At 41.3% G+C, this 288358-nt stretch overlaps 2 protein-coding genes across 10 annotated transcripts; both read right to left on the bottom strand.

Annotated features, from left to right (window-relative positions):
* Nucleotides 1-93063: 93063 nt before the first annotated feature.
* CHD7 (chromodomain helicase DNA binding protein 7) lies at nt 93064-226853 on the bottom strand. Of its 9 annotated transcripts, none has more exons than XM_039549482.1 (39): nt 226098-226534; nt 223920-224024; nt 183446-185306; nt 152731-153152; nt 143402-143540; nt 139904-140041; nt 138747-138812; nt 133729-133784; nt 132210-132324; nt 130751-130834; nt 129679-129816; nt 129461-129582; nt 128779-129022; nt 124003-124179; nt 122518-122661; nt 120075-120330; nt 115372-115582; nt 114692-114887; nt 114301-114468; nt 113468-113647; nt 113070-113180; nt 112774-112979; nt 111638-111837; nt 110877-111036; nt 107757-107846; nt 107092-107195; nt 105589-105718; nt 105235-105307; nt 104963-105017; nt 104023-104251; nt 103646-103854; nt 102829-103506; nt 102270-102430; nt 100379-100606; nt 99709-100152; nt 98917-99138; nt 98366-98503; nt 97782-97886; nt 93064-96995 (listed from the first exon to the last, which is right to left on the bottom strand). In XM_039549482.1, exons 3-39 carry the CDS (start codon nt 185129-185131, stop codon nt 96042-96044), a joined length of 9039 nt encoding a protein of 3012 aa, XP_039405416.1. In that variant the 5' UTR covers nt 185132-185306; nt 223920-224024; nt 226098-226534; the 3' UTR covers nt 93064-96041. The 9 variants fall into 9 exon arrangements, with proteins under 9 accessions (XP_039405416.1, XP_039405415.1, XP_039405414.1 ...); XM_039549481.1 differs by having other exon boundaries at nt 98366-98506; nt 102270-102427; XM_039549480.1 differs by having other exon boundaries at nt 98366-98506; nt 143402-143537.
* An 18064-nt stretch (nt 226854-244917) lies between these two features.
* Nucleotides 244918-288095, bottom strand: RAB2A (RAB2A, member RAS oncogene family). Its single transcript, XM_039549475.1, has 9 exons — nt 288079-288095; nt 287744-287868; nt 275632-275703; nt 272597-272664; nt 262965-263047; nt 261530-261622; nt 257848-257959; nt 248795-248863; nt 244918-246555 (listed from the first exon to the last, which is right to left on the bottom strand). Exons 2-9 carry the CDS (start codon nt 287787-287789, stop codon nt 246460-246462), a joined length of 639 nt encoding a protein of 212 aa, XP_039405409.1. The 5' UTR covers nt 287790-287868; nt 288079-288095; the 3' UTR covers nt 244918-246459.
* Between the last annotated feature and the right edge of the window lie 263 nt (nt 288096-288358).

Genomic DNA, 288358 nt, shown 5'->3' with positions numbered 1-288358 from the left:
TGCTAATGAGAGCATGCAGCAGCTTCTTTCTGAATGGACATTTCCTTCCCTTTCTAAGAAACCTCTTCTAATGTATCTCTGTTTGCTGCTTACTAGAAAGAAGGGAGGAATAGGAAAATGTGTGTGGCATACATGAAGATGGAGAGGCTGAGCACAAGGAAGCCCTGTGTCATGAGTGTCATGTCATGTATTTATATCAGCTTCACTTCCCAGAGATCCACACTTGGTCATGGATGGCACAAGCTCCCTGTGGTCTCCAAATGACAACAAGAAATTCTCATTACAACTCCTTGTCCTGTGGCTACTTCAATTAAAGAGAATCATTATGGGGAACAATCTATTTGCAAAGTTTGTAAAAGTTCTAACTGTGTTTGTGGTGTTTTTCCTCTTAAAAAATAGAAATTATTTCAAACTACCTTTAAGTGCCTGCAGCAGTACCATGAGGCAGTGAAATGCCCCATTCACATACCAGAAGAAGAAACAATCTTTTGGATATGGCCGTGGATTTCATGCCTAAAGTGCTCAGAAGTTTATTGCATTTACTGGGAGTGGGGACAGAAATTACAAAAATTATGATAAATAGCTTGCCATAGCCCATCTACAGATTTCACCTGCTGACATGGTTTAGTGGGCAGACACTAATATCACCCTCGGGAGGAAGAAGGAAACCAGCACTGGGACAGGAAGGGGTTAGGCAAGATTTAAGTGAGTGTACAGGAAGCAATAAAGGTTGTGGAAATTTAGCTCGGTTCTGGTGAGTGTTTGATTGAATCCTTGGTTAGGGAACAAACTTGACAACATTATCTGTTTTTGCTATAGGAACAACTGTTCACTTGTCTAAATCCTGCCCTCAGCACTGATATATATCAGCCTTCAATTTACTCTCACTTCCATTCGAATCACAGTATGAATCAAGCACATCGCCCCTGCTACTATGCAGATGGTGTGCAGAAAAGACTACACAGTTTGTTTTAAGGATTTTAATTTTTTTTAAATTTTAATTAGGCCTGATTTGTTCTTCCATTTCCTGCCTAGGGTGAATTTAACACAGGTGGTGTCTTCCAGGGAAGGGCAGGCGATTTGGGTGAAACCTCAAAGCTGCCTGAACATGCCGTGCTCTTGGCTGCCAAGCTGAGCCCGCGTTTTACCAGCCCAAGTTTGGCAGAAAGCAGTGCCAACAGGACCAGCCCCGGGAAGGGCTCTGGGAGCTCAGCCCCGGCCGCCAGCAGGGGAGCCTGGCCAGCCGTGTCTCAGCAGCCCAAGCCAGCGTCAGGTGCCAGAGCAGATCAGATCAGATGAGAGGTCCAGCTCGCCTGAAATCCTGCCTCTTCTGCTCACCAGGAACACATGCAGAAGAACCCCCCCCGGCAGAGGACAAATGCCCATCCAAAAACATGTTCAGCAGTCCAGTTTCACTGCAGGACGGCAGTACTCATTGTCACAAGCCCTGAAGCAGAGATCTGAGTTATTAAAATAATATTACATTAAAATACGAGTTAATAGATTAACTTTTACCCTGGATAGTTTAACTGTAGATGTAGGCAGTATCGATTGCAATGTCTAACATTTGTTAATCCTGCTGAGCTTTTTACCTCAGTATTTTCTCAAGGCCATGGCAGAGACACTGTCTTAAAAAAGCATTTGCTGGTTTAGATTTAAACCTGTTGCTTTTATTTCTGAATCTCTCTCTGATATTTATTACAAAAGAGGGTATGCAGGAGTGACCACACGACCCCTTGGTACCATCTGTTGTTTTATATACTGCAGACATCTCTTCCTTGCCACCTTCCACTACTCAATCGTCCATATCTTCATCTCAAAGTGTTTCCATACCTCTTCATCACAGGTTTTGTTACTCTTCTCTGGACGTAAAAATATGTCAGCCATATAATCTTTTATGAAGTGGAGCTACCCTTACCTAAAAACAGCATTCTAGCTGAGGACATGCCATTGATCTTTCCATAAAAAGGCATTGTAATTCTCACAGCACTATCCTTTATGCCTCCCTTAATAGGAGGATAACCTGATTCTGGGAACCTATTCCCAGGGAGCAGCTAGCTGGAAAGAGGTTCAGGTTCTCTGAGTTCTGACCAGAACATTTTATGATGCAGCAGAGCCCAAAGCTATGTCTGTCAGCAAGGTCACCTTTGCCATGCACACATCTAAGGTTCTGTCCCACTGTCTCCACCCTGCACCATGTGAATTTTGGTTGCTTTTGTCTGCCCGCCCAAAATAAAGTGCTGAGCACCACTGCTGGCTGGGCATTGTCCCCTGTGCTGCGGAGCTGGCTGCAGTGCAGGAACAAGCAATAGCAGCAGTTCCAGGGGGCCTGGGGCAAAGGTGGAGGTCATGACCTCTTGTGTATCATTAGGCAATTAGCCAGGGCCCTCTCTAACCTCTCAGAACACAAGGCCCTGGGCAAACTGTCCTCCCCTGGCCAACCATGGCTGACCCTTCTCTATCCACAGCCACACTGAGAGTGTTTTGACACCCTGTCAGCTATTCTTCTGTTCTACACATGAACAGTATTACATGCTTTTCTATCTGCATCTTGCAAAGTTGCCAGATTTTGAGGCACTGGAAGATGACGTTATTCAAAGAATTTCATAGAACTGGCACTCTCAGAGCTGCTCTAGAAACAGGCTGTATGTTTATAGGTTTTGTCCAAGGCGCTGTCCCATCTCAGGATCCTGCTGTCTGTATCTAAAATGAAATGTTTTTACCCAAAGGGGCTTAGAAAACAGTGGTCAGAACCATGTGTGAAATGAGAAGATACAGAAGGGAAAGATTTAAGGATTTAGACATAATTGAACCTAGCCAACTCAGCTAAGCAGACCCAAGTGAGGTAATTCCTGACTCCCTTGAAAATCTACTCAGATTTGGTCATAATAAAACAGATAAATCTCAAATGCCTTTTTCTAATTTAAATTCTCTTCACATTTGCATACCCAGTCCAAGAAGTTATGTGCCCAGGTACAGCTGGTATGTTTGTGACTGTACATTCAAGGGCTAGGTGGTCTGGATATGCCATTTCTGAGAAAGTGGGGCTTTCTTCTAGTGTAATTGACACCAGTGTCCTTTGCAAGAGATATTGAAAACAAAGGAAAGGGAGGATAAAAGGAAAGATGAAGGAAGGAAAGAGGAGAAAACAGAAGAGACACAAGAGGAGAAATCAGAACACCAGATGTGTGCTACATGTATAGCATTTTATTAGATTACCCTGTAAGCAATGGTGCAATTTTGTGTATGACAGTACAGGCCCTTCCCTCTCAAGGCTATGGCAAGAGAGAGAAAAGATGGTCTTGTTGTTAAGGTAGTGACACTGAATTCAGGAGATCTGGCTCCCATTCCTGGCTCTGACACAAACCTTGTGTAAATCACTTAATCTCTCTGTGCCTCTGTTTCCCATCTGTGAAACAGAGATAACACATCCTTTTTCTCACCCCAGTCTGTCTTGTCTATTTAGATTATCTGCTTTTCTGGGCAGGGAAAGCTTCTTACTGCATGGCCTTGGGTTTTCAGTTTGTTTGTCCTCAGCGTTTTTTGCTGGATCTTTTAAAACCAGAGGGAACCAGAGTGATCATCTAGTCACAACCCTTTATACAAGACAAGTCCTGGGAGCTCCCAGAATTAATTCCTGAGCTGAGATTGATGAAAGAATAGACTTTAGGAAACAAAAAATATGTGTGTGTGTGTGTCTGGGTGTGTAATGTAAAAAAAAAAGAAAAAAAATCCCAAAATCCAATGTAGTTTTTTATAAACAACTATTAGGAAACTTAACTGATAAAAACTGGTACTTTATTACTTCCTTAGTTTTGTGTAGACTTTTTTCCCACTACTAGAATGATGCTTCCACCTCTGGCTGTTATCCATGCTAAACTCTAATCAACGTGTGTATACTTATGGTGGGACTTATTTTTCCTAACTTTTACTATGCCTGCAACCCAACCTTGCTGTCCCAGTTGTGGAAGAAACTGAATACAGGAATTCATGCCAAAGATCTTGGATAACTGTCTTGAAATAGGATAAAATGGCCTCTGAAGGGGTCTGTATTGTCTTTCTTGTGCATGAACCTTGAATAAACTTATTATCCCTATTTGTACCCTTAGGATAATTCTGGAGCAGTTACATGATGTTCCTCCCTCTTCTTGACATAGCATTTCTTTGCAGAATGTATACTTGAGATTCATTGCACTTCATGATGAGAGCACAATTGTGATTGTAACTTGACTTCAGCAGTGATTTTTACTCCTGTTAATGTGTATTCAACCCCTCCTTTCTCCATCATCACTATACAGCAATAATTGGTGACATCCAGTGAGATAAGTAGATTTGAAATATTTTAAAGAGAGAAAAGAATTATATTTTTAATTTTTCTAACCTGGACAAGCTCTAAACACTGAGTAATTGAATATAAGACCTTTTCCTGTGGTCATATGTTAAAGAAAGGCTGCATCTGCTTTTGCATTTTGTGCACAGACTGATCCTTGAAGTGTGCCATAAGCACACTCCTTGGATCAAGCTCTGTATGGGAAACATACAGACAAATGTATAGTTATGACATTGATACTGAACCGCTCAACCTTGTCAGGATTGAGGTGTCTTCTGGGAGTTCACAAAAGCAGAACCTCAGTTGCCTTGGAAACTTCTCCAGCAGAAAACCAAGGAGATTAAGGCAGTTCTGGGGAGCCACCGAGCCGAGCTTTCAGGATTGCCATTTTAGATTCAGATGCCTAAACTCCTCCTAACTTCTCGCTTAAACCACAGTTTGCAGAGACAGCCTCTATTTGAATAATCAAAATGTCAAGCCACACAAACACCTTACAGAAGACTAAATCTCTTACATATCAAAACTTTAAATTAAATCACCCCATTTTAAATCTGATTTTAAATGATATCAAGATAGTTTGACAAGAACCATCCTTACTGTCTTTAATTGTATCACCTTCTTTTAATTCCTTATAATTCAAGGACCCTATCAGCCGTTCCATTATTTTGCCTGGGATCGAAGGCAAGCTGACAGGCCTATAATTACTCGGGTCACTGCATTTACCTTTTTAAAATATTAGTACAACATTAGCTTTCTTGTAGTCCTCTGGAACATCCCCAATGCTCCATAGCTTGTTAAAAATCAAAATTAATGGTCTGTAGTGCTCCTTGACTATCGATCTTAAAATCTTGGATGTAAATTATCCAGACCTACTAATTTTAATGTATCTAACTTTAATATCTGCTGTTTAACACATTCCCTTAGTTACTGCTAGAATGAAAAGCATTTCATCATCATTCTGTCCTGAATTATCTGGCTTTTCCCCAAATACTGAACAGAAGTATTGATTGAACACCTCTGTCCTTTCTGCATTATTATCAAGAATTCTACTAGCTAATAAATGATTAATACCATATCTAGGACAGGTTCTATACCGAAATCTTGTGAAATCCTGTAAAATTTCCTTTTGTTCTGTTTAAGCATTTCTACTTGTCTTGTTTTTTTCCTTACTAAACTTTTTACCACTTTTGTCTTCACCTTCTGTTGCTTGTTATATGCTCCCTTTCTCATTTTCCTGTTTACACGTTTACTCCCCTGGGTTAGGGACTTATGGCAGTTCGTTGTTTTATGAAACTGACCCTTGGAAGGCAATGTGGATGTGTTTGTGTCCATTAAACTGAAAGGAGGCTGAAGGACCTGTCTTCCTTTCTTCATCTAAACCATTTTGAAACCTGGCCTCAGACACAAATCTGTTGTATCCAAGTCTGCATTTCCCCGCATTCTTGGAATGAACCATCATTTTGTTAAGTGAATTAATCAGTATTTAGCCTGCGATCCGAAACTTCAGCTGATTAATGATGTTGAAGAATTTTCTGACATTACAGGAAGAAATGAAGTGAAACTGGGCTCTTCCTAAAACTTTGGGCACGTACTGCTGACACATGTAGTAATCTTTTGGAACCAACAGCAGCAGATCCTCTTTCTGTTTCCACCAAGGAGACTCATACTCTCCTCTTGCAAAATCTCAGGATTCTTCTACTACATGAGCAACAAACCTCCAACAACTTCCTACAATATGGGGCATGTGCCATGCAGATGAGCAGCTTTGATCTCATGCAATAATGAGCAGCAATGCTTACGTAGACATGCCTTATTTTTTAAGCACTTCACAGGAAAATAAGATAGATGACATTTTTTTGCTCAGTTCAGTATTTGAGACAAAATGAGCATTACAATTAGTTGTGAGTTAGGAGAAAAAGGGGCTTTTCTAGCAGGAGGTAGCAGATTTTGGGTTGGATTTTGGGTAGATCCCTTAATGTCATTACTATGTAAGTACTCTAAAAACCTTCACCTACGGTACATATGGACCAGACAATAAACTGGAACCAAACTGTATTGCTCCCTTCAAGTCAACATTCACATCACTGAGATGCATCACTAATTGTTTTCATTAAATAAAACTGATTTTTTGCATAATCAGCTCACTGAAGGACTGGGATTGCTCTGTGCTCCCATGGAAAGAAACCAGCACTTGGTCCTACTAGGACCTACAGTGCTGATGAAGGGTGTTGTTACTTTCTCGTCATTAAAGCTACAAAAGCTGAGGTGCAATGTATGAAACTGCCTCCTGCTAGCAAGCAGAGAGAGAACTGAAGTGACAAGGTTCCAACAGCTGCAAAAAGGATGCAAAAGTGAAAAAAAAATAGCACTAATTCAGAGAAATTCAGAGTAAGAGAGAAAGCTCCACCCTTGGCCTATCCAGACGTATGAAGAAGTATGGAAATTTCCAAAGTGTGACTGATCTCGCCACCTTCCACACTGCAAAAGCAAGTCCCAGAGCAAGCTTACTGTGGAAATGAAAATGTTTGCTGTGTAAGTAGCTGCAACTAATAAATTCAAAGCAAGGCAATACCATTTGTAATAAAATAAAATATCAAAATTAATTTACACTTCTAGAGCAGCAGTAGGAACACTAACTAGGCTGCAGAAACTCTTTGGAGGCTCACAACTGCACAAACGAAACCTCAACCCCACTGAACTTAAAGGGAGTGTTCATTTATGCACTTATACAAAGAGCAAAACCAACTTCGGCTGACAATACTTTGTTGTTTAAAATGGCAAGCACACGGAAGGAAGAACATGTCTGACGTTCCAGAGAGGTGTTAGGGCATGCCCATTTGTCTCGAGATGCAAAGCTGGGGCCTTATCAGAAAACTCTTTAAGGCAGACACATTTCTTACTTAACCACTTTAAAAGATGCCAGCATGTTGAAGTTGCAGTCATTTCTGAAAACGAATGAAAAATATGTTAAAGCACAAATTAAGAAAATAAAAACTAGGAATCACAGCTTCCTAATGTGTAGGAAACCTCTTTTATAAGCAAGTGCTGGAAGGAAAAGGTTGGTAGCTTGCCTAATTTTAGAGGTGAGGGGCCTACAGATGCTGACAGTTGTACATCTGTTTTGCTTGTCTTCTGATGGACAGGAATCAACTCCAGTCCAGGAGCTCTGTAGGCACAAGTCCAAGGTAATAATCTCAAAGTGGCACAGCTGTGGTTCTTGATCAGTTCAAGTGTGTTTTGCACTCATGATCAGCAGCAAGACCCTACAGCCAAGGGGACTTCCGAGTAATCTGAGTTCCCAGCTGTGGCAATAACCAAATCATCAAAGGATGATAAAGTCAATATTGCTTGGTTGCCTTGGGAACGAAACAAATGCCCAGACCTGTTCCCTTTTGTAACAGAGTAGGATGATAAGTCACTGTTCCTTCCCTCCTGTGAAGCGTTCCCAGAGCTCCTGCTCCATGAGCTATGTGGGATGTGTCTTGCAGGTTTTGGAGAGATGAGTATTTCAGTGCGTGGCTCGTGTAATCAGAGCTTTGGTTACAAACTTGCAATGAGCATGCTAAGAGGCGGGATACAGTTGTTTGGATTTGGCACCACGATAATGCAACTTCAGTGCTGGGCCACATGTGGCTACCTTGGTGTGTGGGTGAAGAAGAGGTGGGATTGCCTGCATCCTTCAGGGTAGATGAAGCTGGATGACTCAAAAGCAGACATTGGGATAAAGCCCCATGTATCTGACTCACAGATGTATCCTTTAACCACCAGCCACTTCTCAGAAGAATAAAATAATCAAACTGTATTCTTAGAATGGGGGGGAAAAGAAACAAAAGCAGAAGAGTCTATTTTAAGAGAAACCTCAGTGCTCACCTGAAGGACCCTACCAAAGTTCAAAAAACCCCAGGTTTAAACAGCTCTAATCCAGTTTGACCAGCAGCATCTGAATAAAGGCAGACCAACAATCCCTCCTCCAGGTCCAAATATCACCTTGCATAAGTTCACTTATTTCTCACTCATCTAAAAACTACTTCTATTAAACTACCCAAATCAGAAAAACACAACACATGCATAGAAAGAGAGGGACCAAAAATCAGTCCTACAGCTGTTGTAAGCTCTTAAACATTTCAACAGTGTTTATAAATGTATGCCAAACTGGAATTATTTCTCTCATAATATTATGATTAGTATAGTAAAGAATTCCAGTTTCAAAAATAATTGTGTAGCATCACTCATGAAGGAATATTATGCAAAGAATATTTGCCCTAATGTTTTGGTCCAAAGATTTCAGTAATGACAGTAGAAATCCAAACATTGACATTAGTCTAATTTCTCTGATGTTATCTGAGAGATACCGTAACATTCCTCTGTCACAAATCATCATCAAGACACTTCAGAAATCACAGTAGTGTGGCTAGCTCTTTCCCTTTTACATAAAATTCTTCACAGATTGGAAGTGTAAGATGTGTAAAACAAGAAGCAATTCTTTAAAATTTCTATTGACACCTAAAATAAGAACATCTTAGTAAGACTTCCAGCAATACCTTAACACATGCCATTAAAAAGAAAGGGGAAAAAAACCCCTAAAGTAAGTGAAAAGCAAAGGGAAAATAGTCTCTTAAGGAAAAAAGTTATATATCAATAGTTCCAACAGAGAAAAACAAATGCAGATTTAGGAAGACTGAGAAGAGAAACTTTATTTATGTTGACTGGGGAATATAAGGATGACAAGCAGAATACATACCTCAAGACATCAGAAACCAAGAGTTTGCTGCCCACTGTTGAAAAGACAATCTCCAGCTCACAAAAGACTTCCCATATGTATGCTCTGCAGGCTGACATTTCTGACATTTAAGGAAACATCTTCCAAATACAAAGCAGTAGGTGACAGAAAGTACAAATTATTTGAGCCTTCATCTGAAAATCAACAAAATGCAGACCCAGAAGATTGGTTGAATTTCTAAATATTTTCTAATCTCACTAATTCCTCATCTGTCTCAAAGAAAAAAATTACCAACACTCAAGCTGAACAAGAATGATCTAAGTGATATTCAACAGGGATTCAGCATACTCTCTCCTTGAGGTTGATTTATGGCTGGTCATCTTTGCTTTAATGCCCTAGAAGTCTCTCCTACATAATATATGTTATCAAGATTGAGTAAATTACAAAAGAAGCATCATGCATAATTCTAATTCTCTTCTCACAACAGGATGTTTATTTCCTGTTTCAAGATAGCAAAAGGATTTCCAGTTATCGTATTACAGCAATTTACAAAAAATGCCTGTAGGCAGGAAGTTCATGAAGAGTGAAACTGGCTCATAACTAGGTTAGCACATGTGAATGGACTCTGAAATGTAAATTTATCTTGTAAAAAAAAAAAAGAGGAAAGGAACATCAGCAGATACACTCAGGTATTAAATGAACCAAAGGTCACAGTGGCAAGATTAGTGCCTAGAACAAGAGGTCCCTGCTTGGGGATGGAACATCCAGGCACCCATTGTGAAACTAATTAAAATAAAGCTAAGCCAGTCTTTTAAATAAATAACTCTTTGTGTCCTAAGGAATAAAAGAGAAAAGACCTAATCTTTCAGTCTCCGACTTTTCATCAGCCACTTTGGGCAGAACTGGATCCTCACTCTGACCTCCTGCAGATGCCCATGCACGTGCCCGAGGCTGTCTGAGAACACGGTTTGGCCTCTGGTGGACTTCAAGCAAAGCTATGTGCTTGCAGAGAAAATTCAGACTTGCACAGAGGTTGTAAACTTACAGAAAACATAAGCCCCAGGGAAAATGGAGTGGTCTGAAAACACTGCATCTTCAGAAGATGCAACCTGAAGACTTGTCCTTTGAAGGTGGGGTGGCATCCAGGGAGTTGTCCTGGAGCTTAAATATCCTGCTCCCTTTGGAAGGTTCAATGTGGAGGGGTGGTGGGTGCTTGACGCACGCCAGGCCTGCTCTATTGGCAATTGACCCCAAACAGAGGCACAACAATCTTAAACTCCTTTAGTGTGTGGAAAGCCAGAGCCAACATCACCATCTTTGTAGTCCCTTTCCTTCACACCTCCATCCCAGCATGTCCCTAGCAGGTAGGTGTGGGCCCTTCTGAAAGCCAGTTTCCAGGGCTGCTGCAGAACCAGATAGGACGTTCCTCTTGCCTTTTGTGATGTGTGTGGGTGGTGTAAGCCGCCACCTGCAGTCCTGCCTCCTCTCTTACCAGGTTCTGCCCTGGACAAAGCAGCACTCCCTCAATGACAGTACAAATAAAGAAAATTACCATCAGGAAATGAAATTCCTCAAGCTTCAAGTGTATGTGCAAAAGAATCAGTAATCAGCTGTGTGAAGGAAGGATGGATGCTCTGGTCCACTGTAGGCATACATGTAATTTGAAGGTGCAGTGCAACATCCCAGATGCCATTAATTAGAAGAGCAGCCATTCTCTGAACTTTGAGCTCCTGTTTCATTTAACTTCATGAAACACTTGGCATGTGGCTTACAGATCGGGGTACTTGCCATTCTGATGATTACACCAGGCTGTCAACATTTCCACAGAGTTCTTCAGGAACACATGCCTGGGAAACTACAGGGGAGTGTTTAGCAGGTAAGGACAAAGCCTCAAAGATAATTCACTAGAACCAGGGAGGCATCCATCTTTCAATAGGATGAAATAAAATACAGAGCAAATGTCACCAAAACAATCTCATCCTTTTCAGAAGTTGATCCTCAGCTGCTATAAACTGAGAGAATTGCACCATTTTGCAAAGAGCAACCTCAGACACTGCTGGGTATCTGACTGAAAGATTGCAACATATTAAGCACAAGGCAGAGAATTGGAAATAAATTTCTCTCACTGAAAGTGGTGTAAACCTGGAGTAATATCACCGATATCAGCTGAGTAACACAGATTGCCACCACTGTGCTTTAGAGAACTTGGTATTTGATCTCATTCTTTTTCATGAATTCACCTTAGAAGCCCATCAGGCATAGTCAGTTCTTTTGTCTTTGCTATGCTGCTACTGCTGTAATTAATCTTTTTCCAACCACCCTATTGGCAATTTCCCTAATGCACACATCCTCCCTCTCCCTCCCTCCCTCCCTCCCTCTCTATCTCTCTCTCCTCCAATTCCTCTCTGCTGTGCACTTCCTCCCTCACCAGCCTTTTGGGAACGTATCATCTTTTCTCTTAGCCTGTGAGCCATATTGTCTTTAAACTCTTCTTATCAAGGTACAGAAGTCTTTTACTCAGAGGTATCTGTGCCCTGAATATGGGCTTGGTTATTGAAATGGTGATATAAATTAAACCTTCATGTTAATATTAGTACTAATATAGCTACTTGGCAGTGTGGATGTAAGTAAAATCTTGTTAATACACTTTAAGTTCTGACCAGAGGGGTACATGTTATTATTTTAAATAATCTGTAGCTTTTTTTCTATCTAAAAAAACCTTAAAGAAAGTAACTCATTTTGATCATGTGAATAATTTGACACTAGAAATCATTTCTTAGTGGTTTTAACTATCAAATTGAAGCTTATTTCAAAGCAAGATATTTTCAAGCAAATAAAATCAAGATAGGTTTTTTCTAAAAAAAACTGAGATGAAAAAAATTTTCTAAAAAATACTGAGATGAAAATTCTGACCAGTAAAACAAAATCAGCATCTGAAATGTAATTTTTGTTAACCCCAACAGGCAGATTCATTTGGAAAAACATCTTTCAAATATTCTGCTCAGGGGGGAAAACAGTCCTTCAATTCTGGTTTGCTTTTATCATGTGCTGTAGGCAAAGCAAGGACTGGGGGCTTTTGCCTGGACTGGTGGGTCAGTGAACTCCTGCAAGGGAAGTGAGTGTGGCCAGGCAACACCTGCTCACCAGTGCCTTGTGTGCTCACACGTTCTGGAGTCTGGGGGACTTGGCTGCCACTTGTCCTTGCCCATTGAACCTTTTGCTTCTATTAACAGTTGCCCTCTGTGTATGACAATGGCAGGGATGTGAGTGTTTGTACAACCCACCCAGTTTCACAATCTACTGATTATGTGATTCTTCACCAAAACAAAAAGGCAGGAAATTTAAACTATAACTTTTAATAAATTCTCATAATAATAACAGTGTATAGACAGATTGATATGTATACTACAGCACTTTCCCAAATTGCTTTTTTTCCCTTACCAAGCAGCCCCTTTGCTGCCTGACACAGCTTCTGTGATGACAGGAGAACTCTCTAATTGCCTCTGTCAGGCCCATGAACCATCTAAATCCTCCTCTTCCCGAAGGAAGCCCCTTCTTGATCCATGTGTCATGCTGTGCACTCCACACCCTAACAGTACAAACAACATTAGGGACACTGGGGTGGAAGTGTACAGGCAGCACATCTTACCCACACAGGTGCATGCCCCCTGTGGAAGACATTGAGGTGACTCCAACCACTTTTTCCAGGTGCTCCTTCATCCATGTCCATCTTTAGAAGCCAACACCAGATGGGGTCACTGGTCACTTGAACAGCAGGAAGGCAGACATTCCATTGCTATTCGTGTTACTGTGGGCTAACACTGTTCTTCATGACCAGAAAGATTAACTCCAGAAGACTTTAAACCCTGCTTTCAGTAACAGGCACATCCCACATGGATTTTGCTGGTTGTCCAAAGACTGGATAATAGCCAAATAGTATTTTCTTACCTTTCAATTCTCACACACAGATGCAGACAATGAACATATTCCTGCCACTGATGTTCCCAGCATAATTTTTATTTCTTCAGTGGTAAACATGATTTTTGGTTCAAAATGCAGCAATAATAGACCTTGTGCTCTCTATTACCACACCACTCACATCTGATTTGACAGTGATAGTCCAGACAGAAACAGATTTGGAATGGTGTGGTATACATTGCAGACAATAATGGAAATTTACCTCAGGACTTCTTGAGGGTGTCAGGTCTGAAGAGTCCTAGTGCTGAACACCTTGCACAGTTTCTTGGAGGCCCTGGCCCTCCTAGATCCATAGGACATGCCTTTTTGAGACGTTTTGTCCTTGTGCTTCTGTTCTGCTGTCAGGGACTGTTGCATTAGGACTCTAAAACCCTCATGGCTGCAGTTAGAGGTCCCCGAGTGGTCTGTATGGTCCCTTCACCAGTGTGTGAGATCACCCTCTGAACATCACCAGAAACTTCTATACCTTAACCCATGCTATCTTCTGACCCCCAGCCTCACACCAGCTTTGGTCTCCCTACCTCATAAACCTTGGGTCTACTGAAGGCAGAGTGATGGGGTGAGATTTTCCTCCTGTAGGGCCACCCTGCCGGCATTTGCTCAGCAGCTCCACAAAGAGGAACAGACAGTCGCCATTAGAACCACAATATGAAAGAGTTCAAAGGTCTACTTCAACTTTCCAGAAGTCAAAGTACTGTGACAGTACAGCCATCACTAAATGGGTTATAACTCGAGAGAAGTATAGCAGAGTGGGCACACGCAAACAAGCATGAATGTCCAGACCCAGGTAAACCCTGTGGTAAAGGGTCAGTAATGCTTTTCCTGCCTTCTATTTGCCTCTTCTCTGCTTTCCAAGTTTCACTCATTTACCAGCTGTCCACCTCTCTTCAAATTCATTTCTGCCCGGTGTGGACTTGTTAGACCAAATAAATTTTTCTCTGAGCCTTTTAGGGAGATGCAGAGACTGCCTTCATTCAGATCGTTCAACAATCTTACCCACAACCTCTTCCTAACAGGTGTTCAACACATCCCAACAGGATACATTTATCCTGAACTTCCTTACTGCTTTAAACAAAACCTCATATTCCCTATGCCTTCCCTTTCTCCTTCCTTTGATCCATCCTTTTTAAAGCTTTGTTTGTGCTATTAATAATCGAGAGTTCAGCGCTGTCAGCACATTCAACACAGCAGAGAACAAAGGGCAGAAAACAGCCCCACCCAAAATGAGTTTACAGCCTAATGAAGGCAAACAAAACCCTCCACTTGGCTGGCTGCACAGGGTGGCAGGCTGAATGGGAACTCCTGGGCTGGGACAGGGCAGGAGGGGGGAGGAGGGGGATGTCCTTCAAAATCCACTTTTTTAAGTGGACAAGAGCCTGCTTATTCACAAAAGAAAAGAGTTTAAGGGGAAAGTTTTTCCTGAAAGTGAAAATGAAAGCCTGATGAAGCAATTTTTGGGCAAAGGGACACCAGACAGATGGAGATAGGGAGATGGGTGGGTGCAGAATGTAATCGAGGAGAGATATGCAGCTTAAATAGCTAATAAGTAAGAGGGCAAAGGCACCCAGACACCCTGCGAAGACACACTCATAAAGAACCAGGGACAGATGGAGCCAGAGCTGTGCAGAGCCTTTGAAGGAGCAGATAAGCAGGTTGAATTTAATGGGGGAATGTGAGAGGTTGTAACTGAAGAGCTCAGGACACAGAGGATCATTAAGAATTTGCAAGGAGCATTGAGCAGTGCATAAGGAGCTTGGAAAAATCTCCTGTATTTGAAGGTTTTAAGGACAAGTTAGATAAGCATCTGTTGGGAATGTTGTAGATGTGGCTGATCCTGCCCTGGAGCAAGTGATGGGTCTGATGACCTTTTGAGCTCCCTTCCCTTTTCTATGTGGGTGTGGCAGGCCGGGAAGATAATTTGCCAGATGGTAAACATATTTTTGCCCAGATTGCAGCTGAATAAGGAGTACTGATTTGAGGGACAAGAGGGTCCCAGGCTGTACCACTGCGCAAAGGTATCACATGAAAGCTGGAAAGGAGGAGAAAGAATTAGGTTACTGCACAGTCTTTTCTGCTGAGCGTCAGCCAAGTGTATCGATGGGAGGGAATGAAAGAAAAGAGGAGATGAAAAATGGGTCAAAGATTGCAAGTGTAAATTCAGCTGTGTTCGATATGATGAAATTGTTCCTATGAAAACTATTGTATTGTTGAATGCCACCGTGTATTCACTCACAAGGCCATAAGGATGTCTTTCCCAGACTAACTGTAATAGAGATCTTCATGTCTCTACTCTAAACAGACAATGCCAAGGGGGTCAGCAGAAGCAAGGAGAAGCACTCTACTCCAGCTAGTCTGCAGGTGAAGTAGAAAGGAAAGAAGTGGCAGCGGCAAAACAAAGGAATCGGGTGTTAGAACACACACACGCAGGAGGCACTGAGATGGCAGCAAGAGAGAGTTTTAAAAAGGGAACAAAAAGATATGCTTTTGTAATAGGAAGACCCTCTTTATTGGCATGACCAACTGTACTAAAGTGAGCTGAATGAAACTTTTGGTTTAAATGACAATTCAGTGTTGCAGAGAAAATATTTTCTACGTTCTTAAATGGCTCTGAAAGGAGCTCAAAGACTGCATCCAGGATGAGGAGGAAATTGAGGTAGTGAAAAGGCATGGAGGCTTTGTGGCTTTGCTTTATTAACCTTACCTGGATTCCCATACTTCTTGTATTATTTAGAAAAGATGTGTCAAGTTTTAGACTCTCTAGCGAATTCTATGCATGTGTGTGTGCATACGCAGAGAATTTTTTACATTGTGTCCTTGAAGAAACAAAGTGTAGAGATATAACAACTACTGAGAACTGTGCAGAGAAAGTACCAGTTGTAGAGCTAGACTATTAGACTGAGGGTCCCCTCCTGGTGTCAGCCATGATGTTTGCTTCCGAAAGGCAGGATAAATGCTCAAAGCCAGGAGCAGGGTTTAGCCCAGGGCTTAGTTCCAGCAAGATGAGGCCTTTAGGCCTCCAGAGTCTGGGCCCTATCATAACCATCTGGTGAGAGTCCTGATGTGTCACTCTTGCAATTCATACTGGTAATGGAGAAGGAAGGAAAATAAATAATTAGAATACAGTCAATATAAAGCCAAGTTTGAATTGATGCGTAGATCAGAGCAATATCAGAGCAATGGAGGAAGACTAGAAACAGAATGGGCAGGCAGTGGGTCAAGGACAAGGAGACGGCCATGAGAGATATCAGCAAGGACAGGGAAATGGGTTGCCAAGGGATTACCAGGCAATGAAAAAAAGAACAGGCTGCAGACAGTGCCAAAATAACAAAGAATCACTGAACAACTGGTCATAAACAAAAGGCTGAAAAGGGGGGAAGCATGCTCAAAGATATCTGAGACAAAAATAATCAATAAGAAATCGATTATTTGAGTTATCATTGGTGACTCGGTAGTCACAGACCGGGGAAGATGAAAATAGCAGGAAGCCATGGCAGCAGCCAGAAAAGGTCATGTTGATCTTGACCAACACTTCGTTAGTTGATGAAGGAGCCTCATTTCAGCCCCACAGCAGAGTAATGGATGGAAGATTCAAGAGAAGTCATGTGCACTTTCACAAAGTATGAAGTCAAAGGTAGACAGAAGTTGCTGAGGAAGAAAAATTCCAGATTAGATTTTAAAAGAAGAGATTAGGGGTGGGTCAGATGACAGAGGGAAAAGAAATTTAAATGTTGGGAAAGTAAACTGTCTGTGACCTGGAAGATAGAGATGAACTCAACACTTTCAGGTCTTTGTTCATGGCTATGTATGCTATCTATCCGCATTTCTAAAACTGAAAACATCTTCACTTGGAAGTAGTGACAACATTTAGAGGCTGCTGAACTAATGACAAGAGAACTCAAAGCTACCAAGAGAACTCAGGGCTATTGCTACTGAAAAGAGGCTCCTGGATCAACCAGGCAGTCACCAGCCAGACCTCTGCTGCTAGAGAACAAGTACCATTTAGGTGCCCAGCTTCCATATCCCATCTGAATAGCTTCAATAAAGTGTCCAAAGTCCATCCAGAGCGGCTTTGAAACAGCATCAAAATTATGTCTCTGCTTCTCTGTCTGTATATTTTATTGCATAGGAAGCAAGGATCACAGCTTTCTGACAGCAACTCGCCACCCGTACCTGGATGTTATTTCAGCCAGTTTCTCTGCCTCCATTTTGCCCAGCAGTAGGTATAATACAGTGCTAATCTCACTGAAAACCAGTAGGAACTCTCATCCAGTGCTAAAAGTCACAGATCTTACTTTTCCATGTTGCAGAAGCAGATCTGCTATCTTCTGTACATGAGCGTGTGTGTGTGTGTGTGTGTATATATGTGTATATATATATATGCATGAATCATAAGCAATCTATCATCATTAATTCATTAGATATTCATTATAATTACCCTGCTTGAGATGAATTAATTTGTCATTAATTTAGATGTCACATGTACAGTACTTTTTCAAGGATTGCCATATGATTCAACCTTAATTAATCTACCTCTAAAGCAAAATGCTAACAATCAATTCACATTACTGGGATGCTTAGGCTGTCAGCAGGAGCATGTTTATTATGATTATTATTATTTATGGACACAAGGAAGAAGACATTACAGTATTTGCAATCATCTATATGTTCCATAGAGTAGGATATTTTAGTCCCAACATAGCTATATATCCACATGGCCTTGCTTAGCCGATTTGTCGAATCGATTTGTGAATGTCCTTATCTTTAAAGATGTCACCTTGTATTTACAATCATTGGCAGGTCATTATCCATAAAGATATCTCAACTAATTTTTTTCTTCAGCAATGAATCCTATTACTTATCCACTGTACACACTCTTTACGGTCCTTTTTGGGGGTGGAAGAATTTATAAGGATGTATCAAAGGTTTAAAAACAATCCATGAGATATTTGTATTCCAGAATGGGTTTTATGTAAATAATAAAGTGACTCTCAATTTAGAGAAGGCTTTACTACTAAAGAAGGAACTCTTATTTCAATCACATCTTGATTCAGTTGAACTCCAGTTCGGTTTTCTCAGTGCTGTAGTAAGAACACCAAGTGCAAATATTGATTACAGTAAGATATATAGAAGCATCAAATAAGAACAAGCAATATTTCTGTTTAAATGCACCTCGTCCTTCACCATAAGAAAGCACAAAAGCTATCAAACTAGAAGTACTTTTAGAATAGGTAAGAACTATGAACTCTATTTAAATTAAATGTAAATAACTAAAACCAAAGTAAAGCTGCAATACATAAAGAATGTACTGCAGAAAACAATGAGATACGGAATTTCTGCTTCATATAGACTTCCATATTATTCTTACAATTATTTTGGATACATCATTATTCCTTGTAGCCCTCTTGGTACTTCAATTTCCAAATCCTGGGAACAGTATATTTATGCCTGCTGAGTTCTTTTTTCCTAAGTTTTGTTTTCATTTTCCTCTGGTGCAATGTTGCATTTTGTGTAGAGGCAGTGAACAGCTTATTGTAAAATAGAGGATTAATATTAATGCACACTCTTAACAGCTTTTATCAGGAATACAGTGTGAGCCTCCTTGAAAGATTTTTTTGTCCTTTTCTTGGGGTATGACAGTATGATGTATATGATCTATCATGCTCATTTCCTTCACGCATTCTTACCCCTACTGGAGCAGCCTCAGAGTGATGGTAATCTTATGAAAACTCAAAATGATTTGTTTATTACTGAAGGTTTATTTAAGGCTGTCACCATGACCTATATCCATTAGTAACCTCAAGAATTCTTAAAGGGACACTGGTGCCATTACCTGCTATTTTCAGCTGTACTCCATGATAGCAGAAAGCTAAGGCTGTTGCTTCTAAGAGCTTTTGATAAATTATATTACTATCCTTCCCTCCCCATCAACCTTCTATGTTCTATAGGTCTCTTGCCTGGAAAAATGTTTAATCCCTCCCATGTCACTCAAGCAGCACATATAAGGGCATTGAAAGAAGGGAAATGAGGTAGCAACATCCATGTATTCCAGTGTATTGGCTTTCAGCAATTTGACTCCACAGGCGAATTGTTTTGAATAAAAAAAGAGCAGGAGCCCACATTCACTCGGAGGACACAATGACCTAGCTCAGCACCAGAGTCCACTACCTACGTGGCCTTCATATTTACAAGCTTACACCCCAACTCCCTTACAGACAACCCATGCAAAGTACCCCATTTCTTCCAAGAGGGCTGCACAGCCACCAGAAAAGCCCCTGTCCTGCCTCCCTAAGTTGCTCCGCCAGGCCCACGGCATGGTCGCAAGAAGGCTTTGTGCAGCAAAGGTGGAACAGAAAATGGCAGAGTTCCTCACCATCTCTAGACTTCATATTTAGTACCTTAATTGTCATACAGAAAAGTATAAATATTTTCTCGCATTGTTTTGAAGAATTACATCCTATTTTCCCAGATGAAGCCCTAAGTTACGATCCCTTGCCACTGCAGTCAGTCCTCTCAAAGACATTATACTTTGCATTTCACTTACATTCAGATGAGAGGCAGGGCTACATCCTGACTAGCTGCTACGTGATCCTTCTGGCATACCTTTAGGCTGAATGACTGTTCCAGTTCATGACATCTGAGGTGCAAGTGAGGCAACAGCTTCAGGTTTTGGCAGAAAAGGGCAGGCACTAACCCTGGCAAGGACCTGCAGCCATGAGTTCTGGGTAGTGAGGAGTGGCCACCCTCTATGTGACCATAGTCAGGAAATATTTAGGATGTTCACTAAGGATGTTCATGGATGGGGCTATCTTATAACATACTACAGCTATATTATATGTAACTGTATTAAAACAAGGTGATGCAGCTGCCACCTGCCCTGTGCTGAGTATTTACACTGCTCTGGGAGTAAAAGACTTGGGTTTAGGCTCTCTTCAGCCTGAGAGGAATTAAACCCACACCCCAAGAAAAAGCCCTGTCCACCAGACTGTGACAAGACAGTCTATCCCAAGCCTGCAGCACAGGAACAGTAGGGTTTTATCCTAGCATTCAGACAGGTGTTATGATTCCAGAAAGAAACCCGTTATAGATACACAGGATCAGAGGGTGACTCAGGAAGGGACCTCAGGAAGTCTCTCATTTCAGCTATGAGATCAGAATAGGTTGGCCATGGCCTTGTCCAGTCTGGTTTTGAGACCTTCCAAAGGTGGAGATTACAGCCTCTGAGTGACCTGCTTCACTGCTTGACTCTCATAATGGGGGAAAGGGTTTTTCTTATACCCACCTGACACTCCTTTACCTCACCTCTTGCCCTCCTGACATGTACCTCTGTGGAGAGCCTGGATTTGTCTCCTCAATAACATCCTCACAGTTACTGGCAGGCTTCTAGGAAACACAGAGTCTTGCTCTTTATGTCCTGACTCAGTCCACAGAAGTCAGGATCCTCTGAAGCAACCCTAGATCCTTCAGTCTGTGTCATGAGGTAAGAGCTCCAGACCTCAGCCTCCTTAGTGTGCACAGTGATCCAACTGTGAAAGAAAGAACAGAAAACTGGAAAGTGCTGTCATACCAGGTACGCCATGGTGTGGTGTTTATTAAGCCCTTCTAATCCTCAGTCCTCATAAAACTGATGAGAACTTTCTTGCCATGCCCTTGTGGTAGGAAATTATGTAAAAGATGGGCACCACCAAAGAAAATCACAGTCACAGTCTTCAGCACACCTAGCTTTTCATGATTCTCCATAAATGACTCCTAAGTGGAATGCACAGACCCATCTGCCCTAATAGAACGGTGATCATCTCCACAGAAAAAACACTTCTGAGCACATGGGGAAATCAGAAAACTTCCAGGTTAAGATTAGGCAAAATCTACTGGCATTTTCCATAGATTTATGCCTATAGCTTCCAGTTCAGCATGCTGTTTTCTGTATTTCCTATTCTCAGGCATCTAATTCTTCTGCACTAGATAAGCAAGTCTGTCATCTTACCTAGGCTGTGAATTCCCCAAGATGATAGGATATAAAAGAGCAAAGGTTTACTGTATGAGTTCACCTTGAGAATGTAGTTCAAAACTACAGGGTTTACCTCCTTAGTCCAGACTATCTCAATTAGCACATATGCTCTTCCTGCCTTGTTACAGTGCAGATACTACAATGCGCGTATCAAACAACGAGGCCCGTGGAAAAGAAATATATATGGACTGCTTCTTGCTAGATGTTTCAGAGAGATGTTTATTTCTCCAGCCGCATGGCCGGGGCTCTGCCGAGGAACTGAGGCAATCACGGGACCCGAGGGTCCTTGCCCGCGCAGGGGAACACAAAACAACCAATGGGGAACGAGGCTGAGCAGGGGCAGGGAAACCCCGTGTGTCCCCTCAGGGCCCCTCTCCCAGGGCTACATGGCAGGGGGAGGGACCCCAACATTTCACCTGTTTATTTTTAACAAAAAGAGATTTAGAACTTAACATTGAAAACAACTGGATAAACATAACAAGAACAGTTTCAAAACAAAACAAGCCACCCTCCTGAGTCTTTAAATGTCCAAACAGATTCTCTGGAGCATCTTAAGGCTGACAGAAGGAAGACAGGACTCTCTGGGCATGCTTTGTGGGGAAACTGAGGCAGGAGAGGGTTTAATTTCTTCCCCCTTTTCATCCCCCCCTCGGCATCGGAGAGGAGTTGTAGGGAAAAGGAATTGTACAGGGAAGCCGTTGGGTGAAAAACGGATTAGGAATACACTGGGGATGGGGTAAACTTGGGAAAGGGTTCATATTGGGTATAGGGTAAAAGAGGAAAGTAGGTTCTGGGTAGGGAAGTTGCTGGGATGGATATTGTTTATAATTTTGTGCATAACGGCTGCCTTTGACTGGAATACCTCCAGGCCCAGTAACATTTGCTGCTTGTAAACCCTTCTTTCCCTGCACTATATCAAATTGTACAACTTCCCCATCTCCTACACTTTGCAGGTAATTTTTAGGGTTATTCCTTTTAATGGCAGCTCTATGGATGAATAAATCTTCCCCTGTATCATCTCGTGTTATAAATCCATAGTTGTTTTTGACATTGTCCTGCGTGGCTGCTGCCTCGCCAACTCCAATGTCTCGGCCGGGCCCCTGCATTGCGGCTGCTCCGCGCCCTCCGAGCGGTGCTGCTCTGGCGTGTCTGGGCTCTGCGTGGCCCTGCGTTGCCATCGCCACCGGCCCCCGCCCATGCGCCGCCCCTCTCGGTCGGGCGTTCACGGGGCTCGCTCCACCACGCGCTGCGCGGGGCTGGGCAGGCACTGCTGGGTTGCCCTGCTCCCGCTGCGCCTCGCTCCGCTGCCGACACTGCGGCTCGCTTGGCTCTGCCCGTGCACGGGAACTGCCTCGCTGCTGCTCGCAGAGCGCTCGGTCCACGTGGCCTGGGTCGCACGGACTCTGAGGCAGGCTTCCCTTTGCCAAGACACAGCTGACATTGCTCAACAGTCTCAGTAATTAAATAATATTCACGAAAATATTCTTCCATCGGCATATATTTTGACTCAAAAATTAACTGTGTCCAAACGGTATTCCAAAAGCCTTTGGTAAGAATCAGATCCCAAGAAACATAGAAAAAGTTCTTAAGCAACCACGCCAGGAAGTGTTTCAGTTCCTTCTGAGCTTGAATTAAGCTAAAATTTACAAATCATTGTTCAAGAATCTTTTCAAGTTTAAGATAAATGTCCATATGCGGCTCGGAGAGCCAAGAGTCTTTCCACGGTTCCTCCATAGTTTAGATATGAAATAGCAAAAGAAAAACAAGAAGAGAAATCCAGAGTTTCTAGAGTTTACTCACAAATCAGTTGCTTAGGGATCGGGTATTGTTCTGCTCGCAATTCTCCATCATTTGTTACAGTGCAGATACTGCAACACAACGTATCAAACAGCAAGGCCCATGGAAAAGAAATACCTATGGCCCGATTCTTGCTAGATGTTTCAGAGATGTTTATTTCTCCAGCCACATGGCCGGGGCTCTGCCGAGGAACTGAGGCAGTCACGGGACCCGAGGGTCCTTCTGCCCGCGCAGGGGAACACAAAACAACCAATGGGGAACGAGGCTGAGCAGAGGCAGGGAAACCCCGTGTCTGTGCCCTCAGGGCCCCTCTCCCAGGACCACATGGCAGGGGGAGGGACCCAACACTGCCTGGCTCAATCAACTTATTCTTTTCAGAGATCTCATCTCCTGTCTTTTCCATCTAAAATCTCCCAGTTTATTTTACTTTATCCATGGACCTGGCTATGTTGAGCTCTGCATAAATCTGCTGAGGAATTAAAGAAATGCTATTAAGCTATATTTAATATTCTAGCATGGGAGAAATCAAAATTCCTCTTCTCTTATCTTCTTTCCTGTAGAGGGAGAAAAAATTTGTTTCCCTCTTGGAATCTGACTTCACACAATGTAACTCTTTACCTTTGAGTCCTGGTATAAGGGTTGAGATCACAGGCTTGAATCATCCCTTAGCTTGGTTTGTGAAGTTGTATGTCTCATACAAGACAGGCATGAACAAGCTGTGACACAAAGTCAGTCTCCAGAGTTAAGAGGCTGGATCATTTGAAGTCTGTAGGCGGTAAAGCTTTACATACTGAAAGTACATACAATATAACTCTTTACAGTGTAGTGCCAGGTTACAGCTGGACTTGACAATCTTAAAGGTCTCTTCCAACCTTGATTCTGTGATTCTATGAATGTCACCCATGCATCCAGCTCAAAACATGGCTCTGCATCCAAGTTGCAGAGCTCACCTGGCCAAAGTGTGCCCTAGGAAAATACGCATGTCCTAGAATTCTCTTTAGCTGGTCAGCTAGCAAAAAAATCCAAACCCAGTAACTTGAAGGATCAAGATGCCTGACTCTTATTTCCCTACAAGTTAGGAATGCCTACAATGTGACTTAAGGCCCAAACTTCAAAGTACCTTTGGGATGGAGGTTCCTGGATGCAGGTGATAAGTGAAGCAAACCACATAGCTTCTGGACTACAGGCCTGCGGCAACACTCTGTAGCCATGCAGAACTATATCATACCTGCAACAGCTGGGCCAAAGAATTTCATGTGCAATTACAAGCTTTATCCAGACCTTTGCAAATATTTTGTGTTAGTCTATAAAATGGAGCTGTTTGCAAAATTCAAGGTGACAATTAAAACAAAATCTTTTAGAGAACACTTTTATGTAAGAAAGAAAAAAATCATTTTTTTGTGTTAAGACAAAACAACACAGGCTTATGTAATGACTGTTCTCATAAGGTGCATTGGCAGAGTATACAATTAAAACTAGTCCCTAAAAATGTTTAAATGTGACAATGATAGCAATAAATAATGAGAAGTTACTTTCAAACCAATTACTGTCATACCAAATTCAGGACCCAAGGGTACAAAGACAAAAATAAGGACTCTATGCCGTGTCTTCAAAATCTCCATTCTCTCTGATTATAAGGGTATGATAGTCCATATGGTGAGAAATGATTTTTAAAGTTTGCAGATTTCACCCTTCAACTGTTGGGAAACATGTTTTCTTTAGCAGCAAGGCAAATTCTTACTGGGTAAGGAAACTTAGACTCACTTTTAGTGATAAGAAAGCAGCCCTTCTTTGGGACACTACAATTCCAATCACAGCAAATGGCCCGCAAGGACCATCTGTTGCTCTGTTGAAATGCCTGAATAAGAGGGTGAAAGAAGAGGAGATAGCTGATAAATTAGAGCTCTCCTGAAACATCTATGTGAAGAAATGTTACATCTAAAATAGCTTCATGCTGTCAAAGGAGGATAAGCAACTCTTCTCTATAGCTTGGCGAAGCATGGGTGGAAGCTTCTAATGGAGTGCTGTGTTTCAAAGAAAATTTAAAGTCCAGATAGGTTGTTAGGGATGCTACATAGAGCTGTGTGCCTTTGGACTGCCTTTCTATAAGCTGCAACTTATCTCGGCTGCAAATAAATTGCTTGCGTAGATGAAGAAATCACAGTGTGAAATCATATGCCTGGTGCTATGCAGGAGGTCAGAGCAGATGAACACAACAGCCCTTCTGGCCTAACAATCTATGGAGTCTACCAAATCTTGCAGGAGGTAGTGTCTATGCAGACAAGAAACAGAAAAATCACCTACATAGCTACAGTAGCTCTATATGTAAAATGGGGAATCTAAAACAGTGTGAATTAGAGGTCATTTTTTTATTTACTGAACCATAAAAATACATGTAGGTGGCAAAGCTAAATTACACTGATCATTAGATTCAATCACCCACCAGATTTGTCCAAACTAGAGAGATTATTCTATCTAAATCCTGCATATTTATATATTTTGGAACAAAACTCAAAATAAACAGCAGAGTTGGTGGGTACTATCACAGAAAGGCCTTTCCAAACCACCAGCATCTGCCTCTAAACATTAACTGGCTTGCTCACAACTGAAATGCACACAAGAAAGATTGGCACCTGCTAATGAAAGTATTGCTTCCCGGCTATGTTGGGTAAACATCAGTTTGATTAAATCATTTTGCGTTTAATAAAGAAGAATGGGCTAAGGTTAGGAGAAACACCACAGAAGTGGCTGGATCCCTGTCAGGTGCAAGGGATATGAATATACATATACACGTGTGTGTGTGTGTGTGTGTGTGTGTATGGACGCTCCAGTGCATGTTTTTGTCTGCCGTGTGCTCGGCGGAGCCCTCGGCGGCCGAGGGGCAGCGCCAGGGCCGGGCCGGGAGACGCGGGTCCCTGGTGCCGGTGGCAGCGGATGGCCCGGAGCGGGGCCGGGTCGCTTCCCCCGCCCTGTGCCCGCACCCCAAGCCCGCTGCTCCGGGCAGAAAGCGGGGCGGCAGCCGGCAGATGGAGCACAAGGCCAGAAACCGGGCTGGGGAACGCGCTGGGGGGAAGGGGGGAGCTGCAAAACTGCCCAGTCCTTTGATTCATAAAATACATAAATTCTCCGAGATGAATAATAACAGGAAAAAGCGGTGACTGTGCGCTTCCCACGAGGCGAAAATACTCAAAAGTCCCAGCACCCGCACGGTAGCTGCCTGTCTTTAGCCTGGAATTCATGTTTGGACGGCAGTTCTGCAGGGAGATTGTAGAGATTCACGCACCTTCTGCGTGTTCCTGTGTCTGTTTCACTCGCCTTCGTGGAAAAGTGTGTTTCCATCACCACCCTGCAAATTAACAGTATAGCGTGCAGTGACTGCTGCTTGGTGTTGTAAGACCTACTATGCACTGTCAGTGTAACAGCTTATAAAGTCTGAGAAGTAGAATAGTTCTGGTTTTTAAAAGAGCATTTAGAAAAAAAAAAAAAAAGGCATTTTCAGGAGCCCTTAAAAAAAAAAGTTTTTAGATAAATGGCCCACAGGCAGAGCTAAAGCCCTGAATTTCAAGGTCCTATAACTCTCACAGAAGCTTCATCATCATTGTCACAGCTGACGTACAACATTGATTTTTGTGTTATTATCCAGACCAGCCAGGACATAATGTGTGAACATCTACCATCTATTTTTCCACTGGCTTTTATTTCTAATGTGCCCCAGACTCTGAGCAAATGTGAATCCGAGCCCCTTAGTTCAGTCAAATTTATTATCCTTAAGGGAGGGGGACCGAAATCACAATTGTAAGTGCTCCCTCTGCTCACACACGCATGCACGCACACACACACTAGATGTGCTGTCTGTGCACCACTCCCCTATTGTTTTCACTGTAACTGATTTTGGCACCAGCTCTTTAGCACTTTGGAAGGGCCTTCATTAGCACTGGGACACTGTCCAAAAGGAATCCAGAAAAATCAACACATGGCTGCTCTTGTTCTCATGATAAATGACAGCTTTGGCTGAAAAACAACAACAGTAAGGAAGCAAAACAAAACCCAAAAAGCAACAAGGGTAGCCATAATGTGAATAGGAGAAGTCAGACATGACTAACTCAGCCTGGATGAGGGAACAGGCTTGGCTGGGAGGGGGCAGGGGAATTCCTCCCTCAGTACTGTATTAAAGAAGTGGTTTGGCCTTTACACTGACATGGGGGGTTCGTTCTCAGAGGGGAGAGATGCAGGGCAGCAGGAAAACACTGCCAGACCAGACCACACCACTTCGATGACGTGAAGTAAAGGGCACCAGCACGGTGTGCTATGGAAAATAAAATGTCTGCCATCCTCATGAGGAGGAAGAGGGACCCATGTCCCTTATGTAAAGAAGAACTTACAAATGCAGAGAATGTATTAGGCTGCCTTATTAACCCATTTATTCCCCAATGGCTGTGTTTACACTCAAATCCTGAAGTGCTTACTCAGGCAAAACTCCCAGTTGACCTAGTCCTGAAGGCTTTAATCAGGAAGTATGCCCAATGACTTCAATGGGAGCTTTGTCTCAGTAACTATTCAGGATATGGCCCATAGGGATCTTGAAACTAGAACTAATTGAATTTTTTGCACGACATGCCTTTTCACTTGAAAAGAACCCTTTTTATCCAAAACCAATTCTTCACAAAATGCATCAGTCATTTTTTTTTTATTATTGGAAAATTTCTATCATATTTCACCAGAATGGTCTCAAACTTCTTATTTTGTACAGCTTAAAAAAAAAAAAAAAAAAGCTGGGGAAAAAGCAAATCCTTATGGGCATCTTTACTTTTTAGCCAAGAAAAAAAAATTGACAAGCAAATAGCTCTAAACAATGTTAGTGAAAACTGGAAAACACCTAGGGAATGTCACAAGAAAAAGTAAAGTCCTTTTTTAAAGCAAGGAAAATCGGCTTACTAAGTTTATTTTGTCACTATTGTTAAAAATTCATTCCTTGCATTTTGATTTCTTACACTAAGAACTATGATACACTACCAGTGAATACACAAGTTTGCATCTGTAGTTATCTTAAATCACCACAGACAATATTTAAACTCATTTTGTAGCCTTTAAAAAGGAAACAAATGTCAGCCCTGACCTGTGAAGTCTTCCATACACTTAAGCATAGGAGCTATAGGGAGTCCTTCAAGTTGCACAAAATCCAACAAATATTTTAGAACAGGCTGACATTCAGAACAGAAGACAGATGTGGAAAGAAGCACCATAAAGAAAATTTTGAGGCAAACATCCACAAATCTGTGAAAAGATGTACAAACCCATCCTAACTGTGACAAAATTCTCCTGCAACTGCCTAAAAAGTGGGGTTTGTGCCTTTATTTTGAAAGTCTGAGAACAACCTGCTTTTCCAAAAATGTATTTCAGGGTCTGGAGTCCAATCCAAGAAAGTTTTAAAATACATTTTGAACTTATATTTTCAAATGAGAGTATTTATTGAATTTCATGGGAAAAAGAAACAAACAAACAAAAAAAATCTGCTGTAAATAAACCAAAGCAACATTTTCCAGAAATCCTCCTTGAGCTCTGCACACCATGTATCTCATCCCAACTTGGCACAGATCAGATGGCTGGTCAACAGTGACCCATGAGAATACGCACAAGACCTTCACACATCAGCTGCATTACAACTTGTTCATTACCACGCACAGCATCCCACATTGATCATGAATATATATCATTAGGAAACAGGCTGTACACTGATGAGAAGGAGTTTGGAAATTGTCCTGCTTGAAATTCACATGAGAAGTACATTTCTGATAGATGCTTAGGCTGTTGACTTGATATGGTTAAAAGCTAAGCAGGTATTATATTGGAACTTGCACCTGGATCTCTATCCATTCAAAAATATTTAGAGACAAGTCCTATTACTGACTTTTATTTTGCTACAAAGCAAAAGGCCTGATGAGGTTTGCTGAGAGATTCCCTCTGGTGTCTGAATTTAAATCAAACTTGGGTCAGGCATTTGTTCTGAAACTACATGAAACAGCACACCTCAGTGTTTTCAGATGAGCTTCATGTAAAGCTAGATCTTTGTAGAGCTACAGTTCAAACAAAAATTCAGGGACACTAGTAGATTTGAGCTTATGCTTTTCCGTATCTCCCTTGTGAAGCTAAATCACTGGGAGCAGTCAGTTGAGTGACTTCTAAATTCCCCTTCACACCCACCCAATTAAACTTTTATCATATGGGTTGATCCTGTGATATAAAATGCAAGCGTGTCTTAATGCAATCTGAAGTCGCAGGCAGCCTTCTGGGAGAAGGGCAGATGCCTGATGTACCTTAAGCTGATGTATTGGATGCTGGTTTTTCCTGCTTTATGCCATTAGTACACTTGTTCACCATCTCCCCTACCACATTGCCATCAGGGAGATCTAAGCTTGGCAGCAGGCTGGGATCCCTGCCTCTAAGCTGAAAGAGGTTGAGCTATTTGCAGAAATAATGCTTTCCAGACGTACTAAACAGCACTCATCTTTCCAGATGGAGGGGCATTAGTGTTGCTTCCAGCCATCTCTTCACCTTCTGGTGTACTTGCCACTCCTCCCGTATGCACCACAAGCCTTATGCTTCAGATACCTCTCCTGCATGCTGAGAAACTCTGCGAGCTGCCTTGCACCATGCATCCCTTGGAGCCAGCTGGAGGAGGGATACAGCCCATCCCTTTTAGTGTGGGACTCCTGTCAGATGGGAAATGGGAAATGGGGGGCTCTGAAAGGAGCCAGAAGTTCAAGGACCCCTTTTTTTCTCCCGTGGTCTGTATTCCTACTTAAAGGATGTAAAAAGGAGAGGATTTGGCAGGTAGAGGATCTGCTGAAGAGAAGCGTTGATAGCAGCCAAGCTAAAGAGGGGGAGAGAGAGAGAGAGAGAAAGTCAGTGATGAAGAGGTAACAGTCCCACTGCTAAACTAAAGCTTTTAATGGTCCCACAAGACCTGCAGACTGTCTGGTCCAACGACTAACAGCTAAGAGCCAAGCCTTGAACATGCAGATCTTGGATCTGTGGCACACCAGGCTACATCAACCCTGACGAGGTCATCTGGATCACATGAATGCTTCAAGTCAAACAACTGAAAAAAAATTTATTTTTTCTTTCTTTTTTTTCCTTTTTTTGTTCTTCATGTGAATCCCCAGTGGAAGAAATCCACCGAACAAGCATGTTGATTTTGGCAAAGGCACACACAGTCACTCTGTTCTAAAGATGAGCTGACACGTGCAGATTCACAGATTAGCCATTTCTAAAGGTTAATTAAATATTGCCATTGTTTTCCAAGCTATTAATGTATGTTATTCTATTTTTCTCTGTTAAAGAACATCTGGGTTTTGGAGTTAAAAAATATGCAACCCTTTGTCCCCCTTCGAAAAAGGTCTTAAAAAACACACACAGAGTGTCTCCTTTAAAAATATGGCATCACTGTCTTCAGAGTCACATTACAAAGTTGCGGAAAAAAATCTTTGAAAAAATATTAGGAAAAATGTTCTTCCATAGATCAAAACATTTGATGTGCATTTTCGTCTGCTGAGCGTGTCTCAGAACCAGCTCACACAGTAAATGAGCTGTAGAAGAGGCTCCTGGTATTAGTCAGCCCTTCATTATTTGCTGAAGTTACTCAAAGTGATTACATTCAGATATGTTCCTGCTCCATCCTTTGATGCCAGGATGTATGACAGCCAGTTTTGTTAACAGTGCTGGCACTGCTGGGTAAATTAAGTGGATCCGCACAGCTTTCCTTATCCCTGTCCTGTGTCCCTCCTCAGCAGTTTGGACTCAGGTGAAAGAAAGAATGAGTAGAATTAAGAGAGTGGAGATATACAAACACTGATTTGGTAGAGTTTTCTTGGCTTTTCAGGGATGTAAATGACTACAAAAGACTCAAGTCAGTCTTACCCTAGTGATCAAGCTTGGCAGCAGAAGCAAAGGGAAGCTAAGCTTTGCTTGCAGCTTTACTCTGCTGTTCCGGTGATACCTGAGGCAAACCAGCTTCATTCCTTGCACCGAAACTCCTTCATTACATCTCCATCCCTCCACATCTCCAAGTGCTGGACAGTCTGAAAAAGCAACATGATAACATTTGTCTCCTCTTTGAACAGATAATAATAACTGCTTAAGATGCACATAAAAAAAGGGAATTCAGTCCAGCATCTTCTGTGCCTCCATTTACCTCTCTGTCAAGTGGTGACAGTCACATGCAGGTAATTCACAGTTGTGTCAAAAAGTTCAAGCTATTAATGCAAAAAAGTGCTTGAAAATTCTTAGTTGAAAGGAACACAGAAACATAAAATGTTGTTCTAAGAATGAGAATGTGATTTTTCATACTCCGTGGCTATTTCTCATCAACCAGACTTTAAGCTTCAACTTATGCTATCTGTACTAATCAAAGGCCCTTGCAAATCCTGAAGAGATTAACCCTCACTGTTCCATTCTGGCCCCAGCTGTGTTTAGGTCCCAGTCACCACCTAGGACATAGTCTTGCCAACTGAGTGGTAATGAACGAACTAAACCTGCTGATGATACAAGTCAAAAACCAGTGAGGGTCTAACTCACATTCTTCTGCATGATCTTATCATCTTTGGAGCCAAGCTGTAGTACTATCTGATCCCCTTTTCACCTCCTTTCTAGGGTGTCAAATCTCTGGTGGATCACTTCCCCTGCTTACCTGGCCACACTAGCAAGAGATGAAAGGAACTCTGCAGTGTCTCCTGCATCCCTCTATAAGGCAACAAGGGCCAGAAAAGCAAGGGCATAGAACTCATTATGGGAGGTAAGCCTGGCTTGGAGCAAGACCAACCAGCATTTGCAGGGTGCCTACCATATCCTGTGCTGCCATGGACTCAGCTACCTGTACTCTATACAACCATGGGCAGTCCATTTCCCTACTGCCCAGTACATTCAGCCCTTTCTGATCCTGCTGGGATTACAACAGTCAGATGAAATGAGAATAACTCTGTTATTTATTTCTGTCATGTTCTTCTTGGAAGGATTGACAATTCCTCCTAACAAGCATTTCACTAGTCGACAAAAAGTTATCCATATTGCAGTGCCTCTTCTGACCTGCAAGTTAGCAAACAATAAATCTTAATTACACTTAAATGCTAGAAATTTGCAATGAATGGGGCCACATTAGTCAGTTGTGAATTGGTCCTGACTCCTGCTTCTGCTTTGGCTGGAGATGCAGCTGCAGGAATACATAAATTAGATTTTTATTTGTTTGTGCCAGTACAATCAGTTGTAGTTGTTTCTTAAGAGCATTTCCAGTATTAGTGGGCTTACTGGCATTCATCCTATTAGCATCTCTGATGCAGGTGCCATCTGGAAAGTTTTATTTTAAAAGACTTTTAGTATTGTACTTAGGTTAATAAGAAAGCGTTATTTTTAAATATCGCGGCAGTTTTCCAGAGTGCAGCTCAGTCTCATGACATCTGCTCAGTGGATACTTGTTACCTTTGGGTTTATTGAAAGAAACCCTCTGAATAACCTTTTTGTTAGCAATCTGCTTTATCGGCCCTGCAATGGAATAGTGCTGGAGTGCAAATGGAGTTGCTAGCAGAGGGGATTTTCTATGCTGTAACAAGCTCTTTGGTATTCCAGCACTTACGTGTCATAATGTTCAATAAAATCACCCAGACCTCCTCCCCACTTCCCTCTTTGTGAGATTCTGCCATCTTTATTCAAGAACTGGAGCTCAGTTGACAGCCCAGCCCAGCTCTGTGGATGCCGTGCGGTTCCCCCTCTGGAAATGGGGGTCTGGGGAAGATTTCACTGCTGTGGCACAGGCAGATCTATCACGTATTGTTTTACATTGTACTATTTTAAACACTGCAATGAGGCCAATCTTAAGTGACTGCTCCTACTGTTTGGGAGCACTCACAAATTACACCAGATGAGTAATGGCTCATTCGCAATAAATGAAAAGATTCACCCACTCCATTTCCAAATTTCACCCATTCCGATATTTAGCATTCAACGGGAAAATGATTCAATGGAAATCCTGTTGGTGAACAAAAGGGTTTCATTCATACCAAGCAAAGTGGGTCCCATTGGCAGAAAAAACCCTCATACCCTTCATGAAATTCACCTTTATTAGCAGCTGACAGAGCACGGCTGGCAACCCAAACTAGCTATTCAGCAACTCCCATTAATGAAACCAGAGCAGAAACCGTTTTTACAAAAGCATCAGCCAAAGCCTGGGCTCCTGCTTGGTGACATAATTCTTAATATACTAAGCCAAATTTTGCAGAGTAAAGAGCAAGAAAATTGCAAACATAAACCAAAGTGAATGAATTGAAATGGTTTTTCCTATGAAACAGTGGTGTAAAAACTAAGTGTCAGTCTGAAGACTTAGTCAGGGCCAAAACCTCCAACTGGGTTGATTCTGGTGTGGCTCCACAGAAATCAAAGAGGCAAAAGTGCAGAGGCTAATTGATTCACAATTCTTAAGTGGTTTTTTTACAACTCAGTGTAATTTCTATTCTGGCATAAGGCCTGGATCTTTTTAAATATGGTTGAGTAAAAATGAAGAAATAATATTCTCAGAAGCTGTTTCAGGTCTTCTGTAAGCACTAGGAAAATGTAGTCATTCTAACTGAATGAAATGAAACTCCAGATTTGTGAGTGTTCCTAGCATACAGAGTGCAGAAATCAGACACAATCTTAGCAGGCTTCTAAAAGTGCACCATTTATACTAAAATAGCAAATAATACAGGAGTCGCCAAAATGTTGGACAGAGCACCAAAATAACCAGGTTCTGCTTCAGCTTCAGTCAAACAGACTGAAGTCAAAAAAGTTGTGTTTGGGAGTGGCAGTTAATAGTTTTCTGGCCAAACCTTGGATTTAGGTTCATTTCTAAAGAAGGCAAAGTTGAGTTAGTCTTGCAAGAAAGAATGTCACCAGTCACCCGACACCAGTGTGATGCTGTCATTCTTTTATAGATGTCTTTTCTTCTGGTGTCGCACCTGACTTTATGAATAGTTTACATGATAAAAGTTTACAGACAAAGTCTAGAAGAGAGAGTTGAGATCAGCTTTGTGGTTTAGATGATAGCTGCTAGAAAGATGAAATTCAAAGTGAAGTAACAAACAAGTGACATAAGAAATATTCCAGGAGATATTTTAGGAGTCCTGGGAACACTAATTCTGGATGCAAAGCCAAAATGTTTAACATTAATTCCGGATGCAAAGCCAAAATGTTGTCTCCAGCCACTGGGCAAGAGCAGTCAGAAAAGACCGAGAATAATTTAAAAAGCAGGTGGAATATGCAAATCAGTTCAAACCAAGATGAACAAAGGCAGATTGTTTTAAATAGAGAGAAATACCTTTGGTAGCAAGGTCATATCAGTCAATTTTGTACTGCCTATAAAGAGAACTTTCTCCACTTTGACAAATATATGTCCTCCCATGTTTTTCCACACTGTGTCAGGATCCCTACAGATGTAGGATCTGTGTCTCCAAGTGCTACTCAGCCAAGCAACAGCAGTGTCCTCAGGTGCAGTGACTGTAGGTCTGCACAGAGTATCTGGCTGCAGGACTGGGAGAACAGGTCCTGGCAGTCCAGGAGCTGGATCAGAGGCTGATGACCATCTGTACTAAGTCTGTCAGCCAAAACTGTCTTGGCCAGTACAGAGCTGGAGAATGATCATGTCTTTGTCTCTTTTTGATCTTTCGGATTACCCTGGGAATCAGGGGAGCTACTGGAAAGGCACAATACAGGGCTCAGAAGGAGAAAAACAATCCAATAAAAATCCTGGACCTGAGCCTCCTTGGAGCAGAAGATCTTATTCTTGGAAGCCAGCAAATCCGTTCTGGAGCCTTCCCACTGTTGCCACAATATATAAAAGTTTGCATTTACTACTTATGGATTACCTCTTCAGGAGGATTCTGCATTTTTTTCAGGCTCTTGGAGATGAAGGACCATTTGGATTCTCCCAGTAGGTGTATCCAGGTCTGATTGTGAAGCCTTCATGGAGATGGTGTCTCATAATATAAATCAGTCACGACTCTGTGAAGAGTCATCCTGCTGAGGTTTGAGATCGGAATGCTCTTCAGGCCACTTCTCCATCTCCCACCTCCAGGAAATCTGTATCTAACTTCATAACATAGTTCCTGGGCCAAACTTCTCTGACTAAAAAAGTCATAAAAAATTAGTGGCAAAATGTTAGTGATGCAGCTGTGATTAAAGTCCATATCAAGGAAAAGCTTTCCCATGTACTTTTATGTTCAAGCCACCAAACCAGTTCTGCAACAAGATGTGGCACCAAGAGTTTCCTGTCTATCCAATGTCTTATCTGAGAAAAGACTGACTTGACTCAGAGCTAATGAGGCTGCAGACTAAATCCATAAGGCAAATTCACATATATTAGGCTGGCATGAGATCTAATAATAGGGTGTTGGAATAATTTTGATACCCACAGGAATAGTAGCACTTGTAATAAAGGAAATATGCCAACAAGGAACTAAGATTTTACTGATCTGGAGTTAGTCATTAGCCCCATAGGCTGAGAAAGAATTAGCAACAGCTAATAGGATGCAGAGAGATGTGCATATTTATGTGATCTGAATGCCATGCATTCTTAGATGGGTACTTGCCACTGCTGGGAATTTTATAAAGATATTTTTGTTTATGAGAGGGCCAAATAGCAGGGTTTTTTTCATACAGTTGTTTGACCTGCCTCCAATCTACTCTGCTCTTTCTTTTTTTTCTTGTCTCTCAGTCAAGAATTGACAAATCTGGCACCTGGTACAAACAGCAGATGGAACAATCTCCAGTTTTTGTTTCAATGCCACCAATAGTCATCAAAGGTGAAGAAACTAAGCAAGAACCACAAACACCTACCCTTTCTTTATTCTTGACTAACTACACAGAGACATACAGCCCAGAGCTGCTGCTGTTTTGTAAAATCCACACTTGAGTATAGACACAGTAAGTGAGATCCACTCTCCTACAGACCTGAAACAGCATGCTTACAGCTGCTCCTCAAGCTTCTTGGGGGAGGAGAGGTGAGAGGAGAGGTGAGAGGGACAAGTTCTGACCTGCTCCAGGAACCGGGGCTGGAGGCGGCTCACAGGGACACTGACAAGGCAAGGTGGAAAGAGGGAAGGAACAAATGAATGCATTTCCAAATGCAGAGCAGCTTCTGCCAAAAGCAAATCCATTAGCAAGATCCTTTGAAGAAAATGTGTAGGTAAGAACCACTAACCACTCCTGGGAGATAAAGGATTATTACTCTACATCGAAATGTGTTCCTATATACCTGACATGGTAAAGCAAGCCTAGGACTCCAGCTCACTTATTATCCCCCAGTGTTATTCCCTCTTTTCTTATGCTCACCCAGCTGTGGAAAACAAAATAGAAAAAACAACCCAAACCACTCTATTAATGGAAAACATCTTTACTCCAGTGGAATCAAGAGATGCGCACTGTCCCTGAACTAAGCTCCGAGGGATTGAGGAATGCAGGTAATTTCCAGCTGTCCAACACCCATCTAAGTTTCTTTCAGTCTGGGCGTCACAGTGGTGACACCATTCTGACCTTCACTCTGGCACCACTTCTGAGCTGTTCTCTGTGTATTAACAGTGGTTTCTGATACAGAATCAAATGCTAATGATCTCACTTAGAGTGTGTCAGTACCACCTAACTCTACCAGAAATATGCCCAAAATTACAGGCTCTGACTGCAGATCCCAGTGATCCTACTGAGTGATTTTGAGTGTCAGCTTGAGTTCCCACCATATCTTCAGACTACAAGTCTGTAGGCACATCTCTGGGCATGGCTGGAGTATGTCCTCCAAAGGATGCTGAGATTCAAATATCAGGTAGGCACTTGGTCTCAAACTGTCCACAAGACGGCTACACAGATAGCAGGTGCATAGGGTACAGCATGGGCCATATTTATGGCACCTCATATATCTATTTTTCACAGTCCTCTGAAACTGCCTAGTCCAAAGGAAGACCCATCAGTGTTCATCTCAAAGTGTTTAGTTAGCACTAAGTCTCAGTTTATTTTAGCTCTTCATCTGCAAATCTGCTACAGCACACCACATAAAACACCTTTATTCCTTTGCAGCTTTTTTTCCCTAGGCTGACCTCGAGATGTGTAGATAGGGGAAACAGTGGCAGAGGAACAACGCTGCGCTTATCCGCTTCCTGCTGCTGACAGGCCTGCATGGCTTTACCTAAGGCTTGACCCCTATCTCTCCTGCACAGCTGCCCCAGCAGATGCTGTGCCCATCGTGGAGATGTGCTACTCATCAAGATAAAAGGAGTAAGAATCTATCTCAAAGCACTTAGGTATGATTAAATAAAGGAGGCCATTTCCTGTGCTGCTAATCTGGTGCCTTTCAAAATCACTAACTTCACATTTTTTTTTAAAGTTACCATCTTTTAATTCTCCTGGGTCTCCTCTATACTTCTCCTCCTCCTTCCTGGGAAGGGGTGATCCACTTCATGATACGACAGTGGCTCACAGGGCTGATTAAACTGAACTCTGTGCAACACAAACAGCAATTTTTCATGTACAAAATGAAAGAATTGTACTGCTCTCTCTTTTGAGTTTTGTCTGGGTCAGGATACCCAATTAACCTGCAGGCTCTTGTACTGGCAGCTACCTGCTCTTCACTTTGAAATCAAGTCACTCTCTGTTTTGGGAGCTCTGCTGCTCTGGAAGTCTTCCTGTCCTTTAATATGACAGAACAAAGCTGAAGTATCTACTATGAAAAAGTGAAAAAACCAGACTCATTCAATATGGCCTCTTACTTTTTGTTTGAGTATTACAGTCTAAAGTTCAAAAAGATCTTAACTGCTTGGCCACTAAGACACAAGGTATTTTAGGACTCTAATATCTGATGAGTATGTATGAAGTCAAGTAAATCTCTAGGTTGTATCTTCCCACACACAAGAAACCTCCATACATGTTTGGGGGGGGGTTTGTGTGTGCCATTCACAGGAACTCAATCAGATTACAGACCTCGCTGGGCTTTCCTCATCAGATAACAGATGCGACATACAATTTCCCATGGAAAGCTCTAATGTTTGGTAGTCCCTTTTTCTTTTTTAATAAAACATCTCAGAATTTGCGTCTTTATCAACATGCGAGCATGTGAGGGTGAAGCAGTGATTATGACTAAGCTGATTGTCATCTGCAATAGCCATACCAAATGTAAGGAAGGACTGCACAGGCAGTGCAGCCTGATCTGTTCTACACATAATACAACCCCAAAGCTACAACCATGGGGCTTGACGCTTGAAGTGCAACAGACGTCTGACTGCAGTGAAGGCATCCCTTGCCTTTGCTTTGGAGTGCTGATCTGTGAATGTGTCTGCTGAGCAAAGACATAGGCAAAAAAAAGGTTGACTCTATCTGACAAAGTGTCAGATGCAGGGAGCATGTGCTGCACAGAGCACAATCCGTATCTCCATTTCAGCCTTGATGGGAATGTGACTGCCATAACTTGTTCAGAGCCCATCTTTACTGAGCCCTACTTAGGGTCACCACTAGTATGTGGGTAGTCAAAATCTGCAGAAACCATATGCAACTGATTTCTCTGCTGCAAAGTTTAGCACAGAACACAGTTATTTACTAAGCCTGACTTTCCCTTATCTTATGCCCTGAACAGCCTTTTACATTTGTGCAAAAAGGTGATAAACCACCACCGAGTCAGCATGGCAATAAAAGGTGCAAGAAAATGGAGATTGAGATTGCTGGCTCACAGAGATCTATGTCTTTCAATATGATTTTCTTTTCTATAAATACAGACTTTTAGTCAGAGCTAATTAATGATTTGAAGCTGGAGATTTGGGAAACAATGGAACAGCAAAACCAGTGTTCTTTTCTCTTCCTCTGTCAGAGTCTACTCAGTGTGATTTCAAAATACATGCACTGCTTTGGAGTGGACATTTTTGCCCCAACTTTTAAATTCGCACATGTGACACAGATTGTAGGGCTATGCCATACCTTAAAATGCACTTGTATGTGTGAGAATGTCCTGCACTGGCTGCATGGAGGCTGATTGCTAAATCTCCCAGGAACCTTAGCTTTTCTGCAGCCCAGAGCTTCTCATCATTAGAATTCCCCAGGTTTCCACCTCCTTCCTCGACAGCCATCTGTCCTGTCCACACTCCAGCTGCAGTCAGACATCCCTCACCACTTTCACCTGATCTTCTGACTCTACACACCTGAAACAATTCTCGCTCAATCTATCAAGCGATATACATTCAGACAATCAGGAAAGCTCTTCCAAAAGCTATGAACAAATTGCCCAGTTTAAAATCACCACCCCCTTTCCATGATATCCCAGGCAGTGTTAAAATGGAGGGGAAGATTTATTTGAGGAAGAAAATTCCAGTGCATTTCAATACCACAGTGCATCCTGATAGTGTTTGTAAAAGTTTGTACTTCTCTGACAGTTGTTCTTCTGATGCTTGATGCTTGCTGTTGGGGTATTCTCATGGAATCATAAAATCATTAAGGTTGGAAAAGACCTCCAAGATCATAGAGTCTAACCTTTGACCAAACACCATCACTTCAACTAAACTATAGCACGTCCAGTCATTTCTTGAACACTTCCAGAGATTCCATCGCATCCCTGGGAAGTTTGTTCCAATACTTAACTGCTGATTTGGTGGGAAAAGTTAGCAGATCAAAGTTTAACATGCAAAGGAAGGTGGTGTCTACGCAGAAGGGCATTGCAGAAAGGGAGAACAGCACAAGGAGTGCTCACGTGGCCATCATGGAGTGTTGCAGACTGTCACTGAATAGTGGTGGGATGTGAGACTGGGAGAAGCAGCTGCTGTGCTTTGAGTCTACCTTGTCTCAAAGCCGAAGGACCTTATGTCTTTTTTTTTCCCCCCCCCTCATGTTTCCACCTTTATTTTCCATACTGAAATGCATGCTAGATTATTTTCAGTATTTTGCCCACAAAACCTTTGAGAAAAAAACCCCACCAAATGTCTTTTTTGACACAATCCTCTTTAAACCCTTCCAAACAGCAGTCTTTGGTTAGTTTATAGCTCAGTTAGGTTAGAACGAGCTGTTCTATATCAGCAAGAAATTTGTTACAGGACAGATGCCAGCATGATTACAAGAGATGAGTAAACCTAAAAAGGCTTAAGATCTGGTTGGGTTTCCATGAAGCTGAACCTCTGGGGATCATTTCTTCCTGCCGGAGAATCTGGTTTTGGAAACAACAAGAACAGGGAGTATTGTTTTTAATGTTCTTTTCTGCTCCTGGTTTTAGGCCAAATTTGAGAGTGCAGAGGTGTTCAATTACTTTAATGAACCAATAAAACAGTTCTTCAGCCTAGAAATATATTTGCTTGTAGTTTGTTTTCCATACGCAATTTTTATTTTATCTTTGAATAAGGTGGCCTACCTGCAGAAGTCTGTTGCATCATACACGTATCAGAGCTTGCCAAATTGAGAAAATCTGACTCCTTATACTAGTTTGGTCACTGCCCCAGCAGCCACAGAAACACTTTCTATTCTTTTTTTTTTTTTGCTCTCCATTAATATTTTTTGCTTTTTTCACTAAAGGAAGTGTCTGTTCTTGATTCCTGTTAGACTGCCATCAACTTCTGTGGAGCAACTCCAGATTTACATTGGTTGTCATTAAGTGTTGTTACATCACCAAGTTCATAGCAATAACTTAATTAAAATTAGTTTTGCTGATGTTACTCCTCTTTTTTTTTCTAGTCAAGTAAAACAAATTGTGAAGGAGATTTCTTTGCTGGTCAGCCTGGAGAGCCTGCATCTGCCTCTCAGATTTTTCCCCTCTTGTGGGGAAAAATCACCTTTCTTGTGCCCAGTCTTCCCTCATCAGTCCCTCTCACACACATTGTTTTGTAGTAACGGGGTCAGTAGGAAACATAGAGTTCAGCACTATAGAAGTGGAAACAGAAAGCAGCCATGGGCAATTAACCAGGGCTGTGACTGCTTATGTTTGGTTCCTGCTTCCATTTCTGTTTCCATGGAAATGGACATCAGATCATTGGAAATAAAGTAAATTTTCTACTTCTCCTCACCTTCATATCAGCCGAACTATACAATCCAAATAAATCTAAACTTATCTAATTAAATGTGAATTTAGAAATCTTTTCATTTCATTGAAATAAATCGACAAAAGCAGCATTGCTTTTGAAATACTCAGATGCTGTTGGCTGTCTTTTGGGAAAGGAATAGGTAAGTTTGCCCACCCCTTTTTGCTTTGTAAGGTATGGAATCATGCAAACATCCATCTTCCCCCTTGCTCTGTGCTCCTGCCTGCCCATTAATATTGTTGTGCTGAACAGTACTCATCACTTGCCCATTAGGGGTCATTTAAGCATAAATGACCCCCCTTACAGAGACTGTGTGGGTTAAAGACCTCTTCTTTGTCTGGCTGCTAAAGCTTTGAGGTTCATTTGTATTGCAGAGCAGCTGCATAAAAAAGGTTCAAGCCCACCTTTAAAGGTCATATGGTCTCAGAGGAGGAGCTTTGACCTAGAAGGGTTTCCCAGGTGAAAAGCTCAGGGTTTGGGAACAAAGAAAAAAAGTGAGTTTTAAGCTTTCACGTTCCTGCGAACGACTCAGAAAGATAAGACCTGTATCTTTTGTAAACAAACATATTGGAGACTGAGCACTTCATTTCTCCTCTAGAGGTGAAGATGATCTGCAAATCTGCACCACCTGTAAAGGAGTACAACAATTTTCAATTTGGCTTCTGACAGGACAGATCTGTCCGACAAAATCTTGAGTGCTGGCTGCAACAGAAATGTCCTATGTCGTGAGTCCATATTCTTCCAGAAGAAGCAACTGCCTTTACTGGCCAGACAATGAAGGCACAGCTTGGAACAACCAGCCAGTCTACCAGTGTATATTACCCACCATAAGATGCTTCATGCTTTTTTTCTCAAAGAAGCTCTCAAATTCTGTTAAACCCAATGAACTAACGAAAACTTCCTGACAAAATAGTACAAAATAACAACTCTGCTTGAATTGGCATCACACTTTGCAATATGCAGTGATTGAAAGTATAAATACCATTACTGTATTAATGCAAACTCAATACCAAAAAATGGCTGGTTTTCTAATGAGGTTCATTTTACAGCAGGAAGAGGGGAAAGCTAGCTTTTCCAGCACCTACCAAAGTGTTAATTTCTGAAGTCCAGTAACAAGAACAATAAGAAACCAAGCAATCAAAGTGGATCTATATAGGATGGTAGATTTAAACAGTTTAATTACTGTAGCTGTAGCTGGTTATTGCTAATGCATGGATCACAAAAGCGTCACTTCTGCAGAAATCAGTCATGCGAGGAAGATCAGGAATTGCAGATACTTCACCAATGTGAGGGATTTGGTCTGGTCCTTTAAAGTGATTTCCTCCAGTGACAAAATCCTCATGCCTGATATGAATGCATAGTATGTGACAAATTTACTTTAAAAAAAAGCAGCCTGTAACCTAATTGTAGTGAGTCCCAAAATACACTTTTTAAAAATGGCTCGTATCAAACTGTTCAGTCATGATGCAGATTTTTTTCAAATTTAAATCCACCTCTGCCAGATGGATAAAGTATAGAAGCAGCTTTGTCAGATGCTAGCATGTCTTGGGGAAGTGGAGAAAACCAGATAAGGGGTACCTAAATGTGGTCAATGGTATAAGGTTCGATTTTTCCTCTCTAACCAGAAGGCAAGCTGAAAACTCTTTTTCTGCTATAATCCAAATCATTATGGTCGCCATCATGAACATGAACACAATCTCCTAGACTGAGCTATCTGTATGAGTTTCTTTACCCCAAAGGCATTGCACATGCATTTAAAACATAAAACAAACACACAGGCCATTAAAACTGGTATGATCACCCACAAAACAACATGGATTGGGATCTAACTTCACAGCACTGGAGTCACTCATAAAGCACTGGAAAATTAAGAGCATTACAGAGTGTATGGAAAAGCCTATTAAGTATTAGTTTGGTTTGCACAGAAAGGCAGGGAGCAAGGTGCAAAATATTTAAGGGCAGATTGAAAGAAAAAAATAGCCGGAATTGTGGGTGGAGGTTTAGTTTACAGTAGAAGGTTTTCTCTGACAGGACTCCTAGGACTGATGTAATACATGCTGATGAATAACCAGGTACAAGCCATATTTATTCAACAACTCTCATAAAGCTGTGCAAGACAAACCATGTTTTTCTGACAAAATGGATCTCTACTTTAAGTTTTTCTTCAATAGTTTAAAGAAATTATAATACCCTCAATCGCTGTTACGCTCAAGCCCTGAGTTTTAGATCTTGTCTAATTGTCATTTTGTAGATTAGGTCCCCAGAGACCCTTCTGCTCTTGGTTTTGTTCATATCCTAGGAGACTGTTTTTCAAGTAATAAGAAAGATTTAAAGTGGATGTCTCTTAAAGGATAATAAATACCTGTGGAAGAACGAGGAAATACATTAAAGCTGAATCACTGTTGTGTCACACCAATTTTCCCCTTTTACTCCCGAGATTCCTCTGAAATCAATGAAGTTACAGTTACTTAAAGCTGTAGGACTACATGAGTGAACCAGCTACATCACGCTGCAATAAATGACTAGAACTTTCTGGCAGACTTGCTTGGAATCAAATATGTCCCCTTAAATTTCACACTATTTTCACAATCTTGTAGCAGCAAAGCAAAACAAGAAGTTCACTGTGCAGTCAAAACAAAATCTTTTTTCTCTGGTCTAAGCATTTAGCCAATACAGTATCACAGAAACATTGATTTCTGTTCCCAGCCTAAGAATCCTCCTGATAGTTTCCTACAGAACCAAAGACCCAACACAATCTCTTCTTTTATGGCTAAGAAAATGCTAGGAGAATCATTATCCCTGGGAAAGATTTCTCTGATGGACGAGGAAGGACTGTTCATTAGTGTCATGAATGATGCTGCCTCTTTTTTATGCAACTTGCATTCACTGATGCTGGCACTGTCAGAGCCTCCAACTGTGTGCACAATTCAGTTCATCGAACAAGGCAGCATCCTTTCCAGATACACTCAACGTGCAGTATTATGGCTGGGAAATCCATTCCACAGAGGAGAAACATGAATTATTTCAATTCTCAAAAAAAAAAAAAAAAAAAAAAAAGAAGGCACAGCCTGTGCCTTCTTTTTCCATGCTATTAGAGAGATTATCAGGAAAAAATAAACACAGCAGTTGCTCAAGGTCCCACACAAACAAAAATAAGGACTGCAGGCTACTCCATACACAGTGCTGAGCCATTGCTCTTGTTTACTTGTAAGACATAAAATAACACACTTTTCAATTATTATTTTTTAATAATTATTCAGAGCTGACAGAGCAATTTTGCAAAATTTTAAGCTTGAAAATCAGCCCCAAATGTCCACAGTTTTAAGTACGCTGTTTTCAGCTCCACCAGTTCAGCCATTTCCTTTTGGTGTATTTAGTGGCAGTGACACGTCAATTTGTCTGCAGGGAATGGCTGCCTATCACTGATGCTGAACGTAGGTAGAGGCCAGTCCCACGCTCCTGAGTCACCTGCAGAGCTCAAGGTGCATGAACAAATTACATCTGGTCCCTAAGCATCAAGGACCAGATCCAAAAAAACCAAGCTACAACACGTGTCTCTGTATGTGCCTTGGTGCTTGCCATACGAGAGATCCTGGAGCTAACAGCAGGGAAGCAGATACATCTACTCTGAGAAGCAGAGAGCCCTGCAGAGATAATAGCTCACATCCCAGAAGCTGGGTAGGTGCTTTACATCAGTGATGCTGACACAGGGCAAAAAGCCCAGTTTTCTCCTTAGGGATGAGATGGAACCCTCTCTGCATGGTGCCTGGTTCCCATTTGGCCAGGAATCCGCTGTTCAGGACAGGCAGGGCTTGGCGACGACCTGGTTTCTGTACCCCCTTCACCCTCACCTCCTCCAGAAGACAGGGAAAATATGCAGCTGGGGCATAGAATTTTTGAGATAGCAGCATTTGGCCCTGATCCACAGAGCTCCATGCCTTCACTTTAAAAGTGTTGGACTGAACAAGGAGCCATCATAGGTTCCCTCTAGGAAAACCCTGAGGATGTGGGATAGGAGTACAGCTGAAATCCCTCTCCTCTCCAGAGCTAAGTTATTTTACTCTGCGTATTTTCTTATTTTGGATGCCTCTTTCAGAAGGATGTCTCTTTCCTGCAGAACTGAGCAGTGTCACAGAGGGTGCTCAGAAAAACAACCCATATCACTGAAATCCTCCACCTTTTGCACCAATTGAATAGTCCCACCCAAAGTGCTTTGTCCTCTCTTCTGCCTGACAAGATTTGCTTCTGTGTGTGGAGAGCTCTCAGTCCCTCTGTCAGAAAGGCATTCAACGTGGAAAAACCACTCTTCCCTGCTCTTCTTTACAAAGCAGTCATGCTTCATAGGAAATATATATATATATTTGTTAGATAAAATAGACAAAACATTTTAAGAAAGAAAAAACCTTTGGCCTAATGGCCAAAGAAGGATCAGATCTGGCAGAGCACAGCAGGCAGATACAAAGTGCCCTTGTGAGACTGAGCCCTGCAACAAGATAAGTGGATGAACGCACTGTTCACGGTTTCTAATCCGACTTAAATGTCAGATAAGTACCCTGCTGCACAGCCTGGTCAAGGCAGAAGCACTGGTTAGGCATGCTCCAAAATGGCATTAGATGCCCTAGGAACTTTAATGGCAAAGTCTGAAGGACTTGCATGGTCCCAGTGCTTGTAAAACCAGATGGGATCTGAACATGACTTTCAGGGAGCTTAACACAAGGGTCCCTAATTTCATTCCAGTTAGGTTTATCATGCCTAATTTCCCTTCTTTGTCTGGTGAAAGATGGTGCTACAACTGGGACGAAGACTTTACAAGGAAGCATACTCCCCAGCCTTTTCTCACAGGGAGTCTTACTGAAATGAGGAGGAATCTCTGATAAACCACTCGAGAACCACCTAATAAAGACTTCTTTGGGTCTTTTGAGACAGCTGCCAGCTTTAAAAAACAAACAAACAAACAATCCAATGAAAATGCACGGGACCAACAAAGTGGACTGGAATGCGGAGCATTCATTTTTCCATTATCAGCCATCAAGGTAAAGGGAAGGACGGGAATAAATTATGTGCCCGAAATATTTGTATGGAAACTTTTCCAAGCTAGATAAAAATGCAGTTATTTATTACTTCAGGAAATACTCTAACATCAGCAGTGACCCCTGGCTGGTGTCAATGCTTCCACAAAAAGATTGCCATTCAGAAAGCTTTATGATTACCACATAAAGTTTAATCAGTGCATTAAAAAGAAATTAAAGATTTGCTAATTGTAATGTAATTAGCTTAATATAATTACATTGCTCAGTGACTGAGAATTTTATTGTTATTGTGAGATCTTTTCTCATTTGGGGGGCTTGAAGTTAAGCGGCACAGTATTGACAACCGTTTCTTCCCTTAATATTCAGCTTCAGGAATGGGCTGAAATTTTTACCTGAATCTTGCAATTTATCACAATCAGTATCATCACAAATTACAGAAAGCATCCAGTAACATGATAACTTCTAAATGAAGTGTCTGTAACCAGGGCAGTAGCAGCCTCGGCTGTTAATTTGTCATATTTCATAGCCAGCCTGACACCCTGTCCAATTTGCTTGTACGCTTTATCACAAAGACAGCTATGAGAGCTGCCTCTGACTCTGAGCAGGATGGGGGAGATGGACAGAAATTCAGCAGCAGCAGCTTGGCTCTTCAGGTTCCCTGTTTTTTGCGTACAATCCGGATGCAAAATAAACACCCCCGTGTCCTGATCATGTTTATTTTCTCTGTTAAAATCTCTCCCTTCTTTTCTCCCCTCCCCCTTTCCTCATTAAGACAACCAAATCTTTTCTTTAAGACTCCCTACTGACCATAATTCGATGGTTAACATAATTTATTAGCAGTTAGAGGAGTTGTAAGAAATAAGAGGGATAACAGTGCTCAGGGAGCATCTTTACCTATCTTACACATGCTCTCAATTTCAATCCGAAGCATGTCATCCTCTCAAAATGACCTGCAAGTTTTTCCCTTTGGGCAGAAGTTGTGCAGCACTGTAAAAATGGCCATGAATATTCCTTCAGGATATTGGCCTCTCTTCTGTTATCTTCCAGATGCTCTGAGGCCCTCAATCAATTTGCATTGACTTAAGCAACATCATTCAATACATATTATCAATCTGATCTGAAGGGAATTGTGTGAAGAGCAGGTCTTCTTTTCTGTTCCTGACATGCCAAACACAACAACACAAGATGCTACAAAACCCAAAAAATGGTTTCTGATAGACCAACAGGTGTTAAAAGATGCCTGGACTTACAAAATACAAGAAACCACATTTTCATTTGTCTAACACTTCAAAATCAGGCTGGCCAACTTGGAGTGCAAAGCAAATGTTAGCTTGGATGGACTTTGTTGATAGTATTGGATCCAGGAACATTTTTTAAGACCCTGGTCTGGGTGTCTGCAACACCAACCACTTCGTATGATATCAGGATACAACCAATAGCAGCCTGACATCCTTGGCTTTTTCTGCATAATGAAAAATAAGCCTCTCCTTGAGGCAGGAGAGACTATTCTAACCCTTCTACACTTGCTCCATCAGGTGAGCCCAAATACCTGCCCTTCTCATCCTGTTGATGGCAGCCCAGCTGTATTGTTGGGCTGTGGACTGCACCAGAATATCTAGAAGACAGGCTCTGCGGAGCTCACCTCTCAGGCCTCCAAGTGCTTTTGCAGATCTGTCCCCTATTACACCAGCAACCAAGAGAGAATGAGTAGGAAATTAGCAGAGAGCATTCCAGTCTTTACAGCTGAGCCTCCAGAGGGGCTATAAAACCTCTCATGCTGTTGGGGAGTCAAGGATAAACAAGAGAGCTCGTGGTGCCTGATGTTAAAAGGAGGAATTTGAGAATGGGGACTGTCTAAGCACACAGAGGGTAAAAGAAAACAGAAGAATGACAGGGCAGAGAAGAATGAAATAAGGTAGGAAATGGTCAAGAAAAGCCACAACTGTAGAAATAGCAGAAAGAAGATAAAAATTTAGACAAATTTCAAGTTTGAAGGAACTTATTTGAACCAACTGACCATATGTCAGTCTCCTGAGGTTTTGCCTTTCATGTTGGAACTCCAAGTCCACTGATTCTGTAGGATGCAGTCTTCAGCACATGGCTACCGCTGTGAGTGAGTCATTTGGTACAGTTCCTATGGCAAGAATCCCAAATGTGTCAGGCCTGGACTAAAAAGCAAGATGGAGAATGAATACACCTGAAGGCACATTTGGCACTTTAATTCTGAGCAGATATCACTTCTAATTATAGCCAGCCTTATGCCAGCTTACTACCGTTCAAGCGCTTGTGGGTTCACACACCGAGTGCCAGATTCAATCCATTCAAGGTAAAGCGCAAGAGAACCAATTGTATTTTGCATGCCTTCTACCTGAATGATTTGCTTTGTTGTTCCCAATTTGCAGTTTGACTCGAAGATTTGCACCCCTCTGGTTAGTTCTGGTTGGCTTCTCTGCAGCCACAGGGGCATATTTTTCAGCTGAATGAAGCCCAGCTGGCAGGCTCAATTTGCCCTACCAATGAGTCATATCTTTCTCTAATTTCACCTGCATGAGAGAATTGCAGCTTCCTCTCCTAATTCCTCGAGTTCGAAATTCTTCCTGCAAAAAGAAGGTTCAAGCCCACCCCGGCACATGGAACTCTGCTTGCCCAGAAGACAGTGGAAAAGCTGAAGAGACAGCCACCAGTGAATGTTACTTAAACAGTAAGCTTAGTTAGGGGAAGTCTTTCCCAGTCTGATCCTTTATCAGATTTTGATATTATATGGTGCCTAGTGCGTCGCAAGGACCAATGCTGAGCACCCCACAAGGACACATAATTTTCCAGCATGATTTAAGGCTTGGAGCAGAGGTTTAATACAATCATGCATCAGTTTTCTTTCCAAACAGCACTGTGAAACACAGAACAGAAGGAGGATTGCCTCTTCACCCCATAAATCCACTTAAGCTTGGATTACGAGCCATATTCACCCAATTTTTGCTGGGAGCTTAAGGCAGCACCATGCTTCTGTTGCTCTGAGGGATGCTGGGAAGCCAGGGTGGGATTCGGGAGGCTCCAAACTTCCACAAGTGCAACAGCCACGTTCTTTGATGTGCGGGGGGTCAAACAGCATAAGTGTGAGATCAGCCACGCTCTAGGTCTATGTATGGAAATGGATGAAGTGTACACAGAGCAGGCAGAAGGGCTTGTTTTAATAACTAGTAGTTTTCAGAGCATGTGTTTTTTAGCAGCTCTGCCACATTGAGTTGACAAAGAAATAAAAGGGAACACTTCCCCACACACGAATCTATATTGATCCAAATATGGATCTTGTTTCAGTTTAGAGATCAACTAGCACTGATGCTGTCAAACAGACCCATCTGGAATTATTTCAGAAGCTCCATTTTCCACCCCTATGCACACAGAGAGAGAGAAAAATAGAGAAAGGAGAGAAAAGAAAGGGAAGAGGAGAGGAGAAAATAGAAAGAGGAAAAGAAAAAGAAAAGGAAAGGAAAAGGAAAATAAAAGGAAAAAGAAAGAGCATGGCCAGTGGCAGGCTGTATGAAACCTCTGCACACATCACCTGCTCCGAGCACTGTCCTTCCCTTACTCATCCCTAATGAGCTGGTTCAGTTGTGCAAGGTAGTTCCTAATTACCTCTCTCCCGGTTTCTCTCTTTTCCCCTTGAGAATGGCCTTTCCAAGAACTTACTTCACATGCACACACCTGGTCCTGTGAGATAGGGAGCCTCACCATGGATACCAGCCCCCCATTCCCAGCCCAACCCACGCTCCTGGGATTCGATCAGCTATCTCCAGGATGCTGTAAACTCCAGATGTGCCTTACCTAGCCTGGAGACACCGCGTGCAAACACTGTTCACAACTATTATTTTGCACTCCTACACACACACAAGCCCTGACTATGCAGATCAAGCTCTGAGAAATGAAATAAAGCAAAATGGTAATCTTAATCTTCCCTTTAATATCCTATCCCGTGCCAGATAAGAGCAGCTGTGCTCACACAATGTGTCCAACTGGACATGATAAATAGCCTGGGAGAAAAGAAAAATACACACAGACACATAAATATATATGTGCATACACACATGCTCTAAGGAATTTAAAATATGTTTCTTCACAGAAGTGGTGGCCTCCAGCTCACAGCTTCCTCGATTAAGAAAAGGGTTTATTAGCAATAAAAATGGCCTGCCAGGGTTGGAATCGTACACAAAATCCTAGAGTAAATATCTGCACAGGTAGCCTGAAGGGTTAACCTTACCAATGCACAAATACTGACTGGCTCTCCTCCTGTTACAGTGTAAATGCTGATTGGAAGGAAGAGATCATTCTAGGTCAGTATGTCCTTTACATTGTGAATAGCTTGACGGGCTAAAAAACTCCTCTGCCTATGGCACCAAAAATTTATTATATATTCCTGGGCATCACATGCAATTTTTTATTTATACATGTATACTTGGTTGGTTTGCTTTTAAGCAGGCGAAGCAGGACAATCTGGGTCAAGAAACATGCTTAAGCCAGAGGATGCCAAAGGCTCCACTCTCCTAGTCTTAACCTATGGTGGAGAATAACATCCTGGTTGCTGCTCCCTGTGATGCTGTCAGGACTTTACACGGCAGCCAAGCATCACCAAGAGTGGACTGCGGGTCAGCACAGCTGACTTCTTGGGATTCAAAGGATGCATGCATGGCTACCCACTCATGCTGCAAAGTAATCCCAGCTGATTTGAGGAATTTTTGTTAATTGACATAATTGTGAAACTAACAGATTTCGAGTTTCTTCCCTGAGCGGTCACTCCTCCACAGCCTGCTGCTGAGGGAGCCATGCCCCAGAGCAGCCTGCCTCCTGCCTCCACCACGCTGCATTTCACACCGATGAGGTAATTCCACTGCAGATGAGGTAACCCTGCGAGTTGCCCACCAGCTAGAAGAGGTTACCATATGATTCCTCATGTAAACACGCAGCGCAGTCCCCCTGGATGAGGGCTGACAGCTGCGCTCTGCCGATGCCGAGCTGGTGGCCAGCAGCGGCCCCGGGGAGTCCCTGGCCTGTGGGGCCTTCGTGCCTCAGCGAAAGCTGCCAGCGCCTGCCACGCGTGTGCCACACACCCTTCACAAACACGCATGGCAACGCTTGGCTTCCAACCAGTCTGAGAGGCGACCCTGTCCTTCCGGCACCCCTGCAGCCAGGTTCACCGTTCAGATGGCTCTTCATCTTCCCACACCAGGGTTTCTAAACGCATGTGCCTTCTCACGCCCTGGTGAGGCAGTGCATCTCTTCGGCACGACTTCCTCCTGCGGCTGCAGGCGTTAGACCTGGGGGAAATCCCTCCTTCCCTTGCCCAGAGGGTTCAGGGGAGAGGAGGGGCAAGGGTGCTTCACGGCAGCAGGGTGGGGAGCTGCCCGGGCAATCCCCAATGGTTTGGTGTGCAAGAACTGCCATTTTGTGTGAGTGCACTTTTCACAGGTGCTGTTCCTAGAAAGTCCCCTAATTTGCAAGCAGCATGAAAAATTACTTTTGTGGTTAGGCAGTGTCAATGGCTGCAGCCCTCTTCTACCTACAAGTGTAGGTGTCAGAGGATTTGCAGGCCTCTGCTCACCCCGCAGGCAAAAAGCTTAAGCCAAAGCCCCCAAACAAAACACCTTGTCTTCAGAGTCTGGAATCACTGCCATTTACAGCCCTTTACTAGCCAAGGAACCCTACTAGCTCTTCTGTGTTAAGTGTTCCTGGTGCTGATTCCTACCTGGGCGCTGGGCAGAGCAGACATGTGTGATGAATGCATGAGGAGAAGGAGAAATTCACAAAGAAAAGAGAGCTGGATGCAGGCTTGTCAACTCCCTAAGCTCAGAGCTCATCTGCACCCTGCTCAGTGCCAGGAGTTCTCAGAGCCTCCTTGTGACTGACAGGGCAGCTGGGATCAAATCATACCACAGCTCCCAGTAACTACCTGTGTCTCCATGGACTCAACCACAAAAATTGTGTTTGAGAAGTTTGTTAAAACAAACTTCTCTCAGCAGTGGCAGTCACTGATCTGGAAATCTGTTCTGGGCAGACCTTGACCCAAACTGCATGTGACAAGTGACCCAGAAGGACCCTGAGGACTAACATGTCATTAGATGCAAGAAAGCAGCTAGGATGAACATCTCCTGTTCCATTCCCAGGTTACAAACCTCAGGTCCCCTGGTCTGTCCAGTCTGGAGGAGGTCTAACCAAGCACTCCTGGTAAGTAAGGCGTGCCTGTACCAAGCACCCAAAGGAAGCTGTTTCCTTCTGCCCTGGGGATCTGAGGATCAAGGAGCTCCCAGCAAGAGGGAAAGGCTTTCCATCACCCTCTGCTGAGTTCATTTTGCCAAAAATGGGAACTACTATGAGCAAGCCTTGGAGGAAGTTAGGTCTCTCCTTCCCCTACCTCCCAGAGCAGCTGCTTACACAAGGAACAGGTCAAAACAAATGACTGTTAAAACTGGAGTATATGAAGAGACACAAATCAATTACTGTTGGAGCTGAGCTCATCTCACTTTGCAAGGGCTGAGGTCAGGACTCTTCCCTCCACTCTGAGCTCACAAGATGCCAGAGGGACAGACAGATCTCCTGAAGTCCACCCAAAAGGAATTCAAAAAAGCAAGGGAAAAAGTAGGGCCACATCATACTCTCCCTTCCAGCCTGGAGAGCCAGCAGGCTCTGCACCAGCAAACCTACATCAGAGCCCCAAGGAACTGTGCAGCAGGACATGTGCTGGACTCCAGGCACTGCAGCTAGATTTTTAAAAGATGTGGCTAATTTTATGAGCTCTAGCAGTTGCTGTCATGCATAATGAGATACAGTTAATCATTTCTTCACCTCATGCTGTAGCTGGATCATCTGTGCAGAGTCTTTTGTAGGAAAAACCAAGGAGCATCAGGTTTTACATGTCCCTCTCTTGGACTGGGTGCTGGTCACCGTTCAGTGGAACACCAAGCCTGGCAGAGTCACAACTTCCCTCTGCTTCAGAGGGGTCTGTGAAGAGCAGATGGCAGGGGCCTACGGCACGCCTGCCATGACAGACCCCAGCCCGTTGTCTGCATGCCACTCACACCTTTCAGATGTGCGCTGGTTTAAAAGGCAACACATGGCCATGTCAAGGCAGTCTGAGTGGCTTGAGCTCTCCCAGACCAGTGTGTGGGATTCACATCTCTGACCTCTGCCTGCAGTGTAAATGTTACCATCCAAGTTTGTCATTGCCCCTCACAGTTTGGGAGACAAGCAGGCATCCTGTAGGCACAGGCATCTCAGAAATGGTTGCAGCCCAGGATGAATTGCCCTTAAAAGGTGCCATAAAGGGTCCCTAAGGTCATTAGCTTGGACCCATCCCCAAAAGAAACCATGTGTTTGGTCAGACCAGGTCCACCCTTTGAACCTGCTCAGCAGCCAGGCTGGCACCCCCAGCTCTGCCCATGTGGAACAGGTCCTCAGCCCCAGAGCACAGATCACAAACCTCTGCTGCCCTGCCTCAGGATGCCACTTCCCCTCTGAAGGCCTGAATACAGGTGCTGTATGCCAGGTAGGGCATTAATTATGGCAGAAACTGATGGAGAACCAGCAGGAAAAGAGTTAAGAGAGCCAGGGCTTGCTGCTATCCAGAAACCCAGGCTACCTCACCTCCCAGGATAACCATCAGCCAGACCTTTCTCAAGCCTTTTTTGGCAGGCTTCGTTGTCAGAAAACCACCTGTTACTTGGGAGAGATTCAAATGCATAATGAATTAAAAAAGCATATTGTGTGTTACTATCTAGCCCCTAGACAGATGTGTTATTTAAGTGTGGTTATGATCTGTGCTGTTAATTTTAAACAACATATGATCAAAGATCATGTCTGGCTTTGTGCTTTGCTTCCTTTCAGGTTCTGGCTTGTGTGTCCATGCCAGACAGTTGTGGTTTCTGTCATATGGCAGGAAAAGCTTATTTTACATGCTGCCTAAATTTATATTTTATTGCACATTAAAGCAGCCCATTGGAATTAAGTTATCGCATTGTTTGTAATGGTAAGTGAATCGTGGCTGTGGAAAAGAGAGCACCACACAAAGGGATTTTTTAGAAACACCTACTCCCTACACTCATGACTTTCAGCCATTTTAAAGACAGCAGCAGAGTGAAGAGCAAGACTGAAATATATAAACCACATCACCGCTCCTGTGGGAAGGCTGGAAACTGTTGGAAATGGCAGTACTGCCAACCAATCAGTCCAGAAGCACCAGTCAGGCCCTTGGCAGACAGGGAGACATGCTTAACAGATCATGAGATTTTTAAAAAATAATACAGTTGGGGTTCTTTTATTTGCTTCTCAGCCTGAGCTTTCAAGCTTTGCTGCCCAGCTAGAATAGCTCGACATCTGCCCTGGACAAATAGCTAAGTAAATAAACTGACCAAAATAAGGAAGAGCAGCCCTGTATGATTATTCAGCTCCAACTCAGAGGCAATGCATGTTTGAAGATGTCAGGTAAAGCAACAGGAGCTCTGGCACACTCAGAGTGGTAGAGGAATAAATCTCTTGGTGAATGCCTAACTACACAGCTTTCAAAAAAACCCACACAATTTAGGGCAGATGTAAAGAACAGCAAAAAAAGTCATTCTTGCTGATTCACTGTGCAGAACGGTGTTTCATCACCAGCATTTGAGGATACAGAGATAATATCAGTTCGGACTTTCCAGATAAATATATGAAGCGAGATTCATCATAAGAAAACTGAAAGTGAGAGTACTGGTTTAACATCAGTAAACAGGGAGCCAGACCCAGCCCTCATCTGCACCAAGCTAAATGCAACGCTGCTGCCATGGCAAGCACAGGGGCCGTGAGCAGCTGCTGCCAGTTGCTCACCTCAGAAATGTGTTGGGGTTCCAGCCCTCCTTTTGCTAACAGAAGGCAAGCAAAGCTTCTGCCAGGCTGCAGACAGCTGCCAGGCTTTGACCACCCTGCTGGGGAGGCAATAATCCTCTGACACACAAGTTACTCAGGTCCATTACAGGAATCAGTCATCTCTTCTGCCCAGGTGTGCTGGGAGTGCTGCTCTGACTAAAGGCCAGGGGTGCTCTGCCCCTGCTCTACTCAGGCCAGGGATTTCGGCACAGATTCCCTTCCCAGCCTTTTAATCTGCTAAGAAACTGATCTTTCTTTGTTGCAGGGTTTCAGCTCTGTCCTCTTCAGGTGCAAAGGAGGCTTCACAGTCCCCCAAAACCAATGTGCTCCCCATCCCACACAGATGTGTGACCAGGGCTAGCACTGGCTGCCACTATCCCTGTGAGAGGCAGGCCAGCCCTTGATCTCAGCTGTCACAGAAAGAAATAAAGGGAAAAGACATGAACTCTCCCCCTCCAAGGCTGTATTGAGAGTGGCTCCAGCCAGCCAGCCTTCAGCTGCAGTGCTACTACTCTCCAGCCACTTGGAAAAGACACCACCCATCCTCCCTGCTGGGGAAAAAAGCATTGCCCTAAAACCTTTCCATGGAGGGTACCCAGAGAAGAGCTATCTGTGATACACATCTGTGAAGGCTGCCCCACCTCTGGGACCCAGGCTGAAATGCTGTGTGAAGGCTCAGAGGTGAAGCAGTGAGCATGGGTTAAAGGGATTGCACTGTGCTGCTTTAACATAGAATAATCTTGCTCTGGGGCTGCTGCTGTTGGAAGATCTGAAAACACCCTCATCCACACACACAGTACTGAACAGGAGAGTATAATGGGTAAGAAGGGATTCCTTGAGAGATGATACTAGAGCTGAGGAGAGGATTTTAAAGAGCACAAACTCATTTCATATGGCTGAGTGCTGGTGACACTAGGAGAAATTCAATGGATTGTGTTGCACCAGAGGTCAGAATATAATTGTCCCTTCTGGCCTTTAAAATCCGTGAATGTATAGAGGAACCTTGAAATGACCAGATTCCTCAGGAATTTGATTCCTGGGGTTTATTTATTTATTTTCTTACCAGCTGCCAGACACAGCATGCTCCTAGACAAATATGGAGGTGGTAGCTATGGGGTGAGTATATCAGTAGTGCAAATCTCTTGTGGGGTTTCCTGGTAGAAAATCTATCTGCCTCAGAGAAGACAAGGTTAAGGGATATAAGACAGTTTCATCTTAAAATACTAAGAACCACAGTGCTATCTCAGAAATGAATAGATGTTAGGGAGAACTAAACAACTCAGTGCACAAGTATTCTCCTAGATTTTTTTTTAAACAGAACTTTCCCAACCCCCGTATTAAATAGCTCTCTGTTATCCTTGCAAAGGGCCAAAGAGCTAAAGATAGCTCCACTAATTGCTGCTTCCCTTTGTCCCTTAGCTCTAGAGATTCCCAACTTCTACATTATTACTTCATCATTTCAATTGTGCAAGAAGCTTTTCACAGAATTAATTAGAATAAAATAATAATAACACAAAAATAAACCGTTATTAGTATCTAGGTAGCACCATTTTTAGAGCAGGTACTTTGTGAATGACTATTAGCCAACACTTCTGCCTGCACATGCTCATGATGGGCAGCCTCATTCTGCAAACCAGGGACCCACCCTGTGACCTGCACTCCCACCAAGGAGCCGTACCCGGAAAGTGCATTGCTGTCTCCTGAGACATGCACTAAAGAAAGGAGAGAAAAGTAAGTGAAGGGGAGCTGTTCCAGCTCTGAAACAGGAAGAGAAAGCCAAGAAAGTTTAAACTGACTTAGAGCCACTGTTGCCTTCTCCACAACCCTGGAGGTAAAGGACCCAATCTACTGTGAATCTAACTGATATCCACATGGGGAAGCAATGTGGAAACAGCTGACCTTCTGATACTAGGCAAAGACATTCAGCAGACCAATTTACCAGTGTCATTCATTTGCACCTTTCAACTTAATGATACCTTACAGGGAAGAAAAATTCAAATTAAAAATTGAAGCTATTAATATATCTTTGAAAATGGTAAAGGAACAAGATTAAGACCAATAGGAGGCCACTAATCTTGGCATACTTCTGATTTTGTACCCTTTAAATCACTGTAATACCTTGTTCACATTCCAACATAAATAGGATTTTTTGTATGAGGGTGTTAGTGCTCCTGCTGCATCAAAAGCCATATTCTATTTTGCAAGTCCTAGGGCTGAGAATCCTCACTCCCAAAATAGACCTCCTCACCAGATGATAGTAACACAGCTGACAAAATAACATTACATTGAAAAATACATCTGTAGAAAGTGAAATAGAAAAGCAGAAGAACTTTTCTCCTACACCTTTTGGAAGGGTTCAAGGGGCTTTCAGAATGTAAGTAGAATGCATTTTACAACTTTCTAGCGGAGATACTGTGTATTGCAAGGTAACCGTGTCCTCTTCCTTCTGCTACTTCTGCCTTCATGGTGACTACCAACAGGCAGACTCACATATATATGACAAGCATCAGTGAAGGACAGGCAGCAGGAGGGAACTACTCCCAACCATCTAACTGCATCTTTAAATTTCTCTTCTCCCTGCCTTCCATTATGTCTGTCTGCTTGTCTGTGTGAATGCCTGTTTCCCTGGAAGGGAGGAGGGGACCCAAACAAACCCTGAAGCAATCCCAAATTTCCTTGGTAGAGGGAAAAAAAACCCCAAACCTATTCTCCAGAGATCAAACCTTCAGTGAATCATTTTCCACTGCTCTGACGTGTCAAATACTCCAGTGATTCACCAGTCATGGAGCCCTGATTCACCTGCAATAAAGAGGGCTGATTGCTTCCCAGAAGCACTGTGGTTTGCATCATTCTTTAAAGGCTCCACTTCTTCCACACAGCTCCTCACCTCCCTGCCACATACCAAAGCTACAGCAGCAGCCAGGGCAGTGACAAGGAGCAAGAAGTCCAGATTACTGGTTTTAGATCAAGGGGCCAAGAGGGAAGACAGTCTTGGATAAATGAACAGTGAGAGGAGAAGTTAGGAGGGCCCATGGATCTTCCCTTGTTCCTGTTTAAGCGTGAAAATGGGAAGGACAGAATAGAAGGGACAGGAGAAGTTTGGTGTTTATTTGTGGCTCTCATTGGGTTCATCTCCCTGCCAGCACAAGACACAGTTCCTCCAAGAGGGAGCACCAGGAATAGAACTGACGTTACATCTAATGAGCTTTTTGGTGGCATATTCATTAAGCTTGTAGAAAGGGTAAAGAAATGCAGGAAGCTTAGACTTGGAAAGGCTCCAACTGGACCCCTTTGACTCATTAAAGGAGGGAGTAAAATGAACCATGCCCTAGGGCAATCGTAAAAGGATAAGCAGGAAAGCAGGAAAGGGTCAATTCATTAAGGACTGAGGGACCCCAGCGGTCCCTGGCTGGGCAGTGTGGGGATAGGGCCATGGGATGGCTGGGGCGTGGAGCCCAGCACCAGCGATGTCCACTCACCCTTGGCATGCTGGAGGAGCCACTGGTGCTTTGTTCTGGCTGAGCCCCCAAAGGCACCAGTGAGGGGATCTCAGAAAACCCCTGCTCCCCACAGTTGCCATGAGTTCCCCCTCCACCACCACCGCCAGCTTTCCTGCCTCCACCTCTGGCTTGGACTGGCCTTCCTGACTGCCGAAGGGAGGGGGAAGGGGGGAAAAGTCACGCAGACCCTCCCGAGCCTTGCAGGGGGAGGGAGGGGGAGGCAAACTCAATTGAGCAGCTTTGCGGGGGGCCCCAGATTTTCTCAAACCAGTCACGCCAGCTGCAGCCCAGCCATGATGAGAAAGGAGAGGAGACAGTGCGGCAACGGCTCCTCCGACCCCGAGGGAGGAGAAGGAGGAGGCGGCCCAGGCTGCTAAACTGACACCAGGCAAAAGTTGGCCACGTTTTCCCCCAGCCACGGAGGAATAGCGCAGGCAAGTCAGATGTGACTGTGCTACAGGAGCCAGGAGAAAATAAAAACAAGTGACAGCTGACTCTTGAGGACTTTTGTAGGGGGCGAGGGGGGGGGAGAGAGGGCGAGGAGGGAGAGAGAGACCTACAAATACTGGGGGAAGGGCAGAGCGCAGCCCAGGAGCCTTCTGCAGCAGCAGATGGAGAGGGAAGCTACCGCTGATTCCTGCAGAGTCAGGGAAGGAGAGAGACAGCATTGCACCGAGGTGATCACATGAATAGGGAATGAAGGCGCAGAACAAAGAAGGGGTTTTGGGGAGAGGGAGCGGGAATTCTTCGCAGGACCCCCAGAGCTGGGGCATCCCGGCGCGATGCCCCGGGGTGCTACGGTGGGGGCAAACCTACAGGGGAGCTTGGGCACAGCCAGCTGAGGCTGCTGGAGGGCAGTCGGTGTGAGCAGAGGAGCGATAGAGGAGACATTTGTGCAGTTACTACGGGGTGAAGCTCGCTAAGACCCCAGAGAAGAGCTAATTCCTCAGATCAGGACCTAAGCACATGGTGGGAAGGAAAGTCTGAATTCCCTTGCTCTGAGCTCAGGGACCTCCTCTGACCTGCTGCAGGATGAACCGCGGAGGCTGTGAATAAGTGCTGCCTGTCTTTGCGCTGGTCCTGAGGTCCCCGATGTGCCGGCGATGATTGTTATGACAGTCATTCTCGATGTGATTGGCACCTCCCGGTTAGATCAAGGTCACTGTTAGAACACATCGTTTCATTAAAATGGCCGAGAGCCTGTCAATGACCACAGGCCATGGCTAATTAAGGGAGGACCCAAGGTCCCCCCAGGAGTCAGTAATCAGGGCTGATGCCGAGCCACCCACCCTAAGGGGAGCCGGCGGAGCGATCCTGCCCCCAGCGCCCGTGCGTGCAGGAACGATATACCCCCCCTGCCCCCGGCACGCCGGGCCACCCACCATTCTCACTGCTGCCACACCAGAGCAGTAGCATCACCTTCTGTCACACAGCTCACATGAGGCACAGTACCATCCTGGGCACCTGCAGATGGCCCTTGTGTCCAGCTAGGTCATGGATCCTTAAAAGGGGAATAATGGATGACAAACAGACTCTTTACAGTGCAATCAGGTGCACATTTGAGGGACAAAGATGCATAAAGCAAGCTTTAGATATGAAGAAAATCCTTTTACAAAAATGTATAAATATGACCACAGTGTAATAATAACTAACTCCTTGGACAGTATGAGGTTGTCTCTGTACAGAACTTAGCAAACACGACAAGGTCTTCTTAGGAAAAGTCATGATGGGAATGGGTTCACACCTCTAGGATAAATTTTCAGCTCAAACTCCAAGACAGGTGGGATGCAATACACTGACCAAAGAATTTTTTGGTGTCACACAATTTGGTGAAGCCATACATTTCCAGAGATTCTACACATAATTTGGATAGTACCTCCCTGTGGTCGTAGTTTGGCTAAACAGCTTACCAAAAAAAGTCAGTTTCTTCTCCAATTAAAATATATATATATATTTCTTGAAAATTGAGGGGAAACAGTTTTTTTTCCAAAGGCAGCTGTGTGTCTCAGTTCTATGTTACAGCGCTGCCATCCAGATTTCTTCCTAGGGCTCTCTTATTTATTTTCCCAGCACTGAATGATAGTTTCCTCATCATGGAAAAATGGACCTCTGGGTTGCCTCCAGACTGCCACAAATATCATCCGTTTACTTTTGCTATCAAGCCAGTGTCTCCAAGCCGTACTGCCTTGTGTTTTCTTGCAGCCAAACTCCTCCCAGTTCAACACCATTTGTACCTTACAGTCAGGTTGTGCTAATCTCAAGAGAGTGTGTGAGCCTCTTGCAATGCAGTTCCACACACGTTTGTTTGCTGATGGGTTTTCCCCTATTTTGGCAAAATATTTCTACTTTGTGTCCAGCTCAGAATGAAAAGACATTTTGGAATTACTGCAGTGTCCAGGTGTGCCTTCCTTGTTTTTTGTCTGTGGAGGCCCTGACCAACTTCCATCTAGAGATGAAAGAGAATCAGTTACTGGAATTTGGCAAAAAGCAGGTTATAGAATAGGACAGGGGGGAATGGCTTTAAACTGACAGAGGGCAGGTATACATTAGATATTAGGAAAAAAATTCTTCACTGTGAGGGTGGTGAAACACTGGACCAGGGTGTCCAGAGAAGCTGTGGATGCCCCATTCCTGGAAGTGCTCAAGGCCAGGTTGGATGGGGCCTTGAGCAACCTGGTCTATTGGAATGCATCCCTGCTCTTGGCAGGGTCATTCAAACTAGGTGATCTTTAAAGTCCCTTCCAACACAAACCATTCTATGATTCTATGTGAAGCCTATTCAGTGTGATTCTATGGCATCACATGTTCCTGGCCCACTGGATATGGGAAAGAAGTTTGACTTCCTAAACACCATCTAATACACCTTCAACGGGCTCCTGGTAGAGAAGGAGAGGGAAGCTCAATCCCCTCCCCCTGCCCCCAGTTTGTTCTCAGGCTAAACAAACGCATTTCAGCCTTCCCTGCAGTTTCTTCCAGCTACTGTGGTTTACAACTTATGTATTAGGCCCTACAACTGAAGATAGATTTGTAGAATATCCAGTCCAGCTGGGGCCTGGTCTTATTGCTTGGCACAAGGTTAATAATGACGAAAGTGATGTTTAATTTTGACTGTGATTGTGGGTGAGTGGCAAAAGACACAGTAGGGACTTGCTCCCTTGCTCAAGGAGATGTGCTTTCCAATATAACTTTTTTAAAGTGTGTTTTAAAGATTTTTTTTTTTTAATTGCTGTGAAAAGAAGGTAAGCCATGTGTAATTTAGTCGGCATCTTACTCTGATCTGTAACTGCCTAATCCAGGCCAGGACTTCAAGAAACCCATTACAGTGACACTAGGCACCCACTGTGAGAGTCAGTCTGGGAGCTAGACAGCTAGGAAAAACTACAGCTTTGGTCTGTGTCCAGCAGCCTAAATAAAAAGTTTCCTTTCCATGCTTTGCATTCATCACAAAAGAGCATTAGCTATCTCTTTTATACAGTAAATATGCACGGCCACAGAAACATACCACATTAAAGTCACACTGGTAGAAGCTCAAGCACAGGATGTTAAAAATGAGGGTCTTGTAATTATGTTATCTCAGATGAATTTCTCCTTTTTAATGACACATGGTATTCATGCAGAAATATCAATCCCAGGCATACAAAGAGTGTGTATTGCTTTCTCCTCTCCCTAGTAAAGCATCATAGAGTTGGCTTTAGAAAAAATTATTTTGGTATAAATGTATATGTTCATGTACATAAGTGTGTGTGTGTAGAATTGTGATTGTTTATTTAGTTTTCATTGTTCATTTGCACTTTGATGATGCTCAGTGTTCTTTTCACAAAGGTGTAGATGCTAAAAATGAGATTTTTTCTGTTATTCATAAGACTCCAGAGGCTTGGGCTTAAGTAAAGTATCAAATATTACAAGTTCATGATGAGGTACAAGACCAGCCAACATTAATAACATTTTACAAGATAAATGATATATACTAAGCCAGCAAAGAAAATATACCTTGAAAACACAACTCACCTGAAATACCTCTGTGTTACCATTACTAGGAATTGAACAGCTGCACTTCCTGACTTCAGTATTAACAGTGCTTTTCTCATAGTTTGCTATGAACTCAATCTTTGTGATGCTGTTTAAAAAAGAGAGAAAGAGAGAAAGAGAGAGAGAAAATCGAGCACTGAAGTTCAGCACTCTCAGAGGGGAATACAGTGGGGAGTAGCAACTTTTGAGCAGTGCTAATTCCCATGCTGCTAACTGGACAGAGGCCATTTCCTGCACACTAAAGTCAAACAGGACAGGAGCATATGCACTTTCAGAGAGAGAGTTGGGTCTTTGCAATGGAAAAGAAAACACACACTAAAACACCGCCCTAGGAGCCCCATAGAATATTGGTGATTGCAGAGAAATTACAGACAAATTACAAACTTAAAAGCTATATGTACAGATGCTGCTCCTATTGCTTCTGGGAGAACTGCGCCTTTGTGATTGTTCCTTGGGGATATGCCATTTTCAGTGCCCAATATTCTCCCTTGGCCTTACTGTTAAAGGGAATAGGGTTTGATTTGTTTTCTTTATTAATTTTTAATTATTCTTCACTTTATCTGTATTTCCTATAGGTTTCAATGGCAGGATGAGATCCTCATTGGTAAGCTTTCCTGAGAGAAGCCAGTGTAGTTCTCACAGGCTGAAAGAGGGTTGCCAGCTCTGTAATGTCACAGAGGGGACAGACCTGCCCTACAAGGCTGAAAGTCTTCAAAGTCTGCATCAGTCAGCCACAGAGCCTTTTATTCAGCTGTGTCATATTCAGGCAAGCAAAACATTTATCATCAATGGAAACCGTATCAGGACAAGTATCAAACATTACCTGGTCTTCTTTAAACATGTTAAATCCAAGCACAAAAGAGTTGAAAAATTATTTTAGGACAGGCATAGGGAGGTAACGCCTCAGGGATGTGACAGGGGTGGGATCCTAGGGGTGAGAGGGATGCTCTTGGAGGAGATGCTGATTGGCTCACTTCCCTGTATTTTCCTGCAAAGAAACTGGTGTAGGGCGGGGTCAAAACCAGGGCACTAACAGAGCATCATTCTGATCTATTGTGGCAAGGATGGTGATGGTCCAAAAGAGTTTATTTCCTTCTATTAGCTGCTAATCAGAGATGCCTCTTTTACTTTGTTTGACAGTTTATTCTGCCTACAGCAGTCTCTACTACACAACACCCTACCAAAACCAGATGCACGGAAGGTACTGTGCAGGAACTGAGCATGGAAAATTTCAGCTGCCAGACTGGGTGGTTTAAAAAGTCAACGGCCACGGAACAGAGGGACACAATGGCTCTCATGATGGAGCCAGTCACAACGGGCAGCACAAGCAGCAGCATCCCCATTAGAGGAGTGAACCTGCTGCATCTCCATCCAGCTTCTGCCTGCAGCCACAGCTGCCGGCTGACCGCCTGGTTTAGCTGCTGCTGGGACTCCCTCAGTGGCTGTCACACCTGCTCTGCCCTCCCTTGGAAAGCTGCCAGAGGAGAGAGCAGACAAAGGACGAGCAGCACAGCTGGAGCTGCTGGAAGCTGCACGCTACCTGGTTGGTTTAGCGCTCGCCCAACACCCCTCTTCCGTAGGAAGCCTCTTTCCTGCCGCTGAGTTCGGCTCTTCAAGCTCCCTCGTGCTTATCCTTTGCCGTCGTTTTTAAGGCATTACTGCAGAATTCCTTTGTGTTTTTCTGTATTATTATCGCTGCTTCTCACTGGGTTAGCCGCTGCAGACGGTACATCTTCATTGCTGGCTGTGCCCTCAAAGCCCATTTAGGTGGCCTGCCTTGGTGCCCGCACTTGTTTCAATGGCCCAGGACAGCTGAGCCCTGCTGGAGCACATGGGCACCAGAGCAGCAGAGAAGGGGTTAATAAAGGGTTTAATACCAAGAGGCCACACAGCAAAGCCCAAGTTAGGGCCAGCTGCACCCCTCCCCCCGGCCTCCATCCTGCTGTAGAAGCCCTGGCAGGGATGCAGCACTCAAGTGCTTCTTTCCCCACTTCCCTCCTGCCCCACTTGTGTGATGTAAAGCAATCCTTTTGTTTCCTCTTTAAGACATTAGCCTCAGGGGCCATTACAGGGAAAAAAAGGTAGCTGAGGCTCTTTTATCTGAAGGAATCCATTAGGAGGAGGGGGTCTTTTCCTTCCTGCATCCCCAGGGAGCAGCTCCTGCCTTTGCCCTGCTCCAGGGACATCTCGTTGCTCCATGGTCATCTCCCTGTTCCAGGGACATCAGATCACTGCTCCAAGGACATCTCCTCACTGCACCATGGCCTCCTCCTTGCAGCTCATGGCCAGCTTGTCATCCCAATCCAAAAATGGGTCAAACAGTGTCACTATGCAGAAAGCATGAGTCTGCTGTTCAGAGCTCCCTCAACTGAAAGGGGAAGGAGGACATGTTTTTAAATACACCCCAGTGTAACAGATTGGCTTTCTCTTTGCTGACATTTTGGGTGACTGAGGGGTATTTACTGCTCTGGCATGTCTTTGTGGCTGTAGAAAGCAGAAACCATTCTTCCTCTGTTTATTCTTGCACCAAAAGCAGCAGGCCCTGTGCATTTGCAAGATTCCAGGACCTGAGGCTTTAAATAAAACCCCTGATATTTTGATACTCTTAATAAACTTGAAACCACTGAAATAATAATAAAGAAATGAAAAAAAAACATGACTGGGAAACTAATTAGGTAGTGGGGGGGAGGGGTTCTTTTTGAGCATACCCTTTGCACTTCCCCAAATCAGGAATCACAGAACAAACATTTGTGTTGCACAGTGCATGCCATCGGGACCCACAAGGACCTACCTTAGGCTAATATAAATTGCCTGAGTTCCAGGAAGGCATTAGCAGCAGATAGGAGGCTGCTCCAGCCTCACCGGAGACCAAGCAGCCGTGGTCAGCCCAGAGCCAAACCAAGCCCGCCAGCCCAGCTGGGTGTATTTACCCAGGCTTGGTGTTAACTGCTAACACCATTATGTAGCTTTGCCGCAGATAGGAGCTGGCTTGCACGGCAGTGATTCAGAAGACAAGCAGGGCGAGGACACCGAAATAATCCTAGCTAAATACAGTGTTCAGCACAAAAGATGCAGATTAGGGTAGAAAAGGTGCCAGCGTGCCTCGCTCCTGTTTAAGTTGTGAGATATTGGATGTGTTTGAAAGCCCTTACTCAGCACCTGCCTGTATCCATGCACAGGGAAGCACCTCTGGAAGCCTTCCCCATAAGCACAGTCATGATGGGCACCACCAAATAGTTAAAAATAGAAGGAATAAATGAGAGCAGCTGCTAGGCCTATGGTGGGAGCATGTGTGTGAGCAGAAATGCATGTGAACCCTCAGCCAGAGCTAGTGTGAGCAGGAGTGTTACCATGTCTCCTTGTCAAAGTCACTGGGGAGAGAAATGCTAGTGGGCTGACAGCAAGGGATCACTTCCCTGGGCCCTGCCCTGTACTGCTCTGCACTCCCTGCCTTATGGTGGCTTTAGGAGGGAGGTGTAGGGTGAGGGAAGGAAGGAAGTACAGCTTTCCCTCTCCATTTTGGTTGCTTTAGAAAATGTGGGGTCTTAGGGAAAGCCAGAGGGGAGATTCACACTCTGGTCTTCAAAAATCAATGGTTGTGCATGCCTTGAACCCACACACTCAAGCTCCAAAATATTTCAAGTTCACCCAATAGGCCAAGAGAATAAAAAAATAAATGTAGAAGGACTCCTGCCAGGGAGCACACATGGGGAGGCCAGTGTCTCCATTCTGACAGGTCTCCCTTTGCTGTCTCATAAACATCCTCCCTACTCACCATATGTCACACATACCCTCCCTGGACTCACCAACACAATTACGCTGGGCCTCGGCACAGCCAGGGGACAACATCACTTGCCCGTCAGTTCAGTGCTGTTGTCAGTGGCTGAGGAGATGGGCTCACCCCCATCTAGTTCTGTCAGAGCCAACAGAGAGTGGGTTGAATCCAGTTGCTCGAGGCAAGACAAGCAGAAACACAAAGGTAGCAGGAACAGCACTGGTGTGAAAAATATTTAAACATATATGATATTGTAGAAGCGACCTCCTTCGCTGTGATGATCCTACTTCAGCACAGTGCCACATAAACAAGTGAAGATATGTGTTGTCTGCTGGTAGGACAGCACATGAGCACTGACCTCAGCAGCCCCTCTGGCAGGGCTCAGACACCAGGATCCACAGCTCAGGTCTGGTGTCCCACTGTGCAAACTCATCAGCAAAGTGTCTACACCAATCTAAGCAAATTTACACAGGGAGAGGGTCCTACAGCAGGTGTATATTTTGTATTAGGGTCTTGTGCCAAGGAATAAGATGGAGGAGGGGGGAGGCGGGTGGCTCACACACACCCTACCTGCAGCAACAGCCTGGTGGGAAGCAGGGACCAGCGAGCATGTAGGCCACAGGACAGACCCTGAGCATGTCCAGTGATGCCTGCAAAGATGTGTTAAAAGTAGCCTGATTTCCAAGCCTGGGCATACGCCTGTGGATTTCCTTCAAGGAAGGAGAGTGACTAGCAAGCCCATAGCTGCCCATTAACAAGACATCCCAGCTGCACACTTCTCAGAGCTGTGCTGCCAGCCCCTCAGTGCTTCAGGGCGCCGTGGCTGAGCATGACACCACCACTGCCATGAAGTGGGTGTCTGCTGGCATGGCAGAAACTCACCGATCAGCCACGGAGCTACATCTGGTGCTGGAGGTAGTGTAGGTGTCTTGCTCATCCTAGGCTGATGTTCTCAGCAGGGCTTACTGCCTCCAGTCAGGGAGGATGGCTGCTCAGGCCTGCCTGGCATTGTGCTCAGCCATGTAGGTATGTGCTCCTCGAACCATGCAAGTCAGGCTGACAAGAGCCAGGGAGAACTGCAAGGGATTACATTTTGAAGACAGTTAATACAAATAAAACAGGTAATCTTTAGGAAAATTTCAAACAAGGCTTGTCTTTCTCTACCTGGAGAGTTACTGCCAACACTGAGAAACTGTCCTAACAAAGAGCTCCCATGAGACAGTGGAGGGATGTGATGGAAACCCCACCATTTGAGATGTGATTGACTGGACAAAACATTGAAAATACGATGGCTCGAAAGCTGCCAGAAAAATACATCAGAGCTGATCTCATCTATGACAAGTGTATTATGTACTTACGGATGGATCTATACAATACCCCGCATGTGACCCAGGGTCACAGGCATAAAATAGTGGGAGTCACTATAAACACACTTATAATTATTTGGGAAATTCTTCTCTTCCTTCCATTCATTAAAGAATATTATTTTGTTTCTTTTTCCACTACTTTACTCACAAAGAATTTGAACCTCAGCAGATTAGGGTTTGCAGAACTTTGTGGGGTTTGGATAAGGCTTTAAAATTCAAGCCACTTACTGGAGGAATCTGTGTGGAGAAAATGCACTCCTTATCCTTGGGAATTGCTTCTGTATCTCATTGGTGTGCAAACAATAAACAACACTAAGGGTGATGTTTCCGACAGTCCTTGTAGCCTCATGAGCAGGATTTATGCTGGGTGCCTGTTACACATTGCTGTCACAGTCCTGTTGCTTCATGTGCAATTATACTCGATCTTGGGAAGGTGCACTTGGCATTTTTGCCAAACACAGCTCTGTGCAGAGGCCATATGAAGATGATGCTGTGTGAAGGGATAGAGAATTTTTTTCATCTGCTCCCTGCCCCAGTTACAAGCATTTCCTGGGGCAGAGGCCAGACATACTGGGAAAAAGGGTTCAGGCAGTCCAGTTAGCCTAGCTGCTGGACTGGCACACCTTGGCAAATAGAAAATAACTAACACCCAGAATTTTTTTAACCCAGCATGTGTCAGCCTGTCTGGATATCAGCTCTGGAGTCTGACCTTGGAGGCTCCCAACCCTCATGAGAACATCATGCTCCTTCTGCAGTGGTGCCCTCGGGTGCAAGTGCCCAGGGCTGAGGTGGCCTGTGAGAGGCAGGTGGGCTTTCCTCAGCCCTTCCTCAGCCACTTCACCTTTGCACTCACAGAGGCAGGAAAGTTGTTGCCAGTCCAATCTCCAGGCACTGCAGCAGCTGGGGCTGGACTGCCTTGACCTAGACTTTATGTCATTCATTTCTCGTCCACTGGGAAATGGCTCTCTGAGGCCTTGGACATCTGCTGCTGCTTGCCCAGGCTGCAGTGCTGATTATTGGAGCTGGCATTGGTTCAAGAACAGACTACAATATTTTATTGTGCCACTGCTGGTTTTCTGAAACCTACCCCAGAGGCTAGGAGGATGGGTGGATAGGGAAGAGGTAGGCGGACATGGTTCTCCATATCCTGTAGTGTGGGGAGGCCCCCATTCCCAAGGATGTTGCAGCCGAAGCTCCAGTCTCCAATGGGAAGGGCATTTTGCTTGCACTTGGCAAGTGGCTGTGTGGAACACATCACTGTGAAAGGGGGAGAGGATGTTTTCCTTGGCTTGGCTGGGCACGGCTGGAGGCAGGACTGGGAAGAAATCCTCCTGCCAGGCAGAAAAGTAGGCAAGGCAGGGAGATAGGAAAACCAGGAAAGTTCAGACAGGGGCAACATCAACAGGCAAGCAGCATAACAGAGGTCACCTGTTGGAAAAGCTTCAGGAAAGTTCCCACTTATTCAGGGAGTCAAGAATGTGTTGAGTCGAAGTCTATTAGGAAATCAATCAGGTAGGCTGAGTGAGAGGTGCCTGCCTCCATCTTACCCTCAAAAATACTTTGGATAGTGTCTCACAGCTACTGCCCTGAAAGGCCAGGAAACTCATTTCAAATTGCTGTATGATCCCCGGGACAGCAGTGTCCTCAGCCAGGAGTGATTTGTCAGCAGGCGGACAGGGAATGGCGGTAACAGGAGCCACGGACTCCTCCCTAATTCAAGAGGGGAGATTTTTCCCAGCAGGATCTTGACAAGCCCAGCAAACAACCCAACAGCACACCACTGAGGCCATGTCAGGCCGTACCCTCTCATCTCTCACTCACACACCTTGGGGACAGAGCCCTTATCTTTTGTGGGTGTTTCCTGAGCCCTGACCAGGTAAAACCTGAGGGACACGAGATGGACCTGTAAAGCCCATTGCCGGGAGAAAAGTGGCTGCATCCATGAGACGGAGAAGGAGGGCTGGGGCTATAACAGCTCACCCCGTGAACACCACTGCAACCACCACTCCAGACGATCAAGGTCTCCATTAGATGGTTTCCCAAGGCTTTACAGCTCAGCTATAAAACTGTGTGCTGGGACAAAAGTTGGCAGCATGGGAACCAAGTTGTTTTTCCTCTGCAGATTTGTCTCAGCCATTTCTCAGCGCGCACCCTGCTGAAGAACTGAGCTGGAGTGATTACATTTGAGCACTGCATGGCCAAAAAATCTGCATGTGCAAGGAGAGGCAGAGAAGAATCCATTGCAGGATCGGCATTACCGAGCTGTCTTGTGTCTCTGGGATTGCTCGGCCCTGAAAGAAGACAATAAATAACAGTGACTGATGGCAGTAGCAGCGTGCCCTGTGCAGAGGGCTCTGTGGAGGATGCCAGCGGGATCTGCAGGCGCAGGGTCCGGCAGGCAGGATGGTGGTTTGCGGTGCCCAGGTGGTGCGCAGCCCCTCGCTCTGTGGGCAGGCACTACCGCCTCCCACAGAAGCAAATTAAAGCCTCTCCTCCTTCCCTCCCTCCCTCCCCCCTGCTTCCCACCCGCTCCTCGCACCACCTCAGTGGCCGCCGGGGAGGGAGCCCGGGGGGCGGCCGGTGGCGCAGGGACACAGGTGCCTGTCACCTGCTCCCGGCGCCAGCTGGGGTAGAGGAGGATGGGGCCGAGCAGCCTGGTCTCCCTTATCCCCTTTTCCTGCCTTACTGGAGGAGGGTCTGGGCCCCGCGAGAGGTGAAATCGGTTTCTAAAAACCACAGGCATTTGCAAGGCGGATCGGGTGGAGTATTTGAAACTGCTTGAAATCGTTTTTTAAAATAAAAAAGAAGAAAAGGAAGCAGAGCTGCAGTGTTCCAGGTGGGAAGCAACAGGACAGCAGCCCCAGGGTCAGCAAACTGCACTGGCAGGATGCAGACCGACCTGCCAAGGCCACATGGTGACATCGCCACAACAGTTTGCACCCTCTGACATCCCCTGGCCTGCAGGGTCCCCACCGCCCCCACAGCTGTGTCACTCCAGACAGTGCCCCAGCACAGGGGCAAGCAGGCCTTCTTATCCCTGTGGTTCATGGTGGGTTTGGAAACCAACACCTCACTGGCACCTCCCCCGGCCTCCTGCTTCTCCCTGTCCAACTTCAGCTCCTTTCCCTTGAAATCGAGTTAAGGGAGGCCTGGGCTTTTCCTTTTGCACAGATGAGGTGGAGGGTGCTGCGGGGGAGGGGCTGCTATAATTGGATCACTCGCCGTGTGACTAATCACAGCGCTGGTAACCACAGTGACTGTGGTTTTAACCTTACTTGGTCATTCCCAAGCCACCGGATGACCCAGCCATATGCAGCAGGGCCGGCAGCCGTGGCGTGGGTCCGGGGCAGGCACCCCACACCCTCACTGCCAGCCTCTGCATGGGTGGGGTGGGGGCGGTGGGACCTTGGCACTGGTCCTTTTGCCATCTTTCTGCTGGTGGCCTCCTGGACAGATGTGGGTAGGTTGGGAGCATGGCCACAGAGCAGACAGGACCAGAAGCTTGTGGTGGGGGATGGACTTCAGTGAAAAACTCAGCTCCAGATCTGAAATTGGGGTGTTCCCCAGAGGAAGGGCTCAGGCTTGGCCCAGCGGACAAACCCATAGCTCTGCACCTCCATGTCTGGATGTGACTGGTGACACCCGTGCTTGCTGCAGAGGCGGCATCTGACTGCCCTCAACTTGCCCTGGTGCATCTATTTCTGGCAAGGGAGAAACAGCTAGATTATAGATGGTAGATGAGATTTAGTTTTGATTCTTACTCATTTGAGTAAGAACAATCCTTAAAAGCCATTATTAACCTCTTTACCTTTAATTACCCAGCCAATTGCTGGGCATCCTGGCAGTCCTGCTTTTATCAGGTGACCTGGTGAACCTGAATATGGATAGGGGCAGCAGTGAGTGGGCTGCCACTGCTGCTGTTTGTTGGGAAGCTAAGCTACAGCGAGGTGTGTCAGGGCATTCACCTTTCTCTGTAACAAATACAGGGCAGCAAGGTGAGGCCAGGGAACCCCCACCTGCCCTGTGCAAACACAGCCGCATGAGAGAGCCAGGCGGCTGCTGCCACTGTCGCTCCTTTTGAGACCAGTGTTCAGTTTCTCCAAAGGAGGACAGAAGGAAGCAACAAATGGGAAGGAAACGGGCCTGCTTGTGAAATCCAAAACCGGATCGGTAAGAAAAACATCATAAATTATGGATCCCCTGGAGCCGCCGGCAGCCTGTCACTGTGCATGATCTGTCTCCATTGTACTTTTCTGTGTGGGTGAAACTGTTGTAAACTAACACAGGGCGAGCTTTTTCTGCCGAGGATCACTGCCTGCTGCTGGAAGAGCCCTCTGCCTTGCAGCACAAACAGGCCATTGCAAACCAAATGTTTCGTGTAACCGATAGCAGCCCCAGCGGATAGGCAAGCCCTTGAAGAGGGTGAAGGGGAATGAGGCTTTCAGCTGATCCTGCTCACTGGAGCTTAGCACTGGTGGACGCGCCAGCTGCAAGGACGGGGACGAGCAGCCTGGGCCAACACAAGGCTGCCCATTGTTCCCCAATACGCTGCTGGAAAAGACAACCGGATTAGGGGAGACGAGTGGCAGCACTGCAGTGCAGGACACCCATGCTGGAGAGCCAAGGGGGCTGTGTCCCGACCCTCAGCCCCGGCTCCCAGGGGCAGCATGGGGGGCACATGGAGAGCATCCAGAGTATGGTTCTCCCAGAACAGCAGGGGTTATGGGTTGTGGGGAGGGGGATTTTCAGCCCCCCAGCTGCACCAGCCTGTCTCGGATACCAGGTGCAAGCGGGCAGGGGGAGGAGGGGAACGGGAGCAGAGAACAAACTCAAGGTCAAATGGCGAGGGGAGGGGAAGGAAGAGGAGGTGGTGGGGAGGGGAGGAAGGGTGTCCCCCATGCGGGTGGAGAATCGCTCTTTATCCACCCTCCTTTCCCCCTTTCCACACGCCAACCACAGAGGCAGCCTCTCATCAGGATATTTATGAACACACGCACAAATGGGAGGCTGAGGGGAGGCAAAAAAAAAAAAACAAACCAAAAAAACACCACACCAACAACCACCCAACCCTATTTTGCTCGTTCTCTTTCTTCAAAGAGCAGATGTGCTGTGGCCTGCAAACTGAGAAGGACACTCCCTTGCTGTTAGCTAATTTAGGCTGACATGTTAGGGTTTTGTGGTTCGAAACAAGAAGTTTAGTAATCAGCCACCAACATTAACCAACACCTCTCACACAACTGCCTGCACTGGGCTCAGGCATCCTTATACATAATGGGGAAAAAAAAAAAACTATTCTTTTTTTTCCTTGGAGAAAAAAAAATGAAGAAGGCTCATCAGCATAAGGCAGTGCCACAGTACTGCCGACAAGTCCCTGGCCATAGGAGCTGATCCAGCAGCCCGCTCTCACAGAAGCCCAAAGAGCAGCAGTGGCAAGGAGAAGGCTGTCGCATCGCCCTGGTGCTTGCCAAATGCATGCCACCCCCATGGATTCAAAGAAATAAGTCTTTCTCTCAGGTTTATATAATTTTAAGAGGTTTTGTCTCTCCACTTTCCTGCTTATTTTCTCTATTTCTGGCCATGGTTCAGCCACTCATCAGAAGGTGAGCTAGTCCCTCATTGAAGATTCAAATGCACTTCTCTGCCAAATTGACCTGCTGTTATCCCCCCTTTCAGCTCCTGTTACCAACACCACACAAACAATGAATTATGAGATTAGAGTTACAGAAAAATGGCCTCATTCTGCAGATGTTGTGTCTGGAACCGGCTGCTGCAGACTCGTGTTTGTTGTGTCATCTTCCTCACTCCCCTCCTCTCCTCCTCCTCACAGTCCCACCCTCATCGGGTGATGGTGCAGGATAGCATCTTCCAACTCTGATACACCCCCCAAAAAAGAAGAAAAAAGAGGGGAAATGAGTGAGAGAGAAAAACATCATTGATAAGAGAATAGCCATTGTATAGACAGACAAGCAGATAATTGAACTGGAATAAAAAAAGCAGAATTATTTTAAGAGACACTGGAGTTTCACGTGGGAGCTGCATGGTGGGGACAGCACAACGTGGGGAGGCTGGAGAGGGCACACTGTTGTGTGTGTGTGTTTTGGGAGAGGCGGGGGTGTACGTGTGCACATGTGTGAGTGTGCACACGTGTGGGGGGGTGACATGCATGTGCTGGAGCTGGCACACTGCTGTCGGTGGCTCGGCATCGCAGCACCCCGTACCTGTGGACTGAAAGCCCCGCACCACAGCAGCACCAGGATGCAGCCCTGTAGCCTCCAAAGTACGTTTGCTAGCTGAGGCGCTTCAGGGTGCTCTGGTTGTTTTTTTGGGATTTTTTTCTTCCCACAGTGGATCCAAATTTTCAGGCTAAAAGGTGGTGCTTTTAAAGGACATTTGGGGACAAGAAAATATAAAAAAATAAAACAAACACCTTAAACTCTTGATACTGCTGAGAGTTTTGCTGTTGACTTCACCTGGGAAAGGAATTTGCCCAGGAAGCCAGTGACATGTGGATTGAGCCTGGCAAATACACTTCATCATTCTTCTTTTTCCCACTATGCAAGGATTACACAGCTCAATAATTATATCTTATGTGCAATTTTAATGCACATTAGGGAGTGATGAATGGAAATAAAAGCTCCCTGCATGCTGAAGGACCAAAGTTAGTGGTGGGACAGCTTTGTTTCAAAGTCTCTTCGAGCTGTTTGCCAATTTCATCGTATTTTTGGGGAATAGCTTTGACAAATAAAATAAAAAATCACCATTTTATTGGTGATTAATTTAAATTATTTATTTATTTAATCAGCATTTAATTTGGAGTTTTCAAATGAAAGTATCTACAGTTTTCAGAATGAAAATACTCTATTCTGTGTTTTAAAATTATGTTTTACTTTGGAAATTATTTCTATTTAAGGACTTTAAAAGGCAAAACAAATTGAAATGGTCTTCTTTGGAGTGAAATTAATCTTTACTTATTTCCTGTGTTGCTGAGCCTTTTTTTTTCCAGTTCAATGAAACCTTTTTTTTTGTTGTTACATTTATGTAAGACAGAGAGATGGGTGTCCCAGCCCACTTGGCTCTCTCCCCCAAAGCAGAAGGAGGTGTCATAGCAGGGGAAGGTAATTGTCCACATGGTGACAACAACTCTGAGTTCATCAGGATGCAGCCAGGTATCCCCATGGAATCACAGGTGAGGCACCGTGAAAGTGGGATGACTGCAGTGCTGGCCAGGGGAGGGAGGAGGGCCACCAAACCTTTCCCTCCTCCTCCGCCCACTACCCAATTTGGGTGTCCCAGCCCGCATGGAACATCCCCCTCTGCCTCTCCGGAAAGAGCCTGGAGGTCATCTTGCACCAGAAAGTTGGGAATTTCTGCATCCAGGAGCAGATGGCTCCTTGGTCCAAAGTGCGGCAGTCCCATGTCCTCCGAAGAAGACACAAGTGTCTGTCTGAATTGCCTCGGGTTGCATTCATCCTGCCGCTGCCCCCCACGGGCTCCCTCTCTGGCACGCTGCGGTGCTGCCGTGTGCCTTTTTAGTAGCTGGGACTGCAGTGACACTCCTGAGGACGAGAAAGCACAAGACAGGGACAGGAAAGCGGCTGCAAGAAGAAGCCCCATGGAGATGCTGCATCTGCTCCATCTCTTTCTTTTCTGCTGGTATTTTAATCTTTCAGCTAAAACGAACAGCAAGTTGCAGGATTTGGTTTGATCTTTTGTGTTTTGTGCAGATTTCTCAGCCTATCATCACATCCTGTTGTGCTCCAGACAACGTGTACTTCTAGGCTTTGTTTGACACCAGGCTGCACAGTCTGGAGCTATAGGTAGGCTCCAGTACATTAAAAATATGTAGTGTTCCTTGAGGAGAAACACGCTTTCCTGAGATGCTGCAGTCCTGTTAGGCAGCTAGTTCAAGATCCTCTTCCTGTGTCTCTGCTCTCAACTTCTTAACAGCATCAGTTCTCTTTCCACCCAATGCTTTTCCCCATTGTTTTTACTTCCATTTTTTTAAGGCAAACTCATATTGACGTTCTCATCCCAGTCCTGTGCTGGTAAGACAGGTTATAAACATCAGCCTCCCTATTAGCAAATTCAACTAATAATATGACAAAGCAACATTTGATAAACACCAGTTATTAAGACCCAACAGTGACAGAAAAGGACATTAGACTCCAGCAGCCTGAGGTCCTTATCCTCTCTTTAGTTCCTTTGTCTGTATTCACAGCAAGTGTTTTCTCCTGTGCCATTGAGAGGTTTTGTATCCTCCAGTCCACTTGCCCTGGACATTTCAGTAGACCTTATGCTTACGTATTTCAGTGGAGTTTGAAATGATGCTCAGAGGCAGCCCAGGAGAAAAAGATGGGGAGAAAAAAAATAAGAAATGTTCTCAGGAGCTGAATATGTTCACAGTTGTATGGTAGCTATTCCCCAGCCCATTAATCTGTTATTGCCATGTCTATACAGAAAGAATTACTTCCATTTTCTTGGAATTTGGACTGTTCCACAGGGATTTATGGTGTTGTGCTATGGCTGAACAAAATCTATTTGGTTTTCTTTAAAATAGTCACACCAAATGGTTGCATTTGGTTAAACCCCTCTGTAGGAATCAAAAAGGATACTGGATTTCTAGTTGCATTCCTGCCTTTTTCCCTCCCCCACCCCTTCAAACAACAAGTCACTCATGAGGAAAGCTTGAGCAAGAAAACCTAGAATTAATTTGAGAAAGTTACAGGGAACGATAAAAAGGTCTAGTAATGGAAATTGCATTAACTTGAGTGCTCAAATCCACTATTAATCGCAACCCCCATGCTAAGAAGCCACCATTTGGTGCTGTGATGCTCTCAGCAATACCCACTGATAGGTCAGGGGGGTCACTCCCAGCAAGGGGACCGTTGTGGTCGCAAGTGTTTGGCTGAATGGTGCCAGAACTGCCGTGCCATCACCTCGACTCCGTCTGCTTTGTGCTGTAGCCGTTTTCCTTCATGCAGGTAATATATGAGCATCCAGGCACCTGACAGCATCCACTGCTTGATTTTAATCTATTTTTGGTTTTAATCTGCATTTGAGTTACAGCTTTAACCTTTGCAGCAGCATCTTTTTTAACCCTTTTCAGAATCACCCTGTGGCTCACACATGGCATCTCTGCTATTTGGTATTCTGTCTCTTTGTTGCTACCCATGTGCATTTTAATCTCTCACTGCTCATATTGTCCTTATATAGATGCCATACCAAACTCCTCCCCATCAACTACAGCAGTGAACACCTGTTCGCACATCATTAACTTTATGTGCTTAAATTCTTCAAGAATATCACTGCTGTCCTGTAGCACTGCTGCGTGTTGAACCCTGATGGATAATCTGTAAAATCTGCAAAATATCTTCAAGGATGTAATACAAAGGATTTTCCATCCAGATTCACTTGCTGGTTCCCAAACATCCCATTTTAATTTGTAATATATGTGCTTGTCTGTTTGGGAATAAGTTTATTAAACATCTGGGGTTAAAAAAAAAAAAAATCCTAGTCTATCCATCTATTATTCTTCCAGCTCAACTGGTGGTAAATCAACAGCCTTAATAAAGTGTTGCATTTTCCAAATGAACAAAAAGCACTTCAGGACTCCTGGAGAACAGCACAAGAGTCTTTCTACATCTCCATACAGCCAGCATCAACTTCATCACCTTCAAGGCTCCCAATTCTTTTTTTACTTGGGTGGCAATTTGCACAGGAACACCTTGATGTGCAGCCTGGTGCTCGCTGTCCCTCATCCGACATATCTGCTTCCCGTCAGCAGCAGTATCACAGATCCTGGGGCCAGCCCCCTCCCTCCCTCCTCTTTCCTGAGCCTTCCCCAGGAGGTGCTGAGTGGGCTCTCCCCACGTGACAGGAGCAGCTGCACTCCTGCTCAGCCCCCCCCTCGCTCCCCCTGTGTTGCAGCTGCAGCCCATCCTGCCTACAAAGGACGAGGAGCTAACTTTTTGTGGCATATGCTGTTACAGTCGGCTTTGCTGCATCTTTTGTCTGGATTTGTTGTCTTCAAAATAGCTGAAGCCCCTTTGCTTTCTCAGCATTCACTGAGCCTGAGCATTCAGCCAGCCAACGCATTAGTATTTTGTCCTTGTAAGCACTCGTGGCTGCTGTGAATGCGGCCAGGAGTTGTTAGATCTGGGACATCCTGGCACCCTCTTCCCTTCTCTCACAGCACAGACCAAACTGGTGCTTCCTGCTCAGAGAACTGACCTCAGTCAGCCACCTACTTGATTATCAGGCCATCCCATCCCATCCCGTCATCTCATCCCACCCCATCCCCAGGGGCTTGCACCTTCACCTTGCTGCACTGGGGTCCCTGTTCAGCTCTCCAGAACTAAGTGATGATTAGTTACCTGAGACCCTTCCCTTCCCAGCATGTCCCTGAGCTTTTCCTTTGCAGTGCTGCAAAGACTCCAAGGTTAGCTAGAGCAAACCTTTTTCTTCTCCTTCCGTCTGCAATGTTCCCTGAAAGGTCTAGGAAGACTTGCTCAAGAATTATTTAGGAATGACAGATGTGCCTTCTCCACAGCCTGATGTGCAGGGAGGTTTCCCCATGATGTAAAGGTCACCTTTACAAACAGGGGTGATGCTGGCAGCCCTCTGGCATGTTCAACAATGTATGTGCCTCCCAGGGTTTGGGCATGTGGGTGTCACAGCACTCACCAGGTGCCCTGAATGCAGCACACCACCTGGGTTGTGCACACAGGGGGTTTTGGAAAGCTTCCACAGCCACAGAACTCACTGTGACTTCTGGTGAGAGTGTCTGCAAATGTGATCCAAACTTCTCTATGCTCCCAAGTATTTTTAGAGGACATAGAAAAATACTGTGTTTTTGTAAACTTCTGCAGTATTCCAAAATGCAACTATTGCTTTTCTCAGATCTGTCTCCAAAGCCAGAGGGGGTGGGAAGGCTTCCTTACACCCACAGACAAATGTGGCTCATGCGTAGGAAAAGAGAGACTTTACAAAATAACACCAAAACACCTCATGTGGTGTTGTCACATATGAGAATACAAACACAGCTTTGGTGCAAAACTGTTTTATGCCAGGGAGTCTGGAAGTAGCTGGTGTAGATAAATGAGTTTCAGAGGCGGTTAAGTATGTGCATATTAGGTGAGAAGTCTTATGCTCAGGAGAGCCTTGCGGTGCTGCGTTACACACATCAGCAGCTGCAAAAGTCACAAATGTGCATTTAAAATCAGGAATTGGAGGAAACGATGTTTTTTTTTCCTTCAGCATGCATAGAGAAAATTAAACGTTTTTTACACAAACTTTTCACGATGCCTCGTTTATTCTGCATACTCTGTGCATAATACCAGTCTTATTAACCTCTGCCTCCTGCACTCACCCATCAAGTACAATAAAATGGCTCCTCTGATGTCCTTGGTCTGCAGGGAGTTTCCAGAAATGGCATCTGTGCTGACATTGAAATAATCTGCAGTCTGAGGCAAGTATGCAAGTTATTGACGAGGCTGCCTGGCAGTGGCGGTCAGCTCTGTGAACTGCTCTCTTCTTGTTTACTTAAAATCCTTTTCCTTCCTCTCTTTATTTGAGAACACAGTACGGCATGCCACAATGCTATCTCATAGCAGTCCCACACGCAGAAGGGCTGGCCAGGGACTGTGGCCCGATATTCACAGTGTCACAGAGGATTCATTGCTCTCTGCTCCTCCAGCAGAATCTGGGGGCTTTCACTGCCTCTGAAAATCCGGTTTCTGCTCTTGGTCTCCTGGCATTGGTCCCACAGCAGGGTCACAGTGAGAGCAGATTATACCCACCACATGACAGGAGTCAATTCCTACTGACTCCAGGTAGCCGGCGCTGCCACCGTTTCAATCAGTGCGCTGGTAATTAAAAATTGGTCAAGATCCAGCCACTTCCACCTGATACATTCGGCAAAAGTGTCTGGATGAGATGGACAAAGGGGTCCTGAGGCACAGATGGCTTTTCACAGGCCCCGCACAACCTCCACGGGAGCTGGAGCCCCGTGGAGGCTGTGCACAGCTCAGCCCGTCTCTTCCAGCAGCCTGCAGGGCAGGAATGAACCCAAAAAAATGCACACTGGGGACTGCGCTGCAGTGGGACACAGCATGGACTAGAGCAGAGCAGGACACAAGCAGGCACGTAGGCAGCAGCAAAAAGTCATGGGGCTGAATTTGGCCATCCTTCAGTTGATACAGACCACAGGAAGTACAGCTCTATCTTATAGTAACTCCCTGCAATTTTCAGTACAACCGTAAACATGTATTTATACAAAGACATCAGCATGAGACTTTTCTCTGATAGCAGTTGTAGTCTGCTATGACTGAAAAATACAGAGCATCCAGTTAAACCCCCGGAAACATCATTAGCAAGCCATAGCGTCTGGTCTCTCAGCACACCCCTGACTGCTCCCAAGTTATGCCTCACAGAAAGAGGTACAAAACCAGAACAGGGAGCCACTGTTGCCCAGACCCCATACAGCCACTTCCAGCCTGTCAAAAACCACGGCTCAGTCCCAGCATATTGAGATAAACCTGGCGCTCCGGCTTTGAGCCTTTGATCTTCAGCTGGTTTGCAAAGAGAGAAGGTGTTGGGGTCCCTCCCCTGCCGTGTAGCCCTGGGAGAGGGGCCCTGAGGGGACACACGGGGTTTCCCTGCCCCTGCTCAGCCTCGTTCCCATTGGTTGGTTTGTGTTCCCTGCGCGGGCAGAAGGACCCTTGGTCCCGTGACTGGAACAGTTCCTGGGCAGAGCTCCGGCCATGCGGCTGGAGAAATAAACATCTCTGAAACAGCTAGCAAGAATCTGTCTGTCCATATATATTTCCTTTCCACGGGACGCCTGGTTTGGTATATGCATGTTGCAGGATCCCCACTGCAACAAGAAGGAAGAAAAAGGTTAATTACAAACAGCTGATGTAGAAGTTGCTGGTCAGATATAAAAATGGCAGATTCTCCAGTAACCTTGTACCTCCCTGAACAGGAGCTTTCATCAGAAAGCAGTTGCCTCCCCATTGCAGGAAATGGCTACATGACAGGTATTTCCAGAGAGAGGAGCAGATTAAACTAGTTTTCCATTTAACCTGAGCATTGGCTTGTTAGGGATACCAAGGAAGGATATTCCTTGGTAAGAGCTCACAGCTCTAGTGGGTGTTTACAACACGTGTTGTGTGATTTTTCCAGCTAAGCTGCAATTTCAGTTTCTACCCTGAGGGTTACATGCAGAGAAGTTAAATGGGATGCTGAACGGTCTCTAAGTACTGAATGTCTTTGTGTGTCCCCTGGATCTCATTCCCTTTCTCTGTGGGCACCTACACCTCTGGGTAGACACAGCAGCCTGGCCCTTACTGCTCCTTCCACTGGCTTTTGACTCAGCCAGCCTGGCCAAACCTGTCCTGGGTGGCATGCCAGTGCTGTCTTCTTTACCATGAAACCTCACACCAGTGCCTGTAACAGGGCCTCTTCTCCGTTATATCCTTCTGGGGAAACGGTGGCAGTTGGGGCTTAGTGGCCTTGCAAGAAGAGTGAGGGTCGCCCTCAGTCCCAACACAGCGCCCAGCTGCCAGCATTGGCTGGTGCACTGCCCCGTAAGACCTCGGGCTGGTTGCACAGGACACTTGCCAAGGAGGTTTTGGTACCACTGCCTCATTTCTTGCCAGGCCCCTTCAGTAGTGGAGGCTGAGGCCATCATGGAGGAGAGGGCACAAAGATGGTCTCTGCTCACTCCAGTGCTCACTAAAAATCCTGCTAATGAGGAGAAAACCTGGACTTTGCACCAGGCTCAGGCCTTTCCCAGTTCCATCTCAGTTTGCCACTGAGATAGGCAGCACTGGGTGAAACAAAGAGGGAGCAAGAGCAGCTGTGGGAAGATTTCCAGAGAATAAATATTTCTATTATTTCCCAGCCTGACTGGAAGCATTCATGGGCTGTGAGGAGATGGTTACTCCCTCCACTGCCTCACTTATCTCAGCCGCTCTAGGTGGTGGCTGCAGCAAATGGCACGCTTGTGAGATAACAGCGGCTTTAAAGGGCTGCTGCCTCGCAGGGAAAGGGAGATGCTGACTCAGCTGCTGGAAAAATCAAGCAAAACATGGAAAAGGCACAAAAGTTTGTTCAGAGCCTGAAGAGGAGAAAATAAGGGAGGGATTCTGAGAATAGGAAGACGCTGAATTCAGGGTGCATCCGCTGGTGAGGGGAGGGGGGAGGCCGGGCCTGCCAACAATGGAACAAAACAAAACAACACAAAGGCAGGAAATGCAGAAGTTCAGGTTCACACCGAAGTTCAGGTTCACACAGTGTAGCTGGGGCAGCTGCCCCATGGACAGCACAAGTACAGCACCTCCTGTGGCCACTGCACCCCACAACATGGCTGTGCCCACCCGGGGTTTTTTGGGGGTCTGTCCCCACACAGTTTGGTGGTGGTGTTTTTGTTTTGTTTTTGTTTTTGTTTTTGTTTTTGTTTTAAATAAGCATGTAACACCTAGTAAGAGGGCTGTGAAGTTAAGCTTGTGCTGTGAATGGCACAGCATACAGAGCACCTACACAAAGATGGTTTCATAGTACGCTGGAGAAACAGAGTATTTTATTCAAAGACAAAAATGATTAAAAAGTCAAAACAGTGGATGTCCCCTGTGACTTCTGCTTTCTGAAGATTTGTTAACTGACTAGACAAGTTTTGCAGTCCATCTACTTTAGTTTTGATGTGATAACCAGACCAGTGTAAAAGGTGAAATCTACAGTATTGTGCATACTCAGTGCTCATATTTCTATAAGCATTTAGGGAGCTAACATTAAGTACCAAAGCAGGGGCGTATTGGCGGTTAATTTTCACTCACTACTAATTGGGGGTGTGAGGGGGGTGTGCTATAATGTTCATAGCAAATAATATTTACAGAGGTCTCTTAACCAGAGAGTCTTCACAGTTTTATTTCCATTGCAGAAACCATCATCTCTGGATGCTGAGCAAGGCAGTAGAGAAATGGCTGCAGGCATAAGGGACAACACCACATGAAGCTCGACTTGTTTAGCAGGCATAGTTAGAATCAAAGATAAAATGGATGATGTAGACTTCCAAACACAACATATATGGGAACTGAACTCATCTGCATGGCCAGGGGCTGAGCTTCGAACTGCCCTCGGCCCTTCAACACGGTGGCAGTGGTTCCCAGGGCCACTCTTTGTGAAACCTCTCCAGTCAGCAGAGAGGAAAGGACGCTGGATGCCCTCAGCCCAGGGAACCACTCTTGCAGAGTGGCATCACCCTTGCTGCCACAGAGGTGGGTTACAACTCCGAGATACTGAGCAGGGAAGGGCTGGCTTCCATCCCGGGGCTTCTCTCTGTCCTTTTGGAGATGCTGTTGCCAGTTTTTGGGGCTGCACGCAGCCCGCAGCTGAGCCCCTCCCGCCCGGCTTTGCTGCTGCCAGAGCAGCTGAGCTCATTAGCATGTAAAGGAAACGAAACTGCAGCTCCCGCTCTGCTTTGGGTGCAAACCAGGGGACCACAGAGCCACGCAGGAGACACACAGATCCCTGTGCGTCTCAGACCCCCGTAGAGAAGCAGGAAGCTGTAACCATTTCTGATGGGGCAGCACCATTTGCCGAAGAGGCCTTGGCAAGAGAGATGCTTTGCTCCCATTTGGCGTCCACACTGCCAATGGAAGAGGGAGGGTAGAGCCCTGTGGAGGGGACCCTCTCACTGCAGCCAAGCAGCCAAAGTCCTCTGGGCAGCCAGGGGGTCCTATCCAGTGTCTGTTAATCTCCACATAAATTTATGGCACTATAAAAAGTTTAAAAAGAGGGAAGAGGCTTCTGTTCTGCAAGGAAAGGAAGTGGTGGGGAAAGGAGTAGAGACAGGCTTAATTTGTGCAGTAGCCTGGAAAGAGTCCATAGGGAGTTTAAAAAGCAATTGTATTTTGGATCCTGAAATTAAGCAGCAAGCCGCTCGCTGTTTGGCTGAGGGTGAAGTGGTCAAATGTCATGACATGTGAGGGAAAACAGCAGCTTTCCATCCCCTGTGGGAGCGCTGGAGCGAGGGGTTTGGATGGGGAGGGAGGGTTACTGCACTAGAGGAATACAAAAAAAAACCTCAAACCAAACAAAAAAACCCAACAACAACAACAGAAAAAGACGTCAGGAAAGCAGGGACGGAAATTTCAGCAGAAGGCCCAAGCCTGCCACAGCAGCAACACGCACAGAGGCTGTGGTGTGGCTGGAGAAAGGAAGAGGATGTGTGGGGCAGGGGGGGAAGGGTGAGGGGGAAGGAGAGCTGGGGATTATAAACCACTGTCAGCTTAATTTCATTTCCCAGGAAAATAAAAAAATTATTTGTAGGCACACAGATGAGAACAAGGAGATGAGATTCAGCCAAGACGGGTTTGTTAAGAACGTATTGCATCAAATCAAATTAATTTCCTTGTGTGGTAAAGTAATAGGCTTTGTGGATATACTTGAGGTTAGCAAGGCTTTTGACAGAGTCTTCCAAACATCTTCCTAAGCAAATTGGGGAAGGACGCTCTAACTCCAACTCCTGCAACATGACTGAAAATCAAATTGGAAACTGTATGAAAGGATTTAGTTTATAGTTAAAAGCAGATTCTTCGCGGTCTCTCCCAGGACCTGGTACAAACAGCGTTCAGCAGGGAACAGAGATCACGCCTTCATAGAGATGCTTAAAATATTTTGAACAGCAATGTTGATGTTTGAAAAAGGCCTTCATTTGAAATAATGCAGCGGAGAGGCATCCATGCAGTCTGGTGAGAAGTAGAACAGGACTGGAGTCAGGCAGAAATAACACATGGAGGGGTGACCAGCCAGGGGACCACTGAGAGGACATTCTGGGAAAGAGGATTGCAAGCTGAACACAAAACAACAGGACACCATGGCAAAACAGGAGAGCTGGTTAGAGGGAGGTGTGAATGGGAAGAGCTGAAGCCCCAGGTGAAGCAACCTGGCTACATGAACTGTCCTAGCCCAAACAGGGTGGCCACTGCCAGGACCTGCCTTGAGACTGACTAAGGGAGCAGTCTAGAAGGGACAGCCTGTAGAGAGAGACTGGGCCAACTGTGGATCATTCTGAAGACAAAAGTCTGAGGGGAAACACAACTGACTTCCAAGCTAGGAAATGCTGTTGCCAAGGAAGAGATTGTTTGGTTCTCCCTGTTCACAGAGAATAGGAGCAACACAAATAGCAAAAACGACAGCAAGGAGAGTAAGGTAAAATACAAGGGAAGCACAGCATGTTTTGTGGGATCTCTGTCTCTCAAGGTCTTTACGAACAGGTTAAGTGAATATGAACAGAAGAGCGTGAAGGGTGGTTGGCCCTCTCTTAGGACACTGGATTGGTTAAACCTCCAAAGGCCTCTGCCAGGCCAATGAGAGGCCAATACACATTGACATAATAGTGTAACCAAATGGTTGAGCACAAGCCCTTCAATTACAACTCCAGGTATACAGTCTAATAACTTAATAGGACAGTTTAGGTTATTTTGTTTAGGACCTGGATGTTATAAGACCAGAATCCGTAGTCAGGATTAGTTTTTCTACTACCTTCAATATGGCCAAATTTTCACCCTGGGATTCCAGCTCCCTCCACCATCTCCCACAACTCTCAATAAAATGTTTATATCACCCATTTTTACTGGCTTTTTCTCCACTTCCTGGTCAGTTGCTCTGTGAAATGTCTGAGAGAGCCTGGCCTTTTAAAGTTACACACAAACATGTAAGGGCTCAAACAGCTTTTCCTGTACCCATAGGCACCACTGCCTACACCCAGGTCAACATATCCTATTATCTTCATGTTTTGCTTTGTTGACATTTATGAATGCCATTGCTTAGTTAAAGAAAATTTTATTGGGCTAAGAAAGCACGATATGGTGATGTTCATTACTGATATAACTTCTCCTTTCATTCATCATAGCCATAATTACTTTTCTATCATGGATATAGGCTGAGATTTAAAGCCATCCTTGTGAAATGAATTAGCCCCTTTTCTCATCTTATTTGGAGTTCCCTATTGTGAATATACTCCAAGTGTAATAGAGAGGTAATTTATGAGAATGAAATCTCATCTGTGTCTTATTCCTTGCCCTCTCTCCGATGATTTTATTATGCCAGGGTGCCTCTTGCCATTTGTTTAGAGGCTGGGCTGCATTTGTTATTTTAAGTTCAACAGGTTGTTTAGCATACGTTAATGCACAGCAGGGAGCAGAGACAGACCTTGGATGCGTGACATCAAACAGTCAAAGTGTGCAGTTGGGGTCTGTGGGTGAGGGGTGTTGCTGCACATAACATTCAGCACCAGGGAAATCCTTAGTGAAGGCTCACAGTGGTCCAAGACTCAAATCCCACTAATCAGTCCTGGAGGAAGAGGTGGACACAGCAACTTGTGGGCGTGAAGCTTGACCTGACCCTGGCACCAGCACACCTCCCATCATGCCCAGTTGGGTGCATTAGCACAGCTGAAAATGCAAAGATGGGATGGATCAACTGCTTTCATCCAAAGAGAAGTCTACTATCAGTGCATCTGGTAAGATTTAAAGACATCTCTCTGAAATGAATTAGCCCCATTCCTCATCTTATTTGGAGTTCCCTGTTGTGAATATAATCACAGCAGTGTGTGGAGAAAGCTGCTGTCTTCCCGGGAATGAGCATTCAGCTTCAAGGGAGCTCAGAAAAGCTGAACAGAGGAAGCAAAGGTTTTTGCAAAGCAGTGCACTTCAATGACAGTTCTCTGAGGTCCTGCTCAGGGACTCTGGTGTTTGCAAGCAGCTACAGCTCCCCAGGCCTGAGCAGAAGAGATTGCACCTTGTGTCAGAAAGTTCCAGGTCCAGTTCCCTTAGTAAACCAAGGGGTAACTATTCAGCAGCTTTAAAAAGTCCCATGGCGTCAAATGGTGACTTCAAGTCTTTAAACAACAAAAAACATCTTGCATAGAAGAGTAGATCCTTGCAATCACTGTTACAAGGGTCCTCTTGCAGGAAGATATGTGGATGTAGCTGGATCTGGGGAGGAAACAACCATGGCCACCAGCAGTGCCCTTCCAGTGGCTGGAGCTGCTGCACAGGGTGATGTTTTGTGACTGCCATGCTGATTTGAAAATAAAAATTATCCTTTGTAACTTTTCACAGGTTTTTTACCTTTGGAAAGTGGCTGCATTTGATTTTCCAGAAAACTGGCATATAGCTAATTAAAACTGCACATATCATCCTAACATCATATCGTCACTACTGAACTTCTAACCTGACATAAATACATTGCATAGTATAACCTGTTTCTCCTGATTATTAACCTTGAACATGGCAACCTATAAATCATCAGTGAAACAGCTGGTGCTCAGCATTGCCCCAAAGGTGTATGATTATGATCATTTTATATATATCTTGCTATGCAGACATGAAAAATTCATTGAAGAGCTTGGTATTGTAAGACTTATTGTAATGAATTTTCTTTAAAACATAGATCATACTTAAAATAGGTGTCTGGTCATTATAATGTAGCCATTTATATCTTCTTGAATTACTTGTGTGGAGCTTGGCTGATTTCTAAAATTTAAATGTAATTCCTAAACAAATTCAGAGTGGTCAGTTTGCCTGTACTTCAGGATGACATTTTCATTTTTAGTTTTATGCCTTTATTTCTGTGAGGGTTAGGACTCAAACCTGCAGAAATATTGAGAGGATTACAGATTTTTTTTCCCTGCAATACTTGGTGCTACATCCATTGCTACTGGGATTTCAGTAGCTGCCGTTGGCATTTTAGCTGTGGGGATGGTAGTGGTAGATTCACCTGAGGTTTGGTGCCAGCAAGCACATGAATTGTACAGTTTTAAGTCAGTAATAGAACCAAAGGGAATAAACATAACATAAAACAGGATATAAACCCAGAACTTGAAAAGAAACTTTTAAAAGCCACTAAATCTGATGGCCAGGACCTCAAGGAACATGGGCAGGTAGTCCAGAGGTAGCAAGTCATCTGGTGATACTTTGTTTTTCGGGATGGCATCATCACCTTTTCCATCCTCCCAAACGGCCACGTGCATAAACACAGCCTGTGTCAGCTAAAAATGTGCTCAGTGATTTAAAGCTACCCAGCACCCATCTAGCGAGCACCGAGAAGCCTGTGCCACATGTTCCCATCCCACACACATTTTACAGAAAGGCTCTAACTGTTCGTGTCTAAACTTGAGTGGTTGTTGGCAGGTGATGGGAATCATGAGAGAGAGGCCCTGCATTTTGCTACTGATTCATACCATCAATTTATCATCTTGTAGACGAAACCATTCTTTTCCACGAGGTTATGAGAGGATTTTGTCACCTCTGGCTCCCCTCCCTCCTGCAGCTGCTCTGTCAGAAACCCTGCTTAGGATGGGATGGTGGGAGAGCCGCTTTGTACCAGCCCTTCCCATGCATTTTCCCCAAGATAACAGATAATGAGGGAAGCTCTCCCTGCGCTTGCTGTAGCATCCATTAACGAAGCTGACCAATACCTGCAGAGCTCCACCAAGGACTCCTGTAGTACATCAGCCACAGACCCCTTCGGTCTTCACCTAGCACCCCAGGGGCATCACTGCCACCTTGAACCTGGCAGGGAAACCACAGTATTCCCACAGAAATCTCTATGTTCCCCCCTGAACCCCTTGTTCTGCTTTTGCCTGTGACAATTTTTGCTTGCTGCAAGCAGCAGACACACAGACATTTGCGTGCAACCTTATTGCACATTGGTCATCAAAGAGATCTGTGCAGATTTAATTTGCTTTTGCTTGCTCACAGCATATTCTCCTTTGCCTCTCAGAAAGAGTGAAGACAAGCATAAAAACCAGCTCCACAATTGCTTGCAGATTATTTCTGTAGTGCAAACAGTAAAGGCTCAGCAAGAAAACCTGATACCACTGCACGCAAATGTTGCTTGGGTCACCAGAGGCATGAGGCCTAAGAAGTGATCTAAAAAGCCACCTCCCCATGAGGAATAACTGAAGCACATGGCAGAGAAGCATAATTTGTTCCAATTTAGTTAAGATTCTCTTGGCACGCAAACTCACAACTGCTTTAGGAAGACTTCATTAAATGGTGTGCAAGGAAGCTCACTCATCCTTTAACTTGTACACCCACTGATATAAAGAGTTTTGCAAATCCCATTCCAAATGCAGGTTAAAAGCAGGCACGTCTGAAATGGTTGTGGTGAAATGCTGCACACATTGGAGTGCTGTTGCTGCATGGTCTGATCCCTACTAGCCATCAGCAGCAGAGAAGCTGATCCAAAATCATTAGAGGCTGTTACGTAGAAAGGGTGCCAAGAAGAGCTGACAAACATGAGGTATTTAGCAGCGCATACTGAAAACAGGCTGAAAGATATTTTGGAGCTTGCCTCTCATGGTTTCTAGAAAATTGCTGTTTTCCTTTGGATTAAATATAAGTATACGGTAGGCAAGAAATTATGGCAGTTCTTCACATGGTGAGGGAAACTAATAGGGCAATGAAAAGCTTGCTCAATTCAAACACTGAGTGTTAAAGCCAGCAGATGCCTTTTTCTTTTCCTGAATGCTCCTTTTCAGTGCAGTTCTATAGAGCCAATGACAGGTGCTCCTTGGTAGAAACTGGTACTTGGAAAGCCAGACTTTAGGCCTTTTTAAAACTACCAGTCTCTGCTAGAAGACCAGTGGACACGGGTAGCATCATCTAACCACTTCTTGCTATCTGACAGAAAGCGAACAAGGATGGAAAATCCAGAATATTATCTTCTCTCTGCCTGTCCCTGATGTATCCACAAGCTCCCTTACTGAGGCAGCTGTAAGCAAAGCCAAGAAAGCACCAAGGGAGGGCTTTTCAGCACACCTGCATGGCCAGGGAGAGAGAGAAGCTGTTTGCTTAGAGTATACTAAAGCTTCAGCAATCTACCATCTTAATTTCATATTTACCCCACCAGCAGAGCAATGTGTGCAGCAGAAGCCTTTTGAGGTGAACACGAAGCTGTAATGATGCAAATCTTGCCACTTAAAACCAGTGTCCGAACTTGCAACTTCGCTAACTGCATTAGTCAGATGAAGCGGCTCCACCGTCGTATCCAGGCATGACCAAAGGAATATTAAAGAAACATGAGCAACCACCATCCTGAAGAAATCAGTGTACTGATTTATGTGCCCATTTCTGTGATGTACTATGCAGTCAGAACAAAAAGTGGCCCCAAGGTCAAGTGGTAGCAAGTCGTGCAGCGAAAGCAATAGCTGTGGCCATGCCTTGACGGTGGGAACTCAGTGGGACAATGAGAAGCAAGACCCAAAGCTTGGCATGTAGTTTTCCATGGAAGTGGGAGACAGAGGAGAGAAGGTGGCAGATTTGGTGCCTCACAGCGGGGTAGCAGGTCTGCCATCGTACAGTGGCAGCCACTGATTGAGGGGGGCTGTACTACGACAGCCCAAGATGTAATGAAGATTGTCATGTTCAAGGATGAGCTGGAGTTCTACCCAGGCAGTCCTAATCAGGGTGGTTTGAGTGCTGCATGATTGTTGCTAACATTAGCCTCACAACATCTCTGTGAAGAAGGCAAGTGTCATTCTCCATTCGGAAGATTGGAAACCGCAATTAAAGCAACCGCCTCAGGGAAGCAGACAGAATTAGAAATTGAATCTGGAGTCCTGGTCTGCTGATTCGCCCACGGGTTCACCTTTCAAACTTGGGAGCGGGCAAGGTAAAACAGTCAGAGGGCACCTTTTACCTGCAGCCTGAGAGATGCTCCCTGAGACTCCAGCAATAGCTCCAGCCTAATCAAACAGGCACAAAAGAGCAAACGCTGCTTGCAAAACAAAGCGCATACCCCACTGGTCACTGGAGTGCTACAAGCTGGAATCAATGCGATGATTGTGACAGCTGAGAACAAATTCAGCTATGTTTGACAACTTCCAGAAAATATTGGCAGAGGACAGGGAGTCTGCACTGCCCAGCAGCACCTTTGTGAATTGATTAGCCATATAGCAGATGGCAAGCCTGCTGCAGACTGAGACAGCAGAAGATGGCCAGTCTGGTTGAGAAGAACTTGAAGACGACTGGGAAGAAAAAGCATGTCCTTACAGTGACAGCCCAAAATGATATTTCAGAAATGTCAGATGCATGGCATATGAGGAACAGGACTGATTTTTAACATTTTCTTCAGCTATTTATTACCAGCACCTGTCTGGCTCATAAAACAAAATTACATAGCTTAGTTTAAACCCTTCACTTTCACTTCCTTCACAAAAAATCCTTAAAGAAAATATTAAAAAAGCTTTTTTTTTCTTTTAAAATATTCTTCTAAACAGGACTTAAGTAAGTCCTTCCAGAATCAACTGATACATTTGAGAGAACTTCTACGCTTTCTCTGAAAGCAGGCATGCTTTGAAAGTTTCATTTTAGGAAAATATATTCTGGACAAAGAGCAAAGGCTTTGCACTCCTCCTGCCACATATTTTTGGGAGGGGTTTGGCACATGTTTGGGGAAAATTCATATTTTTAATGGTTTTAGGAAATGCCTTAGGCTATTCAGAGTCTGCACAGCTGCTCATCAGTAGCCAGCCATGGCTGAAAGAGCAGAAACTATGGTTCAGAAAAATATGCCATCTTTGTCTGGTGCAGAACAATGCCGCGGCAGTGAAATACAATGGCTGTCTCTTATTTTCTACTAGCCCTTAGAAGGGGGGAAAAAAAGATGAGGAAAAAAAAAAAAAAGGGAAGGATCATGGAGTTTCCTTGCAGGGCCTCTGAGCAGAGGGAGGGAACATCAGCTCTGCACTCACAGATATGCAAATCCTTCCCCAGGCCCAACAATAGCAGAAACCCTGTGGGAGGAGGAGACCGATGGCACTGCTGCTCCCAACTCCTTTGCCTGCAAAGCCCACAGGTTCCCGGCACTTCCCGAGAACTGGAAGGCCAATGCATCATCCAAGAAGAGGAGAGCTGTAAAGCTGTGGTATCAGAGTTGACTGCTCTTTGCCCACAGAGCTGTGCACCATCACTGGACATTTAAGGCTTACAGTTTGCCTGCCATTCAGTTCATGGGTGCAACAACCCAGATTGATGAAGCCATGGTTAATGTCTCTATATTGCCCCTTAGGTTAATAAGGGTCACATATAAAAAGTTGGAACCAAAAGAAGAAAAGACTTTCGGTGGTGAGACCCCAATTAACACTATTTGCATCAACATACTCCAAGCAAACTTTCTAAATGGAGGGATGGGGTTTTTGTTTCTAATGTAACTACAATTACCAGGATTTAATGAAGTCTCTGACTTCCAGCTATCGTTAGTATCTAAATTTCTTGAGCAAAGACTGAGGGAGGACAAGTAACAGATTGGAAACTACCTGCACTGAGCTACTGCAACAGAAATAGCTCAAATGATTGAGTTGTGATGGTTTTGCCAGTGCTGACAGCAATATGTAGAAGTTGGAAAAACAAAAACATCCCATGACATGGATTTATCGCCTTTTAGAAAATATGTATTTTGCACTATAGTTCCTTCCAAAATATTTGCTCTTTTGCATCAAATCTATTATCTAAAGCTGCATGCAGACTGAGCTGGGACATTCACCTTGCATTCCGAAGGAGGTTTTCCTAAGTCCCATCGAACTTTCATCATAGTAACTGTCAATCATATAATTTAATTTCCTTCACACATTCTCCTCAGAACAGCTGGCTCAATCTGGTGATTAGACTAGATGCCTAAAACATGACCTGTCTATGTAAGAAGCCATCTCGGGTCTGTCCAAGGCATCACTTGAAGCCAAAGGGGTACAACAGATTATTTGCATAGCATGGAAGCAAAAGCTGTAGCTAGCACTCTTTCCCAGACTAGTCAGAAACATTCATGGGCTGGCAGCTTTCAGGTGCCCAGGGAAGAGTGTGGAGGCAGCAGGACAGAGCCCTCACATATCGCGGCACTTCCCAGTCAGGGACCCCAGCCCTGACATTAAGGATTCAGAGGCAGCTGAAACATGTAGTGCAGAAGCAACAGAAGTCTTAAATGTCCCAAGCGATTTTGTTCACAATACAAAAGTTAATGGGAAGCTTAATACTAAAAACATAATTGAACACCCATCAATCTTAAGCCCTTCTCAAATGAGGAAGTGCTCAATTGCAAAGGTCCTCAATAGAAGTGTGCAATTCCAATAAGCAATACACTTTGATATTTGACATCAATACAAAACAAGAGACTGAAGCTGACTAAAAAAACCTGGGACTAGTTTAGGAATTTGTCCGCTGTTTTATCAGCAACAGCTTTCAAGACTCACACTTGAACTGGTTCTCCTTTACCGTCCCCTTACTAAAAGAATGCATCGGTAGTAGCCTGAGCAGATTTGTTTTGTTCAGTTCCTTCCCTTGGCAGGATTGCACACCATGCACACAGAACGGGCTGTGTTAGCAGGCACACCACTGCTGTACTTCGACACAGGTACTTTCTTTTTGAAAGCAACACAGAAAGTAATTTATATTCCTTGATAACCCCATTAACATTTCCATGGCCATTAGGAGGTCCAGCAAAAAATGGTTGGTGGCAAATGAAAGGGTCCTCATCATGAGAGACAGAAAGGGTGCTCCAAATGTGAATCAACTGCAGAATAGTTTCTGATCTATGCATCTTACTCACGTAAGCTTTTATTCATTTAGACACACTTTTAAAACTCCGTAAGAATCTTTGCAATAATTAACATGTAAAAACTCTTGTCAAATCAAAGAAAAACCTTCATATTTTCATGTAATACATTTCTCGGACATTAGATGGCAATCCCCCCACTTCATTTTTCATACCAGGGGCCCATATCCCTTGCAAAAATCAAATGTCACCACCTTTTCAACAGGTGGGGGGTCTGTGTGGCTTCGAGGAAGCAAGGCTGTTCGGAAAGCACAGAGCATGGAGGCTCTCCCATTCCCATGCCATTTGTTCTGTTGCAACAGTTCTCCAGTTTGTTTTTTTGAGTAGGAAAGGCAGATGAGTAATACCATCATGGAAGATGCTTGTATTAGGGGAAGATTCACTCATTTGTCACTTGGACACCCTGTATCATGACTTGGATGTTTCCATGTCAAAAACCTATGGGCAAAAATAGAAGTTACCAGAACTTCCCCATTTTGACAGAGGAGAAAGGGACTTAGTATGGCATTTAACAATATAATTTCTAGTCTTGCCAATTAAAAAGGGTTCTCCCAAGGGATATCATTAGTCTGTGTAAATCTTTTCTAGAAATTATAAAACTGAACTAAAAAAAAAAAAAGAAAAAAAAAAGGTCTATTTGGTACCATGTGTGTAATACACACAATGGGAAGCACCTACCAACTCTTACAGTGGGAATTCTATAGGTAGGAAAAAAAAATAAGGCATTTAATAACAACTCAAAATAATAGCTCAAATGAATTCAACAGAGTATGTAACACACCTGCCCAAGCTAATGTGTCTTGGTTTTCAGCCTCTCACTTTTTGCCATGGTCTACGTGTGATGTTTTAGGAAGAGGCAGGAATAACACACCTCATCAAACATTCAGTGATGTCCATGGCGGGGGAAATCCTTCCTGACCTTCATTAACTCCCTATGATCTATTTAAGTGGCAGTACAAGACATCCTGACATCTATTCATTTCAACAGTGTGTGCCTGTGATTCATTCACACAAAATTCACTTCCTAAGGCCTTCATTTCTCATCCACTTTCATTGTCCATGAAATACTCTTTTCAAGCCAAGTTCACCCCTTTTCATATATCCCCCTCGGGATCAAATTTCGGCCTTGCAATACTTGCCCATTTGAGCTCTTGTGCAAATTCACAGTGTACATGAGAGTGAGGTTTGCAGCTCTCTAGCATTCCAAAAGCACAGATAATATTAGTCGTAAAGACAGGGGTCCACCCACAGCTGGCTACTGAAACAGCTAATTTTTCATATACTCCAATGAAAATCTAACCTTTTATCCTCACTCTGGAGCTGGTTGTGTATGTGTGTGTCAAGGTGACAACACCGTGAAAACAGAAGTTCTCAAATGGTACATTAGCTCGAATATCAAAAGGTCACAAAAGGGTACAAATCGGTAGCTCTCCAGAAGAGACACTGTTTTTTATAAAAAGTGGGTCAGTTTTAGTTTCATGTAGGTTGTTTGACACAGTGGTTTCTGGCATCACAAGCTCTGGTCTACAGGATACCACAGAGCCTTTGTATCCCTTGCTGTCACTACAGCATTGTGTTTTTCTACCCATTAACCAAGGATAAATGACCTAGATATTGTGCCTATTAAAGCCTCATTTTTCTTTTGCCCTTTTGTTCTTTAGTGTACCACATTATCACATGCTGAACACATTTAAAGTATTCTCAGTCTCTTATGCCCCTTTGAAGGAGTAAAGTAGGGATTTTAGCGTGCATTTCTGTACAGTTACTTAAGAGTGGAAAATATGAAGGCAATTCAAGGTTTCTCTTCCTGCCTAGTCCCCTGAAGACGATCAGTTCAGCATTTACAGCCACTAATCTATAAAGAATATAGCAGGAAAATGCTATAAAAAAGCCACAAATACAAATACAGAAAGTGAACACCAGTTTTGATGTCCCTAAACACTACATTCTATAATTACATCTCTGCATATCATGGGTCACTTTTATTAAAAGCATCATTACTACAGTTGGCAGCAATTTACATCTTATCTTACATGATAGCAGTTTCCAAAGAAAAAAAAATAAAAAGACATCACAACAAAGAAAAACAATACATTTACAAAGTCATGTCTGTAAACTTCAAGGCTAGTTTAGAGTTGAGGTAATGCTGTTTAGCTTTGTGGCTAAAGTAACAAAGTCCTTTAATTTAAAAAAGGTACCTGATTTTTTTCTTTTTGTTTATACCAGTGCATTACAAGATCACGAGACGATTAAACTGTAGCTTTATCCTGTAAGAACCTTCTCCGCGGGTTAATTTCCAAAAGGTACTCTTCACATTCAACAGCTGCCTTATTATTGCTGCGTCTCAAGACAGAGACATTCACACTATCATGAAGATTGTCAGAGAGAGAGTGTGTGTGTGGGTGTGTGCGCGCATGTGAGCGGGTGAACTCCCATACAGTCAAAATGAAGCGCGAGTACGATATGTATGGTAAATTTCATCTTGACCTTCACAGCAAAAAAAAAAAAACAAACCAAAACAAAACAAAACAAAAAAAAAAAAAACGAAAAGAAAAAAAAGAAAAAAAAATTTAAAAATTAAATATATAACTTCATCCTTCCTTTAAGCAGCACTTCCTTCTATTAGTGCCACTTGATTACAAATTGCTGCTTAATTCATAATACCAATGGTACCAAAAGAAAAAAAAAGCAGAGCATTATGTCAATTTCCTTAAAAAGACATGATCACCTCTCAAATTTCATCTCTCCTAGGGATAATAAATAATGCACTGCACAATACTTAATGACCAAGATACCTTTTGACACATCTGTATAACATGACTTGAACTTTTTTTTTGCTACACTATGTTACAGAACAGCTTATAAAAACTAAGTATGGACATTAACTGTGAGTGTAAACAGTAGGACTACCACTTGTCAAAAGTTTAAAACACTTTAACTGTAACTGGTACTGGTTATTCGTCATTTTCATTGTTTTCTATTTCTTCCCCCCCATCAAGTGAGTCTAATTCTTCACCCTGTGCTATTTCATCTTCTAAAACGGAGGAATCTGCAGTTTTATCAAGGCTCTCCTCTGCATCACTGCCTTCGAGATTTTCTTCATCTTTAAAGGCAGCTCCTTCAGTTTTGTCAGTAGCCTTCTCTTCATTGGAGCCCACTGCATTCTGTAGTCCTGCTAGTGCTGGGAAACCGGGCAGAGTCAATCCTCCCAGTCCTGGAGGTAGAAACATAGATGGATAGAAGAGGCCAGGAGCCATGGTAGACAGCAGGAAAGGATTGAAGGCCAGAGGGTTTGTGGGCAATCCAGTGTTGGTGGTGGTGGTAGTGGTGGCAGTGGCGGTAGTCGCCGCAGTAGCAGCACTGACAGATCCATTCGCAGAGTCAGTAGCAGAAACAGTGTCTGTGCTTTTCTCAGAGTCTTTGTTCTCCTCTTCATTCTCATTTCTCTTCTCTTCAGCTTTTGAAGCGCCATCCTCAGTCTCTCCTTGAGCGGAAGCAGTAGTGGCATTTCCAGTAGTAGCCGTTATCGGGTTATTCAACAATCCGCTTAGTCCAAACATATTGGGCAATCCTGCCATCCCTGGCAACATCAGAGGCAACATGGCAGCCGGATTTTTAGCGTCCCCTCCAGCAGCAGCAGCTGTTGCTAGCCCTGGCGGAAAGCCCATGAGGCCTGCGAGCTGGAGAGACTGCAGGTTCTGTAGGTTCTGGAGGCTTGTGAGGTCCATTCCAGCAAACAGACTGTTCATTAGTAGTGGGTTGATTCCCGAAGTTGATGCTACAGCAGCAGCTGCTGCAGCTGCTTTGGCAATTTCACTTTTTGGCCTTCTTCCTCTTCTGCTTGCTCCTTCCTCCCTCACAACAGGTCCAGTGAGAAGACGGTCAAACATGGACTCTGGAACAAAACCCTAAAAAGGGAAGGAGAAAAAACCAGCTTTATTCTCAATTAGCTTTTTTAGCTTTCAGCAGTTAATTGATGATGATGGAAGAAACAGAAAGGATTTCAGCATACTCCAAAAGTGGTTTGTTTTTTCACCCTGGCAAATGGTGACTAGCTTAGTACTATAGTGAATGGCAGTAGAACAAGTAAAGAAACCTGAAGAAATCAAGATCACAGATTTTTTTTACATTTAAACACAACAGTAAAACAATACATGCTGAAAACTCTGTAGCCTCATTAAAAAAATCCACTCTGATATGCTGCAGTTGCAAGTTTGTATCTTTATAATTTGTACTGAATTTCAGTAGTGTTCTGTTAAATTGAGTACTTGCAGAATTTTACCCTTTATTTTCAAACAAGTGTTGTAAAATAAACGGCAGAAAACCTCTTCCTTTGATGCTGCCTGTTACTGAGACAATGAAATGTATTTCTGTTATTAATATGACAAATATTTTCTTAGTAGTTCCTAATGTACACATACCTGTGCTTTTTAAAGATTGTTACTTACAAGAAAAAAATAATGCAAAACAAATACTGAAGGCTGCCTTAACTGTAGCTGATTTTTTGAGTGTATTTCAATCCCATTCTGCAGCAGCCTCCTATCACCACCCCCCTGAGCTGGGTAACTCCTACACAGACACTACAATTTTCTCAAAACCAGCTGTGAGATAAAGACTTAATAATCAATGTACACAGCCTTCAACTTTTCTGTGCTATAACCTACAGTGAAGCATGGAAAGAGAGTTTCACTTACAGACTGTTTAACAATGTCAGTCCAATCTGGAGCAACAGCAAACTCAGGATTTTCTTCCAGCCATCTTGGCAAGTCCTTCATTGGAGGGGCCATAGCTCCACCCATCTAATGCAAAAGACAAGGTTATGACTGTAACAAAAACCCAACAACAAAACCAAACAACTACTTATATGGACATTTTCTATTTGCACACTTTCATCTCTGAAGGATAGCAGTAAAGACTTTCAAGTTAGTTTACTGTGGAAAACTACATGGAAACCAGCTAGTGATACCCTAATTGACAAAATCAGGTTTTAAAAAACAGTAAAGTGCTGCAGCTTAGGCAGGTCTGGTAATAAAATTTGTATCTAAGGACAAAATGTGCTATATAGTTTCAAGAAGTGAGAGTTATTCACTCAGGTGATCAATATGAACATATCAGAACAGCAAAGAAGGAATTAAAGGAACCAGGTAGCACAGTCCAGTAAGAAAAATTGCTGGTGCCAAATTATTAAACTTTAAAAGAGAAAGCTCGGAGTAGAAAACCTGCTTTCCACATGCAAAAACATTATTAAAGACTTTGACTGAAGTAACTTAATTTTTACCTTCTTTCCATTTCGTTTATTTACAACAGGTACCCTTTCTTCTCCTGTCAAGGTGTTTATATCCAGTTTATTAGGATTTCGACATCTGTGTCGTTTTTGTTTCGGCTTCTGAAATGGGGAAAACAGCACATCTGCACTCTTCTGGAAAGAAGAGAAATTTATTGCTTTTTAGCTTTTAATTTAATGACAAAAATCACCAATCACGGTACCCCTTCTTACAACAATTTTAAGAAGGGATCCATTACTTTACTCTCAGATTATGTGAGAAGAAATTTTTTTTGTATCAGATGAAGAAATTCTGCAGAACTTGACAAACACTGTTCTAACATGTTGCTATATACAAATATTAAGAAAGGAAAAGCAAATCAAACACCCCAATGTCACTTAGGTGTAGATAAAATACGAATGGTGCATAAAGGGAAAACTTCTGTTGAAAACCAAGCTACAAAATCGAATGACTATGCCCAATGTGAGGAAATTCAATTCGACGTCAGTAAAACTAACTTTTGTATTAATACAATAGAACAACACTTTTAGAATCCCATACTTACTGGTACATAACTTGGCATATCTACAGTGTAAGTAGGATGCAATTTAAGCCATTCAACTAGATCCTTGTTTTTTGGGGCATCCTCTCCCACCAGCCTGGTCCCATCCTCTAGATTGATTACAGGGATGTGAGTGTCTGGGTCTAATTGACCAGGAGATGGAATGTTCCTTGCTGGTAGAGCTTCCATATCTTCTTCAAAAGCTTTGGTCACTTCTGCATCCTCCTGAAAACAATCACATCTGTATTAGTCTTCACGGGAACAGCTGGAGAAATAATCTCAGGGACTGACTGAAGTGAAATGTTGAAGATTTTGCATACACAAGAGTTAATGGTGTTTAAATACTCATACTACACAAAGTAGTATCATTACATTAGGAATTTTGAAAATTTAGCATCCTTGAACAATAAAGAACATACTGCTAAAGGCAAAGCAATTTTTTTCCATTTCCAGTAAATGTTCTTCAAGATTCTCCAAGACCCACCCTTTTCAACACATCAAGAAAGACATACTTAAGCCTCAAAATGTATGTTGTTAGAAATATATTTTGAAAAAAAAAAAGTAATTTTAAAAGTACAAGCTACTTAAAACTCAGCTACAATTTTCTACAGTAAAATCTTGATGTGCACTTTTTTGTTCGGTTCAAAAAGAACTAACAGCTCTAAACAAAGAAAAACCTGGTTGGGCAAAAACTGTATGTTTCTATTAGGGAGAGTATAATAAGACAACACATTCAGGAAGTACCACAGACAGAGAACAAATATGAGACAAAAAGGAAAAGAATTGTGGCCTTACTACAGTCAACGATGTCCGTTTGTTGCTCATGAATAACAGATCAAGCCCTTCTACATTTTTCCTCCTTCCTCTCCTCCTCTTCATGGGTGGTTCTCCATCTATTAAAGAGCCATTTAGTAGATGCCTTGTGGGTGTGCGTGAAAGACCTGCTTGCAGCAGCTCCATTTGAGTTTTAAAGGCATCAGACACGGGTGTGGAGACATTAGGCAAGATAAACTTTGAAGTAACAGATGAAAAATTTGAGGTAGAACTTGTTGCCTCTCGTGAGGCCTTTGATAAATCTACAATCTTTTCTTGTCCATTTTCTGAGACCACCTGAGACTCACGTAACTGGGCAACCATTTCCATAAGATTTCTCCTCTTGGCAGCTCTCTCAGCCTCAATTTCAATCTTTCTTCGTCTCCTCCTCCTCTGACGTGGAACTGATAAATTGAGTGCATCTTCCTAATAAAAAGCGAATATTTCCAAACATTAGCAAAGCTCTGTTTGCTACACTGAATTTAAAATAAAACTCCAAACATGTAACTCTGAAAACAAAGCCTTCATTTTATTCAAAGAAACACTTTTACATTTTTACTATTTTATTTATGCTGGCTTATTTTCTATTATGCAAGAGAAGCTCATGCAAGATAAAATGTTTTATGTAAAAAAGAGAAAGTTGCAGCCTTGCCTTTGATAACTGAGGAGAAGCAGTGAGATCTTCACTGCCACTGACAGTGGCTTGACCAACCATGGAGAGCTCTGCAAAGCTCCTTTTCTGCAGAGGGCTGTCCACAGCTGTTGGAGTGTACCCAGGTATGAGCCCTTGGAAATCAAACATCTGGCGCCTATTTACTGGCCACTTCCCTTTCAGCACTGCTTCACAGATGTTGTCTAATCGGTTGATCATTACTCGGTCCTGAATAAAGGAAAAGTATGTAATGAACCTTCAGTGTAAATGTTGCCTTTTAATCTTAAATGAGTCTTATTACACAGTCCAGGTTCCAGAGCTTAAGGACAACATTCAGAAACACTTATTCTTGCATGTTAGGATAAACTGATCACCTTGCAAGAAGCTAACACAATTTTGTAGAACAAAACTTTAATAGGACTTTTATAATAAACTTTTATAAGCTGCATTTATATTGTGAGGGGAAGGAGAAAAGACAGACCAAGTTTTCTGTATGACAATGTACTAATTGAAAAATTTAATAGAAACTCCCTGTTGTTTTACAAAACTTCACTAGTTAGCAAAATCAACAGTTAGGAAGGGAAAATAAACACATCTGCAATCAGTGTCTTAAAGCTGCAGTTCTCAAGATCCAAGAGGCTGGATCTGCAATTCTGTCCTAGGAAGTGGATCCTCATTAGCGTCACTATTAATAAAGTTCAACATTATGAAACGGGCACCAACCTAGGGACATCTAATGAATGTCAATTTTCATTCCACGCCCATTATCACTTCAAATTTCACTGAAGCGTGTACACTAAAAATCTCTAATTATGTTTATTAGTCTACTTATGATGAACCTATACAGATGAAGGATTTTCTGTTCTACTTTCACACTACGACTGGAATAAGATTTTAGTGCACATTTCCAAAATACTTGCTGAAAGCAGAGAAAATGAGCATGATTTGATTTTTTTTCCATTTCAGTATTCAAACACATTCTACGCTAGCCTGCCTGAAGTAGTAGAAACTTCGGAACTCTAAGAAATACTGCTGGTTAGGGAATATGAGCATCAGTTAGCTTCCTGAACAGCAAAACAGTGCAAAAGCCACTAGCAAATCTCAGCAGCTGCAACAGACTGCTTGCTTTCCCCAGAAATAAGCCTATTAAGAGCAAGGTCCTCCTGCCCTGCTACCCCCTTCCCCCCCGCCCCAACCAGATGGCCCTGTTATGGTGATTAGTAAGCTTAAGACTATTACTACTTTATTTTTCTCTCTCCCCTTACTGCAAAGGAGAGTACTAAATTAAGTATGGATTTATTACAAGGTTACGGCTTTGTATTTTTAAAAACATTTTATATTAGATAATTTTCTGCATTGTTACCAAAATAAGATACAGCTTTACCCTATCTAAAACTGATGCTTATGTTTGCAGGATACCTTAATACAATTACATCTGTCAACATTACATAATGGCTTAGATCATGTAGGTCACCAAAAACTCTTCCCTACAATCTCCTCACCCCAAAATAAAAAGGTGATCTTAGAAAGTCTGCTCTAAATTCTGCAGATTGCTCTGCAGGCAAAATTCCTAGTTCAAAACTGTACAGCGGTGCAAGAGGTGGGACTCTGCTGACATAGGGTTATGGGCCCTTTGAAGAACTCATGTCTGCCAGCAGTCCATTGTTTTACTGAATGACACTATTTTACAAAAAAAAGCAATTTCTTTCATTTTCGCTGCTAGTTTGTATGAACTTGAAGAAAAAAGTGCTATTCCACATATCATTCACAGAAAAAGGTCTCTTGCCTGCCAGAAGCACAGTATCTCACAAAAGCTCACTGTTACTTTGCAAGCACATTTCCCATATTTTACTTAAATTAAAAGAGACACATCTTTCTACCCCTAACCAACCTTAGGCCAGAAAGAGAAGGCAAATGTTCTCTCATGAAGCAGCTGAACCACAGAGGGATCCCCATCTTCCATGTAGAATCCATCGCGTGTTTCATCCCTTGCGGTACTCATAGAGGCATTGCTTTCTTCATCAAAATTCTTACCCTGAGAGACTGCTCCTGCTGAATAACAATCATGACCAGGCATTAACATCCAGTGTCCACCCAGCTAGATAGGCTAAGGCAACCAGGCTTGAAACAATATTTCTAACTTGGGCTTTTGTTCAGTTAATTCCTACAGCAGAGCCCCAGCCATCCACATTTGGCATAGAGACCATGCTTATTGGCTCAGTGAGCTATCCTGGAAATCATCCCTTGTGGGGGAATACCCCACTGATGCTGGATGGTTCTTATGAAAGCTTATTTAGCCACCTGATACATGGAAGGGCAGAGGAACTGCTACATGTAGCCCATCCCATACCCCATAATGGCACCGTGTGTGCCATTTACCAACTGGCACGAGCTACAACAGCTGTGGGGCTTATGTTAAGCACATAGAACTGATCTGACCAATGTATTACCTTCAGGTTGGGAGGATTCTTCTGATTTATCATCATCTTCCAGTTTCTCCTCTTCATCTTCTTCTGAACCTTTCTCAGAAATAGATTTTGGATCTACATCTGTACTCATTTCTATGTCTTTCAATTCACATTTAACAGAGCCAGGCTCGGCCTCAGCATCACAGTCTGGTTTAGTGTCCTTATCTGCAGTATCTGTCTCCTCTTTGATTTCAGACTTTTCTTTGGCTGCTGGATTTTCAGACCCTTCAACTTTAGACTCTGTTTGTTCTGTAGTCTTTTCTTCTTGTACTGGTGTGGATGGGACAATTGGGGGTGTTTGACTGCAGCCAGCACCCAGAGGGTTTACAGAAGAGACAGTATTTGCATTACCTGTCCCTCTGTTTTGAGCAAAGTTTTTATGAGCCTCAAGAAAAGAGAGTTCAGGATCATTCAGAATGTGATAATCTGTCCTACTGACTCCATGTTTAGCAGCACCAATCAGTAAGTCTTTATCATGTTTACCACACTCCCACCACTCTGGCAGGTCCAGACTTGGCTGACAAAGTTTTAGCCTCTCCCCCAGCTGCGGGTGATGGAGAACCTGTTCCCGGATCTTGCGCAGCAGCTCGATGCGATACAAAGTTCTAGAAGCGCGCTCCTCTGTGATCGGCTCAATCAGCGTGGAAAGATCAGGAGGTTCTGCAAGGACACCGAGTTGTATTGTTTAACATGGACTGAATGCACACCCAATTTCAAAATCTTTACACCTGGGCATGAAGTTTCAACAGTCCCATGGTCTCACGATATTCATGTTGATTTCCAGTCAGTTAAAACTTACCATCATCCGGTTTGACTGGCATTCGGCACACTCGTCTACACATATTCACAAAGCCATTAAAATACTTTTCCAAGCTTTCATCGGACTTTTTGTCAAGCCTGGCAAATGCTCTGAATTGATTCCACTCAAACTGATGTTTCACAGGATCAAAAATAACTCCGAAAGTAGACACCACACGATAAAAATCAGCTTCTTCTCTTCTTGTCCACCTAGTCAAGGAAGAAGCAGGAGATGTGAGGCCACTGGATAAATGAGAGTCCAAACACAGTTTAAAAGCCTCAAAACCCCCTTAGTTTATTCTTTCAAAACAAAAGAGCAGTATGGGTGACACACAAGCTCAAATAAGATTTAAAGATAGATATCACCAGGAAACTCACTTTTGTCGTTTCTCAGTTATTATAGCCTCCCTTTCTGCCTCCAGTGCCCTCACTTCTTCTCGAGGCCGACGTCTCCTGCGGTCAGTCTTCATTAGTGCCTCTTGCCTCATTTGTTGCCTTTTATAGCTGCGCTGATAGGCAGTAATGAGGCGACGCAGACGGGTAGTCAGGGTTGAAGTGTTGGGCCAGTAGAGTTGCCCTAAATCAGCATTGCTTTCACTGTGCTTGTCTAGAGAACAGAGAAGTTTTTGCACTGCAAAACCAACACTAAACATTTCCAAGTTTCTATGGCTATAACTGGATTCCTGTTTTATCAGATAAGAACATGTGCCTCTAATACTGGTGCATAATGAATTAGAAACAGGATAACTATTGGTAAGAGAGAAAAAATAGAATCAAACCATCCAACTCTAAGAAATGCTTGAGAAGCATTTAGAGATAACCATCAAGCATTATGATTTGATGTTATGAATGCAAACATATTATGAGCACTGTAAGTATTTAAATTAATGCAATGCATCTTTAAATACATTGCTAAGAAGATCATTCTGCCTCTGAGGAAACACCTATGCTTATCGTTTCCCACTTTATTATTATCACTTAAACTTGGCAATTTTCCTCCATACTGAGGAAACAACGTATTTGTAACTTCCAAGATTATCTCGGCAAAACCATCAACGGCTGCATTATGAAACATCCGGTCTTTATCATCATGGTTTCTACTATGTAATTAGAAATCCAGAGAACCATAATGTGGATTATTCAAAGACAGTATGTAATTGTTTTGAAAAATGTGAAGCATGAAGAGATTTGGCAGCAAAAAGCTTACTGTGGTATTGTCCCAAAACACTTCCTATCCCTTTATGTGGTAATATAAACAGCCCACCTTTCACTAAACAATCCCTTTTTGCCTTTTTAATTTCTTTGCTGTAAGTCTTACTTGTGTGTGATTCTATGGACTCCTCTTTATCTTCTGGAGGTGAGTTTGCGAATTCCTTGGGGAGAAGACAGAAGTTATTTTAGTTTTCAGTTTTGACCATATGTCATGATTTGAGGAGAAAAATATGTCATCTGTCTAACACAGCAGCAAACAATCTTTGTAAGGTGTGTTTATCTGGTAGCTCTCAAACTTTAAAACACACATTAAAATAAATATGGAGAATCAATTATAATTGTACATATTTGTAATTACAGAAAATTGGGAGTTCTTACATCAATTTCATCCTTGAAAGGAGTTCTAGTTGGCTTATATTCTGGATCTTCATCCTCTCTGTCAAATTCACCCCTATAAAATATTTTAAAAATATTTTCAAGAAAAATACTGGTTTTGAGAGGGGGCTGATTTTCTGGACAAAAGAAAAAAAAAAGCTACAAAAGCCATCGGTATGTTGTACCAAGTTACACATTTATATTTCATGCTCAACTGTGTAAACAATTCTATGTACTTTGTACATCATATGATCACTTCATATCCTCAGGCAGCATGTAAGTATAATATGACATATGAAACCATGCCAACATATACAATGCTGATAAAGTTTATTAATTTTTTCATGTCCTCCTTACCCATCACCACCATCTGCTAACATGTCTGTCCCTCTCTGTTCAGCAGCTATGGCCTTTGCATCAGGCATGCCAACCCGTTCCAGAAAGCACAGTGCTGGATCAGCTCTCATAGAATTGTACTTCTCATAACCTGCATGCAGAGCGGGAGACAAATGCTTTTTTAAAAGCTATGACCAGCTGTGAATAGAACAGGTCGAGGCAGTAGAAGTACTATTTTCTGGATTCATTGATTTATTTTTAAATAAAACAAAGGAGCTGTCACCATGCTGGAAACATTTAATTCATGTAAAAAAATTGTTCATGTTGGTAAATTCCAACAGCACGGAAACATTTTCCCATCAATAACATTAACACATATAAGACAGTGAAGAAAGCACTAAATTTCATGTCATTATAAAGTAAAGTAAAAACCTTTCACAAGTGAAAAATTTCTTTAAGTTTCCTATATGACTTTCACAGTGGCTCTTGACATTCGATACTTGCCAGTGGAAACACGCAGACGCGAATGGAAGCGCACACATACACACACACGTATTTTCTATAGCTCCAGCCCTGCTGGAACCCTCAATATAGGCTGCAAAAATGCTGTATACATGGGTTATACGTAAGGCCAACGAACCTGTCTTATTAGGTTTAGGATGATGCATGTCAGTAAGATGACACTGTTCCCTCTATGGTTTTCAAACTGCTGTTTGCTTTTTTACTGCCCAAGTTGACTAGATGGAAAATGGCAGATCCCAACAGTGCACTGCAGGAAAATGATTTTTAGACTAGACTTGCCTCAGCTGAGCCCACAACACAGAGCTGCTGTACATAGGCAGAACAGCACAATTCAATTAGGATTTGTACTACAACACACTGCTCCTAACTGCTGTAGAGCCTCAAGCCAAACTGTAATCATGAAAGGTTTTATAAGCCATCATTCTCCCCTTTAGTCAGGCTGGGCTGCTGAGAATACCTCTGCGACCTCCAGAGAATTGGGATTATAATCAGGAATCGCTCACTGTATATATCATGCCAGCTCTGCATCCCCAGCCTTTCAAAGTTAACAAGGCTGCATCCCACTCAAGGGAGCCGGGAGTTCTCAACACTGACATTTGTGAAATATTGCTTGGAACAAAGCCCAGGAGGCACTTGTACAGATTAATAGCAGAGGTTAAGCCCACCGTCCACTTTGACACTGGTTGGCAGAGTTAGCAAGTGAAGCAGTGCTGGAAGCAAAGTTTATGGAGATCTATCTTTCTATTTGGCTATTATTTAAACAAATATGGCTTTGTTTTATTTACAGCCAAGAAAGTAATGTTTTCTTCTCAAATGTTCTGCAAACATTTAAAAACAGCATCTGATATTTACAGCTCATATTATGTTTTTAATGCAGGCAAGAAAAAAGGGAGATACAAGCCAACAGTTCTTTGGAACAATACTTGTTAATATTATGACTGAACAGTCCTACACACTGAAAGCTTTACAACTGAGTTTTGTTGAGAGAGAGACATCACTTACCGTGTTTAAATACTCCAATTAAAAGGGATTTATCTGCCTCCTTATCCCACCAGTCTGCAGGAACTTCAGCATGGAATGGCTCAGGTATCCATACATCTACTTCACTGTCAAGACAGCATTATATACATTCTCAAAGGTATTATTGGACAAAGATTAAAAAAACAGAACAAAAAAAGCCAACCCAAAAACCCCCAAGTGGTTTATGGTGCTCTATAAATATAAATTTTGAGGTAGAAAACCACCCCAAAACCCAATAGCCTAAAAAAATAATTAGGATGGTTAAACAAACAAACAACAAAAAATAATTAATCAACCAAAAAAACCCTCAACATCCCACCCTCATCCCCCCATTAAGCTATTTTGGGAGTCAAATGGTTATCTAAATATGATTCATTTAAGGTCTTAGTATTTTTAAAAAATCTTTTAAATTGAGATAGAATAATCCCTCAATATTAGCAGAACTGCAAATCCACTTCTGTCATTTCCCACATCGTTTCCTCCCCCAAGAAAATTACCCACTGCACTTGATAAAATAATAAGGCTGCCGGAGAATAGACATGTAAGAGATAAAGTGTGACCACCTCTAAATGCTGCATTATTATAGTACGTGTACTTTACAAAAGCCAGTGTCATAAAGCAAAAAATAAACCTGCACTTGCACTAACCTTGAGTCAGCACCCTCTAAGATCTTGTCTGCTTGGTCCCCTATAACTTCTTGTCGTAGATAGTAGAGCATGCGGACACGCAGCAGGACCCTGGAGAGGAAGGCAGAGGGGGGAAAAAGTTCTTAACTTCAGGACTGTTTGCCAACAGTGGCTTTTGGCAGCTGCTGCTGTTCATCCATCATCCTGCCAAGGCTGATTAGCCATGCTGTATGGTAGGCTTGAAGCGTGACAGATGGTGGCACATAATCACCTCTGTGTGGTGCTTTCTGCTGGCTTCCAACAGGCCTGCCTGGCAACTGCTTACACTGCACAGAGAGGGACCCAGCTCAGCCCGGCCCCGGCGCATTTCATTTAGTTCTACCTAGTGCAGCTTGTGAAGTTTAGACACGTACTCTACCACTGCCTCTGAAGTATTGAAGCAAGTTTGTAAACAACTGAGCAGATGGCTTTCAGTAACTGTTCTGCTTCATTATCTCATAAAATTTCCTCAGCTGCTGCCTTAATACCATTTTTGGAAGCACATCAGAAGTTGTAGGAATAAACGAGATATAAAATCTGGTTTTACTACCTTACAATAAACCCTCAATATGGAATGTCAGGTTTTTCAGATTATACAACTTTTTGCTTCTGAGAATGGGGGGGGAAAAATAATCCCCCATTTCCCTTGGGAGATATTAACTACTTTTACTCTTTATAGTTCAAACTGCTATTTAATTTTACCTATGCACAATCTAACTGTTACAAGGAAGTGAAAAATCTTCATTGCCAAGTTAATTTTTCCCCATTTCTGCAATACTACAGTCGTTTTTGGAAGCACTGTCAGGTGTTGTGGTCACACTCGAAGCTGGCAGGAGAGAGAATGGCAGACTGGATTTTCAAGGAGACTAGAAAAGAGGTCATTTCTGTAGAAAAAGTATCTACCTGAAAATAATCCTGCTCTCCCCTATGTTTACCCAATTCAGGGCACCCCCTGCTGCCTAGTTCATGAAGTAAAACCAGTACCAGCTAAGATGGAGATTACTCAGCCCGCCCTCTCACTGTACCCAAATCCATCACGGCAACTGTTGAATTGCTGCTGCTCCTGGAACAGCAAGATGACCAGGGAAGCAGTAATCTGATCACCCACTTGCATGAAAAATTTAGACCACCACCAGTTTTGAGATCTCCTTGTTAGAGATCAGGTGCCACTGGAGCAATACCCGGTTTCACACATGTTATTCAATCAAACCTCGGAAGAGCAGGGATTTGAATTAAGGTCATGTCTGCAATTCAAAACACGTCAGACATGCTTCTTTCTGTATACACAGTAACTGGGACCAGTAAGGTGTCCCTGCACCCTGTGTGGCTATGTAAATAAGCTGTTGAGGGTCTCTATCAGCTTAGTATTAAGCAATAACAGCTGTTACATCAGGCCAAAGAGAGAAGCATGAAATAAAACCCAAGATAAACCAAAAACCACTGGCTCTTTGCACCTTTCAGGAGTCCTATGCATGAAACCAGCATACATGGTACTTTAGGAGAGGACACCAATTCTTACAAAGGCAACTTCTACTGGTACCTTTTGAAGGAAATTACTCAGATTATTAACTGGCTCCACCTCTGTTTGATTTTACCTGTGCTAAAAACATGTGGCTTCTACAATTCATTTAGTCCTGGTGAATCTGGGAAGTGAAGGAAAAAGATAGCAACTGAAAACATTCATGCACATTTACCAGTCTTCCCAGTCCTTGTAATTTTCTATTGTATTATTAAAGAAGCAGTACTTAAAAAATGAATTTAAGTGGGATCTGCAAACTGATACAGCAAGTAATGACGACATGTTACCTGAGAGATTAAAGTAATGTTACAGGAAAGAATTTTATTACTTTAAGAGCAAGTGAAATGTAGTAACAGACTCAAGTAACAGTTCAGAAAAATCAGAAAGCAGTTTATTTGGAAGTGCACTCACTAACGTAATTCTATGAATATCTGTTGTCATCAGCTAAAAATCAAGCTTGGTTAGCATCTGGACTTGAGCTAATAAACCCCTTAAATTCCTTTCCTTCTTCATATCACACCCCCTATTGACAGCCCACAGGTACTTTTCAAATCAATAATTTCTTTCCACTAAACAGTATTAATGAGACACAATACATATTCAAACCACAAAAGTAAAGATGACCTTTCACTAACACTGCATTGCAACTGTATGATATATATATATATATAATGAGGAGTAGAAATTTAAAAACAAAACCAAACACCACAAAATCCCAAAAGCAATCAACCACATCCCCAACTCTAAACCAAGGTGGTTTTGGGACAAGGTTCAGTGTCTGTAATGGAGAATATAGTAAGCAAAACTGAGATGGCATCAAAGAAAGCTGACACAAAAATAAGATATTACAAAACAAAAGCCAAAAGAAAATATGTAAGAAAGGCTCTTAAGAGACATTCATACAACAATAAAACATTATGTACAATGATCTTTATCGCCAAAGGCCTTTGGTTTAGTAACGTGTTTAGAATTTCAAAAATAAAATCAGGATAAATCAATTCAGGTAGAAGAGTTTGGTGAGAAATTTCATCTCAAAGGAGAAAGAATAAATATTCTGTATGATGTGGAGAGCAAGCAAGAAAGGGAGAGAAAAAATGAAGACAAAAGATACACCCACATATAGGTGAACTACTACATGAAACTCGTGAAACTAAGAACTGGATATATGAGTTTAACATCTATGGAACAGAACTTTAAACACCAGCCTGAGGGACCCCACAAGAAGGTAGGAAACAAACAGCTTTTATTTAAAGATAGCCAATTGTCAAGTGAAATAGACTTAGTGTAGGAATATAGTCTTCACTTTCTATAGTAAAAAAATAACCTAATCTGATTCCATTCTTATTTAGTAAGTAGAGAATAATTTTCTTCAGAAGTGTGCTGATTGTCATAAAGAGCTTACAGAAGTATCCAGATATCTGTTAAGATGATTATCCCCAAATTAAAAAGTAATAATGGCCTTTACATCCCATTAAATGGCCCTGTGTTCTAGTAAATATATCCAAATGAAGTTGTGGACTTTTCAAAAGCATGTAGTTAAAAAGAATCCCAAACCTCTAAATGAAACATTTATTAGTACTTACTTATTACAGTGATGTTTGAGATGTTTCCTATAGCTGTCTTCTTGAAATAATACATCTGGATTACAGGTTGTGAGCCAATCAGCATCTTGCAGCATTGGCTGTGAACTCTGGGCTTTTACTTTCTTCCCTTTCCTCCCTCTGGGCACTGGTGCAGACAGACCTAGACAAAACCCCAATAGTTCTCACACAATCTGAACAGAAAAACTCTCACCCCAAACAACATTACAAACACACATTTAAAGCTAAGTATCACTGCTATATTCATTACTTTGTGGGCAACACAACCACCAAAAACTGAACAGCAACTTAATTCAGTACAGAAAATTGCAAGCAACAAAGTCAACCAAAACTTTCGTGCAAATTTAGGTGTGAAGATTTCAAAATTCAGAGTGCTAGCCAGAAAATGGTGTTATATAAATATTTCTTGTAAAAATTCTCATGAATCTAAATGGCCGTAAGGAAACAAGCTTTCTGATTTATGGCAATTTAAAAGAGATTAACTCCAGCAATAGGTGCCAACGAAAAATTATGCTGGAATATTTGTTTAAAACTAATTTAAGGGAAAGAGCACTGCATTCTACAAAGTGTCTGAGGGAGACTTCCCCTTTAAGTACGGACCAAGTCAAAGCCCACCTTACTCATAAAATCTGACAAGATCCTACGACATGTCAGAATGGCTATAGTTTAAACCAAATACATAGCACGACTGAAGCAATTCTTCCCTATTTACTAGCATCATTATTTGATTGTGGTAGACATACCAGAATGATTAACCAAAGCTCGAGTTTGCCCATCTGCAGTTGGAGTGATCAGATCCCAGATGAAACTTTTGATATTTTCATCCCCTTTGTAATGATTAAGACAATACACCAGGATAGTCCGGCAGATGGTTTCCACATCTTGCTCTGTTAGCTGACGTTTATAGCGCCCATGTGAGAGGATGTCAGTCCATCGACCCCAGCTATAAGAAAAATATGTTCAATACAAAAGCCAGGGTACTGGTATTTTAATTTGTGACTTTCAATTGAACTCCTTGTATCAAGCAAGTTGGGACCTCCTGTGTTAGCACTAATGCATTTTGCATTTGTAGGTTACATCAGGGAATCCAACCTCCAGCACCAAAGAGTTAAGAATGTTTATTTTACAGAACAGGCAATAAGTTCACTGCTCGTAAAGCTGCAATTGAACTACACTCAAATTAATAAAGTACATATGTTTAACTCTAAAGGTCCCAGTAAGCTACAAACAGGAAACTCAACCAATTCCTACAATCATGGGATTTGGGGAACCATTCCTATTTTGATCCAGAAACCTATTACTAGCAACTGTTGCACAATAATTTCTAAAATAAAGACAGTCGTTCTGAAGGCCACCATGTTAGAAGTCAAATACAGCTACCTGCTTGCAAAGAGATGAAATTCAAATTGGCACACTCAATGGGAAAAATGTCAAGTACCAAATATCTGAATTTAAATGGTGCCAAAATACCAGAATATATGTTGAAAAAGTCTAGATTGACTGTTGATTTCAAAACCATTTTGTTCTTTACAAATACACTATTACTCTCTTCAACACTTAGAAAAGAGAGGTTAAAACTCATTAACTCAAGAATTCTTTACACTGAGAAACCAGAAACAAATATTCTGTCATCACAAAACCACTTATCTTACCAGTGAGCTCATAGCCATCTGTGAGACACTCAGATACTTTAAACTAAATAACACATATATAAGCAATTTATATATATAGCAACCAAAAAAAATCTAACTGGCATGTATAAGCATTATACAGTGTGATATTTTGGGAATGTGTCCAAGAGAAGGATGAGTTATTTACTATATATAATTTATTTTCAGATCTTTAGCCACAATTAGTATATTTTATTTGCATATCTTACCCATAAACCAACAAGTTCTTCTCCACTCTGAAACATTCACTTCGTGCATAACCTTGAGATTTGTCCTGAGGCCTACGGGGCTTAGTGCTAGGCTTTTCTTCAGAATCGCTTTCCAGGTCTGAAAACTCCATCAGTTCATCCTCTTTGACTGCACTGTAGAGTCTGGTTTGCTTCCTTACTCTTGGTGTATCAATAACTAGGTTGTTCTAAAATGAAAGGGAAAAGGTATAAATTTGGGGGGAGGGGAGGGGGAATCTTCAATTTAATTGCACTACAAACAGTCATAAAGCTCTTACCCTTCCATTTAGAGCATCAATATCCAGCTCAGCTTTCTTTGCCCACTTCTGCCAGAAATTAGGGTCATCCAAAGAAATGTCTGTCCTGTTCCCAGATGCAACGAAACTAGCCTAGTAGAAGTAAAAACACATGGATTGGTTTCTTAACTGCATGCTATGAAGAATACCTATTTTTCACTACCAAATACAATACTTAGGACTTATGAAGAGGTAGTGTCAAGAAAGAAAAAAGGTAAGCCTGGAAGCTATCAGTACTGGAAATACAGATTCCCAACATTTGCAAGAAAAATACCTAAGATAAGTACACTGAAAAATAAATTGACACAGAAGACAGTTTAATATACTTCCACCTATTCTGGTCACATTTTGTTCATTTTCCTCTGAATGTCAATGCACACCTTTGCAAATGTTGAGCCTTTTCCTTCAGATTCAATGGTAATTGTGTGTGTTCGTCTTAAGAGAATCTGATCAATATCCTCTTCACAAAATTTAGACCCTTCATCTTCCTCATCCATCAGAGCACCATATGCCCCCTTTCGAAGAAGATCTTCTATTTCTTTTTTAGAAAGCTGTTGCACCTGTAACACATAAGGGGTTATGGTTTTGGGGTTTTTTTGACACCAGCCAGTGGTGTTCACCTGACAGCAGAATCAGATGGATTGTCCTCTTACTTGGCATTTTAAGAACTGAAGCTCTACAATAATGTGGAAATGGTCAATTAAACATTCATGCTGAAATCACCTTTTAAAGAAGAATACAAACAACAAAATTCTCAGGGTGAAGTTATGTGAGTGGTTTAAACGACTTAATAATTCATTGTCACTGAATCCCTTTAGCTCTGATGACTGCTAAACTCCTCCTGGGAGCAGATTTAACGTAGTAACCTGACAAAAAAGCTAAAGCAAAAAGAAGTCCCAAAGCAAAAAGGCTACACCAGCAAAAGCTAGCTAGAAGAACTCCATAAAGTGCCAAGATCAACATAATGTAAAGGGTGGAATGATGAGAATGGATCAGGATTGAGGGAACACGACTCCACCTGCCCCCTTTTGGCAATAAGTGCGCCATTAGATAGGCTGAGCCAGTTCATGTAGCCAATGCCCTTAATTAACCCGACTTTAAAGTATCAGCCACACTCCATCTGAAAACAACTGTTCTCCAGCTAAAACGCAAGGCAAAGCATAACACGCTCATAGCATTTGTTGATAATACACCTTAAAAAATTAATCCTTACCCCATTTGTGGCATTTTCTCTTCCACTCATAGATTGCAGCACAGCTTTATCAAGGCCCAACTTCAAGCTAGCTTTGTCGAACATTTCCCTTTCATAAGAATTCCTTGTTATCAATCTGTAAATTTTCACTGATTTGCTCTGCCCTATTCTGTGACATCGTGCTTGAGCCTGAAAAAACAAAGACAGATATTCAGTTACAGGTTACAAATATAAGAAAAAAAAATTTAAATAATCAATACAGGGAACTTTAGAAGGTTTTTTTTTCAATACAAATAATATTGTTTATGCTTTCAAGAGCGGGACAACAGATAATTTGTCTTGTAGGTGAAGAAAATTTCACAGTAAAAAGGCAAAGAGAAATTTTCAATAAAATCATCTCTTGTAATATTACCTGGAGGTCATTTTGGGGGTTCCAGTCTGAATCAAAAATGATGCAGGTATCAGCAGCAGTAAGATTAATGCCCAAACCTCCTGCCCTTGTACACAGCAGGAAAACAAACCTATCAGAATCAGGTCTTGAAAACCTGTCAATAGCTGCCTGACGCAAGTTGCCTCTCACTCGACCATCAATTCGTTCGTATGGGTACCTGAAAAATAGATGCATTATAGAGATTGCTTTACTGCCATGGCATTGCTTCTTTAGAAGAATATGCAATTAAAAACAACAAAGACAAATATGCTACTATGGGGTCAGAAGAACTACAACTAAGAGACTAACTTAATCAGTAAAGACATACTACTTTGTCTCTTTCCTTAGTAAAGAACAGACTGACTCCAAGGAATTCAATAAAAATTTAGGCCTAAACTAAAAACTCTAGAGCCACCAAAACATTTAACTGAGAGTTAAACTGAGAACCTAACAGCTCTCCATATGGGGTAATTTTCTATTCACCCAAAAGAAAAATCTCAGTACTTGCAACCTCCAGGTTTGCTCTTTCCCTTATTCAGATCACTATACAAAATTCTGTTTTAATTTCTTCCCTTTCTACATGGGTTTCTACACAGGTTAAATGTGGTGGTCACTGAGGAAGGCACAGTTTATTTACAGTTGTATTATATTGTTGCTCTCACCGTCTTTGAATGAGGTAGTCTTCCAGTATGTCCAAGCAGCGCACCATCTGGGAAAAGATAAGCACCCTGTGGCCACCAGCCTTCAGTTTTGGCAGCAGCTTGTCAATCAGTACTAGCTTGCCAGCAGCCTGGATCATTGCCTGGAGCTGAAAATCTGGAGAGTCGGCATTGTGTGTTTCTTTAAACTCTTCCAAAATTTTCTCTTCAGCACCTGCAAAGATTGGACAGCAATACATGAACACTGCAAAGGGTTTTATTAATAAACAATGAGCTCGCCTTCAACACCCTATAGAAACTGCAGGAATGTTTTAAGCACTATGTAAATAAACATTTATAAAAAAAAATAAACATTTATAAAAAATATTAAGCTTAAATTTAAAGCAAACATATACACAAATACAGCCTAAATAAAAAATAACACTGAAAATTCATTTTTCCCTCTTTTGAACAACACTAAACTCTTTCCTAAATAAATTCATAGAACTATTTGATGCACACAATTCAATGAAAAAAAAAGAAAAAAGATGAAAAAATTAAACATATTTCAACTGATAAAATTGAGTTTTTGTCCTTTTAAAAATGCAACATGAAAGAAAAAAAAGTCTTGTTTCTACAAGAAAATACAAGGGATACAAATAACATTTAATGTCTGTGCCTCTGAAATCAGCCTTAAACATCCACATGACCTGAAACCTGCTCCTTTCATTATTAATTATAAAACCAAAATCCAAGTAATTAAAAACCTCTTCACTGAATGTATTTTTTTTGTTCAGTTTGATGAAGCTATCCAATGTATTTATTTTTTCCAGCATTAGTCAAAAGTTCTTTCTGGTCACTCGCTTTGCCTATGAATGATATGCACAGCAGCAACTATTTGCTTGTTCTGCTCACTATCAGGAGACTACAGACCAAGTTTAAGTCTTCTCTTCAACCTCTCCTATGCTTTTACTCCATTTTTTATTTCACTTCTACAAACAGTGGACAATTCCAAGAACTATCAGATTGCTCTTCTTGGCACATAAAGGGTTAGGAATCTTTGTTTTAAGCTTATTTCACCTCCAAACAAACCCTTTTTTGGAGCCATCTTTTTTTGCCTCTGCTTTGGTTTTTTTTTTAAACAAAATGTAGTTTCTAAAATATTTCTGGTTTGTCTAATATTCAGCTTCCATACTGCTTTTGAATAGCACACGGAAAGATGGAAGGGTTGGGGGAGGGGGAAGAACAGCTTACTGCCAGGCTTCTGCTGAGCATCTCTCTCTCAAATCCCAGCTCTAAGTAGATGCCTGTAAACAAACACGGAAACGCACCCTCCCTGTGTGATCGCTGGTTCAGTGCCTGCTGTAATGCGGTGCCTGAACCAGATTTCACCCAGAGCAGGCTGCCTGACAGCTTCGTGCTGCTCCATGCACTCCCACTACTCGCTTTTACAGAACCTGATGGACTCAAGATGTGATCACATTTCAAGGTAGTTTTATGTCCCTGGATTCTCCTGATCTGGATTCCCTGCTCCAAGCACTACTCATCCTAATGGTTTGCAGATAAGAAAAGTAAGCCTGGATGAAATTAGTGTAAGCAGACACTCAAAGTTCCTTTCAATCGTATCATCTCCCATCTTTGCAAAAAAAGGTAGAATTTTGGGCACTAAATCTGCAATTCTGTACTGAACTTTGGCAATTTCAGGATACAGCAGGCTGTCAAGCAGTTCGTATACAGTAATTTCAGTAATCTTTCCAAGTTACATCCATTATTTCTTACTCAACTGTGATATCCAAATTTAAGTTTCACTACTATGAATCAAACCAATACGCAAGAACAGCATCTGCAAAAGCAAACCACACCGCAACAAACCCACAATCTGGTCTAATGAATGGTGAATTTGTAGTATCAGAGCTTGGCCTTAGCAGGACCCAAATCCACTACAGATAACTCCAAAAATCTGCTCTTTCAATAACTCTGTCCTAGCTAAATCCTGTAAAAGACCCTCCTGGTTTTTTAATTCCTATCTCAATTGCAATTACAACACGTACATTGAGCAGCTTGTTACCCAGAAGTTTCTTGATGCAGTAACTTGCAGGTCTGTAAAACTACTTGCTATTCTAGCTGATTTTTAGCAGGGGATGAAAGGAAGGTATTTGAATGTGTGTTTGGATCAACCAGGGAAACCCCCACTTCTACTCTTCATTAAGAGAGGCTTCCAGGGCTCAAGGGGGCATAACAAAAAGAGTGAGGAGCCTTTCTGGTGTTCAGCATTAGGCTGTGTAAGTATAGAGGCATTCCCCACTGCTGGTTCTTGGAGACAGAGAGAGGAATGATGTATAAATACTTGAGAAGGGTTGCTATGGAGAAAACAAGGGGTCCAGCCCTAAGAAAAATGACAGACAGTGCTTTACCCAAGTTGGCTGGAGAATACCCAACATACAGCAACTACCTTGAGAAGTCTCCTCCCAGTCTCAGCAGACCACAGAATACATCTATCAATCAAGAAAGCAAGCCCCACTTTGCATTCAACTCCTACCATACTATTTTCATCATATAGCCTTAACTGAAGGTTATATAGAAGACTTGCTTGCAAATCTTACACAAAACAAAACATGTTCAAATGTTCAAATACATGCGCACTACTGCTGGGTCACAAACCCCACACACTTGGAAGAAAATGAGAAGGATTCAAAAACACTTTTATAAAAGCAGTTAAGCCTAGAGAACAGAACTTGCTACTGCAACAAATCATTTATCATGAGAGTAGTATGCAAGGATAAGTACTAGCACTGCAAAAACTCTTAGCAGAAATAAAATAAACTTGTGCCATTACACTAGCTAAAAAGCTGTTAAATATCAATCAACAAAACAGAACCTTGGGCTCAGGCGACTACAGGATGTAGGAGTATTTTCTGTCCTAGAACTATAAAGGATGTATTTGTTTAGTTCCATCTCCACATCAGGATTTCTTTTTCCCCTCAAATCTGAAGGTTCAACTCACCTGCCACATTGCTGAATGATACCAAGCAAGTCCAAAGGTTCAAAAAGTCACAAAAATGTTATAAAGGCAAATGCATTCAAGAGGCAAACCCACCTCCCTTTATTAAGATACAGTCATCAAAAAATATTTGAAGTTTTCTAAATAAACACCTGAACTTTAGAAGTCTCTAAATTATATTAAATGATACAAGACTTCTGAGGGAAAAAAAAAATCCCTGCTGTAGGCAACACTACAAGCACTACTTATAAACTCTGTTTGACAAAACAAAGTAGCAGCAAAATATTCAGGTTTTTTTCTTTTAACAAACATGAAATAAGGAAAATTAATAGCAAGGTTAAAAACAGCTGAAAGCCAAGAAGCATCAATTCAGATGCTTATAACCTGAACATCCGAAACTATTCTGATAAACTCATTTATATAATGGACTAACTTAAGCCCAAGAATCAAGTAAAAAACCCAACAAACCCTGCACCAGAACCACAAAACTACTTCACTATATGTCATATGAGTTTAGAAACTGAACAGCCACCAGCATGGATGAGTTGAAGTACTTTGGAGTAAGCCTATATCATGTCTTTGGAATAATTACTTGTGCATGAAATATAATTAGATGTAATTTTGCAGATCAGTTTAAGCATTTTTCCCTCCATTTAAACAAAAAATGTCAAGGAGAAGAACTTAACTACTGCAATATGGAAGTTATACAATAAAAAACCATTTCAGGTTTTTTATTGCATAACATATGGCTCTTGAACAAAACAGTCTTTCATCATGAAGCCTATAACCAGCATAAACCAACCATAAATCATATTTAGTAAGAAACAGGAGCTGGGAAACAAGAAAGTAGTAGAACGCAACCCTTTATGGAGGCTTGTGTTACATCCTCAAAGGGAAGAACTGACCAACACATACAAGTTTACCATACTTCAGACAGCTATAGCTGGCTGGTTCATCATAGAGTTGGTCACTGGAACAGCCTCCCCAGGGAAGTGGTCATGGCACCATGAGTCAAGAGTTTAAAGACCATCTGGTCCTTAAGTCATATGATTTAGTTTTAGGTAGTTCTGTGAGGAGCAGGGAGTTGGACTCAGTAATCCCCGTGGGTCCCTTTCAACTTAAGATATTTTATGATTCTATACTACTTGCCAAAGATAATCCTGATGTAAAACCAATACCATCACACTGAAAAACAGTCATTAAAGTCTAATATGACATTCATCCTAATTTTTCTCTTACTAGTCAAATTAAGAAAATCAACTGACAACATGTGCTATAAAAGCAGGCTTGATCATGATTTCTTACCCTGCAACTTTTTATTCAGAAATTTTAAGTTACTACCTTATGATGTTCTACAGCAAGAAAGTAAATAGCAGCTAACTATAACTGAAGAAAAAATTGCCATATTTATGCCAGCATCCAACAACCTGCATGACAACTGAAGTCTTGTTTGTCACAAATAATAGAAAGGAAAACTTTATAATACCAACATTAACTCAGTCAGGACTAAATTTGCCAGGAAGCCTTGGGAAAAAGCAGCACAGATGCCTGCAAAAGCAGTGCTGTCCTAGCTAGCAGATATCCATACCTATGACAACCTAAAAGGTTATCTCACTTTTCTACTTAAAATAAATGAATAAACATAAAGACACACTAAAATGGAATTTATACGTAGTGAACATCTTTACAACCACTTCTCAAATGAGGAGAAAAGTAGGCAGCCTACCATTAATAAGGTATGGATGATTGCAGCATTTTCTTAGTTCCATCATAGTGTTTAAAAGATTAGGTACATTTGCCTGACCTCCACCCTTGGAAAGAAATGTGAAATTCTTTTCAAGAATAGCACGGTAGTATTTCTTCTGAATATTTGTCAGCTCAACTTCAATGATGGTTTCCTCTTTTGGGGCCAGGTTCTTTTCTACATCCTCCTTGAGACGTCTCAGCATCATTGGCTTCAAAATAGCTTGCAGTTTTTGCACCTGGAAAACAGATGTTTAATGAACTAGCTGAATTAAAACTGCTAAGAATCAAATACTCATTTTTCAATTCCCTTAATTCTAAAAATCTTTGTTTTCTACCTCAGATGCCAAGTAGAGGGCATTCATAAAAAATCTTTCCTCAGTGACTCAGCAGCAGGTTCTCCTTGTTAACTCAGTGACATGCACACTTCTAAAGTCTATTTTTGGTGTGTAGACCTTCTGTTTAGTGATGTCTCTTATTAAATAGACCTCACTGAGATCTATTCTTCTAGACAAGGACTGTACAACACACAAATCATGCAGAGCTAACCCTTTGTTAAATAAGCAACTCTGACACTTTAAGATAACTTTTGCAGTTCACTTCTAATTACTAAGCAGTATTTATTGCTACTTTCCCACTTCAGGTATCTGCTTCTAATTATTTTCTTATTTCCCTAGTTTTGACATCCACTGAATTAGAAAACTGTTTAGGACTGGTCTAAAAATGAAAACATTGTATTTCTGTTAATTTTAATGGCACTGATAATTTTTAGTGTCTCTAGGTTTTGTGGCATATTCTTTAAGATATCCTAAAGGGTGGGAGGGGCAAAGAAGAAAATGTCAGTTTTCTTTAAAAAAAGGCTAAGTTTTTTAAAGTTTTTGTGAAGTCCCTTACATGAAAAGTTCAAACATACTCCATATTAAAAAAACCCAAAACACCTGGCATTTAGGTTGTGTCTCAAAGTACAAACCAGCTCAGTGCTGAAGAGCTAATAATTCACCCTGAAATTGGTCATCATCTCCTGATGCAGAGCCACACAGCAGAAACAAGAACAAAAGACACTTTCTCCTGAATTTACATCATTCCATTCCCTTAGTAATAAAGCAACTTCAGAACACAAGCGGTAATTAGCACGGAGGGATGAACAGTTGAGAAAATATATGGAATAGGATTGCAAGGAATGGAGGAGAAACCCCAAGTCATTAACACATAACCTGTCCCACTTCTTGAAAGACAAACCCAATTCCAAAACATCTGAGTGTCAACAGATAAGGAAGTTCTTCTGAACTTATTGGACCAAGCAATCAAGGCTCTAATTCTGATCATGTCCAATGGCATTATTTTAGTAACAGTTCCATGTGTGGCTTCAAAAGCTACAGTCATTTTGAACTGGCCAGACAAAAGCTGCATTGACAGTTAGGATATATTAGCTCCAGCTCAAACACTGCACTAACAGGACTACATGGCTTCTGCATCAGAGCTGGCTCACTTTCAGTCAGGTCAGTGTCCATTCTGACATGCAATAGCCTGCACAACCTATGGAAACATATCCCATGATTTTGCCAGGAGGCCAGGGGCTAGAGGAAGAGCTATTTCATAATTTAATCTATTATGTATGAAAGAGTTGTTCTCAAAGAAAGTCAACAAATTCAAGCAGTCAAAGTTAAGAGATATCAAAAATTGAATTTTCAGACAAAGACAAAAAAGTTGCATATAAAAAAGCATGCAGTTATTATCACAGGATGCAAAGGGCCAAATTAAGATGCCATGCTTCAGTTAACTCCTAATATTGAGGTGGTTTGGCCTTTTGAAACATTTTGATACATAGAAAGAAACATTTTACATTTTAGATATAAAACATGTTGCACCTAGGGTCTTTCATTTTGTATTGATTTATGCATTTCTGCTATTGGACAGACTGATAAATCTGTTTCTGAGTAAAAAAAAGACCTCCCTCCATTTGGTTACCTCTTACTAAAGTGGGTTTCGAGTATGTTCCTGTTTGCACTTAAATAACTGAGAAAACTCTCAGATGTCAATTCCACAGAAGTTCCAGGGACAGTCCCTTCACTTGGATGCTTAAGGAAGAATGTCAACTGACAAGTTAATTCTCTTACAAGTATTTGCATCCAGAAACCATTACAAGACACCCCACTTCTATTTTTAAGCACTGCATTTTAACAAAGGGATTTTTTTCCTGTTTCTGCATGACCAATGGACAAAGGACTAAAAATAAAAAAACAGAACAGTGATAGGGCAAAATTACTTTTGGCCAAAAGCAAAAAACCATCAGCTGAATGAAAATAAACAAACAAAAGAAGAGATAAACCCACTATGGTCTTCCAGGAAGTAAATAGGTATCAGTTGAAAAAACAAGTAATGAAGTATTTTCTAAATAGAAAAATAAGTATGCAAGGTAAGTTTACCTGCTCTTCAGTTTTAAGATCCCCAAATTCTTGCATGAATGTGGTTTCTGAGGGAAAGCGACCTGGTTCCAAGAAGTGAAGCAAGCTAAACAGCTCTTCTACTGTATTTTGCAAAGGGGTTCCAGTAAGCAGAACTTTATGCTCCTGAAAGGTTAAGAAATAATTCCCTAGGAATCCATCACTATAATTTTCAATGGAAAAATACACAGAATTTTTTCCCCTTGTCACTATGTCTGTCTCACCTTTGCTTCCTCTCCCCTCCCCCAGCTACTTACATAAAAGTCTTCTCAAGACATTTCTAACTGGTACTCTGGTGTTCCTTCAGTGATAGCCCAGAAAAACACTTCACTACTTAAGCAGCTTCAACAGTCCTCCAAGATACAAGAAGAAATTTTACTGGTCCACCATGTCCCATCCCTTTCACAAGTACAATGAACTTTAAATGGTAAAATAACAGTTGAACTTATCCCACCATTTGCAGTAAAAATTCACTCATTTACCACACCTCCAATTGACCTCAGTGCACTGACCTCCTCAGGGCAGGAGATCAACACAGGATCTAACAGGAAATCTGAAGGAGAGTTCTGCTTTCCTACTACATGCTACAGAGCATGAGAGTGGCAGAGACAAAAGTTGCATATTGTTTTAGAGAAGGAGCCCAGACAGGTTCAGCAACTAGCTCAGAGCCAAACATAAATTTAGCAGTGTAACAAGAACTTATGAGAGAAGTCCCATGTCTCTATCTATAGTCTATAAGACTATAAGCTCAGCTCTCCTCTAATAGCAACCATAAGAAAAACAAATGGTACACAGTATTTTTACAAACCAAATTATGGGTATTAGCTTAGCATGACTGCATTACTCTCATGTTTTTAAATATTCTGCCCAAAAATAAGTAATTATTGTGTCTTTTAAATGGTAAATACCTGTACATTATCTTATTTTTCTCTATGAGTTTCATACACCTATTTTGTACACATACCATAATACTTGTTTATGTGACCATCAGAAACCAACTCACTTGCCCTTCCATAGTCAATGTGAAAGAACATCCTTATGGCCACGCAACAGATTAACATTAGGGCTGATATTAATGCAGAGCAGTTTAACTCTCATGGACAAATTTGGCCCCCTGACCACATTATACTTTTAAATAAATGTCTATCCTAAGAAGTGACTATGGATTAAGCCACATGAAGGGAGAGAAAAGAAAGAATAAATTTATCTTTATTCTCTTAAGAGAAGCCACATAATTCTATATCTAAATCAATGAAAAAAAACTTATTAAATATCAGCAGTCCAAAACTGAAGGTATGCATATACTTCAAGGTATCTTACAGACTTTCTCATCTGCCTTCCCTCATTTTTCTTAACACTTGATGATTTACTTGGGAAAAAAATATTTTCTTTTATTTTTTGATTAAACCGTAAATCAGAAATAATAAAAATACAGAAGACTCAAAGATACGAGATGTTCACACTGACCAGGTCCATCATCTTGAGTCCTTCCAAAAGCTTACAGTTCCTGTTTTTCAGCCTGTGGGCCTCATCAATGACCACGCAACGCCATGGAATGTTACGCAGCTCCGGGCAGTCAGTCAAGATCATTTCAAATGTTGTGATAATGGCATGGAACTTGTAGGACCCCTTTATCACACGACCCTAAAAAGAACAGCAGATGTTGAAGTAAACTCCCTGGCAAAGAAAGGAAGCAATTTTTTTCATCTTCAAATTTCACTGTTTAAACATACAAAACAGTACAATGGACAAGACATTTAAGGCAAATTAAGTCATTATTGCTGACTAAATGGGAGAATACAATTCTGTAAGTTTGCTACTGGCTTCATGATAGCTGTTTTTAATCCGGTAAACAGGCCCACAGAATCACTGCACATTGATTACAAAGAAGTTATGCAAGTATTTCAGTTGTAATTCATATGGATTACACTAATGCCTTGAGGCATTAATGTATTGCTGCAATATTGAAATAAGGTTTTCAGACTTTGTCAAGACAATTCTCTTTTTACTTCTGAATTGAAGGTACATGAAGGTTCTCCCAAACAATCCAAATACAGCAAAAGTGCATTAAGGCTTCCTTTTTATGACTATTTGAATATTGCGCTCACTGTTATTAGTTTGGGTTTTTTTCCTGGTAGACACTAGGGATTCAAAACACCTACAATTCATAGAATGGCTTGGGTTGGAAGGGACCTTGAAGACCATCTAGTTCCAACATCCCTGCCATGAGCAGGGACACCTCCCACTAGACCAGGTTGCTCAAAGCTCTGTTCCATCTGGCCTTGAACACTTCCAGGGATGGAGAATCTACAACAACTCTAGTGAACAGCTTTGACAGAAGCAAGTATCTGAACTTTTAAATGGAGAATGTGTATCTCTGCATAAAATTTCATATTTTTGTAAGTCTGTGTTAAGCAAAGTTCTACAGGACAAATACCTTGATGTCTGGCACCATATTCACAGGTTGATTAGTTCAGTCTTATTTTCAACACTTTATATAAAGACTTTACAAACTTTATTCAGGACCATGAAATGAGCATCTTTTTGACATTATGCTATGCTTCTTCCCAATGCTGTTCAAAGAAAAATGTAATTTGGTACCTCCAATGTCACTGGGTCTGTGCAGAAAAACTGTCTCTCTAAGGATGGTCACTACACAAGTTCAAAGCCGTTCCACATTTTCAAAGGACTCTGGCATGGGTTGTATATTGAATACATTTCAAAAGAAACATATATTTTACAGTAAGGTGACCATTACTTCCTTTAGACCTGTGCAAGACTGAATCCTTTTATAAGTGACCTGCATATAATCCTCTCCAAACCGTGGGGATCAGAACTGGCTACTGACTCAATGAAATTATTGAAAACCTGATATCCTGAACTCAGCATTAAATCTGCCTACTCACATCAAGAACATTTCAGAAAGAGTAATGACCTGCTCAACAGTGCTTTCTCGTGGCATAGTCCAGAAATATTTATCTTGTTAGGGGCAAAAAACTGTTACTTAACAAACAGCAGATGAAGATACATTAAGTGGGCAACTTTGAAAGCCAGCAAACTGAAATTCTGTAACCTTTTCATGAGCCAAGTAAATTTCCATCACAAACCAAGTCAACTCTTTTCCAAGACTCTGTCATTAGCTGTATTTGGCATATATAGTTTTTGTAATTTTAAAGCAGAACTTCTCAGAAGTGGGACAACATGGAAAAATACACAGTTTATTTGATATTCCAACCAGGGAAAGGCCCCTAGGAAGACCTTTCAGTTACATTGTTCAAGAACACCAGAACAGGCTTCTCTATGTGAACCTCACAAGCAGAATGTCTCTGAAAACACCATGTCCTTACTGTTGAAGTCACACCACTGCAGAAACTTATTTTGTTATTGACTACTCTCTAGCATTTTACAACAACTTGACTTTGGTAACTGGTGTTGACTCTGAAAAATCACACTACTGCAGATAGGGTAGGTGCTTCTTATGCATGTTGTCTCTTGTTATTGCCCTTCAAAAGCCACTCAGACTTTCTCAATATTCAATTATCTTTTTGAGGAACAGCTCAGGTTGAGAGGCCCCTTTTCATATTAAGCCCTAAAAAGCCAAAGATACCTGATGTTTGGGTTGATGTGTTTGGCAAGGGAACTAGAAATGATGCTGCTAAAATCATGTCTTCTTTCTCTCCCTTTTTGTCTCCCATCATATGCCCAGTAATGGTACTTTGGAGAATGCCAGAGTGAACACTACATGGGGACTCTTATTTTCAGAACATGAAGAGATTCTTTCCCTGTAATTCGGTTTCTACCATGTGTTCCACAAAAAGCTGACAGTCAGACAAAGAATTGAACACAGAAGGTGATTTTGTGACATATTTAAGCTAGCTGCCACCAAAAGGATGAGTTTTCCATTTCTCTTTTATCCCTAAATGTAGTAATTGTCTGATCTCCTCTTAAGCCAGTTCAGGGAGCAAAGCCAGCAGAAAATTATTCATTTTTTCTGGACCATGAGTGCTTTGTCATTACTTGCTATGGAGTCAAATGACTACCACGCTCATTGCATGAAGTGAGTTAAGCATATAGCAACGGGGGAACAAAACTTTCTGCTGCATCTTGCTGTAGATGCTTTTAGTTGCCTTTAGATCAATGAAACAAAACTGCCAAAATAAGAATCTGCACAGTAAGTGGGATTTCTCAGATGACATTCCTTCGGGTTTCATACTAAGTAACTGCTGTATCCTAAGGGGAAGAACATGCTGAGAACAAGCACCACTCGAATAGAAACAAATATGAATTTTAACACAGGAAGCAATTCAGCAGACAGTATTTGTATAAACCTAAATTTTTTAATTATATAAAATATCAATCTCTGCTAAGAAATTACTTTAAAACCAGAAAAACTGATTTCAACCACACTTCATTTGTGTATTATACATCTAGGTAAGAAACTAAATGTGATAATTATCATAAAAAATATTAGAGATTAATAGAATGGCCTGGATTAGGACCTTAAAGATGATCTAATTCCAACCCTCCTGCTGTGGACTGGGACATACAGAACTTCTCTGGGCCACTAGATCTCAACATAGCAACTGTTATTCAAATAGATCTTCAACAAAACACATAGGATTTTAATTTGAAAGTTTCTTTGATAAATTGCTGAGAAAACACTTATTTTCCAGACCAAACAGCTGTAACTTCTAACTAATATAAATTACTACGTGTTTCTCTGCTCTAAGTATGTAGTTCTATTCCTGTTTGCCATAATGGCACGTCAAGTTGTGCCACAGTTATCACCTTCAAAAGAGTTTTTAATCATTTTTTTACCTATAAAAACATATTTTCTATCTTGCAATCACTCTCATAGCTTTGCTCTAAGACTCTGGTTTTTCAACACTCTTTGAGGATATGAAGTGAGAACTAAGCAGAACTGGAGTACCCATCACATCACTGACAAAGAGAAGAATGCTGTAACTTCTCTCATCTTTATATTAAAGATTTGTTTCCTCCTACACACTTGCACTCCACTAGCCCTTTCAACCACTGTGTCATAGTATGAACTCATGTTTAATTGGTAATGTGCCATGACACAAAAAGGATCTGCTTTTGTCTTGCAGCCTTCCCAGAGCTGAGCTCTCCCTACGGTAAGAATCATCTTCATTCCTTGTCCACAGACAGCTTTAAATTTAGCTATTCTGAGTATTGCTAGATTGGATTCAATTTATTAAGTAATACAGCTTTCTTTGTATCCATGAACTGTCTTAATCATTTACCACTCTCCACATCTCTGTGTCATTTGAAAACTTCCTCAGTAATGATTTTATGTTTTCTTTCAGATCATTGCTAAGCTATATAGCTCATGGATGTGAACCAATCCCTGAAGAACTATGCTGGAAATGCAAATCATTTCTCATTAACAATTACATTAAGGAGTATCAGCTAGCCAGTTTTAAATCCACTTAATGTGTGCCATATTGATTTTATATCCTTCTAGTTTATTAATCAAAATGTTCAGTGGTGTAAAATGAAACACTTTAAAGAAAATCTAAATGTATGAATTCACCAGTATCAATTTTTAAAGTTCAGTTGAAAATAGTACTCCACAGGTTGAACTTCCACTCTTTTTCTCTCTTACATGAGGAAGATTTTATTGTTTTGCAGTAACATTCAATGTATGCACATTTTATTTTCCCCCAGTTCTGTTTACTCTGGGAAAAGCCAGGAGTAGGGATCTGTTGCTCTTCTTAGCTTCTGTTTTCCAAATAATTTTCTGTTTCTATGCCTAGTCTTTTCTGTTTTTCTTCATTACAACTATTCAACCTAAGCACAGTAACACAGATTCAAAATATATCTGACTTACAAAATTTGATAAAGAAGCATTGACAAGTTTAATTTCTGCAAGCAGGTCTTTCCTGGAATGGTAGGCAAAGATTGATTTTTAAGCTTAGTTCCACTTAAAGGAGTTTCTCCATTAAGAATCTCTTCTGCCAGCTCTCCTCAGAAATGCAAAATAACAAAAACCTTGCATGAAAGAATGAAACTCTAAAACAAAAATTGCACCATCTCTTGGTGCCCCTTTATTTCCAGAGATATACTGGCCACTATTAAAAAGCATTCTTAATACATGCATCTGTATTTCTAACTGAAATCTAATATAACAGTACTGAAAAACTAATTGATGCTTAAATTAATAAACAACTGTAAAGCATATACAAAAAAAAGAGAAAAAGAAAAGTCATGAAAAGCTTTTACCTGTGGATCTTTGAAATACATTTCATACAACTGAATGGTTCGCCGACTCGCTTGACTCCCATGATACACAACCACATTCAACTCTGTCCAGGTGCGGAACTCCCTTTCCCAGTTGGGAATTGTGGACAATGGTGCAATAACCAAGAAAGGACCATGGATTCCTTTCAAATATATCTCATAGAGAAACGTAATGGACTGGATAGTCTTTCCCAACCCCATTTCATCTGCTAAAATGCAGTTTCGTCTGAAAGCAATAATAAAAACAGCCTGAATGATTTATTCCCAACTTAAAACATAGAACATCAGTAAGGCGATAACAGGAATAAACCAGATATTTCTAGAATGAAAAGGCATCTTAACATTTTTGCATTTTAAGTAAATGTTATGATTTGTGATGCAGTCAGCATGGATATATCTCTTCCATGTATCTCTCAATTTCACAAGGGGGAGGAAGGGGCAGCAGGGGCATGCATGAACCCAAAGCACTTGTCACAGAAATCTGTCAGAAATATTCGCGTTCCACCCCAAATTAGTTTGTATACGACTCCTGCTGCAAAAAATCTGCCATGTAAATGATTCTAAAATCTCACTTTAGTAGGTTACTTTCAAAGGTTGCTATTCCAAGGTAAGCTATAAAAGCTTTTCCAAAGCAGGATTTAGTAGTAAGCAATGTTTTACATACGTGTTGTACCAATTGAAAAGAAGCCAGTTTACTCCCTCCAACTGGTATTCCCTGAGTTTGTTATTGTTTTTATACTCCCTGGAACTCTCCGATTTCTTCCAGTCATCGGCAGGAGGTCGCTCCTGTTTCAAATACAGCAAATCCCATTAGTGGTTTCTAAAAGACCACATTACTTTACTATTTTCAAATAAAATCCTCTATATAGAGCCAATTCTTACCACACGCTCCATTTCTGGCTCCCTAGACATCAGTTTCTCAAATTCTTCGATCTTGGCTTGGTCGATGTCTTGCTTGAGCTCCCAAGTGCTGTCCTCATAAGGAAGCGAACACCACTTCACCAGATAATGTGTTACAGGCTTTGTTAAGACAAAAATTACATTACATCACAATACAGAAAGAAAAAAAGTGTAACCATTTTTACAGGAGATCTGCAGGCTAGATAAAGTTCAAAAAGCTTGATCAGACCTGAATGTCTGACTCAGCCAAAAGGATAAACAGCAGGCTGACACCTTGACGACCTAGTGAAGTAAGATGAGAACCTGGAGAATGCAGGCTCACCACCAAAATGAGCGTAACACAACATTTGAAAACAGTAAGGTTAGACTAAAATTTAGAAGCAAAACAATATTAATTTTTCAACCCTTAAAATTTCTATGCTTTACTACATATTTACAAATCAACTGTTTTCTCTTATTAGCATCATCAGAAACTTCACAACAGACAAATAAACCACCAGCACTCACTGACAGAGCACACATGGAAACAGTGACGCTGCCAGTGAAGCTTTCTATTCTCCCAGGATCAAAAAGGAATCTCCTGGAAGACAAAACCATCTCTTTTGCAGAACAAGTCATTAAAAATGAAGAAACAGCAAGTTCAGGACTTCTTCTGTAACAGGTAGTCTAAACAATGTCTAAACCATTATGACATTTAGCTAAGACTCTTTCTTGCAATTTTCATTTAAATTCTGCATTACATGCATGGACATCATATTTCTACCATATTAAATATCACTTCTTTGTTGTTGTTGCTTTATGGTTGGTTGTTTTGTGGTTTTTTAAATATAGGTAAGAAGTTATAAGAAGTTTGGAATTCTCACTTAACCCCCTTTATTTAAGGGAAACTGCTACATCAACCAATGTTTTCTCAAACATGTTCCTACTTTATACATACATATATATCATGGTACTTTCTGTAAGTCTTTAATATATTCTAATTAACATATTTCTAAACAATAAATTCTAAACGCAGTGTCTATATGACTAGAGATGCACTACAAGTTTTGTTTACCTCTCCATTATCATCTGTGCTACGTGAAAAGTCCATGATTCGATCAACTTCCACATAATCTGGATTAAAAAGCTCATCATCAATCTGTTCAAGGAGAGAGGCAAAAATATAAAAGATATCTCTATTAGCCCTTCCTGAGAGGAAAAATGATTATATATTTCATCAGGCAATAATATTTTGGGTCACAGTGACACAGAATTTATATTTGGCAAACTTCAACATGTTAATTGAAATGCTACAATTCAGCAAGATCATTCCCCGTGAGGGAATCAGACTTCTCAGACTTTGTTAACTGGGCCTCTTAATTACTGTGTGAAACCTTTTACTGTGAGAGAATGTTTAAGAATATTTTAAATGAAGTGTGAAATTACAATTCACTAATGAGCAATCGAAAAGGCTTATGGCATGCAATGCATTTAGCATTCTTGAAAACTACAGCTTGCAATAAAGAAATAAGAGCCTTGTACACTAAGTGCCTTTGGATTATTTTAACTACAGGAATTGCCTAACTGCTTTACAAGCAAGATTCAAAGATTATTATTTCAAAAAACAGAGAAAACACAATGCATGCATACACAGTTTCTCCAAAAATCACAATTTTTTAGGTTTGTTCTTATGCTTTAAACAACTTACAGGATTCTCTTGCATACTAAAGCATTGCATTTAATTTTATAGTTTAAAGATCCACTCCAACAGAAGAGAGAGACAAAAGGTTGTTTTATATTAAAGACTGCATATTTAAAAGCTTTTTCTAAAACAAGGACAAATTCCAAATATTTACAATAACTTGTGACCCACTTGAAAACAGATTAAAAAAACAAAATAGAAACAATTCCAGGTATCTTCACTTAGAACAGATGAAAGTTTTCAATTTGCAACAGGTTTTTATTTCAGCTTGAATGGTATAGTAAAAATAAATATAAAGAAATAAATACAGGAGCTCGTGAACACAACTTTTTTCTTCTAAAAGACAGCATTTTTCTAAAAGGTAGTCTTTCAGAGACACAAATCAGCAGATCTTGTCTTTTATTGACAGGACCCCTGCCACATTACTGCTTGTGGCTTTAAGTGAAATTAAATTGATGATAAAAAGCTTAGAATCCCTAGTGAGCAGCAGTCCATAACACAGAAAAATGGCATGCATTTCTTCTGGCATAATCAGCTCCTGAGAAAAAAAGACATGGTACTGATTCAGTCAGGCTTACAAGGCAAATAACTAGCCACTCACTTCAAGGGCAAAAAACAAAACCAAAAAGTATAGGAAAAAGTATTCAGTCAGGATAGATCATTTGACTTTCATAAGCTTGCAAGACTTGCATCCAGAATGGTTATGCTTTATATCGGAATAAGTGCTACTGATATATCACACAGTTATTCACAATGTTCTGCTTGTATACAGAACAAGAACTCCTAAAAATATTCCTTAAACACCCAAAAGAAACAAACAAAAAAATCGTACTTCGGAAAGGAATTTATTCTGGCCCTGTTTTGCTTTAAACCGCTTAATCTTCTGCTGAATTCTCTTGTCTTTGTCCAGCTCTTCCACAGATGCCCACTGACAGTGAAGGTAAGAACTAGAAGATGAAACAGAAAAATCTTACTCAAACTCTCCTTCCATTGCACTCCTTATGTATGCCACTAGTATAACTAGAACTTTCCAGCACGTGGTAGTGCTATGCTTGGAAAACTGGACACTATCTTCTTTATCATACAGATTATTAACCAATCATCTTCACTCAAAGTAATTACACTTACTAATAGAGAAACTTGTCAGGAAATAGAAACAACTCCCACTCAAAATTTAAATACATACCCTCTATACTTAGTTTGGCACAAAGCTAGGACAATTTTTACTTGGCATACTTAAAACATAATTACTATACAAGACACTTATGACAAATTCACTGTTTAGCATCATTTTCTAGCAAAGAGAATAATATTCTAGCATTTTTATAAGTTAATGAAAAGTTGCAAATATTTTAAGTACTAACATCCTATATAATTTTTTTGTGAGAACAGCATTGTAACTCAAAATTGCTTGTGAGTCTTTTTGACAGAGAAAAGAAAACCCCTTGTAAATGCAGTTCCCCAGTAACAACACAGAATAAGGAAGAGCATCTCTGCCAAAGTGACTTGTCCCACTCCATAAATTTAGTCTGTCAAAAGTTCTATTGCTAAGACACAACAGTTAGCACAAAAATTATATGTCTATTTAATAGAACTAAACAAAGCATAATTAAGCAATTAAACATTATACAATAAACAATATAGTGCAAAAGGTACAAAAATGACAGCATATTTCAAGTAAAGTCAACTATGTGCAGTTAGCTGCCATAAGCTCCCTTAAAGCAGATTTCTGTCTCTCAGATAGAAAATTCGGTAAAAATAAACAAGGTGTGCTACTTTTCTACAAGAAAAGTGAGCTTATCCAGCTATTAAGTGTTTTATTTTAAGTACTGATTGCATTGCAGTTTCAGAGTCCAGAAGTGAAACAACACGCTGCTCTCACCACGATTACATTCCTCTCATGGAGGGGTAATGATCTGCTGGAATACTGAAAGCCATCTCATTTGTTTGTTATCTTAGACATTTTGTTCAACATAAATCTTGTTTTTGAAACAACATTAAGGGTTATTTTTGAGTAGTTTGCACACACTTTCTCTACGGTTGCAGTTAGACCTACACAGCTACACATGTGTTCATGAGCCTGCATGCGTAACGAGCCTTAAAGCATTTAATAGCAGAGCAATTTTATCTATGGATTTAATTCTGGAGAGAACACAAATTAAGACAACACTGTCAAACCCTGTACCACCAATGCAAGGTATTTCCCTGTTTATTTGTCACTGTTTTGGATTAAGCATTAGGTATGTTTAAAGTTCGATAATAAGTTGCATCAATTACAAAACGATTTTTGAAAGCTATTTGGAAGTTATGTGAACTTAAGGATAGCAGTCAAACCTGTGACTTTTACTTACAAGTTTTTGTACTTTACGTAGAATTCCTCTATTTCTACTTCCTCTCCATTTTCCATCTAAAAGAAAAGAAATGTTGAAACATGAATTAAATCTGTAAACGGCCCAATTTAGTAAACAATTTAAAAACTATCTGAGATATGGACTACGGTACTCACATAGAGACACAAGTGGAGGTGTAGGAAAAGATTTGTGGGGGAGGACATGGGTGAGGAGTTTCCTCCAGCTGCTTACCCAAGTACATACTGCACTGCTTACTACAACTTCCAAGACATGAATCATTTGAACTCCTCCCTAACCACATGCAGCTTCATTCACAACCTCACCCCAAATCTGGCTTTCTGCCAAACCCACAGTGTTAAGTAGAAGCCAAGTGTACCATTTTCTCAGGCAGCAGCCAATTAGCAACTGCACTCCTGAATGCCATATGTATTATTTTTGGCTGGCTCATGGCAACTTTACATTGTGGGTTTTGTAATGTTTTAAAAAAGAGTTTTAAAGGGGGTTTATTCCTCCATATAGTTAATAACTCCAAACAAGAAGCCATATAAAACTAAACCTTATACCTATGCTAGAATTTTAGTGCATCAGTGTTCATGGCTTTAGTTTTACTCAATGGTGCAATTAAATTCACTCAGGCAAGATGTCTCACATACAGAGCAGCCAAATTAAATTAACACCAAAAACTACATTTAAAGCAAGGTTAAAGTTGTGATATAAACCAGCAAAACCAAGGGCATTCAGTGCTAAGGGTTGAGCTACCCTTAACTCATCCCTGGTGCCAAAGTATTGCATAACATATGGCATGTAATACTTTGTTGAATTAACCCAGCCATAGGACAAACTAAGGACAGTGCACCAGGCACACATTTAGAATTCGGTTTATGTCACAATATGAATGGTTTGTTTTTACTAATGAACTTTAGGAAAATTTTAAATAGAGTAGCATTTTCTGGTTCATACATTTCATCAGGGACAACAACATCTGTAATAACTACTGTATATGCAGCATTAAACATGCAAAACTGTTGACTGCTGTACAAATCAACATTTTTTGTATTTCTATATATATTTTAAAATATATACACACACACACACACACACACAAGAGGGACTACTCTGAAACTTTTATTTTTGTTTTGTCATCTTTAGTTGCTGGCTAGATGTTACCTCCATAGCAGTGCAATTAAAGAACAACAGTAGCAGCTGCATTAAACTGTGTTCTAGCACAGTAAAGTTCATGCACTCCTAGTCCCTGATTCACACAGTATTCCTTTACTTCCTGACTAGCAAGGGAGTTTCAGTTTAGCATTTATATCACTCCATTACAGTCTGCTTGTGTTCCTTCCTAGAGAAGGAAGCAACACCAAATTCCACCTATTTCTCCCTAAAGAAATGGAAGAAGATTCCTGGTGCTACTTCTTGATCTTTTTGAATCTTCTGTCGAAGAAGAAAAGCTGTTCAAACTATCCTCTAAACCTAAATACAGGGAAGAAACTTCCATGACACTTACAAAGACACTGTCAAAGGAAGGAATCTGAAGACCATCAAGATGTTTTTTAAACAAAAAATTGAGAAGAGTCTTTCTCAAGATTATATTAATATTTAGAGATCAAAACTGCATTGAAAAAAGAAGCTGGAGATCACATTACCTGAACCCATTCACTGCCCTGAGGCAAAATTAGTCTTTAAGAAGTCAACCTTAATTTTAAGACATTAACTTCTTTTATTATCTAAAATGTATTACAGCCAAATCTCTTTGATTAGTGTTAAACCAGAATGCTTTGAGATCCATCAGTATTACAATGACAACATCATTAAACACCTTTACATAGAGGTTTCATAGTAACCAACTTCACTCCCCTCAACAGCATTTCAGTCAAATGTATTTTTTGTCAGCTGCCAACTTAATAACAATAATTTGCAATGCAGATCTTGATAAATTCTGTAACTCTCATAAGTAAAACACACTTTTGTATTGTCTAATAGGTAATAACTGGTCTATGTTATTAGATGTTTTATGAGAGTGCATCAAAGATTCACCTAAGCAAAAAGTATTTCAGAAAAAATATTTTTAAAATCTTAGTCTGGCATTTAGCACCTATGCCCTCCTCCAAAAATCTAATCAAATTAAAATTGTCAGCACTCAAGCAGAGGTTAACAGTACATCAGTTTAGGGTATAAGAAACAGCAGCTTATGCCTCTGATGTCACTGTGCACCCACCACTACCCGTACATTTACTTGAACCAGGTAAAAAGGTGAGATAGAACATTTATGCAAATTCTCCCCAAAATGATTACACAGACATCCTAAAATAACACATGGCAGACTTGGGCAATGCAGGACACTTCAAATTATCACTTCCAGGTGCGACCAGATCTGATTCACAGTCTCTGCAGATAATTGAAGAAATAAATGACCCCTTCATTCAAGCAAATATTTAAAAGCACATTATCTTGCATGCCATTGCCACAGAGGTGATACAGTAACACTGCTAATGCAAAAGTTAGTTGTGTAAGCCACTCAGGTGTAGATACAAAAGCTTGGGGGGAAAAAAAGCCAAAAAAACAACCAATCAACCAAAAAAAAAACCTAAGAAAAAAACAAACCATGAGAAAACCCCAAACCACCACAACTATCAACTACCAGAAAAATAGCAGACAACACATTAGTAACAGATGCAAAGCAACACACAAAACCCAGTTACCTCAATTGATACACAGCACTAAATTGTAAACTGATCAGTTTGAGGAAGAGATGTAGGTATTGTACACATTACATTTAGTTCTAATTCTCACGTGTACTAGGAGGCAAAAAGAGACATTCACACGTGTAACATGCAGGTACAGGGTTCTACAGACTCCCTGTCTTTCCACAATATGTGCTATTTGTGCTGGATAGCATAATCAGTTCTAGCTATTCCTTTTCAAAGTTAAGAAGCAGGAAGTCAAAAAGGATTGAATGAAAAATTTCAACATCCAAACTCATCAGCTTTGGAAAGAGAGTGATACATGTACTTAATGCTTTCTGCAAGAAGACGGAATATTCAAAGGAATTCAATATTCCATGTTAAGAACAAGTGGGAAAACTACTGTCTTTTTTACTTCAAACATGAACTCAGTTCTAACTTTTACTCTGTATGTTTCAAAAATGGCTGCAAGTACAGCGCTGCATCCTATCTAACTCCAGAACTAGACTAAGGCTATTTCTCAGAAAACCAGCATGATTTTATGATAAGAATACTGCTCCAAAAGCATATTCATTATCTAATGTCCTTTACTTGAATGCAACATCTTTGTTACAACGTAATCCACTGAAAGGTTTCCTAGTGAAGCCTCTCCTCATGTTTATTTTATGCACTGGTCCTGATCGCAGCAATTTTACTTTGATTAGTAATCTAAAAACCAGGGTTTTGATGACGTTAGTAAGAGTGTAAAAGACCTTTAATAAAAGCACAGTTGGATATTTCAGATGTTAAATATTAACATCCTGAAATCCTTTTTTTTTTTTTTTTTAATTTGGAGAAGAGGGTTGGGGAGAAGAGCAGGGAAAGAAGAGACACCCCTCAAACCTGCAAATACAATCCATAAAAAACATTAAAGAAAAAGCTCAAAATAGAGCTTGCCTCCAGCAGAGCTTGCAATCAAAGACATGTAAGCAGCAGACCAACCACTTCCCACAAACTGCTGCAAAATACACACTCCCCATGAGTAATCACACCTTTGTTTGCAGGGGAGAGGAAGAAGGGAAGAATAATTGGTGAAAAACAGCTTCCCATGTAAAGACATTTATGAAAGAACCAAATTCTCCTCTCCTGTCTAGTAGACCATCAGGACAACTAAATACTCACTTTGTATTACTTCAAGTTTATCTGAAAAATAAGCCTATGGTTTGAAACACAAAATACAGCTCTAGACTTAAAAAAAACAAATAAAAAAAAACAAAACAGAAAAAAACTCCAAAAGGCCCTAGAAGTTTTATGCTGTGCAAGATGCATAAACAGGTCAGATTAAATCACAGGCACTCATGACATTGAACGAATGTAGGTTTACAAAACTGTTAATGATGTTAGGACAGTAGGAATAAAATTGAACACACACACCCCACCCAAGAAAACCAAACAAAAACCCAAAACCAAGCCCCAAACCACCACAACATTGAATAAAACATCTATGAATAAAGGCAATTTTCCCTTCTCCAATGTGAAAATTAACACTGAGGAAAAGATGAGTTTCTGGTTAACTAAGATCCACATGATGTCATATCTGCATAAGTCAGACAATTTTCTGTCCAACTGTAGCTCAAGTCAGAGAATTAGCTCCACAAAAGAGTCTATAAATATAATCATGCCTTTTTTGGAGTAAGTTCTTTTTTACTTCCTTCTCAGAGTTCTAATACTTTGGAAGTGCAAAGGCCTTCCTTCAAGTTGTGAAGCAGGTTAGAAAAATCTGTAAGCAAAATAAGAACCTAACTAGGAACCAGGGCAAAATTGTAAGGGAACCACACTGAACTTGAGTGTTTCTTTCACCATCTTAGCACAGTGAAAAGGAAGATATTCATCACCTGTGTACGTATCATACTTGGTCACTTGTAAATCTGTTTCAGCTGCCAAGCACAACTGCCATCAAAAGATACAAAAATTATGGGCAAGGGTTTTTGTTTACTAGAAAAGGCAGATGTTTGGGATACAGGAGAGTTCTCTCATTCCTCAAACTCCTATGGAATATCACTCTGAAATGAAGAGCACCACAGATTTCACCCAGGCACGTATATTTGCAAAAATCAAATTTTTCATCCAACAAAAGCAAGAAATTAGTAAAAGATTAAACAATCTGGTTTGCGTATGTCTACTGAAAAACATGTTGCATACCCTCTGAAAACACTTTCAGGGAACCTCCTCTATTCAACAGAACAGATTTTTAATTGGGAATATCTGAGGTATTTTAAGAACTCAGTAAGGGCTTCAGCACAAATATGCTTAGCCTATTTAAAAATATGGGGGGAAGGGGATTTGTTTTACCTTTTTCTTGACTAAACGGCTACTCATGATTTTCTCCACAACAGGACCTTCAGCATCAGCAGATTCCTACATCATAAACAGCATACAAGAGTTATGCAAGTGCACCTCTGTTAAAGACTTCCTTTATTAGAAAAACCTTAAAATAATTTTTTGTAACAGTAGCTTAATACCAAGAGGACATTTTCCCCCTAGCATGAGAACTTTAAGGATTCAAAGAGATTTAATGCCATAATAAAGGATTGAAGGATACTTGTTTGAGCCCATTTTGAAGACCTAATGCAACTCCAGCTCTCTCAGTTAAGGCTGACATGCACAGACAAACAAATGTCACATCACGAGAAGTTCTCCTCTCCTAAAATAATACATGCTTTCAGCACCATACAGTCTAAACAGGAGATGATGTTCAGAAGCTCTAGTTGGCTGTGCAGGTGTCCCACACAATTGCTCTCAAAACTGCCTGCAATTCTGTATTACATTAATTCACTATTACAACAGGAGGCAAACCATCCAAATTCTCTTTATGATAAGACACAATTAACAATGGAGATCACATACAGTATTTCACAAGGCTTAACAAATTGCCAAATGAAATACCAAAGAACATGTATATATTCTCCAATAGGTCATCAGTTAAATGAAGTAGTTCTTTGAAAAAGCACTACAAAACAATGAGATTGTTACAACAGTCATTCCTACAGTATTACCCCTCATCTTATTCAAACTATTTTATCCATCATTTACATTGCACAGAGAATAAAGTACCCTGCTGGGTACTACAAGGCAGTAATTTCATAAAGGAGTTCTTATGGTGCCTAGCAGCAGGGGACAAGCTTGAGTGGTTTATTAAAGTCACAGAAGCCAGACCACTGAATTCACAGAAGTAAATTCAAGACTCCTAGCAGTACAGTTTAGCTTTCCTTTAGCTAGGGACCACTAATTTCAAAGAACTCAGCCTGAACTTTCAAGCTGCGTATCATCAGCTTGCAAACAAAGCCATGAGTTCCTATATTTTTTTAAGAATGCAAAAACAAATGTCTTCTGGCACACTGTGTCAACCATGTATGAATATAATTCAGGAAAAGGGCCCATATTTGATCACTGAGTGCTGCAGTTACAGCCACCTTTACAGCCACCTTTCCAGTCTATTCATATCCGACCTGTTGCTCTGACTGAGAAGTATTTGAAGGAGAGTCTCTTCCAGCAGCATCAGCATCATCAGCCTCCTCATCTGAAATCTTGAACTCCAGGTCTTCAGTATAACGCTTCCTCTTCACCTGCCTGCTGGAGCGTCGTTTCTGAAAAGAAAACATTAATCCTTTTCATGAGAAACAAAACTGATAAGCAGCAGAATAACTGAGAAGACTTCTCTGTGTCTCAAATACACTAGTGTGCAGTAAATGCTGTGATTTCTACAGCACCCTGGTAGAAATAATGGACTCAGGACCCCCTACTATTCCGAATTCCTGCCTGGTAGCTATTCTTAAATTCTGTAAGCAAAAAACAACAAAAAACCTAAAATGAAGCAAAAAACCAACCACGAACAAAAATCGATTTTATGCTTGTTCCAAGTTGGAAAGTGGGGGGGGCGGGGATTGTTTCACTTTTTTAAACATTACTAAAACAATGTTAGCCTATCTCAGAAAGCAATTAAAACCCAAGAAGTTGCACCTCTCCATTCACATCTCTAACAAACTTTGACAGATGGCCAACGCAGGAGCCAAACACCACCTTTCCACAGCATGGCCCACTGTGTTGCTAAGCAGTGACAACACACTTTCTTCCTCTCCCCATCCGCCCAGTCATACCAGGATTATCTTGTAGGGGAAACACAACAAAATACGATTTCCTCACTTCACTGACCCAGCACTGTTCAGAAAGGCATCCTGCAGCACAGCATGGGAAAAGACCCCAAACTAATAGAGGAGAATGGAAAACTTGAACCACCCCAAATTGAAAACATGATTTCTGTGTTCCCACACCCTCACCACCAGGATGAGAGACTGCTTCAGCAAAAGTGCACAAAACAACCTGTAAAATACACAAGTATGCATTTCACAGAATTTGTACCTTGATGCCCGGTGCTGGGTATTGTTATCTACAACAATAAAATTCAACTTCCCAGATAATCTGCATCAGGTTATACATTTGAAAAGCTGTAAGCATATGTTGTTGAAGGAAACGGTCAACTGAGCATCAAATATCTCAATGGAGTAATGTATATATTAAAATTATAATATATCAACTGTTAAAAAAACCCCACCTTAATGACTTGATACACCATTTATTTATATATTTAACACTATTCATTTATACATCTGTCTCAGCTACCACACCTCCTCACTGGTACATGAAAATACTTACGTAGCTTGTTTAACAGACTTATGCACCCAAGTTTCTCAATATACATAGACAAAGTCAAATATTTACTTTTAGATAGCTAATCATGCTTTTAAAAGCATAAATACCTGATGCACTTTACAAAATTAGAAATTATTTATATAACTGAAAACGAAAATTTTGAGCAAAGGTTAAGCTTACATCACCCTTTTAAACAATGGTGATGTGGCTTCTTCCTTTAACACAGTAACTTACGGGGGTTTCCACAAAACAATATTTTTATACTTCAAAATAGATAACACTTGACAAATTTGCATCTTGATTTACATGATCACTGATGGGAAAATACCAATTTTCTTCTGACTCTGTAGGTAAGTCTTACCATTACTTTTGGTGCCAAAAATCTCTTCTTCCATTTCCCTAACAGAAATAATACCTAAAACATAATGGAAGCCTTTATTTGATTTTTTTTTTTACTTGATGAACTTCCTGTTTCCTCTTACATTCATATGTGGTTTTGCAATTGTTATGCACTGTTGTCAGAAACTAAGCATATGTTTACCTGCATCAGATTATCTTTAACTTGCTAACTGATCTATAGGTAGAAAGGTGAATAACAGGTTTGATAATGGAATATAAAAAAATCTGCAAAACATACAAAGGCAAGTATTTCTCCTCTTTAAAGAAAACAGTGTATCACTATGCACTACTACATAATATCACTACAGAAGGCCCGGGATTTAACACTAATAATGCAACTGTGTTTTAGACAACTGAGTAACATCAATCTTGGTTGAGAAATGCATAACAAGTTTATTAACTGTAGCTGTCCTAGCAAACATGGTTGGAACCATTTCCTAAGTTCATGCAAACAAGTACAGGTGCTGTATAGCATGAACAGTACAAGAAAGTATTAAGAAAACAAAAAGTTTCCTGAAATACTTTGTTACATTTAATTTAAAAGTGATGCAAGTACCCTAGCACTTCTACTTGCCCAAAAAAAAAAAAAAAAAAAAAAAAAAATCAAACAATGTTTATCACCCAATTGTGTTTGACAAAGAGAAAGTTTTTGTTCCACTGGACTGAAAACCAGCAAACCATGCAGAGATGTTCAATTGTAAATAGAATATAATCACCTACAAATTAACCCAAAAAAACCCATCAGCTCCAAAGTTTCTTCATCTTTTCCCTTAATCAGGCTGAGCGAGAATTGCAGCACTGGACAGAAAACTTACTTCTTCAAACATTTCAACATCTTCATGGTGTAACTCAACTTCTTTAATTCAGAACACACAGTTTGAAGGAGTCAGGAAGAACACTGTCTTCTGCTGCCTCTTTTGTTTTTAACCAGAATATACTAGATTGCTCACATTTCATTATTTACTACATTCTTCTCGAAAATAATGGGAGGAAAGGCATAAACCATGCTAGTGTAGGACAACTGTTTGCCAAAGTCTTCACCAGGCTACTCTGACCATTCCCAACTGATCATCAGTCTGAACATCTCTCATAACCAGAAGCAACCCATCCACAACCTGATGTGTAATGGACAAATGTAGTGGATTCAACGTACACTGGTATGACTACATAGGAATCTCATACTTCCCCCACCTCAATTTGTCCCCACCTCTTCATGAGGGGATTTTTATTTCTAGTGCCCACTCTAACCGCTGCCAGCAGAAGCAAGCCAGGAGCTGACCACTTCTTAACATGTCTAATGACAGAGCACACAAAACTTGTCATACATGCTACTCTATTTCCAGATTTTCTTTACATGAAACAAAGTTTGGACAGATGGTGATTGGTGTACCGTGGTCAAGAAAAATTAATCAGCGTGAGCCCATGACTGGTAGTCCTGCAAAAAAAGCCCTTCATCCACTAAAGCAGTGTAGCTGCAAGTCCCTGACATGCATGTTTCCAACACTCTGCTTTGTCATGTCTCATTCTTGATTTCAGAAGGTTTGCAAAGCCAATGCAAGAATAAACACCAAGCTTATAAGCAAGACCTTGTAATAGAGCATGAAGTCTACAGAACAGAACATTCAGCATCATAACTGCAACAGTTATCGAAGAGAATGTGTGAAGACTAGGCAGCACCATACACATATCTGCAAGTAACAAGACTGTAAAGCAAAACTATGACAAAAAATACTTTTTTTTGTAAAATATTAACCCTGTTGATTTTCATTTCTCACCTTCTTTGAAAACAATACAGAAATTATCCAAATACCTGTACCTCTATAACAAAGATGATGAGAACTATTGTTTTATGCTTCTAAGTTGTCAAAGCCTACAATGAACTTCAACAATAGCATTACCTGAACCCCTGGATCATCTTCATCTTCAGGATGAGGTGACGGTGGTGGAGTTTTTTCCAAATCTGAGTTTTCAGAACCTTCCTTTCCCTTGTTAACCTTTTTCTTCGCAGCACTGGCTTCTGAATCTTGCTTCTTGCTACTAAAACAGAGGTATTTTTAATCAGTATTTGTAGAAAAATATAAGCAAGAGGTGCTTAACAAAACAGTTGATCTGTGAGATGTTTGTTATGAGTGACTTTTTTATTTTCAACCGCCTTTCTTAAGTATTTCAAGGTAACTGCAAAATCAGTGATGCATGGGCCATCACCACACATGCCTTAACAACACTCCTTGCTTCTTTCCTTCAAGACCTTAGACAGCGACACTCGATGTGTACTCAACAAGAAACTAAAAATGAGATGGGAAAAGAAGAGCTGCTCTCTTCAGAACCTGCACTTTCTGAAAGCAGTGTTTGGACAACCTGACACATGAGAAGAGAAACAGGGTTACGAATGTGCTTGTCTTATATTAACAGTGCAGACCAGGTAAGCAGAACCAGAGTAAGCGTTACCAAAACAAAGGACTGAATTCATCTTCTTCTGCAATCCTTGCTATTTCCAAGCAGGAAATGCACTTTAGTGTCAGTGCTGAGGGCACCCATACAGCCTCAATGCATGCAACTGCAGCTTGTACAGGGGGAAAATACACCCAGCTAGTATCTCAGCATCTACACAATACTAGAACGCTCTATCCACTGACAGTAGAGAAATGTTTTGGGGGTTGTTCCTTCCCTTCCTCCCCCATGAAAATGTTCACCACTTGAAGAGCTAGGACTGCATGTCTCCAACTGCACTCAGAGGCTTGAAAATGGGTGAAGATGGACATATCAAAATCCAGCTTTAAATACACTGTCACCAAAGCACACACTGGGATGATCTGCAGCATGGCAGGGGTGAAATTTTTAAATAGTAATGAAATCGATGATGTAAGTTAGTATTTTTAAACACATTTAGCCTTTGAGTCTGAGGCAGGTTTTTACTAGTTTTTTTGTGGTCAACCCCCAGCAGTCCATTACCAATGTGAGGGGCTTACTAAAGGAAAGTGTTGAGATGACTGACAGCAGAGCAGACCTGTCTGCTGGTAGCTGACGCATGGCAAGCACAGGTCACCAAGTGCTATATCAGCCACTTTTATATGGCTTCTGCATTCTCATCACTTTAATTTCATACCTGGGAAACTGCCTAGGGTTTGTTCTTTCTTCATGATCCTCACATTTGTAATTTCTCATTTAAACATCAGCTTTAGGTTTGTTTGTTTTGATCAGCACATTAGCCCACCAATAGTGTATTTTGGAGCTGTAATTTAAAATTTCCCAATACAGTCACATGTCTCCTCAGGACTGTGACAACTTGGCTATGGTGTATTTTCTCCTTGCAGCCTATGCTTAAACTAACGACGCTGATTTCCAAGTTAAAAAAAAAAAAAAAAAAAAAAACAAAAAAAACCAAACCTGAGTTTTGAACAGGGATTTGTATTATTGCAAAATTGTCTCTACTCAGCCCTAGCGAGGCCACATCTGGAGTACTGTGTCCAGTTCCGGACTCCTCAGTAAAACAAAAACAAGAAGCTAGTGGAGAGGATACAGAAGAGGGGCACAATGATGACTAGGGGTCTGGAGCATCTCTCTTATGAGGAGAGACTGCAGTAGCTGGGCCTATTTAAAGAGAAGACTGAGCCCAGATAATCTACAGAGGTCACTTCCAACCCTAATAATTCTGTGATTCATTAATGCATATAAATATCTCAATACCAGGTGTCAAGAGGATGGTACCAGACTCTTTTCAGTGGTGCACAGTGACAAGACAAGTAGCAATGGCCAGAAACAAAAACAGAAGTTCCACCTCAACATGAAGAAGAACTTCCTTACAATGAGGGTGGCAGAGCACTGGAACAGTGAGGTCGTGGAGTCTCCCCCTCTGGAGACATTCAAAATCCACCTGGACACCTTCCTGTGTCACCTGCTCTAGGTGACCCTGACTCGGCAGGGGGCTTGGATGAGATGATCTCCAGAGGTGCCTTCCAACCCTAACAATCCCGTGATCTTGTGAAATTAACAGGACTCAACACAGCTCAAAAAAACCCCACCTCAAACTGTGACAATTAAAAAAAAAAATTAAAATGAAAGGGGATGGGCGGGGGGAAGTTTGACACGGCGGAAAGAGCACGGGCACAGCGGGGGCAGAGTTGGGCACGGCGGGAGGAGCGCGGGCAGAGGGCGAGCCCTGAGAAGCGGCGGGGCCGGGCAGCGCGCGTCCCTCCCTCCCTTCCCTCGCTCCCTCCCTCCCTCCCTCGGTGCCCGGCGGGCTCCCCTCCCTCCCCGCCGGCGCTTGTTTCCGCTCTGGCTGCCACCAATGGCACAAAAAGCCGCAGCTGAAGCGGGGCCCCCTTCGCCTTTTCATCCGCACGCCGAGAGCGCTGGCGTCGCCCCGGCAACCCGCGGCCACGTGACCAGCACCTGCTCCGCTGGCCGGCGGCCACCGAGCGCTGCCATCTGCTTCCCTCAATCAGCGCCCGCCCGCTCCCGGCACCTGCGCGGCCGCGGCACGGGAACCCCCACCGCACACACACCGGCTTTTATCAAATCACCGCGAAACCGCTTCCAAAAACACCAGCTACAAACTAAAAACCAAACAGCAACAAAACAAAACAAAGAAAAAGCCCCGCTTTAACGCATTTCTCGAACTTGTTTAAATGGAAGGTGAAGATCGCCGCCAGGTGAAGCGCGCTGACAGCCCAGCGCCTTTCGCCCCTGACCCCCGTAAATCGGAGCGGGGCGCGCAATTAAAGCTCAGCCGTCGTGCCGTGCCCCCGGTGCACGGCCGCCTGTGAATAACAGGCTTAAAGCCGGGAAGAATAGCGTGGGCTAGGCGGGATAAAACACCAGCCTGCTGAAAGGCCGGGCAGCGCTAACGAGGGCCCGCCGACCCGCCGACCCACCGACCGCGCCGCGCTCCCGGCCGGCCGGGTGCAGACAAAGAGCCCGGCGCTGCGGGCAGGTCCGCCCCGACACGGGTTCCTTTCTGGCCTCTCAGAGACCTTTCCCTCTCCGAGCCATTCATGACCTGTATCTACCCCCGAGCCGTGCGCCTCGGCGTACACAGGCACTCTCGGCAACGGAGACGCGGCCGAAGAGATCGGACAGTTTCAAATCACTTCCCTTTCCAGGCCAGTTATAAACACACACATGAAAGAGCCACCAAACTGGGATGAACAAAGCCCGTGTGCAGCTCCACAGGGAATTTTAAGTTCTAAATTCAGCAACAGAATTGCTCTTTTTAAATGCACAGCTACAACTTCTTTGAAGGAAAGGGAAAAAAAAAGGTGGAGTAGAAATAGAAGAACAGCACTACCCTTCTAAATGCAGGGACACACTGCTTCCCAGTGCATCACACACCCAGGAGCTTCATCTGGCCAGTGGGAACATCAGCTTCCTTACATTGTCAGCAACTGTTCTTCATCTTCGCAGAGCCAGTGTGATTTGTTCCTGACAATTAAATGTACCCACTTTTGACTCAGCCTTTGCACTTTCCAGCAGATCATACTCAAGACCATTCAGGAGCAGCATTAGCCTGGAACAGAATTACCTTTCCACATGAAGAACAGGCAGGTACTTAGAGATTGTTCTCAGAGACCCTGCCATTAGGTATCCCTGTCAATGCTCAACATTGAGTGCACACGATTAGTACTTTCCAAGTCTGGCAATAAGGAAGGTAAACTGTAACATACATACATATTTAGGCAACCATCTCTCATTTGTTTTTACACATGCATGAATGCAAAATTTAGCCAAGGCCCACTAGTGACAAGGTAAGTGTCCAATCCCAAAATGAGAACTATAAATCTAGGACAAACTGAAGCAGTATTTGCCACACACAAAATACTAAAGTATTTCAAAACTGTCAGTTAAACTCGCCCCTCAATTCCAGTGATATAAATACAGACATTTCAGATTAGATGTTTTACAATCTCACTGTCCAATATCACTTTCTGGTTTCACCCTCTCACCCTCGAGGACTGCACACCATACTGACCAAATGGGACCAGTAAGAAGACAACCTGCAGAAGGTCAAACAAGCAAACAACATGAAGAAAAAGAGGATGAAGAGGAAAACTGTAAGTAGGACAACTGAAAAGAGAGCTTGATTTACAATTTGAGAAAGATATCCAAACTCCGACAAAGTGTTTTGTGTCAGCCCAGCAGCCACCAAGAGAGCTAGATGAAACTCCAGAAACTTACAGGGGCAAACCATCTGACTCAAAAATGACCCCAAAATCATGACATGCTTTCAGCATTAAGAGGGGAAGTAATTAGCCCATACGTTTACACTGTGTAACTATTTCACCTGATCTGGGTAACTGATAGATCTGTTTATTAGTATAATTTATGACAACTATCATGACTTGGATGCTGTTTTTTTCTATAATTCTATATCTAAAATAAGTCAGATGGATTACTGATTTTTTATTTTACCATTTGGGAACATTGTCCTGTAACAGATGCATGATTGGAACCTGGCTGAGACGAACTTTACACATTCACTGTGGAGCATAAAAACAATTGAAAAATAATCCCACTTTCTCAAAATGTCAGAGATGTGAGCTTTATACTGTACTGCCTTACCCAAGGAAAATGGTTATTTTTTAAAGCTCCTAGTGTAATCAAAACTTCTTTTTAAGTCCATTTTTATGGATCACAAAAGTAGGAAAAACAACAGGTTTTTTCCAGTCTGAAAAGTCAGCCAAATTACTAAAAAGCTTCGGTAATAGTGAAGCCTACAAGGCCTGCCCTGCAGCACAAGCAAAGGTAAATATCAGGCAGCTGGGCTGGTTCAAAAGGGAGATGAGGACAGGTGTGAACAAGAACAGCCTCAGCGGACACATGCATGGAAATCTCGCACGATTTCCTGTTCTCTCCCAAAGGCAGCCCCTTCCTGCCTTGCTCAGGATGATCTGACCTTGGGAGTGGAAACCACCACCACTGCCTCAGGACCTCTCTTCCTGTCCTCCAGCTCCCCTGGGTGCTGCGTTCTGCTATCCTCACCGCTCCCCCACACAGCAGCCTCTTCCCACTTCCGTGGCCAGGAGCCATCCCCTTTCCGATACAACAAACAGCCGAACCATGTGCCAAAAAGCCCTTCTCCACCTCCCTCTAGAAACTGTGATTATGCTCATGTTTAGCACTTCCCTTGTAAGCCACAACCCACTTGCCCTACACTGTGTCCCAGGCTGCTGTTCAGTGTGTGGGAAAGATGAAGAGCTTTCCCTGCCACAGGGAGGGGAGGAAGCAGATACGAGCAGCCCTGCAAAGCACAGCACACTGCTTTGAGGAGATGGGACGAGGCAAGAGCTACTGCAAATAGCTGCCATTTGGCCCTTACAAATAGTTACTGCTCCTGCCACCATAATCAGTGGCCACTCTCTAGGGTTTCATAGGAAGTGGCAGGAGAGATATCAGCTGTGCTGCAGCGTGATCTTCTCAAACAGGTGGTCCTCATCTCCTCCAGGGACAGGCACAGGAGGAACAGACATCTGAGCCATGACTTTGCAATTCAGTAGGATTACTTGCCTTTTCCTGTCCATCTACTTTTGGAAAAATCTGCCTGCTTTGCATGTGCCTGCAAGCTGGCTCCGCAACATTTAGAGCCCACATAATACTCAGCACCCACCCAATTTAACGAAAACCCTTCACTTGTCATCCTAGGTTTACCTACAGTTTGCTTTCAAACTTGACTAGTTTGGTCCACAAGAGATTGTTTTGCCAATGTTATTTTTTTTTTTAGCCACCACTGTATTTGTATTTCAGTATTGGCAGGATTGGGCTAATAGCCCTTAAACTGTAATAGTACAATATTATTGTGTGCTCTTTCCTTCACTATGCAGTGTAACATACTAGCAGCCTATTTGGGCGTTTTCTTTCTTTTTGAGAGCCCATGACACAATTAAAATCACCAGGAAATTAACCAGATTCTTCCATTTTCCAATCTGACTTGTCCTTCACATGAAGGTGCATTTCAGTGAGGCAGGCTGCTCATTTTGTCTCAACTTGCACCAAAGGTAACAGAGATGTGAAGGACAAAGTTTCTGGAGTTTTGTTATTATTTGTTACATAAAAGGATTATACTTTTAGTTGAAATTGGAACTAAAATAATAGGGTTATGAGCTATATTAAATTACAAAATGGTTAAGATAATTAAACACCAGATTTTTTCTTCCCTGTGTATGCTCTAATACAGCCTGTGTCAAACTTAACTATTAATGACTCATTATGCTCTATCCAAAACATGTTGCTCTTCAACAAATACCTAGCTTTATCTACCTTAATTTTACATGACTGCAGAACTCTTCTATTGAAGCTGATCATCTTACTCAGGAATAAGGACCATTAGTTATGCACAGCATTTTTAGATTTCTAAACCACACTACTCCTTTTCAATGCTTAGAAGCAAAATATTGAGCAATATAAGCGGTAGCAGTAATGACATGCTAGATACTAACTTTATCAAAATATTTTACTTCTACATAATCATCCATAATCTGTATTAACTTGCATTAATCTCACTCATCTCAGCTACTGTAATATTTCCTTTCCGGAGTTAGTGCTGCTGAAACACTGTGGTTTATATGATTAAACATTTGGACTGTTGATTTATTTAAAAACTCGATTCAGTGATCTGTCAATGGACAGATCCAGTCTGTGATGTTGCCAAAGTAAGCACATTTCTTTCACCAATTTAAAATTCTTTGGCAGCATAGCATCCCCACACATTCTCTGGGTTCTTCAAAGAAGCTTGATACTGAAGCTGACAAGACCACAAAATGAGAACAACCTTGTTTTCAAGACAGCATTTGGTAACGAGAGGCACAAGCCTGTTACAGCAAAAATAGGACTTTCTCCACACCCCTGAGTAAGCATAAGGAACACTGAATGCTGTTACTGTTGCTCCAAACATGTTTCTCTCACAGGTAAAACAACAGGGCTTAGTACTTACTAAAATACTGTAAGTCACCTAGCCAGCCAGGGACAAGAGTCATTGTATGGGAAAGAAGATAAAGACTCTCCTATGAACAAAGCTAAGAAAACAGTGTTTTGTTCCTTCAGAGGAAACACTGCTCCTTTAATCTGCACAGCATGTCCCAGAATTTAGAGATGATGTGCATAGAGATACTAGGATTGAGTGGACAGGACAGACCAGCTCTGAGCTCTGATGTCCAGACTATCACCCATGGGTGTTTTTGAGGCAGACTCCTTCTAACCATGGTTTATCAAACAAGACTTCACTCTAGTCAATTGAGAAGTCCTGCAGTAAAAGTTTTTTTTACTTTTTGGCAGCAAAAATGTAGGAAATGCTCAGTAACACTTATTATGTAGCTGGGTCAGCCTTTAAACCTGTGAGTCTAGGGAACTTGAGCATGTCTCTTTAGAGGAATGGCTGAGGAAGCTGGGCATGTTTAGCCTAGAGATGACTGAGAAAAGATCTTATCAATGCATACAAGTATCTTAAGGATGAGTGTCGAGACAATGGAGACAGAGACTGCTCAGAGGTGCCCACTGACAGGACATGGAACAGTGGGTACAAACTGAAACACAGGAAGTTCCATCTGTCTAAGAAGAAAAACTTTACGTTGAGGGTGACAGAGCACTGGAACAGGCTACCCACAGACTCTCCTTCCCTGGAGATATTAAAAACCCGCCTGGATGGACCCTGTGCAGCCTGCTATAGGTGAACCTGCTTTAGCAGGGAGGTTGAACTACATGATCTCCAGGGTCCCCCTTCAACCCCAACCATCCTGTGATTCTATGAAAAGGCTGGTTTAGCTGATACAGTATTTTAATTTCAAAAATACATACTGGGTGATATATAACTTAAGAGATTTTTCTAAGCTGTGAATTGCTGCTGTGTATGTAAACCCCATCCTTAGGACAGTCTGGTACACTGTTGTTACCCTGGGTTCCAACAGTACACAGCCAAAGTAAATGCTGCAGTACGGATAGGCTGATCAACTGTAATTTACTGATAAGTTAATAAAACCTGTACACAACAACACTTGGTTTTACAAGCCACTGTTTAGAAATTCTTCAGGAAACATCATCTCTGCTAGTATAGAAACTTCTCTGTCTTGCTGAAGCAACAAGTAACGTCTTACTGCTCATCCTCATTTAGCTATGGAGCTGTATCAAACCTAACCAATAAACAGTCAGTCTTGTAGAATATATGCAAAGCTGATTCATTAACTGTAAGTTTTAAACCCTAATACAAATGGATTTTGCAAACTGATTTGGATTAACCAAGTCTGGCTGTGCTTCCATCTGGAAGTTATATTTTATAACTCTAGCCACATCTTGAAAAACAGATTCAGATGTTTGGAACAAATTCAGAACAGTTGTAAGAAATTCTAGGTACAAATGAAAAAAAAATATTGAGCTTTAATGTCTTTTTGGTCTCAGTTTTCTTCCAAGTAGGCATTTAAAACCACGGTGTTTAGGGACTTGAGGGACAAGGAAAGAATCTGTATTATTACCTGTGACACATTTACTCATGTGTAACGACAGTTTATTCTTTCTTGTACTACTCTGTAGCATTTTAAGCCTATCCTGATAAAGATACACCATGCTCAATAGAAAGTTAAGAAACCCAGTCCAGAAACAGAGTTGAACTATCTGGTCTATACACTAAGATTTTCTGCTAGGAAAATTGTCTTTACACAAAACAGGAAAATTAATATAATCCTTATGGTGAGAACACATTAATATCCATATAAAAATGCTTTTTTAACAGCAGACCTTAGAGCCCATCAGTTGTGTTAGTATAAAAATGTGTCTGTAAGGGTTGTACAGCGTACAACAACGTGAAGTACCTAACTTCTTTATTTAGGGAAAAACATCATCAAACCATTTTACTCTAAGCCTTCATCTCTGAATTTGGTCAAACCTGCATTAGTGTTGAAGAAATTTAATTTCTCAACACAAAAACCACACACAAGGACAGATGAGGATTAAAGAAGAGTGAGTTCGTTTTGAAATCTAATACATCCAGAAACTTTTCTGCCTTGAAAGGGAGAAACTAACCTTCTGCCTTTCCAGCTTGCTTAAAATAACTGTGAAGCCATAAACAGGAAAGTCAAACAAGAGAAATGTGCCCAAGCTTCTCAAAAACATGATGTTGTAGATGGTAGAAGGCAAACGACAAAACAAGATTTCCTCCCCACCCACGCCATTTAGCACAGATGCTCTAGAAATCCCACAAACACACTGTTTTTCTCTCATTGCATATACAAGTTTCCTGACTTACCTAGCCTTTTTGCTGGTCTTGGGTTTTGGCGTGGTATTTTTTGCTTTCTTTTCCTTTGGCTCTTTAGGGGTCTTAGGGACTTTGGGGGTCTTGGGTTCCTTCTTTTCCTTGGGTTCTTTAGGATCCTTCGGTTCTTTTTTTGCCTTGGGCTTTTTCTTTTTCTTCTTGTCTTCTTGGGAGCAATCCACTGAGTTTCTGCTTAGATTCTGGCTGTCAAGTCCCCCAGGAAAGTCTTCCTTACCAAAACCTTTACTGGGACCTTCTGCAGCAATGTGATTGTTTTTCTTTTTCTTTTTCTTTTGCTGTGGCTGCGGCTCAATTGACGGCAGATAATCATCACTTTTCACTAGCTGGGTATTCGGTCCACTAACCTGAGTCATATCCGGCACTGGTTTCTCTAAAAAGGGTTCCGACGGAGAATGCTGAGAATGATAAATAGAAATAAAATTGTAGATCTGCAACTTTGATTTCTAAAACTTTGCTCCTTCAGAGCATGAGGTAACAGAGGGAGAAAATATTAAGCCCAGGATTAACCTATTAACAAGAGTCAGCATATCTGAAACACTGTGCATTAAACAGTAAAGAACAAAGCTTTTTGCAGTCAGAACAGTAGCAAAATGACCAGAAATTCTTGATAATCAAGGGTAAAATTATTCTAAAGCGGATAAAGTGGAAATATAGAAAACATTTAGTCTTCAACACGTAGATGCAAAAGGAATGCAATTGTTTCAGACATTTCAAAATAGTTGTTAGCAGAATGATTAACTTGTTACAAATTATTCAGCTGCACTGGAATTTTGTCCTTAGGGGAAAAAAATTGTTAAAATTTGTTTCTAGACATTCGAAGGAGAATAAAAGTACATTCACAGGCTATATTGATAAAAAATTAATCAAGGCAATTTACATTGGTTCATCGGTGACAGGAGGTATTTTGATCAGCAAGTGAAGGATTAAGCCACTTGAAAATGTATTACAGCGTTACGTTTTATGTCCAAGATCCACAGCTTCCAGTTTGTACTTGAAACAGATTTGTTCCTGCTCCAGATTGGACAAAGAACTACAGTAAGTGCTTATGAACCTGCATAAACGTCCGATCTCAAAGTCTCTATGGCATATCAGGTTTACACCAAACTTATAAGCTAGAGGAAAACCCATGTATAGTTACACAAATGTTAAATGCCCAGACTAAAATACACTGGATATATTGACAACTATTTTCACCTTAATGGTTCTGTTCTACACAAAGATCCATGAGTCTGCAGTGAAAAGCTATCTAAGCTCCACCATGACTTTGCAGCATATCAAAGCTCTGACCTGCTTCTCCCTGCCTGCCCATGGTTATAAATGCAGGATGACAGTGCTTTTCTAGAAGAAAAGTAATAGCATGGCACCATACTGATGCCTTTCTTGCACCTACATAGATGGTCAGACCATTTTACCTACACTCTTTCTCTCTGTTTCTCCTCCTTTTCTGTTCTGTAAAAATTAAGTCAGGATGATACTAGGTGGACAACTTCCCCATTAGTCATGGTGTCAAAGGATAGCCACTTGAGATGTTTGATCCATTGAATTGGGCAGAAGAAAATTTTATAAGAAATAAGAATTGTACTTCTAGGAGAAGCAGTGCCAGTGTAACTGTAATGTTCTTCGCATTTCCTTTTCTCCACGTTTTTTTCTAATGGCACTTACTTAGAAGTGACAAGAGTGCAAATGAATGAATACAAAACCAGTCCTTGAGCATAAGGAGAGCTGATGGGCATACACATATATATCTACTTCAGCAACCTAGATCCAAATAGAAATGCACTTAAGATCTAGGAAACAAAATTCTTGATAATATTACATGAGAAAGTGAATGCATGTGTATATTTCCAAATATATTAATATAATTTTATGAACGTAAACAAACGGAACCAGTGTAGTCCTAACTACTTCTGGCATTTCTTCACAGTAACATAAAACCACTGTACTGAATACACTCACATACTCAGAAGCAAAAGGAGCAAGGCTGTCAGAAAGTTAAGGATTTTTTCTGCTGTCTGGGAGAGGTCTGAATGGTACATGCTACACAATACAGTTCTGCATGGAAGAGACAGGACAAGAGGGAAGGCCTGAGTGACAGACTGACAGCCTGGGTCTCCTTGGCTTAACCAAGGACTTCCAGGGTGACTTCTGCATGTTTCTGTCCTCCACCTGCTTATTAAGTTCCTTTTTTGTACAACAGGTCTAAGTTGCAGTGGAAACCCAGCTGTAATGCAAACCCAATGCACTCATTGCATTAGCACTGCATCAATCAGCCCCACATCAAGACCATCTCATGTTAGGCATCCTGAAGTACGAATCAACACCTGTTCCAGAAATCTGTAGTCACCACTGGCATGTACATATCCACACCGGAAAATTCACAAAAACTGGGTATTTGTATAGAAAACACTATCCCAGAAATTAAGTGGTAACAATGAGTTCTGCAGTACAATTATACATTACATGAAATAGACATCTTTTAAAATGTTCTGATTGGTTCTGAATTTGGTTGACTGAATTGAGTGTCTCAGATTTGTTATATCACGCAGAATAAAATGGCCTTCTCTCTACCTCAGACTGTTATGTGCTTGTACTAACCATTACTTTTAGGTAGAGAAATACGGGAATATTACCAAGATCACCTTTAAGTACTTCTTACCCCTGGATTTTAAGAACAGTACTTTTAACCTGTATAATTGCAAGATAGTCAATATATATCTGCATTATCTGCTATTTTGTATCTCATGCATCCTACATTTTGCAGAAATCTGAAGTGCAAGTTTCACCAATTTTTTCACTGAGCTGTCCTCTACCATCCTCAATCCTGTTTTAAAATGCTGCTCACCTGCTATATATAACATATATAGATGTAACTCTAGGGTTTTCTTTCCATTATTTGTAGGTTTTGTGTTGAGCAAGTACCTTCAATTCGACACTACAATACTTGGTTGCCATATTGAGAGAGACTTTTACAATTACCTAAAAGCTTATGTATAAAAGGCACAACTTTCTAGAACAGATCAAAATCAGTAGTTTTATTTTACTTCCTCCTATGCATATGAAACAGCCTAGCCAACAAATATTAAAAACCACAAGAAATCCAGTAATGCCATGTAAATTTAATTTTACAAAATTTTCAACATTGCAACTTCATTAGTGCTATGACCGTCACTGAAATCAATATTATATTTTATACATGCTTCAGTATTCAAAAACATGAATCCTTGACAACTTGTGGGTTGTTTTTGTTTGTTTCAGTCTGAACAGCAACTTTCAGCAGAGTCATAAGCAAATCTGAAAGCAAAGCTTTCCAAATCTCCACAATAGCAGCATCAGCCCTTTGTGACTTGACATTTGCAGTTTTAATGTGAGATCTGGACAGAAGGTAAGGTCCTGAGAATGGCAGCAATTGCTGCCACACTGTAGTACCCTGCAGAATTTCAGATTCTTACTTTTCAGAAACCTTACCCACAAGTGTCATTCTCAGGCTCTAAAACAACTGAAGACTATACATTAGACTGAAACATTATGCCTGATATAAATATCAAAAAACCCCAAACTTACTGCCTTTTATTTAAAGGATCAAGTTATGTGCATTACCAAGCATAAAAATACTATGATTTTGGTTCATATCATTCACAATCTCTGGAACACTGAAGCTACAAAAAGACAACTCTGCCCTAATTAGGCTTTGTAGGTTGTATTTCCTATACCTTGAAACTGTATTACTTTTGCCACATGCCACTCCCCTTGCAGTTTGGCACATTTTGTAATTCACTTTTATGTGATTTTCTAAACTGTAGCATTCTTTCAAAGAAATAGCTTAAATACTTTTATTTTTCTACGAAGTCTGTGGCTGTACTTCTGCAATATGCTTAAACCGTTTATCCCTAACCGACAACCCCACATTGCTCCCTAGTGTGAAGCTGTGTAGGAGCAGCACAAATCTACTGAGAAGAGATTGGAAGAAGCTTGAAAGATGCCTTTTCTTACCCCAAACCAGTTGTCTGCTCTTTCTTAAGTAGGGAGAAAAGGAAGAACAACAGGCTTTCACTATAAATATTCGATTAAGCTTACCACAGGGAATTATTTCAAATAGTTCTACTTCTTTAAATCTAGAAAGGATTAGCTCTAGTTACAGGGTCACAATTTCTAATCAAAGAACCCCATTTTCCATTTATAGAATTTTTTAAAATATGTATATTACAAGTTTTTACCAAAAGATTGAAAAAATGTATCTGCATACTTCATACAAATTGCTTCTCTTGCTGCTTTTAGTAGTAACAAAGCCATAATTTAGTATGTTAGTACAGAATTTAATCTTCCATGGGAAAGAAACCAGTGGAGATTAAACAAAAATAGGTATTCATCCTATTTGATACTGCAGTAGAATTATTTTTGGTATTATTTGAAATAAGGTGAAAAAGGTGCTCAAAAATATTGGTGTGTTTACTAGACCCACATCTCTTTAAATCTTTTAGAGAAAAGCTGTTTTTGTAAACATTTAACAAAGAACAGATGGCCTGTTTTAATCATGCGAAAAAACCTGGAGCTCACATTAATACTCCTACCAGCGACTACTGGGGCTAGTCACCTCCCTAACCAGCAGCATGGCACAGTCTTTAGTAATTCCATTTAATTTTACAATGGACATTTTCTCATCAGTTCCCACTGCTCGACAGTTAATCAATGCTATTAACATGCAATATCACAATGCAGGACACTCCTAAAGATCGCAGCTTATTAGAGAAAATACAGAGATTCTTCAAGAACTCCGAAGTGTTAAAACAATTTGTGGCACAACAGGCTACACAGCATTGTCAGTAAGAGCCAACGACATCCAAGGAATAAAAAATGAAAACGCTATTAGAGAAATAGAATCATCTGTTTCTAGACTGGAAAATTTCTGGAATTCAAAACTATTTTTGAGCTTCCAAACAGGTATCACCATGACTTGAAAAATTAAAACCTACCTGCCTCTGTTTCAGAGCTGCTTACACTTTTAGACTATAAGCTCATTCCCCCCAGCCCAAAGTATAGAGAGCTGTCTCAAACCAGGCCTGTTATGTGAAGCAGCAAGATGGACAAGATGTAGGATTAATCCAGTGAGGGTGAGTGGCAGGGAGGGAGGTTAAGGAGGAGAGTCTTTCTGTTGCTTGAACAAGAATTGAACCACAATCAACTGTACTGAAAGCAGCTGAGTGTCACTTCCCTAACAGAGCAGCAACTTGAGCCAATACTGAGCTTTACGAAGTACAAAGCAAGAGCAGCAAAGTGTGCGACGTGACTCAGCTAACTGTGAAATTTAAACATCAGCACCAAACAAAAAAAAAATTTTAAAATAATTCCTTTTACCAGGACTACACGTATATTTCCATGGTGGGTATTAGTTCCACACTCCATGGTCTTTTCCATATTTAAATAAAGATCTACAACAACCACACTTCATTTAAATTTTCTTAAATTTTGGTTTACTAAATTGTCTAACAGTAAAGCAAGTGATCACTCAGTTCCCACTGACTTCAAAATACAAACCTCTTTGGTATGATCTCCATACAATGGATAATTTCACTTTAGGTAAATCATTACAGAATATTCTCAACTGCAACCCTGTTCAGTTATCACCTTCACTCTGGAGAAGTTATAACAGCAACCTGTGCAAATTCTTTTAAAACAGAAGACAGACTATATAGCATGCTTCCAGCAGCAGCTCTACCTAGTGCCACAAAGATCACTCATTTTGAATTTGTATCCTTCCTGACTGGCACAGTCCAAACAGTGTTAAAAGCCATCACATAACCAAATTGCTCCATGACTCTTCCTTTCAAAGGTTAATGATAGGATTCATCCTCCCTCTGGATTATTTAGAATGAACTACTCATCTTGACTAATTTGGAAAGTTTCTGTGTCATGTCTCTATGCATTGCTTTGTCCCTGCAATTCTCAACTTGTCTCATGAATACTTTCAGCATTAGGCTCCTCTTAGTGCCCCCTCAATGTGAAGCATGCTTCACCTTTTGTAGACCTCCATAAATACTTTCCTGACATTGTCCATATGCAGAGCTCACATATCAGTAAAAACTCCACAGTAAACAGGAATCAACACCACTTCCAAAACTCCAGCCAAATGCCAGTACCTACATTCAGCAAAAGCTGTATTTTTTCTATATTAGGTAAAGTCCAGAAACATCCTCAAGACTACATTCACACTTGTAATTGTTTCAAAAATATATTTTACCAATCAGCTTCTTCTCCTTTATTGTAAATGATGATCCCTTCGCTTTTCTGTGAAACTACTACCTTGAAGATGTGTATGTTTCTTTTAGTGTACTATATGAAAATACTTAGTACTAAACTTAAAATATTTTGGGGAATATGATGCTGTTTAGAAACAACTGCTATCTCAGTAATTCAGAAACCCTCCTAAGAAAATTGTAGTTCCAAAGTGACAACTGGGATATATAAACCAACAAGCGTTGTCAGTGATCTCTGCAATAAAGGGAAAGACATCACACCAGATGACAATGAAAGTCTGGTTTTGCAAATAGGTTTGAAAGGAATCTAAATTTCTGGACGTACCTCTTCAGAACACAGATGAAAGTGTATAGAAAACAGAACTTCTATTAAAACCTTCCTAGCAAGACAAAACTACTGTGCATGAAAAAAGTTAATGTTTAAGCAAAATGCTGCTGCAATACCATTTTATTTCTTAATCAAGTCTTAGGAGAAGACAGAACAATCTAAGATTATTCTGAGTCATCCTGCTCTGTTACTGCTACTGGAAACCCGTAAAAAACAGTACAATTACTAACAGGTTATAACTTGCTGATCCAAAGGTTTTTAAAAAAACTCTGAATCACAAAACTAGAATTCTGATGCCAACAGCATCCTAACAGTGGAGTGAAAGTGATTAAAACCAATCTTAGTGCCCTCCGCTACCACTGTAAAACTACTCTAATTTCTGATTTGGTGGAGCTGAAAATATCACCAAATTACAGTATTTGGAGGAATAAAAACATGCTATGCAAAATACAGAGTTTCTTAACTGAGTCTCAGCACAGCTACAGTAATAGAATTATTTATTTTCTGGTCATGTACTCTGCATAGAAACACAGATTATAAAAGACAAATGATACTAATGTGGCCATCCAAAAAGCAAACATCCCATTATAATTTTACAGTAATCATATGTAGTGTTTTGTGCTCACAGAAAAAGTGAGACACATTACTAAGCCTATGGAATATCAGCCAGTGCAACGAGTGATGACAGCTTGTTCACAGCTCAAGAAACAACTAACTTGTCCCTTAAGAGAGCTCCTAGGTTGCTGCCCATAGATCAGAATTGACATCAGCGTTGATCAGGCAATCTCAGACAACTGCCACCCCTACAGTAATGAAGTGTGCATGCTCCAAATTGGCTCTACATGTAAGGCATTGCAATAGCTACCACAGGAATTGTATGTAACTGGTGATGTGATGGTCAACAAGACAAATGTTTTGTTAATACTGTTTTTGCTAGAGATTACTTTGCAATATAGACTGACTTAGCAGTATAAGGTTGCTCCTAATGCAAGCTGGGCAGATCTTAAATATTACACAACAGCAGCCAGACTCTCTACTCTCTGTCATCACTATGCAGACTGAGGACTTACGCTTTTGGCAAGTTTTTACTAGCTCTAGCTGCAGAGACACATAGAAAGGGTGGGACAATTAAGCACAGAATTCTTCTGGTAAAAGCTTACTGCTCATGTTGACAGCTTGTCCACCTCAAGCCTGCCCTCCATGCATGTCCACAGTAAAAGGAAACTTCACTTTGTGTGTGCTCCACTATCAAGCAGTGCCAGAAAATGCCAACATGTTTTACCACAGAAGTTTTGCAGAGTTTATGCCATGCAGTCTATACCACAGGTGAGAAAATGACCAGCAGGCCAGCAAGAGTCCTACTGTCAAATGGCCTCTAAGCATCTTAACACCTTACTTCTGAAGGGAATGCACAACTATTATGAGAAGTGGCTGAGGAAGCTTGGGTTGTTTAGTCTGAAGAAAAAGAGGCTCGGGGAGACCTTATCAGTGTCTACAGCTACCTGAAAGGAAGTTGCAGTGAGGTGGGTGTCAGTTTCTTCTCCCAGGTAACAGATTTCAGAATGAGAGGAAATGGCCTCAAGTTGTGCCAGGAGAGGTTTTAGATTGGATATTACAGATTTGTTTTTCACAGAAATGGTTGTCAAGCACTGGAACAGGCTGCCCAGGAAGCTGCAGTGTCACCATCCCTGGAAGTATTCAAAAAACATGTGATACTCGAGGACAACATTTAATGGTGAACACAGCAGTGCTGGGTTGGCGGTCAGACTTGATGATCTTAAAGGTGTTTTCCAACCTTAATGGTTCTTTGATTCTGCCATATAACATCTGTATCTAAAAATGTGCATATTTTCTTCGTGAAGTTATGTCTGTGAAGTTATTCCCAGGCACAGCTATCAAGATTCCTAGTGCTTACTAGAGAATTCCTTCGATTAGAGAATATCCAGGAGATTTACCAACAGTCCTTTCCAACCCCTCTAAGATAAGGCAATGACTGCTCATCTCCAGGCAAGATAGGGAAGTCACTCAGTGAAGTAAGAACATGTCAGGATGAAAGAGTCTCCAGAGAATCTGTACAATACTTCAACTGCTCCAGTAAAGGGGGAATATAGGGGAGGAAACATCTGCACATATTCAACCAAAACAGCAATAATTAAACTGCTATTATTAAATAAATTAGCATTATAAAAGACTAACCTAACATTTTAGCATATATACAAGAGTTGTTGCTCTTGGGCTTGCCTCCATGTTCCCCACACTGTGAAAACAAAGCAGTTCCTCCAAAACAGTCAAATGCAAACATCATCCTTCTCTTGGGCACATTTCACATCCATGCTTTGAAATCCAAGGTCCTGAAGTGAGAGACAAAACCATACTGCCCTGTACACACAGCCTCCTCCCTCAGCCAGGAGAATTCCCTCCATTCAGCTACTGAACATCAAAAGCATGGAGATCCATCCTCTCTGAAGGGTAACCTGTTCCTGCACCACATTGTATTTTCATCACCATAGTTTATGATGCTGTGGTACAAACTATGATTTCCACTAAACACCCTGTTCCCCACCCAGAAAAAGAAAATGCAACAAAACAGTCCTGGCTGACTTGGTATATTAAGCACTTAGAGCCTGCCCACAGTAATATAAGTGATAAACGTCCTCTAAAACTTATGGCTTTTTTCTACAAAAGACTAAAGTCACTCAGAGAACCATTTTCAGAGGGATCTTACATAGATCATATCTAGTCCTATCAATATATCTTTCTGCTATCAAATTTAAATCACAGTGACACGCAGCAAACGGCACCAGGTTTATGACTACAAGGAAAATCAAAGACCAACATATGGGGTACAAACGCTGGTTCTTCTGACCACAGACAACTGAAAAAGTTCCATCTGTGCTCTCACTGCTGCAAGTAATAGTAGCAGTAATAGCATTACACACCGTAACAGCAAGAGTATTTCTATTCTGGTACTTTTTTCCCCTACCCCTTCTAACCCTCAAGAGTTAACAGGAAAACTTATTTAACAGGCTATAAATGTAAAAAATGTAAGGTGAAGGGTAATAAGATACTATATTGTATGTTTATTTGAGAGATATATAGTACTAAAAAACTAAAAATACTAGATGTATGTATGTGTTAAGTTAGAAGCAATACTTCTTTTTTGATTTGCTAAACCTCTAATAAGGTATTCTTTATCTAAATCCAGAAAAAGTATATTTCCACTTTTTGTAATTTATAATAAAAAAGTTTACTTTAGTCTAAGGAAGGGAGAACACCTATAGAGAGAAAGGCAGCATGTTTGGGGCAAGTTTTTTCATTAGATTAAGCTGAAGACTTGCAGGCCAGGAAACATTTTTTAACAATGAATCACAGAATTATAGCATATCCTGTGTTGGAAGGGACCCACAAGGATCACCGAAGTTCAACTCCTGGCCCTGCACAGGACACCCCAAGAGTCACACCATGTCCCTGAAAACGTCCAAATGCTTCTCTGTCAGGCTTGGGGCTGTGACCACTTCTCTGGGGAGCCTGCTCTGGCACCCAACCACCTCTGGAGAAAAACCTTTTCCTAATATCCAAAACAAACCTCTCCTGACACAGCTTCATACCATTCCTTCAGGTCCTCTCATTGGCCATCAGGGAGCAGAAGATTAGTGAGTGCCCCTCCCTCCACTTCCCTTGATGAGGAAGTTGTAGACTGCAAAAGAACCAAACTGCAACAGACTGTAAGGAAATCCACTAGGAGCAGATGGGCACCATGTGGCTACAACTGCATATTGCCCCAGTCTAATTACTTGGCACCACTACATGCCTCTGTATTTTTTTACAGCATGCTCACGCCAGAAAGTCCTCAAACTCAACCCTCATGTCCACGACTACGTGCCCTGTTTGCACATGCACACCACAGTGGCCTTTCTTCTGGGCTTGGTTATTTTCCAGTCTTGGGAAGCTTTAGACAGACACCAGTCATAGCCAGCCCTTTCAGCCTTCTTGAGGTAATTCACTGTCTGTTTTGCCACACATACCTGCCCCAGGGCAACCTCTCACCCCTCTTCTGAGGACACTAATGCAAGGGTCTTCAAGGGGACTAGGCCACCTCTGAGAAAGCCATCTCTTAGGGACAGCCTAGAGATCACAGCTGCCCAACAAGCCCTCACTCGTAGACATGACTGAGAACAGCAACTGAAGAGCAAGACTTCAAACATTCATAAAACAGTAAGATATAGCAGCCACCAGCAAAATCCTTTCAAATGTATTTTTAGGCCATTACATTTATTAGCGTATGGTGTTCCAATACAGTAGGAATAGATAAAACTTCTCTATCGCTTTCCTAACCCCTTCCTTATATACCTAGGAAAACAAGAGCCCAGCATTTTTGTTTTAGAAGTTCCCTACCATCAGCTTCTAGACTTGCTAAAACATCCATGTTTAAGAAGCCTGCACATTTAAAAAATATACCAATCACAGTTTAATGACAAACATGCATCAGATGACAAGCTTGGTGAAAAGAGGATGCAATTCATAGAGAGTCTTTACTAAGAACTTTATCACTTCCCCTATCTGCATGCCCTCATCAAAAAAAGAACAAGTTTTCCACAAAGGTATAAATATATATATCATGTTCTAATAGTTCAAGGAAAGGGCAATGGCTTTAGATGTTTAAGATTTCAACAGATGTGAAAAAGGACTACAACCCCTGAGTTTTTACTCCTGCCCACAGAAAGAAGGTCCCACTGAAGTCCCAAGATACTTCCACAATATCCTTAAGTATTTTTATTAAATCACAGAGCACTCTGAACTTTTCCATGGTTTGCAACAAGGTATTTTTATAATTTTAGCAAGATATCCTGCAGATGAGAGTGTACCAGATTGAGAAAAATTAGCTGAAAGCATTAGAAGAAACACTACCAGCACAGATAAGTATACTTTGGTTTCAGTCTGGAGCTGACCAACGTTCAACAATATTTTATCTGAATGACTGGAACAGACACACTAGACAAATAATACAAAACTCTTTTTCTTCCCCCTCTGCAAGGTGAAGTTGTACTGTATCCACAATCAAAAGATGAAATCCTTTTCATTCATTACTTGAGCTGGTGCCCTTTTTTTTAAACTACAACTTGTACTCAAGTGTTTTCTGCTACATATTTTAAAAAACACACAGAATTCTCAGATCACATGGACTTCTAATACTGTAAAATACTAAGGTACCACCAAAGAAAGAAAGTTAAACCACTCCAACCATTTTTCTTATTATTTAATAATTCTAGTCTTTACATTTGCTGACTTCTGATTAAAAGAGCCTCATCTCAGAATTTTCTCCAAAAAGACCATATTTGGTAAATGTTTTCTGATACCATAAGATTATATCCAGAATATCTCAATCTAGCTGTCTCTACTGTTTATGTCTACTCCAAATCTCAAAGTGTTTAATTGCTGCTGTTTCAATCTCATAGTACAGGTGAGCACACTTAGTACTAGGAGAATCATAATTTGAAACTGTAACTTTATGTTCTGACATTCTAAATGCCATTTCCTTAATCACAAAGAAGTACCACACCATGAGAGAAAAAGAAACTCTAAAATCCCACTGACGCTATCACTTCTATTAGACATCCCAAATAAGTTGGAATTCCTTTTCTAACCCGTTTGTATCTAATATTAAACTGTCCTTGCGCAGCAGAAATTCAGAACCTTTCTTCAGACACTGACCAATGAGCCAGCCTGCAAGTAAAATAGCAAACATGCAATGTTGTCTTGAAAAGATTATTTAAGTTCATTGTAACCCTAAGAAAACACACTGTAAATTATAAACATATTTTTATTTTTTTAGATAACAGTCTAAATCATTTAAGTATTTCAAATACTCGAAAACAAAGAATAATTGTTGCTACTAAACAAAATTTACGCCCTATTGCTTAACTTCCTACAATAATATGTCTAACCTACGGGGTGACTCTTCCCTAGTTACTACAGATCTGCTGCCTTATGCAGTTCATGGGATGGATGAGACATCTAGATTAAATCAGATCTAAATGACTATGACATTATCCTCGAGAGAAGACTCATGTTACCTTGAAAACTTAAATACAGAAAAAGGGAAGACTACAAGGAATGATGAAAGCAGTGAAAGTCAGGAAAGATAAGTTACTTTTTCCTAGCAGCCTCAGCTCATTGTGATACTTTTTTTTTTTCCAGATAGGCTTTCGTTTTGTTGGGTTTTGCTTGGGTTTTTTTTCCTTTTCTTTTAAATTACGTACTCATTTCTTATTAAGAGGGGTCTCCAGCAAAGGACTTTCCATGGACCTTCTTCTTGGAAAGTACTCAACAATGGCTGCAAGAAAGCACCTACTTGGATAACTACTGGCTTCAGCTTCAGGGGCAATACAGCCCAGCATAACACACATAAAGAAGCCCCAAATCCCATTACTATCACTCTTGCCTCAGGCAACTCCCTATCCCTCTGTCCTGGCTTACTCATATGTAAAATGGGGAATACACACCATAGGAGAGTTTAGATGATGAATGAATTAGTGGTTGATGAAGTTTTTTGGTATTACGATTAAAACTTCCATTTAAAAAGCTCATTTAGCTATTCTTTACAAACACACAAAGAGAGACACGGTTTGTAGGAAGAGTCTGCTTGTTTCATGAGATTCAGTAATATTCATTATTGGGTTTACTGGATAATAGACAGTCAACAAATTATCAGGCCATACCTCAAATAATAAAACCAAAGTAATTAAACAGCTACTTCTATCACAGAAGGTTGCATACACTGCTTACATTCCATTTTATGGGCATGAGGAACATGCAGTGTCAGTCCTACTTCAGATCTCTTTTAACTACAGCTTTGAAGCTTGCCATCATTCTGTAAACATTATCACTTAAATTTTGTGCATTAAGTAACATAGTTTAACATTTTCTGTCACTTACTTAGTTCTTTCTTGATACTTATTTTCAAAAAGTATATATAAATGTTACAACCAAAGCCTTCTTGCCAACTGGAGATAGGACAAGGCAGACTCTGCAGATGGTAACAAACAATTACAGTTTTCCAATGCCCTCATCACACCCCTCTTTCAGAGGCACTAATGCTTACAGCAACAGAAATACTGAAAAGCTCGTGTCCCATATTAAGTATGTGGGAAAACAACAAAAGAAGAGTTAAAAGCCACTATTGTTCATTATATACATATATTTACTAATATATACATATGTATTCAAACATTTTGCTTTCAGTGTTTAAATTGTTTCTAATGATGTCTGACCCCCTTCCCAAACTACAGTTGTTTCCATGTTCACTTTCCAATATCTTACAAAAAAAACAGCACAATCAAAAACCTGCCAAACCAACACCAAAACCAGCCTGCAACAGGGGGGGAAATAATCAGCTACATCATGCCAACTCTCCCCTGGTAATACACTTAAAAATTAACTTCCCCCATCCTGTCATGTAGGAGATACCCAGTCTTCAGGTCAAAAAACTTCTATGAAGATAAAACACAATGCAAAGGCAGGTTTTTCCTTTTCCCTCTCCCGTGTCTAAACAGAAAAGGAAAACAACCTGGAAAGTAATGATTTGTGCAGTGGCTTTCTTCCATTTTGTTTTCAATACACTCCTAAATAGTTAAGCAGTAATTCTAAAAAAATCTGATTAACCAGCCTTTAAACACCTATAGTTGATCAAGTCACAGAAATCAGAGAGAAAAAGGTACAATGTATCTTCAGCAGTGATGCATTTTATACCAATGACACCTATATATTATGAGAGAAAAACTACTAAAGATTTAATGGTGCCAATTAAAGAAGCCAAGAGTTTGCATGGCTCAATGGCTGAGTCATAGACCTTTTCCCCATAATAGGTTCCATTATAGTCCTGAGCTCAAGCTGTGGGAAGAGGATTGCAGATGAGTAAGAGGAATTAGTATTTTTAAATGTTATTGCCAGGGAAGGTGTCCTTTAGGCATTACACAGCTGCATGTCTCTGGTAGCAGTGGAGCAGCTTGTGCTTACTCACCATCCTAGTTCTAAGTGAGATGCACAGAATTGTGGACACCTCACAACTTCAAAACACTAACACAGAAATTAAACCCATCAATGTAGAGCCCTCTCAAATTTAATCAGTATTTCATATGCATTTCCAAACTTGAAATACTTCAGTACTTGTAATTTTTGTGCCATTCTATTATCCCTAATTTTTTTTTTTACTTATTTATACTTACGTAAAACAAGGTAAGACTGTGTAGCTAAAGACCAAAATAGTTTGCACTTAAACCACAGGATGTCTGTAAACAACTGGTGTGATGTACAATGAGGAAAAGAAAATTAAAATGTTCAAGTGCCTCTCAAGATTGTTTCCAGTAAACCTAGGGAAGTATTTGTGCCAGAGTACAACATTGCACAAAATTCTGATCATCCACATCAACAATTACACCTCAGACATGAGTACAGATTATCTTGAAGGAGAAGTCTAAAGGGAATTTAACTTACTTTAGATAGATTACTACTTTTCAAAACACTGACAGATCCTAATACAGGAAATGAAAATAATTAAGATGGGTAAAATTGATACCAGAGCGAATTGAGTATAAAACTGGCATCTGATAAATTTAGGACAGAATCAGACGCCATTCCAACATTCAAACTAATCTGATTTGGGTAAGAATTTCAAAAAACAGGAATACTGGAAGCAAAAGCCAAGTGCTCTTTAAGTTTGATGAGGTTTAGAAAAGCAGTTCATAAGATGGCACACGTGACAACTGGAAGCTCAACTCAAAAGGCCCAGACAACCTTTACAAGTACTTTGCTTCTAATGACTGGGAACAGTAAAAATCAACAGCAAAATCTTGTTTACATTAAAAAATAAATGCATTTTAACAAATGCAATTTGGAATATGACAAACATCGAACATAGTAGTTCAGAAAAGAGTTAAATATGCTTAGAAAAAACATTTATGTTTCATTTTCTAGGGGAAGAAAGTATCTATTAAGCAGACTAATAGGGCTGGTAAAACAAGCTCCTGGTCACAGAAGTTTTATCTTCAAACCTGAAAAAAGCAGTTGGCTACCCAAACAGCTTTTATAACTACACTGGCCAAAATAACCTGAAAAACCCTGAAGTATTACCTGTTTTATAAATCTAACTTCACACACATCCTTGAGTCATCACAGCTATGAATGTGATTACTCAGATACCCAAAAGAAAACCTCTGTGATTTCAAATGTTTGTTTTTATAAATTTTTTTTGACAAGTAATTGTCTTTGTATCATGACAGTCATATAAAATGCAACAATGATGTTTAAAATAGAAAGGGCTGCTTATTAAATAAAGATGCCACAGTCCCAGTGTTCTTTTGCAATAACTTTTCTATTCCCTGGTTTGGGCAATTTTTCCCAAACATTGCAGAAGTCATTTTTATTTTCAAGTACTTTAGACAATAGAGACTTGAGAAAAGAAGAAGTAGGCAATTATTTAATTACTGGTCATCCATCATTTGTTCATTTATGCAGTTACATCATTTAAATATTAGTGATATACTTGTAAGGAGTGGGTTAGTGCAGGAGGGAGCCGGTGTCCAATTGCTGGGCCTCTGTCTTAACCTGCCAACAGGAATGTTGCAACTGAAAAGATTCCTGAGAGAATTTCACCTCTTTCTAATGCTGTGTTGGAAAACTTGTTCTTCCTCAAGAGCTTCCTACACACAACATTCCTAATACAAGAGACCAGAATCAATGAGGATAAACGAAGGTAGAACAGATTCTTCTCTCAGAAAAAGAGTAACCTCTTGCACAGAAATTACCCCAGAGCTCCCAGCCCAGAAGTCCACGGCCTGCTTTGAGGGCTCTCCAGACCAGTTAATTAATAATCTAAAACCCCTTCTTCTATCCCCACCCATTGAGGCAATTGAGTGGTTTACAAAACTGCTTTGTTTTTGGCTAAGTTTGATACAAACTGATGTAGAGACACTTAGAAGAGACAGAAAGGACAGAGTTCTTATCTTTTACATCTACAAGTAAGTCTTACACAGCCGATCACTGAAAAAGCAAGACAACCTGCAGATCATATTTCAACTACTTACAACCGAAGTTTTCTTGGATATTTATTTCCCTCCCCACAATGTTTTCTTTGCCTGAATTATGAATACAAGCATCTACCTCTTCAGCATCTACAACTCACAGAAAATATTTCTGAGTTAAAAGGAAAATATGCTAATCAAGATTTAAGTAATTCTGTATTTGGAAGTTGCAAGAAATAAACTGGTGGTTTTCTAACATTGAAGTAAGGTAGACATTTTCACGTGCACTGCTAGTATGCTTTTTATGTACCAGTCCCCATAGTTCTGCATGAGAATTTTTGATTATCCAATTAGACAGTCAGTAAAAGCCCTTTAAATGCAGGAGGTCACATCCTGAAGCTGCAGAGGTTATATTCTAGATCTACTAGAAGACAAAGCAACACAGAAGACAATACTCAAAGGCTTTTTTGAGGACATGTAAATGCACAGGAGAAGTCAAGCTGACACTCAAGAAAGTGTGCAGGAGCTGATGAACAAGCAGTGCTAACTCTTCTCAAGGTAGGGTTTCTGAGGCAAGCACCCCTCAGAGCACCAGGCAGACGTGGAGGAGCTCGCCCAGGATGGTGGGGGCGGGAGACAGAGGAGGTTTGTGGTCACCTCCATAACCCCAGGCGTGTTACCATCAGCACAGTTCCACCCTTTGAAATGGAAACAATGACCTTGTTTGTGTGACCCACCAACAAATTCCCACTGATTCAAGTTACACAAAGGTTATCTGATGGAAGAAGTTAACAGATATGGAGGGCACATATCACAGGCTAAAGCCATCTTTTTCTAGGTGGCTTACTGACCTGTCAAACTCGGGTGACTGTGGTTTCATGCTGACACTTCCCACTAGAAAATCTACAGCCCCCCAGAAAAGGCTCAGCTATGCCCAGTTCCCTTCAAAGCCAAAGGCAAATATAACATCATAACACACATAACGTTTTTAGTGTTTGTTCTCTTTGGTCTTTCCATGGCCTTTCCAGAAAAGGTGGCACTATATAATCCATAACTTTCATGTGAGGTGTGGATACACCATCAGAAGCCAACAGAGAACTCCCTCCTGGAGAGATAATAGAATGGCTTGGGTCAGAAAAGATGTTAAAGGCAATCTAGTCCAATCCCCCTGCAATAAGCAGGGACATCTTCAACTCGATCAGGCTGCCCATCCAACCTGCCATTGAACATTTCCAGGGATAGGGCATCTACCACCTCTCTGGGGAACCTGCTCCATGGCTTCATCACCCTTACCATAAAAAACGTCTTTCTTATATCTAATCTAGACCAGTCCTCTTTCGGTTTAAAATTATTAGCCCTTGTCCTATCAGAGCAAGACCTGCTAAAAAGTCTGTACCCATCTTTCTCCATCTTTCTTATAAGCCCCCCCTTAGGTACTGAAGGGCTGCAGTAACGTCTCTCCAGAGCCTTCTCTTCTCCAGGCTGAACAACCCCAACTCTCTCAGCCTTTCCTCGCAGGAGACAAGTTCCAGACCTCCGATATCTTCATGTTCTTTTCTGAACTCACTCCAAGAGATCTATGTCTTCCCTGTGCTGAGGACCGGAGAGCTGGACGCAGCACTCCAGGTGGGGTCCCACAAGAGCAGAGCAGGACAGAATCACCTCCCTTGACCTGCTGGCCACAGTGCTTTTGGGTGCAGCCCAGGACACAACTGGCTTTCTGTGCCGCCAGCACATTTTGGCAGGTCATGCGCAGTCTTTCATCCACCAGCACCTCCAAGTCCTTCTCAGCAGGGCTGCTCTCAATCCCTTCAACCCCTAGTCTGTAACTGATACCCTGATGTAAGCGTAGCACCTTGCACTTGGACTTGCTGAACCTCATGAGGTTCACACAGACCCACTTCTCCAGCTTGTCCAGCTCTCTCTGGGTGCCATCCCAGACCTCAGGCACGTCAACCTCAACACCCAGCCTGGTGTTGCCAACTTGCAGAGGGCGCACTTGATTGCCCTGTCAGTGTCATTGATGAAGACATTGAGCAGTACTGGTGACAATACACTTTTCTGGGACTGGAGGTCCCTACACTTAGCTTTACACTGAAATGCAACCACTGTCATTTCAGACACCAGCCTGAGCAGATCTCATCAGAAAGTGAGATTTACATTACACCACAGAATTCTGTTCTGTCAATTTCCCTCTTCCCTCTTTTTTGTTTCTGTTGTCAAGATCTGCAAGCTTCTGGTAGTGGACATGTAACTCTCTTTATAAACTTCCCACATATTTTTTGCTTATTATATAAACCTACTCTCCTTATAATCAACTTTCCCAGGCCACACAAACGTAGTCTGCAGGGGACTTCAGAGGTATAACAGACCATGGTTTGGAAACACCAACTTAAAGAAATCTTAACAGATACACATGAGATACAAAACCAGAACTGATCATCAGTAATCAACTTTATTTTTCTTTTCAGGTGGGAAGACAGCAGTTCTCCATATGGCCTTTTCATTGCTGTATTTTATTAACTTCAGTATGACAAAGTGGGCTTGAAATCACAGACTTGCTAAAAATCCATTGATGTTATATTTGCTGCTAAGATCCATTTATGTCAAAGAGCCCAAGGTACTTCTCAGACTCTATAGTCACAGCAACAAATGAAAATAGCCTTTGAATATGCTAGCTATGCCATGTCACAGGTAGGCTTTTCCCAACTCCTCTAGTAACTGAACTAAACTAAGAATTAAACCAAAAGGTGTCATTAGAACTGGGAGGGAGGATGCAAAACAAAACAAAATAAACAAAAAAAAACAAACAAAAAAATCCCCCCAAACACACATACAAAACCAAACCAACAAAAAAACCCCCCAAAACCCCAAAAAAACCCAAAACCCAAAACCAAACCAACAACAACAAAACCCACCAAAAATCCCACACTTCATTTTCTGTAGACAAACCGCATTTAGCAGCACAAACTGAGGTAACTCATAACTTAGATTGTCCAACCTGTTTGATTAACACTGTTCAATGAAATACCTTATCTTTAGTGCAAATATCTTTACTATCCTTGCTCCAGACATCCTTCACACAACCTATAGTAAAATGTAAAAATCCCTATAGGCAGATCTTAAATCAGACATGCCTACAGCAATACCAGATCTAGATTTCAAGTTATATTGTAATGCTACATTATAGCTGGAAAGCTGTGTCTAAAGCAACACTTTTAACTCACCCCAACTGCCGTAAGAGTTTCTGAGTTACATTTTTGGGCGTTGCTTTACAGAGCAGCAGGGAACTGCAGGAACTCGCCACTGCTGCAGAGCACCTCAAGCACAGCCAACAGGAACACCAACAATATTGACACCCACCAACCAACCTGTGTCAGTCAGAAAAGATTCCTCCAACAACAGTCTAATACCCTAGGTACAGCATTATTTGGTTTTCAACAAGTTTTCCTGAAGTATTTCAAAGGAGGCCTGCAGAGAGAAACACTTAAAACCAAGCAGTATTCCGGTACTGCAGGCGTGTGTCCCTATGTCCATCTCTGACAATGCTTGCCCCAGTAGACATCTGCAAGATCCCATTACCAAACAAATTCAAATAACAACTGTAATGCCCTAAGTTTTAGACCAGTTCTAATGACTGCATTATTTCATACACAGTTGTACAAGTAAACTGTGATGTCAACTTTTTAGGGTATGGTGTCACTTTAAATTCAAACATGCACTCTGTATTATAAGCCTCCCACTATATTTAGCAACAATTGGCTGGTACAGAAAGATTTCTTCCAAAAATAAAATTAAGGACTTCATATCATTCAGTGCTCACATGTAAGGAAAATTACAGTATTATCACGCTTATCAGAGTCTTGCAGGGCCAAAAAAGATATGAAGTACCAGAATGCAAGTGGATGGAGGGCCATCTGGAGAGAAAGGAGATGTAAAAGCAGAGTGGAAAAAACACGAGTTCATATTGACTACTAGACATTAGGAAGTTTGTTATGAAGCTAGTTATGAGTCCTCTCTTCTCTTACAGGAAAATGACATCCAAAAAATCTGTGGAACTAATAACTTCTCAGCTACTGTGGTCATGTTCTTTTATTTCTGGGAGTTACAGAGACATAATAAAACACAATTTAACTAGCACAATTAACATGGACTAATTTTTCTGATTCAACCAATTAAATAATTCAGTCTGTTGTAAGAAAAGTCTACTGCAAGTGGGTATACATTCCTTTTGGGAACTCTTGTATAATATGAAAATTTCCTCTATGACTAAAATAACAAGAGTTTATATTTAAGAAAATATAAACAAATTTATATTTTAATATAAATTAAAATTATATTTTAATACAAATATTTAAAAAGTGGAAGTTGAAGCCTAAATAAATGTTTGGCACTCCCTACAACATTATAGTAATATATCAGTGGTACATTTGGGTTTGCATACTGAAGAATGTGTTGCATTCATGAAGACAAACACTTGCAATTTTCCAAAATTAAAAGGTTAATAGTATGCCATAGAAACCTGCCAAGATTCCAAAGTCACAACTTTAGTTAAGATTGTGGACTTTCAGTACTTAAAGTGGGCTTAGAAAAAAAGAGGGAGAGCACCTTTTTACACATGCAGATAGGGACAGGGCAAGGGGGAATTGTTTTTAACTAAGAGAGGATTTAGATTAGATGTTAAGAAGAAATTCTTTCAAGATGGTACAGAGGCACTGAACAGGTTGCACAGAGAACTTGTGAATGCCCCACCCATAGAAACGTTCAAGGCCAGGCTGGATGGGGACCTGAGGAACCTGATCTAGTGGGTGGCATGCACCCAGGGTCAACCCACTACAGCATCGCTGCCTGTGGTGGGGTGGTTGGAACTAGATCCGCCTCAAGGTCCCTTCCAATCCAAGTCATTCTATCAGTCTGTGATTTCTTAACATTTAATTTCTACAGCAGCAACCCATGCAGTATGAACCTATTCCCAGAAGTTCTTAATATTTGTGCTTGCTTAGCATAACACAAGAGCTGCTGTCTCCTAAGCTTGGCTAACACAGTAAAACCACTGAAGAGGAGTACAGGAAAGAGCTGCATCCTGATCCTCAGTACTGAGGAACAACAAAAGCAAAGGAACAAAGATTCCTCCCAGCCCAACAGCAAAAAAAATCAGAAAAATCCACTTTTTTTGTTCCATATCTTGTATAACTGCAATACTCTCATGTTAACCTCTAAAACTATCAAATTCCTACACAAGAAGTGTGATTTCCTGCTTTGAACTGTTAAGACTAGTCATCTCAGTCTTCTTGAGCTGCACTCTTAAGCAAGAGCAATACTAGAAGAAGTGACAGAGAGCAAGGAGACGGCACATTTTAGTGTAACAGATAGCCAAGTAAGAACTGAAATTGGGGATTTTATGAATTTTGGTTTTGAATAAATTACAAAATTTATGGCCATCATCTCTATGTTCCTCTTCATAAACAGAGGCAACACTATTGTTGGCTACACCAACCTTGCCAGGAACAGAGAAAATTCTAACTAAGTAGGTAATGTATAAAGTACAGTAAAATCAAAAAGAATGATTTAAAAACTCTGGAAAGAGCAAACCCACACTCAGATCACTTAAGTCATCCTGTGTCTCAGTTCTGTTTCCTCATAAAGATGACTAAAAAAATTAATCTGAGTTTTTTTTCTAGCTTGCCATGCTTTTAAACAATTCTCTATGCTGAGGGGGAAAAAAAGAAAAAAAATCCCATTCAGTGCTCAAAGAAGACAATTCATAAACTGACACTGGAAGCATCTTCAACATGACACACCTAATGAAATTGTGCCAAGCTCTTTGGTAGAAAGGGGATGTTCTTTCACCTCTCCAGTAACAAAATAGTTGCAAATACTTCAGTTGGAAAACAGCCCCACTTTTCTAACAAAGAAAACCCTCCTGAAATCAAATCAGTCATTAATATTTGTGTGGAGTAAGAGAGAAGTCGGTAGAAGTTGGAAGGTTGCCTGTTTGTCACTAATTCAATAAAACAAGACTTTCAAAGACTTCTAAGTTTTAGTTTTAATTTATCAAAATTTGAGGGAGGATTCAAGGGCTGGTCACTTAGGGCAAGTGCAACAAAAACACAAGTTGTGTAAGGGTATTAGAGGGCCTGAAAACACTGCCAGAAGAAGAGGCAGTTCCCATTCTGCCCCAGCAACCATGCCCACTCCCACACCACCAACTTGGGCGATCTTGTGGTCACACAATGGAGAGCTGCTGGGAACATGACCTGGCCAGATAAGCCCGTTCACCACATGATCAGGCAGGCTGATGCAAGGAAACAGCAAAGGTTCTGTATGCCAGGCCACAGCCACCTTTATTTGCGTGGACTTTTTTTTAAAGCAGATTAGATATTGCGAGTTACTGAATTCACACAGCTATGCTGGGAAGCTGTCAGTGGGCTATTTGCCCACAGCATGGTGACACAAAGCACTGTGAAGAGCAGTAACAGGCACCACTGCACCAAATGGCTGCCTCTGGCAAGGGCTCAAGAGGCAGGTGATTCAAGCAGAGAGAGAGGTGGAGTGACTCCCTAAACACCTCTGTCCCCATTTTAACACAGACATTGGCCATTTCCTCCCTGTTCCTTCTGTTCAGCACTGGTCTGTCAGATCAACTCAGCCTTCCACTGCCCCTTACCTGATCACTGCTTCCTGCCCACACTTCCTACTCTGCTCTACCAGCCACCAAGAAGCATCTTCACCATCTTTAAACTGCACGGGCAAGCTTGAGAATATTTAAAAAGAATAGATGTACAAATAGATGCTTTAACCACTCAAGGGTGTCAAACCTTGCTCTTTAGCTACCAAACTTTATAACTCTCTTGAGAAGTCTATAAATATTTACAGATAACATCTCTAAAGAAAAAAATAAACAAGGGGGTTTTTTTCCCCAAATCCAGACTACATTATCACCAGTAAAATACACGTATCATCATACAATTAAAAGAACGAAATCTGAAAATTCAAAAGTGAAAAGCTCACTGAACCAAGGGAGAAAACACTTTTTACAGACAAAAGTTAAAAATTACACTTCAAAGTGGTGGTGTCCCATAATAGTGGGAATTGACACTCCACAGTGTCAGTTTAATTCACAGAGGAAAAAAAAGAGAGCACACTTATGCAAGTTTGTGACACTTGCATTCAAGATACAAGCAAGGGCAGGATAGCTTAAAATAAATGGATGCCTCAAATTCCACGACAAAGAGGAGGACAAAATCCCAGGAGAAGGATCCATAGTAAAAAGGCAGGAAATTATTACTTTGCCTGCAACTTGCTCCTTATTAAGATTGCCACTGTATTTAAAGAATTTGTTTTAATTTTTTTTTTTTTAAATCAAGCATTTTCCTCTCGTTTGACCTGATTTTCCATCCTTGTAATTCTGTAGGCTGATGATGATACAGACATGAAGGTTTTTATTAGACTGTCAGCTTTCAATCATTAAAAAAAGCTTCTCTGAAACAACAGATTTAAATTTGTTCAAATAAATATAAAGTAGGACAACATCTTTTGACCATGGGAAAGCAAGATGACTGTCAAGTCCCACTGGAAGTGACCATCACCAGCAGATAAGAACACAATACTGAAGTACTAAACAAGCAGCATAAATTTAAAAATTTTTCTAGCTGGGTGATTCTTCAGAAAATGCTAATGATTTCAGGAAACAATACATTAAGGTCACCAACATATCATAGAAACTTCCAAAATACCCATGCTGTAGAACAAGTTGGGTAACTCTTAAACCTACAAATCACTATGCTGATGCAGACTTGTGTTTTTATGCTAATGCTACAAACTGGCTTTACCCAAAACTTCAGAGCAGATAATTTAATGGCACAAATTATTTTCATCACATTTAAATCATGGCACCTGAGGGAAGAAGTATTCCTGAAGTAGCTTGTGCCTCCTTAACAGTAAAAAAGACAAAAAAGTTCATAGCAAAACCACCTCAAAACTGCAAATCTTTGGCCCAAAGGGCTATTCACTGAAGAATCACTTCAAGTCCTTATTTACAAAAGCACACACAGCCTTTTCAAGGGTGAGGAAGAAATAAGCCTCTGGATATGTTAATATTAACTGCTAGACTGGAATGTAACTGAGGAGTTTTAGAATATGAACTTTTGTTGGACACAGTATTTCATAATAATTATTGTATCCTTTGAGAGACCTGCATGGGAACTCACTCACAGATGGATCAAGTTATCTGTGTAACAGATGATTCTACTCCACAGGGGTGAAATAACTTCAACACTTCTGACCAAAGGTAGATTTTATGGTCTGCTTTTCTTTTAGCAGGAAAATTATAGCTAATTACATTGCTTAGATTGCTCAAATACAAGGATTCTTCAGAGTCTTAACAAAATACAGCAGAAGCCTGTAAACTTTTAAGAAAAAAATACTGCTATCAACATTTACTTTTATATGAATACTGTGGATTTTCTTCCCGTCTTCTCTTTTGTTACTATGCACAACTTCTTATTTTGACTATATTTTATACATATATTTTATATAAATACACACACACTCATGCTTATCTACACATAAAAATAATATACAATTGTAATTAATTAGAGATCAGTATTTGTGGGTTCTTAATTCCATTTAGTCTAGCAGCTTCAAAAATCTTGCCAACATACACTGGCTTGCTGGTCTGTGAATACTTGAAAAAGGCAACTAGAATTCCTAGGGGCACACAGCCACAAGACTTTGCTGAATATGCAGCATATATAGTACCCCAAAGACCAGCTAACAGTCGTGTGAAATAGCCTCTGCATCAAAACAAAAAGTACCCAATAGTGTTTCTAGGTAGTTTTTTTTTTTTTTCATAAATCAGACTTGTTCTACTTATCAGCAGGAAAATAGTCAAAAAGTTAAACATTTGAGGGATTAAAAAGACAACAATTCTCTCTGGAGATGTGGGAAATTGCTTATGAATATTATTTATGGGAATAATCCTAACTATTCAAAGTGGCATCATTTGCTACTACATATACTTACAGGAAACACACTGAAAGATAATTCATGGGAAGACAGTTACGGGTCAATCTCTTCTTACTACATTTAGGCATTAAAACAAACACCCAGGAGAAAGACAACTTCATTTTAGTGTGCCAGCAGAAACTGATTTAACCTCTACTTTCTGCCAAGTTAGAATAGTGCATCAAACCAATGCAGGTGATCATAGTTTTCATTAATATCCCTCTCCATTCAGGTATATCCAAGTATAAATTAAACTGAGGCAGCAACACAGGGTTTGAAATTGCAGGAAGGGCCTGTGAAAGGAGTGATACAGCTGGTGACTCAGCAGGACTTTTTTCCCTGCCTCCTCCCCTGCAAGGGAGGGCAGGAAATTTCAAAAGAATGTGTTCATACCAAACACAGCTATGAGTTATGATTTAAAGCAAAGTCACATGCCCACAGATAATAAGGCCAGCAGAATAAACCTGGCAGTGAACCGGTAACACACACAAAATGAGCTCCTTCGCCACCAGAACCTGGACACTGCAACCCAGCATCCTTCAACACTGTTGGTGCCCATTGTTGAGCTCTCCCATTTAGTCAGGCATGGAGGTTATACCATACCTGTTTGTCATTTAAATACTCCTGTGTTTGACTATAAATAATGTAGATCCCATTTGTGGAACATGATAAATGAACAGGACTCGAAACTTCAGCCCACACAGTAGCTGTGGGTAAATAAGTTGTGTGTAACAACACACCCAGGACAGCCTATTCTTGGCAAAGAAAACTCCTACACTTCCTCTATCACTAACAAAATGCTCTGAAAATAATGATATGTAAGAACAACTGCACAGCATTAGGCCTCCAAAGGCCTGCCTAACCTGATATCACCTCTGATAGTGTGGAAGAGGACAAGAACCAGACATGTACACAGTAGATGCAAACCAGTAACAAATTCTCAGTCACTTATGCATGGTACAGATCTGCTGAGCCAAATGTGGTGCCTTTATGTTCATCAAATAATGATGCATTTTTCTGTGCAACATCTCAGAGATCAGCATCTTAATGTGCAGTTCTGAGTTCACCATTTGACAACTTGCTGAATACCTAAAAAGAATTCAAGGAGACAAAAAACAGGTGACAAACAACCCTTACTTCACATTCACCCCCTGTATCACTCCCAATTTTAGAGGCTTTCACCAGCTCTCTTTCTCTTCCCCACTAAAACACCACCCTCTGTGCTTTTTCAAGTGCTGCTGTATTTTCTGAGGCCAGAGGAAGGGACACAGAACTTCACAGCACTTACCTCACCAGCATACCATGCATACAGGTAATAACCTTTGGTTTGCTCTCTACTACTTTCACTACAATTCCTAGTGATTTCTTTCTTTAACTTTAAAATATGCTGTTTCTTTAACAGCATATTTTCAGACAGCCATCTAACACCCAGACCTGCTCCCAAGAAGGTGTCTGCCTGCCATTTCACTGCCCAAGTACCACAGAACCATAAAATCATTTAGGTTGGAAATGGCCTTTAAGATCCCCAAATACAACTGTAAACCCAGCATTGTCAGGTCCACCACTAAACCATGTCCCTAAGCATGTCCACATGTCCCTAGGCACCACTTCTATACATCTTTTAAATACTTTCATGGATGGCAACTTTATACCTTCCCTGGGCATCCTGTTCAAATGCTCGATAACCCTTTCAGTGATTAAAATTTTCCTAATATCCAATCTAAACCTCCTCAGGCCATGTCTTGACTCACACAACTTAATGGCCAAGCAATTGACTCTCCTATTATAGTTCTAATTATTTTATTTCGTTTTTATTATGTTCTTCACCACATCCGCATTTGGCACTGCTTTGGGTATATTAACAGCAGCAGGAAATTTTGCCATCTAACATTTCACTCTTCTCCAGATCATTTGAGTATTTTGGAGAGCACAATCTCACAAGCCCAAGACAGATGCCTCCACCGTGAAAACAAGCAAGCTACTCCTGCTCCCTGCTTTGCCCCTTGGTGGATTGCTCTGCCACAGCAGAGCCAGCCTTCCCACCCCATGGCCACCAAGCTCTTCTGAAAACCTTCAGTGAAGAGTGCTTCAAAGGAGGGCCGGACAAACCAAGCACATTGACTGAACTTCCCAACATTGCAGTGGTTCTTATGGATCTATCAAACCCTACTGAAGCCAGCAACTCACTGCTAACGTGGTCCTAATAACCATGCCTAGTTTTCAGCTATTGATCAAAACCAGATGAATTGTCAATCACCAGCTTCATCTCACAGCCAAAATAATTTGCAGTTTTGCACACAAAAAAAGAAACAACAAGCCTTGGAATCAACACAGAAATTTCTTTCAACTTAAAAGCAAAAGAACTTCACTTTCCTTCCAACATACCTAAAAACAAAACAGTAATTTGGTTAACCACAAGTATTACAGCCTTCCCATGATAAAGCTAGCTTCAAATCACTGAAAAATAGTTACTAAGATGACTTCTGTTGATTTTAAAGTACATAGTGATTTCCATTTTCACTGACTATATTAATTTTGTTGATTCATTTTATATAAATAAAAACAAACCAGTCACTTAAATAACTGCTCTTCAGTGAACAGTTTTCTGCCTACTGACATGAAAGGAAAACCACGACACAGGAGACCTACCAACTCTGTATTCAGGCTTAAGAGCAGGGGTTTCACACATCTGCATTTTTCCCCAGGGGGTGGGGAGGGGTTAAGTTTTCGTTGATTTGAACAATATTCATTTCATCCAAACAGTTTTCAAGGGGGAAACGCCTGCCTGTTAAAGAGTTTCATTACTACAGGCAGGGCTCTAACTAATTACTTAATGGGAAGGTACTTTAACAGTAACCTTTTCCAGATAGTAACTTAACAAAAGTAAGCTAACAGAGAAGATACTTGGCTTGCTACAACTGTCTGAATTACTGATTTTAATCAAACAACTGGAGTTATCATGTGGTTTTCCTCTAATTATTTAGTTTCAGCACTTACCTTTCTTCTAGCTATTCATCTGCAGTTCAGCAGTCTGTAATAGGTTGCATAGCTCATTTAAGGGTTGAGTTGTCTGTGTTTAACCTCTTCACTGATTAAAGGGAATCAAATGTCCCAAGAACATTTAACAAGCTTGTACATTTTACAAGTAAACTTTCTTCTTCCAAACCACCTTCTGATGCCAAAAATAGGCTTACTGGATGGTCAGATGAAAAGAAGGAATTAATGCTGGTGAGGAACACCACTGCTTTAGGGTGCAGTCCACCTCAAGTATTTCCTCCCATATCCCCACCATCACTGGTTATGAAAAATTCCAGTGACACTGGATTTTGTTCCTTTACTGTCTTAGAAGTCTTACATTACCATTTATACTATTTTCTTTCAAGTTTTCTTGCTAGATGCTTCCGCTCTACAGCTTCTGTACTTCTTTTTCTCATTCCTACCCTTTCTGTACTGATTTTTCTGTGCTGCCATTTCCCCCTTCCCAAATACCTGCTCATTCTCTTCATTTTTTCCTATAGTCTTGAGCTCTCTGCTTTTTCATCCCGCTTACCCACACACTTGGAAACAGGAGGCATTGGCAAAGAGCTGCTCTCTCAGACAGGAACACACAACTCCATGCGCACACAAGAACTGTAATTCAGGTTCTCCAGACAAAAGTCTGTGTATGGAGATGCAGAGAAAGGAAGGGCCGACACAGGCATCTAAAGTTTCAAACCAGCTTTGAGGTAGGGAGGAAAGAAAAAGATGGTCTTGAAGATATACTTTGTGCATCTTCAAGAGAGCTTCCTCCTCCCTCAGAGAAAGAGAGCGCACTTTTCCCCTTGCCCAGCTTAGTCCCTGATCTCCCTCGCAGGGCTCCTCCCCTCCTCCTCTCTTCCACGGGGAATGTGGAAGCCTGTCCCAGCTGCTGAGCTGCTCCATCTACCACTCCTTGTCAGCTGCCTCTCTGCAGCGCATACATCTGATTCCCAGAGCCAGCTCACGCTGTGCGGAGCAGCGAACGGGAGCAGCCGGCAGGCAGCAGTGGAGGGGACTGCTGAGCAGCTGCTTTGCGCACAGGCCTGGGACACTGCCTAGGACAGCTGTTTTTATGATTTACTGAGTGTATTGTAGCATCATATCATTACGACTGCATTCCAACAATTGTCTCCAAATATTTATGGGCAGACCCACTCGGCATTAATTATTGACTGATTGGAAAAAAAATAAAATTAGTAAACCTTTGATATCTTGACCACTAGTTCATCTGATACCAAAAGCTCTTGAATTCTGACTGACCAAGTCAAAGGCAAACAATGGCAAACGTGAAGATTCCAAAAAGCCTTCTTCAGCTGAAGCTTAACACACTAGCAGGTAGCCAAACCTGTTAAGCTAAGTTTTACCATTTTTAGCTTTTAATTGAAAAATGATGTGGAATCAATACATGGCCACCAAAACCTGGCAGACCAGAGCCTCATTAAAATAAAACTTCAATTCTACCTAACATTTCATTTAAGGCTCAGAAGATTTCATTTCAGACTGATTCACACTGCTGTCTTCTCCTTCCATAAACTGTTTCCCCATAGTTTCTCAGTTGCATTACTTAGTGCTAAAGAAGTTCACACCAGAAATTTTTTTCACATATAAGAATTTCAGCTTTAATTTAAAACCACAGAACATTCCCTTAGGATTTAAAAAAAAAAAGACCTTGGTTTGACCAAAATGAACACATTATAACACACACTTCTTTCTCCAAGTTGCAAATACAAAAATTTAATAGTTTAAATGACAATTCTCACAGGTGTTTTCCATTTTCTCCCCAAAGGAACCAACATGAAAAAAATAGTAGGTATTCAGCTTGTCCTGTTGTATCCCATTTTGGTCTATCCATAACATTATCCTGTAAATATTACTGTAAGGACATTAGAAAGATAGATACCTGAACCTCATTTTACCTTCAGCCTCTGTACACCAAAAAACCCACATAACCAATAACAAACAAAGGAGTTAAGCAGAAGCAACTATTTTGAAACCATAGTTCTTGTGGATCCTGAAAGGCATTTACAGTAATTTAGAACATTTTCTACTAATTGGAAGTAGCTTACCTGAAGGACAGGCACTTTTTGTGGTGTGTTTTGTGGTGACTGGTGAAGCTGTGCCCAAGGCTGATGATGAGGATGTGGGGGTGGTGAAGACTGATGATGTATCCCTGGATGAGGCTGCATGGGAGGACAGGTTGGCATTTGCTGTTGAAAAGACTGCTGTTGACTAGGAAGCTGCTGGCCAGATATTAGTCGCTCTTGTATTGCTTGTGGATCTGCAAGGCCAACACCTGGACAACCATTTGGTCTCATGTGCCCACCCATCTCCCGTGGTGTTGAAGACATACCCATAAATGGACGATTCTGTTGCATGTTTCTGGGGCCCATATTCCTTTGTCCAATTCCCATGGCACCAGGGGGCTGGTGTGACGGCTGAGGATGGGGTATATTTGGGTAACTGCCAACTTCCATTGGTATTCCAGCACTACCAGGTCTAACCTGTGGAGGAGGTGTACCTGCTGGATTACTCATTGCTTTCATAGGTGACATGGGAGGTGGAGAGGCATAAGTTCCCTGAGGCTGTGAAGGGTGCATAGTTTGTGTGTTCATTTGGTTAAGAGAGCCACTAGGGTGGATGGGCTGCTGGTGCATTAGTCCTTGACCACTGTTTGATGGAAATCCGACAGCATTTGGGTATCTTGGTACAGATTGATTCATTGGAGTGTTATTTGTAAGGCCTAAATTCTGATTCATCCCTGTATTATTAACTAATCCCTGATTAAGGTTACTGTAAGGATATCGAGAATACTGCCCTGAGTTGTTTATAGTAGGTGAGGGTACCGTCTGGCTCCGAGAACTAAAATTAAGTGTTTGCGGCCTAACAGCACCCTGCTGGGGAGGATTAGGGGAGAATCTGGGACTGTGGGCTACTGATTCCCCATGGAGAGCAGCGGGGGGATGGTGGTGAAATTGCTGGACTGAGTGTCGCAAAGAAGGTGCCATACTGGGATTCTGCTGGGGCACATGAGACAAGTGGCCAGGTCCTGAGGTGGCAATGAAAGGGTTTCCCTGATTGAGGCCTTCTTGGCCTTGAGAAAACTGGTTCATCCTCTGCTGCTGCGGCTGACCATGCTGCTGCATTGAAAAATCACCACGAGCCATGTAGTTTCCCATCTGCTGCATGTGCTGAGGATGGCCCTGCCCAGGGGGTCCGGAGGGTGCCTGTGGCGGCTGTGTCGGTTGCGGCTGCTGCTGCTGCTGTTGCTGCTGGTATGGTGCTCTTATCTGGTCTGGCACTTGAACTGCCCGTGGTCCCCACATGGAGCCACTGTCTACAAAAGGTTGCCCATGTCTTTCATTCTGCATGCCGGGATAGACTCCCATCTGACCACCAGCACCACTGCTGTGAGGAACCTGAGGAACTGGAGGGTTGTGATACTGCGAATGAGGAGACGCTATACCATTCCCGGGGGCATTGCTTATCATCCTGTTCGGCTGATCCATCAGGTGCATTTTCTGCTGTTCATATTGATTATAGTGATCAAAATGGGTCAACTTGGCTTGATTTTGATTTGCAGGGGGATGATGAAGAGACGACTGTAAAGCGGGAAATCCTTGATCCATGGGCATTTGCTGACCCATAGGATTCACTGTATTTTCAGGATATCCACATTCTCCAAGACCTTCCAACCCTTCACTGAAAATATTCCCATCTTCTCCAAACAGACTCATCATTCCTGGATCTGCCATCTTTTCTCAGCACCCAGCTCCTTGGAGCTACAACCAGAACGTTAGTCTGTGCTTCACCTCAGTGAGGTGTTTTGTCCTCAAAGCCTTTAATCCTCAACTAATCTCCTTCATGTCATTCCATATTTCCTTAATTCTTTTGGACCACGCAGTGTCAGGCAAAGTCTGGTTACTGCTCCTAGAAAAAGCAGGGGAAGGGGGAGAAAAGAGAAGATGATACTGAAATAAATAACATCAGGCAACATAAACAAAACATACTTGACTGTATTTTAGACACTAGCTAGTTTCAGCCCCCTGAAATACATCTTAAAAATCTATTTCACATTACGAAGGATTCATTAGCTTTATCCAAAGCTTTATTGTGATAGAGAGTTAGGAAGCAAGCAAAACACTAGCCTTAACCTTAAATTAATCCATTCACTAGACTTCCTAGTGCTCCTTTCTTGGGTGGAACAGAACAAAAGAACACAACACGCAGCAGCAGCAGCTGCCACAGCAGGTAGGCAGATGTATGAATATAGCTGAGCAGCCCATCTGCTGAACTAAAGCCCTGAAAACGCTCTAGTTACCAACAGCATGTCCTTAACCTTATTCCCTTGAGCTGCGTAATCAGATGAGCAAGCAGAAGCACCAGGTCCTATGATGAGCTAAAGTTAGTTATACGCACAACAGATTTTTCAAATGCATACAGACATGACCCACTAAAAACAGACCAAACTCCAAGACTTAGCCTTTAGGAAGGAATTTTTTTTTTTTTTTAACACACACATTTTATCTTAATTTAATGAATTTGTAAACTGAAAGACATAATACTTCTTCCCATTCAGCAAAACTATGTCCTCAATTTGTGTAAGAAAATTAAATTCAAAAGCTTCATCCCATGATAAGGTAGATTTCTCAATCCTTATCCTAATTTCCTTTACGATGGTAACAGGGAACAGTATCATTGGAGATCATTACTCATCTTCAGGTAATCATGCTACTACTGCAACTACAGCACTTTCGAAGATCACACTGAAGTTTTGTTCTCTCCAGAATTGTAACCTTGAATACTCACTCAAGAGAATTAGTAATGGCAAAAGAACTTAACAAAAACCAGGTACACATTTGGACTTCAGGAATAAAAAGCAAAAAGCAACAACACAGTAGCAGAGCAGATTCAGAAAAGTTCTCATTCAGGTTTTCCACAGGGAAGACTGGTCTATTCCAAAACGTGTCCCACATCCTCTGCCCACAAGAACTTCAAAGATTTGTTTGGATCTGCTTTTTATGAACGAAGCTAGTCTACTGCTGTCTTTTTTTCTTAAAACCAGAATTTTAAACACTATGCAAAATAAACTTTAAGACAATAGTCGAGGGAGCCCATACACTTAGCAAGTAAAACTATTTTTGTATCTTGGTTGTAATTTAGTGGCAACTGTACTTGCAGATACCAACTTGCCCTTAATCAGCAACCAAAGTAAAGATTTACAAGTTTATGCTTTCACATCTTGCATTCTGTTGTGGAGAAGGGATGCTTTCAGTCACTTTGGACGCAAAATGCCAGGCCAGACTGTTTGACTGAAGGTGATTTGTCCCAGACAAGTTTTAGGGAGAAAATACCAGCACATTTATTACCCTTCTGCTGGCCACTGTCAAGAGGACCTTCTACAGCATGAAGCAGAGGGCAAGAGGAAAGGCACAAGCATTTATCACTCCTCTTAAAATAGCATTTGAATGTCACCTTTAAAACCACACTCTTAAATCTCTTTAGTGCTTGGCTGGGATATTAACACTTCCTAAATCACTTGGAGGTAAACTCCTATGAGCTATCTTCATATCTCTAATATCTATTTGGTTTTATTTCATTTCCATTATTAGGCAGAAGCCATCTGTAATATTTACCACCTCATTCACTTTATTAGAGCACACCATAAGGAAGTTTCAACAAGGTGAGAAGAAACCTCCTCCACCAAAAGAAGCTTTTGCTATTAGACTGCTCCAGAGCAGACCACAGTCTTGGTGAAGATCCCTGATTGCTCAAGGACTTCTGGCACTGTGACTACCGACACACACTGCCACAGGGAGCTGTTAAAGCTGGACATCAGTGTGCACTGAGAGTCTCCATCCAACAGAACAGTCTCTTTGCCTGGAAATACTAAAAAGCAGAGCACACAGATACTGCTACCCCCCAGCCTCTGATGTAATCTGGGCAATATCAAACTGGAGCCGAGTAGAGGATCTCACCCATCAGTTAGAAACAGCCGCACAGTTACGAACATGCAAGAATTTCCACTCATTTTATTACATAAATCATGCCTGCTAAAAGAACCATTTTTTAACACAAGCAGGCTCTACTCATCTGAAGCACTAATGAAACTTTACAACAAGATAACAGAGCATCTCCAGAAACAATGCTACGAGCATCAAGCACACATTTGAATCTGTTCTGTTTACTGTTTTTCAGCTGACAAGCTTCCAATAAAACTCAGGCCAGTCAGCCACTGATAACAGTCAACATCGACTCACAGGATCTGCTACTACACCCAGAAAACCAAATTAAAACAGGGTAAGGGTTTTGTTTCACTAAACACATGTTATTTCTGTTTAGCTCACACCATCCCAATTTGCAGGTTTGGGCTAAGTACTGTCCCTTACAATGCAGGAGATGTGCTAGGGAACCTAGGACTCGCCTGGCTGCCTGAGCACACACTCTTTCAAAAGAAAAGTAACCTTTAAGTTTATGATGCAGCTGTAAACAAACAAATCCATCATCTAAATTAAGAGCGAAAACGGTGTTTGCCATTACATGATTTTAGATCTGCATTTTTATCTGAGGCATGAATCAACTTCATGTATGAGCTCTGGATGCTAAAGTTACTACCTTTGAAACACAGTGTAAGATCGTGGTTAAGAAGATGCCTCAAATGTTAGGAGTATTTATTCAGATTTAAGTCTAGCCTCAAATTTAATGACCACAGCCCTTTACAGTCAGTTGTGCTCTCGCCAAACCTTATTCTACTTTCCCCAATAAAAGTCACACCTCTGATGTGATATATGACTAACAGCAGCTGTTGAAGCTTGAAAGACAGTAGCAGCTACAACCTGATCAAAATAAATTAACCAATGTTTTGATAAGGAAACAGTCAATACTGGAATTACCTAATAACCTCTCAACCTTCTACTCTAACAGGGCAGATGTCTTCTAGATAGTTAAGCAAGTCACGAGAGTCACAGCCTTAAGTTGCAACCATGTCTGCTTCTTTCAAAACCAAAGAAAGCCAACACACAAATAAAGGTATAACCTGCATCAAGCAATAATTCTAGTTAAAATACTCATTCAGCACCACTGTCCACTTCCCCATGAATGCAGACATACTAACAGCAATATTAACCATGATAAACTCAGCTTACAGTCCTTTTTTAAATTAAATAGTTTAAAAATAAGGCAGGGTGCATCTTCTCTACATTCCTGCAACTTAAAACCGACATACACAGAAGCAGTGACCGTTTCTTGGGTACAAAGGGAAAAGTATCTGAACCCTTAGAAAGGTGGATAGCTGTAAAAAAGTATGAATGTATGAAAAGACAGTGAATTTTTTTTATTGCCATCTCAAACTATACAGGTTCTGCTATAAAATTCTATCACTTTTCTGTTCCTGAACATGAAAGATTGCACCAAGAAGACTGACCTAAAGAGTCAATGAATATATTTCGTTAAGGCTGCCTAGACAGCCTGTTTCTGTTCCAAGCAGTGGTGTGATCCCAACCACCAGGACACAGTCAATTGCTTAACAACCCTGTTGTTTCAATAGACAAAGCTTACATTTACTTCAGTTTGCAACATTCCAGTCTTAAACAGCTAGATCTCAAATTTAAGTAGTAGTTAACCATTGCCCAGCTTAATATTCCAAAACTGCCTGCACTCAGTAGTCTTCAGCAGCTTCCCACTTTTATGAGTTGAACTAAACTGGCTGCTGCATACACATAACTTATCTAGGGCTGCAAACACTAAAAACCCGAACTTCATTAGTTTTGCTCCCAAAGCAGCAGATCCAGGCAGTCAAAGACCAGGAAGCAGCAAGAGCAGCACACAGATGCCCATGCCCTCCACACCATCCTCACATTCTGCCGTTCAGAAGAACATTTTGTAAATCAACAGGTTCCTCGATTCAGCTATCAACCCTTCTACAGAAGAAATACAGCAGCATTTGGCTGTGCAGCAAGTAAACTGAATAAACAGAAGGTGAGAAGGCAACTAATACTGACTGCTCCAAGCTTGAAATGACATGTGTCATGCAGGGTTATATTTTTACAGCTATTAGTTGATACCTCTGACAAAACTCTGAAGTATTTGACAGACACAAACAAACCAGCTACTCACATAATGGAAGTATGCCCTTACATACAATGCAATAAACACCACAAATACCATGCTATTTTGAAGAACTAGGCTAAAAAGACCTCTCGTGCTAAAAAACAACACCATGCCAGAGGTCATTTTGAGACCAGAGCCTCAAAATGTAGGATTAAACACTAGGCTACTAAATCTGCATTTAAACATTGCACATTTAAACTGCTTTTCAAAACTGCTAAGCTCCGGCTGGCTGTTAGGGGTAGTAATTTAAGCATTTGCCACATGGAAGGACATTACATAAATGACAGCAATGAAAGTCACATTCTTATTTTACTCACAAAGCTGACAGAAAATATTCACCAAAAACTTCATAAACACATGTAACACCATGACAACACAGAAAAAGTCAGGACAAGTCATTCAAATTGGGCAAGATGGTTGGTGAGGCTTCTACATTTCACCTCATTCACCTACTGAGTGCACAGCACTGCTGATGCCAGGACAGTTATGCAAGTGCCTGACTGTGTCCGTGGGAAGCATGTCTTGTCTCCTACATGCTTAATGCTTACTTTCATTGCTGTCACAGACAACACTCATGGTACGTTCCTCCTGCATATAGATTAGCCAAAATATAAGACCAGACCTGTTAAGTGATTGCAACACCATTTCTGACTGCAGCTTCCAAAGAGACTTGGTTTCCTGAATGCCTGAAGACCTTTTTTTTTTAATTCACTTAGAATGCTTTCCTACTATACACTTCACACAGCACAGCTGTGTTAAAAATTAAGTCCGTATAGTTCAGACATCAAAGGATGGCAGGAATCTTATTCCCCCTCATCCCGGGAAAGGGAGACAAGACTTGCAAAGATGAAAAGAATGACCTGATGCACTTCAGGAATATTCTGCCTTAGTAGGAAGCATCAGCAAATATGCTTTAAGCTTTTCTGAAAAGTTTAGTTTCACATTTATCTAGGTAAAATTCAGTTAGTTCTTCACAGAAATACATCCTTACAAGAATTTGCAATAGCAACTTAAAGGCTGGCAATGTCTCTTGTTAAATTAAGAAAGTGGTGGGGGGAACACGCAGAGGAAACCTCAGGTGCCTTTCCTCAAAGGTCACAGGTTTTGCCAATGTGTAGTCAGCTAAAATGCCATGAATGATATTCAGTAATATTTTTTTGCCAGGTAATCCATGAAATCCTACATTTCTCATAAAATCGTTCAGAAAAAGCCAGACTGGATTTTATTTTCTTAATGTATGATGTATGTTGGCAAAAAACAGGCTTCCAGTGAGACAACTGAGGGCACAACAGCCTTCGAATATTTGGCAGCTTGCTGCTGTCAAGCAGCTGATGCAGGAATGACCAGCCCAGAGTTCAGCCTGTGCCACAAATTTGGAAACAATATCCTACATCATTCAAGTTCACAGGAGCTCTGATACAAGACCACAATAGCGTCACTTAGGAGGACTCTGATGCAAACCCACTGAGCCTCTCTGTTACATCATATGAAGGCACTCTCCATACCAGTTGGGCTGCAAACTCTTTGCCCTAACATGGGAGCATTGCTAATTTTAAGTCAGCACCTATAATATTACAGAAGAAGCTTCAACATGTCTTTTCTTTCCTGATCAGAAGAAAAAGAGGAAAGTTTAGAGCCATTTATTAGAAGTATGTATTTGGAGGCCTTTAATGAGGTAACCAGAAGAATTAAAAAAAAAAAAAGAGAGAAATGTTTTTTGCATTTAAGTACATTACGAACATGAGGTGAGAGAAGAGCAGACAAGCCTAATCCAGAAATATTTCAATTTTAGTGTTATGTAACCTGGAATTTTAAGAGGCCTTTTTTCATTGCATGACCACCCTCTCTTCCAACGTAAGTTTAAAACACACATGTGAGGTGGTTTATCTAAAAATAGTCCTAGATAAGTAAGAGAAACAATTGCGGTCACAAAAATATTTCAGGAATACTCTTCAAAACATTTGACAGAGGTGTTAACCTCGCGAATAGCTCCATAAAGTGGAGCAGTAACATGCTCAGTGTGGCCCCATAATGAGGTTTGACCATGACAAGGCAGCAGTATAGCCAATACAAAAAAAATACGAAAAATTGTATCAGCTACATAGCTGCCTTGTTTTGGTGGGCTGGAGACATTCGGCTGAGCACTCGCCGCTTGGCGGCTGTGCGATGGCCAGGCGAGCACAAAGCCCTGGCAGGGCCAGCGGGGAGGTGGTGTCAGGGAGAAGACTTATATTGTCGCCATCAGTCACCCAGAAATCTCCCCGCAATTACATTCCCTTCTCAAGCTGACACTAAACCGGCCCGGGGATTCAAGAGGTGGGGTAAGCGGCGACCCTGCTGGGGCGCTGAAAAAACACCCCGTGCAACCGATGGCTCCGGGCTTTTTGTGCACCTACTGCAGTTGTCACTGATTAACCAACTGATCTGGCAATTTCCTACATTCTTTTGCATTTAAAAAGGATCTGAGAGGCCCGAGAGTCATCCCCTTGCATATTCCCGGGGGAGTGGGAGGTTGCGCCCCGTCCTGCCGGGCTAAGGCGCAGAGGGGCCCCGCCACCCTCCTGCCCTCCTCCCCCAGCCCGGGCCTGCAGCTGAAAATAATTTATCTCCTCTCTCCGCCGGGCTCCCGGCATATGCGATTGGGAGGGAAACGTATCCATCATGGATAAACTTGAGCACAAAGACAGGCTGAGTGTCACAGGATACAAAAGGGCAGAGGTCGCCGCGGCGAGCGGGAGGGTTTGCGCAGGGCAGGGCAGGGCGGCATGGCCGCCGTACGGCAGCGCCGGGCCAGGCCTGCCCGGCCGGGCACAGCCCCCGGAGTAAACAAAGCCCGAGTCACAAAAACCGGAACAAAACCCGCTGTAAACAACAAAATAACCGGAGGGGTGACGAAGCTCTGAGTAACACGGGGCCTTTCCTCCGCTCCTTTCGCCGAAAGCAGCTCATGGTGTTTACACTCAGAAAGTTGGGAACTGTAAAAATTCATGAGGTGGAGACTCAAATGTTTCCCAGAGTTTCTGAACATGTGATTTTCACCGAAATGTATTTTTTTAATCACGGGCAGGTTTTAAGACTTAATCGTATCCCAAAAGGCTATTTCCAGCTATAGAATTATGAGCACTTTAAAGTAGCCAGACCCTATATTTTACTTTACCTGTTACAAGGCCAATACAATCATGTTTCATTCATAGTTTATGAAGTCTGAAAAACCACTTGATGAAATTACAGTCTACCGATACCACACATGGTATATTTGTCCACGTATATTCTATAATCATTTCAATTTATGACTTGTACTTAAGAGTCATTTTCCTGTACATGTGTTCTTCATAAATACCGGTAGATCGCAGTCTGCGCTTGTACAGGAACCACATATCCACACTCATTTCTGTTAAGATAAATACACCCTATGCACCCAAAGTCAAAAGCCAGTTTTCACATGACTAAAGAGAACACACTTCAGGAGTGTGGAATAAAATGGTAGTTCTCCCTTACATTCTTTACATGGTGCAAAATGAATCATCCTACATCTGAACTTAAGCTCTCACTCAGCTTCCAGTATTGATGATCCTTTTTGCCTCATACACTTCAGCATACTGTCTTGACCCTTTCAGCAAAGAAAAAAATTATTACATATTACACCGGGAAAGGATTGCAAATTATCTTTTTTAGAAAAAGATAACATCAGCATTTCCTAATGTATTTTAAATGAAATCACATGGAAAATGGCTTGGGTTGGAAGAGACCTTAGAAATCATCCCAAGACCCAAACACTGGATTTTACAAATTTAAAATTTTCTTTTTTTCTTTTTTTTACAGATTTTAACTTTGTTACAAAAAGGACCTGTAGCATCAAACTAATTATGTATTTTATAATATGGTATAGACTGTTTAAAAGAAGTGTTAAATTATTTCACTAACTTAAAATTGGCCACAAAGAAAAGGTGTTGGTGGGGGAGGGTGTGAAGACAGACAGTACACTGCAGGACAGAATGCAGTACATGGAGTAAATAGATTTCAGAAACCTTCATTTAGTGCCTGGACCATCAAGTGGGTCCAGTAATGTCCCACAGAATACAGGGGACAGCTGAGATACAGGACAGATATCCAAATGATTTTCTACAACTACTGTTAATTGGACTTCTTAAATTTGAGGGGTTTGTTTGTTTTAACTTATGCACCTTGAACATTCTATTGTTTTTTTGAAGAAGGATATGGCAAAAAAAGGGGTTTCTTCTCGGTCAGTGCTATGGAAGCAGGCTCTTGCACATACAAATGAAGTCTGATTTTTGTGGTTTTGCTTTTTTTTTTAACGTAATGCCTGGCTCACGGTGATCATCAGTACTTACTGAAATCACAACATAAACAGCTATACCAAGCTGTTCTCCCCAGTGGACAATGCCAATGGAAAAATGTGTGTCTCAACAGCTGTCTCAACAGCTTCTAATGTATAAGACTAAGATACTTAAGAGTAAGCAAACTACCAAGCTCAAGTTCACTCAGACATGGAAAAAGGGTGCCTAGATAGCATAAACAATAGTGCCAGAAATTAAAAATTTGCACTGGGGACTGTCAGATGAGTGCAACTCTTGTCAGTCCTCATGTGCAGTGTGGCCCTTCTGTCCAAGCAGGCCTGAGCTCAATGTTTTTCCTCTATAAAAGCAGGTTCAAAGGGAAGAAAACCAAATTTTCTTGTGTGAAACTTTAATGGGGCATCAGTTTTTTCTTCACACAGAAGAAAGCATGTTGCTTAATCGATTTGCAGTTCTAAAATTACTCCAGGATGGAGTTGTTCAAATGAACAAAAATAGTCTTCCAGGGGAAAATGTGTCATGTAAAATTCTAGAACTGTGCAATTTCACTCCCTTCTCATCAAGATTTTGAAGAACTTGGAAGTAACTATCTTTGACATGCAAACTGCTGACCCAGAATGCAGAGCCACAATCGTTGAAACTACTGCAGCCAGCAGGAGCAGCTGACATTCACCTACCACAATCGTTTACACCCAACAGGAAAGTTCTTGAGCTACCTGCAATTCCTCACAACCTCTGCAGAGTTAAATGATGAAGATACAAGAGCAGTGCTGCATTCACAAATTAGATGTGAAAGGGAATTTTTACTCATCTAGAACTGAACTTGCAAACCAGTTCCACTTCACGGTACGCTCCATCTTCTCTCAAAAAGCAGGGCTAAACTTAATTTTATAATAGAAAGCACTATCTTCACTGTTCCTAATGATTCACAGTCTATTTAAATTTACCTGTTAAGCTTATCAATCTTACTGTAGCATCTACAGAGAATTAGAAGTTTCCAAGTCCTTTTAAGTTAAAATAAACTTATAAAAACCCTGAAACCCTGAAGCCCCCCAAAACCCAAACAAACGAACCCAAACCAAAACTTTCCACATTGCCCTCCCTCAACAAGCCCAAAAATTTATTTCTACTCACAAAAAAAACTGTGAGGTTAAAATCTAGCACAGGGTGTCAGGGAGTTTTTGTGTGTTTTGTGTTATTTTGTGTGGGGTTTTTTTGTTGCTGCTTTTGTTCTGTTTTTTTAAGTAGGAAAAGCAAGAAAATTAAAGGAGTGAGCAGGCTGCCTAAAAGATTAGAGTACTATTTTACAAGCATAAGAAATAGGAAGGCTTATTTTGGTAATTTTGGAAGAGTTTGATTGCAAACTTTGCTGGACTAGCAATTTCTTTCTTTTGTGTTTGTAAATACCTGAAAAAATAAAAGTATGACCAATAAAATGGCTCATTAAAAAAACCCAAGCAAACCGAGTAGCAAGGATCCCAGAACAAGAGAATTGAGGACTCTTAATCAACTACTATATGAAGACTGCTACCATGCAGATTTGTGTAAGCAGCCGAGGAGTTTAGAGCTAGTTCACCTACTATTCAGAGTCCAGTTCTCAGAACAAGATCTACAATGGCTAGTGAATTACTTATGCAACAGTGCAATGCAGAAACACTACTAGGAAAATCTTTTTTCTACCAAGAGTCAAAAACCTGCTCGTCAAAAGTGAATAAACTCAAACAGCTAAAACAGTATTCCTTTGCTTATCAACTATGTAGTGAGGACAGTTAGAACAGGTACAAAGAACTCTGAATTTCCAGTGCTAAACATTTCCAAAGTTATTTTATCTATATATAAAATAGAAAAGCCTCATCCAGAATAAGATAGCTACCAAAAGGCTGAAAAATTTTACTAGGTTTTACTTAAGCATTACTAAACGGCATTATTATAGCATAGATTTAGATCACCTGAACCCAACAATGAAGTGCACAGCTGAGGAAAAAGCATGGATGAGGCTCTGCTAGAGATCAATTGATTTAGAAGTCACAGGAATTAGTGGCAGATTAAATACTTACGCTGTATTAGCAAATATTATTTGGATCTACAGCTGAGACTCGGGTAACTCTTTAATTAATTATGCTTGCAAAGCAATAAAATCTAGCTCCTTGTCCCTCCAATTATATATACGATATAAAACCAGTTATGAAAATAAAAAGTACGTAAAAGTACTTGAAAGAGAAGATGAACTGCCTGCTGTCACTACACAATGAGCTTTCCTGACCAACACTTTACAGTACCTTTTAAATTACTGTATCTGATCACAAAGCATCATCTGAAACACATAAGAGCATGATTCTTCCTTTCCTATCCTGCGCAGTACCTGAAATCCATGTACCTGTGTTTACAGGCAACAGTTATCCCGAAGTTAAGTCTTGAAATAGAAGCAAGAGAGATCACCTCAGAGAAGTCCATGTTATGTCCTCAAGTGAGACTGCAGCTTCAAAGCAAAGCAAGCTCTTTGCCTGCATTTCCCTCAAAGCCAAGTCTCTCTCACTTCCCAGTGCAATGTGGATGCCAACACCAACTGCACTTACCGTATCCCCACAGTACCCAATACATTCTGGGCAGCTCAAAAACCAAAAAGGAAGAGTCAAGCAAAAGATACTGGAACTAGCTTCACTGAGATGTCTACAAGGCAGGCAATAGCAACAGCTGTCAAACAGATCTGCTCATCGGGATTGTCAGGAGTTCCAGCCTCCTTCTGAGCATCCAGGTAAGCCAGCTGCCACATTCCCTTTCATATGCACTCCTCACTAGTCAACCATACCTCTCACATCAGCCTTGGGTTACACAACAGGCTGCACGGTGATCATATTCAAAAGCTGTTGCTACCAAAAACTAGAAGTATTTATTTAAAATTAAGACTTCTTTTTGTGTGTCTTTTTTTTTTTTTTTCCCTCTGTGGAAGCCTGCATTTGTGTTTGATTTGTGGCTACTTATAAATTAACTTTCTAAGAGCAGGCTAAGTGAAGGTTTTATTGAACAAACTGTAAGCTTTGGACCTGACAATATTGACAGTCTCTTATCAAAAAAGAGAGTATCTATACTTACATGCAAAACTGTAAATGGCATCTGACTTATTCTTCTGATTATTCAATACCTACATTTTTAGGCACCTGCATTTGTAAGTGCAGTGGTTAGGTGTTAGTAACGCTAATTGCTAAATGATGTATGTGTTCTAGTAACTCTTCCTGACACCTCCATATAAAATGGATTCTTTAGAATGAATGGAAGATGCTACGAAACAAGAATTACTATGTATTTATAACCTTTTCAGTAATCAGTAATTGAAGCATTAGGTAAAAAGAAAAACCATCAAGAAAACCCAAACAAAACCACTTCAACATCTGTGTACTTAAAAGGAAAAAATTCCCCTATTCTTTAGGGATCTCAAGATTGTAAACAGCATCGCATAAGGAAGGATTATTACATTTTTCACAACATCGAGATGCTCTACGAAGAAACAGGTGAAATCACTTCTTCTGTCTGCAATAAACATGTAATTCAATTTAGTTCATTTAAACCAGGAGAGTCAGCTCCATGGTATCAGTCTGGTCCGTAAATAGCCCTTGTTGATAATCTGAGAATTTGAGATTGTTGCTATGGCCATGACATGCTACTTTACCTGAGGATCAACAGTTAATTTTTCATTTCTCACACCTATGCCCTATGTCTTCTTCACAACAAGGACAAAACTGAGCCCCCTCTCACATCTAAAACACTGAGTGAGGTAACAGCATTAAAGCTGGAGTAGATTTACAGTAAGGTCCAGATGAGTACTAAAAAAGCCTTTTTCTGCAGAGCTGAAGCCTACTAAAACAAGTTTAAACCAGAGTTTCGTTTGAGAGGCAAGGAGAAAGTATACATCAACAAAGCAGCGATGCAAGGAACATCTACAAGATAGAAATCTATGGAGCGCCTCTATTTCAAACCTGTGAAGGCAATATAGTCCAATCATTCATATTTTGTTGGAAAAGCAGTGTCCATCTTATTTCACCAGAGACATACTGCCTTTTAAGGTAACTGATACAAATTAAATGGTGCTATAGAACACACTGAAATCTTTTTATAGTTTTGAGAACTAGATTGAAGATTTCAGCATTTATCACAAACTTCCCATTTCACTGGAGTCAGAGACCATCCAGCCAGTTTCCCCTACTTGTTTGACCTAGGCATCTGCAGTTTTGAATGAATTAAAACCCAGATAACTACTAATGCATCCATTTAAATTAATATCCTATTTCTGCTGCACCATACTGTAGCTACTTAATCTGAGAGCCTTGTAGCCAGACAGAGTAGCATACCAAATAACCAAACTCCTTAAACCATCTGTAGACGCTCATTCCACTGTTTGTTGTTCCCAAACTTCAGAAATAACAAGCTGGATTCCCCTTGACTCTGATCTTGTGTCTTTCCTAGTAATGCTCCAAGTGCAGAACACAGGGTGGGGAAGCTGCTTTCCAAAACATTGCAAAGCCTCTTCCCTGACTTCTCCATACACTCTTACTGTTCAGCTGAGTTCCCAAACTATTAACATGGTAATTGCTCACAACTGAGCACAGCTGAGAGACTGAGTCGTGCAAATCTATCAATAAAAACACTCCTGTCTCACGAAGTCCTCCCCTTCTTGGTCAGTGTTTCATCTGCTCCATGTATTTCAAGAAGGCAACACATCTCATGAGCCTGAAGCCTCTCTTCTCACTCTGCATGGAATGATGTGTGGCAGCTGCACTTGCACAGAAAACCATCCAGAAGTATATTACACTTCTGTTAATGCAATACATCTATCATCCCAAAAGGCAAACAGTTGCTCCTATCAGCAACTCTGTAATATTTTATTTCCTCATTATCAATTTCTGCCAACATCAGGCTAATAAATGCATGATCCCTAGTTAGAAATCAGTGGTTAAGTTACATATACCGTATTAGCCAGAATGTGGGGGCAGAGGGGGGCTAATTTGAGAAATACATAGAAACCTTGCTTTCAGGAGAATGAGAATTAGCACTTTTAATGTGCTCTGGGATTTCAAGTTGAATGCATGAGCCACTTAAAAAAAAAAAAATCACTTTACAGTAATTTCCAACTGGTTGCCTAACACCCATCTCCTAAGTGACTATCATCAAAACATAACCATAACACTAGCGATGAATTAATATTAAAACCCTTCAGTGAGATCACAGAAGTCCTCAAAAAACAGCCCAAGTTGTCAGAGCACACACTTCTCCCACACACTGAGTAGTAGTCAGGATATAAAAGCTTTGTTCAATTACTAAAGTGGGTGCTAGGTAGACTTCTCATTTACACATATAATTTTGAAATCCAAACCAATTTGACAGTGTCTAAACAGATTTTAGAAGCCAAGAACGACTGCTTCCACAAAGAAGATGATGCAGTAGTCAGAAAAAGGGAAGCTACACTCACCCACCAGGACAATTTGACTAGCGAGACACTGCTCTTTGACAGTTTCATGTACTTTGGCAGGGATAATTAGTGAAGTTTTGCAGGGTTTCTGTGTACCAGCAAATCAGAAGTGGCTACAATTCTTCACTTATAAAATGGACATTTTGTTGTTCACCTGTTTTGCTTTACAGAAATACTCTGTTGCAGGCCTGCATTGCCACTCTCTCTCTGCTGATGTTGGTAACTCACCAGTATCACTCAAGAGAGAGCAACCGCCCAGCGATCTGTCAAAGGCATAATCTAAGCGACTGCAAAATGGAAGTGCTAAAGACAAGAGCAGCCTAAAATAGCAGTCTGAAGATGGGCAGCAGGCATCTGCCTGCCAAAAGTGAAACACCTCGTAGGGTAAAGTTCCCTGGCTCCTGGGCCAAGAGAATGATGGCCACTCCAAGGTTTCTTAACGCCTCCCTTGGCTCCCTGCTACTTCTCACTAGTTGCATATTTTTGTCTTCACAAATAAGGCTTCAGCTATTTCTCTGTCTGCATGCTGCAGGTTAGCATTTAGCATTGCTGGACATTTCTGAGCCCACCAGACAGTAGCACAGTGACCCTCCCAGGGCAGGGGGCAGCTGCCATGTCGGGCAGGTCTACAGCATCGCAAATGCAACTAAGATGAGCAAACACATTCGCTACAAAGAAATGAAAACGCACCTAACAAAAGTTTTTCAAAATATTAGATGTGCATGTGTTGCATGTCAAGGTTTCTGATAAAAAAGGAAAATAGGCATGCAAGCCATTTTCTCCAAAACCACAACCCCTTAATTCCCCAGGTCAGCACAGTGTCTGGTCCTTCAACATTTCACTCGGCTCAGCAGATGAGGAAACAGTCGCACCAGAAGGCCCTGTAACAGATGGAAACCAGAGCAGCTGGAGAGCAGGGAAATGTCTGTGCGGGTGAGGGGGTGGGGGCAGAAAGCCCATCCGCACTCCCAAGCTCTAAAGCTGCATGCAGCCATCATGCCCTACTGCAAACTCAGCCCATGGGTCTGCTGGGGAGAAAGTTGAAGGAAGCAGTATGTGGCTGGATGATTTAGTGCTTCCCAGACTTCCCATCAGGAGAGCAATACTGAGCCATGCAACACAGGGCTGCAAGCACTGGTTGTGAGCCCCTCGGGTGCAAGAGATAGTGGAAAAGAGCAAGCTGGGCATTTGCCTTCTTCATGGAAAGCACAGCAGATGAAGAACTGCCAGCTGGAGAAAGCCTAGAACTGGAGCACTGAGGAAGGAAACAAAACTACACACGCATACTGGAGAAATGAGTAGGGAAACAGTGAATGAACTGATATCAAAACCTGCCAAGGTCTGAGGGACCTTTTTTTCTTTCCTTTTTTAAGTAAGAGGTACTACAAAACCAAAATGGCACAGAGTACATTTTGAAAGAAGGAAAAAATATGGTAAATGAGGAAGAATAAGAATTGAAGAAAAAAGCCCTGCCATATGGTACAATTATTTCACTGCAGTTTAGATTCACAGCTTTACAACACCTGCGCAGTTAATAACCGTATTAAGTCATACATGATGTCACCAGTATTTCCTTTCTTTCTCAACTTAGTTAACTATTAGGGAAATACATCCAGCAGGGGTTTCTATACTTTGGGAAAGACAAATGACTGTCCATGATTAAGATGCCCCTCCCCTGACACAGTTTGGAAGGTAGCCTACCCCCAGTTCCCAGATGAGGGAAACGGACCAAGCCCTGTGAGGGAAACTGAGCCATTAAGCAGGGATAGTTTATTATAAACAAGACGAGTGAGGTGGGGTTTTTTTCTTCTTTGTTTCTTTTAATCCTGGTTGGAACTATCTTCTGCAATCCTGGCTGGAACTACCTTCTGCAATGCTTTTGGTTCCTCAAGTCAGGAGACAAGAAACTAAACTGATCAACTTATAAGACGGAAGTCCTCATATTAGAGCAGGAGATTAGAGTGTTAACCCAGATAACGCAAACAAGGTCAGTCGGCGCTTGTAAAAGGCACACAGAAATACTCCACTATATATATACACATATATAAAACTGTTCATTACCTGGCCTGCCACGTAGAATTAGACTTTGAACATTGATTTTCAGCAGCTGTGAGCAACTGCAAAATTGACAGGGCAGTGGAAAGTTTTCATGATGATTTTTCCTCCTTAGTTATTCCTGTTCCCAACCACAAGCATGATGCTTTTGTTCTGCTATTACCCCAAACACTCCAAGAAAATGTTCAGGTGCAGTCTGACACCAGAGGTAAGCTGATCTAACCATTAGTTGCCATCAGAAGATCATCACCACAGGAGTAGCTCAACAGCAATGACAGCACAAGGGAAGAAGCAAGAGCAGTACGGCTGATTTCAAGCATCACAACCCATTGGATCAGCTCATTACTATACCATGCATTCAAACTGCCTTCAGGCCACAGCCAGGTGGTTCAATAACTTAACCTGAAAAGCACAGCAGTAAAACAAGCCAGACATTTGCTGTACAGAAAGATATGAGAAAACAGTGTCTGCTGATATGATTTGCAGAAAAAAAAATATTAATTCTAATTTGGTCAAATACATGAAAAAATATTTTTCATTCAACTGACGAAACACACAAATCAACACCAAAGACTACACAAAGCATGGAAAACCTTGCTGTTACCTCTAGCTACTCCTGCTGGCTGGAAGACTGCTGACTTAAGAGTTACTTCATACCGATGTACAACTCCAGTGAAGGATGTGCAAATATTCTGGGATCTGGCATTAGAATTTCTTCTAGAAAAGAAATGTTATATATCGGTGTAATTTAGGAAGGTAAAGGCCATTTGTGAATACTAAGGATATTTGTCAAGAGAGTCGAATAGCAGGTTTTAGTTAAGATATTCCAAAAGCAATTAATCCATGGTGTTCAGAGGACAGCCTTCAGCAGTTCAAGCCAAGCACACGCACAGTACCTCAATGAATGGCTGTGATGGATAAACATGCTACTTAAAGGAAGAATATTTCATTGACATCCATTCAACACCTCAGAAGCCTTCTGGACAGAGAGGTAAAACTTTCTTAGATTTTTTCATTAGACTTCTCTTGCTCACACTGTAGTTGTCTGCAGTCTTTCCTAAATCCCCATACTAGAAGTCCATTTGCATAAGATTGGATTTTACATATTCAGGGGGGTTTTAAAACATATTCACCACAAGAATTTTTAAATATACCCCACTATTTGAAACACTTTTGTTCCAAGAGCTGACCATTACAGACTATTTTCTAGATATGGCAGGACAAATTCCTTCCTGTCTGAGAGTTTCCATGGTAATAAAAGTCCCCTTTAAACACATTCACGGTGGTTTGGGCAGGCCAAACAGGCAGCCTTTGTACTGAAAAGCTCCCTCTTTGTACTCCTCTGTGCTGATCCTGCACAAACTACCGTAAAAGTGTATTTTAGTGGAGGCAGAATAAAACTAAGGCTCACATCAGTTTCACACGACAACAGTTTATTCCACAGCACAGATACAATCCTCTGGAAGATTCCCTTCCCAAAAAATTTTGAGTGGTTGGAGAAAGCAATCTGCAAGACAATCTAGGGCATATTTCAAGTGGACCTAGCCTCAGGAACTTTGCCACTTCCACTTTTAAAAAAGATGAACTGAAATGACCACCCTCCTTTTCCCTTCCCCCCCTCCCCACCATAGTCTCACTGGTATTTGGAGGTGGCGTATTTACACCAGCACATGCGTCTCTAGTTAAACCACATACTGGTCTCAATTGGCACCTCCATATCAGCATAGAGATCTATCATGGAAAGGCACGGGGAGAATGACCTAATGTGGCTCAGAATGTTTGGAGGAATATATGGAAACAAACAAAAAAAAATGTTCTTAGAATGTTCAACAAAACACCTCTCTTTAAATTTCTATCTATTCACATTTGTGCTTCAGCACCTTTGAGTAGTAGCACAAATTTCAGCACATTTAGGTCTTGTTACAAGTAAAATATTTGTTTTATTAGGAGTTTACATTTTGGTAAATCTCACAGTGTTTCAAATTTAGAAAGATTTTTTTTTCTGCTACCATTTCAGCAGACTTACAGATGCCAGATCAACTCCACAGGCAATGATTCTCTTAAAGAACTAAATCATTAAGCATAAACATGCAACTTGAATTCACTAAGAAGGGTTTCACAGCCATCCCTTAGATTTTTCTTTTACTAACTTCAAAAAATTTGCATGGAGATCATTTTAGGTAAGAAGTCTCTATGTCCTGGTCAAGTTTGTTCACTAGAGTTTTCAATGTTTTAGACATCTCAGACTCCTAAGTGCAGCTCAGTTCCCAAGTCACTTTCTTTGCTTATAGAAAGGGAGAGGAAATTTAAGCATCTAATTTGCATAGTGAGCTTTTCTCCAGTGCTACCATTAAAATTTGGGGGTTTTTCTTCTACCTCATCTAGTGGAAATTTCAGCATAGCACAGTCAGTGTAGCAGAGAACTCTCTTATCCTGGCTTTTGAGAAAATATATGAAGAAAGAAGAAAGAACAGCAGGAATAGCTCCCAGAAACCAACATAATGTTTTATTATCTCTCATCTCCACAGTTTAAAACACCCCTCAAACATACACATGCACATCCCCTTTCTCAGCTCCCACCCCCACCATGTAGCTCATTCCCTGTTGGGTGCCGCAGCTCCGGAGAAGTCTGATCTTGACTGTGGACTCTCTTTGCTTTCCAAAAACTGAAGCAGTTTGTATGGAAAGCATTATCCAGATGAGTGAAAAAATCAGTCTTGGGATCACTTTCACATGCATAAGAATGAAAATACCTGATCTTTGTCAGATCAAATTTAGAGGCTTTTAGAGTTCTTTTTTGGCAATAGAGGAAACAGCCTTAAAATTACAGCAAATTTAAAATTGTGGGAGGCAATGCAGTAACATTTAAGGAAAGCAGACAGAATAGAAGGTGTGAGAAAGGCACATTATGCAGAACTATGTTGACCCATAAACCCAAGCTACAGCTGTAACTTTCTGGAGAAGCTTTTTGGTAGGCAAATTTTAAGGACAGGTTCAGACCAGATACAGGAAAACCAGGTGACAGCAAAGTATTCATGAAATGCCTCTCAAAATAACATGTCTAGTAGCTCACTGACTACTGGCAACTGAAAAATCATGGGTTTAGCTTCAGCAAAGCTAGCAGCATTTATTTTTTTCCAATAGAAAATTTCAACTTAGGAAAAGAAACTGAACAGAATTTGTTTTGGTTGCCAGCAAAACCTGGTCTATCGCTTTCCTTGAAACTAGTCCAATTTAAACAAACATCAATGTAACATCCCACATTTCTCATGCTAGCAAATCTTATTAAGACTTTCCACAAACACATGGTATTGATCAGTTATTATCAACAACAAAAAATTCATATGCAGTCCTTAAGGATCATTCGTAATAAGTCCATCTACTTCAGCAATCTAACCATAAATCTATCTCCATAAACAGACACATTAGATGATTTTCGCTGTAGGTTGTAATATTTCTGAGTATGTTTAAATTGCTCTCAAATTACGCTTTATCAAATCATCATGCTGATTGTAAGATAAGTGAATATAATCAGAAAAGGTAAATTCTACCCTCTATTTCTTATCCACCCTCTTCTTAAAATCAGAATCATTGTACGACAAAGATTTCATTACCACCCTGTTCTGACAGAAACCAATATTAATTATTATTTGAATTAACCTTTGAGCCATAGTTTTCATCAGTACTCGGTAAAGACATGGACAATTTCTAATTACATTCTACTCTCATTATAAGTCACTAGGCTGTAAAGCTGCATCTGACAAGACTGCTATACTTGGCCTTGAAATGCTTTGGACTTCACTATAAATCTTTCAGAAACATCCATGAACTCATTGAATACAAGAGCTATCACACAGGATGCTTCTCCAACAATTTAGAAGCCGTTTTAAAGGGATACCAAGTGTGATATGACTGAACTGCAATACTATTCCTAAAGCAAAATAAATTATCAGTGTCTTTATCATTCGGCATCACTAGATAGATGAGCTTTTACCAAAAGTTACATACAGTGGATTCACTCAGTCTATCAAGTGCAATTATGCAGTGATCATCAACTAATTCATCATTATATTCAACAAATAGTATAAGAAAATTAAAAATTTATAGACTGAGAGAAATCTGATCCCAAAGCTTATAGCAAGTACCTACAACATAGGCTGTATTTATTACAGACCAGAGAGAGAGGTTTGATCTATTAAAGAGTTATTAGTTCTCTAGCAGGAAATATGGATTTTAAGGGTCATAAATGAAGAATAACCTGTAATTAATATATAAAAATTAGTGCAAGAGGGCATTATTTCTTTTGCAGTTTTTCAGCTTTACCTCACATAATCACTTTGCTGCAGTCAGTTACCTAGCCAGAAAAAAATGAAATATACACATGGATTTAGGGAAAGTGAATGCTGTTCTGGAGAACAGGTTTCTACCCTCGACTATGCCAAATCTCTTGAACGAACAAATTAAACTTCTAACAGAGTGATTTCTGGCTTTGTAACCCGAGCCTCGCTTTTGCAACTTCACAAAGCTCACATCTATGACTAACTCCAAATGTCCAATCTCTAAGCAAAAGACAGTTTTATTTGAAGGAATACCAGAGGCTGGGATCTATCAGGTTTCAAAACCAGAACTTGACTTAGCTGCTGACTCAAGACATATTTCAAGATAACAGAAGCATATTTCAAGATACCATTTTTAACCTTCCACTGTTGAAAATACCTGTATCTTAAAACAGAAGCCTCAGTATGTAATCAGTCTAATTCCAGTGAATGACATTTCATGTTAAAGAAACCTTGACTTGGACTATGTGTCACAACATATAATACTTTAGATTTTGTTAATCTCAAAAAAAACAAAACCCCAACCAATGATCTTCCTTCACAGATCATTTTTATGGATGCTGTTAATTACACAGAGGATCCAAGGTATTAATTCCACAAACATTTTAAAGAGAAATTACAAGACACAAGAGAACCTAATATGAAGTTCGGAGGATTAACACAGAAAATGCCAGTTGTGCTTGTATTTAAACATATTGTGGATTCCATTAGTTAATGCACAGCAATTTTGTAATCACACAAGGTAATGATGGTCCATGACTAGAAAAATAGATGGATTTAATCAAACTTATCACGAGACAGAACATGGTAAGAGAATTCAGATCTCTTGATTTTTGGAAATGGCTAGAGATGATGGATGGGACTCCAGTCTATAAAACTGCAGTGTTTGTAGCACTGGTGTCAACAGTGTTAGTAATTCTAAACATGCCTCCATTAATCCTGTCCACATATTCTGAAACTATCCAGGCCCTTCACCTTAAGGCCCCAACTTGCTTACCCACTCAAATTGGCCATCCTGGTTTGTTGCCTTTTTCTTTTCCTTGCAGTTACATGCTTTTCAGAAGTTACTCTAAACATACAGCTTCTTTGTACTACATTAGCATCTACCTGAATATTCAGATAATAAGTTTTTCTTTTATGCCCAATACACTAAATGCCCACATTATTCTTCTACTTCTCTGCTAAAAACATGTAACTAGTAGTTTGACTATTTCTTTTCTAGACATATGTGGGTAAAAGGAGACTAGAGGAAAGAAAAATCATCATTCTTCACCATACATAAACTGTGCTTACGCAGAAACAGACAATTAAACTCTTACTGCTTATCCTTATGTATCTCATTAATAAGAACATGTGGCCAAGTGATGGGCAGATGTCTGATTCAGACCAATAATCATATGGAGAAGGGGGAAAGGAGGCATCAGAACCATGGTGGGATTATCTGTCTTTATGAACATTTTAAAGTACTTTCCACATAAGATTTCCAAGAGTTTACTACTGTAGTTAAACTGAAGGGTAGACCAGAAGGACAAATATATATCCAAGCCTTTGAAAAAGCAAGGAAAACTGACAACTTTCTGTCAAAGAGTCCGTTTTGATTTTATCCTACAACAAACCTATGTTGTGACTCTATTCTGCTAAGGCATAACTGTTTCACGGATCACAGAATCATAGAATAGTTTGGGTTGAAAGGGACCTTAAAGATCATCTAGTTCCAGTCCTCTAAAACAAAGCACATGATTTAATCTCATCAAACTAATCAACACATACACCCTTTTGATTAAAATTAAGATAATACTTACAAGATCATTAAATCATCAACAGCAAACTTATTTGAAAAATGTATTTGGCCAACAGAAAGGTGGCCTTTTAAAAGCCCCCAAAAGATACTGCCTTATTGCTGGAGTGGAGGGAACACAAGTGAGACATGCCTTTGAGAAGGATCAAAGAAATAGAAGTAAAAAACCTATAATCCATGTTCATGCTACTAGATTAAAACCTACTTCCCCTTTCCAGTGCCACTTTCAAAATCCCATGTGTGGGGGAGGATAGGGGACAAGGAGGTTAAGAGAGAAAACAACAGCATTACAGCACCTCGTTTTGCTTATCAGCTATTCATAGACCATGACAAAATCCCCAACTGTCCTCGTGCCATTTTTTCACATCAGATTTGCTAGCGACGTTTTTCAACAAGCCTATAAGCAACATATTCTAATAAATCAGCCTATAAAAGCACCTATTCCGTTTAAACCTCAATGCTAAATGACTGATAGCTTGTGATCTTCCAATAGCAGAGATACATCCTACTAATGCACAACTACACAGCTTTTAAACAAATTCTAGATTTCCCCTCTATTCTTCATGAAAGTTACTTAGGAGGCGAAATTCAAAATGGGTTAGTTAGGGAAGAGATAAAAAAATGAATGGCAAGAGCACCCATTCACTAAACACCACCTAAGAGAATCTACCATGCCAGAACACTCTGCTTTTAATTCTGTCTAGGCTGGATTACTTTCAATTCTTGTTACTTCAAATTCTGTTACCAGCCTTTTCTTTGCAAACAGAAAACAACCTCTCCACTTTCTTCTAGGTGCTTTGCTTGTATTAGTTGAACTAAGAAATGACCACATCCTAAAATTCCTGTAAGTTCTTTTGTAAGACAAACCCTGTATTTCTGCATAGTTCCTTTTCCTGTTACCCTCAACAAATTTACATGTACAGACATTGATTGCAATTTAACTTTTTAGTAGAAAACAAAACAACTGGTGAGTTTATTTTGTACATATGGCATGCTATCTAGAAGCTGTAGTAGGTTTTATGAGAAAGCTTAAATATTAACTTAACAAAGCAGGATCATGACTCCTCAACAACTGAAATGGGCACAAGCCTTTCATGACACCTGCATTCTTGTTAAAGAAAAAATTAATTTTATAAGATCTCTTTTAAACTTCTGTTTATTTCCAAATCTTATGAACTCATACTTGCTACCCTTCAGAGCATCCATTTTGAAAATGTAACTGCTCCTTCTCTATAAAACTAGTTTGCCTACTTTCATGACCATGAGTTCTTAAATATTTCATGATCTTAATACAGCTAACATTTTTTTCCATTACTTTACTATAAAATTCCTCAAATTTGAGTTGCTTATGCTGAACAACTGTGTGAGTGCATGTTACAGTCTACTTTGAAAGAGCAAGTGACTTTCGGGAGAGCCTCTTCCCTAACACAAGTTATCAAATGAAACACAGAAGTAACAGTGATGCCCATGACTTCAGATTTACAGACTTATGAATTTCCAAGTCATTCTCAGCAAAGCAACATAATTCTCAAAAACCCTGCAGTATGAAGTGGTTATTATTTGTGCAATAGTTCTTCTAAATATGGTGCTCACACATCTATACATGAAGACATGAATAAACTCTTACTGTTCCACCACTGCTTCAAGCACCAAAGGTTTTTATACAGAGTGGTACTGTAGCATGTCACATACTATGATAAAACAGAGAGACCTCAGTACTAAACAATTAAATAATATACTACAGTACAGTTTTTCACACAGAGAGCCAAGAAAAAGAAAAGTAGAAGTTATGACTCCCATGATAATTGCAGCTTGATTGTAATACTGTTTTATACTGTATATTTGAACAAATGCTTCAATTTACAATTGATGGGGAATTATAACTGAAGGACACAGTCACATACTTTGTCTCACTCCTAAATAAATCAGTGGCATTCAAAATAAATTTCCATCCTACTTGTACAACTTGGTAAGGTGACTGGTTTTCTGGCAAGAAGAAATTACAGTATAAAAGCATTTAAACTGTATTTATCAAACTATTTATATGAAGTTACAGTGAAACACACAGGGGAACACTGCCACATTTTAACTACAACATGGACTATTTAAACATCCACAAAATTATATTACAATTCAGATTTGTTCCTATCATATTTGACGTAACTGTACCATGCTACTGCTAATGAAATCCATTAAATATATTTGAGCTTAGCATTCCTAAAACAGCAGCAAACAACAAAAATGCATCATTGGAGTGCTTACTTCCAAAGAGAAAAAAGCATTAAAATGAGGAAGCTTGGTAAGAGAAACAAAATCAGGCAGTTGGACAAAATGTTTACAGACAACAGACAAAAAATACTATATTGAAAATGCAGAGACACGAGGAAAAAATTGCATCACAGTTAAACCTCAAGGTGGGGAAGCTATCAGTAAGAACATTTCTCAAGAAGAGGGGAATAAATTGGACAAAAGAAACTAGCAAGAAAAATTGCAAACAAAAGATATGTTCCTAGAGGGGCAAAGTCATAAAAGGTCCTCCTTTCATAAATGCCAGTTATATGAAGCCTGCTAGAGAATCCACTGGACTAACATATAATCAAGATACGAAAGAAATACTCCAAGAAAATAAAAACTACAAGTTTTCTGCATCTCCCGTCATAGGAGAAGCTAAGGGAAGCTTTCATCTTTTTTGGCACATAAATCCTCAGAGGCAGTTTTGGTCGAACCAAAGCAAACAGCAGCAAGTCACCAATACATTCACCAAGAGTTGTGGGGAGCTGAAGGATAAAACAGCCTATCTGTCTGCTATGCTGCATAATATCTCAGGTTCCAAACACTGCCTGTTGCCAGTGGTGCCTCAGTTTTGAAAGATGGTCATACCTTTAGCCTGCCAAGAACTACAGACCAGCAAGTCTAACATCCCAGTAGGGCAAATAAGTAGAAGATAGAAGAAACACGGGCACATACCTAAGTACAGACTACAGAAGTGACACCAATGCTTTCCCACAGCAAAGTCCTGTCTTACCAGTACAAGAGATTTCATTGAAGCAATTGATAAATAGCCAAAGTCTGAGCTAACTTGGATGACCAAAACACGTGCCAGCTGCTGAACAAAGGTCTTCCAGCAATGGTTCTTAAGGAAACTAAGCTACAACAGCAAAGGAGGGAAGGTCTTCACATGGATGGAAGTAACCAGTTCAAACCAGGAAATGAACCTCTTTCCAGACCTGCTCTGACAGCATGCACATAAAAGATCTAGAAACAGGTGAACCTTGAAGTGAGTTTGCTAATAGTATTAACAACTTAATTTTGCTAAAAATTAAAATCAACTATGCAGGAAGCAGCAGACCTTCATCACACCCATTGAAGGTGTAATAAACTGCAGATGAGATTCAGTGGAAGGAAATCAATAACAACACACATGAGAAAATACAATCTGACTGTTTTACATACATTTTACTGAGTCCTGACACGATTTGGGAGCTAAAATAAATAATCTAGGAAAACCAGATTTGTCAGAAGAGTAAACAGAATACTGAGCATGTTGAAGAAAAAAAGAGATGGAAAAAACCTCACAGAATTGGATAAGAAATGGGATACTCAAGCCTATGAGGTGCTTATACCTTGCTGCATTGCCAGTGTTTGCTCTTCTCACCTGCACTTCAAAATTAAAATTACTGATGGACCAGAGAGAGGTGACAGGTATATGAATACCCTTCAGAATCTCCAGCCTCAAGAAGGGCTAACCAGGGAGAGAATAAAAAGTTTACAAAATCAGGAGCAGCACGGAACAGGTACGTAGCAAACCACTGTTCTTTTAACAAGGAAACTAGAGAACATCAAACAAAACTAGCAGGTGGTAGGTTCAAAATAAAACAAATAAAAGGAAGCAGTTCTTCATACAATGTGTACTTAAGCTGCAGAACTCATTGCCACAGTCCCAATGGAAGCCAAGAGTTTACACAGACCAAGAGAAGACTAGATGAATTCATGCAAGAAAAATTCATTAAGCATTACCTATCACTTTTCCCAAGACAATTCTGAGCTGCAGAGCTGTGGAGGCTAAGGGGCTTGCTCTGTTTCTGGATAGCCTCCACCTTGGTTGCTGTGAAATAGGATTCAGACCTCTGGTACTAAAAAAGAAAGATGATATTTGCAACATGGTTTTAATAGGTGTTGACAACTATGCTACTTCAATAATACACTGTTTCCAGTATAACATTTCACCCTCCTTTCATGAAGATACTGTATTTCAGTCCATGTTACCAGTACTTCAAGAATGCAAGTGAGATTACAACACTTCAGAGGACCATAACGTGAGAGAGACAAGGACACCCAAAACTGTATCAGACTCTGCTGAAACTGTACCGATGCTGTATAAAAGACTAACCCTATTCCAACAACAGAAAATTCCAAGAGAGTTTATGATCTGGTTGTAACCCCTTAAAGGAGTAAAAATAAAAATAAACAGAAACACTGACAATACTAAATACTGTAGCACATACAGTACATCTCTGGATGTACTCAGTACTTACAGGGGGTTTTAAGTTCATTTTGTTAACAACTCAAAAGAGTGTGGTTTTAATAACTCAAATCAAAGTTGTGTTATACTCTAAAGTTTTAGGAATACTGAACTTTTATTAAAACTATCTTTTCAGGTTTGATGGAAAAAGACTTAAAAACAACACTAAGTGGTGCAAAAAATTAAAATATTCATACTTTTCCTAATTTAAACAGCAGCTGTAAAAGATAATATCAGCTCAAAGCACTGGCCTGAAGCTTTACTGCTGTTATAAAAAGGTACTTAAAATAACTACAACATATTTAGGTTAAGCACTTAAAGGAATTACTGGAAGACTGAATTCAATCCTCAGTTCCAATCCACAAGTCATTGTGCAATGTCTTAGCTGTTGAAAACAAACCCTCTCTATTACCTATAAAGTGGGGACCATGCCCATCTCCTGAACTGGGGGTACAGAATTTTCCCTCTGCAAATACAGAAGACATGGTGATTGCTTTTGTAAGCAATGGAAGAACCCAGTCTCTCTGCACCTTCCTGCTTACCCCTGCTTCCTCCAATCCATGGAAGGTGCTGCTGCCATTCTGTGCTGAGCGCAGCTCAAGCTTGAAGGCAGCAGCCTATTCCCAATGCAGAACAGACCTTCTGCTAGACCACTGTCAGAGACAGGAAGAACATGCCAGTGGTTTATTTTCAAGGACTCTAAATGATCAAAGTTTTCACAGGTACAGTAAAACTCACCATAACCCCCAGATCACACCCAACACCCAACTTCAGTTCGGCTTCAGTTTAGTTTAGTCAGATTAAATACCTGACTTGAGATGGAAGAAAAACCTGACAGAAAATGCAAATCAAAATGGCTAATAAAACAGTAGAGACTACACTCTCTGAACTCTTCCTACTGCTAGGCCAAAGCTCAACATATTATGGCTGACCTCTTTGGCAGAGTTTGTTCAAGAAACTTTATAGGACAAGAAGGAAGTTTATGGTCCCTAAACTCAGTACACAGAATACAATTGTTTAGAATTTACTCCTAAGAAAAATATTTAAAGGAAGAAGACAAATTCTGAAAAATAGCAGGCTGTTCAGATACAGACTCTGAACACTTAAGACAGATTTTTTTTTTTTTAAGTGCTGAATGTCAGACCAGCTGTCCTTTTAAGGACAGCATTTATCTACTTCACGAGACCAGTAGCAAGACAGAATTAACACTTGGTAAAGAATCAAGATCCTCTGCCAAGTGCTGCTTGGTAATCAGCAACTATTACACATCCCAATATGGGAGACACAAAACACATCACTATGAACCTGGCACACCAGTTTGGAGTAGCACTTCGGGTCCTGGCTTCCAACTACCTGCTCAGGTCACTAGCCTTGAAAAGAAGAAAAACCACCCAAGCACTCAGAAATGCATGAACTAAACAGATATTTTGCCTTCTAATACTTCCATGTTAAGTGGAAGACAAGGAGCATCAAATTCATTCACTGGAAGTGAATGTACTTTTTCTTATGGTACAGCAGAACTATGTGCTCAAAATTTCTCCTACTCTTTCAGAGCAAGCCTTGTCCATATGCCAGCATCCCAAAGTGGAAAAATACCCTCGCTGCTCCTATTCCAACACCTCGTTTTGGTTTTTTTTGAGGCAACGAATAAGTTCCTTTTAAGCCCTTCCTGTAGCAATGCCTACCACACCAGACACCTCCAAATTTAATCCACTGGAATAAGCAGCCTTTAAATTAAGGTGTTGTAAGGTCATATAGCAACAAGATGATCGGATTAAAGAGGAAGTGGAGTTAAGTCAATACTGAGTCACTATTTTAACTTCTGTGTTCAAGACAACAGCATGATAGCCTTTCAAGTACAAACCAGTCTTCAAGCAGGATGGCTGAAGAACTTTTCTATTAAAAAAAAAAAAATTATTTCTTGTCTAAATCTCAACATGAAATGCAGGACAACAACTCATCAGACAGACAAGATCTGGTCCCAGAGACAGATGTTTTACAGCTGTGCTTTGGGCTTCCTAAAGCCCATTAGAGCTAGCACATACAATTCCTAATGTAAACAAGCTGCTTTTAGTAACTACAATATTCCCTCTGAACACACACAGTGCTAGTCAGGGCCACCATCCTCACAGTTTTCACCAAATGCAGCTTACAATGTCCATAAGATAGAATTTGTAAATCCCCTCTCCTGTACCTCTTGGCATCCCCAGTAGATCCTGAAATGGAATTTTTAGATGTAAAACACAAGGAAAGGAATCTAGATGGTGCACTACATGAAGGTTCGGTTTTTTTGTAACTATGGCAAGAGTTTACCTTCTAGTAATTGCCCAAATCTTGAGAAAAACAGGAAGGAAAGCACGAGCTTCCACTCTTCCACCTGCCAAGAAGCCCCTTTCTGTCACACTGCAGGCAATATACACAAATAACTAGACAAAAAAGCCAGAGCTCTTCAGAAAGCAAGCAGCTTCTAACGCCACGTTGCTGCTATGCTGAAAGAGTCACCTCAAGCTGAGGTGGATTGAGCAAAAGCTGCAGTCAGAATCCCTGACTTTTTGTAAGGTGCTCATTCCTCTGCTGAGCTACACAGTGTAAACTGCCCATATCTATGGAGAGCAGCAAGAGCACTGTTACAGAAGTGACTAACTAGCATGTTATTTGATCTGCAATGTACTTTTTTTTCCACCAATTTTAACATGTAGGAGTGCATTCATGTCACTATCAGAAAGCTTTAGATTATGAGAGAAAGTAACAGCCTCAGCCACCTACTAGGACCAAGCTCTCATTCCATCTCAAACCAGCAGGAAAATATAAATAGTTGGGATAAAACTCTGAATAATGGAATCCACGGAATTACTGACTGATGAAACTTGATGACACTGAAACAACACTGACTTGATAAAATTTGAGACAGACAAATTGACTCAAAGCTGATGAACCTAATGGAGGATTTCAAGCTTGCAAAAAACAAAAAAAGCCCCACCACCACCTCCCTCTCCCCCTTTCTTGTGAATAAATTGTTTCAAAGATTAAATACTTCACATTTGAAAGAGCAAACAAGTTATTTATACATTAGTTAATCTTTTAGGCTTTAGTTTTCCTACCTGAAGAGGAAAACTGATTTCTGGGCAGTCAATTATTAATTCTAACAAATTGTTTCTAGCATGCAATCCATAGCATCACCGGAATAAACAAATTTTAATATCCATTTTAACTCAGGCCAGCACATTTTTCTTTTCGTGTCCTTTGCTTCACAGATGATTACTCTATTTCTCTTTCTCCCATGAAGGTTCCCAGGCAACTGATCCAATCCACTTGCTCACTGCCACCAAAATGAAAAGATGAAAAGGCCTTGCTGCTCTCCAAGCCAGCAACCCCCCTTGTCCTTAGTACCAGCTCTGGTGTTCATCAGATCCTTTTATGAGCCAGTTTGATTCATTACAACAGCAAAATGCTCTCCATTTTACAGAGTTATTTTTCTGCCATTTTGGTGAACTAAAGTGGCTCACAGAAGGACCTGACAAGCACTGCTGCCGAAAAAAAGTAGCCAAGCCATGTGGTTGTGAGGAAGGGTGCAGGGGGACAAAGGCAGAGAGGAAACTTCTCCTTTCAGAACAATGTCTGGTTAAATTAGCTCACTGCATTTCGCAAACCATACCCTGACTTACAAATTATTAGAAGGACCACAAGACAACATTCAACAGCTTTCAGCTATCTTCAGAGCTACAAAAAAACTTATCATACAAAAAAAAATATAGTAATATGTACTCTTACCCAGATTTAAGTATAATACTCTACCAGAAGAAAAAAAATTCTTACAAACATAAAATCAAGACAAGAATACCCTAGAAGAGGGGGGTAAAGAAAGCCTGGCAGATTTCACCCTGGGTTTTAGGGGGGGCTTGTTTGTTTTTTAACTTAAGACACAAAAAACCAAAACCAACCAAACAAAAACAGGACCAAAAAAAACCCCAAACAATCCTGGGAGCATGACCACCAATCTCAATAAGCATTATGATGGAGAAACAAGTATTTCTGGTAAGCAGAAAAGAGCAAGAACTTTTGTCACCACAGTATCCAAAGTAAACCTACCAGGGGACAGCTTATGTACGTGCCTAAGAGAAAGTACCTTGAGGGAGGGAGGGAGGCAGTCAGTCAAGCCAAGAAGGTGGAAGCAGGTGCTACAGATGCCTAGTCCCCAGGTTTTCTGCCCAGTGATTTCTGGCCATGAATCAATCCGCCTCCTTCTGTGATGGATTGCCCACTGCGGATGTACTGTTTCACTCCAGAAGAGAGAAGTCAAGGTGTACCAAATGTATCCCTCCCACAGCCACATTGAATCGATCTTGCTATTCAAAGTTCATTGCCTACCTGGAGGCTCCTCGACACAGAAACAGCTGCTTTCAGTATACACTGAGGAGAAGCGGCACCCTACCCCAAAACACCACCATCATCACACCTTGTCAAATTAGAGAAGGGATTTTCAGCCTTCCTGACCCTACCAGCTTCCTACCAAAAATCTTAAATGTTGGGCAGCCACAGAACACACCGCTGAACTCCATGTGACGCACAGGCACACAAAGGAAGACAGCAGCAGATCACAGAAGCCCCACCAGGGCATAAATTCAGGCACACAGCCTGCATCCCAGCTGATAGTAATATCCACCTCTAAGAACCCCTTCTAGTCCAGTTCCTCAGACAGCCAAAATCTGCATTGCCCAACCAGCCCCATACTGCACAGTCCAGTTGTGCCACTGGTCATGCCACAGTCTCAGCAGGAAAGTCACCCTTCCCAGCAGGGAAGTGAACCAGTGACAAACTAAAGGTTGTCCATCCAGAGAGGCAGGCAGAAAGGCAAGCATCCTGGTTTCTTTTGAGAGAGGAGATAGAGAAAGGTGAAGAAGAAAAGAGATCAAGGAGATTAATCTTTTAAATCACTGTGTTAGGGAAATTCCTTATGAGAAGAGCTATGGAAGCAATTGCGTTCACCTGCCATCTTTTCTGTAGCCAAGGTTTTATTTTTTGACCTCACAAAATTAAGTAGTCATGGTTTGGGCAGGGGGCAGCAACAGGGTGTGAGGCCTTAACTTCCATGAGAACTCACCATTCAAGAATTCAGTCACCTTAACCACAGCATTTCTCTAATTTTAGCCATGGTAAGTGAAAAGCCACACAAACACCCCCCTTCCATTTTTTTTTTTTTTTTTTTTTTTTTTTAATAGTTTCAGTGCAACATCTAACATGCTCAACTTCTAAGACTACTACTTACTACAACGATTATTGGACCCAAGTTGCAAGACATGTTTCTGTTCCAGTGCTGCCTGTAACAAGGTGATTCTTCCAACCGCCGTGCCATTTCTACGAAACAACCCCTTCCTTCTGCATGGCTGCCACAAGGTTCAAATCCTGTTTGAACTATAAAAGTATGTTCACTAAGAGTCACTTCTGTGAGGGATGACAGCATGGGCTGGGGAATACTGCAGACCTGTAGTAAGGAGAAATGCAGGTGAAACCAAGGCAAATTTTTTTCAGTAACCTCTGTAAAGATTACAATAGAATTAAAGAAGCACGTTTCACTTACTTCTGTACAAAAAGAAAAGAACCAAAAATGAAAATGACAATGTACCTTTTTAGAGATCAATACAGAAAGAGGGGGGAAGTGAAGCTGAAGCCTGCTTATTCACTTCCCCCCAGTGAAAGAATGACGACTAAAGTAAAGATGAGTGAGGCTGTACCCCACTTACAGAGCTGAGTGAATGCAAAGCACAGCAGACACCTCACAATGGTACTGATAAATAAACTGAATTACTTAGCAGGTCTCTCCCAGACTTACATCCTGAGGCAGTCCAGAAACCCCTATTTAACTCACTTTCTGAATGATTCCTTCCTAAATCAAGAGAGATATTAAATTGCTCACTATGAACTCTCAGTTTAATTCTTCACGGTTAAAACAACTCGAGGCAAGAATTACACTCTTAGTGAAAGTCCCCTGATCAGAGTTTAAAGGAATCTCTGAACTCACATAGGCAATGGCTACTACGTCAGAGGGCCTTCCTTTAAGTCATCCTGACACGACACCAGCCTGTGAAGCCTGCCTGATCTTTCCAGGAACTAGCAACATAGTCCCCGTACCTCTCAAACCAAGAACTGGAGATGATGATCTGCCTGCTTTTTGCCTTGCAATAAACCACCAAATCCAACAAGCAGCTACTTCAGTCCAGAAGCAGCACAAACCAGAGCACATTCTCAAAAATCCACAGGACCTGCCTAGACAGCTGAGACAAAAAAATAAAATCATATTCTTAGATCTCATTTCAAGCCAGTAACTGCAGTTATGGTTGTTTCAGTATATCTTATCCCACATGAGAAAACAATACACATTCAAATACAGAACTTCAAGGAGCAGGATACTTGGGGTGCCTGATTTCTGGACTTCAGACAGGCTGTCCTGTCCACGAACAGGTAAGGTTTCTAAAACATTTGTTATACCCTGAACAACTAATTAAGATGCATCCTTGGAATTTACCAGTCTCTCACCTTCATGCAGTTTTATCTCAGCCTTATCAGAGTGATTTTTGAACATCTGTTAGCCTCATCATTACTCTCCTTCCCTCAATCCTCCTTCTATCGAGCATTAAAAACCATGTCAGTTGTATTGCCTTTCTGGCTGTTAATCTTCAACTTGAAGAGATACTGAAGTGCCATTCTCTACAGCACAGACTGACATGCACTTTCCTGCAAGACACTTTATCAAGTAGCATTTCAGCTTTGCATTTCAATCCCAACAACTACATTGATGGATCCTCTTTGAAGCAAAGAATATTTTCTCATAAGTTGTCATCAACTTGGACTTCTCACTCACTAGCTCATCCAAGTTAATACCAAAGATTTGAACTGAATTTCTCAGTTTCTATTACATAAGAGCTTGTTTCACTTTTCTCCCAGAACACCACTACCTACCTCAATGCTTTCTATGATGAAGACTTTCTCTGTGTTTTGTCCTATTACTGATCTCAAAACTTCTAAAATTCCAGCTTTCAGTCTAGTTTTAGTTAGTTTTCACCTGAATTCTCTCCCAAAGAATGACCAGTATTCCTTTGCACCTAGTGACTACCCACTTAACAAATCCTGTTTACCCTGTAAATAAATCCACAGGCTTTCCTATTTTAAGATCGAGGACAAAAGTGCCTTTATTAAAGTATTCCTTGGCCTTGCTCCATGTTCTGATCTGCTTTACCACTGGTCACATAGTTCCTGGTCTCCAAAGCTTCCCTATCACAATCCCCTCAGGAGCTGCTCCCCACACCCCAAATTTCTCTGCTTGGCAAGGGATGGCCCACAACGGCTATGTCCATTTCAAAATTGCCATGGGACTAGACCCTCCCCACTCACAACTATTCAGTGCACAGAGCAAAGAAAACCACTACAGCTCTAACTATCTACTATTAAAAGATGGGGGAATGTCATTTTCATGACAACAAAACTTGAAACAAGAGAATTTTCGTATTCAAAGGGTCATGAAGAACCGTCGGAAAGCTGCCAGTGCACTGAAGCAGCCCCCTGCTCTGGCTCTCTGCTGCTGGCCATCTCCTTGCCATGACAGCATCCAGGGGCTAACATGAGACTTCATCAAGCTTTGGTACAGCCAGCCAGCTCTTCCCACACCAACTTAGGCATCCTCCATGGTTTCAGTACAAAGCAGCATTATTAGGAGTTGAAACGCATGTTTATTTTGCCACATATCCTAATTATCTAGGGCTGGCAAGAAAACACAACTCCACTAAGCAAACAGAAAGCAGTATGAATTGGAAAAAAGATTAAAAACCCAACAGGAAAGGCACAATCTGAAGAGGAAAAAAATCCATGGGAAAGCTGGGGGGAGGGGAGTAGGGTGGGCGAGAAAGAGAAATAAAATGTTGAGTTCTCAGAGCAGGACTGTCTCTGCTGCATAGAAGGAATCATACTTCGTACATCTGATGTACACCTCCACAAAATGTTTTAAGAAGTGACACTTACTTTGTAGGTAGAAATCAAAATAAACTCCGGGGAGGTCAATTTCTTTCAAACTCACCAAGAAATTTTAAAGCCAGCTACTTGTTGAAGTTCTAGCAGTAAGCAGAAAGCTCAGCTGAACAGCTTAAAAAGTGGCTCAAGGACATTAAAATAAAGTGCTTCCAAAACTATCCAGCACTGGATTTGCCACATGCCAGCTACTCCCAGGCAGGTAAGTTGCTGCATTGCTCTCCCCAGCCACAAGCTCATATTTAAATAAAACCTGAACAGGACAACCTCTAGGATCAGGACCGTATATATGAAATTTTATTTTCCCCTCAGAACCATTAGGAAGAGGGCAGACATTTTGGCTGCAATGACTTTTTCCAGACAATTGATTCTCAAAGTTATTTATTCCCCACCATTCCCCTCAAGGCCCTCTCATCACAGCAATTGTCTATGTCAGAGGAAGGTTGGACTCAGCTCCCATGAAAGCCAAGCAAAACCACACCCAAAATAGCTATATAGGTCACTACAGAGCAAAGGGAGCCCTACATCATGCCAGCAAGGGCTTCTGGTTAGTTCCCATATGCCAATAAGCTTTCAAAGTCATGTGTTACAATGTTCTACTAAAACAGTAGCCGATTTGATAATTAGCACTCTTATTGAATTCCAACTTTTAAAAGAAAATGTTTAAATTAAGTCGTTGCTTTTTTTTCTTTCTTTTTCTAAGGAGAATGCATTTAGCGTAAGGGCAGCCATACAACCAGGATGTTTAGAAACCACTACTGAGCAGCTCTCAGAGAAGAACCCAAGCGGCAGCACAAAGATCCTTGGTTCTGGCTTGGCTTCTTCTAGGTGCATGTTTACATCCTTGAAAAGTCCCAGTGTTGGAAGCTGAGAGCTAATCAGCTTTTATATACTTAAGAATACCCTTAAGAGCTTTGTTGTCATATTCGGGCTCTTGGAATGTGTCCTTCAGGTCATAACCTCCTTTTTATTTTTTGCATCATGCCTTCCAACCTCGTTTTCCAAGAAAGATTTTTAGTGCACAACTACAACGTGGTATTTCCATGACCGCTGATCTCGGGTAAGATACAAATCACTGAAAGTTATTCAGATTGTGCAGACGGAAAGAAATCAGGAGGAAAACTTCCATCAGGTTTCACTATCTTGTCAGAAACCTAATAAAAACATGAGATGTTTCTGCATATTGTACCTCACTCCTTCCTTTGAAAGGATTTTTAAAATAAATTATAGTTGGAGTTTCCCTTTGCCTTTTTATCATTGCTACGTCATAGACAGTATTTGACGCTTTTTTCCATTAAAATCCAGTAGTTTGTATTTGTGCAAACAAGCTATTCACAGAAATATAAATGATGAGAAATGATGGAGGTAATGTCTGTCTTAATGATGAAGCTAAATTGATAGCTAAATGATGAAAGAAACTAAATTAATACAATAACTTTCTGTTGGAAAAGTGAAGTCTAAAGCCTCACCTACACACAAAAGACTCATTTGTCACAAAGACAGTTTAATTATTTACTAAAATTTGCAGTTTTCCCATGTATACAGGGAACATTAAAGTAACATAAAAGTATCACCTGTGTTACTTATGGGCATCAGTTAACCAGCTCATAAATCTGACCAGTTAGTGATTTGTTCACAGCAGAGAAATATATAAGGGTTTGGAAGTGAGGACTTAAGGGAACTAGGGGAAGGAAGACCTTCGGACACACACACCACTTGTCACAAAGTTGCCTGTACCCTTGCTAGCCACACAAATTTCTTTGAATAACACCAGATTCACAAGAGCAAATACTGACCAGCACATTCTAAAGGCTTTCCATCTGAAAATTAATGTAAAAATGAGTGAGAAATAAGGGATAGAGGTAAGGCGTGGGATTCAAGGAGACACCTGCATTTATTTCCACCCTCTTTCTTTCTGGTTACTTTTTTCCACCTCCTCCCACCTTAGCAACCTCTATGTATCACACCATACGCCACAAACAAAACCAAACCCCGGATAGAGAGCTGCTATAGGATGCCTTGGACATGGCAAAACACAGCCTCACTGCCACACTTCAGCAGCTCTGGGAAAACCTGAGAAGTCCCTATTACTCAGGCCTTCCAGCTTTACAGAAAATCACGCCTGGGTTGTCTTTGTTTAGGTTTTGTTGTATCCTCATGCTGCAGGTTCCACTGCCCGCAGAGCTGCCGTCCGTGGGGCACAGACCTGGCACGGAGCCTCCCTGTATGCCAGGGCAGGACAGGCCCGCCGACCACGACACCCACCCACGCCAAGCCAAGCCCAGGCTGGGCAGCACATCCCCTTCTTCAGTACAGTGCCTGCAGCTTCGCCATCGGCCTGTTCCACCTTGACTTGCAAACAACGCGTTTTACGTCTTATAAAAGTCCTAATATTATTTGAGTGTTACCGGGAAATACTGCGAATGTTCATCAAAAGCTTTTCAGTTCAAAACAGCAAATAACTCACGTGGAAAAAAAACTACAGTCAGGTTACCTGACCCCTCTACACGGACAGGGAAACCTTTACAGTGCTCCTTTGACACAACTCTTCAGGTTTCTGCATTAACCAAATCCAAAAGGAATTGGTCGCAACTGAAATCTCCCATCACTGTACACGGTTTTGATTGCGATAGTGAGTATTCCACTATACCTCTTTTTTATTGGTATTGTTACAATGCTACATTCCCAGAAATCGTTATTTTCCTAAAAGGACTGTGTGATCCTTGCCTATGATTGAAACTTTCCTTCATTACTGGAGGGGCAATAAAATAATTTTGGGTTACAAATAAGAGGCTTTTTCCCACTGTTTAAATAACCTAACCAGGATTTACAAGCAATAACAGAAATGTCATCACACTGTTAAATATTTAGTAAGATATTTGGTCAAATATGATTATCCAATTAGTATCAGTGAATCAGTAATTCAGTTAAACTTGCAATCACAAGCATTTAATACTCTTTTAAGAGCCTGTGCAACAGCTTTAATAATGATCTTTATAAATTTCCTACTAAAAAAACAGCTCATAAGAGACTGAAAATAACCAGTTCAGGTTAACAGAAAGACAGGACAAGGAGATGTGTGAATTTGTGGCATTCACTAATACTTTAGTAGTGGAAATTTCGTTTTGTAAAACTGTTTCAAACTTCAAGTTATGTATAAGACCAAAAAGAATTGCTTTTTCCAAGCAGCTGTGGTTTTAACAACTAGAGGAAAATAGTACACTATCAAGAGGATCTCTGCAAAACCCTGAGCACATTTACAATACCAAACAAGAAGAAACAAGCAACACTCCCCACTTGTAGTAGCTGGAGATAGGAAAACATACAGAATGTAATTGTTCTGATCATCTGTTACAAACCTCAGAAAGAAATGGTTAATTTTCCCCCAGACTGCATCTTATTTTAAAAGGGATTACTAGAATTTTTCTCCTGCTGTTGTAAATGCAGACCCCTTGAAAGGGGCTCTCTAACTATCACCTCACCGTTAAGTTTGTAAGCAACCCAGACATCTAAAATGTGGTCTGTGCTGAGCAATGTGATTTTTTTTTTTAATTTTTTTAATGAGGGAAAAAAGTGTTGGAAACTTTCACAGTGGAAACTAGAGAGCTTGGAAGTTCCTCTCTCAGCAGTGCCCAGCAATGGAGAGGAAAGTGTTCTGCATACGTGCCCCAAGCATCCAGCTACATTTAGCTTTCAGCCTTTTTATTATCATTGTCAATGAATGGGCCCCAGTCAAATTAAAGCTGCCATTTTAGGTTAAAGACTGGAGAGCCTCTGTTGTGCAACAGCGAGACAAAAACACTCCAAGCGACAGATGCAGCACTCTCATTGGAAAATTATGGATTTCAACTTTTACAAAAAAAAAAAAAAGAATAATAATTACGGATCATGCTTTTTAATATGAATTATATATTGATACTCACACATTACCGCAAACTAACGGGATTTATAATTGGGATAAATCAGCTACCCATGCTGCTAAGGTCATAGTCATTAAGATTTTTTTTGCCGTCGTTAGAATGGATGATCTGTGAGGAAACGAACAGAAACATTTTTTGTTCAACTTGCTTGTTTGTACCTCCGCCAGTCCCGTATAACATGAGAAAAGAAAAAAGGGAAAAGGGGAAAAAAAAAGAAAAGCTAACACATTCTCCCGAAAGCCATCTTCCAGGATAAACACTGCCCGCGATCTGCTTTGATGAGAGTAAAAATCGAGACGAACATCGACACAGAAACAAACTTATCGCACCGAGGTTATTCTGATATTCCCCAAGCCAAACATCCGCGGAAGCCCAAGTGGCAGGGGAAATTTAAAAAAAAAAAAAAAAAAAAAAAAAAAAAAAAAAAAGCTTCTCACAAATGAAAAAAATCGCCCTTTTCTGTAGTGGGGAGGCACGCTCGGCCCCTTCCCAAACGAAAACAAAGGCAGAAAGTGGGTAAGTGGGGGAGAGTTGCGCGGCGCCGCGCAGCCCCGCAGCGGACAGGGAGCTCCCGGGCATCCATCGCTACTTTCCTTTTGTCCATTGTCTGTTTAAAAAACAACTACTTTAAACCCGGGCGTGAGCGGGCTATCGGGGGGAGCCGGGGAAACCGGCTCCATTTCCAGCCCGTGCCCCACGGCCACCCCCTTCCCCAGCACCCGACCCGCCCCCCCGGACACCCACCCGCGAAGACCGGCCCAGCGGCGCGGGGCGCGCCCGGAGGGGCTCCCCCGGCGTGGGAGCGCGTCCCCTGATTTAGCGCTACCGGGATAAATGAAGGCAACGTAATGATGGCTGCTCATTGCCTGCAGCGCCTTCTCCCTGAGACTCACTAACAACCCTGCCCCCCTCCCCCCGCCACCGCTCTCTCACACACACCCGCGCACACGCACAGGCGCTGCCCGCTCCTCGCCGCCCCGCACGCAGCGCCCGCCGCCGGCCCCGCTCCGCTTCCCACCGCGCCCCGCGGACCGAGCGCGGCCGGACCCCCCCTTCGCTCCGCGCCCTGACCGCTTTGGCCTCAAACCACCTTTTTCCGCTCACCTCAAAATGGCCCCGGACGGGGTGGGGGGAGCGCGACGAGGGGAGCGCCCTGGCCCCGACCCCATGTGCGCGGCGGCAGCAGCGCCTCCCGCCCGCCCCGGCCCCGCGCCGGCGGAGCGAAGGTGCCCAGCGGGGTGAAGCCCCTATTATGCGGCGTCCGCCGGCACAGCTCCGGTCGCCTCGGGTTGCGTTCTCCCTTCCCGTCCCCTCCCTCTTTCCCCCGCTCCCCTTTCTTCTCCGGCCGCCGGGGGAGCGCCGACCGCCCCCTGCCCCCTCCCGGTGCCGCCGGGGCAGGACGATCCCCCCGCCGCGCGCACCGGCGGCCGGAGCGGCACCTCGTGCTCCCGCCTCCCTCCTCCTCCTCCTTCTCCTCCCTCCCCGCCCGCCTTCCTGCCGCCCGCCGCCACCCACCGCCCGGCCTCTGCTGGGGGTGCCCCCGCTGCGGCCCGGCCCCGGCCCCGGCGACCCATGTGCCGGCACGGAGTGGGGCGGTGCCGGGCCGAGCCGGGCCGGGCCGTGCGCGGCAGGGAAGCGCCCTCACTTTGTTAGCGCTTGTTGTGCCGCCGCGGCCGCCGGGAGCCCGTCAGCGTGGTCAGCGGGGGAAGCGCTCCCGCGGCCATTCCGGCCGGGCGCTGGGGCCCCGCCGCCCCCGCCGCGCAGTTTCGCTCAAACTTTTCCCGGAATTTTTAGTCACCCTCCAAACTTGTGGAGAGGAGCGCGGGGGGGAGAGCAGGCGGGAAGAAGGGAAGGGGAAGGGGAAAGGGGCCGCCGGCGCTCTGGCTCCCGCCGGTGCCCTCCCTCCCCCCGAGGCGAGGCAGGCGGCCGGCCGGCCGGCCGCAGCACAACAAAAAGCCATTTACACCCGGGGAGTGCCCCGCTGAGACACCCCCCACAACACACCGCCTCGCACAGAGCCGCGGCAGGGCTCAGCATCCCCCACTCCCCTGGACCGCCCGGCAGCGAGCACCCCCGCGCCGCTCCGCTCCGCCGGGGACAGAGACCTGCGCGGGTCCCCTGCTCCATGGCCGGCGCCCGCCCTCCCTCCCTCCGCGCCCAGCGAGCTGCGGGGTCACTCACCGGGCCGGTGCGTGGCCGTCGGGGACCGGTGTGCCCCGCTCGCTCCCTCGCTGCCCTCCGCCGAGGGGCCGGGGAGGAGGAGGGGACACGCTCCGGGAGTTGGTACCGCCGGCCGGGGGGGCGAAGCGGGGTGCGGGTCTCGCACACAACACACACGCACACAACACACACGCACGGAGTTGCTCGCTCGCACCGGGGCTGGGCTAAGAGGGGAGGAGGGGGATCCCTGACCGGGGCGGGCAGGCGAAGGAGGGGTGGAAGGGAGGGGAGGGAGAGGAAGGGTCAGCGCGGGTCTCGGGTAGTTTCGGGGTCTCCGCCGGCTCCGCTTCGCTCCTTTGTGTTAATTTCACTCGATTCAAGTTTAATCCGATAGTTCCCGAGCGAGCGAGCGCGCCCGCCGGAGACGAGCCGAGCGCGACACCAGCCAGCCAGGCGGCTGCCGCCCCCTGCGCCCGCCCGCCCCCGCCGCCTACCTCCCTCCTTCCTCCCTCCCTCCTCCCTCCCTCCGCCGCCACAAGGCGCGCCCCCGACACCGCCCCCTCCCCGGGGGCGAGCGCCGCCGCGCGCCCCGCCCCCGCGACGTCACTGCCCCGCCCGGCATAATTTATGCAACGAGGAGAGAAGGGGGGAAAAAGGAAAAAAAAAAAAAAAAGAGAAAAAAAAAATAGGAAACCCCCCCGCCGGGGCGGGGGAGGGCGGGGGTCACTAACCTGCCTGCGCGCCACCCGCCAGCGCCCCGCCGGGGCTCCCACCGCCCGCCGGCCGAGGCAGCGCTGCCGCGGGGCACGGCGGGGCACGGCGTCTTCCGTGCGCTCCCCCGCCGCTCCGCTCCGCCCCGCCTGACCGGGCCGGGGGGGGACTGCTCCGCACCCCACCCCACCGCACCGCTCCGCTCCGATCCGCACCGCACCGCACAGCGCGGTCAGCGCCGCGCCCGCCCGCCCTGGCGCGTCCTGTCCCGGGAAACTCCCGGTGAAGCCCGGGGGGTGTGTTGTGTGTGAGGGTGTCACTGTGTCACTGCCGCTCTTCAAACTTCCCAACCGCGGCGGCGAAACGAAACCGAGAGGCGTCCCGGGAGGCTGCCCGGCCCCCCGCCGCCCGCCCCGGTCCCGGCCCCGGCCCCGGCCCTGCCCCAGGACGGGCAGCGGGCACCGCACCCCCTCCCGCCTCTCTCATCCCGTCCACCGAGGCGGGTGGGGCGGGGCGGGGGTAGGATCGCCCGAGACCGCGGATTAGGGTGGACTTTGTCCCGAGCGGGTCGGGCTTTCAAAGGGAAGCGGCCATTAAGCGCTGCCCGCCCGCCCGCGGCAGCGCCCCCGTCCCGGCGGGGCCGCGCTCCCCCGGCACCGCACTGGCACCGGCTCTGCCGCCGCCGTGTTTGTAAGCGATGCACTCGAATTCCTGATACAAACCGAAACAAACTCATTCCTTGAGTAAATTAGACAAATCCCACCCAAAAGTGATTACCAGTAGCGCGCTTAGCGGTCCTCCCCTCACTGCTCTGGAAACTAAATAAGCGTCTTAAAAGAATAAAGAGATTAAAACGTAAACCCAGCGCAAAGATACTCGGCATTACAGGAATTTTCAGCGAGTCATTTGACGAGATAACTTTTTACCATCATTGTTTGTGGCAGGTTGGAGAAGGAAAAACAAAGTCATGTGCTCCTGAGCAGGGACACCCTCCCCCTCCAGCTCCTGCCGCTCCTTTTAGGGGGCTGTTTGATGCACCCACACTCGTATCTCTTCCGTGGGAAAGAGAGAAGGCGTCCTGTCCTCACAGGATCTCACACGGCTTTTCCTCTACACTCTTTTTAACATGCGGTTAGTAAGCTGGGAGCCAGATCCAGACAACGTGAATGTCAAAAGCTTATCTCGCTTCTTGGGTTGTTGGCTCCCTCAGTCCAGGTGTCCATGTTGATTCCGCAGCCATGAGGGCCACTACAGCTGCAAAAATATTTCAGGCTTCTCCAGAGGAAGTATGACACTCTTCCACATTTTGTCATTCATGTCTGGCCTACTCAGTCCCTCTTGGGTTTAGGGGAAAGCACCTTTTGGGAGAAGGGAAGGTCTGCAGTTCGAGAGGCATCACCATCTCCCATGCAGCTGGGCCCACGCAATCACCCAGAAAGGGGCCAGCAGCCGGCGTGGTGTTGCCGTGCCAGGCTTTCAGCTGAAAAACGTGGTGAAAAGCTGATAGCACGTGATGGTGCAGTAGAATATACTCCCTGTTCTTCATCAAGGTCTTCCATGAAGTTAAAAATAGCAAGTGGAAATAGTATTTAAAAAAAAAAAAACATCTTCACTAAATTTACCTAGTTTACAATCATTCTATTTTTAATTTGCATTTCTTTACTTTTTGAAAAGAAAAATAACAAAATAACGAACCTACACAGAGGTATTCTCCCCAGTGACTAAATGTAATCAGTTTCATGCTTGCCATATGTTGACAGACCAGAGAGAAAACAGCTTAGAAACACTTACCCCAAGTCTGTTTTTCTGCATGTATCATTTAAGTGCACCCCTAATCTGACAGCCAAGCACCCTGGTGTAGCGTAAGCCTGCCTGGAACTCCCCTTGCTTTCAAAGATTTAAGTTCTCCAAGATTTAGGGGCGCGAGAAACTCATTCTGAGACCAACTGCCAGCAGCCTCAGTGCTCCCTCTAGAACTTGTTTCAGTTTCTTGTTGAGCAGAAATCAGATCGCAAAGCTGCAGAGCATGAAAAGTGTTCAAAGCATATCGTGGTGACAGGGTGAGACAACCAAAGAAATGCTGCACTTCTTTAAAAAAAGAAGTATATTAGCAGGGCAGAAGCAGTGAAAGGGAACATGGATAGGTACTTAGTTAAATGTTTGTTCCATGGGAAAAAAAATGCCCCAGTCTCTACTGTATGTATCTTGTAGAAGGCACAGAACCAGCTCCTCGGGTCCCATAAATCATTCTCAGGCCTATGGAATCAGCTGGCTTACTACTCAGGTCATAAAAATGTGCAGGGAGTCTCCCAACACTTTCCAACATTAGAAGAAACAGAATCTGCAAATAGCATTTTCACATAAGGGGGAGAATTACAGCCACTCTCTAACTCCTCAACAACAGGAAATGGAGAGTAAGGAAAAGTGCTGCAGTGGTTTCACCACTCCAAGGTGGGACACCATCAAGGTGTGGCACAAGTTCACACACATGCACACTTGATGGTAGTACCAGACACGGACAAAATACATCATTGTGCAGCTGCTACGGAGGAAAGATTTTTGAAACCTTAACTTGTGCTTCAGCCAGTCCTCAAAGAGAAAGCCATAACTCCACAGGTTACCAACAAGGCAGCTTCACATGAGAGTGAGGAAACAGCAACACGGCATCTTCATTATTAACCTTATTGGTAACAGCTTATTAAAATACCCAAGAGATGACAGGGATGAAAATTCACTTGTAGCCAGCCACCCAACCCTTTGTGTGCTGTTGGGAAGCAGTAATCCATCTGATGTAGGCAGCCATTTGGCTCACAGATTAGAAAGAATTTGCATTAATGGCTGAGAATTTCAACAGCAGTTGCAGAGCAAGGGTATGTGTACCAACAAAACCCCAACGAATTGCTACACTTTACCTGACCAGGTAAACTCTCAAGGTGGGGATGGTGTGTACCAAGCTGAGCAAGTTGCTGTGTATGACAGGCACAGCTGTGCAGAGATAAGTTAATGTACTCCGTAAGAAGTACAGCACCGAGATTACCGGGCGGCATTTAAACCTGTTTTAAAACATCAGAATTACAAAATGTAAATGATTTAGCATCACATGAAAATACAAAGGCAGGTTATTTATTCAGTAGACTTTGAAGAACCAGCATCTGTTTTAACAGCCAGGTACAGCGGAATGTGATCTTAAGATCTAGACATTGTCACTTCCGCAGGCGGCAGATGACACCTCACAAGTTGTGAGTCCCCAGACAAGCTGTGCACAGGGAGGCCTTCAGGCTACAAGGGCCAACCAGACTGTGCCTTATTTCTGACAACCCAGTCCAGGTATTGAGCTTGTTTGAGAGAGCTCAGAGCAGCCCACCCCACTGGGGAACAGCTCTGTTTAAGCACATCTGGTTCCTCACCTGCTCAGCACTGTGACAGTACAAACCATGCATCAGTTCCAACAGAAAGTACTTGTGCTGCTGCCATGCTCTCCAGGTGGCTTCTTCTAAAAAGCTTTTTTGCTTTGGTGAAGAAAGTTGAAGCTCCCGAGGAAATTCCGTACAGATGTACCCAAAACTCAACACCTTCTCCTCTCGCAGGCTTGTTTTTACTTTTATTCATGCAAGGAGAGATGTGAAACTGTACAGTGAGCCCAAGCTTGTGCTTGGAGTAACTGCCTTCTGAGCACTTCAGACGCAGCATTCAGGATGCCATTTCAGAGCCTCAGACCAGCAGAGGCATCATGTTTTGTCCCATGGTTGCTGGGAATTGGCTCCAAAACCACGTGACCGTGACCCACACTCACATTTTATTAATCTCTGAACACTGTTTCAGTCAAATGAAGTGAAAAAGTCAAATGGTTTCTTTTTCTTTCACGGGTGAAAGTTTTACTCAAGGTTTCTCAAAGTTTACACAGCAATGCAGACTGAGAGTGTGTAGTGGCCAACAGGGCACCGATGTAACAATAAGCTGAAGGAAAACAATATTCTTTTTTCAGAAGGAATCGTTCACCAACCCACAGCATGCTGAAATACCAAGAGCACGTGGATTTTGTTAAGTACCAGGAAGCAGCAGACTCGTATCAGAAAGAACAACTTTAACAACTTCAGCTGAAGAGCTAAAAGTGCTGGAAATACAAGTGCTACAAGGAGCCACCCTGTGGCACCAGCAAGCTAAGGGAACAGAGGGCAAGCCAGGGTAGACACTTGTGTGGGTTGGTTGGTTTCTTTTTTTTTTTGGAAACTCAAGCCAGCCAGAGTGACAAAAGCTGGAACTGGCCCAAACAGCCACTTCTGTGGCAGGGAACTCCTTAACTGAGGAACTGAACCAGAAAAGCAGAGGGGCAGCAAGCTCCAGCAGCTCTTGTCCACATGCCACTCACCTGCCAGGCCTCACAGGGACAAAGCTCTCTGAAGGACATCAGCATTCCCTGATGCCTCATCCTCGGGAATCCAGCAACAAGAGGAAAATACTACTCCGAAAATTTATTCCTTTATGTGGAAGTGTTCTGATCCAGCAGTATCTCTCACATAACAACATGTAGCTCTCTCAAGGCTAACTTAAGGGTGTAACCAAAGATTTTTAGGGGGGAATAGGTGAAAATGCCATCTGACACAGCACACCATGACTCGTCACCATGGGTGCACACAGAGTTGTGGGCAGCTGTCCCCAGCCTGCCTGCACTGTCCCACTCAGTCCATCCAAAATGCTGCCCAGGTACTGCCACTTACCTCTGACAATCTGGGCAGCTGGAAGGCAGCACGCACCTAAGTGCCAGCGGCAGAGGTGACAAACAACTCACTGTCCCTTGCCACTTAGTTTGGTGGCATATGAGGCAGGATTGCTTTGCTTTCCATTTAAATTCTGATTTAACAGGCCAGTGCCTGACTGCTCACCTCAGGCTCCTGGTTCCCACTACTACTGGAGACAAGACCAGGCTACCTCTTTCATCAGGAACAGTAGTGAGTTCTTATAGAAATGGAGCAATGCTGCAGAACTGACCTACTCTGCATCATCCCTGCTTGTGAGGACGTTTGCTCTTGGACTGTGACATGAGCTGACAGCTTCACGGTTGGTTTTGTTTTCACCGTGCAGGAGCAGCATTAAGGACTCCCATTTCCATCTTTGACGGCTCAGCAGAACGTGCCTCTTTTTATATGGAGAGACACAGCTATCATGGCGCTGGCAATTTCTGACCTTTGTCCTTAATAAATGGAAGGCATCATATCTAAGAATGAAGTCACACCCCTGCCGAAAGTATCAGCTGACATAAAAATACGGCAACTCATCTGCTTAGCAACACGGGCTGCCACCAACATCACTTCCTTCTAAAATACAAAGTTCAGTGCACGGGCTCCACCCTGGCTCAGAGCCGCCTGTAAAATTGGATCTGACTCGCTGAGAGGTCACGTCTCCTCGCTGCGAACAGGACTTTCCACAGCAGCAATATTTCACTGGAACTTCCCAACACACAGGCAGGGAGGGAGGAAGGGAGGGAGGAAGGGAGGGAGGGAGGAAACGCCACTGCAGTCACAGAGTTCACCTGCCGAGGAGGCAACGCACTGACTTTCACATTTCCATTTGGCTGTCCTTCCAGACAGATTTTTCAGAGCAGGTACTGAATAACTTGCTCCTTCTGTGGACTGGGGAGCAAGAGTTATTTCCTGGATTTGCACATGCGAGGAGCACCTAGGTGTGACATTCTCAGATACAGTCAGATATTACTACGGATTTTGTCACGGCTTGTTTTGAAATGGGAAGCAATGTAAAACCCATGGCCAAACACACATTTATAATATCCTTGAAAAATACTTATAAATTATCCTTGAAAAATACTTGAAAACTATTTTTCCTACTTATGATCACTGAGAAAAAGATGCATTTAAAATTTTTCAGTTTTATAACTTTTTTTATAACTTTGTTTCTGTAACTGTGTATTTGTTTTTCTAAATGCTTCATAAAATTGCAAGTCTACAATAATTTAAAAAATCCATTTACTTATATAGTTAAGTTAAATGTGGTTTCTCTCTGATTCTTCTATTCTGAAAGAGGATCAACTAATAGGATGATACCGTTTTCTCATTAAACTCAGGTCCACTCCCCTTCCCACTTGGTAAACTTGTAGGAAGGGGGCTGAGAGGGATCTGAAGAGACCATCTGGTCCCCCCTGGCTGCACAAAGATAGGATAAAGTAGCCCCAGACAATCCCCAACAGATGTTCGTCTAACCTGTTCTTAGAAACCCTCCGCAAAGCAGAGACCTGAACTTCCTAAGTAGCTTGTTCTGGTATTTCACCGGCATTCAAAAACAGTTGATCAAACCCCTTCTAACCTTTTACACATCGGAAAATTTATCTGATTCCATCTAAAAATTATTTTTAAGGTTCAATATCCTTCCTTCCTTCACCATTTCCTTTTGTATTCTGTATCTCTTTCTCTCCCTGTCCTGTACTTTATTTTACAGCACAGATGACAAAACCAAGGACAACGCAGCCGTTGGGGCCTTTACTGGCACTCGGTGGAGTCACCTTTACATCGTTCTCGATGACTTACATATGCCACCTATTGATAAATCCTAAGAGAGCATTTCGCAGGAGCACTGCCTTGTCCACTGCTATTTTGCTAGTGATGTTCTACAAACTCCCTATAACCATCTTCCCTAACTTCTCCATGAAACTGATGATTTCTTTTTTCTTTTGCATATATGAAGTTCATTTTGATTTCTGTACTGATCATCTACAGTGGTCACTGTTCTCCCAGCTTGGTGCAATTGAGACATTTCATAAACATGGTCTGCATTACACCAGTCCAGATTATTCTTTGTTTTTTCTTACACTGGCTTTATCACGGTACTATCCTGGTGCCTTACAGCAGAGTAATTTGTGACATCTCTTCTGTCTCTTTCCTTCTCTGTCTTGTCCTTTCTCCAGAAGGGTGTGCATGGAAAATTTGGTTTCAGAAGGATATAGGGACACAAACAAAATCACTGTGTGTTTACATAGAGAAAGAATATAAAAAATTGTTCTTTCCACTATTTCAGACCCAGCTCTGAGAGATCAGCCTCATACACGGTGAAGTTGAGAAAACAGTCTCATACATAGATAAGTTTAAAGCTTATGGAAAAGTTTGTTACAGAGTAGTGAAGGTGCCAGCTGTGGTCTTCATTTCACTGACACAAAACACTTTAAGGGCAAAAAATCTAAATATTAATCAATACTTTGTTATGGAAACAGCACAATTCAGAAGAAAAGGGGAATGCACTCACACTTATTGATTATTAACTATTGTGGGTACTGGGACGTTTAAAAAGTCTGAGAGAGATTCAGCAAATGTGTAAGGACTTAAACTTACTTGTACAATCTTGACAGTTCCTCACAGTCCAGCCTAACATGTATCCATGAAAAGAAACAACTGACTGGCTAGGAAGAGTTGGATCATAGAACCAATGAATAGTTTGGGTTGGAAGGGACCTCTAAGAGCCACCTAGTCCAACCACCCTGCAATGAGCAGGGACATCTTCAACTCGATCAGGTTGCTGAGAGCCCCAGCCAACCTGACCTTGAATGTTTCCAGGGATGGGGCATCGACACCTCTCTGGGCAACCTGTGCCAGTACTTCAACACCTTCACTGTAAAAAAACTTCTAATCATCTAAGTATTTAATAGAATACACCATTAATTGTACCTTAAAACAAAATATATTCTGGCAATACCAACTCACAGATAAAGGAACACCTCACAGGAGATGTGTAAGATCTGATTCCACGAGGTGCTGCATACTCGTCACTCATGCTGACATGATTTGAAAGCAGAGGTGTTCTCTGATGTGCCAAACATGAAAAAATAAATTTGGAGAGCCACAGGTCAGTGTTAAAAGCAGCAGCACCACCACCAGATAACACCTCAGTTTATATCCCACCATTCTGCACGTTTTCTGTCTTGCTTAAATATCTAAAATTTTTCTTCTCCTTAAAGAGGAGCACCTTGGCTCTGCAGCACTGAGGGAACTCCCCTGAAAGCTTGCCAGAAACTCACCTCTCCTGTGCACAAGTTTGTTTATACTTTGGATATGACAAGCAACTTACACAATCATTATATTTGCTGGTACACTCTGGGCAGATGAACAGAACCTGCTTGTTTCAGTTAAGGAAGGAACACACCTGTGTCTTCATCCACTGGTGGCCGAGAAGGGAGGGGATGTGAGGCACATCTGTAAGGCCACAGGTCACACTCCACGGGCTGCCCACCTCAGCAGCACTGCACGGAACAGCACAGCTCAGCAGCAATGGACCAATTGTTTTCTCTCTCAAAAAACACAAGCCAGAACATGCCGACTTTTTCGCACTGAGCGCACAGATTGTATCACGGCTTCCATGGCAGCAGGTTTTTACCTGGAGCTTGTCTATAACTTAACAGAAAAGCTGTAAAGTAGTTGCTAAAAGATAAAGATAACAGATGCAGTGCTGGCACTAACATTCGTCTTTGGTGTAGCAGGTTACTAACATGACTTTTGAGTCAGAACACTGCACATACTTTCAGGCTTTTTTATTTAGTAAGTAACATACCACACACCATGTCCACCTTGCAATCTGTTGGGAAATAAGAAATGTTGACATGGTAGCTAAAAAATCCCAAATGTGATGGCAGTCATATTGATGCCAACTTCTTAGAAACCAGGTTTCATGATGCATAAAAGCTGCTCGCTCTCTTCAGAGGTAGGCTTAGTTTTTTGAGTTATGTTTGCTGTTGTACAACCACCAGAAGTTGACACAGTACATTTTATACAACAAAACTCCCCAGAACATTAACAAATCAACATAAGTGAAGGCAGACACTCTGATATCTTGGTCAAGGGAGTACAACTCTCTTAGTTTTGTACCTTAGTCTGAACAGCAGGCAGTTCTCAGGGCTTGGATGAAAGGGAATTGCAGCAGGATAAAGGGAGGAGCAGGAAAAGGCCCACTTCCACCTGGAGTTGCTTTTTATAAGCCTCCCTGCTACTAAACAGGCAATCCCAGTCCTTACAAGGATTGCCCCATGGGAACCTTGCTGACAAAGGCCCAAATACACAGTTTATTCTTGATCCTGAAAAAAAACCAAAAGGAGAGCCTTCAGAGAAATAAGGAGAGGGATCATCAGTTCAATAAGCTGGGAAGACCTTTTTTTGTCACTACTCTCCACAGAGATTTAATGCTAGCGAGACACAGATTCCCAAATAGAAGGAGCAACAGCAGTTATTGTAATAAAAGGATCAGTGTACCCAAGCCTTGGACTCTTTCAAGCAGAAAATATTGTTAGAAGTTCTCCAGCGCCAAAGACAGCAGCACAGAGAACACTCTGCTGTCCTGGGTCTTCTGTGTGTGTTTATACAAAGGCACGATGGTATTGTAAGGGTTATCATCAAAGCCAGTAAGTCCTTCAGCCCTCCTACCAATCCCTAGAAACAATCTTCTGAAAAACAGAGATACCACCACACACACACACACAACTGAAAAAAAATTACAGGCAATACGTGTTTTTAAACCCTCCCTGTTCTTCCCCCTAGTTTAAATGCTGTAAAATCCCAGTAGCTTAAACTGCATTAAGAATTTTAAATCTATCATTCACCACAAATCATAAGTTTTACTACACATTTTTCACCTCCCTTAAAAATGAAAACACAGATCCAGCTTTCAGCAGAAGTGAGACTATTGCTTCACCATGATTAGATATAAGCAAGGGAAAACAAACAAGGCAGCACTGGGGCCTAACGCTGTCAAGCATCCGTTCCATATGCAGCGCTTTACTGGGCACTTCTCAGCTCCAGCACACATGGTAGTTTTTGCAAGATCATGGCCTTGTTTTAGTATAACACAATCAAGATAATTTTTACAAGGTCAGAAAGTTGGAATAAGAGGAAACAAAATCCAGGCCAGTTGTGTCTGGAATCAATTAGGCTTATGTGCTTTTCAGATGCTGCTTGTCTTTCTATTAAATAGTATTTCAACGTATACTTTCTATTAGTATGTACCTACAGGCAGGCATTGCATACAATATGTTTCTCCATTTATTTAAACCCACCTAAACTAGGGATGTTGGGAGGTCAAAAAAGAAGGGGTGTTCATCTGTGAGTGCTGAAATGGTTTCTCTTGGCGTTTACGGTTTAGTTATCTGCCTCCTCAGCGACAAACTGCTCAGGAAGGGCCAAAAGTCTAGGCATGTCTGTGGTGTACTCTACCTGTCCAAAAAGCAAATTAAAACTGAAGCATTCAATCAGGTAAATACCAGCTATGCTCACTGTCAACTTTTAAGCATTTTGTTGAGTTTTAAGATTCAGAGAAAAAAAAAACAAACATTGTTTTGCCTTTGCATGATAAAACTTTGCTGTTTAAGCATCACATTTAGTACTGAATCATCCACAGAAGACTTTAGTTAAAGAAAAGTTGACTTTATAAGGAATTTCTATTTTCTCTATGTGAAGCCAGTCTAACTTATACTAAAATGAAAGCCAGTGTCAGTACAGAAGTAATGCACAGGGGCACATAATCCAGAGAGATTCGTGCTGATGCCTTTTCCTGGTCTTAAAATCAAGAGTCACACATATGATGCCTTCATGGCATCAGTGCTGCATTTGCAAGTAAAACAGGTGACAGTAAAAATACTGATTTGTTGCTCATGTTGTGAAAAAAATTTACAGGCATAATTGTCTAACCACTTAAAGATCAAAATATTTATCTTCATTGCTTCTTTTCTCACCTTCATGTTGCTAAGTACGAAAATAAAGTAAAAGAATTTGTTCTTCCACCACTTCAGTAAGTTCTTAACATAAAAGTTTAAATTATTTTGGATAGCACTATAAATAATAATATGCAGTGAAAGAAGTCAAACCCACCAGTTGTCCTATTATTTTTCTAAGCAGAACAGCTATGTGCTGTATTTACAGTTATTAGCCGGCCTCAGAGCCAGCTCGGTACCACACGGGTCAGGAACGCTGCAGCTGGAGCTGGATCAGAGGAGAAACTCGGGGACGGGCTCCAGGCAGATTCTGCAGGGTCAGGGAGGGGCGACAGGCCGGGCTGTCCTTGGAGTGACCACAAAACCCCATTCCCTGGTGGCAGGGAATGATTTTCCTGATGCAGTCACCCCTCCCACGCCTCCGTGCAGTCCCACAATGGTGCGGCTCCACACGCGGGCGGCAAGGGGAGGACGCGGCCGCTTGCAAGGGCGTACGTAGGTCGAGCAGGCAAACACATCCTGGAGGGAAGCCCCGGCTGGGCTGGAGAAGCGGCCTGGCTTCCGCACGGCCATTGTTCTTCCCGGGAACGGGACCCCGCGCATCCCGCGTCCCGGTCCGCGGGGCGGGGCGGGCTCCCCGCGCCTGTGCGCGCTCCCGCTCCGGGAGGGCTTCGCTCCTTTGAAAGGTCTCGCTGCTTCGCAGCTCTGATCCCCGGGCCACAGCGGGGCAGGAGCACCGTGCCCCTTCCCTCCCGCGGGGCTCCGCTCGCAGAGCCTCGCAGCCCCTCCCGCCGCCGTTCCGTGTCCCCAGGGACTCGCCGGGAGCCCCGGGACACCACCTCGGGATCCCGGCCGGGATGGGGAGGGGGCCTGAGGCGCGCCCCCCTCGCGGGGCCGCCGGGAAGAGCGAGTCGCTGGTGCCGGGAGCCTCCTGGGGTGGCGGGACCGACCCCGCCCGCTACCTGCGCCCGCTACCTGCGCCCCCTCCCCCAGCGGGTCGGAGGTTGCCGTGGCGACGGATCAACACCATCCCCCGGGACGGGGCTCCGCGGGAGCCACCGGCACGGCGCGGTCCTCACCCGCCTCCCATGGGGAACCCCATCCCGCCCCCTCCCGCGGCGACAGCGCGGCCGCCCCCGCGCAGCGACGTCAGCCCAGACGGGCTTTCCTGCCCCGGCGGCGCCCGCCCGCCGCCATCGGTCACCGCCATCGGTCACCGCCATCGGTCACCGCCCGGGCACCCGCACTGGGGCCGTGCGCCGACCCCGTCGGGGCCGCGCTCCGTGGGGGCCGCCGTGTGCGGTGCCCGCCGCCACCTCCGCGCCCCCCGCGCAGGCAAAGCTGCACCCGTTTAAGCTAAGCCCCCTGTAGACGTATTTATTTCGCTTTAATAGGTGTTTATGGTATGTTAGCCCGGACCTGTTCCTAATCAATCCGAGCTTAATCAAAATAACGCAGATTTATACCGGCCCCGGTGCCAGCCGAGCAGGTGCTAGCTCGCACCTGTGGCTAAGCCGGCCGTGGGGTGCCCGGGGCAGCTGGTCGGGCCGCTTGGCCGGCGGGAGGGCGATGGCTCCGCCCGGCCAGCGCTGCTTTGCCCTCCCTCCCCTCACGGCCGGACCGGGCGCTGCCGCGATGGCCAAAGCCACAGCACGCGAAGCTCAACAGCCGGCCCCGGCAGGATGGAGAAAGAGGAAGTTACGGGACAGGGATGTCGGGGTAGGCTTTCTTCATTTTCTGTCCTGGCTCACGCTAGGAGCACATGGCCGTGGTAACAAGCCGCAGCACTGGGAGAATTACCTCATGGAATTGCAAGCACTTTCCAAGTAAAGGTGGAGTCTGGAGCAAACAGACGATCCAGCTGATAGTGGTTGATAAGCCTAGGGAGTATCGCATTGCTGCTTTGCTTACCTCAGAGACGCCTCAGTCCTTGTGGAGCAGGAAGAGGAGACTCCAACACATTGTCTCTCAGCGCCCGATAATGAGCCGTCTTCTTCCTGCAGCAAGCAAGCCGATGTCTTGGCTCACAAAGCAGCAGTTTCAGTAGAGGCTTCTCCTCTAATGGATCCTCTTTTCGATTGGTTGAGCAACAACCCCACAACTTTAGAATTTCAGAGTTCATTGAAGGAAAGCTGCTTTTCATCTTGCATAGCAATTGAATTAAACTGGAAAGCCAGGACAGAATGAAGTTACACACACCTTCAAAATGAAGCTGAAACCAAACAAAACCCCACCATTCAGATGGTGCTTGGCCAAAAATACGACTAATAGGCAAGTGCATTTTTCTTCTGTGATCGTACTGAAGAGTTCTACTACTGGTGGATGATCCAGGAGCCGGGATTTAGCAGTTAAATAGGTGGGTCTCTGACCAACTATGTCTCTAAGTTTACACAGTGGCACTGTTACAAGCAATCATCACTTCACCCGAAGTAGATAAAAGTGTTTTGTTTTACCAGTGATAATTAATACAGGTCTTCCAGAACAAAAGGGAACTGTAAATATGCTGCTCTTTTTCTTGAATCGTTTCCCTTAAAAAGACACCCAAACTCCAAAGAAGGAAGAAAAAGGTGGGAGAAGTAACAAAAAGGAAGAGAAGTACACTGGAAGGAAAATAGAATTGGACTTGGAGAGGAATCCACAGAAAAGCCAAAGCACTTAATTTATGATGCACAGTGGTCAGTCCTGCACATAAGGACACCTTTTTCTCTGGAATTAAGTGGCTTTTTAGAAAAACTTCCCAGACAGGATCACAAGATTGCACATGAGTTCACAAACTTAATTTCTGCTTCATAGCAAGTAACTACAGGAGATGCCACAAGCACTTTTGTTTCTGTGCAGAAATGTTTTACTTCTGAGATGAAAGTTGAACAACACTGGGCAAGCAGGAGCAGCAGAGCCCATCGGCTGGATTTTTGTGCACCACTGACAGCTGACAGACCTTCATCGGTGACCAGTTAGTTTAGGTCAGTCAGTCACTTTTGCTTAGAAGTGGCTGGATTGACTCTCAAGGGCACCAGACACAGGAATTCTTTCGTGTTCTGATATTCTCAAGTACTTTAGACATGACACTAACCAGCAACCCAAGGTCCAGTCATCCTCATAAATTAAAATGGGATAAAAAAACCCCATAAGGACAATCTGTTTCTAACTACATTCAAAACAAAGCTTTGCTGCACACAACAATCACAGACAGGTGTTGTACATTGATTCAGGGTTTTTTTTGAGCCAACAGCTGACAAGTAGATTTGCTCCATCTCCTCTGCTGCTGTCTCTGTAACACACCCCTCCTCCTAAAAACCATTCACATGTGTCCTACAAATTCTGAACACTGCCTCAGCTCCGGTCTTAGTGCTGTCAAATGCGCACCTGGCAACAATGTACAAATTTAGAAGTTCCTTTGTCACAGGCAGTCCAGTGCTACCGTCCTCGTGTAGCAACACCTGCCCAGGTGTGGGTGCCAGTGCTCAGGTGCTGGGCAATGCCTCTTACACTGACAGCCTCTTCCTGCCTCATCTTCGGAGACAGCAAGCAACCCCATGGATTTCTGTCTTCCCAAGTATCCTTGCAATTTAACTGTTTTTAAAGTCACATTCTTTCAGACATTTCCTGCATCTGAAAATGTTTTCCCATGCCATAATCAGAACATGCAATGTTTACTTGACTGCTTTAACCCAGAAACTGTTAAATTGACAATTGTTAGCACAGTACCTTGGTCTCCTTTGAACTGTCCTCACACTTTAGGGTTTTCCTGCCTCCCAGTATTTTATGTTTAAATCTAGGAAAAGTAATAGAACTGGGCTTCACTTAAGAAAGGCTAATTAGATCCTGCTGTAATTTACAAATATACCATCAACAAGAATCTGCCCAATATAAACATTTATATCTCTGACTCTTTAACAAAGGAATTTAAAAAATCATAACTATGCTGGGGGGGGGGGGGAACTCCAACAAACATACTGATGCATCAATTCATCTACATTTATGCTGCCATGGACAATTTTATGAGAACTGTAATTTGGGATAGGAATACAAATGGATGTGCAGACTTCTAAATAAACTTTGAAGAAGGTTTTTCCTATGCCTTATTTCACCTCTATGTCACAGAGCTATGGGATGTTGCAGTTAAATCCCAGATGTGTGTTTCAGTTTACATATCAAGTCAAATGCCTATCACCACAACACAGATATGCAAGCAAACACAAGTTTTTAAAATGTATTTTTAAATGAACAGTGTATCTGCTGGTACAGAATAGCCATTTCTTTACTCAGCACTCTCATAACAGTATGCTTTTTTAGGCTGGGGTATAACTGACTGTGGAGCACACTAGGTTTGCATTCTCCAACTTGGATTGACTGCAGTAAGATTGCTACAGCAACAATCTCTTTCCTCAAGCCAATGCTTCCCCCCCACCCCGCCCAGATGCTAAGCAAAGAATAAACTTCTAGCTTTGCCCCTCCTTTATTGGAAGGGGAACAGGGTAATATGCTGTAATTGGTTTTCCATGTTTGCCAAGAGTCTGTTTCCTCTTATCATCCACAATATTTAACATAAGTCTTGTAATAGTTCCAAAAATAATAAAATCTGTCCCAAGAATAAAAATGATAGATCCACAACATGCTGCTTTTTTTGTCACGGTCTTGGTTTCGTAACATTCTGTTAGTAGTTTTTATTGCCTAATGTTGTGGTTTCTTTCATATGCGGCAGACCCAGTAAAGACATTTCATCAGCTACTTACACAGCAGCGCCTGAATTATTTACAAATGGAGATTTCAGTAGTGTACTACAATAAATCACCACTGCATACTGTTAAAGTTACGTTGCAGTAATGTGGCAGAAGAAAACCCAGAGATTCTAGGGGGAGGAACGTTAAGTATATACAAATCATACATATGAGCTCAGCAAACAAATTTATTCAGATATCCAAATAAAACCTGTTAGTCTTCCTCTGTCTCCCCTATCTCCTCCCATGCCATACTGGAAAAGGACTAGGCAAATTATATCCCCCCACACATGCAAACCAGTACACACAGGAGGTCTAACAAGTAACAGAGCCCATGGAATACTTCCTTCACGCTTTTGTATCACGCAGCCAGATAGCACACACCTCCCCCTCTCCCTCTGCCCCACCCTTCCACCCCTAAAACAAATGCCCCATACTGGGCAAACTCCTCTAAGTGTGAGAGTTACAGATGTGGAGCAAGTAAAGACAGAGAGCAGCATTTTGCTCACAGGCTTCAGTTTGAACGAAACAAAATGAAAACAGAAAAGAGAAAAAGGAGATGATATACAGGAGAAACTTGATTTAGAAGGAAAAAAAAACCCAAACAAACCAACTAAAAAACCTAAGAAGAAAGTTGTAGGACACACAGCAGAATCAAAAGCACAGTCTGTTAAGAGGAATCACTACCTCAGGCCTCAGCATTTACAAAAGCAATACCCTACTGGTAACAACTCTGAGTAAAATACAGGCACATTGGGGTGCCCTCTTTAAGAAAGGCTGCTTAAAAAAAAAAAAAATCCTGCAATGCTCAAAACTGTCTTTTGATATTTCTAAGTTTATTTAATACATGTTCTGTTGGTTTTTTTAAATTCAGATTCAGTTCAAGTGTATTTTTGAGCCTGATAAGAGTTTTCAATTTCTTTCCAAGAAAAGATTTAGTGCTCTAACAGTCAGTCACAGGTGAACTCTTAAGGCAGAAATAACTTACCCAATATAAATGTATGTCATTTAGTGTGTGCCACTTCTAACCCAAACAACATATAAATATTGCAGCAGAAGGCTATTCAACAGCCACCACAACAAACTAAGTGTCACAAAAAGTTTAACACAGCAGGAAGGACACAACCCTGGAGCAGGGGATGGGCGCTCACTGCTTGCTATAGGCTTCAGACACTTGTTACTTCAGCTTATCAGCAAGTGTTTTGGCAGTCATTTCACCTTAACTCACTGCTGAGTCTGATCTGCACAAGAATAAATCATTATGACCAAAGCCAAAAGAGATGCACAGGTCTAAGATTGAGGGGGAGCTGTTAATCTTTCTTCAACGACTGCCAAAATTCCATAGCATTTCATTTTTAGCAGAAATGGTAGAGACAAGTCTTTAGTCATGCTTAAATGGCTTAGCACCCCAATATCCCTTTTTTTAAAAGTTAACTGTGCTTTATACCATATTCTAAACTAGGACTAAGGGAAAAACTGAAGCTTGGTACGATTTTTTGGTATCAACAGTTTCACATTACATGTAGCAGCTGTACAAGTTGCTGGGAAACAATTACATGTTTTGGCTCTTTGGCTGTAAAAATGTAACCAACAAAAGCAACTGGAATTCAACATGAAATCCCAGCAAATTATCAGTCACTCATGTGCAAGTAAAACTGAAACCTGTGAAAGAATCATCTTGTCAAAGCACATGTTTTAGAAGTAAACCCTCCTGCTAGGTTCTGTGTTACAAAATTTTCAAATTCTAATTGCAGAAAATAGCATCAGGGCTTCTCAAAAAGAACCCCTACAAAAATACAGATATTTCTGTAGCAACAAAAGGTTTATGTGTGCATAAAGTTTGTGACAAAAAGCCAGCCAGAATGCACAGACATTTCAGTTTTGTTCTAGCTACTCTTTGAAAGTACCAGAGTCTTAACATAACATAGAGTCTAAGACTGGCATGTGAGCCAGGACCAAACCAGCAGGATCAGCAACTGATTGCATACGTGACTTTAGTAAGTCACAGCGTATTCCCCCTGCCCCTCTCACATCCCAAAAAGCAGCACTGGTGGCTCTTTATTATACTAGCCCTGGATTCCTGGGCAATTCTATACCTCTTCCATGTTCTCAGAAAATGAGAGACTGTCAGAAGCTTTCAGTTTTTCAAATCATCACCACTTACAACAGCATGCATTTTTGTTCTTCTCGAGACAGGGTACAAATCCCCCCCCCGCTCTGCTCCCTTAATGGACCATTTCTATGGCTAAATTTATTCCCCTTTGTAATGAAGCTTAGTCTGCTAGATAAGAGCATACTTTTCTCTGATCTCAAGCAATTGAATTCTACAACATTACCAATTGGAAAAAAACTTCAAGTAGTTAATTCAAGCTAATAGTCTTGTTCATTCACTCTTTCTTGTGAACAGCTAGTTACAACATGCCAGTTTTCCCTTGTCATCCATGCAGTTCAGTCCTATGGTTTTACTGTCATGCAACACAATTTTCAAACTCCAACTGAAACAGTAAGAGTGCTTTATAAATGCAAACTTTGTATAATAAACAATTAACAGTTCAAAGTATGCAAATGGAGTAACATCTTATTAATTTAAAATTTGGAAACAATTATATTACATTGCTGAAAGTGTTCCTAAGTGTGTAAAAAAGTACTGAAGTCAGCAACTAACATAAATCCATATTGGTTCCCCCTTCCCCAAGATACCAACAAAAGGTTCCACACCATTTTTTCAAATTTTATTTAATCTCAGAACCACTGCTATGTTACACCCATCAGGCTGAAGTTTATTCACTCTGGATGTTCAAGTTCTGACAATCAGAATGGGTGACATGAGGACCCCTTTCCCCCAGTGTTGTGTTGCAGTCAGTATTGGTCCAGTAAGACAAAAGTTTTGCAGTCACTGCCTGCCCCCCACCCCTTTATTTCCCCCAATACATGAAGCATGGCCTAGCATTAGTGTCACCCTTTTGTCTGCAATTATTTAAATAGGATGAGATGGAAACTCAGTTGTTTGCACATTTGTACAAAAGGTGACATGAAAATTCTGTATTTTAACAAATAAACACTTAAAACACAGGATTTTGTTTTGCAGTGTTGCAACCCTTTCATTTGAGGAAAAATATGCCCCCCCCTGCCAGCCATGACCATAATAATTAACAAAACAGTTGTAGTTTTGATTTTCATCAAGATTTCCAAACTGGCAGATTTTATTTTCACACCCTCTTCACAATAGACAAGATGCTTACCATATATTTAGGATTACAAGTTGTCACTAAAAGAAAACTTTACACAACCACTATACATTTAGGTTGAAAAACTGTCCTTGCATGAAAAATATACCTAGAAATCAAGTGGTAAACAAGAAAAAAAACATTGAGAAGATTAATGTTTTTAAAATGTGCCATTTTAAATTTATCAACTCCTCTACTTTTCATTCATACTGTTTTTACCTATAGTATTTGTTAAGGCAAACAGCTAATCCATTTCTGAAGAGGTGTTGTGGAAATTGTGGATAAACAGCAAACATTTGGCATTAAAATAGATAGCACGTATGTAGCCTCTAGTAATATACATTAAGCATCTCTCTTGGACTTCAGGATAATGACAGGGGAGCATGAACATGCTAACAATGTCAAAAATGCTTAAAATTTAGCATCCAAGCAATTTCTATTAATGCTTCTGTAGTTTTCAAGCTCTAAGTAGTATAGGTTTTATGCAAATGCATTAAAGAATTCTAGCTTGGCAAGTACACCCAAGCAGGTTATTAAACTATATATACAGAAAGTGATAAATACAGAATTAAAAGAGTCCTTCCGCTTCTCTTCATAGCCTTGAAAATTGACAAAAAACTTGAGGACAGCTCTACAATATTAAACATTAGGTAACCTCAGGAGCTGGGAAACCTAACTACACAAACTGATTAAAATACTCAGATGATTTTGTAGTGTTTAATACAATTCAGTTCGTAGTCAAGGGCACAAGACAACATTTAACAAAAATAATCACATCAATTGACCTAGAAATCAAATGTAAATAGATATGAATACAATCTCCAAAATCTGTCTTTAAGTGAACATTAACCATTTATTCAAAGTTATACAAGAATTTGAAGGATAAAGTCTTCTGCAACAGGAAACCAACTTACAAGTTTCATGTCTCAGTTGAATTGAAGTGGAGGTGAGCGGGGCAGGGGGAGAGAAGGGTGAACAAACAAGTTAGTAGGCCCCATCCAGGCAGCTAGAAAGTAAAAACAGGCTCAACAGCAGCCTCCTCCAGCTTGTTGTCCTCCCTGATTGCCTGCAAGTGTTGCATTGGTGGCAGCATGTTGAGGGCCAATTTTTATGCCATTTGCCTGAAATGAAGTTTAATACACACTGTAAGTATTTTAGAATATACTTGAAAAGATACTTTTTCTATTTAGAAGATCATATAACACATTCTCCTAATGTATGCAATAAATATAGCAAAGTTTTTAATTTTTTCACAGCATGTTCTTAGTGATTAAGTATTATTTAAAGGAAGATGGCTTCCTTCTCATTTAAATTTTATCTCCATGTTACACTCTGTAGCTTAAACTCTTAAAAAAAAACCAAAACAAAACAAAGCCAAAACCCACAGAGCAAGAATTGTATTTGAATACTACTGGGCACATGGCTCAAAAATACACAGCATTTGCTAAGAATGTGTAACCTCTCCCCTCTTGCCAAAATCTCCACTAGTTTAATAGTTTAATATAAAACTTTTCCTCTCTAGACAGCATTTCTTTCTGTGTTGAATCAGCTGTAGAGGCTAAGGGCATACGAGTGTTCTGTGTCATCAATAATTTCTGTGATCCCAAAAGACATGGCTACTTGCCAAGAACCCACACACAGCGTAGCTCTTTCGTTCATCAAAATCACACTTATATCTTAACCCTCACTCCCTCAAGTGGATTTTACCTAAAAATACAGCACTTTGAGAAAAGTAATACAGTAGCTTCAAAAATTAAGCTCTTAAGGAAACTTTGCGTCACAGCAAATCTCAGATTTATAGTGCTTGGCAGTTGTTCTGCAGCAGTGGTAGCCTTCGGGTTTCTGGCACTCGCTCAGTATTGACAGCAGCTGATGTGGTTTCTTTTCGCTCTTTGACTCCTCTTTAATAAAAAGCATGCCCTATGGCTCATTGGTTTTGCCCCCTCTGGGCTGATAGCAACTTCTTGAGGAATCAAGGAGCCAGACTTGGCATAAAGCCAAATAAGTAGCACGGACTGTTGGCTCTTGACAGCATATTGCAATCAGAGCTCCTTAAGGCACAGTAAAGCAGTCAGCTACTATATGAAACCCGACAGATACAACAAGCGTGCTTTTTCAGACACTCTGATTGCTCTCCAATTTATATTGTACTACCAACTGCATTTTCTTCAGGAAAGATGTGAAAGAATTTTAAATTTTTTATCAGTGGACTGAATTTAAGAAGTGTTTCACCAACATGCACACACACTTTACAGTCAGAATTAGTTTGAAGGATTACTATTCAAGTCTTATTTAGCTACAAGTTTCCTGATGCATTACTTTGCATACTACTGAAGTTTCTCATTTTTTCCTCTCTGAAGTAATGAGTAATATTTTCAGTAGTCTACAGTTTCTCATGTTGAAATATATTGAGCAGAAAGAGGTGAAGCTATTTAATTTGAGTCCTGCCAATTCCTTTCCTACTCTGAACAATTCTGCAAGGACTGTAATGTTTAAGAGAAGCATCACAGTGACAGTCTGGACACACCTCTCCACAGAGCAGAAACAGAACAGAGTGGTGGTGCAGATTTTCACATGTGGTTTTACTAAGCACCTCAGCAACAATATTCACGGACATGAAGGATAAAAAAACCAACTTGGTGTTCACAAAAGACTGGCCACCTCACATTGCCAAATTTTTTATGAGACATTAACAGAGAGCTTATACAATCTTAACATTTCTATACAACACTAGTATGTCTATTTCTCACCTCAGAATTTGAATCTGCTTTTTCTACTGCTGTGAACATCTCTCCTAACTGCTCAAAATTTTCAACAGCACAATCATTTCAAAATTCAAGAGACATTATAGGTCTTTCTAGCTCTTGCTCCCCTTTCTCCAGTTCTCCACCCCCACCCCAAACAAGCAAAGGCACAGGTCCCAATAATCTGTAATTTCAGTAATGTGCATAACCAAAATGGCTAATCTTTTATTCCCTACAGTATCCAGCCACCTAAACCAGGAACATTTCAAAAGTCTTTTATGTAACTCTCAAAGCAATCCCTCCCCTACACTGGACAGCTCATGGAGTGCATCTGGCATATCAACATGGTCCCCCATTTACATAGTGGAAAATTATCTTTGAAAACAGATGACACCATATGGAGAAGTGGATGAAAGTGGATTTTCTTCTCTTTTGGGGATTTATATTATTTTGCGATGCTTCATGGATGGATAGGGTCACTTATTTTAATCCATTTTTATCACAATAGCATTCTAGATGCAAATGGAACAGACAAATCTTTTACTGTTCAGCCTTCTAGGGAAGGTGAATTTTGCACTTTTAAAAAGCAAAGAGTCTTCAGAGTACTAAAAGTTACCTCATTATTAATGTCAAAAACGCCTTCCTGGATTTTCTCATAGATCTCCTTTGCAGTGTTAATAAATGCCTAAAACAGAGGAAAAAAGATGACAGACACAATGAATGCAATACCCTTTGGTGTAAGATGCACTAATTAGAATTCAATCTCTTGTGCAGTTGCTTCAGTGAGACTTTCCTTCCTGACCTCTGCAGAAACAGGTATGACAACAGCATCCTATAACTTACCCTGAAGCAGCAATGGATCACACGCTGTTTACAAAAACAGTGGCATTTTCATAACATCCGTATTCTACAATCTGTTGTCCAGTAATTACAGGGAAAAAGTGGTTTTTAAGATATATAAATTACTTTTAAATTATTTATTTCTGACCCTTATGGATAGATTGTGTGGCAGATGGTTTCCCCTACCCTTAATATCTTTGTAATAGGCCACTCTAGATTAGAGTGCTTAGCAACATAAAACCACAGGGTACTTACAATGATGATGTAAGGATGCTGTCTGCTGGATGAAACCTTATGCTATCATTTAATATTCACCTAATTTTAAGAACGTATTCTCTTTAATTAATCTTGCACACAATGGGCAACAGACATCTTAATAGTAGAAAGGAGAGGCCCCAGGTTTTATAACTTCTAAAAATCTATTGTTTTAATTCAGAGAAAATACTTCAACACTCAGGTCTGAAAAAGCAACTGCTATAAATGTTTTGGTTAAAGTTTACAATCAATGATTCCATTCTTCATCTCTCATTTAGCTTTATAGGTCAAGTAATGCCTAAAATAATGTATAATTTAGGAGGTGATTAACAGCAGCTAGTAATTACAACAAACATACAGGTTTTTTTGTTTTAAAATACCAACACCATGCAATCATACAAGACATGCAACCCTCTGCACAAGCCTATTACAGCAAATACAGATCTAATTCAAATATAAAAAAGTAAACAGGGTTCATGGAGAGGAACAAATCATACCTTTCCTCATTTCTACACTGGAAGCATTTGACTGCTGAACTTGCCACCAGAGCTTTGTTTCCTAATTAACAGGACTGATATGTTTTCACCTTTAAAGGCCTTACAGCTCCCCAGAGTAATCAATCTACTGCAGCTCAATTACTGCACCAAGCACACACCGCAGCCAGTGAAGGAGACTTGAACGACTGCAGCAGGAGCAGAGAGATATGAATATGCATAAACTCTAAGTGGGTGATCGAATCATCACAGAGGGTCATGAGAATTTGCAGCAAAATAATGAGAAGAATTAATCATTGCAGATTCACAAGGCACTTAGGAAGCGAGTTCGTTTTTCAAACACGTGTTAGAGTTGAGAAGAAAAATTGGCTTTTGGCCAACTACGAATTGATTCAAATTCCTCAGAAACAGAAGTTTTCTATGTAAGGAAAAAAATTCAAACTTATCTTTGTTCCTGATAACATACTAATTATTGTAATGGCCTCATACATGTGCCTACTGAAAAGTATACGTCAACTTTGAAAATTCACACAGCTGGAATCTGTGAGGATACTTCTACTTCAGCGGGACACTAAACAGAACTTGAAGTCTTAAAAAAGCATTATGATAACTTCATGTAAACAAGCACTTAACAATTGGCACTTCTAACTGTTCTAGAAGATGCCGGCTAAGTACACCAAGACTCTTAGAATTAATTTCATGAGAATTACACTAAATCTACAAAAATTACTTTAGAGCAACAAACTAGAATTTTAACAGACTCCAATCTAATACAACTGAGAATAAATTCTCTTGGATACTACACTCAAGAACAGTCATTGTAGCAATGCATCTATCCTCACAAAAACCAGTAAAATGCACTGGAAAACAGTACTGCATAAACACAAAATTCCTTCTATTACTACACATGTACTGTACAAAGCAAAAGAGCATACTGAGTTCAGTACAGTATATTTCAATATTTAACATATTGGCCAAGAAACTGTTGATCTGAAAAAAACCAAATATTACATTAATCTCAGTTCTATCATTTCAGTTCTCCTGAAGTCATAATCAGACTACCCCATTCCCATCAGTGATTCTGGTGCACAACATATTTAGTGTTGAAACAGCACATACTGTTGCTCTGCATAGCAAAATGCCAGGTTGCACTGGGCCACAGAAGTAATTCCTATTTGAAAACAAATGATAAGAATATAGCACATAGTAAGTCTACCTCACGTTCTCTTCTTTTTATGTACTCTAAAAAATTGCTACTAATCAGCCATGAAAAGAGACTTCAATCCCTTGATGCTTCCATTTGTTTCTCACATCCACATATTTTATGTTAACTTATGATTCAAAGTGTAAGCAGACTCAAAATAATCACCTGAGAACATCACTAAAACAGCAGTCTACCTGCTCTAGAAATATCTTATCAGATTTTGGTATTGCATGCTAGTGCCCCAATTAGCAAAGACAAGAAGGTAAACTTGGTATAATTAAGTTCTTCTAAAAATCTCTTTTAATACTGCATATTCTAACTCTTATCTGGAACATGCAGTATACTGTAAACTCTTAATTATTTATGGACATTTTAATTTATTTATAGTTTATCATACTTTCAGATTAACTGAACCATAGATGCACAAAGACAGAGCAATTTCCCCTCAAATCCAGTTTAGATTTATTAGACCACATGCAGGGGACTGCAAGAACACAGCTGTAGCACTTCACACACCAACTTGGATCCAGGTGCAGTTTAGCCACTTCCACACAAGACCTCACCAGTAAGCCCACATGGGCTCAGCTGGCTGCCTACCAAGCCTACTGCAGTTGCACTGTACATTCCCATAATGCTGCTGCTACTAAAACACTAGACAAAGATACTCATGCTTGTCCATCCCAAATCAGGTTCAGGTTCATTTTCACCACTCCAGGGGAGGCAGTACCAGACTCACCCTGGATTTATGTACAATCACCTGAAAGATGGCAAGGCCCTCATACACAGTACCTCTACTACTCCCAAAAGTGAGAGACTTTTGCAAAATCAGTATGTTAGACTTCCAAATATAAAAATCCTTGACTAAATTTTGGGAAAACTCAAGAAAACAATGTAACTTCAGGAAAATGTCTACATTTAATGTTTAACACTCAGTAATTTTCTAAACCACAACTTACTGATGCTTTTATGCATGAGACTGCTGAATATAACTGTACCACAGCATTAAAAAAAGGTTGTATACAAGTTATTCAGTGATTTGTTTTAATGTAACGTGTTTTTCAATTGTGTGCTCATTATAACTAGGTTTCCAAATAACAGCAGTACCCCACTGAGAAGTGCATTACTGTACAAGTGGGAAAATGAGTCCTGCAAGATGTGATCTGCTTGTTGTGTCATGCCTGCACCTACTGCAAAGCCAACAAAAGAGGCTTTTAAATCACAATATACCAGTGTAATATCACTTTAGATTATCTGTATAAGGAGTTTCCCAGATCATAGTCCAACATGAGAATCAAGAGGCCATGTCTCACAATACCTGCCCCAAAAAACCCCCCAAACAACACAAAACTGCAACAACCAAACCCTACAGATACCACATTTTAGGTAAATTAATCCTACAAACACTCAATGTAGAATTAAATCAACTTCAACATTCGTATCATCACACAAATAAGTAATGCAGGTTTACTACCCTTGAGACAAATCCAGGAAGAATTAATTCTGCAACTGGTAAAAACAATGCAAGAAACAGGTAAGGGAGTAAGTTCCTGATACCTCTGTCTCATGGAAGCTGTATGCAGGAGTAATAATAAGCTAAGGGCATCAGAACATGATCAGTAGAGCAGCTACATGTAGTTTTCACTTGCAGATGTCAATAATGTCGCTTGTCTTTCTCAGAAAGCTAACAACAGGACAAGAATCTGAGGACTTCACTACAAGCTGAGCATAACAGGAAAATCCCGTAAATGAATCACCGATACTTTTCAAAACTCAACACTTTACAAGTTCATCTTTGCCTAAAATCAAGTATGAGATCACGTTCGGCACGGCCAGCTCGTGGAACATGCTGCCCTCTGGTGGCAATGTTAAAATTAAATCTAATGCTTGGAAATAATTGGGCAATCAGTATTTCTGGATTCTTTCTTACAATTAAATGAGGAATGTTAAAGGTTAAATATAACACAAATTCTAAAGCATGACCCAGACAACACCTAGAATTTCCTCCTCCTCTCCAACTTCCTATCTTATCTTTTAGCAGTACGATATGATAAAATAGTTAGATTACTCTACTATTTAAGAATGCATTTGGAAACAGTAACAATATGGACAACAAATGGATTTACGCCTAAAGCATGCACCTTCCCAGTGTGTAAGTGGTACTGGATGGCCACTTAATAAAGTGAGATTCCAAAGCTCTGAGCAGCTCTTTTATGCACACACAGTAAGGCAATACCTTTTGCAGCTAAATGATCTTTCAGGAAGAGGCCTAGCATGCTAGAAGGGATGCAGAAGGATTAATTATAAGCAGTAGTAAGGTGCTATATCATGGATCCACACCCCAAAAGCACCCCAACACATTTGTAACCTTATATTTGAAATATAGGTGCAAAGACACAAACCAGAACTTGATAGCACAATTTATGTCCCCATTGAGGCACAATCTTTCTGACAAACTTATTGGGCTGATTCATATTACTAGAGCTCAAACTGACTTTAAAAGTCCTGCAGCTGTTGTTGAACAGTTACACAGGACAGAATACTTGAGGAAAAAAAAAAAAAAAAAAGATAAATTCCCTAGAACTAAGAATCCATCTCTCCAGGAATCTACAGGTCAGGCAGGCAGTATCATACATTTCATGTTCTTCTATAAAGCCTGAAACACTCAGTTAACTGAAACCTTTTATTCTCATCACAGATGCCCAGAAGCCCCAAGCACCATGGCAGAGCCACTATTCCTTACTGTGAAGCTGGGGCACAATCCAAGGATTTGCCACAAGGAGCTAAAAGCTGTGTATCTTCACTACAGCCAGGTATCCTAGCCCTTCTCCCTTCCACAGCTGAAGTGACATGAGCTTCAAACCCCATTTTCTCACAGGAGAAACTGGCTAAAATGTCAGCTTCACACTTCAGCCTTCTCACAGGAGAAACTGGCTAAAATGTCAGCTTCACACTGCTGAAAGGTCAGCGCTTTGATTTCTAGAAGCTTGAAGGAATACTGGTTTTGATACAAGTTAAGATAAACCTAACTTTTGGGTGGGCTTTTTTTTTTTTTTTTTTAAGGACTCATGATGTAGAAATCCTACTCTTTTGCAAGTACTAGTCAGATTACCTCTTGTGTCAATTTACCTTGCTATGAAAATTATTAACATCCTATGACTTTCAAGTTTTATTAACTAAATCCCTGCTTTCTATATTACCATGTCAAACAACTATTTGTTTCCCAGCTCTTAGTAGTGTTCAGAGAGAATGTGGAAGGGAAATAAAGCACACTTTAAAAATCAGTTCAACTTAAGATGCCTCTAAGAATCTAATCTTGCCAAGAGATTTTCATTTTCACCCTTCAGAACATTACAAAAGGCAATCTCTGTTCTCTTATCTATCCCACTGGTGAAGCTACAGGAACTTGAGCTCCATGTAGCAGAAGTGCTCCATTGGTCAGTTAAAACCATTAGTCTACTCAGATTTAATCCTAAATAATGAATTTACTATTGCATTCTATTTATGTGCACACAACTTGGAATAACACAAATAATGCTCTTAAGTTTGGCATAGGCACCGCTCCATATGGGAAACAACTTACTAAAACCAACTCCCACACCAGGAGTCAGTGATACAAGGGCACGACTCAGGTGAGATCAGCTTCTGAACGCTGATGTTGTCTAGAACTGCTTTGACCAGCATCCAGAGAACTTTCTGGCTTAAGATTGGTCACAACATTCATCATTATTAAAAGTAGTACTCTGAAATGAAAAGATTATGCACAAAGCTACTGTAGCTTCCCAAATACAGCTAGGTATCCTTAATTCTTGAGAACCAGTGCACATAAATGGATTCAAACCATTGATATGCCAGGCACAAGAAGTTAAGCAGTGTGTGCTATAGGAGACTACATGGTCACCCTGAGACCATGCAGGTGACTCTACTCTGCCCCTGCCCAAGCAGAAGGCTCTTAGCAAACTCTGAACTGCAGGATGCAGGTAAGACCACAATTAATAGTCATATACTACTGTTGAACTACCAGTGAAAAAGCTAATGTGATAAAATTGCTAATGCCTCTTGCAAACGAGACTAAAAAACATTCTTATGTATTATGTGCTGGTTTAACGAGAGGTCAGAAATCAACAGATGTTGTGATTAAAACAAGTGCAAACCCTCCTGGGGTACAGACCCCAGACTAACATGTGTATGAGTGAAAAGCCTCCCAATGGACATCAGTGTTTTCTTAGAAGTAAATAAGCAACACTGAAGTCTGCAAACAGTACCTCAGAGTACACATCACCCATCCACAATTCAACAAAGTAAAGCAAATATGATAGCCAAGATTCTAAAAGTTAACAGGATTCCATCACGAGAAAGACCACAGCCATGCATGTTAGAGTGTACACTACACTAACTCCAACCAGCTTAGAAATCACTGAGAAGGAAAAAAAAAAAAAAAAAAAAAGGCACAAGAAGTCAGTAATATTTTGGTAGTTGGTTACCTTTACAGCTTTAGACAGAGGCTAAAAGGAAATTAACAACCTCCTGTTTAAATAAGTACGATATTGCTGAAGAGACTAGCATTAACTGTCCTTGCACTGCAGTCAAATTATAAGCCTGTGGCTAGCCTCCCCCCAGTAATCATTTTATCCTCTCAGTGATGCAAAAACTCTTTTTACACAATCCCACTCCACATCAAATATGATGACTTAACTCTGTGGTTACAGAGAATTCTTATAAGTCTCCAAAGTAACTATGAAGGAAGAGCCTGCATCTATTTCCCACTCCCTACCGTCTATTACCAATTACGCAAACAGGGTGGAAATTTCTCCAACAGCCTTACACAAAATAAACAGCCAAGAGGATATTTTCCACTCCTTATCATCCATTTCTATTTAAGATGTAGGTAATGAGGCATAATCCTGAAGAACATAATGAACAATTTTAAACTGTTTTAAGATCCAAGCACCAAAAAGGTCCATGTACTGCTCCTGCTACAGATTTACTAAGGTATTCCACAGTAGTGGAAATCAGGATTAAACAAGGGAAACAGCTTAAATAAACTTTACCAACAGAAGCTGATTTGTTCATATAAAGAAAATGCTAGAAATTAGGATTTTGCTTCTGTAGCTGTTAACTATTCTACATCGTGCCACTTTTTTTAGTGTTTACTGAGAACACCATTTAAGGAATTCACTTGATTGTCACTGAAAGGGATTATATCCTGAAGCTTTTCCACCAGAACTAGAAAGTTAGTATACACACACATCACTCACCTGTATAATTGAAAGGAAAGGATTCTATTTGAGCTTTTTGATAAAGAACTTAATGCTCATTTGCCTCCTGATAATCAGAGATGCATTAGATACTGGACAATTCATTCATTAGGACATAGTTTTTGATGCAAAGAGAGGTGATTATGTGAGAATCAGATAGTAATGAATCCTGTGAAAGTCATCTGTAGCTTACTGTAACTTTTAAAAAAACTTAAATATTTTGTAACTACAAGGCTTTACCAATAAAAGAATACCTCATTGGTCACATACCATTTTGAATTTAGGACAGTTTTGGGAAAGAATAGGGGGAGATTAAAAGAAGATGAACTACATCATGTTATTCTAAAAAACGTCAGTGTGGATGAACTGAGTATGGGCTTGAAAGACATGTGAAGCAATCTTTCTGCTTTACATAGCACTAGCATCTCAGCTGGAGCTCTTTATCCACCACTGTACTTGTCTGACTAGAATGCAGTTAGTTTTCTTTACAGCAGTCTGCATGTGGCTGTGTTTTGGATTTGTGACTAAAATTCAGTGTTGGTAACACACGGATGTTTTAGCTACTGCTGAGTGTCACTGTTTCTTACTCTGCCCTCTCCTAACAGTGATTAGGCACAGGGTAGGCAAAATCATGGGGAGCACAAACCAGCCAGGACAGCTGACCAGAATTGGCCTGAGGGGTATTTCATACTACATGAGTTAATGCTTAGAAATAAAAACCAAAGGGCAGTCAAAGTTGCTGTTGCTCAGAGACTGGCTGAGATTCGATTTGTGTGTAGGAAGTTGTAAGTGATTGCCTTTCTGTCACTCTTCAACCATCTGTTTCCTTCATTTTTAAAACTCTGTCTCAGCCCCTGAGTATTATTCTGCTTTGGCTCTTCTGGTTCTTTCCCCCATCCTGCTAGACAGAGGCACTGAGTGAGCAACTTGGTGGGCATCCAGCTGCAGCTGAGGTCAGCTGACCATGACCACCCTTCAAGACAGGAATGCAGTAAATCAAGGTGAGAGATGCAAGAACTCACATGTGTCCAGAAATATGAACTATAAGCCAAACTTGAAAAGACTTAAGTTCTTTAAAAGTAGCAAAAACTGAAAAACTAATTAAATAAATAGCAGACTACAATAACCTCTTCAGCAGCTCCGTAGAGGACAGAAAATTGAAGCTGTGTGCAAATTGAAGAAGATTCCTACTAGGTAGTAGAGAGGAAAGATGTTGACAGTACAAACACCAAAGCACTGCAAGAGATTGCTCTGAAGAGCTTGTGATATACTAGGAGCCTTCAGAACAGGTTAGGATGACATCTACCAAGAATACCAATAGCTTGGCTTGCTTTGGACTAGCAAATCTATTCTAGCCTTATTTCTTAGATTTCATGACAGACAGACGTTAGCCATTTCTCTGATCAAGTGCTTCAAAAAACCCCACAAGTACAATAATTAGGAAGCCTCAACAATATAAGTAGTGCTGTGCAATCAATTACAACACGGACATTGTCTTTCTCATAATATAAAGAGCAGTTAATTCAAGTTAAGGAACCCAGAATCTAGAGGAATAGTATCTATACAAATGTGTAATTTAAAGCAAGTGTTTAAATAAAATGCCAGTGCTGAGCAAAGTTACCTCCTCTACATTGGAAGCAGTTTTGGCAGATGTCTCCATAAAGATAAGTCCATGCTCTCGTGCAAATGCTTCACCCTCCTCTTTCTTGACTTCTCGTCTAGATTCTAAATCACTAAGATGGAAGAAAAAAAAAGTTAAGTTACATGGTCTAACATGTCCATATAAAGATTATCCTTCACAGCCATGCTTATAAGCCTGAGAAGCCAAGAGCTCCCATCAGAACTTGGGTATATAACTAGTCAAGCCCTTAAATAAAGCAGAATTACTGTAAGCCCTGCACTTACAGTATATGGAATAGTTACAGGCATCACACTCACTCGAGCTATATATCCTAGCTGACATAAATCTTACCAAAGACTTTATGAAACAGCTTTCTACAGGATGAGTGTGTATTTAGGTATTCCTTGAATACTAACTTCAGACATTGTCTTTTCAGTACATATACTCTTCTAGTATAGTATTACCTACCAATTCAATACTATAAAGCTGAGCTGATAAAGGAGCTTTGTAAGTGATTTCTTAATAGTAAACAGTTCTAAAAATAAAGTTCATTTTTTCTATTCAGTAGCAAAACTTCACACAGTCAATTTCTGTTCTAATAAAAAACTTAAAAGCAAAAAATAAATTCTTTTGAACTACATTAGCTTTGAACTACATTAGCATCTCCGAGTAAGTCAGAATTTAGGTTTTGAAATTCCTGGCCCTCCAGCAGCTAAAGAAATTGAAGTGAGTGTTACACAAGTTCTTGCTCCCTGCTTTGGAAGCAATTTAATTCAAAGTTAAACATTACCCAAAGAAGCAGAAAAAAAACCCTCTTGGACTGGACAACTAGAGACAAATCCATTTCTCTACATCATACAGATAAGTATTTTACTCTTACTTTTTAAAACTCCTTTAGGAACAAAGAATTCAGAGTTTGTCCTTCTTTGCAAGTATATTACATCTTGAGCAATAATAGTGATAAATTTATTATTGATTTATAAGTGTAAGATATATATTTCAATGAATTTTCATCTAAGTTGTACATGTATAAATATCTTAGATACATATTTTTAACTAAAAAGCATGCAAATAGATGTATTTAATTTGCTGTCAGTATACAAATAAAAGAGTATCATACTAGACTTCAGTGTTTCCCAACTGAGTAATTATACATATATTAAAAATAGGTAATACTCACTGTGGCATCATCTATTTTGCAGCAAAGCAGATTTTCGTGATTTTTAACTAAATGCTAGCTCAGATGAGTTACAGAACCAATACCATTCAGCACATTACTTAAATATTAAAAAAAATTTGAAGGTAAGGATACAAGAAATATCTTCTTAAAACAATTTTGAAGTTGACATTCTTTATATTTAAGCATTCCCAGTATTAGCTGACATTGTCTTTTTCAACCTGAGCAATGTCTTTATTTGCTACTACCATGCTATTTTCAAAAATACCTTATTTAAAACCTTGACTCACTTCAGTGTTATCTCCATGACAGAACATAAACAAATAACTTTTTACTTGAAATAATGCAGTTGTATCAAAAACTGCAATGACAGCCCAGTCAAAACTCAATACTGATACCTAAACATATTCTTAAAGATCTTTAGCTGCTTCTACTAACCACAGTTGTCTTCCTCTCTCCATTCCAATAATTCGAAGCATTTGGTCTTACTAGATCAATATAGCTATGCTTTGTTCTGGAAAGAAGATTAAGTACAGTATTTGTAATGTTTTAACACTAGTATTTGCAATGTTTTCAACAAACAGCCATTATATTTCAAATTAAATTCTCAATACTCTTCAAATCCAGCAATAAATCAGTATTACAAACTTATGTCAAGTGCACTTTGGGGAGTCATAAGAGCAGTATTTATTTCTTCAAAACTGTTATGCTAGCATACATTCTTCCTTCCACCCATCTCTAGTAGTATGCCCTACCATAAGAACTCTTTCAGGAAAATACAGTAAAATTGAAGGAGTTTTCTTCTTGTCCTCCTTGAAAATAATATCCTTTAAAAAGCTTAAAACTTTTAAGTTAAACTCTTAATACTTTTAGTTCATGCAGCACCTTACTCTGTAACAATATAAAGTGCACATTTTAAGTGTATTTATTGTTTGAATACAACCTACTTGTAACTGGGAACTACTGAACTAGCTGCAAGTAGCAAATAAGTCTGCATCAGCAGAACGCAAGACATGAAAATGTAGTTTAACAGCTAAGAATAATCAGAAAGTTACAGATGTCAATTAAGTACGCAAACTTATCTCAAGCAAACAGTACACTCTACTGTTTCTCTCAGTGCCATCTTTTTACTCACACAAGTATAGAAACAGTTGGTCAGGGCCATTCACGGGTTTACCAAAGCTTCATTTAATAAGACAAGATTACATTTTTTATATTAATTTGTCAAGATTATGCTTGTCACGTTCCTCAATTAAAAAGAAAGTTGTCAGTCATTTACCAGGTAACGTAAAAAGAAGTTCACAAACCTCACCATTACTTAATATGTACCATGGTTTTCAGGAGGACGTAGAGGGTGGTGGGGCAGTGGGGGAAAATAGAAGAGAGAAGAGGGGGAAGAAGAAGAAAATAAAAGTTCAACAGGCCCAAATAGCAAACCCAGACTCACTATCACAGAGCTGTTTCCCAGTAGCATCTAAGAAACGATCTGGCTGTTTGTGAAATTTTCAGGGGCACACGTACACATTGTAATTTCAACTGGCATCTTTACCTTCAAGAATTGCTGAGGCATGGACATAAGTTCAAGTCAATTACACAAAGGCCCATAATTAATGGATTATTAAATTCTGAGGTGATGCTTTCGATATTTTGAAAAAATTCTGCATCCAACAAATAAAAAAAAAATCTAGACATGATGCTACAATTCACCAGATCAAGAACCAGAAGAATTAAAGATAATAAAAACATGTCAGTGAATATATTAAGACTTTTACTACGAAGTCTCAGCATCATCAGGGAATAATTTTGCAATTTTACACAGTTTAGCTGGTAAGACGACCAAGTAACTGGTAAATTGATTACAAATTGGGTAACACTTCCAAAACTTTTAGTTGTATTTTCATCACCCAGTGACTTTACCAGGAAATGGTGAAAAAGCATTCTCTGACACCAACCCCAGCTAAAAGGTACAGAATATGGAAGAGGCTTGCAAATCAGAAATGTCTCAATCACTGAGGTATGCACTTCTTACATTTGAAAGAAGTTTTTGATGTGAGTCCTGTACTATCGGGTTTTTTTTTTAAATGACACTTTCTTTGATGTGATTCTTAACCAAAAACTAAAGCACTTTAGAACACCTCCATTTAGGAATCATTCTTCTAATAAGGGGGAGATCTAGGTGTTTCTAATTGGTGATTCCAGAAACAAAAAAGCATAATGAGAAAATAACTCATAAATCCGTTGCTACATGCATTCACAATCAATCCTTTGGAAGTAAAATTACTTCCAAAACAGATATTCAGAATGTAACATAGTTGATCCATGTGCTGCACATTTGTATTAGTCTAATTAGAATAGGAAAGGCTTTAGGTTCATCACAGAACTATGCAAAATGACAGAAGGGAAGTTAAAGTTCACATATTGCCTACAAATAAGAAAACCCAAAAGCTGAAATATGGAGAAGTTAAATCTTTCCCTCTTACAAAGTAGCAGCTGATCAATTTTTACCTTTTGTTTCCAATAAGCATTATAACCATGTTGGAATTGGAATGCTGACGAGCATCTTCTAACCAAGTTGTCAAGTGGTTGAAAGTGTCCCTCCTAAGTAGGGAAGAGAATGAACATTAAAAGCAGTATTTTAAGAAATCCTTCCCCTGTTAGTCAGCTTCTTTACTTGAGTAACCAACTCACTTATTAGTGCACATGCTCCGGGGATAAAAGCTAGTAATCCCTTTGTGAGAGGGAGAACAGGTGAACAAAAATTTAGCAAACAAGGAGTGTTAATGAACTCTGACTAAAAGGTAATTGAAAACATGTTTGCTACAAATTGTAAAGAGGATTCTTAGAGCTGTAAGAATCTGTAATTTTATATACATACAAAAACTGCTGAACAGAATTTTAAAGGAACAGAATTTTACCCATCAGATTCAACCAATCCAAACAACAGTACAAATAAACGCATACTCACATAGTAGTATTTGTTTTACTGAAAGCAGAAAGTGGTTGATAATCTTCTGTGAGTTTAGAAGCTGAATAATAAATTCAGCAATAAAGTATTTTAAAGTGAGGTGCATGAATGTGACATTACAGTTTTTACAGAAGGTGTACACCAAGTATTAAATCCCATGCTTGTAGAGTGGTTTTAAGATACCGTATTTTATTTATTAATCAAAGATTAATTTAACTGGAAATCCAATAGAAAGAATATGTTACTTCCTGATATTTAGAAATAAAAAGGGAACAAAAGGAAATCTTGTAGTAAAGTACAAGGCATTGCTCAATACAACAACAAGAGCCAAGACCTACAGAAGGAGGCACACAATAAGATTTTGGAGCCTGAACATTTTCATAAACCAGCCAGAATACCCAGAGTTTTACAGATAAACTGTATGTAGATACTTTAATACAGCAGGGAAACTTCAGTAACTTCTGAACACCTACTAAAAAACTACCAGATTAAGACCTGTATTTTCCAAACCTCATAAACACAGCAATGGTAGAAGTTTCCTGGTATTTTTTATGTAACCAAACTTCTATGTTTTACTATTTCACTCCTTTGCAGAATAGCACATCAGTAAAAGTATTCTGCTATAATTAAAGAAAAATTATCTCTCATGATAATAAAAACATTAGAAAGGAATTAATAAAATATTTTCAGGTCTTTCTCAGTAAAGAGAAATCCAGAGGTCAATAGTTTATAAAAATACTTTATTTCATTCTTCCTGAGAATTTGGGCATACTTTCTCAACTACCATACAGAGAAAACTGGAAGTATGTAGGTTACATATGCTATATCTTGATTTAGAGCACTTAAAGAAGGTTGATACAATGTTAGATTACCAATATCTACACAAAAAGCCAAACTAAATGAGACACTTAGCACTGCTATACACCATAGCACAATTCTACAAAGACATCATTGTAATCCAGTTGGTGTTCTCACCTTGTAATGTCGTACACTAGTAAAGCCCCTGCAGCCCCTCTGTAGTATGATCTTGTGATGGAACGGAAGGACTCCTGCCCTGCCTGTAGAACACAAAGTTTCATTACTTCATATCTAATACTTTTTTTTTGGTCCTGAAAACCATGAACTTAGAATCACAGGATCATAGAATTCTACTTTTGAGAGATGGGGATAAGGAAGAGTATGGATGGGAAATCAGAAAGGGGACAACTGGGGACAAAGTCTCCAAAAACAGGAAGAGAAGGCACATAAGGAGAAGACACCAACTACAGCACAGTGCTGTTAAAACAGAAAAAAAAAAGAAAAAAAAAAAATCAGAATAAGACCTCTAAACCTTTTTTGGAAATCCCTGACAACCCAATTTACTGAATGGCTTCACAATACATGAATCATTATTAGAGCACAGAATGGACTCCTAGCAACTAAGCTCTGAAGACAAATTTGAAAGGAAGCAAATAACCCAGAGCTTCACATTTGAATTCAATAACCTGCTCCCTGGGGCAGCTGTTGACACTAGAATAAATAAAGTCCATTGTAAATAAATGATGAATGACATCTTTACGCCCACCATCTGCTGGTGTAAAGGTTGTTGGAAGGCCAAGGATGCAGATTTTATCCGTTATATCATAAACTGCAGCCAGCTTTCAACAGTCTTCAGATGGAATTCTTTCAGTAATCATTTTATTAAGAAAAAACAGAAAATGGTTGTGAATTCAATTTTACACAATTCTGCTCCACAGTTAATCAATTTCCTCTGTACTTGATAAATAATGCTTGTCAAAGCAGCTACAGGATGCAAGAGTCATCTTCATATACACTGTGAAAAACTTCAAAGTCTACATAAATTAGACAGTTCTCACAGAAGAGTATTCTGTAAAAATCTCAGCACTTAGAAGTATATGCTCAAAAGAATACAGTCCTGAAAAATAAATATTCATGGTTGCAGATCTTGAGCTCCTCATGCTCATGTTTTTCAGAAGACCTATCTAGCACTTGACACTTGCTAGAAGAAATATTTGCTTCTAATATTTAGCAATAACAGATGCTTTAGCATAATTCAAAGATAACATAGAACATGTTTAAGAAATACTAATGCTGAAAAAAACCCCCTATATATGCAGTAAATCTGTAGAAGTATAGGAAATTGCCCTGATTTAAAACCATGAAACATAACAGTGAAATATTTATCAAATACAAGCTACCTTTCAGCCATGCCTACAAAATAAGTCTATGGAGAACTTTTTCTTCTCAGTTATTGTACTTTTCTTAATACTAGATCATCTTGAATTCAAGGAGAACTTGATCTAGATACTGTCACTGAACAAGAACAAGCACAACAAGTTTAGACATGTTCAATCTTCAGAAAGCATCCTTATCTTCCAGAATAGACAGTAACTTCTGTTTAAGAAAACACTTTATCTTAGCCATTCCAGTGGAAACAGTTATAAAATACAGTACAACATACTTAATAGTTTCAATACCATTAGAATACACTCACATATGCTCTTGGCCAAGAGTCCAAGTACATCTTTATGTAAACTTTGGTAACATCTTTATGTAAACTTTGGTAATAGAATACAACCAGTAGAATACACCAAGAAATAGTAAAAAAACCTACAGTTTTTCAGTGCAATACTTGGTTTCCTACATAGACATTCAAGTAAGCTCTACAACTTTTTCTTGATGTGGTGACTAGCTCAAGTGGGTGGGAGATAAATGAAACACTTCCCTGCTAAATAGACAACTTATTGTTACCAGGGTATTCCATAGATTGCCTAAATTCATACATGACCTGGGCTTCACCTAACACATTAAGATTGCCTGTTTCACCTTCATAAATTCCACCCTGACACATGAAATTGTTCATCTCCCTAAGTAAGTTAATCATGGTCAAGCAACATGTCAGGTTCTAGCAGATCTTACAAAAATGTAAGAGTTGTGAACTCTTAAAAGAATCACTTACTTAGAAAAGTTCAGTATATAAATCCTAAAAGTACTGTAATATTTTTAATTCTGCCTCACTTGACAATGGTGAAATTTAAACATCATTGCTTCCTTAAGGAAAGGGTAGAAAATGGTATCTTCTTTGGTGAAGTATTATTTTGAATTAATCAATTAATTGAAGAATTATTTTCCATATAGCAATAATTAATTTGTGCTTACATATACCGATGGACAAGACAAAATAAATTCCCTTTCATTCTAAGCAAAAGAAAACTGAGTTTCTGTAAAGAAGCTCCATTATATTAAAGTTTATTTTATATATAATATAAAAACATATTATATAATAAAACCACCTTATATATATAATTTACTGGCTACTTTAACAGAATCATTCTGAACAAGATCTAGAAGGTCAATATAGCAGGGTTAGGCATGTAGAATATACTCCACAGCTTTTTTTTAAGCATCATTATTACTTTACTTCTTCATCTGAGAATTTTCTGTCCCCTCCCCTTTTTTCCAAGGGGGACAAACTATTTCAAAGAAGTCAAAACTGAAAGAAAGTGTAGGCTTTCTTAAACTGACTTAAAAAACCACAAGCGTGCTATAATTACACTTTATCAGTCTTACAAAAAGCAGGATCTACCGAAGTTTAGCTACTTGTTACAAGGAGCAACAGACAGAAGCAGCAGTATAAAAGCTCAGTATAAATTAAAATCAGCTTCAATACCAGAGAAAGGCCCTTTATCTTAATTTTGTTATTACCATCTCTTTCATGCTCCTGCAAAATCCAGCACTTACTTTTTTTTTAATCTCTCTTCCGTATTAAAAAGCTTTTTTCACAGAATGGTTGAGGTGGGAAAGGGATCTCTGGAGGTCATCTATTCCAACCTCCCTGGCTCAAGTAGGGCCATTCAAAGCAGACTGCCCAGTTCCACATCCAGATGGTGGGGGAGGCAGCAGTCTGTGGTGTCAGAAATAGTAGGGGCAATACTCAGGAAACAAATGTTAAAAATATGGCCTTGGGTGTTTCCCAAGGCCACATTACATCCAGTACAGGTGATACAAGCTTTTGCTCCAAGACAATCCCTGATTATATGCACTGTCAGAGCTTTGCTGCAGTGGAAATGGGAAGATGGAGGATGTTTCTGGTAACAGCCAGACCACGACAGCTACTTCACACACAGAAACTCCAGCTCAGACATGGCTGCCTGCAGGAACCTATTACTGCACACTGAGCAGGCCTGAACATGCCTCCTCTCTCTTCAGGGAAGCAGGTGCTAGGTCTGACATGAGTAGCTCACTAATCATGAAAAAATGCAGGCCTCTGATAAACAAGCAATGTTTTAAGTGCTAAGTAACATTCTTTTTTGGCTGTTTTCTGTACTGTAAGCTTTTACAATTCATACCATAATGGTTCACAGAAACAAACACTTTCTGATAGGAGAGACTTATATAGACATAGTTCTAGAAGTCATAGGTCTTCAAGCAAGTACAAAAATCTTTATCCTTGCTTCAACTGCACAGACATATCCCATGTGCTTCTCAAAACATACTTCAGTATAGAGACCAAAATACAATTTGAAAATAACAATGTAAGCAGAACACAAAGCATTATCGATCACCTCAGGTCACTAAGATACATGGAGATTTAGGACCTGCCCTAGAGTTTCAGGAACATTTAAGCTATGCAACTGTGTTGTCAGGGACACAGTATCTCTGGCATATTTAAGAAAAGCCTCTAAGTGTTACTATTCCCTCAGGAAATCATGGTGTCATATCCAAGTATGCTGGTGGAGTTGCATCAGTGGCAAAATATGAAGGCAAGCCTTTGTTTTCAAAAAGAGTTACTTGCAAGCTCCTTAACTGTGTATTTTTAAATCTATAAAATAAGGGGAAAAAATTAAAAGAACCGTAACTCAGGAAAAGAAAGTAGTTTAAAAAGCAGCATCCACAACAACATATCTCTCCCTAGAAAACAGTCCATTGATTTTGCTGAGCTCTCTATTCTCAATGCTGAAGAATTTAAAAAGTTTCTTCAAGGACCAAGTTACCTGAGAACATCCCAGCAGGCCTTCAGCATCCAAGCTGACAAATAGTTTTTATTCAGAGGGAACATTACAGTATACATCTACATCCAATATGAGAACTACAACACACCTAGGTAGTAGCTCTGGACTCCCTCACTCTGAGAACAGGCATACATATGTGGTATGTTCAAAACTGGTGACAGAACATTTCAATCACACCGGGAATTATTATTTACTTGTTTACATTTTCCTAAGTTGCAAAGAAAACTAAAAAGACATCTTAAATAACCAACTCATGTCACACCACCTACAACAGCTGCCAGCTGGGAACTACTCCACAAAGTTGATCCCTGGAATAAAATGTTCCAGAAAGAAAGAGGAGCAATACATACCTTTAAATATAGTTTTGAAAGTTATAAATACATTAACAGCCACTTAGTCACATGTCAACTTGTTTATACAAATGCATTAATCTTTCTTGCAATCATGTCTCCAATTCAGAAAAAAAAAAAAGAATTTTAAGATGGTTTACTAGCATGTAGTACAAATAGGCACAGAAGCAGTGTAAAAATAAAAAACAACCCCTTCTGTTTCCAGCAAAGATTCCCAAAAAAACCCAGAACTAATAACTAAAAATGCTTATGAAGAATCTATCACAATATAAGAAAGTCTCATAATTTATGTGAAGGATTTAGCCAAGTTACATGTTGCTTTAGAATTTAGTCAGCATGCAGTTAAGAACTGAAATTTCAAGAGCACTAAAGATCCCCAACGACAAAACTGTACATATGTGTAAATACAGATCATTTGTACATCTGCCTTTTCTTCTGGTGGTGTTGAATAAATGCCATTTAGATATCCAAAGCAATTCCCAACACATCACAGAACCAAAGCTTTAGCCTTCCATTATCAGAAGTACACTTCTACTTATAATTTGAAATAAACTGTACTTGAAACCCTTAGGTTTTAAGTAGCAAACCTCAGTAAAATAAGAGTTCTACTGTGCAAAAAAAGTAGTTCATACTCCTCCCATTTAAGGCCTTATCCTAAGCAAGAGTTTGCTCTTGTAGAAATCTTGTAATTATTGTAGAAAGCATGGATAAGATGCCAAGAAATTAAAAAACAATTCAGAAAATAACATGCCAATATTATAGTATTTCAATAACCAAATACATTTAAGCATGACAGACAAAGGTTTGTGAACACTAAGCTAGAAGGTGTATCAAGTTGCTGTAGCTTCCTAAAGTGACATCATGGGTGTGAACAATAACTTAAGCTACTGGCATTGAAGTTCAGATGAGGGTCATATTACACAAAGAGCAACAGGAATAACTTAAATAGACAAATCCCCCTGCCTCACCCCTCAACCCATGGATCCAGAAATAAGTTAATCTTCCCACATGGCAGCAAACAGTCTGTGACTGACGATTAAACGAATTTCAGAAACTAAAGTAGATCCTCTGGAAATTCTTGATGTTGCTTCACAGCAGTGTAACAACAGAGGGCTATGAGATGCATTAATATGCATGCAGGTACCATGGTTAAAAAGAGTCAAATCAGTAAAAATGTAGTAAAAGAATACACCAACTGCCCACAAACATGAGTGTGTTCCGACTAGCAAAGCAAGTAGAAAACATCATGAAGTAAACAGTTAGTGACGAGCTCTTGGGGGTGAACCCTACATCCTAGCAATTGTCAGAGTCACTAGGATAAATATTCATTAAATGAATGAAGAGCACTTTATTCAGTTCTAATAGATCTAAACCAATTGAAAACACAAGAAAAAGATCTTAATTCCCACGAAGAATTAGTATATTCAGAATATCTGAAAGTGAAATACGCGTTTAACAATCATGCCTTCAATCTTCCACAAACATGCTTTTTTTTATACAAGCTGTCAACTCCTAACACTATCAATTCAATTAGAAAGTACACTTGCATGGAAATCAAGGAGTTACTTTAAATTAGTTTAGAAAAACCAATTATTTCAGATATTTAGTCTGCCTAAGCAGGGCTAAGATGTTGTAAGTAAACGTAATTATGAATTAATGTTTTTAAACCATGGATTTCCATGAAATAAGGCTGAAAGATATTAAAAATATTGCATTTAAGTACACAGGAAATGTTCGTATCATACCAATTTAGAGAACATTAGCATTGCTTAGCGTCATCACAGATCTCTCCTACTGCAGAGTCTGAGAAAATATCCTCTTTCAATTACTGCTTATTTTTGCTCATCAACAATGACTTTTTAGTAACAGTCAATGCAATACAGAACATCCCCCTCAACAACAAAACCAAGGCCACTGACTCAGCCTGGTAACAAGCCCAGTTATCTCTCTACAACAATGAACTTTTTCTGAGAAGCAATTTTAATATTTCTTAGTGCTATGCTGCTGCCACAAGACAACCAATCTCATCTACACAGCTTATTTAAACTCCAAAATCTTAACAGCTTCCAGAACAGTCATTTTAATCCTTACTAGTTGCTGTAAACCACTTCTAGTTCCCTAAAAGTTGTGTGCAGCTGACACTAGCTCAAATACCACACTTCCACAAAAGAGTTGCTTAACTTATCATAATAGGCAATTACCAACTAAGCAGTTTGGACAAAAGTATTTCTCAGTCCATCCAACTATTGGAAGCCATTACTATGATTAAAGATAAAAGAAGAGAAATAATCTAGGTACTAAAGACAAACAACAATTTCGTCCAATACCTCCTCTTTACAGACCTAAAAACACCAAAAAGGAATAGTGAAACCCAAAGACTCACAGAGCTAAACACCTGGGCGTGCCACAGCACACACAGCAGCAAGCTTGCAGAGCCCAGCAGTGGGGAGATCCAGAACAGCCTGCAGCTGGGAAAGAACAACAGGACACTATTTGCTTGTGCAGACATGAACAGTAGGAGAGCTGAGACTGCAAGACAACACTAAATGCAAAGGCCACACTGAGTATCTTTCATGGAATGTAGGTTTTCATTTGTGGGGTTTTTGGCAGGGGAGAGGCCTGGGGCTAGGTGTGTTTTTGTATAAGACTAGTGTTACTAGACTACCAGCTCACAGGACCAAATACTGGACTACAAATTCTAATAGACATACATGCATTAGTTAAGCATATATTCCAGTCTGGCCTCATCCAAAAGGAATTCAGTTCATGTACTCCCACATGGAAAACAGACTGCAGTAAATAGAGCTAACCTCTGTAATACACTCCTAATCCAAACTAAGATGCTAATGAAAAAGTAAAACATTCTTGAGTTATCATAAAAGGACACACAAATGGATCTCACAGACATGCAACAATGTTAGGTCTCCGTAAGGTGCAACATACTCCTGCAGTGAGGTATGCTGCAGCTTCCGTATGTTCCCATTACTATGACACACCTTTCCCTGGAGCTGCAGTGATCTGCTGAAGACAACATAAAATGAGCACTGTTGCATAGAAATATCAAGCCAGAAAAACCTGAATTTTAGTGTTTGATTCTCTTAAGCAAGCAAGTTCATTGTGAAATAATCCAAACAAATTTTATCGAGCTCTCCACTTCTTATGCCTCTGCTCAGGATGCATCCTGTTCAGTGATGAATTAAAAGCAGGTGTGTAAGGCTAGCACCAAATCAAAGAAGGGCTAGTGCTGTGACTCAGTAAGCACCAACCAAAAACAAATAGTTCATGTGTTTCCTTAGCAACAGGTGTAAAATGAACCTTCTCTCACCAAACAGAAGTTGTTACAGCTTAATAAATACAGAGATAGCACCAGTAACAGCTACCAGTTTTGGCTAATAGAAAATGAGAATATGCTTAACACAGATAGAACACAGTAACCTCGGTCATTATGGACACTGGTGTACCTTAACACTCATAAGTAAAATATCTCTTGAGAATTACCTCATCATGTTTCTCATTTTTAGTATTCCTTCAACCTTTGCACCCAAGATCACAAATGATACAGTGCAATTCAGATATACTAACAAACCAAGACTGGATTAGAATAGAAATATCCCGTGTTTTAAAAATCAGATTGCATACAGTTAAACTTTTAACTATGACCAATATACTGTCATTCACTGCATACAATTTATAAACTATTAAGTGCAACACCAGTATACAATCTACTCAGTGTATGAAAACTTCCAATTAATATCTTCAATTTATGTATGATATACTTAAGAAGCTAGCCAGAAAAAAATCCCTGCTCAAACAGAGTTTATAAGTCATAGTCAAAAGTACTTGGGTTGCCATTTTGGCTACTGGACAATTTGCATGCATTCAAGACAACAACCAGACTGCAAAGAGCCACTGAGTCAGAGGCATCAGGAAAAGCACAGTCTACTGAAACATAGCTGAAGTTCATTCATATCTAAGGCGATTAACAAAATCAGTTCAAATGCCAGTGAAAGACAGTAGTAAAATTAGTACTTTCATCTGCAGACAATCTGCCCTAATTTTGTAGGTAGGTGTAGGTATGTAGTCTCAGTCACACTATATACTAAGGATTTAATCATGAAGCTACTTTTTACGCAGAGATTTGCTTGCATATTGACCTTAAAAATGCTCAGCTACCTTGGTAGACTGCAATCCACAGTTATAATAGTAAAAATTCCTGGGGCAGAAAAAGCCTAAAAAAAGCTGACCATATTGTTCTATATCTTTTTCTTAGAACTTCCAAGAAGGCACAGGTGTTAGATGCCACTTCAAGTAAAGAACTTGTAAAGTAACTAAGGTCTTACCTACGAAGTTCACTAAAATATTACATTTATTTACATTTTTATATACACATGCACATATGTAGGCATGCATACATGAATGTATGCCCCTTCACTGATTTGCTGCAGCAAAAAGGGCACATACATGAGGCTAGGGATCACATACCTGTCAGTTTCTAAAGGTATCCTAAAATGCTTTTAGAAAAGGAAACAGGCAACTCTTTCTTAGGGAACAGCCAAACACATTTAAAAGATACAGATAGCAGTATGAACATCTTAAACCTGCTTCAGAAGTGTAGACAGTGACTGCTTTATAGTAAAGTGACTGACAACACAAGAACAGCCAATATATGTTCTTAACCTGAACCCCCTCAAAAGTCAAAGTTTGAATTTTGGAAGGTATTTTGAAACTTTAAGCATTTATTAGTCCCTTCTTGACTGAGGTATTTACTGTCTTGAACTTGTGCTCTTAAATCTTCTTCTATGAAAAGTGAGCCATGTGTTTTCTCCTACCTTGGAAACGCAAACATTTCCTCTAGAGAACTCTTGATTAGAGGTAGCAGACACAACACAATTTCACAACAGGATGTTGTATTTACCAAATCTTGCATGAATGCACAAAGAGATTGTTTAGAGAAGTGTAAGTTCTTGGTAATATAAAAGACTTTCACCAAACAGTGAAGCAGCATGAATTATAAATCAGTATTATAAATCTGACAAGTGTTGAGGAAGTTACAGTGCAAATGCCGAAGAATACATCACACCAAAAAAAAGGAAATATTAGGAAGTTTTTAACTTCATAGAAACCAACGAAAAACTGCAAGACAAAGTACATAGTCTGTGGATGCTGATGATAGAGAGCTTAGCCAGAATAAAGGAAAAGCTAGTGGAACAGTATGTTTAAACGATTTTTATGATTCATTACTTACCGTATCCCATATCTGAAGCTTTATCTGTTTTCCATCAATAGTTATCATTCGAGCCCCAAATTCTACACCTGAACAGATTTTACAAAAGGTGACATTATTAGCACATATCAGAAAGAAGAATGTCAAGTACTATGAAAGCAAGAACATAAATTTAAGTTCAGTCAACACTGCAGGAAATAATCTCTTTCACAATCTGCTTTTAGCCAATTTTCCAGCTGCTTGAAAGAGCTAGAAAGTTTTCTAGAAGAAAGGTAACTGTTACTGTCCAGGTGTCTGGGAGGTATTTCCAACAAAGTTTTCCAAACCACTTAGTAGTTCTAGATTAGAGGGAGAAACAAAACCCTTTGAATGTAAACAGACTTCTGAAGAGTCACAGTTATTTTAACACTCTACCAGTAACAGATTGCTAGGGCCAGTTTAGAAGAAATTACACCTACAATTCTTTATCAATAAAATAATCTATTAAGTGAGCATACAAAAAGTCATCTTTGACAAGACAAATTTTATTACTGTATTAATTAAAACACCTGTTATTTAAAAAGTACTTCCAAAATTCTAGCTAATTAAAGATCAAATTTTATAACCAAGGGAAAAAAGTGTGTTTCAAATAAACAAAATTTCTTCAGTGGAAAAATTCAGCCTTTTATACCATCTTTTAAAGCAATTTTGAGATGATTAACAGTAAATCAAGTATAAATTGAGGCTGTTACTGCAGTAGTTAAAATCTAACAAATGGCTAGAGATACTGGACATATTTAAAGGCTATAAAGTTCCCATTAACCTATAACCATTATTAAAAAAAAAATACAGACCTGCTAGCTGAAGTTTCACTAAAATTGGTCATTGTCTAGACTTGGACTCAAGACTTTCAATAATGCAGCCCTGATTTGAAATACTCCAAATGTCTCTTCAAAAGCTTGCTTAGAATATTTGAGGGTGCAGTGTTGCTTTCTGTGGAATGATTTGGGGGAAAGGGGCGGAGCTCCCCAACAGGATATTGGAGCCAAATTAAAGGCGTTGGCCAAAGACCACTGTGCTCTTTAGCAACCAAATAACTTGCAGCAACTCTATGTAAAGAAATTGAAAGAATGGAGGTGGAGAGGCAGCAAGGAGGAAGCAGGTAAATGACACTGCTCTTCCTGAGGTTGATTGCAAAGGCAGGGAAGGTCTTTGGACTACTACACATGTAAACACTGAAGGTTTTACCTGGTCTCCAAATGTGGCTATAGAGCTGCTGATTTAAATCCAAATAATCTTAAATGCTTCGTTTCTGAACACGACCCCATAAAAAAAATAAAAGGGTATTTATCCTATTCCATTAAAATAGATGCCAGGAAAAAATTCTGAATTTGAAAAAAACACAGTTTGATGGCAGGCTTGTTCTCCAAGAAGGAATAGAAGCTGATCAGGTTTACAATAAGGGCATGTCCTATGGGCAATGGGCAAACAGCTACAATGTTTACAATGGTTTATTTGATCTACACATTTTCAGTACTTTTAATACAACCATTAGGGCATTTATTAGTTAAATTCAACCTACCCCATCTCACCCCACAGGAGCATTCATATGAACCCATGTTCTTTCTTTATCTGTCTTTCTAAATCTGTTTGGGTAATTGGGAGAACCTGGCCAAAATACACACATGCCCTAGCAGTTAAGGAGGCATTTCCACCCTCTTCTTCCCTCTTTTTCAAGCAGCTTCCCAAGCTCCAATACTACATCCCTCCTCATGTTGCTTCTAGGTTCAACTCCTCATCTTACCAGCTTCAGTTTCTATTTTGTTCCCAGATTTCAGCTAGCTGTATGCCAATCAAAGATCTGGCACTACAACCACCCTGCTGAGGTGAAGCCATTTCCCAGAACCTATCAGTCTGCTGAGGTGACAGGCCTGCCAAATGCATGAGTGATATCTAAGGTGTCACATATTTGGCAGGCCTAAAGAAGAAAAGATGATAAAAAGTCATGCCACCCTGAAGTACTCAGGCTCTTTATTCAGACAGCCTATCTGCCGCCAAGACCTCAAATATCTGAAAACTGATGTTAGCCAAATTTGAACTATATGAGACAGGCACACACAAGGTGTGGAAGGACTGTAAAGAGAAAGGGAAGCAATAATCAAACCACCTGATACATTCTGTTACATGAAGAAAATCTGCTTGTATATCAAGCAGCTATTTCAGTACTCCCAAACATAGGAAGCCTACCTATTCCAGCACACAAACTAAAAATAGAGACTAGGATACATTTTGTGCAAGGCTCATGATTAGAGATGATAGGTTCCTTGAAAGAACATCAACAAGGCGAAAGGTTCTGCCATCTCCTCTGAGACTAGCACCTGTTATGCTTAACAGCAAAACTGATCTGCAGACTGAACTTGCCCTCAGAAGAATTTAGTACCACACTATTCCTCTTATTTTGTGTGGGAAGATAAATAAAAGTTTGTATCATTTACTGCCATTAGATCAGAGGCAATGTGTCAACATGTACTCATTCCCCTGGTATCAAATCATACATTACACAAATGGTCCATACCCAGTTGAAGAGCTGAGAAGGAAAATCCCTATCCCTTCCAAGAGCAAGTACATTCACATTTCAGTCCTCTATTCAAAAGTTAGTCTTCCCAAATAAATTTGTTTATTCATCTTTAAGGTTAACTTTGCTTTAGTTTAACTTGTCTTCAAGGTTTTGTGACTAGGGTAATATTATGTTCCCTAGTGAAAAAAATGCTACTTCCATCACCATCAGTGTATTTCAAGCTTTGACAATTCTTCTTCTGTGCCCAGTTTTAAGCTTTTCTGAAGAAACAGTTTAGATACCACAGCTATGAACTTTTAAAATTATTTCAGATTGTACCCTCCCAATAGAAGACCCCCACTTGACTTCACTAGCAAACAAATATTCATTAGCTAGAGATTCACTGCTACCTTAACACAGCACAAATCCTGCATTTCTGCAGCACAACAAACTCATAAATGCATGCTGAGGCACCACAACCACTTAACTACTAACAGCAGGCAGCACAAAAAAGACCTACCAATAGTGAGATCGTGGACTGGTTGAAACCGCTTGTCTGTGAACTGTAACAATAAACATGATTTCCCAACACCTAAAAGAAAGAAAATAAATGTGTTAGGCGAATTTTAAGAAAAGCCTGTAAAGAACCAATAGAAAATAATTTAAGGAAATGTTACATATTGCTTAAAATTAATTACTAGAACTGAAGGTATTAGATCTCACATACTTTGAAGTGTATTAAACTTTTTAATTACAGCTTTTAAAGTTCTAGAAACATAGTCAAAGCAGTTATTTTCAAAAATGGGATAAAAATGAATTATTCTTTTGAAAAAGTAGTTCTGCCTTTAAAACTAAGTGGAAAACAAGTTTTCTAACAGACCTTCAAAGTACCACTTTACATCCTCTTTCCACAATAACTACAGGGCTTGCTACTCCTCACAACCCTTTTTCTGCTTCTCCTTCAGTACTTTCAGCTTTCTTCCAAGCTAACTAGATCCTCAATAGCATCAGACTCCCATCTATCTCCTTATTTATCACCTGAGGTAACCACAGCAGGTCTGTGGCTGCTTACAACTATATGCTCCTGCTCACTGGTCCCCCACAGGCCAAAAAGCAGTCTAAGAAGAACTGGCAGCAGCTGAGTTTACATTACAGTCAGACAGGTAATACAAACACTGTCCCCCTCAGATAACCAACTCATGTCAGAAATCAGTTTACTTCAGATCACATGGACACTGCTCAGCAGATGGGCAATTTCGTCTGTATGTGAAAGCACAGAAAAGTAGAAGTTAATGCAGTCAGCAGGAGTACCCAAACTACCTAGGTTTGTAAACATAATACTTTCTACAATTAATTTTTCCTTCTTTTACTTGGAGGGGTTATTCTTCCTGTTCTGCTCAGTCAAACTTTGTATTTTCAACCTTTTAAAATTAAGTTCCTGCTGTACAGGTCAGCAACAGCTCATCATAAGAGACATATCTAGTAACAAAAGATAGCAAACAAAGAAATAAGGAAAAGAGCCACACTGCCAACACAATGTATGCATACCAGAGGGCGGTTTGCATATAGTGACACTGGTCTTCTAGTACTAAATTCAGCAAAGTTTTTTAGTATGGTAAAGTAATGAGGAAACAAAGCCTACAGAAAGATAACCACCACCCATCTTATTTTGGACTTAAAATTCTAAGACCAGTAGCCAGTTTCAACCAAATCTAACAGAAATAGGAAACCTGCATTTAGCTTTGCCACAAAATGAGTTGTGGCCAACTGATGACAAGCAGATTAATATCCCAAACAATGCAGCAATTCCAACAGCCTAAGCCAGTTGCTAGTGCTGCTGGTCTCTACTCTCTTCGCTACAGTACGCTCCTGTCCATTTTTCCACACAGCTCAGATGAGTTCTGAAGCAATTTCAGTTGTCCACTGGGTTAGCACACTAATCTGACAAGAAGAGTGACAAAGCAAACAGAAATGGCTTCATACAGGGTCAGACATGCATAAGAGCTAGTTCAAATAAGGGAAAAGAAATGCAGCAGCCAGCAGATCAATAATGTAGAGTGGTGTGGAACTGTAGTCCAAGGCAAAATTTGCAGCACCTGCCTTACTACATGTTTTTTTCTTTAGCTTTCTGGTTTATAACAGCAAGCTGTCAGCACACAAGCAGCTTTGAAGCAGATATAGATTCTGTCCCTAAAAAATTATTTAACATAAAAGAAGTGGAAGAGGAGTGTGGGAAAGCACTGCAGGTAAGAAAGAAACAGAGAAAAACAGAGTATGGGAGCTGTAGGGACAGAACACAAAACTGTATGGAATTTGAAAACATTAACAATTCTACTCAGAGAACAGCTCTTGTCACAGCTGGTGAGCAAGCCTTCCAGGGGAGGGACTATGCTCAACCTGCTGTTTGCAAACAGAGATGGGCTGGTGGGAGATGCGGTGGTTGGAGGCCGTCTGGGGCACAGCGATCATGAAATTATAGAATTTTCAATATTTGGTGAAAGAAGGAGGGGCATCAGTAAAACTTCCACACTGGACTTCCAGGGGGCAGACTTGGGCTTATTCAAGAGACTTATTCGGAAAAGTGGGACGCAGCCCTTAAAAACAAAGGAGTCCAGGAAGGATGGGCATGCTCCAAAACAGAAATCTTGAAGGCAGAGGAACAGGTTGCCCCTATGTGCCAAAATATGAGCTGATGAGGAAAATGACCAGCCTGGATGGGCAAGGAGCTTTTGAAGGAACCAAGGAAAAAAAAAGAGGTTGTATCACCTTTGGAAGGAGGGTCAGATATCTCAGGAAATGCTTATGGGAATTGCTAGGTCACACAGGAAAAAAATTAGAAAGGCAAAAGCCCAGATAGAACTCAATCTGGCCACTTCTGCAAATGAAGAAAAAAAAATTATAAATACATTAATGGCAAAAAGGAAGGGCAAGGACAACCTCCATTCTCTATTGGATGTGGGAGGGAATTTAGTAAGTAAAGATGAGGAAAAGGCAGAGGTACTTAACACCTTCTTTGCCTCAGTTTTCAACATAAATACAGGTTGTCCTCAGGACAACTGACCTCCTGGGCTGGTAGATGCTGTCAGGGAGCAGCATAATACCCTGCTATCTGGGGGGAAGCAGTCAGAGACCTGCTGAGCCACTTAGATGCTCACAAATCTATGGAACCAGACGGGATTCATCCTAGGGTGATGAAGAAGCTGGCAGATGAGCTTGCAAAGCCACTCCATCATTTACTGTCAGTCCTGGCTCACAAGGAAGGTCCCAGATGACTGGAAGCTGGCCAATGTGACACCCATCTACAAGAAGGGCTGGAAGGAAGATGCCGGCACCTACAGGCCTGTCAGCCTGAGCTCAGCGCCCAGCAAGATTACAGGACAGATCATCCTGAGTATCATCACACAGCACCCACAGGACAACCAGGGGATCAGACCCAGCCACCATGGGGTTTAGGAGGGGCAGGTCATGCTTGACCAACCTGATCTCCTTTTATGATGAGGTGACCTGCCTGGTGGATGCAGGGAAGGCTGTGGATGTTGCCTACCCGGACTTCAGCAAGGCCTTTGACACTGTCTCCTACAGCATACTCCTGGAAAAGCTGGCAGCCCACATCTTGGACATGTGCACCCTTTGCTGGGTTAAGAACTGGCTGGATGGCCAGGCCCAGAGAGTGGTGGTGAGCAGTGCTGCATCCAGTTGGCAGCCAGTCACTAGTGGTGTCCCCCAGGGATCAGTGCTGGGGCCAGTCCTGTTTAGTATCTTCACTGATGGGCTGGATGAGGGGATTGAGTCCACCATCAGTAAATCTGTACATGACACCAAGGTGGGAGCATGTGTCAACCTGCTGGAGAGTAGGAGGGCTCTGCAAAGGGACCTGGACAGGCTCGATAGATGGGCCGAGTCCAACAACATGAAGTTAACAAGTCCAAGTATCAAGTCCTGCCCTTTGGCTACAACACCCTGCAGCGCTACAGGCTAGGGACAGAGTGGCTGGACAGTGGCCAGGCAGAAAGGGACCTGGGGGTTCTGGTCAACAGCCGACTGAACATGAGCCAGCAGTGTGCCCATGTGGCCAATGGCATCCTGGCCTGTATCAGGAATTGTGTGGCCAGCAGGACCAGGGAAGTCATTCTTCCCCTGTACTTGGCACTGGTAAGGCCACACCTTGAGTACTGTGTCCAGTTCTGGGCCCCTCAATTTAGGAAGGACACTGAGATGCTCCAATGTGTGCAGAGGAGACTGGTGAAGGGCTTGGAACACAAGCCCTGTAGAGAATGGCTGAGGGAGCTGGGGTTGTTTAGCCTGGAAAAAAGGAGACTCAGGGGTGACCTTATCACTCTCTACAACTACCTGAAAGGTGGTTGTAGTCAGGTGGTGGTCAGTCTCTTCTCCCAGGCAACCACTGACAGAACAAAAGGACATAGTCTTACACTGCACCAGGGGAAGTTGAGACTAGATGTCTGAAAAATATTCTTCACTGAAAGAGTGATTGGGCATTGGAATTGTCTGCCAAGGGAGGTGGCGGAGTCACCATCCCTGGACATGTTTAAAAGAAGACTGGATGTGGCACTTAGTGCCATGGTTTAGTTGATGAGGAGGTGTTAGGTTAGGTCATAGGTTGGACTCGATGATCTCAAAGATCTTTTCCAACCTAGTTCATTCTGTGAACAGTGTTTATATACAGATAACTTTTATATCACCAGTGAAATAAAACTGCCCCATCAGAGATCATCACCACCTCACTTACAAAAAACCTTTAAGTCACACCAGAAATAGTTTTTGCCATTAACCTTGCAAAGTGATTTCAGTATCAATGGATAAACCAAAACCTTAAACCAACCCAATATTCTTGCACATATCTTACAAATCTTGTAACAGTATTTAAAAATCTAATCAACAAAGTGACATTTTATTAGGTATTGCAGCACTAGTTTCTCAAGTGGCAATCTGATATTTCTTCTTCTTGTAAGGTTGGTGACCAAGTTGGTTGAAATAAGCATACAAACACCACCATCAGCAGAGCAAAGATGACAGACAAGCACAACCCCTTTGATGCAAGCCCCGTCTCAGACTGGCACAAGATGACAGCACCTCTAGTTACTCCCCCATAGCAGGCCTTTTAGGAGCAGACTGATGGGTTCACACAGAAACAGAAGAAATAACTAGTTTCTCTTTAATCCCATTCGTGCTATTTCAGAACCTCCCAACAAAAAAAACCCATCTGAAAGTTGCTAAATTTTGTACTGCTGTTGACTGAAAGAGGTTTCATTTTAATTTTATGGTTTTAAGATATTGCACGTTTGTATTGCAAAAGCTCTTACGAAAATAGTTTGTAGCCCAACTCACTTACAGAGCTTGGGCAAACTCCCCCATCATAGACAGAAACATGTATCAGAAACAGGAGCTGTATATGAACATCTGAGTAGTTTACTACCTTATGACATAAACAGATGCTGCAAAGATCAGTTAACAGTTGCAGGCAGCTAATTCTAGGGCATGCAGGTGGTTTAAAGTAACTACACTGGTTAACTCTAAGAACAGAGTAGTTGCTTACCAGGTATCTCGTTCACTTAACACTGTAAATCTTACACCTGAAATGAGGCAGACACACCAAAAAGTAGCTGAGCATGTCTTGATAGTCAGTTGCAGAATGCAAAAGGGATAGATTCAGTTATTTATTAACTCACTCTTCATTTTACTGCCACAATTATTTTAATATAGCTCAGATAAACCACCCCAGAGGAAAAAAAAATCTAGTATTTTAATATGAGAGAGCTTGGATACACTTCAACAACCACAGTAAACAAAAGCTCTTGCTTAGGAACAAATGAAAACAATGGATTATGTGCTCAGAGGGAAGGCAGCTTGCTTCCTTGCAAATGCCTGTTTTAGAATACCTTCATCACTTCTTAGTACTCAAACCATGATGGGAAGTAGAACTTGTGCTACAGTAATTTTACTCTCCAGCTCTAAATTCCAAACCAGCAGACTGAGCTGATTTTCCAAATTCCTCTGCCTCCCTTAACAACTTCCTCTGTATCCGGGTGTAACTCTGCAGTTTCCTTAGACAAGGTATTGCCATACCTTTGCTACTGTTCACTTTAGCGAAGCTTCAACACTGCCCTTCCTTGTATACTTGTGTTCATTTCAGGATTCAGCAGTAAAGCTACCATCTCCCTTCTCATATGCAATAAGCTACACCAAAAAATGGATCTAGCACAGTACTACACTCATCCAAACACCAGTACATGCATGAGACTCGGGCTACAAAAGATGAAGGAAAGGGAAGGGTTATTCTTTTCAGTAACAGCCTGCACTTGTGGCACTTAAAGAAAAAGCAGCTCTGGAATCAGCTGGTGATGATACAGCTGAGCCAGTCTTTGGCTAAGAGAACTGACTTGCTTCCTTCTCCTCTTCCTGACTCCCTGTGAATAGGGCAAGAAACGTTCAGTTACTGGCTGCAAAGTCAGGTGCGCACTACTGAACGTGAGGAAAACTTCCAGGCTTTTCTTACCTCTAGACAGAACTCATCAGTGTTTCTTCCACTGATGTTTTCTTTGAAAAGCTTATCTGGTTCAAAACTAGAAACGGGTCTAAAAAGAGGGTAGAGGAAGGTTAAGAATTTCCTTACTTGCTCACCTAAGCCCCACCCAAGAAAGGTGACAGAGGAAAAGAACTGCAGTAGTAGTCCTCCCAACTGTGGTATGAAAACTGAATGCAAAAGAAAAACCTCTTACGTTAATCTGCCTGCTATCTCTGACAAGTAGATTCACTCCATCCCACACAGTTCCACCTCCTTACCCAAAAGGGCTCTTGCACTCTTTTGAGCATACCTACTATTTGTTTAGTTCTGTTTTTCAAATCATCTTTGTGAGCTGAGCTGGCTCTCTGAAGGATCACACAAGCAGTGGTGCTGAGAGCTAAGAAGCAGCAGATATCATAGTTGAGACAAGAAGTGGTAACCAGGTCTACTCATTTTGGCAGCAGATAAACCCTGGATTAGTTCAACAGCCTCACAGAACTTTTTTTCTTGTTGCTGGTGATCAATCAGTCCACCACACACAGAGACGAAGACCTATTTCCCTTTGATGTCCTTCTCTCATTAATCTTCCTAGATCCAGTTTCCTTCCTCGCAAGTAATCCAGACTGCAGAAAGCACAGCCAGAAGGCCAAATCACCTGATTCAGCCACTAAGTAAAAAGTTAACCTAAAAAGAAGGTATTTTTCTACTGCATTAGTGGGTGGATTCAGATCATGGCAAACTATCAAAGTCACCACAAAGTAAGGGGAGCAAGAACTCCTCCTTTCACATGTAACCAACTATGTCACCTTGGATGCCCATGAAACCAGTGCCACCATACCAACTGAGCTGAAACAAGCTCCTTGCTTTCTTACCTTCCTTTAGAAAGACAAACAAAAATAAATCTTAAAGATAGCGTAACACAGTTTCAAATAGTGGGCAAGTCTCAATAATATAGATTGTATATATGATTGTTATATCTATGCATAATACATACAAAAATAGATTATTATCTAGATGATACATATAAGAACACAGATTTTAAAACTAACTTTGATTTAAACCAGGAAATTACACATTACAAATGTCACAAGATGTATACCCCTAACCTGGTTTATGAGGTACTTTCAGTTCTTTCCAGTAGTCTGCAGAGCTTCCAGATGTTTCATAAGCCCTTTTCTTATCACAGGCTGCAGTTCATTCCTTCTCTTCTCCCTTTCTAACCACAGCAGCTTTATGCAACTCTGGAAAGTCCAGTATTACCTTCCACAGGCCTAGGCATAACAAGACATTAACCTAAAGCAAAGCTTTTTCTTAACCTCTTCTCAGCCAGTTACATCTTAGTCAAACCTCTACCATCAAATGGGAAAGCTTTATTTAAGTTTATAGGAAGGACAAACTAAAAAATTCCAAACATCACATACAGAGCAAAGGGAATTCACATACATATGTAAGCATGGACAAGAACAGAAGAAAAACAACCTCCAAAATCCTTTATGATGCCTACGTAATTTTGGGAAAAATAATAAAAATGGCTCTTTTAAAGCTGATTCAGCTTCAACACAAACATTTTCAACAGTATATTTGAATCCAATGATGTAAATTTTTCCTTTCTACATAACAGCACAGGCCTACAAAGTTAAAGGAGCTGTTCAGCTTTACCCTATTTCAGTTTTTATGGTACTACTCATTGCTAACAGCAGGTTTAAAAAATAAGTAAAAATTATTTCCAAATAAAATTAAGCTACATTTAAATCTATAGAAGAACTTCTTCATGTTCTGCATGGTCACAAACAACTTAGAAACTACCAGACATTCATAATAACATGATTTTAGATGAAATTGGGGGTAGGGTTGGGTTAGATTTTTTTTGAGTGGCAAGGTGTTTGCGGTTTCTTTTAAACAAACTGTTAGTACAAGTGTGCACACTAGCAGTCTCATGAAACCACTTGTATGGACATATACTTACAGTTTGCTAATTCTAGTTAACAAGTTCTAAGATGCTAAGAGGATGTTCTTATACAACACCTAGTATCTGCTCTTTTGGGATTAAACCATCATTGAAAGGGTCTCAAAGCAAGATATATGTAGTACAGACCAGTAATCTGGTTTTCAGCACAAACAAGTTCTCAAGCTATCACAGGGTATTAACACCAGCTCTGGAAGGATGACAACCAGTTTAGCCAAGAAGTACTATTACATACTTAGAGAAAATAAGGCAAAAGGCTCTGGCCATACACATTACTAGCTAATAACAGCCTTTGTTCCAGAGCAAAGTGCAAAGACACTAGAAATATTTCACAAAGAGGACTGAAAAATAAATTCAATTGCTTAATTTCAACATTTGAGAGTCTCTTAGACAAGTGAAATGGTTGACTAGACACCTTACTTTACTCTAGAGACTGGAGGAGAATTAGATCACCAAGCAATTATATTTTCTTTCATCATCACCTCCTAATAAGAATAACTTTGAGATACTCTTGGTCTAGGAGCAGCAACTATCTGCTGAAATTGAAAGGCAAGTGAAAGTCCATTATGCAAAAAGCTCAGAGGGTCGCTGAAGTAACACATTCAAGAAAAGCAGGTGGACCTGCTCATGGAAAATGCAGGAACACCTATTCTAAAAAGACATTTAGATAGGCTACAACTGACAAGTTATGTTGGTGGCAAGAAATCTGACCATTGCAAAACTGTCACTTGAGGTATCCTTAAGTTCAGGAGCATTCTCTGGTGGATTCCAGCAAACATACTCTAATATAAAAAAATTCTGGTTAACGCATATAATTCTGAAAAAAAATTCCAGCTCTCATCTTCACAAAACTCTTGTATCACTCCCAGTTTATTCCCACATGGTACATTGCTGATAAACATTTAAGTAAAGATTTTACCATCATACAGAAAAAGAGCTAAAGGGAAAAAATGACAGACTTTCAGTCACCAACTACAGAAACAGACAATTCTCATACATCAAGAGTATTCATGCTAGCTCAGACCAAAGTCCATCTCAACTTCAACTGGTGGCCAAAGGCAGAGGTACAGGGAAGAGTGGATGAGATGGATACATCAACTCCTACTGGCAACCAAAATTAAAGACACCATCAACCATAAAGGTAAAGATCTCAGAGGCATAGCCCTAGGAAGCATGCACCACACATACTTCTAAATGCATTTGCAAACTCCTATAATGCTTTGGAAATATCCAGATCGAAGGATGTTTCCTGGTAAACTCTCACATTAATCACTATTCCATAATAATTGTATTTTTCTCTTAAATTCCACAGCTACTGTCCCACTGCTACAATGTAAAAACCACACAGATTTATGGCAATGTTGTTTGAGTACCTGAAATACTGCCATGCCATTTCAGGTCTCTCCCATAACAGAAAACTAACTAGATCCTAAACCAGTTCCAATTATACAGAAAGCCATTTTTATATATTTAAAAATACAGTTAACAACCAGATTAGAAGCAATTCCATGTTCATAAAGCTACCATGCCTGAAGTACCAGAAAGAGAAAAAAGTCAGTGAATGCCAATGACCAACAAAACAGGGAATGAAAAGGGACAACAACTGTTGAGCACAAGGCCATCTTGCACAGTCAGTTTCTGTGGCTGTCATTTTAAGAGACTGAGATAATCCTGAATTCCTATGTTTAAGCAGATGAAAGCATGTGGAATCAGAATTCGGAGAAGACACATGCAGGTGTCTTGTATAATTGCAGGGGGTTTTCGTTGGTTTGCTTACGCATCACACAACCTGTTTTGTTTTTTAGTGCTGAAAGAGGAGCTAAATGTTAACATCTGTCCTCAGCTGAGTCTCTTACTTTTCTCCTACAGCTTGTTTACAACTAATTGCTGAGTCACCAGGCAGCTGAGCCATTTCCAAAGACTCTAAATCAAATACCAGAAACAAATTTCTTGATCGCTATGAAATCTACATGGTCTGTGAGGCCAATGGCATATCTTCACTGGCTGGAATGCTGTGCAAAACCACTACAGGAGCTGAAGAGGACAGCCACCATCCACTCTTAATTTCCATCATCAGAACTTTGAGTCCAGTTGCCTACACCTGAGGAAGAGCAGTAATACCTAGACTACCACCATCATTTTGGCAACAACTGTGCACAACATAAATTGGCTCTTCAGTACTAGCTCTAGTAGAATACTTAAAAGGCTCACAGGAGAGCTAAATAAAAGCAAAACCAACTTACCACTATTGACATATTCAATTTACTTCAAGAATGATCATTGCAGTAGTTTCAACTAGCTTCCTGTAGCAACTCAAGAATACAAGCCAAAGGAATTAAAAAAAAAAAAACCTAACCAAATAACCAACAGCAAATTTGTGAGCTGTTTTCCTCTCTGTGTTTCCTTTCTCTTACTCTTCCAATACTTGGCTCTTAAGCAGCTGTGACAACTTCAGAAGTGACACACATCCTTTCTGTATTCCACATTTCAAGCAACTCAAATGCAAGAGTGCAGCACAGACCATTACACTGAGGATATTTCTTTGTAAAAATTTAATCAGTATACAATCAATGTACAAAAGCAACAGTAAGCTGCTGTCTCTACCACTTTAATGACTACAGTTTTTAGAGACGCACCAGAATTAGCCACCTGTTCTGACACACTGTCATTCTGAACTGTGCACTACCATTTTGCATCACCCTGGGCTGAGAAACCTCTTCTTACTCCTCCTGATTTTGCACAAGTAATCTCCCGTCCTCTGGCTCAATGACCTGTCACTCAAGTAAATACTCAACAAAAATCAGAATTTTCAGTTATCCTCTACAGCCTAATGCTTCCAACATGGTGATAGCTGTGATCTATTTCTAAAGATTCACTGGTACTACAGCTGCTACTGCAGTAGCCTAAAAAAGCTTTCAGAGTTTAAATGTATGCTTAAAAAGCAGATAAAAGTCACATAGTAGTTTCATCCAGTGCATTTAATAATCTCATGTGTAATGCAACTGTAATGTATAATTATACTCCACCAACAGATAATTTGGCTCATAGGTATGAAGTACTATTACAAAGGTACCCTCAGAATAGCATAGAAAATGACAGGTGTGTCAAACTTATTAAAGAAGGCATTTAGACAGATATGAGGAAAACAACAAGGAAAATGCACAATACACAGCTACAACAGTCACCTAAGTTAGCTACCTTGTCCTGACAACAGTCTGATCAAAGTATACTACTCCCATCCACACTAGACCGAGGAAGCACAAACTATATTGGCAAAGGGGCTTCAAGCAGCAATTCCTGTCAACATATGGCTATAACAGCAGCATGTGTAAGCATTATTATTTGTCACACAGCAGCCAGTTACAAACAGAATGGAGCAAATTTTTAATAAATGTTCAAGGCTAGGTTGGATGGGGCCTTGAGCAATGTGGTCTAGTGGGAGATGTCTCTGCTCATAGCAGGCAAAATTGTCACCAAATCTTCTTTAAGACCCAGTCCAGCCCCTTGACATTCTATGATTCAATATGTTTTTAAAAATTGACAAGAAACATCTGGAAAAGCAGTGGGGTGCGTGTATATACACGCATAAAAAAAGAGGTCCCTTTAAATTAGACGGGAAGAGCCAGGGCTTTTAATTTTCCTTTTACAGCATGTCTTCACACAGTTTGCTACAGCAGCTCCAGCTGAGGCTGGAAGAGCATCCTTGCAGTCTGAGCTGAAGGTAGCTCACAGCAGTGAGGCAGAAACTCATCACAAAACTGCGGGGTGGAGTGTGGCCTCGCTGCCGGGGGGCTGCAAACCACGGGCACTATACACAGGTGTAAGTTTCGCTGTGACAGCGCCTTCTCCCTCCCCGCTGCCCCGCTCGGCCGCCGCAGCCAGGGCCGTGACACAGCCCGAGCTGCCCCGCGACCCGTCAGCCAGGCCCGGAGGCGGCTGCCAGGGGCCCAAGGCCGCCGGGAGACAAGGCCGAGGCCGCGGGCGGGGCCCGGCGCAGAGGCGGGGGGGAGACACCGCCTCTTCTCGCGCGGAGCCACCAACGTCGGCGGCACTGCCAACACTGCGGAAATGGGCGCGGGGAGCCGGACCTTCCTCTCCGCTCCCCGCCCCCGCTCCGGCCCAGGCCGGGCCGGGCTCACCCACCTGTGTCTCCGATGATGATGTACTTGAAGAGGTACGCGTAGGCCATGGCCGCTCCCGGGCTGCCGCTCCCGGGCTGCCCCGCTTTCGCTCCGGCGTGACGCGCGCGCTCGCCGCCCGGGCTCGCGCTGCGGAGAGGCGGAAACGGATTAACGGCCCCCGGGCGGCGCCTCCGCCCGCTCGCTCCCTCCTACCTCCGCCCCCGCTGGCGGAGGGGCTCTGCTCGCTCGGTCCTGCTGCCTGCCCGCCCGCCCTCGCTCGCTCCCTCCCGCCACGGCCCCGCAGGCGCCGAGAAAGGCCGAATGCGGCGGCGGCGAGAACAATAAATAGGCGCCGACCTGCCCCCGGACCCTCCGGCGACGTCAGCACCCGCCCCTCACGCCGCCCCGCCTCCGACCCGGAAATGCTGAGGCGCGAGGCCGCCTCCCGCCGCGCGCGGGGCGGAGCCTCGCCCCTGCCCCGGCCCGCCCCGGCCCGGCCCGGCCCGCGGGACTGAGGAAGGCGGTGGCTGTGCGGGGGCTTCGGGGACTGCGGTCCCTGAATTTGGAATTCATTAGATTGGGAAAGATCTCTGGAGTCATCGAGTCCCACATATGACCAAACACCACCATGTCAACC

This window comes from Corvus cornix, chromosome 2 (assembly GCF_000738735.6).
Source record: "Corvus cornix cornix isolate S_Up_H32 chromosome 2, ASM73873v5, whole genome shotgun sequence".
Taxonomy (NCBI): Eukaryota; Metazoa; Chordata; class Aves; order Passeriformes; family Corvidae; genus Corvus; species Corvus cornix.
Note: the sequence above shows the minus strand (reverse complement) of the source record. Positions and strands in the feature narration are given on the sequence as shown.

Excerpts from the sequence above, each read along its gene's own strand:
- CHD7 (XM_039549478.1), bottom strand. The coding sequence starts at position 185,131 with ATGGCAGATCCAGGAATGATGAGTCTGTTTGGAGAAGATGGGAATATT. Across the intron at positions 129,583-129,678 it reads AGCCAGAAATGGAGCGTGTG|GAGCGACCTCCTGCCGATGA; the intron begins GTAAGAATTGGC and ends TATTTGAAACAG. Across the intron at positions 115,583-120,074 it reads TCATCCATACCTTATTAATG|GTGCTGAAGAGAAAATTTTG; the intron begins GTAGGCTGCCTA and ends CAATCTTTGCAG.
- RAB2A (XM_039549475.1), bottom strand. The coding sequence starts at position 287,789 with ATGGCCTACGCGTACCTCTTCAAGTACATCATCATCGGAGACACAG. Across the intron at positions 275,704-287,743 it reads CATCATCATCGGAGACACAG|GTGTTGGGAAATCATGTTTA; the intron begins GTGGGTGAGCCC and ends TCTTTCTTTTAG. Across the intron at positions 246,556-248,794 it reads TTTTTGACATTAATAATGAG|GCAAATGGCATAAAAATTGG; the intron begins GTAACTTTTAGT and ends ACTTCATTTCAG.